General features: G+C 43.0%; 3 protein-coding genes and 1 long non-coding RNA gene across 8 annotated transcripts; 3 read left to right on the top strand and 1 right to left on the bottom strand.

Moving 5' to 3' along the window:
- The first annotated feature begins 916 nt into the window (after positions 1 to 916).
- Positions 917 to 4521, top strand: PIGP (phosphatidylinositol glycan anchor biosynthesis class P). The gene is made up of 4 exons (XM_068179525.1): positions 917 to 1069; positions 3043 to 3115; positions 3566 to 3684; positions 3916 to 4521. Exons 1-4 carry the CDS (start codon positions 988 to 990, stop codon positions 4044 to 4046), a joined length of 405 nt encoding a protein of 134 aa, XP_068035626.1. The 5' UTR covers positions 917 to 987; the 3' UTR covers positions 4047 to 4521.
- Positions 4522 to 21930: 17409 nt separating this feature from the next.
- HLCS (holocarboxylase synthetase) lies at positions 21931 to 151417 on the top strand. Of its 5 annotated transcripts, none has more exons than XR_010995773.1 (13): positions 21931 to 22200; positions 25883 to 26035; positions 31477 to 31639; positions 33346 to 34223; positions 37767 to 37949; positions 63108 to 63379; positions 127696 to 127763; positions 128829 to 128989; positions 132883 to 132997; positions 136307 to 136520; positions 148498 to 148609; positions 150775 to 150924; positions 151279 to 151417. XR_010995773.1 is itself a non-coding variant. In XM_068179520.1 (12 exons), the coding sequence occupies exons 1-12, from the start codon at positions 22009 to 22011 to the stop codon at positions 150835 to 150837; spliced, it is 2574 nt and encodes an 857-aa protein (XP_068035621.1). In that variant the 5' UTR covers positions 21931 to 22008; the 3' UTR covers positions 150838 to 151150. The 5 variants fall into 5 exon arrangements, 3 of the variants coding, with proteins under 3 accessions (XP_068035621.1, XP_068035624.1, XP_068035622.1); XR_010995774.1 differs by lacking the exon at positions 21931 to 22200 and adding an exon at positions 25468 to 25543 and having other exon boundaries at positions 151279 to 151416; XM_068179520.1 differs by lacking the exon at positions 151279 to 151417 and having other exon boundaries at positions 150775 to 151150.
- On the bottom strand, positions 145351 to 204207 carry SIM2 (SIM bHLH transcription factor 2). The gene is made up of 11 exons (XM_068179524.1): positions 203854 to 204207; positions 195703 to 195785; positions 192739 to 192828; positions 184298 to 184406; positions 168979 to 169064; positions 165574 to 165773; positions 162036 to 162142; positions 155649 to 155796; positions 154409 to 154577; positions 153229 to 153637; positions 145351 to 146666 (listed from the first exon to the last, which is right to left on the bottom strand). Exons 1-11 carry the CDS (start codon positions 204026 to 204028, stop codon positions 145960 to 145962), a joined length of 2283 nt encoding a protein of 760 aa, XP_068035625.1. The 5' UTR covers positions 204029 to 204207; the 3' UTR covers positions 145351 to 145959.
- On the top strand, positions 180351 to 182351 carry LOC137465610 (uncharacterized). The gene is made up of 2 exons (XR_010994726.1): positions 180351 to 180643; positions 181505 to 182351. It is a non-coding gene; the product is annotated as an uncharacterized lncRNA (long non-coding RNA).
- Positions 204208 to 210925: the final 6718 nt, after the last annotated feature.

Below are 210925 nucleotides of genomic sequence, written 5' to 3'. Positions count from 1 at the left end.
CGGGAATCGCGGCTGCAGCCCGGGAATCGCGGCTGCAGCCCGGGAATCGCGGCTGCAGCCCGGGAATCACGGCTGCAGCCCGGGAATCACGGTTGCACCCCGGGAATCACGGTTGCACCCCGGGAATCACGGCTGCAGCCCGGGAATCACGGCTGCACACCGGGAATCACGGCCGCAGCCCGGGATGCCGAACACCCCGCCCCGTCCCGGCAGCTCCCGGGCTCCCCCCCCCGCCGCCATTCGATCCCGGAAACCCCGGGCTCGCCGCTCACGTGTCGATCCCGCCGGCACAGCGCAGTCAGTGCCGGTGCTCCGAGAGCCCGGAGAGGCTCCCGGCAGCGCGCTCCGCCTCGGGCGGGCCGGGGGCGCGCGTCACGGTGCCGGGCACAAACCGGGCAGCAAGCGGGGCTTCCGTGCTGGGCGAGGCGCGGCGGAAGGCGGCCGAGCGGCCGCCGCTCCCTCCCTCCCTCCCTCCATCCATCCCTGTACCCCTCCATCCCTGTACCCCTCCATCCCTGTATCCATGCCCGCATCCCGCACGCACCGCTCCGGTTCCGCTCCGCTCCCGCTGTGGTGCCGCCGCCGCTCCCGCCGCCCCAGCGCGCCCCGCCCGCCGGACGCCCCGCCCATTGGCCGGCCGCCCTCTGACGTCACGGGCCGCGGCCAATCCGCGGGCCGTGCGCCTGCGCGCGTGGCCGGATGCAGGCGGCGCGGCGGCGGATGCGGGAGCGGGGGTAGGGAGCGCCTTCCTCCTCCCCTTCCTCCTCCTCCTCCTCCCCTTCCTCCTCCTCCTCCTCCTCCTCCTGCTCCTGCTGTGCCCGGCTCTGCAGAGCGCAGGGGCAGAGCCCGGCGGGGGGTGAGGGCGGGGTGCGGCCCCCGCAGCCGCGGGTACGGGGGGGTCCCCCCCCAGGAGCTCCCCAGGGAATCTCTGCTATCCTCGTGTCCCGTTCTCCGCCCTCCCCGCGAAGTCAAAGGGAAGAGCCCAGGATGGTTGAGAACTCTCCGGCCCCGCTGCCAGAAAGGGCAATTTATGGATTTGCGCTTTTTTTGGGCTCGTGGTTTGGCTTCAGTGAGTATCCCGCAGCCGAATCCATCACCCCGCAGTGCTGCTGCGCTGCGTTCCCGTTTAAATCCGTTTTTTTCCTCGAATCACGCGCATTTTCACATCCACTAAGCACTGGAGGTCGTTGTGGCGTTACCTTCCCCCCCAAAATAATGGAAAAAAAAAAAAATCAATCTGGTCAAGGGCAGCGGAAGGTATTTTGGGTTCTATCAGCTTTTCTCTGCTGGTGTGATGGGTTCTTCACGTCACTGGGGATCCAGGGTTTGAGAGGGTAGAAAACATTTTCCAACACAGGAAAAGGTGCTGCGGAGATCCTTTAGCGCAGGATCCTGCTGTGGGTCTTTGGCACCGTGGGGCAGTGAGAAATGAGGGGGAGTTGGGCTCAGCTCCTCTCCCAGGAAGATTCAGGAAGGATTTTCAGTACTTTTTCATGACAGTTCCATCCAAACACTACAATTCCACCCAGTTCTCTTCCCATTACATGACCTCTGTGAGGTCACTCTCTGCTTTAATATTATGATTCCTTTGGCATCTTTTTACTGAGGTGTTTGGGGGTGGTTTTATTGGTTTTTTTTCCTTTATTGTTCTGCAGTTTAATTTGGAATAACTGCAGAATAATAATAATAATTCTTGTCTCTCTTCATAGTGTAAAAAACACCAGTCACTTGGTTTTTAACATTTTAAAAGTTTAATAATAATCAAATGGTCATAAAAATAGCAATGCAATTAGAGTAATAAAAATCTAGAGTTAGGACAATTACCAGACAATAAAAAGCAAAGAATTACGGACGTCCGGATGTTTTTGGACAGGATCGTGGCAAGGTTGAGAAACAAGAGCAAACAAAACCCCAAAACTTCATTAATAACCCAGAACTACCACACAAACCAATGCTGTTCTAATTTAGACACAAATTCATTTTTATACAATGCCCCCACATGCCAGTACAGCTCAAATTCAGTATTTCAAAGTGAACTGCTGAAAAGCTTTTTTCCCTTCAATGAGGAGGTGTTTTAATCTGCCTTAGTTTGACAAGGAAGTGAGTTTTTCCAGGGAGTTGGGGTCAAACTAATTAATAGTTAAGTTTAGATACTGACACTTAGAGTGACTGCTAAAAGTATTGGGCACGCTTTTGAGAACACAAGGGGTTAAAAGTAGAGAACTCTTAGGGGATGTGAAAAACGCCAGTTGCTTGGTTTTTAACATTTTAAAAGTTTAATAAATAATCAAATGGTCATAAAAATAGCAATGCAACTAGAGCAATAAAAATGTAGAGTTAGGACAATTACAGGACAATAAAAAGCAAAGAATTACGTACGTCCGGATGTTTTTGGGCACTGGGCTGCCAAAAACCTGCCTTGAGAACAAAGGAATGACCCTTAAGAGCAACAGCCTGTTGCATATTCATACATCTCATCCATGATGCATAAATTCCATGCAAATTAAGAACTTTCCTGGTTTTTGTCAACTTCTTCCCCTTAATCCTGGTGGTTCCATAAAGACAGAGAGAAGGTGGAAGGATGTTTGTCTTTTCTGATAAGGAGGCTGTAACTCTTTGTCCTGTCACTGTTACCTCTGTGTGAAGAGTTTCTTGATTATCTTATCCCTTTCATGAGCTGGGAAATCTCTTACATTGCAGAGTTTCCATTTTATCACTATGTTATAACCTAAAACTATATTTAACACACCACTCAAGAGAATTAACACAGCATAACTTTCCAACATTACACATGCAATAGTCATTGTAATATTTGCGAAAAGCCAATCACAAAATAGGCATTTTTCACAATAGGAAATCAGAAATTAAATGTTAAAGCAAAAATAAAACTGATCCCGTGTAACCAGGGACTGGGTAGGATTTGTGTCTGAGAGGCAAATTCTGCAATCTTTTGGGAGAGGTATTTTGGTTTAAATAAAAGCAAAATTTAGGAAGTCTAGAACACCATCAGTCTTATTGTGACTTTCTCACTTTGTTGTGCAGTTTTGTACCTTATCTGGGCTTATATTCCTGAGACTTGGCTCTTCTCCCTGGGACTGACATACTGGCCTCAAAAGTAAGTTCAGCCAATTAAACTCCTTATTCTTAATTATTTTCAAATAAAAAAAACTTGATTTTTAAATAATGGCCTTGAATTAAATCCATTTTTCTCCTGATGATAAAGGGCTGTAATGTTTCTGAAGCGTTTTTTAATGTAGCTCTGGTGAAAATGTTTTGTTGTGCCACGAAATAAATAATATTGGGATGTTTTAGGATAAATTTGACATTTTGCTTTTAGGAAGTTTGCTAGTGGAAACACAGTAAAATTTAGGGTATAATTAAAAAATAAAGACCTTTCTAAAGGAATTTATCTGATGGTTTATCAGTGGAGTCAGGATCCAAAATCAGAGGTGCTGCTTCTTTTCCTCTTGGAGAAATTCCTCTTGGAGATACAATACCAACATTAAATCTGATTCATTAGTAAGCATGTGTTGCTAAATGTAAAATTTCAAATCCTTTTTTTCAGATACTGGGCAGTTGCTCTGCCAGTTTATCTCCTGGTGGCTGTGGGAATTGGTTATATTTTGCTTTTTGGGATTAACATGATGAGCACAGCTCCACTCAACTCCACTCACACCATCACAGGTAATTTTACTGCTTATTGAAAAGTTTGATCCTTCACTGAGAATTCTGGAAATCTGTAGAGAATAAACCCCAAAATTTAAGCCTTTAATATTTGATTTATTGGAAGCCCTGGTGGGGTTTTCAGCATCCTTTAAAGTAAGCTAAATTTGTAGCGCTGCATTATAAAATTATGTAATATTCTTGGAAGAAAAGGACCTGGAAACCATGAAATGTTCTCCTTATCTTTTGTAGATAACTTTGCAAAAAAGCAGCAGCAGAAGAAGTTCCAGGAGGAGGCAATTCCAGCCCTGAGGGATATTCCCATCAGTGAAGTCAACAGGATGTTCTTCCTCCCTGAAAAAGGGATCTGCAATAGCAGATAGTTGTTACTAAAATCTGTTTGGACAAAGGATTGATAAAAATTACAGAGGGATAATTAAAACCTCTCCAAACTATAAATAAAAACTCTTTCAGCTTTTTTCCCTGAATTTCTAATTAAATTCTTCTTCTTCTTCTTCTTCTTCATCTTATTATTATTATTATGCACCTTAATAGCCTGCATTGCTCTGAGAATTATGCCCCAATAATTTATCTGGTTATTCTTTAAAAATTAAAAAAGTGGGTTGAAAAGTGTTCTGGTACTTCCAGATTTCTGCTTGGAATTCCCCTCTGAGAGGGGAAAAAAAGCAGCTTCTAGACAGAGTTTAATTCTATTTCTCTTTGAATTCAGGGAGAGAAAATGTGTTTTGCCAGTCAAACACTTCAGGATCTTTTTTAATTATTAACTGGAAGTGTTTGTGTTGTAAATATATCATTTGCCTTTGTAAATATTAATAAAATGTGGCTGATTTTTCCATCTTCACCATTTTCCTGTGATTCTGGGAGGTTTCTCCTGGGCTGAGGTGATAAATGCTCCATTTTCCTTCACACAATTCTTTATTCAGCCAAATCTGTTGATCCCCCACCCCCCAAAATATCAGATTTACTGAGTTACCAAAAATAATAAAGGTGGGTTGTGAAGATTTGCTAAAACAAGTCTTGAAATTACTTTTTAAAACCTAATTTTAAGAACACTGACAGCAAAGTTCCAAGGAATAGCTGGGAACAGAGGAAGTGACAGGTCCGTGCTGTTAAAACCCAAGGTTAAGTGGTTCAGATGTTTTCTAAACAGTGAATTTTACTTTTTTTTGTTTATTTCCCTTCTCCCAAGTGTCACAAATTCTGTTATCTCCAGGACTCAATGTTATTTAGGTCTATTGTAAAGCCCAGAACCTCATTATTTATTAAGCTTGTAACCAACTTTAGCAGAGAATTGAGTTTAAAATGTTATTATTTCCTTAAAAGATAATAAAATTTAGAGAATTTGCCTGAAAAATCTTATGCCAATTCTTTAGAAATCTGTCAAAATGATCATCAGCTGCTCTCGAATGTTTTAAGGCTTGGTAACAATCACTTTGGTATAAAGGTAGATCTGCAGTTGGTTGGGTTTTCTGCCTGAATTTGGAGGAAAAATCTCCTTGTTCAGTGTTCCAGGGAGGATTTGTTGTGGTTTGGTTTTGGTGCAATGCTAGTGCCCTTGTGAAAATACACCCTCCCTAAATGAGTGCTGTGAGGTGTGATAGGAGCAGAGCAGGCTTGAGCTTAAAGTGGAAAAAAAAACAAAAAACTTTATTACTTTACAACGACAATAAAAGGAACACACACAGAATTTAGGAGGAAAACTTTCTAAAACATTCCTCATCTCCCCACTTAATTTCTACTCAAACACAGCGAGACACACCTTTGGATTTCTGATTAAGTCACTACTCACTCTTAGGACGATTAATTTTTGGTTTATTAAGGGAGAGAGGAGTCTCTCCTGTGCTATAGACCCCCAGGACACACAGTTGCAACTTTTTGTGTTTCCACCTCACACACGGCAACCGCCTGGAGAAAATTTGCTGTCGTGACACCCTCTTTTTTATGTTACAGTGCTTTTACTACTGTGACTAAAACTGCTCATAGGGTTCTCTTTTAAGGATTCTGAAAGAACAACAGTTTCTCATTTTTGGGACAACAGTCCCCCCCCCCATTTTCTCCTTCCCTGGGGCCGAGGGTCTTGAGAACAGAGATCATCTTCTTCTTGAGGACAGAGGGCACCACCACACCCTCCTCAACTTTTTTTTTTTTTCTGTTTACTCTACTCTTGCACTTTTTTTGGCTTAAGTTATTGTATCTTTCTAAAACTGCAGTCTCTGTGTTGCAGAGAGACTTAGATGGGTTGGATGGATGGGCAGGGTCCAACAGCATGAAGTTCAGAAAGTCCAAGTGCAGAGTTCTACATTTTGGCCACAAAAATCCCCTTCAAGTTTACAGGCTGCGGACGGTGTGGCTGGACGGCGTTCAGGCGGAAAGGGACCTGGGGGTGCTGGTCGACAGCAGGTTGAACATGAGCCAGCAATGTGCCCTGGTGGCCAAGAAGGCCAGTGGCATCCTGGCCTGCATCAGGAATGGTGTGGCCAGCAGGAGCAGGGAGGTCATTCTGCCCTGTACTCAGCACAGGTGAGGGCACACCTCGAGTGCCGTGTCCAGTCCTGGCCCCTCCATTTGGGAGGACGTTGAGATGCTTGAGCACGTCCAGAGAGGACAACGAGGCTGGAGAGGGGCTGGGAACACAAACCCTGTGAGGAACGTTTGAAGGAGCTGGGGTTGTTTAGGCTGGAGAAGAGGAGGCTCAGGGGTGACCTTATTGCTCTCCACAACTCCCTGAAGGGAGGCTGTGGACAGGTGGGGTCGGTCTCTTCCACCGGGCAGCACTGACAGAACAGGAGGACACAGCCTCAAGCTACATCAGGGAAGGTACAGGTTGGGTATCGGGAAAAAAATTTCACCAAAAGAATAACAAAGTACTGGAATTGTCTTCCCAGGGAGGTGGTGGAATCACCATCTCTGATGTGTTTAAAAAAAGACTGGACATGGCTCTTGGTGCTGTAGTCTAGTTGAGGTGTTGGGGCACGGCTTGGACTTGATGATCTTAGAGGTCTCTTCCAACCTCATCATTCTGTGATTCTGAGAATATTGGTTCAGTCTATGGCTATACAAGGGAAGTCCAGCTAAGGCCACTCCATCATCTCCTCCCACTTAGGATTCCTTCCCCATCTTTTTTTGACATCTCAGGTCCCAGGCCGTCTCTCTTCTCTTTCAGATCGAGGAGGAGTAGTGTTTTGCAGAGCTTTCTTTTCCCAGGGAAAGAAAGAGCAGGGGAAAGTCTGCACTCTTCACTGACCAGAACAAACAAAAAACCAGAACCAGAGCAAAAAAGAAAGTTACCCTGTGAAAAATGCATACTTTATGACTTTTTAGACTTCCTAAATTTTGCTTTTATTTAAACCAGAATACCTCTCCCAAAAGATTGCAGAATTTGCCTCTCAGACACAAATCCTGCCCAGTCCCTGGTTACACGGGACCAGTTTTATTGTTGCTTTAACATTTAATTTCTGACTTCCTACTGTGAAAAATGCCTATTTTGTGATTGGCTTTTCGCAAATATTACAATGAATATTGTATGTGTAATGTTGGAAAGTTATGCTGTGTTAATTCTCTTGAGTGGTGTGTTAAATATATTTTTTAGGTTATAACACAATGTTAAAATAGGAACTATGCGATGTAAGATACTTTTGAGAAAATCAAGAGATTCTTCGCGCAGAGATAACAGCGAAAGGGCCCATAAAGAGTTACAGCCTCCTTATCAGAAAAGACAAACATCCTTCCACCTTCTCTCTGTCTTTATGGTACCACCAGGATTAAGGGGAAGAAGTTGACAAAAACCAGGAAAGTTCTTAATTTGCATGGAATTTATGCATCATGGATGAGATGTATGAATATGCAACAGGCTGTTGCTTTTAAGGGTCATTCCTTTGTTCTCAAGGCAGGTTTTTGGCAGCCCAGTGCCCAAAAACATCCGGACGTCCGTAATTCTTTGCTTTTTATTGTCTTGTAATTGTCCTAACTCTACATTTTTATTGCTCTAGTTGCATTGCTATTTTTATGACCATTTGATTATTTATTAAACTTTTAAAATGTTAAAAACCAAGCAACTGGCGTTTTTCACATCCCCTAAGAGTTCTCTACTTTTAACCCCTTGTGTTCTCAAAAGCGTGCCCAATACTTTTAGCAGTCACTCTAAGTGTCAGTATCTAAACTTAACTATTAATTAGTTTGACCCCAACTCCCTGGAAAAACTCACTTCCTTGTCAAACTAAGGCAGATTAAAACACCTCCTCATTGAAGGGAAAAAAGCTTTTCAGCATTTCACTTTGAAATACTGAATTTGAGCTGTATTGGCATGTGGGGGCATTGTATAAAAATGAGTTTGTGTCTAAATTAGAACAGCATTGGTTTGTGTGGTAGTTCTGAGTTATTAATGAAGTTTTGGGGTTTTGTTTGCTCTTGTTTCTCAACCTTGCCACGATCCTGTCCTTTTATTAATTTTCATTTTCATTAATGATCAAATTTCCATTAAATCATGATTTGATGACCAGCAGACACAAAGATGTGTTTATTCTTTTGTCACTCCTCTACTCCCATTCCAGACATTGAAGTATTGACTGCAATTTTTTTCCCCCTCTGTATTTTCCACCCTTTTAGCTTCCTGAGAGAGCAATTTCATCTGGAATTCCGACCTGACAACGAGTGAAGGCCACATTTGGGTTCTTTGATGGAAGGATTAATTCAGTGCCTTGTCAAGGATGCCCAAATCCCTTCAGGATCAAGGAAAGCTACTGGGAAACGCCCTGAGAAAACACAAATGAAAGGATGTAAACCTTGGGCAAAGATTGGATCAGGCATGGATTTAATTTCTCTGCAGACCCCACAATTATGGGAGGACCAACAGGGAGGAGGCCAAGGGGGGCTCTTTGTCCAAGGAGAACTTGCAGGGGTGAAACTCAATCTTTGCTTTTCTGTCAGTGCTGCTTCAAAGACACCGTGGTGACCTTTTCTTCAACTTGGCCATGTTTGACACTCCAGAAATTGCCTCTGGGAGCAAAATCAAAGCAGGTAATAGTGGGGTTTTGGGGCTAAAATATGGATTTTGGGGAATTGGGGGATCTACAGGTCTTGCCTGTGACTGTGATTAAGAAGTTACATAGCTCTGTAAAGAGGAGAGGAGTTTTTTTTTCTGTAGATTTATAAAAATTTTGCCTTAGGTGTTGAGGAAAAAAAAACCCTCACATGATTGAACGGTGGTGCCTTTCTTTACAAAACACCCCTGGATATCAGGTGTCCATTCTTTTCAGAGACTGAGGGGAAACTAAGTAAATAAAAGGCAAAAAAACCCTAAATTTGCCCTTATTTTCACCTTTCTGCCTTACTGGTAGAGTTCAACCCACTGCATTGTCCCTGCTGGAATAAAGCCTGGGATAAAAATTCAGTTTTGCATTTAAATGCACATTTTCAGGTTCTCTTGCAGATTTTCTCCTATTGGGGATGGATGATGTTTTACACATCTTGTTGTGAAGAGGGAAGGGAAGGGAAGGGAAGGGAAGGGAAGGGAAGGGAAGGGAAGGGAAGGGAAGGGAAGGGAAGGGAAGGGAAGGGAAGGGAAGGGAAGGGAAGGGAAGGGAAGGGAAGGGAAGGGAAGGGAAGGGAAGGGAAGGGAAGGGAAGGGAAGGGAAGGGAAGGGAAGGGAAGGGAAGGGAAGGGAAGGGAAGGGAAGGGAAGGGAATCACCATGAAATAACGGAGGTGCCTGTGTTCCCATGGAATGGGGTTCTGCCAAAGGGGAGAATGGAGCTGGGGCTGCCAAATTTGTGTCTCTCTCTTCTTTCTGTCTTGGCAGGAAAGGGAAGGATGATAAAAACACAGAGTGTGAAGATGCTCCAAGGGCTGGAGCAGCTCTGCTGGCAGGAAAGGCTGGCACAGCTGGCATTGTTCACCTGCACAGGAGAAGCTTTGGGCTGAGCTCAGTGTGGCCTTGCAGGGCCTGGAGGAGCCCCAGGAAACCTGGAGAGAGACAATTTCCAGGGAATGCAGGGACAGGACCCAGGGAATGGCTCCCAGTGCCAGAGGGCAGGGCTGGGTGGGAGATTGGGAATTGGGAATTGTTCCCTGGCAGGGTGGGCAGGGGCTGGGATGGAATTCCCAGAGCAGCTGGGGCTGCCCCTGGATCCCTGGCAGTGCCCAAGGCCAGGTTGGACACTGGGGCTGGAGCAGCCTGGGACAGTGGAAGGTGTCCCTGCATGGATGAGCTTTAAGGTCCCTCCCAACGCAAACTATTCCATGATTTCCCTTGAGTTAAGCAGATAAACTTTTGCTGTTCCCTAAAGAATTGTCCAGACCATCCCAAAATTCTTTGGAGCATAAGGAATTCTGTCAGCTCCACTGGATCATCTCAAACATCCCCTGTGGCTGGGCAGGGGGCGAACAGGAGCAATGACAACCCAAGACCCCCTGACATAAAATAAAAAGCTGTAATTTTAATATTAAATGTTCGTCCTGGGACACATCTGTGCTAGGGGATCTATAAACACTAAAAATGCAACCAGTTTCTCTGAGCTTCAGTTTCATTTGTGGGTGGAAATCATAAAATGTTTTTGCCTTACAAACAAAACATTTGACTCATCTTGTGTAAATATATTTTGTTCACCTTTCTTGTGGGCCTGAGTTGGTGAAATGTTTAATTCAGAGTTCTGCTTGAATTGAATTTCCAGTCAGCTTTCACTCAGCTGGGATGAATGGGGGGTTTTGAATCTCTCCATTCAGGAACTTTCTCCTTTTCTGAGGAGAAAGTTTTGGAAGGATTCAGTTTTCTTCTGCCAGTTCCCTTCCAGAGGGCCTGCCAAGCCAGTTTTGTTGGGATGCTGTGCTATGGATGAAAAGCAGCTGAGAGATGAAGCCAGTGCAGAATAAATAACATTAAATAGGAAATGTTTCAGTGAATTGGCTGGATTTTGTCTCTGCAGCTCAGAAAGCTGCTGGTGGGGATATTGCCTTTGTTCAGTTCTGCTCTGTTTTCATTCTCCCTGTATAAATGTAATTCAGGGAAGAAAAAATCCTGTGGTATTTCTTTTTCTCTTAATCCAAATTAATCCTGCATCACATTTAGGAAAAAACACATTTCTGTGGCATGCAAGGATATGCTTCCCTAGGATATTTGTATCCTTCAGAGGAAGGATATTCAAGGAAGGATATTCAAGGAAGCAGAATTCAAGACTGCTGTATGAAAATCAACTTTAATTATCATTTTTCATACAAGAGGAATCTGAAATCGTAGAGGTTTTGTGGAGGCATCCCTGTGCCAGGGAATAAAAAGTTGCTTTTTGCTGCCAATTATTTTTTGGATTTTTCATATAAGAGGAATCTGACATCGTAGAGGTTTTGTGGAGGCATCCCTGAGCCAGGGAATAAAAAGTTGCTTTTTGCTGCCAATTATTTTTTGGATTTTTCATATAAGAGGAATCTGACATCGTAGAGGTTTTGTGGAGGCATCCCTGAGCCAGGGAATAAAAAGTTGCTTTTTGCTGCCATCGTTTTAGGGAATGGAAAATGAAAGCAGCATTGACTGGAAGTGTTGCAGCTGAATTCCCAGGGGAAGTTTTTTGTGGCACAGAGACCTGAGCCAAGAATTCCATCTGCTTCCAGCCTTGCCTTTGAAGTGCTCACCTCACCCTAAACTCTGTTTGGGGATGCTTTGTCACCTTTTCTCTGTAAATGATGGATGGTTCTGAGGTCACTCTGCCTTTGCAGGGTGGGATTGCAGATGAGGTAAAAAATCAGAAGTGGAAACTGAAAGTTCCCTGCAGCTGAAGGCCAGAGATGCTGCACCAGTCTACTTTGGGGCTTCTCCTAATTATTAACAAGCTGGGAAGGGACCTCAGTAATTTTTTGGGTCATCACAGAGCAGTGAAATCATCCTGGATGCTCTTCTGTTTGCTTTTGCTGCAGACTAAATAATGAGGAAGCTGGAGCCTTAGTAAATAAAAATAAATAGATTTAAAAATAAAAAATTAAATTTAAAAATTCAATAAAATTTAAAAGAAATAAAATTATTTTAGGATATCTTGTGAAATACCTTAAATTATCTGTGTTTGGAAGTGGAGATGTGGAAATTAATCTAAAAGCTGAATTTTCCTTTGTCACTCTGGGGTTTCAATTTCAACTCATTCTTGTCATTCCCTGTATGGCAGGATGTTGTCACCTGGTGTATATTTAATTAATGAGCCTCTTTTGAGTTTGCAAGTGGAGATCTTCAAAAAAATCCTTCATTCTAATAGGTTCATTCATTTGAAATCTGAATTTTTCCAGACTTGAAAAGTGTGGCACTCCTTTGTTTGCCAGTACCTGACTGAGAGGAGGAGCTGGCGCACACTTCCAGGGCTTCTGAAAACCATCTGACCTTAGCTCACAACCACCAGAGGTGCAGGAAAGGTCAAAAATCTGGAATTCTGCATTTGCTTTGTCTCTGGTGTGAAATACAAAGATGTGTTTCGTGTCAGGTAAGTAAAGGCAACCTGTGCTGTTGTAACTGTGAAATGTATGGAACATGGCCATGGGACAGCTATAAAGATGAGTTCTAATAAACTGCCAAGGAAAGCATGGAAGAAGGCTTTTGAACCAATCTTTTGTTTGCAAATAACAATTACAAGTCTTAAGCTGTTTTACAATAAGAACTTTTGAATTATAACTTTAGAGTGTTGCTTAGTATTAAGGTTTTGAACTGTAGCTTTAGAATGTATAAGTCTTAAGTTGTCTCGTAATAAGAATTTTGAATTATGACTTTAGAACGTTGCTTAGTACTAAGGATTTTAAACTGTAGCTTTAGGATGTATGAAGGATTTAAACAGAAAGGGAAGGGACCTTTTCCCAAGCTCCTGGAGAAGGAAGGTAAACATCAATTTTGCTGATTAATGATTTCGAAAGGGGAAGCTGGACATCACTACCATAGATTAATGATCCTAGAAAATAGAGGCTGGACCCCACCATCTGGACACACATCCTGGGATGTACACAGTAGAGTGAAAAAATTGAAAGGAACCAAACATCACCACCACAGACTTACGATGCTGAAGTGCAGAATTGTGACGTCAAAAGGCGGAAATGGAAACTGCCGACAGCTCGCGTCAGAATTGGGAAACAGAAACTGCAGAAAGCTCATGTAAGGAATGGGAAATGGAAACTACTGGGAAAAGCTTATGGATATGCATGGATATGATCAATAAATAGCAGCAAGACCAACAATCAGTGTGCAGCTGGAGGGGAAAACCCCCACCACTGTACCCAGCGCTGCCTTTGCTCATGCGCTCCCATATTGATTAATTAATTGAATTGCTGCTTGATAGATTGGCTGAGTCAAGTGTCTCATTTCTTACACTGGGGAAACCTTGGCAGTTTTGTTTGGAGTTAAGGAACATTAAAAATAAAAGATTTTAAACCTGGTGGGGGCAAATATTTAATATTGGAGGTATTTAGAGGTGCTGGCAGCAAGGGAAGTGCTGAGAAACTCTCTGAGCAAGAAAACCATTGTGGGGAAGGCAAACCAGGTGCCACATAGTGCAAGTTTTAATGTGGTATTAAATTAATTTGTGGGTTTTAATCAAGGCTGACTTTTTTTCTGGCTGGCAGAAGGTTACAGGAGGGAAAATCTGATAAGAAGAGAATGGCAGAACCCCAGGAAATATCACAAATGTTGGGTAGAAGCTGTGGGTTGTACTGAAAATGGGTGAGGCCAGCTGGGCATTCAGCATTTCTAGCAGAAAAAATATATCCCATGGAGCCAGTAAGCAACATTTGAAATAATTCCTTGCCTAATTTCAGTGTGCCCCAAAGCCTTTTGGATATTTTGGGGCTGCATATTACATTATTCAGCCTCATAATCGATGAAATTTTCATTTTCTCAGGACTGCAGTGTTTGAAATAAAGACTCAGTACAATGCTCCCAAATTTCTTTATCTTTGCTACTGAAATGTCCCTGATTTAAATCTTTCGTGAAAGTATCTAAAAACACAAAAGGATTTCCTCCCATTTTCCAGTGCTTTGACTCATTTTCCTTGGAAAGAGAATTATAAATAATTTCCTTTTGAGCTCTGCCAGACTTCTCTGTTTGGTCAGATGTTTGTCCATCCATTCCTGACAGTTCTCTTTGAAATTCTTCATTTTTTAATGTGGATTCTGGGTCTTTCAGGGCTCTTCCTCAGACTCAGCATCATCATTGTAGAAGTGAATTGTGGCTTGTACAGGAAAACTGGCCAGAACCTTCTCTCCAATGTTAGCAAGAAACTTCTGGGATTTGGATTTGGGCAAGTAAAGCCTGAGAAGAAGAAAAGACATTTTAAGAGAAAAAGTTAAACAGTGCAACACTTTTCCATCCAATCTAGCTTGAACATTAAAACTTATTTTTGATTTAATTAATTCCAGAATTAGGATCAGGATACCAGGATTAGATTGGGGTTGGTGGCCTGAGGTACAGAGGTTGATTTTAGTGGATTTTGTGTCTCCAGGTGGAGGAGGAGGAGGTGTAGACTGATTTATTTATTTCAAAATCCACATTGTTTTGTGTTAAAATCATAAATGCCCCCTCTTGGTTACACTTGGGCCAATTTCCAATGAAATCTGACAGCAGTTGAGGTCACCCAGAATTTCAGATGCCACAGCTTTTAGAACGAAGGCTTGCAAAGAAAAGGGATATTCCACTGATTTTCCTCCTCCAAAGGAAAATGCCAATTAGGAGTTTCCTAACGAAAGAATGCAAATATTGGTGAAAACCCTTATCAGTCCTCTGACCTTAGCAAGCTTTACCTGCAGTTCAGTTTTTATTCAAGAGCAAATTAAAGCAACCTCAAATCTGTACCAATCCCACTCCATTAGCAGCTGCTCCCATTCATTATTTGGGCTTAGTGAGTGATAAGTGTAAACATAAATTAGGCGAGGCAAAAAATGGAGTTTTTAAATTACTTTTTCCTTATTTTCATCTTTTCTCGGCTCTGTTCAGCCTGGGCATCTTTGCTGAGGGATAAAAATCTGTGCAGTTTGGTGAGTAGTAATTAAATTGTTACTAAAATGAGATTTTTCCAGGGACAAACTGATCCTTCTCCTGAGAAGGAAGGAGTTTCATCTTTGATTTTTTTTGGTTTTTTGTTTTTTGTTTTTTTGGTCACTTTTCCACTCTGAGGTGACAGGATTAACTCACCTCACTGGATGCTGGAATCCCAGGGCTCCTTTTGATCTCTGATTTATCCCTTCACCATCCATTTGTGACTGGAAAGAGATTAATTCTAATTTATTAATTAGAATGGACTCAAAATGAAGATTTCACTTATTTTCTTTAGGTAACTGGAGAATTCCACAGCAATGTTGCTTTGTTTGCTCTTTCCTCTTAGTGGAATTCTTGACATCATCACTGTGGGTCTGTCCTCTCATAAAAATAAAACCTCAGGACCTCTGTTGATTGTGCCTCAATCTCTATTTTTGTTCCTTCAGCCTTCCCACCCAAGCAAGTAAAACTAAAAATCACAGTGCATGTCAAAGCCAGCCAGAGTTACTTTAAAATCCAATTTTCTGTTGATTTCCTCAGTGGTTTGCTTATAGCAACATCCCTCCCAAAATACCCAATAAATAAAATTATGCACATAAAAGCATGTTTTTAAAAGTAATTCTCACTTAAACTCTCCCTATATGCAAAACATCACATCCAGATTATGCCTGGAGATTTCAAACTGAGGTTATTCTTTTATATATATATATATATGTGTGTGTGTGTATATATATATATATATATATGTGTGTATATGTGTATATATATTTCAGCAAATATGAAGTGCTGTTAACATGAGGGTTGTGTGGAGTAAGCAGTTGTTTTGCAGCTCTTGATATTATATTAGTAATATGAATTATTAGTACATTATTACTACATCATTATTAATTAATCATCCATTAAGAAGAACTGATAAAAATTCTATATCTAACACGAAATTAGAGATACTCTCACCCATCGCCATGCACAGAACATGAATTTAAACCATGTTTTCCAGCACTACAGAAATGCTTGAGAGAACAAATGAGGGACTGACCAAGCCTGGCTTCCCATGTCCAATTCCTGCTTTTCCCCACGGATTCTTTTCCCCAGAATTTGTGCTCTCACCATTTGTTGACTCTCCCCATCCCTTGCTGGGAGCATCCAGGGCCTCCACAGAGCAGAGCTGCTGGAAAATCAGGATACAATGGAATCATGGAATATCCTGAGTTGGGAGGGACCACCAGGACCACGGAATCCAACTCCTGGCCCTGCACAGACCCCCCAAAATTTCATCCTGTGCATTCCTGAGAGCATTTTCATGTAGTAAATCTGATTTTTATGGCAATATTTGGCTTCTCCCCACACCCCAGCCACTCCCTGGCTCATTTTTCGTCCAGAGTTCCTTTCCCTTTAGGATCTCCCAGCTCCAAGTGAACTCGAGATGGTTTAAATAACACTGAAATCTTTTTATTCGTGCAGAAAACCCCCAAATTACCTCTCCCTGCCTCTCTGACAGATTCCCTGTGCTCACTGAGTGCCTGGTTATTTTTTGAGGCAGCAACTCCAGCAGCTCCAGCATTAATCCAAGGAGAACCATTTGATCCCATTAGCCCAGATGGAGTGCTGGGTGCTGTGTCTGCCTTTTTTTGGTTGGGGTCACCACGATTCTGGATGTTTTTCCACCAGGATTTTCCATCTCTGGTGCTGTGCAACAGATCCAGCTGAAGAAATGGAAAAGTGCTTTCAAATAAGCATAAAAACAATAATAATAATAAGGTTATCACAACCTTAATTTTAGTTCTGAAATACTGGCTCAAAAGGATGAAGTCTCAGCAAAACAAATAAAATAATGATGAACGCTTTCAGAAATATATTTTGCCCTTAACTCCTGATATTGACAAATGTTTTAGGGATTCTAGTCAATGGAATAATTCCATACTCACAGTTGGAGACTCCTCAGCTGGAAAAGCCTCCCTGGTCCTGCCTTACCTGCCCGGGTGCTGCCCCTGCCGGGCCGGGAGCTGCGGGGAATCCCGGGAGCGGCTCCCGGCTGCTCCCTCCATGGGTTTGGATGCTCTAAAAGCTGGGAGAGGCTCTGAGCCCCTCCTGTGTGTGAGCTGCCAAAAACCCACCTAAAACAAACACGGTAAGAGCAGGGAAATGCCTGAAGGAGAGCATTTCCCAGGGAGTTCAAAGGTAGGACAGGCTCACACCTTGGAGGCTGTTCCAGGGACAGCAATCCCAAGGAAACAGGGGTTTTGTTTTTAGCAAATCCCATGGGATGGAACATCTTTATCCAATTTGTCTTTCTGGTGCTGTTTTACTGACTGTGAATTTACAGAATTCTCAGGATAATTGCAGAGTCGGGATTTGCTCTTTATTAAATACATTCTGTAAATGCACTTCTGCATGTCCTGGAGGAACTCATCCACATCCTGTCCTAAAAAAAAGTCCAAGTTCACATTTAACTTTCTTCCCAGAGAAGGAAAAAATACTTTTATTTACTGACCACAGGTTATTTAGTGTGAATTGGGCACCCTCAATCTAAATCTACTCCCTGCCATGTTTAAATACCTTGTGATATCTGTGAAGTTGTAAAGAAATCAATAGTGCTCTGTTACAAATAAAAAAATACATGCACTGTCTCAATCCCTTTGAACGTTTCTGTACCAAAACCAGCACAATTAATAGAACAAAGAACACGGTGAATAATATTAAAAATCCAAAATATTTGTTAAATAACAGCACTGATCCTGAGGGAAAGGATCAGTGGAAAATGGCAAACTTCTTAAGTGACCTGCAGTGTAATTAAACATCTTGCTAAATTACAGTCTGACCTCCACATATTTCATTGCAGCAGCTCAGTTTTGTTTAGTCCTGATTTAACTTGAGAGTTGAAAGGGAAGATTGTATTGAAGAATTGATATCTGTGCTCTTGCAATCAGATCTGGATGTGAGGATAATTGATTTATTCCTCTGCCACCATGGATACTAGTGCAGAACTAGAGCCTAAACTGCTGGAATTTAACACTCCAGAAGATGCAAAATTATCCTCAATTTAATCTCTTGATAAAGCCCTGCAAGACCAAATTTATTGCAAAATTATTGAAAATACAACTTTGGTGCTGAAGCTGCAATGTGATCAAATATAATTACTTGTAGAAAAAATGTGAATATTACATTATAGTACTAATCAAGCGAACCACACAACTTTAATTGGCATTTTTGTGGAAAACATTAACTAAAGTCAGGTTCCTTTTTGCAGTAATTTTAATGTCAGTTGCTTAATTTTGGTATTTAGTGAAGAACACAGAATCAGAAAAGTTTTCCAAGACACCGGGGGAATTATTCAGATCTCTGACGTTACCTGGGAATAACTTTGACTGATTGAACTCCTACAGAAAGATGAGCCCTGTGCTAATCATTTTGTGTTAATTAAAAGAGGGTTTTATCTTTGTGAGGAATGGGTTTTATGCAGTTTTCTCATGAAGGCAATTGTGCATTTGCAGGAATAAAGAGTGCTCAACATAAACTGGTATATTTGGGGAACCTGGACACCTCTACAGCATTTACAGTTTTGAATAATATCTGATATTAAACAAGAAACCACAGACATTGACAGCAGGCAAAGCTCCTCCCAGAGAAATCCTTGGAAAAGCTTTTAAGGGGCAGAAGGAGGAGGAACCAGTTGGTCACAAAGCACAGCAAAGCCTCAAAATATTCCTGTAAAGTCAAAAACAGAAGCTCAGCTACTCCAAGGTTACAAAATACAGCTGGGAGGTTTGAGGGCTGATACTACTCCCTGTTTTTTCCAAGGCTTCCCTCCACCCTGTAAAGAGGAGCTGACTGACATGGTAATTTTATTTTAGAAAACCTATTTTAGTAAATTCCCTGGTGCACACAAGGCCTTGGTTGGATAATAAAAATAATAACAACAACAGAACATTTTCCCAATTTAAAATTCTGAACTTTTTAGTCAAAGTTTGTCATAAAATTGTGAACTTTTTAGTCAAAGTTTGTCATAAAATTGTGAACTTTTTAGTCAAAGCTTGTCTAAAATGATGAACTTTTTAGTCAAAGCGTGTCGTAAAATTCTGAACTTTTTGGTCAAAGCTTGTCATGATTATGTCCAAGTTACAATATTACAGAAACTAGAAAAACTCCAGCAGCTTCACAGCTCTAATTAATTCTGTGTCAAGATAGGCAGGAGCTTGTCTTGAAACAGGGACTGGTTTTGCCTGTTCTGCTTTAGATTCCCTTGCATGGTGAGGCTTTGATTCGGTTTTCTCATTTACTCACAAACTTTTCCAGGGTAGGGGAACCTCAGACATCAACACATGCTCGTGGTGGAGCTGACTGCATTCGATGGCAGCAGGATCTGCCTGTGGAAAGGTTTCACAAACAGCTGAGCTCTGTGCAGGCTCAGGGCTCAGCAGTGCGCCTGAGCTAACCCAGAGAGAGTGAATTCCAGAGCTGAGAGCTCGCTTTGGAGATTGTCTTCTTTCTTTTGATGTGGCCAGGTGGGTATTTGGACTTCCTGCGCAAGATGAAGTCACACAAAGGAGCAGTGTGAGGTGCCAGGTGAGGAGCACTGGAGATTTGTTCCTCTCTGTGAAGGGCAGGATATGGCAGCAGCACAACACTGGTGTTTCCGAAGCTTGAGATAAAGAATTACTTAAAATATTTGGCATTACAACTGAAACTGTAATCTGTTTGTGCCATGAGTTGTGGAAATATTACGGCCCATCCCTGGAGGTGTTCAAGGCCAGAATCACAGAATCACAGAGCCCTCTAGGATCATCCAGTGGCACCAGCATCACCCCAAACCCTGTCCCCAAGGCCACATCCAGACTGCTCTGGGACAATTCCAGTGACTCCAAACCTCCCTGGGCAGCTCAGCCCAAGACCTGACCACTCTGCCAGAGAAAAAAACATTTCCTGAACATCCCCTGGCACAACTTAAAACCATTTCCTCTCCTCCTTTCACTTGAAAAGAGATAACAGAGACAATTTGTTCCTTGTTTATCTACAGAGCCAGCATGCTATTGCTAGAGATCCACTTAGGAGTAAATCTGTTATTTTTGAGTACCCATTGCACTGAATTTCCAAGTGAAGGACAAGACCTTGAGTTCAGAATAATAAAAAAAGGTTGTGGCTTCCTGCCCTGTTCAGGAAACAACTGTCATGTATCTGTCAAGGCAGGTGTGGGCTTCTTTCTTGTAGCCTTGCATTTTGCATTTTTTTTTTTATCTCGTCTTTTCACTCCCTGTGAAAAATGCACATTATCTGGCTCTGTGCAGATAGTTACTATATGTATTATGTTATATTGATTAGTTGTGCTGTATTAACATTTTAATAGTATAGTAAATGTAGTTTTGTAGTTAAATTGAAGCTATAATCGTTAAAATAGAAACTATGTATGTGGAGTTTTTTTTAAAGGAATGAGATGCTCGCGTGAAGCTAACAGTCACAGAACGCCTAAATCTTCCAGAGAAGAGGAATTTATGGTTTTCTCATCAGAAGAAGCTAATTTCTTCAGGCCTTGCTCAGACTCGAAGGTGCCGTGGGGATTAAAGGAAGCAGTTGAAAAATAACAGAGTTTCTTGTTTTAAATAGAATGTATGCATAACTATGAAGGGTATATGAATATGCAAGAGTGTATTGTTTTAAAGGTTATCCCTTTGTCCACAAGGCATGCTTGTCGTGGCTTAAGTGCCCGAGAGCATCCGGACGTCTGTAATTCTCTGTTTTTGTTGTCTTGTAATTGTCCCAACTCTAAATTTTTATTACTCTAATTGTATTACTATTTTTATAACTATTTTAATATTATTGAGCTTTTAACATTTTAGAAACCAAGTGATTGGCGTTTTTCACACTCCCACACCAGGTATCTGCTAGGATCAGACTGGTCCACACCTTCCTTTCCCAGAGCTGGGTTGTGATTCCTTTCCCTATAAAATGCAGGAAGTATTTGATAATTTCAGTGCATAGATACATTGGAGGAGTAAAGGATAACTTGTTGTCTGTTGTGTCTTCTGGAGGAGCAATTTGTGTTTGCAGCACACAGGGCACGTGCAAATCCTACAGTTTGATTCCTTGCCAGGCTGTTCCTCACTCTGATGTCAGTGTTCAGCCCTTTCTCATTTGGTGAATGCAGTGAACCAGCTGGAATTAAATGCATCCATTTGTGGCTTTGGTGGCTACAGGAATGGCAGCTGGAGACAGGAGTCTTCCCCTGGTTCTGTGTGGGATACGAAAGGGAATACTGTGCCTTTAGGGCACCATCAATCCAGGAACAGGGTCAGGTAGCAGTGTCAAGTCATTTCTGAGGAAGATGAGATCCTTTCCTGTTGTCCATCAGGATGGTTTTAGCTTTGGAGAAGCAGATTTATCCTGGGCTCCATCTCAGCTGGTGGGAGCAGCAGGCGAGGGGGAATTCTGCTCCTGTCCCCCAGAGGTGAGAGCCCACCTGCAGAGCTGCCCCAGCCCTGTCCCAGCCCAGGGAGGAGCTGGAGCTGCTGCAGAGAGCCCAGAGGAGGCTCCAGGATGAGCAGAGGGATGGAGCAGCTCTGCTGGCAGGAAAGGCTGGCACAGCTGGCATTGTTCACCTGCACAGGAGAAGCTTTGGGCTGAGCTCAGTGTGGCCTTGCAGGGCCTGGAGGAGCCCCAGGAAACCTGGAGAGAGACAATTTCCAGGGCTTGGAGGGACAGGACCCAGGGAATGGCTTCCAACTGAAAAATCCCAACTTTAGGTGGGATATTGGGGAAAAAATCCTTCCCTGTGAGGGTGGGCAGGCCCTGGCACAGGGTGCCCAGAGCAGCTGGGGCTGCCCCTGGATCCCTGGCAGTGCCCAAGGCCAAGGCTGGACATTTGGGCTTGGAACAACCCGGAATAGTGGAAGGCGTCCCTGCCCATGGCAGGGGGTGGAGCTGGACGAGCTTTAATTCCCTTTTAACCCAAACCCTTCTACCATTCCCGGAGCAGCCGAGTCGTGGCGCCGGCAGCGAGAAGACCTCGCCTGCTCCTCCTCGCCTTCCTCCTCCAGAGCCCGGCTACAAGTAACCCGCTGCAAAGACGCAACGGCCCGAGCCGCTTGTAACGATTTTGAGCGCTCTTTATTCCTTCTCACACCTCCCTGCGCCGCAGCACCGCGCACTGCCCCGAGCGCTCGGCCGTGAGGCGGCCCCTCAGCCTCAGGGGAGGAGGGGAGAGACGCGGCGCGCAAAAGGGGCGGGGCGCCGCGCGCGCCAGCCCCCCGCCGGCCAATCAGCGCCGGGGGCGGCGCCCGCCCTCGCTGACGCGCGGCGCTGCCATTGGCCGGGGCGGGCGGGGAGGGGCGGGGCCGCGCGCCCGCCATGCTGATCACGCTGTGCTACCTGTACCTGTGGGCGCGCTGGGGGCCGCGCTCGGCCGCGCTCGTCCGCAGCACCGTGCGGAGGCTGCACCGCTCCCGCTGCTCCTTCACCTTCTGCGCCCGCCAGCCGCACCCCGAGGAGCGCGTGTGCCTCCGCATCGGCGGGAAGGTGTTCTGCACCGGCGAGGCGCAGGTAGAGCGGCGGGGATGCGCGGGGATGCGGCGGTCGCCGCGGGAACGGGGATGCGCGGGGATGCGGCGGTCGCCGCGGGAACGGGGATGCGCGGGGATGCGGCGGTCGCCGCGGGAACGGGGATGGGCATCCCCGGGTGGGCTCGTGGTTTGGTTGTGGGGATTGCTGGCGGGCAGGGGTTTGGGATTGGGAAGGGTAACGCGCGGAGGGAATTCCCACGCGCTGTCGCGGGCAGGGGGAGGAGGGGGGGACAGCCAGGTGGTCGCTTTGGTGGGAAGTGTTAGTTCAGGTGTGGTTCCCCCTCCTCGCTGCTTGCCGGAGCTCGTTGGAATGGGAAACGGGCTGAGGGATGCTCTGCGTGCTGCAAATGCCTATTTGTATGTGTGTCTGTATGGGTATGTGTTCAGTGCAGCTTGGCGAGGACAGCAGCGGCTGTAGCGAAGCTTGGCTGGGAGAGCTTGAGAGGATTTAACAGAATCACGGAGTGGCTTGGGTTGGGAGGGACCTTAAAGATCATCCTGTTCCAATCCCCTGCCATGGGCTTCGTGCGTGTCCAACCTGACCTTGGACACTTCCAGCAGGCACAGCTTCTCTGGGCACGCTGTGCCAGCGCCTCCCCGGGAAGATTTCCTTCCTCCTATCCCATCTAAACCTGCTCACTTTCAGTTTAAGGACGTTCCCCCTTGTCCTTCCGCTCCATGTCCCTGGGAAATGCCCCTTTCCATTTTAGCAACATACTTTGAGCCCATATAAGGCTTTAGTCTAAAAATATATGCTGGGTTTGTGCCTTCAAGATTCGTGTCAGGGCTTTAAAACGTTGCTGGATCTGCTCTGGAATGTGAAGAGAGCCTTTGGGTCCTGAGAGCTGCTGCTTCTCCCCATTCAAAATGTTGTTTTAAGAGAGGAAAATGAGGTGGAAAACGAAAATCACAAATGAGCAGGGGTGGGGAAGGCTGTGGCAGCCCATGAGAGTGGAAAACCCCTGTGCCTGAACCAGTTCCACGTGGCACTGCTGGAAGCAAACCTGAAAGCGAGCTTGCTTGACGTTCAGGATTAGAAGTGGAACCGGCACTGCCCCCTGCTAGTCTGAATTATTGAAATGAATGGTGGATTTCTCTGAATTTGGCACTAAATGCCAGAATTGGTCTGGGTAAGGCTCTTCTTGCTGATGTTGATGCCTGTGTGCTTGGGAATTCTTTCAGTTGTTCCAGGCATTGCTGGGAAGGGATTTATGGAGCGTGTCAGTGGCTAAGTGCTCTTCAGGAAGCAGAGAAGCTTTTCATAAATTCAGTGGGTGAAGAGAACATTTGCAGTCAGGGAAAACACGATTAGAAATGCTGATGGAGTTGGCTCTATTTAAAACTAGGGTTTTTTTTGGTATTTAATGAAGATATTTCACGCTCAAGAGTGATGGTGGCAGTCTCAGACTCTTTCACAGCCAAGTGAAATACCTGATTCACCCTCCAATAAAGCCCTCAAAAACAAAACAAAGCTGTGTTTAGAGGAGTTCTGCCTCAGTTGCCTGGATTATTGTTCTGTGAAGAGGATTTCAGTTTATTTCTGCTCTTTGCTGCACTCCTGCTCATTTCTGAAACAGCTTCAGTCCTTGCACAGCCAGCGCATTTTTTTCTGTCTGCAGTGCTATTCATGCAGACTGATTTTATAATCTGCTCGGTTTATTGGTGTTTACTGGGAGCTGGGAATTCTATTCATGCAGACTGATTTTATAATCTGCTCGGTTTATTGGTGTTTACTGGGAGCTGGGAAGCCCTCTGGGGAATTGCAGCTTGGCATGAAGTTTGGCATGGACTCAGGGCTGTTATTCAATATGATTTTGCCTCTTTCAAATACGCGGTGACAGCGTTTGACTCTGAGAATCCCTGGGGCAGGTCCTGTTGTGCTGCACCTCAGTGTGAGGGCTCTGGCTCTGCATCACTGGGGAGCTCTTCACATCACCTCTGAAGAGATAAAACGTTAATTCAGATTTTTGCTTTTTGCTTCTGGGCAGCCAGCAAAGCTCCTTTGCTCTCTCAGTAGCTTGGACTGTGATCAGTAGCTTGCTTAAGAGACACTACCAAGTCATAAATCATAACCTGTAAAGGCTTTTTTTTTTTTGTTTGTTTGATCTTTAGCCAAATGGGATGTTTAAGGTACTTTAAGCTTCCTGAGCTCAGTTCACTTTCCTGTGGGAGAAATCAGTGTTTGCTTGTGCAGCTTCTGTGCTCACCGAGGGTGGTTGGGTCAGCGAGCTGCCCCTCGGCATTCCGTGGTTTCATCCGAGGTGTGCAGTGATGAGCACGTTCAGTGCTAGAACTCGGTGCCAGAGGGGAATTCTTTCCTGACTCCACCTGGAATTATTGAAGGTGTGTGCTCGTGGCATGGCAGAAGGAAAATGTGGGAAATAGTAAAGGTAAGAGGATTTTTAGGATGTTGTGAAAGCACCATACGTGTTAGAAGTTTACACAAACAAGACAGGATTACTAAGATATGTTCCTTGAGCTTTATTACAACATTAATCTCATTACATAATTAAGACAATTAAAAGATAACAACAACTCACGTCTTACTAACAACAACCAAAAATTTCTTCGTTGTAGAACATTTAAAAAACTTTTCAACCAATAACATACTACCAAAACTTACAGATAATTATTCTAGCTAATTACTAAATAAATACATGTACACCTACTTCAAGCAATACTTATTATATACTTCCTATTAACAATACACAATTATTGAACTTAAAGCCTCCTACTATCTTACTAAACATCTTTTTATACAGTGTTAAAATCTATCATAACCAAACCTAAAACTCAAACTATGGTTTCATGTCCTTATTTACTGTACTGTTGTAACTTTTCTACTTGCAGACTTTACAACTACAGCTAACTCTGAGTTCTATGCTCTTTCTGTTTCTATAGCCTGCTTTCACAACTTTCTAAAAGTCTTCTTGCCTTTGCTACTTCCCACAGCAAAACAGCTGTTCCTAATATTCACCATTTTAAAAATATGGCAGACAAATGAAGTTCAGTGCAAAATGGATGTAAAAATTAAAAATGGATGTAATATTTTCCTGGGAAGCTGTGAGGTGTATCAAACACGTTTGTTGGTCTGCTGATTCCAGGTTTTGAGCTTTATTTGTTCCTTGCTGAGGGCAAGAGAGGGAACCTTTTGTAATTCAATGAAGAAAACTTTGATGCAATGATCTGCTGAGTGGTGGGTAGAACAACTTCGGGGAAAATTGATTCTGAACGAATTATTTATGAGCTTCATAGTGAATGAGGAATTTTGATGCAGAGGCATGAGGATTCAAGGTTCAGTGTGGATGGGAGAGGAGGATCAGGTGAATGAGGGATGCTGCCAGTGGCAAATGTCCCACAAGGGTCACAGTGCCAGTGGCTCAGGGGTTTGTGTTCCACCCTCTCTTCCCTTAAAGCTGAAAGCTGCAGTTTGAGTTGCCTTAAAAACGTGGCTTACCACTTTCAGTTTTACTTTCAGCATTCCTTTGCAGTGGTTCAGAATTTTATCCCTTTCTTTGTCTCGCGGGGAATGTGAAATAATCATCACCCTTCCTGTAAGGCTGGAGGGTCAGATTTGAATTTAAGCTGGGCATAATCTAAAAAGGAATTCTTAAATCAGCTGCTTCCTATACAGGCTTATTCTCCTTTCCCCTTTCTTTCAGTTCCTTGATGACTTAAACAGGTGGAGTGTGCTTCTCATTTCTCCCTTTATCCACCCTGAGAAGCTGCTGCCAGCAGAGCACATTGCTTTTGTGACAGAAAGCATTTCTGCTCAGACAGAGAACTTGCAGAAAGGACCTGACTCTTCAAAGGAGGTGAGAAACTCTCTTTGTTTCTTGCATAGAAAGGTTTCTTGCACAGATATTCAATATTCTTGCATAGCAGGGGGTACAGGTGGGTTGTGATGTTATGGGGAATAAAAAGGGAATTGCTTCATTCAGAACACTCTTAATAGTGAAGCTCTATTTTGTGTTTCAAGCAGACCAAGAGACATTTTGCTGAGACTTTTCAGTAGCATTTTTCTCTGGCTGTGGGTGGGAATTGCCCCCCTGCTCTGGAGCCAGGCTGGGAGAAGTTGGGATTGTTCAGCCCGGAGAAAAAAAAGGCTCCAGGGAGACCTCAGAGCCTAAAGGGGCTCCATGAGAGCAACTCTGGACAAGGAATGGAGTGACAGGACACAGAGAATGGCTTCCCACTGGGAAAGGGGAGATTTGGGTGGGATATTGGGAAGGAATTCCTGGCTGGCAGGGTGGGCAGGGGCTGGGCTGGAATTCCCAGAGCAGCTGGGGCTGCCCCTGGATCCCTGGCAGTGCCCAAGGCCAGGCTGGACACTGGGGCTTGGAGCAGCCTGGGACAATGGAAAATCCTTCTCCTGCTTTTTGTTAAGCCCCCTTTAGGCACTGGAAGGCTGTGAGAGAGGAGGGATGGATGTCAGTGCCCCCAGGGAAGAGGAGAAAAGGGAAGATGTCCATGTCAGGATGTGTCTGTGCAGGCTGCCTGCTGGCATCCCAGAGCTCTCCATGAACCAGGCTCTGCCCCAGGCTGGGATGACCCCTGGGGCCATGGATAAGTGTGGGAGATGGATTTGTAGAGAATTTTTAAAGCAGCATTAAAAGGGCTTAATTTAATTTGAAACCTTAAATTTAATTTAATTTAAACCCTAAAGTCAACATTTCTTATCTCAAAGTTTACATACAGCTGTGTGCTATGTGAGCCTTCTGTCAAACTTCAAGAATTCTCTACAAATCCATCTCCCACAGATGAGGTGCTGTCCCGCGTGTCCCTCAAGGGCCACCTGTCACCCCTGTTTCCTGGAATAAGCTTTCAGGCTCCTCCTTGGACTTCCAGGCAGTCACATCCACAGGTGCTCATGGCCTGGCTGCTTCCCTGGATGAGGATCTGTGTGAGGACCTGTGTAAAAGATCTTTTTAGTCTTCAAGTTGTTTGTTTTTTATCTTATCAGAGGTTCTACACACCATCTACACTAGACTTAGCACACAAAGGGAAGACAGCAGAAAAGACACAAAATGTACATTTTCAAGGTCTTTTAAACCTGTTTTATCTAATTAACTCTTAAATTGTACTTTATTTCTACTTTTCTACCAGCAACTAATTATTTGTCTGCCACACGACATCTGTATTACAGCTCTCCTTAAATAATCACTCTATACCACGAACACAATAGAAAATAAAGTAGATAAAGAAGAAAAAGGTCAAACAACACCCAAAATCCTCTATTTTGTCTTCTACCTCCGTACCAAAACCCCAAGACTCTAAATTTTTCATCCTGTGCTAAACTATACTACTCTCTATTTTACACACTCATAAATTCTATTTCAAGATCAAACAACACCTAAAATCCTCTATGTTCTCTTCTACCTCCAAACTAAAAACCCAAAACTCTCAATTTTTTCATCCTGTGCTAAACTATACAACTCTCTATTTTACACACTCATAAATTCTAACTCATCCCGAAGTCTTAAAAACCCTCTCCATAAACAAAAGCTAAAACCAGCGTTTGCCTAAGAATCGAGACTTGTTAAAACTAACAAAGAAATATTCCTTGTGCCCTAAGCTCCAAGAAGGATCCAGTGTTCTCCAGGTCCCCCTTCCCAGGAGATGATCCGGCAGGGCCCTGCTGGGGTGAACGTGGGGAGCAGAGGGGCTGGCAAACAGATTTATCTGAGGGCAGGAGGACAGCTTGGGAATGGGCTCAGCTCCAGGCTTGGGGCTGCAATCAGACTTTGGGAGCCTTTCCCCCCCTGCCAGTTGCAGAACAGAGCATGGGTTTGGAGCCTGTGGGTCAGGAGTGATGTCCAGAGGTGCTGCCTCTGGGGAAATCCTGGGCTGCATGGAGATCTGAGGCACCCAGAGCTTGGTGGGACCTTTTCTGCTCAAATCTTCTGGTCCTGATTCCACTGGGCACATATTGGAGAAAACCTGCATCAGCTGGTTTGGAAATTTTTTTATTTATTATATCCATCCAGGTGGGCTCTGCTTCTGGAGATAAATGAGCTGTGCCTTCCCTCTTGTCTCAGAGTGTACCTAGGCCAGCTCAGATGGAAGATTTTCTATTTTTCTTCTACTTTTTGTAGCAGAAAGATCCACAAAAACATCTGCATTGAAGCTGTAATTATCTATTCTTTTGGGGGTTTATTGGGTTTTTTAAAATCTTCTTGGGTTTCTTTAATTTTCCTTAGGATGGAAAATTTTGCATTCTTATGTGGACATTACTAATTGATTTAGAAAGCTCAAAAGTGATAGTCCAGGCAAAAAATCAAAATTAAAGAGGAAAGGGACTGCTGGCTTATTTTGTTTATTGTTCTTCTGTGTGAGCACAGTAAAATGCTCTTAATTTTCGTACCTCTGGCTGTCACCGTAGCCAGGGGCTGTAGGAATCCATTGCCCCTGGGGGAATTTCTGGCCAGAAAAGCCAATTTTTGTAGCACTGTCAGTGATCTGTGGCTGGTGAAAATGAGGGGGACTCAGAACACAGGAGTATGAATAACGTCTCATCTCTTGCTGTGAGCTGGCCTTTCATCCTTTATTCTGACAGAATTTTGATTTGGAACTGTAGCAGGAAAGCTGGGAAATATTCCCTGAGGGTTTTTGCTCTGCTCTGGAGCCAGTGGATTGTTGCCTGATTTCAGGGTCATAGGTTGTGGCAAGAGCTTTACTTTGTGAGCTGCTTCTGTGGGTAGCTGCTCACTTTGTTTGCACTGTGCAGCCGTAATTACATTTCACATCTGAGATTTTACCTGGTGCCAGGGAAGAAAGATCAAGAGCATCAGCAGATCTTCCTCACAGCTTCCAGGTGTGGGTGTTCCTTGTGCCTGTTCTTTGGGTAAGAAAGGATATTTACATACTCTGTAAGTGCCTCACCCTCCACCACTGAAGCTGGGACACACATTGAAGTCACACTGAAGCTGGGGCATGCTCTGGTGTCACAGAGCTGGGGTTTAACCCCCAGGTTCCAAGTGGTAAAGCCCCACACACTGCTCCCCTTTTCCTCTTGGAAAGGGAAATTTTCTCTAAGGCTTAGCAGAAATCATGGATCAGAGGACACCCAGCCAGGTTTCTTGTTAGATATCCAAAGGCCAGAAGGATAAACATGGATTGAGAGCCCACCTGCAGAGCTGCCCCAGCCCTGGGCCCAGCACAGTTCTCCTCACCCCAGCCCACGTTGTTTGTGCTCCTGGGCTGAGATTTGGATCATTTGTCCTTGGTGCCCAGCTGGAGCAGGAATTGTTTTGTCTCCCTGCTCTGTGCAGAGAGCTCACCATCCCATAATGTGAAGCTCAGATCCACACACTAAAGCAGCACAGAATGTGAAACACAGAAAAGCTCAAACCTGGGTCATCAGTTCCTGCAAGACTCATCAGGCAGGGTTACATTTTCTGTAGCATTTGGGGAGCACTTCAGTAGGTTCTCACTATGAGGAGCAGTTGACAGCAGCACTTTGGGTGTGGCAAAGAGGAAGAGAAAATTCTCCTCCTCTGCCCTGCTCAGGTGAGAGCCCACCTGCAGAGCTGCCCCAGCCCTGTCCCAGCCCAGGGAGGAGCTGGAGCTGCTGCAGAGAGCCCAGAGGAGGCTCCAGGATGAGCAGAGGGATGGAGCAGCTCTGCTGGCAGGAAAGGCTGGCACAGCTGGCATTGTTCACCTGTGTCACCAGAGGACACAAGGAAAAACAACGCACCACAGCTTTGGTCACCATGAAGAGACTAATTTATTTTTTCTGACTCCAATAGTTTATAGTTCTCAAAAGGTGCCAGTGGACTGGAGGGTGAACGTGCCACCTCTCCAATGACACTGGACAAACTACCAGTCTATCAAATTTCTCCACCTCTATGAAAGAATGCAAAACAATAGGTTGTTTACAGAAAGTTGTGTGAGAAAGTTCTCTACAAGAATGTAAACTCAGAAGGCTTCAGAAAATCCTAAGAAATCAGGGCGACACACCTGCACAGGAGAAGCTTTGGGCTGAGCTCAGTGTGGCCTTGCAGGGCCTGGAGGAGCCCCAGGAAACCTGGAGAGAGACAATTTCCAGGGGATGCAGGGACAGGACCCAGGGAATGGCTCCCACTGCCAGAGGGCAGGGCTGGATGGGAGATTGGGAATTGGGAATTATTCCCTGGCAGGGCGGGCAGGGGCTGGGATGGAATTCCCAGAGCAGCTGGGGCTGCCCCTGGATCCCTGGCAGTGCCCAAGGCCAGGTTGGACACTGGGGCTGGAGCAGCCTGGGACAGTGGGAGGTGTCCCTGCCATGGCAGGGTTTGGGAATTGGATAATTTTTAAGGTTCCTCCAACCCAGACCATTCTAGGATTCTGTGACTGACGGGTCTCATTTGGGTTTGTTGATTGCTAATCAGGAGCTGTCTTTGAGAATGCCTTAGAAAGGAGACAGCACCATTGGGGTTGTTTGTTCTGTCCTCTTGTTCCCTTGGGAAATACCACAACATCAAAAGCTGCAGCTGGATCCTCTTGGATGGTGTGTAAACTGTTTAATTGCAGTAAATAAAAAGGTAAATTTAGCTGATGGTCTAATTATGAACAAGTAGAATAACTGACAGCTCACCCTCAGTTTGTGCATCCAAAATAAGTTTTCCCTTCCTTCAGTCAGTGTTTTACATCTGGTGTGTGGTGATGAAAGCTGAACCTCATGGAAGAGGTGTCAGAGTGCTGCAGCTGCTCTGAGGGAATTGCACTTTGTCTCCCCATGCTTTGGAGCATGGCAAAGGCTGATTTTTTTTTTTTTAGGTCACAAAGGCAGGTCTCTAAAAAATCTTTCATTGGAGAACAGCTGGTTTGTGCATGCAGTTGTGTCTCCTACTTGTGCAGTGTTTCTTTCCTGAAAAAGAGGAATTTTTGAGGTAGATAAACATCTTGAGCCCTCATGAGGCTTCTGCTCATTTTTGTTAAACCCTTGTAGTTTAATTTTGTTCTTTTTATCAGCATTCTTGCTTGGCGTTTGTGCCGAAGGAAACAAATCCAAACAGATTTTTTCCTACAGCTCTGCTGCCATTTTGTTGCTTGGATCTTTCAGAGCCTTGATCTTTGGGAATGATTCCTCTGTACTCCCACTTGGTGTGGATGTTGTTCTCTTCCATCAGGGCTCAATCTTTGCTGCCTAAGGCAACCCCCCCAGTAAATTCTTCAATTCTCCTGCAGTTCCTCTTGCAAACTCACAATATTGTTGATATTGGGCATTTTTCCAGAACCTTTCCCAACTGAAAGCCATCCATATGCTCTGTTCTAGATTGTGAAGTGGTCAGACTTTTGTTCACCCTTGGCCTATAAACCTGGTGAACCTTTTAAGTTAATTGCTGAAGCCAGTGTAGATAATTTCAGTAGCCTTGGAGTAGCCTTCCTGGAAGACAGGCTGCAGATGGAGAACGGGATGGTGCCACACAGGATTGTTTGTAAGTACCCTCCTGATCATTTTTAATAGCACAGCACTTTTGGTTTATGGTTATTTTAGGACTTTGTGCGTAGTTTTTTATACCTACCTGAAAAATTTGCTTTTTTTTTTTTTTTTTTTTTTTTTGGCAGTGTTTTCTTCCTGTTGGGATTCCAGGTTGATCCCTTTGTAGCTCTGCTTTAATTTTGTAGGATTTGGAATGGTTTGGGTTGGAAGGAACCTTAAAAATCATCCATTCCCACCCCCTGATGTGGGCTGGGACCCCTTCCACTCTCCCAGGGTGCTCCAAACCAGAAGTTAGAAAATACTTCATTCAAATCTTGTCTGTTAATTCACAAATCTATCTAAAAAAACTCAAAAAAATCCAAAGCTGGAAGTTTTAGACAGATGTTCTCTTTTTATTTTTTTTTCATATTTGAAATTAAAGTGTATTCAAAGCTGAACATGGATTGAGAACAAATTGGGCTGGCATTTTTTTGGCCTTTTTTTTATGGGGTTGGTTTTTGGTTTGCTGTTGTTTTTTTTTTTTTTTTAATGTAGATCACAGTGCACAGGCAGAAATGAAGGAATGGCAAAATCAACAACATTCAGATGAAGTGCAAGAGGACAGGAATATTCTCCCAAAAGAATCTGAGGAGAAATTCTGTCCCTCTGGGTGCTGTTCTGCATAAATACTCCCCCAAGGAAGGATGGAAGCTGAGAGTGTCTCAGTCAGTCCCTTTTAAAAATGTTTTCTGCCTCCTTTTGCTTCCAGTGCTGTGTGGAAGCTGCTCCAGAGCAGGCTGGGGGAGGCTCTGGATGGAATAACAGAGGTTGGAAGCTCTGAAATTCCCTTGGAATATCAAAAAAAAAAAAAAAATCTTGCTTCATGTTTCTGCTCCAAAGGGGCTGTAGTTTCCTAGGAAGGAAAGGGATTGAAGTTGGATTAACAAAATTGTGTTAATCAAGTTTCTCCCTGGGTTAAAAGCATAATAAATTGATTTGGTTGCATCTGAGTGGGGAAGGATTCAGTAAAGTTTTTCAGATTTTGCCTTGAAGTGTTTTCATGGCTCAGCAGCTGAAGAAACTCTCCCTTGTGATGAGTACTTTTTCTCTCCTCTTTGCTCTGCACATTTCAAGCTGGCAATAATCATCTTTGCTCTTCTCACTTGTATTTGCTCTGAATTATCTTCACATTTCTATCATTTTCGGGGGAAACGGGAATTTTTAACAGTTCTTATTTTCTTGTTTACCCTTGGATTCTTAGCTCCCAAATCTTGCTGTGGGTTGCTCTCTCTCCCTTTCTGCAGACTGAAATCTGTTCAAATGTCTTTTTACTCCCTTTTCTTGTGCCAAACCTTTATCTGCAGCCTTCAGCAGTGCAAGGGACGTGGTTCAATATCTATCTTACCCAATACCATCACTTTATTAGCTTATTTCAAAATAGTTTATTTCAAAACAGCAGCAATTTTAAACCCTGCCCTCCTTAGAAGGGCAGTATTTTTCCAGAGGTATTTTCTTTCCTTCGTTTTGTCTTTAGATTTATGGTTGGAGTGCAAATCTGTGTTGTTCTGGGGGGGAAATAGGATTTGTTGTGTCACATAGGTGAAATTCTTGCTGTTACAGGGCGTTTGTACTGAAATGAAATTCTGCTGTTAATGATATTTATCCTAACCCTTTTAATCTCATTATTCTAACCCCTTTTTTGGTATCCTGTACCTTTTGCAGCTGTGCATTTAGAGGAAGCTGCTCTGAAGGAGTTGGCACGGGAGGCACCATCGGTGGAAGAGAAGAGCACAGACATGGATGCAGTAACTCCTGCTGGGAAATCAGCATTAGGACAAGCTGAGGAGGACAAATCCAAGCTGGAAGAAGAAAGGGAGCAGGAGGAGACAGGAGCTGGGGAACACCACCACTTGCACGTTTCCAGCTGCCACGAGTGTCAGCAGCTTGAGGACATCACCATTGAATCGGTGAAATTCGCCTCTGCAGAAAACATTCCAGAGCTTCCCGAGGACTGCAGCAGCAGCAGGGAGGAGAAGGAGCACGAATGTCTGCAAAAAGGAATCAAAAGAATAAACCTGGCTGGGAAACCCCCCAACATCTTGATTTACCTGGGCTCTGAGGCTGCCAAAGGGAGGTTTGAGCAGGTGAAGTCCGTCCTCAGGGAGTGCATCGATGCTGAGAGCTACACCGTGTACCAGCTGCACCAGGAGCAAGTGCTCAGGGACCCCTGGGCTGACAACTCCCTGCTGCTGCTCATTGCCACCGAGGAGCCCATTCCTGAGGGCATCCACAGCCAGTTCATGGCATTTCTGTCCAAAGGGGGGAAGATCCTTGGGTTTTCCTCGTCCTTCACGTTCGGGGGCGTGCAGATAAAGCACAAAAACAAACTGAGGAGGGTTGTGCACGAGCTGGTGGTGTCTAAAAAGGACAGCACTGAGGTGAAGCTGAACCTGCTGGTCAGTGGCTGTGTTTTTGAGGAAGGCATGAAGGGAGATGGCAGCAGAGTGAAGGTGCTGAGTCGATTGAATAATGCTGCTAGAGACACGGTGATTGTGCACCTGACTCACGGGAGCAGTGGAGGAGAAGCCATCCTTTCCCAGGTACTGTGAGCAGGCAGGAGTTCATGCAGTCCTGATAAATTGTTCCCATTGCATGCTCTTGGGGGTTCCTGTCAAGGGGAGGTGTGGAATCATGGAATGCTTTGGGTTGGAAGGGACATTAAAGCCCATCCAGTGCCACCCCTGCCATGGCAGGGACACCTCCCACTGTCCCAGGCTGCTCCAGCCCCAGTGTCCAGCCTGGCCTTCGGCACTGCCAGGGATCCAGGGGCAGCCCCAGCTGCTCTGGGATTCCCATCCCAGCCCCTGCCCACCCTGCCAGCCAGGAATTCCTTCCCAATATCCCACCCAAATCTCCCCTTTCCCAGTGGGAAGCCATTCCCAGCTGTAAGTGGATGTCCTGGGTGTAGAAGGGATCCAAGTGCAGGGTGGGTTTCACTTGGTGTTAAAGAAGGGGAATGTCACTGCTGGGAAAACACTTTTTTTATTTTCACCACGGAGCCAGATGTGTGTGGGTTAGGCAAGGTAAAACAAAGAACAGTTTTGTGCAGGAAGCAGGAATTTTCCTCATTAATGCATGGAAATATCTCCAAGGGGTGCCAGAGGATGGTGCCAGACTTCCCAGTGGTGCCCAGTGACAGCACAGGGAGCAGTGGCCATAAACTAAACCCCAGAAAGTTCCACCTCCACTTGAGCAGAAATTTCCTTCTATGGATGTGGCAGAGCCCTGGAACAGCTGCCCAGGGAGGTGATGGAGTCTCCTTTTCTGGGGACATTCCAAACCCACCTGGGCACTTTCCTGTGTCACCTGCTCCAGGTGACCCTGCCTTGGCAGGGGTTCATCTCCCGAGGTCCCTTCCAACCCCAGTTATTCAGGGATTTTGTCATGTTTCAGAGCAGAGCTTTCCCTTTCTCCCTGCTGGAGGTGGTACAGGAATACAGCTTGAGCAGATTTTGGGAGGTGGGAAATAATTCCCACAAAATCCTTACCAAACTAGGAATTGTGGCAAAGCAAGAAGTGCAGAATAAACCTTGCTGGAAACTTTTGTGTTTCCTGAGTCCTTATTCAGGCTTTAAAGGTTTAAATGTTTGATATTCTCTGCACCTATCAAATAGCTCAGAGAATCTGGGGAGTGGAATTGGGGTAGTCTAGAATGAGCCAAAATCATTAATTCCACTTAAAAATAGTATGCCAGGAAGTAGGTGCCTCTCCAGTATCATGGTATTGGGATGTCTGGTTAAAAAACCACCAAAACAGCCAAAGAAAGCCCCCAAAAATGGAACAGATAAATTCAAGTGTTCATAATATATTTTTCTTCATTTCACCTTCTGGATAATAGGTGAGGAAGCTTTTCCACAGGAAGGTAAATGTTGGTCACTGATTATTGAAATGATTTAAATATTCCCAGCTAAAGTTTGGGGTGATGGAAAGGCTGATAAGATGTGCCATGAAGTTTAGAAAATAAATCTGCCAAACACATCGAGAAAAGCAGAGCAAGGTTTATTTTCCAATATTAAGTTAAGGATGAACCAACTTTATGAAAGGTTCCATTTTTACCAATATTTTAGGTAGGGAACTTTCTCAGGAGCCCAGAGCACCGAAATTTAACTGCTCAGGGATCAGGTATCAAGACTCTTGTAGCACTTAGAGAGCTCAGAAATATTCAGGGGGTTCTTAGAAGTGTTTTTGTCTTTTATCAGCTTAAATCTGCTGGATTTTTGGGAATTCTGTTAGACATTGGAGGATATTTATTTCTTTATTTGTAGGCAGCTCTGCCACCCATGTGCTGCTAGAAAATGGATTTGATTCTGTCCCTGCAAGTTCTGCTTTGCTGCACCTTTTAAATTGATCCTCCTTCTGTAGTAAAATTTAATACTCCAGAGGTTTTCCCCAGGAAAAAGAAAAGGGCATCAGAGCACAGCTTCAAAAGTCAGATTAAAAGGATTAGTGTGACATTTTATAATTCTAAATGACTTCCAGTCTGGATTTGAAAAGCCCTTATTGTTCCCAGGCAGTGACATCAGCCATGGAATATTCTGGCAGATTTGTTTCCTTTTTTTCTATACTCCTCTGGTGGGTGAGTGTGTCCTGCCTCCTTTTTAATGTATTTTTTTTTACAATTGGGTTGGAAAGGATCTTCAAATGATCTCGTTCCACCCCTGCCATGGCAGGGACACCTCCCACTGTCCCAGGCTGCTCCAGCCCCAGTGTCCAAGCTGGCCTTGGGCACTGCCAGGGATCCAGGGGCAGCCACACTCATTCATTTCCCTGAATTTCAATGAAAATACATAAAACACAAAGAACATCATTACATTTTGCAAAGTGGAAGAAATGAACAAAAAGAAGACCTTTTTTAATAGCAATAAATGAATCTGCAGAGAGTCCAAGTGTGGATTCTTTGGGTGGTTTTGTTTGGTTTTTTTGTTTGTTTGTTTGTTTGTTTTTTGTGTTAAGGCCAGGATTAAATGTGTGGACAGTATTTCTTGCTGGGACTCAGATGTTTATCAGTTCTTGTCTCTGTCACAGTCTCACAAACCCTGAGCTCTGCAGCACTTCACTCCAACAAACTAAAAATGGAGCCCATCTCTCTCTCTCCAAGGCCTTTTAAGGATCAGCTGTCCAATTAAGAAATGACACCTCAATTATTGTCACTTTTAACCCAATACCCAACCACCCGTGCCCGCAATGGGGACTTTTTTATCCAATTGCACAAAACCACCCAAACCCATGGAGAAGGAGGTGAAGGAGAAGGAGCAGCCTCCACCCTAAAACCTCCATCCTGCTTTATATCTATTGCTGCATCCTAAACCCTTAAACTCTGAGTTTCCCACCCTGTGATCTCACACACTTCTGTTCAAACGCCACCCCACAATCCCAGTTCTGTCATTCCATTTTGGAAGCTTCTCCAGGGCCTCAGGTCAGTGCAGTGTTCTCCTGGGGGTCAGGGCCTGGCAGCACAGAAAGTCTGGAATTCTCAGCAGCCAGGGCTCCAACATTCAAGGGCTTTGAAATATCTTGTAACACAAAAGGAAAAGCAGAAAAAAAAAAACCCAGCCAAAAAGGAGGTCTGTGAAGGATTTGTTTTCCTCTTGTATTTAATTTCAACTTCTAAGCATCTGCTTCAACCGTGAGGAGTGATTTTCTACCAGGTGAGAAAGTAACGTTTTTAGGCAGAAGGGTTTCTTTATGTGCACTGATTTCCACTAAATTTATGGGACTGGCTTGAGCTCTCCATACCTTCTAAAAACCTCTAAAAAGCTCTTTCAATTTTAATAGAATTTTAATGGAATTTCCATTTTAATGGCATTTCAGTTATAATGGAATTTCAATTTCAATGCCGTTTTAATTGTAATGGAATTCTGCTCATGTACAAGCCAGAATATGACCAACTTTGCTGTTGGTTCTGGTAGACCTGAAAAGCAGAAAGTTAAATTTAAGTTGATAAATACAGGTTTGACCAGCTCCTCCAGAAAAACTTTATTAAGAAGGGAAATTTTAGGTAGGTTTCAGAGGAAATTGTGGTGTATTGACAGCTGTGATTCCTGAATTGGAAACTGATTTTCTTTTTTTATATATCCTGCCAGGCCCATTTGGAGCTGGACATCAACTCCATGGATGTGCAAACTGAAGAGGATTTTAATTTGCTCAAAACGAGCAATTCCAAGAGATACGAAGTTCTCAGGGAGATCCTGACCTGCCTTGGGCTGAGCTGTGAATTGAGTGAAATTCCTGAATTAACACCCATTTATCTGCTCTCTCCAGATGAGGTAAGCTGGGATTTAACCTGCCAGGGAAATCAGTGTTCTCTTAAACCCTGGTATTTTTATTTGGGGAGTTTTCAGCAGATATTTCAGGTAAGCAAAAATTTTTAATTTTTTAATCCATTTCATTTTTAATCCATCATTGTTTTGTTCCCTGCTAGAAGGAGTTCAGAATTTCACCACAGGGGAATTGTGCAGGGTTAATTTTATTCTATTTTCTATGTTTCTGTTAAGAACTTTTTCATGCTGCTCCTTTTGAAGGCTGTAGTGAGCTACAGAAAGAGCTGCTTTAAAAGACAGGATTTATTTTTCTTTTAAATCAAGATAAAACATTCTGCAGGGGCTGGCAGCAAAAGAGGGAATGGGAACGGTGAAAAGCAGAGTGCAGTGAATAGGGAAGGCACAGGAAAAGCCCTGATTGCTGAGGATGTTGGAATATTTCCTGGGAATATTTGTCATCCGAATGTCAGCTCTCAGTGCTGCACGCCTCCATGTGAGACACTGCTCTGAAGAATTGTGAGGAATATATAAAACAGTGATTTTCACTTGTTTTTCTTTAAAACAATTTCAGAATCGGGTGTGAATTGATTCCCCATTTGTGTGGCAATGTGGAAACAAGACTAAAACCCATTTCACCTTTTTGGCTTGTATTAAATGTGCTCCAGACACAAGACTTGTTTATTGAACTCTTCCTATTTTTGTTCACCTCTTTCACTGTTTTTTTTTTTTCCATGATTGTTTTCTATCCAATGCCTTTGGACTTTTCAAACGTGCCATAAATTAAAATTCAGCTAATTTCTATCCAAACTTGCCATCTAGTGGCATATTCCAGGGTTGCAGACTATCAAGTAAAGATATTTTAACTGTATATTCTTCAGTTAAAGTTTATGCCACAATTAGTTTTTAAAATTTAAATCATAAATTCTATTTATAAATTGTTTTATTCCTAAACTTTATTCATTTTCATGTGATTTTAATTGTTTTATTCACATATTTCAATGGTGGCTTTGCTGTGTGTAGTCATTGTTTGAATGTCTTTCCCTTTAGCCATGATAACATTCCAGAATCTTGTGCAAAAGGAATTTGCAGCTTGTGTGTAACAATTACAGTTCCTAATGAAGAGAGAGCACTTCAGAATAAATAATGAATATGTTAGAGTTTAGCTTTCTCACCAATTATTTCTTTTTCTCCATCCATCCTGTTCTCCATAGGCCTCCTTGCTTTCCCAGAGAGCCAGGAGATACCAAAAATGTAAATTATTTGAGGAAATCCTTAACTGTATTGCCAGCAAGTGATTTTGGGATGATTTTCTTAGACTTCCCTGTGATAAAAATACCACAGTGAGTCAATGAATGATCAAGCAAGCTCAAGGTCTTGTTAGCAGATCCAAAAATAATGGGAAATTCTTTTACTGTTGCTAAGACTTGGCAGCTCAAGTGTTTAAAAACTGCTGGTTCCCCTCACCTGCTCAGACTTTTCTAATTGATTTCAGGAACCCCAAGCTCCTTTTGCTTATGAGGAAAAAATAATAATTGGGTTTGCTCTGTATTTTCTGGAAAAAATGAAACTGAGGGGGTTTATTTGGGTAGTTTTAAAATTCTCTCAGTTTTAAGTGCTGGTTTGGGGAGTTCTTCAATTTACAGCAGAGCTGTCCCCTGTTCTGTGGGATTCCCTTGGTGCCTATTCCATCTTTTATCAGAACTTTCACCAGACCTGTTTTCTGGTCCTTTTGGGCATCAAATAAAATTCTAAACTTTATCCTGCGAACAAGTGTCTTCTCCTGACTTTGCCTTTGCTGGAATTCCTGGACAGTCTGTGTTTTCCTGCATCATTGTTGAGATGCTGTCAATAATCCCATCAAACCTATGCTGCTGATTGATATAAATGTGATTATTAAGAATTTAAGATGTTCCTCTCCACTCTCTGTGAGTCTTGGTGCCTTTTGCAGTGGAATTTGAAGCTGTTCCTGAGGGGTGGGTTGGAATTTTTTTTCTTTTCCTCCTCAGAATGCACATTTTGAAGTTTTGATTTCCAATTCATGGACGTTAAAACCACAGTCTTGCTGCATGAATTTAAAAAAGCCAACAAATTTTTATCCAATTCCACAAAACCACCCAAACCCATGGAGAAGAAGGTGAAGAAGAAGGACCAGCCATGAGCAGAACTGGAATTATTAGATTTTAAATTCAACTGAAAGCTCTGCTGTCTGAATAATAGATGGACCTGTCCATCTTTAAACATTTTAGATCTTAGCAAGGAGAATTCTGCTACAACAACACCAAAGGCAGCGTTGGAATGAAGAACAATTAAAATGCTTCTTAAAAGCTTAATTAAATCTACACAACTTGATCCTGAATGTAATTTTAGAGGCCAGTATTGATACCAAAACCCAGCATCTTTATTTTTTCTTCTTTCCTTGCTGGGCTGCAGAGCAGTTGAGCAAATTGAGAGGGAAATTCTGTGTCCCTGTGGGGAGGGGGGACTCGAGTGTCTGGCACCCACATGTTCAGTGGCAGCTCCAAGCATAGAGATCTGATTTTTTCTGCAGCTTTGCCCTTAAACTCTCAAATATTTGCTCTTTCAGCCATCTCCAAGGATAATTTTTCAGACATAAATGCCTGGATTGTGTTTTATTGCCGGGAGTTTCAGAGTAGGTTTCAAACCAAGGATTTACTCCTTGAAGAATGAGATTTGTCCCAGTGCTGATTATTCCCATCAGGAGTTGTTGCACCCAAGCATTTGCTCATCTTAAAACTTGAGTAGAAACTCTTCAGGCTCAAAATTTTTTTTTGTGTATTTGAGTAATTCAGTAGCTGAGGCAGAATCAGCTCCAGAGCAGATTTCCATGTCTTGATTCTGGGGTGGCATCGTCTGCTTTTAAATTCCAGGTCCATTATGTCAGCCAAGAAAATGTGGAGTTACTTTATCCTGAATAAATCTTCCTTTGAGGATGGGAAATTTGAACTCTCAGCTAACACTATAATGAACCCTGATTTCAGGGTACATTTTGAGGCAATTGTTTCTGAAATATTTCCATGCATATTCATGGGTGTTGTAGGACTTGATATTAAACTTGAGGTTTTTTGGTTTTTTTTGGTTTTTTTTTTTTTTTAATTTCCAGTGCTAAAATCAGGGGTAGGTACAGTGAAACTCCAGAGTTTTTATTACTATACAAGTTTTTGGTTTACAAGTGAACCAAAAATGTATAAACTACAAAATGGGAGATTTGCTTGTTTTCTCTTACCCTCAAAGCATGAGCATCATCCCTGCCTTAGAGACAGTAGAAATGAGAGCTCCTTGGAATTATTTATTCCAGAAAGGAAATTTGCTCTTTTCTCTGGCTCAGAAGTTACATAAGAGCTGAAAAAAATATTAAATGACCAACAGACTGTGAGAAATTTGAATAAATCACTGATAAATCTTTTGTGTCTATCATTTTTTACTTTTTAAAAATGTATTATGTGTATTATTTGAAATTAGCAAAGACCTTTATACTTGAAAGCTTTTCCCAGTTTATTTCTTGGGTAGAAATGAAAACATCTTTCAAGGCAAAGTAGCTTCAAGGAAAAAAAAATCGATGAAGAAATGTAAATGCATCTGTACCAATAAAAATGGGTATTTGCTGAAGCACCTTACTGGTTTTGGGGAATGGATTTAATGTATCTGTAGAACTTCACCTAAGGACTAATAGCTGAGCTATCAATTAAAAATACTTGGAATTTAACTCCATGGATTTAGGGCTTTCTTCCATAATAAATTCAAAGGAGTTTGTTGGGTTGCAAGGCTTTGAGTTGCCTGTGTGTGCAGGGAGGGTGGGTTTGCATTTGCTGGTTTTGTGCTCTTCCCTCTCCCCTCCTCAAATTCACTTTGGTTTCTTTACAACAAAAACTTGCAAACCCAGAAGGGCCACACAAACCATAAAGCAAACTTTTTTCAGTGTTGGCATTCATGGGAAATGTCAATGTCTGGATTCTAATCCTAATTCCTGTTGTTTGCTCTTGTTGGAGTGTAGTTCTGAAGGGAATTGTTCTCCAAGAATTTGGTTTTTGACAGTCTGTGCCTCACTGTTTCCCTCTTTTTGCTCCATTAGCACTCAGAATAATGAAAGTATCTAGGGATTCTGTCCAAATTGAACAGTTCAGAGCTGCTCTGGTCTGGTTTTTGGATCTCAGTGATATCTCCTTGTCGTGGTTTGACATGGAAGTGATTTTTTCAGGAAGTTGGGTCAAACCAATCAGTGATCAAGTTTGTACCCAAGTGAACACTTGTAACACTTGTCACACAGTCCCATGGTGGAAAAAATTCTGTGTATTTTAGCATTTTTATTCTTTCCCCCCAGTCTCCCATTACTCTGCACACTTGTAGGAATGTAGTGTCCTCATAGAGCTGCTGGTTCTTGAGTTAAATTTGTGAACTTTTGGGTTCCAGGTATCTGGTAGAGGGAAAAGCTTAAAAAGAAGCTGAGTTTGTGGGGCAGATTTTGCAACAGTCCTGATAATCCAGGTTTGAGATTTTCTGTGTTTCACATTCTGTGCTGCTTTAGTGTGTGGGTCTGAGCTTCACATTATGGGATGGTGAGCTCTCTGCACAGAGCAGGGAGACAAAACAATTCCTTCTCCAGCTGGGCACCAAGGACAAATGATCCAAATCTCAGCCCAGGAGCACAAACAACGTGGGCTGGAGAGAGGAAAACAAGCAGGATGGGACTGCATGGGCTAAAGCTGGAATGGGACAATGAACTCCAATGTGCCAATGGAGCAGAGCTGATCCCAGTGAGAGCCCCCGGGAGCGCTCGTGCATTTTGGGACCATTTGGGTTCATCTTGGGTGCAGCCCTGGCTGGGCTCTGGTGCTGCCCAAGGTGGATCCATGGAGGAGATCCTTTTCATAAATCCCTGCTTTGCTCTTTAACTCCGTCCAGCCTGTGCTCTAGCTCAGCCTTCCCAAGGCATCAGTCCAGGGCTGGATGCTTTTCACAGGTACTTCTGTGCCAAGGCAGCCCTGGCAGTGCAGAATGAGACTCAGAATCCCAGAATCATCAAGGCTGGAAGAGCCCCTCAGGATCATCCAGTGCCATCACCCCAAAGCCTGTCCCCAAGGGCCACATCCAGGCTCCTCCTGAGCACTCCCACAGACGGTGACTCCAAACCTCCCTGGGCAGCTCATCCCAAGGCCTGACCACTCTGCCAGGGAAATTTTCTTTCCCAGACCCCCCTGGCTGTCCCCTCCTGCCAGGAGCTGTGCAGAGCCACAAGGTCCCCCCTGAGTCTCCTTTTCTCCACACTGAGCCCCCCCACCTCCATCAGGAGTTTTCCAGACCCTTCCCAGCTCTGTTCCCTTGCCTGGACATGCTCCAACCCCTCCAGGTCCTGTGTGAGGTTTTCCTTTTCATGGCTCTCCTCCGATGCAAAGAGCTTGCTTGAATCACTGAAGGACATTAAATTAACACCTTGCCTTGAAAAATTGTTGTGTTCTCAAACAAAAAAACCCTTTTGCCTGTGTCCAGGGGAGGAGAGTGGAGCTGAGAAGAGGCTGGAAAACCTGTCCTGTGAGAAGAGGCTGAGGGAGCTGGGAAGGGGCTGAGCCTGGAGCAAAGGAGGCTCAGGGGGGACCTTGTGGCTCTGCACAGCTCCTGCCAGGAGGGGACAGCCGGGGAGGGATTGGGCTCTGCTGCCGTGTCCCAAGGGAAAGGAGGAGAGGAAATGGCCTCAAATGGCACCAGGGGAGGCTCAGGTTGGAGACTGGGAAAGAAAATTTCCCTGGCAGAGTGGTCAGGCCTTGGGATGAGCTGCCCAGGGAGGTTTGGAGACACTGGAGTTGTCCCAGAGGAGTCTGGATGTGGCCCTTGGGGACAGGGTTTGGGGTGATGCTGGTGGCACTGGGCTGGCACTGGATGATCCTGAGGGGCTTTTCCCACCTTGATAATTCCATGATATCAGGAATAGTAACAGTGACTGCAGGTAGAAAGCACAGAGGAGATGATGAGGACTGATGGCACAGTCACAGGAAAATTTTTCAAGAAATTTTTTTTCCCCTCTTTGTTCAGAGGCAACATTTTGAGCCAACCCTATAGTGCAACATGGCTGTGGAACTATAAAAGGCTTTTTACTGATTTGTGAGACAAAAATTCCACTGAACAATTGAGAGATCGTTTATCCTGTTGGGAAACAGGCTGTGAGTGACAAATGAGCTTCCTTTGTGCTGCCTCCTGTAAATATGGCTTTGAGGTGTAGGAGGGCAGGGCTGGATGGGAGATTGGGAATTGGGAATTGTTCCCTGGCAGGGCGGGCAGGGGCTGGGATGGAATTCCCAGAGCAGCTGGGGCTGCCCCTGGATCCCTGGCAGTGCCCAAGGCCAGGCTGGACACTGGGGCTGGAGCAGCCTGGGACAGTGGGAGGTGTCCCTGCCATGGCAGGGCTGGCACTGGGATCATCTTTAAGGTCCCTTCCATCCCAGTCCATTCTGGAATTCTCTGATTATTAGAAGGCTGGGTTATCTCCTAAACTGTTCACTCTGGAAACGTTCTTCAGCCTTTTTCCTGGAGCTGTTTGAAGGGACCCCTGGGGTGCTGCAGGTATCCCCAGTGCATTCACCAGCACTGAGCAGTGTCCCTGCCCAGCTGAGCCACTTCTGTGTTGTCATTCTGTTCAAATCCCCAGGAATTTCTGCTGCTCCCAAAGCTGGACGCAGCTGAGGCTTTCCCTGCATCTCCTGCAGTGAGGGGAAGGAGTTTGCCAGCAGGGGACACTTCTGAGCTGGATTTCAAGGGGAAGAACAGGGGAGGGATGGAAAGCATTTTATGCATAGTGTGTTGTCTATAGATTTGCATGAAAATATCTTTGCATGTTGCATCTCAGCAACTGCCCTGTATAATATTTCCTCAGTTTTAAACCAGCCTTTGAAATGCCACGGGACTCGATGGCATGTAGTGTCAGAATACAGTAAAACATTTCCAATTTAGAAATCTTGATGGGAGGTGAAGGGAATTCCAAATGTGGAGCCAAGTAATTCCAGGTGCTGGTTAAAGATGCCTTTTTTTCTTTTTTGCTGCTTATCTTCTGAATATTTCCCATGTATTTAGGGGAGAGGGAGAGGGAAATCTGGCAAACATTGCCTTTATTTTACACTTCTCCACTTCAGATTTTGTTTTCCTTCCTGCAGGATGGCAGCAAACATGCTGTTCCTGTTAAACAAGCATGAAGCACATTTGTAGGCACATAATAATGAACAGCATTCTTACTTTGCATTATGGTTTGTAAACAACTTTTGGGCCATGTGTTGATTCAATAAATGTTTTGAGGATCATTTGGAAAATGCAGGAAGCTTTGAGGAGTGAAAGAAAGTATGCTGTTTATAGCAATCTCCATAAAAAGGGTCTTTATGCTGCTGTGAGAACTAAAAGTTAATGCCTTTTGTACCGAGGAGCATTTAATCTTTCTGTGGAGCTAACTCTGATGTGAAATTATGATGTGCTGGCATCTGACCAAAGTGCCACTCATGGAATTGGATTCTCTCATGTTTCAAGGCTGGCTTCGAGTCAGTGTGCATGATACTTCACAACCACTTTCTTCACCAGGCATGTTCCTTCTGTACTGGAGAGAATGGAAAATTTCATTATCCCCCCAGAATGGCTTATGTAATATATATTTAAAACATTTGTGTTCCCGGTCCGCTGCTGACTTCTCACTCTTGAGATGACAGAGAGCAGCACCAGGCCTGAGCATTTCTTGAGTACAGGTTACTCAGCAGAGTGCTGAGGCTGACTTTTCTGAGTTTCAGTTTTATCTTGGAGTTTGGGATGGGGATCTACATTTAAGAAGTCAAACCCTCGGTGGCAGATGGATCCAAATTCAGGTGCCACATTCTGCCTTGGTGTGAGGGCTGTAGTTCAAGTGGCTGGGTGTGGATTTTGTTTCAGCACTCCTGATAAAGCCTTTGGAGTCAGGGCTGCCCTGGAGCAGATGGGGGATTTTGGAGGGCAGGAATCCCTGACTTGTGACAAACACGGCGCATTTGGCAGCGCTCTGACCTCACTGGTAAAGATCTGACAAAAGTGGAGGATTTCCAAACATAAAAAAAAAACCCTCAAGATTCCCTGATGTCCATGGGGCCTGCAGCTAATTTATGGAAGTGAGACTGGGAAAATGAGAGCAGGCTTGGCATCAGCTGGAGCCTGGCGAGGTCCTCTCGAGTTACCATTGCTCAGAAATGACGCCTCCTTCCCACAATGGGAAATTGTTGTAGTGGCTGGCTGACAGTTTCATTAGGGCTCCTTTTGTAGCTTCTCTTCTAAGCAGATTATGGCCAGAATGGATATTTAATTAACATATATTTTAATTAAAGGGATGAGTTGGATAAATATAGAGATAAATAAATGTATATAACCAAGAGGGAATAGAAGTGTCCTGTTATATCGCTCTTCAAAAGAGAAAAAACTGCAAACTTCAGCTGCTTTTGAAACACTGTATTTGCAACATTCAGGTCTTTTGAATTTCTATTTTATTCCTTTGAAACACTCAATTTGCAACCTTCAGTCTTTTGAATTTCTATTTTATTCCTTTGGAACACTGCATTTGTAACATTCAGGTCTTTTGAATTTCTATTTTATTCCTTTGGAACACTCAATTTGCAACATTCAGGTCTTTTGAATTTCTATTTTATTCCTTTGAAACACTCAATTTGCAACATTCAGTCTTTTGAATTTCTATTTTATTCCTTTGGAACACTGCATTTGCAACATTCAGGTCTTCTGCATTTGTATTTTATTCCTTTGGAACACTGCATTTGCAACATTCAGGTCTTCTGCATTTGTATTTTATTCCTTTGGAACACTGCATTTGCAACATTCAGGTCTTCTGCATTTGTATTTTATTCCTTTGGAACACTCAATTTGCAACATTCAGGTCTTCTGAATATATGTTTTATCCCTTTGACAATCCAGTTGTCCAGTAATGTGCAGAAAAAAAAAACAACTTGTCTAACACACAAAGATTATTATTGAAATTTATCGAGCTGGATTTATTCTGGAGAATGAAGCTTGGAGTTTAATTGGAGTTACTGATTTAAAAGACACCGTGGTGTCCTCAGAGTTTGTCACTGGGCAAAGACTCCAAAAAAACCATTATCAGCTGTGGCAGCAGTTGATGGGGAAGGGACTGCCTTAAAGATTGCTGTGTTCATCCTTTGTCAGTCCATTTCCAGCCACGGTTTCTGACATGCTGAGGAAATCAGGAAATTCCAGGTGCAGGGGCAGTGGAATTTGGCATGTGCCTGTCTGGCTGACATGATGCAGTTCTTAGAGTGGAAAGCTGATTAAAGAGCAGCTGTTAGCTGAAATCAGAAAGTTTGCTGTGGTTCCTACTGCAAGTGTGCTGTGAAAGCTCTTTTTTTGGGGGGGGGGATGCAGTGGGTGTTCCCAACAAGCAGAACATGTTTTACTTCAATAAACCACTGTACTCACTTGGACTGGTGACGTGAATGACAAAGGATTTACAGGAATATCGAGGCAAGGTTTTCTCAGAAGGAAAAAAAAAAAAAATCAGAATACATCTTGTGCTGTCTGTTTTCATGGTACTTCTATTTTTCTTCTCCCAGGAAAAGTATCCTGTGTAAAGGTCTATCAGGGCAACCTGTATTTTGCAGTTAGATCATCCAGAGCTGTTCTTCACAGGATGAGGTGATTTAATTTCAGGAATTTCAGCTGGTCACAGTTTTATCTCTGCCAGCATTTCCTAGAGGATCCACAGCAGGGATGAAGTTTGGTCCTGCACCTGTGTATTTCCATAATTCTATATACAGTTTCGTATATGTGTGTTAGTATGTTTAAAAAAGATGCAATTATTTAAATCTGTGTATAATTTTATGGTATTAGCCATATTGGCCACCTCACGTTTCAGATATAATCTCCTTTCTTTACCCATTTCTTACTAAATGCACAAGATAATAAAAGTGAGTCAAGTGCCAGAGGCCCAGAGGAGACCAGAGAACTCCAGCCCTGAGAAAAGTTGGGATGAGAGTTCTCCATGGAGTGTGTAAATCAGAGCATGCTCCTTGACTGATGAGGATAAGAACTTTTTTTTTTTTTTTTTGGGGAGAGAAAAAATGCAGGAGGAAGAGCTGGTGGGTCTGGTTTGATAGCAGATGAAAAAGCAGAGGCTGTGTGGGAGGAGGAGAGAGGGCAATGGGGCAACAGCTGAAGAGCAGAGGTAAGGAGTAAGAATTGAACATGGAGAAAGTAACTTTATGACTGCATTTTCTAGCATTCCCTACAGCTGCTGGTCGTTATGTACGTATCTCATAATTTTAGCTATAAAAATTGTGCTGCTTTGGACTGATGGTTTCACTAAAATGTGGGACAACGTTGGGTTTTTACAGCTTGTTTTATTGAGAATCACTTTCCTGCTCTAGTGTGTGTTGTTTCTCAAGTCTGTACTAAATTGTGCTGCTGAATTTATCTAAGAAATGTTTCAAGAGCTACTTCCAGAAATACTTCTTCATTTGTAAAAAAACTGAGTAAGTGTATAATTAAAGTAATATTACCATGCATTAGCAGGATCAGTGTCGAGGAGATTTTAACATGGAAAAGAATATTTTCTTCGGTTTGAGAGTATTAATTGTAATAAATTTAGGATTTTTGCATGTGGTGAGAACTTAAATTTGAAGTTTAGATCATTTAGATCATAGAAACCAAAGTCTTTTGAAGTGGGGTCACAGATTGCTGAGTCTCAAAGCGTTTGCTGGGCAAACAACCCACATGTAAATTTTTAGTCAGCTTTTTTCCTTTGAATACAGATTTACTTACAGAATTCCATGCCTTAACAACTTCAGGCAGAGAAATGAAATAAAAACGAAGCTGTTTTCATTTGCTGAGAGAAAGAAAGAGAGGTTATGGATAAATATGGATATTCATTTGGATTACTGAACCAGTCACTTATGGCTCCTTTTTTGTGATTGTTTTTTGATGTTAACACTTGCAACAAAGAAATTAATCACAATTTCTTTTGTAATTTACCATTCAACTGATGAACAGGTCATAATAAAAGTACAAAAAGTTACCTTGGTCTCATTATTAAAATCATTTCAAGGAAGAGCAGCATTCAGCTGGAGAGGGTGTTAAGACTGTGCCTGGATGTTCCCTGCTTATGGAATAAAGTCAAATTCTAGGAACTGAAAAACATCTCTAAGATCCTCAAGAGTTTTAAAAACTGTTTTGTGAGAGCAAGTCTCAGCATTTCCGTGGAGTCAGAATCGGTACAAATTAATTCCAGGAGGAATTTCTGAAATTCTTTTGCAAGATAAGGAACAGCAATTGTACTTGGATGCACGATTGTCGAGATCTAAACAAAAAATTGCATCTGGCATGTTTTGACTTCAGAACTTATTACATGAAGTGAGCAATTACCCCTGCATTTTTCTGGGCTGGAAGACATTTCTTCTTTCCAAGATGGAATTGTTGGTTTTAGGACTAGTGAGTGTACCACAGCTCCCTGTCAGGAGCAGCAGCTGCAGGGAGAACTTTTTTCTGGTTATTTTCCATTTTTTAACTGTGCTTTAGGTGTTGGGATCTCAATCCAATTATTTGCTGATGGAAAAGAAAATAAAGTAGCTGAAAACAAATGGTAATTCTTATTTTTTTGCTTCCTTGGAGAGAGGGGCACTTTCCCAAAGTTACCATAAGCTGTATGAGCTGCAAATTAAAATCAATATTTGAATTTCCAAGGTTTTTGTCAGAAATATCTGGAAACAATTAAAACTGCCCTTCTGCCTTTAGAATATTTGTGTCATTATTTTAAATGAACATAGTTGGGAGCTTTTTGCAGTTATTGGAGTTTTTTCCTTATTTTCCTTTTTCTTCCTGTTTTAGCTTCTTTTTTCTTCCTGTTTTAGCCTCTTTTCCTTTTTCTTCCTGTTTTAGCCATACTGATATTAGTAACACATACTGATAGTAGCAGATGTTGATAATAACACATTTTGATATTAAAACACATGTGGGAGGGTAAGTGTTGGATTTGGTGTTTCAGTCCAGTGGTATTTCTGAATATCCAGAAAAGATAAGGGTTTGCTTTGGGTGTCTCTGCAGCACTTCTGGAGGTGGAAGTGGACTTTTCTCCAAATATTTCCAAGCTTCTTTTCTATGCTGCACAATCCACTCTGTTTAATTAGCAGCCCAGGATTAGCAGATTGGACATTTTTGAACTGCATTTAACTTTATTATAATTATTGCTGCCCTTATTGCTCCATAGGAAAAAAAAAATTCCATCTGTTCCAGGACATTTTTTCCTCCTAGAAGCATTTGATGATTTGCTGGTATTTGATAATTTTGCTGGTAGAATTTAACTTTCACAACCACTGTCACAATCCTCTTTTTTTTTTTATTTATTTTCACTGTTTTGGCTGGTTTAGTTGGTTTTACTGAAAGTTTAGTTGGTTTTACTGAAAGTACATATCAAACTTTAAACTCAAAATTAAATAAACACTGTTTTGCTCACAGTCTCCTTTTTCCCTAGTAATTATGTTCAAAAAGCAAAAAACTGTCCTTATTTAACCAAGGATAAATTAATTAATCAGTAAATATCACCTATTGATGTAGATTTTGTCTGGTTTGTGTGCAACTATGCTGGAAGTGCATTTTAAACTCCTTTTTTTTTTTTTTTTTTGCATTTTAGTACTGATTAAAGTAATCCCTGAAACTTTTTACTTGAGGGCAATCCATTTTTAGAAGTTTGGGAGCATTTATAATGTAATATTATATTATAAATATAATATTTATTTATTATGGGAGCATTTATTATGGGAGCATTATTATAATATAATGATTTTCAACAAAGTTGGTTTGCATTTAATCAGTTAAAAGTTTGTCTTCGGAGTGGATTTGTGGTAGAATTAAAAATTTGGGATCCTCTTGTGACACTGAAAACAGCCAAGCTCAGGACAGTCTTACAAAAGCAAGGACTGAAACAAAAACCCTTCTGAAGTGGAGAACCTGGACAGAATGAAGTGAAGCGAATCCTTGCCTGGGTTAATACAAAATTTTGGTGTGAAAAATCACCTTTTCCAGGTGTGCAATTCGGATGAGTCCTAAACAACACAAGCGAGAGGTGTCTGCAGGCACTGTGGTTTGGTTTCAGTCGCTTGGGCTGTGTTGCACTCTGGATTAACTCCTGCTCACGGTGTGGAGCACAGATATCTGCAGGGGCAGAGACAGGTGGTTATCCTCAGAAAAAAACCCAGGAGAATCCAAAATCCTGCAGAATAAAGAATGTGCCGTTGTCAGAAACGCTCCTCCCTGCCCGAGTTCGGGTCTGCGGGACAGTTCTCATGCGCTGCCTCAGCTTGGCTCTGTCCTTGTCTGATTCTTTGAGTGCCTTTTCCCCAAAATCCTGAACTTCAGTGCTGGGCTTTCATTTGGGACCTGGAAATCCAAACGTTACCTTGTGGGGGAGGAGCTCGTGGGGTGTTGGACTTGAGGCAAACCTTGGGTTTGTTCCATGGAATTGGACCTCATTTTGTAAGATTTAAATGAGTTTTATGTCCAATGTTAAAGGAGAAATTAAATTTGAGGTGTTTCTTTCCCCGTTTCTCTCTGAAATACTTCCAGCTCCCTACGGAGGCTCTGGAGCTTGTTCTTGGATCCTTAAATCCAAGGTGCAGCCTAGGATTGGATCTCCATCTTCCTGGGTTTCCTCTGGGGGAAAAATTGTACTCCTGATGCTCTGAGAAAGGTTCAGTCCCAGCAGGAGAAAGTGTTGCATCTGAAAAAGGAGAAAATAATTACAATGGGTTAAAATCCACACAGCTGAGAGAACTGTAAATGGAATTTGTATCATCCTTTCTCACAACTGAGCAGCGTGTGAATACTGTGTTTAAATACTGTATTTTCAACCATGTCTTGTAAGAAAAAATTACTAATTTCTGATAAACTGGGCATTAGTGAGGCTTCTTTCAAGGTTCTCTATTTGCTAAACAAGTTTTACATTGCTGTGTATGTATATGATGGATTTTTGAAGCATGAAGCCTCTTTTATACTTGGCTAAATAAAAAGCAGATTTACTTTTTAATTTTTTTTTTTACTTAAAAAAAACCCCATGCTGTCATGTTATATTTTTTTTTTTAATCTTTGATTAGCAAAGAGGTCATAAATGAAAATTATTGGTAGCTTAATACCGGGTTTTGGAGCAGTGAAACAGACCAAGTGTATTCTTGCTATTTTAACGTAAAATTCCCAAGAAATTCTTCCTTCCCAAGAAGTTTCTTTTGGAATTTGGAGACCACTCTGCCAGCCTGAATCTGTTCTAGAAAGAAATGAAAAAATCCACTGTCCATGTTGAACATCAGCCGTGCAGTTTTGGGGCCGTGCTGGAATCCCCAAGTTGCGGTACTTTTGAAATTATTTTTACTTTCTTTTTTTTTTTTTTTTTTTACTTTTAAAAAAAGCAATCCCAGGCTGTCATGTTGATTTTTGTAAAATATCTTTGATTAGCAAAGAGATCTTAAATAAAAATTAGTGATAGCATAATAGTGAGTTTTGTCTTTGGAGCAGGAAAACACACCAAGCGTATTCTTGCCATTAAAGCATAGAATTCCCAGGAAATTCTTCCTTTCCAAGATGGTTTTGGGAAGCCAGTCTCCCAACCTGGAATATAAAATCCATGGTCCGTGTTGAACATCAGCAGTGCAGTTTTGGGGAGGGGGCCATGCTGAAATCCCAGAGTCATGGTACTCTTAAAATTTTTTTTTACTTTTTTTTTTTTTACTTAAAAAAATATACAATCCCATGCTGTCATGTTGATTTTTGTAAAATATCCTTGATTAGCAAAGAGATCTTTAATGAAAATTAGTGATAGCTTAATAGTGGGTTTTGTCTTTGGAGCAGGAAATCACACCAAGCGTATTCTTGCCACTGTATTGTATAATTGCCAAGAAGTTCTTCCTTTCCAAGATGGTTTTGGGAAGCCAAAAGTCAACCTGAATATGTTTTATATATAAGGAATATAAAATCCATGGTCCATGTTGAACAGCAGCAGTGCAGTTTTATGGAGGGGGCCGTGCTGGAATCCCTGAGTTGTGGTACTTTTTAAATTTATTTTAATTTTTTTTTTTTACATTCTTTTTTTACTTAAAAAAAAATATTCCCATGCTGTCATGTTCATTTTTGAAAATATATTTGATTCACAAAGAGACCTTAAATGAAGATTTGTGGTAGCTTAATACACTGGGTTTTGTCTTTGGAGCAGGAAAACACACCAAGCGTATTCTTGCCATTAAAGCATAGAATTCCCAGGAAATTCTTCCTTTCCAAGATGGTTTTGGGAAGCCAAAAGTCTACCTGAAATTGTTTTAGAAAGGGATATAAAATCCACTATCAATGCTGAACATCAGCAGTGCAGTTTTGGGGAAGGGGCTGTGCTGGAATTCCCGAGTTGTGGTACTTTTAAATTTTTTTTTTACTTTTTTTTGGTTTTTTTTTTTTTTTTTTACTTTAAAAAAAAATTAATCCCATGCTGTCATGTTCATTTTTGAAGATATATTTGATTCACAAAGAGATCTTAAATGAAGATTGGTGGTAGCTTAATATACTGGGTTTTGTCTTTGGAGCTTGATAACAAGCCAAGCGTATTCTTGCCATCGTAGGTTATCATTCCCTAGAAATTCTTCCTTTCCAAGAAGTTCCTTTTGCATTTTGGAGACCACTCTGCCAGCCTGTGTTTTAGAAAGGAATATAAAATCCATGGTCCATGCTGAACATCAGCCCTGCAGTTCCGGGGCCGGGCTGGAATCCCCGAGCCGTGGTCCATGTGAAAATGCGTCGTGGTTTCACCTTAACGTTTCCCAGACATTTCTTCAGCTCCCAAACCTCTCCAGTGTGACACACTGGGCAGGTTTTTTCCCTCAAAAAAGGCAAAAATGAGGTCCAGCTGAAAGCCTGTTGGAGTTTAAAGCGTGTTTAGAGTGCTAAGAGGAGAATCTTTGGCTCCTGTGCTGCTATTTGGTATTCATGAACACTAAATTCATTCACATTTGATGTGTGTAACCCTGCTGAAAGGCAAAAAAAAAAAAAAAAAACCTGCTGGAAAACCCTCAGCTAAGAATTGGGTATTATCAGTGAGAAGAAAAAATATTTTCTTAGGCTTTATTTACTTTAATCATTCTACTGCTAATTCCAAGATTTTCAACAAACAATTTTGTTGTTAGTTAAAAAAAAAAAAAAGCAGGTTTGGTACCAAATAAAAATAGTATTATGTGATAGCTATTGAAGGGAGCCAGTTTTAGCTGCTGAATATATTGCATCTAATTTATTGCCCTATTAGCTGAGAACAAAATTCTTCTGTATTTTTTTCCTAGTCCATACAGAATACTTTTGAGAGTAATGTAATATATATGTACAGCATTTGGGGTTAGATTTATATCTTAATTTATTCTTCCAAACATGACTTTGGTTATATCATTTAAAAAAGAAAAATCAACCCACTTTATTATGCATCATGCTCAGAATTTTGTGTAAAAGTGGAATGTCTTTTCCTTTCTGCCTGGGCTTATTTTTAGCCCAGTTTCACACAGGTTTAATTTACAGTAGACTTTTCCTTCAGAAAAATAACAATTTTATTACAAAGTAGGTGTCACGAAGAATTAAACGCCCGACCCGTAATTTCTCACACCTTTTTTCTGGTAGGATAAATCACCACCTGGCAGAAGGCTGATTTATCAGCCTTTTGGTGAAGTGTTACGTGGTGATGTTGTGTCAAAGGTGGACCTTGTTCCTCTGGGTCCTTTCCCCTCAAAAGCAGATTTATGGGCTGGGCAGCAAACCTGTCCCAATTACTGGTGTGGGGGCAGTTCCCCTCTCAGAGGGGAGCTCTGAGATTCAGAACTGTTGGTAAAGGAGATTTTTAGTGATTTTTAGCATCCTGTGCTTTAAGCTAAAATTTGATCATTTACTGATCGTGAGCCTGAACTTGGATTTTTGGGTAGCGCGTCGACGGTGCATTTGTGATAAATTAGGGAAGTCCTTCTTTTGTTGTTGTGTGTGCATGTGGAGCTGACTTAGCACTAATAAGACATTTTAGAATATTTTAACACAACTCCACGTTGCTCTTTTTCACCACGAGACACAGGCTGAGCTGGAAATTCTGCTTTTAGCAGAAATCTTGTGCAGGCCTCAGAATCAGCCACGAGAAACGAGCTCAGTGTCCTGAAACCCATCAAATTAAGAAATTTTTGTTTCAGTAGACTGTTGTCCTTTCAGATGGAATATGGTTCCCTTCCAAATGTCGTGGGCTTTTTTATTTTCCACATGCATGGACGGCCCCAGGATTTTTTTAGGCTTTTTTGGTTTTTTTTACAGCTATGCTTTCAGTCCTGCATGAAGTTTAGCCTTTGACCCAGGCACTTTCTTACAATAAACAGTTTGTTGATGAGAGCAGCTGCTGGGAAGATTGTTTCCAGACTGTTCTGCTGCAGCTGAGGAAGGAAAGGAAGCAAAATCTGGGATGCACCTTACAGCCTCCTCCTTGTTCCTGCCCTCAAAGCTGGTTTGTGCTGAGCAAACCTCCAGCACCTATCCCCATCCTCGTTCTGGCATCCCAGTTCCCAAGTGGAACACTCTGCTCGAGCCAGGAGAGATGCAGATAAAACAGACTTGCTGTGAAGACCATAATTCATTTCCTTATCTATTATTTTTAACCTATTTACCTATCCCCATCCTCGTTCTGGCATCCCAGTTCCCAGGTGGAACACTCTGCTCGAGCCAGGAGAGATGCAGATAAAACAAACCTGCTGTGAAGCCCATGATTCATTTCCTTATGTATTATTTTAAACCTATTTACTCTGATTTTTCATTATTTTTCTCCACAAAAAGGAACATCCTGAGTTATTTTTCATCGGTCACTTAATCCTGACCTGGGCCCTGCTGCCTGTTTCCCAGGATGGGCTGCTGCCTGTTGGATAAATGAATTTTCTGCCTACACACGGTGCTTTCTAAAGCTAAATTTAATTTTGGATTCAGATTTAGGCAGGGATTTATGAGCAGTTGCTGGATGTGTAGTCCAGGAATGGGTTGAAACCTAAGATGCTTCGTGTTCAAAGAGATGGGGCTGCAATAAAGAGGATAAGGATACCTTGCAGCACTTTGTTAAAAATCTTTCCCTTTTTTGGATGAAGTATTCCACATATCAGTTGGGAAAATGGATCCACTGTGTTTATGTAATGCAATACTTGTTTTTAAAAACACTCTGAAGAGTGGAGACAAAAATAAGGCACTTGACTAAGTGTCTGGAATGATCTTTCAGAAATGATGAGCTTTTTCAGCCTCTCTTCAGCTAAATAACCACCCACACCCAAAATAACCTCTGGAGACTCCTAAAAATCAGGTTGGTTGGGAATTCAGAAAGTGACCAACCCTGCCATCTTTCTAAATGTTCCTCTGTCCTTTGTGCAGCCCAAATCTCCTGCTTTGCTCCGTGTCTCAGTTTAGGAAATATAAAAATATTATTAATAAACTGAAACAGATTTCCAGGCTGTGCAGAATCCTGGGAATGCACAGCAAGTACCAGCCAAGTCACTGCAGTTCACGAGAACATGAAATGAAAATGTGCCTCAGTTGTAGGACAATAAAATCTTTATGAAGTTCTTCAGGCCATGGGGAAAGGAGGCAGTGGAGAAATGGGGATTTAAAAGGTTTTTGCCCTGTGAATAAAAACACCACTGGTGAAAATAATGGCCTGAAATTAATTGTAAACAGTTAATATTAAAGGAGTTTTCTAAAAACTTCCTAAAAACTGGATTAATTTGAGTACTTTGTGTATTTCCAGATTCTGAATGTGTTGTAAAGAGGTTTTTGTGTTTAAAAGTTCTGTTTGTTGCCTTGGTTTCAGTTGTTAGAAAATCCACCTCCAAGCTTGCACTTCCTTAAGTCTGGAAGGGCAACCCTGGGGACTCTGGGTGTGGATGTGCAGTTTGGGAATGTTATTAACTATTTATGACATCAGCATTGAAATTATTATTTTAAAAAATATTTTATTTTTATTGGCATATTTTAAAAATTTTTATTATTATTATTATCATCTAATGAGATCTAATACCCATTCTTCATCCTCTCCACTTTCTCTGTGATCACCAAGAGATGATCTTTCCTCATTTCTCCTATCAAATTTTTGCATCTGGGTTGTTTGTTTTTTTTTTTTCCCCTTTCATTTCTTCAGACTTTCCCTACGGGAAAAGTCGTTGTACTTTGCTTTAAGGGAAAACAATGCATTTTAATGAAAGATTGAGGTAGCAAACTTAATAGTTACCTTAATATACAGTTTCACATATAAATATATATATATATATATATATATAAAGACTTTATATATAGTACCTTAATATATAGTTACCCAACCTCATTAAAAGAAAGGGTTTGAAAAGAATAAGAACAGCAGATAACATCATTTTTCCTGAATATTATGTGTATTAACAGTAAGTAAATATATTTCTATGTTGTGATATTTACATATATATTTTTTTATTTATATTTAAAATATGCTGATATATATTGATATATTTATATAGGTTTGGTCATGTTAAATACTCTTTCTATTGGATCCAAGAGATGCTGTGGAAGCTCTCCATTGGTTAATTTAAGTTTAACACCTTGAAACCTGCAAGGCTGTTGAGCAAAGCTGTGTAAGACAAGGAGCACGTGGAGATATTTTTTTGTCTCTGTGTGAATTTTAATATTTCAAGTTGAACTCAAAGAACATTAAAATATTTCATATACTTCATAATACTTCATTAAAATATTTCCATTCCTATCAGTGCTAACAGAGAATCCATAGGGATGAAATACATACATTTGAGATCCTATTTGAATTGTATAATTCTCCTTTGGGAGCAGGCAATTCTGGGAAAAAAAAAAAAAAAAAAAAAAGCAGATTTTAGTCCTATTGGAGGTGTGATGTCTCGTTTTGCTCCAGACAGGCTCCTCTGAAAATCTGAAAATTGGGTGCTTTATGCCTGTGTAATCCTCACTTGCTTGCAGTTCAGAAAAATAAGCATAAATAAATAAATAAATGTATAGATATGTGTGTATGTATATATATGTTTTTGTGTGTCTGTGTATATATATATATATATATATATATATATGTCATGTAATCACTCCATCAGCTGATAAAACATGAATCAGTGCATCAACTGGAAAGTTCTCAAAAATAGAGATAGTCCATTTAATTGGAAATCATTAGATTTGATACAAAGGAAGGAAAAAAAAGTTTTATTAAAATCATGTTCTGTGTGTCCAGAAAGTGAGTATTTGGCCTCGCTTCACAAGGACAATGTTTTAATGCCAATATTGAATGTTCAGGTAGAGCATCATGGTTCAAATCATCTCCTTTTCCCTCACACAGAGGAGGGAGCTGATGGAAAATGTTTGCTTTTTTGGCATTGAATTTTTAGCTTTCGTTTCTTTTTGCCTCCATGTTTTTAATAGGAACCAAATTAAAATGGAATTTAATAGGAACCAAATGAATTTAGGCTGTGAGTGAATTTTTGTCTTAACAAAGAATTCCATTGATGGGGAGTTTCAGGCCCATCGTTGGAGTTTGGTAGGAAAGAGCAGCTCCCAAATCTGCCCAGTTAAATTACATTTATCTATGCACATGAACATGCAGGTAAAAACAGAATACCACATCCAAATCCTATCTACATAAACAGATTGTAAGGATAAAGTCTTGGATTTGGGTTTATTTTTAACCTTTATAACTGGGTGTGCTTGGTGCAGAACTCTCATTGTTTGACAGAGCCCAGGTGCAAATAAAATCTTCTCCATCAGGAGCTGTAATTTTGTGTTATTTTATACTACAACAGAGAAGGCTCCAGATGCAGCTGGTTTTTGTCTCCCTGTTCCCTCCTTGTTGTTCAGTCTCAAGCTCTAAGTGAGCATTGAGGAAAAGTGAAACTTAACGGTTATGAAATTAAAAAGAATTTTAAACAGCGAAGGCAAACTTCTGTTACTGAGCAGTTTCTGCACACACCTGACCAAACTCTTAAAACTGCAGAAAGCAGATGTGAAATCATAAATAAAATACAGCTTTTGCTCTTCCTTCTTTATGTTACAGTTACCACAATTTGTGCTGATGAGTGGAGGAGTCAGGGTCTGGATGTGCAGGAGCTGTATTTGTATTTCTGGGAAATTTGGGGATCACTGTCCTCTGCATCTCCCTTCTTGCTCAGAGCTCTTTCATTCAGTGCCACTCTCAGTGTGACAAATCAGAATGCTCCTGGTGTGTCCCTGGGTACAGGATCAGTGCTTGGAAATTCCCAGTCTCTCCTTGGTTCCCTTTCAAAGATTGAAATTGAGCTTTGGAGTGTGGAGAATTTCTTAGTGAGAGGTGTTGGGTAGTTTCTGTTGGTGCAGTGCTTTTCTGCTTTTGGTGACTTTTTTTTTAGAATGCACTGAAATTACATTTTTTTACCATTTAAAATACAGGTAGAAACATTTTCTTCTTATAAATATTAAACTTGGAGATGAACACTGAGCAGTTCTCTTGTCACCAAGCTCTTTGGTTGGGATGAGGAATTTAATTCTTACTTTGAGAAAGAAGGGAATATCTTTGCCTTAGGGGATGTAGACTTGAAAAGTGTGATTGGAAGAAACCCCCCACAGTTTTATAGGAAATAATGGCCTTAGGATGAAGGAAAACAGGATTGAATTAGATATTAGGATGAAATCGTTCCCTGGGGGGGTGGGGAGACCCTGGCACAGGATGCCCAAGGACGTTGGGGATTCCCCTGGATCCCTGGCAGTGCCCAAGGCCAGGTTGGACACTGGGGCTTGGAGCAGCCTGGGACAGTGGGAGGTGTCCCTGCCATGGCAGGCGTGGGATGGGTGATCCTTAAAATCCCTTCCGAACCCTTCTGGGATTCTATACTTCATGAAAAATTTGACTTGGCTTCAGTTCTCCTGCCCAAACCTGATGAAGCACACTTTCAGAATTTATTTGTGCCACCCTACAGCCAGTTTGGTTATTAAATTCACAAAGCCTGTCACTGGCAGGTTGTGAAATCCAGATTTTCCACCGTGGTGTGCGTGAGTCGCTGCAGATCCTGTCAGAGCCTGAACGTGGAACAGCTGCAGCTTCTGGGATTCCAGAATCCTTGGAATCTTGGAGCAGCATCTTCCAGGGTTCCCAGGAAAGCCGTGTCCAGCAGCTGGGGTGTTCCCTGCCCTGCGCTGGATGCCTGGGCTGCTCCCAGAGGTGTCCAGCAGGTCCCTGAGCCAGCAGCTCTCGTGTCGGTGGCCACCAGAGGCTGCTGCAGAACGGCAGATGCTGCTGGAACAGGAGAGGTTGGGAATTCCAGCTGGATCCTCGGCTGAAATCCCCCAATTCTGGCAGGATTATATTCCTGTTCAGTGGACTTGGAGCAGAAATTAACCCTGACTTCACATATAAGTTTATTTCATTATACAATAATATTTTTTCTGTGCCAGTATGATTGTGGGATGTTCAGCAACCCTGGAACTTTGTGTGAAGGAAGTTTTTACATTAAACATTAATTTTTCTATTGTGACCAGTACTTGAAACTTTGTTTAAAATATAAATCCGTATTTTCTTGGGAATTTGTAAAAATCACCATCCTTGATTATGTGTTTGTATCTTTGATCAGCTCAATAACAACATGGACATTATGGGGGAAATTAGCTTGAGAATTACACACATATAACAATTCTTAAATGGTTCAGGATGTGTTAGAAGCAGTGCAATCAAGAAGTTTGCCTAAAATCTATGGGGAAAAATAACTTGAAATAATGCACACAGGAGAGTAAGTGGTTGGAATTGTGTGACATACTTGTAATAATGGAACAGCACACAAAAATAGGTGCTATTTTGTTCTTTCCAGAAAATATTCTGTGGCAAAAACACATCATAATTTCTGATACAGCCTCAAGCACCTTCATTATTTATTTACAGTGTCATCACACTTTAGTCACCTTTATTTTGTAACTTAATTTCTGTCAGACTGTAAACCCATCCTTAGGTGAGTTAATTCTGGGAGAGTTAAACGCAGTTTTAACTTTGGGTGAGTTAAAATTCTCTTTCGGTGTGTAGGACTTGCACACCCAGTGCTGCTGAGTGAATTTCTGTGTTTGGAAAGCAATAGGAAAACACTCACTGATTAAGCACAGTTTTTCCATGTTCTCCCTGACAGAAATGAAAGCTGTAATTTTTCTGAATATCAGTTACAGCCAATCACTTACTGCGGGTATGTAAAACAAGTGGGATAATGTGTAAGGAAATTATTTATTCTGTCAAAGCTCTGAGTGAAGGTGCAAGTCAAAGAAATGCTCACAAAACCCTTAATCATCATCACATCATCATTTATGATGCAGAGCAAAAAATTAAAAAGGAGGGGAAAGGAAATATTTCAAGATATTTTATCCAGGAGTTTAGACAGAAAATATTCGGAGGGAGCTTTAGGAAAGCAAGATAGGAGGAGTAATTTCTCTGTAACTAAAATTCAGCTGCTGGGTCTGTCTTAGGTTGTCCTGGGGCTTGGAACCAAGTGCTTGACAGAATTTGGGAAAGATTGTTTTCTTTGTGTCCTTCTCTGCCACTGGTGCTGCAGGGCAGACAGCACAGGCAGCAAAGGCTGTGAAATTTGAGAACAGGTCATTTCTGGGGGTGGAAATCCAGAGGAAGGTGTTGGGAACAGGAGCACTTCTCCCATTCCTTCTCCAGGTAGGACGGTGGGATGTGGAAAGGAGGATTCCTTGGATAGATATCTGTTTATGGGAAGTTTGCTCTCAGTTTGAGGGTTTTGAGGAGCTGGGCTGGAGCTCAGAGACATCTTGTTCCAGGGCAGGAGAGCTTAGTCCTGCCTTCAGCACCCACACAGGAAATGTATTCCAGTTCCCAGATACAGCAGGGGTGGGAATGAGGGGTGTGGGTTTGGTTAGGACCTTTTTGCTTAAAAATCAGATCTCTTCCTCTTGGACAAGAATCAGTAGTGCCTTATTTCCAGTCAAATTGAAGCCACAATTTTTTGTGGTTTCATTTATCACATAAAAGACAACTTCAGCTCTCTGAAATTTAAGCTGCACACTGAGCAAAAAGTCCCAGAATCTGTGTTTGTGGCTGTTACTAAAGGGGTGGCAAACATTTCATATCAAACCTTTTAAAGCAGAATTTGTTACCTCCAGAAAGAGTGAATGTGGAGCCGTTGGTTCAGGGTGTCACCACAGGGGCACTAATAGTAGTAAATCATCCCTTAGCTGAAGGTTTGACCTGTTTTAACAGATATTCCACTGAGAAATCAGTAAATGTTTTTTTTTAACTGCTGGTTTCGCCTTCAAATTGAGTCTTCATTGTGGGAAATGGATTTGTAGGTAATTCTCCAAGCCTGACAGAAGGATCACACACTGTGCACCTGTGTGCAAACCTTGAGACAAGAAATGCTGACTTAGAAATGCCATGGAGTAGGACAGACATTGCTGAGAGAGGAATCCAAGTTTCCAAGGATGGCCTTGCAAACAAGACTGGATCCTTTGGAGAAACAGAACTATGAAAGATGCACTGCAGTGGGACCCACGAGGGGTAATTTTAGATGATTGGCTTTAAGGCATTTACAGCATGGTGTGGATAAAGCTGATAGGCCAAGAAACACTTTCGGTGTATTGTAATTAATAAATAATTGGCTTCTGACTGTGATGGGATGAATTATAACACCTGTATTGTCTCACCTTCTCATGAGACTGAAAATGGAATAAAAGTTTTTAAACCACCTCTCAGCTGCCCCATCTCTGGGTCAGAAAAGAGCTTAATCCAACACTTAGTGCTGGACTAAAGCGCTTCCTCCAGCAGAGGATCTCAGCACGTTGAGAAACCTACAGGGTGCAGATGAATGCGTGCACTCCACACTTCAGCATGTAGGAAGACCACTGCAAACCCTGCTACAGAGAAAAATTAAGCTTAATTAATCTTCAAAAGGAGAGGGGTCTCAACTCCAGGGACAGTGTCAAGTAGTCAGGCCAGGCTGGACTAGAACGAGCAGCAGAACTTAGTTTTTGAAGAGGAAAAAATTCTTTGTTTTGAAGTAGAAGATTGCTTGAATAAAAATGCTTTTGGAACAATGTCGGTGTGTCCTCACGTGGGGTGATCTGCCTTTCTCATCTTGTTGCCCTTGCCCACAGGAAATCCATCTTGCTTTCCTGAAATGGCTGGAGGGGAACGTGGATGCCGAGGGATTGAGGGCATCCAGCAAGGTGTCCCTGAAGTTTGTTTCGTCCTGTGAGTCCAAGGTGGAGGTGACTCCGTCCCTGCTGCCGGTGATCACGGAGATGGGGAGTTTCTCCTCAGAACATTTCAACCTCAAGACCTATCAGCAGCATCTCCAGACCAAGAAGCTTGGAAAGATCCTTCTTTTCACTGAGGTGACCACGACAACCATGAATCTTCTGGATGGGTAAGATGGGGATCCTGAATGAACTTTCTGGTTGGGAATTCATGGTTGTGGTAGCACACAATGGGCAGAGAGGAGCTGGACACGAAGTGGAGAACTTTATGTTCACGGGATATTAATTGATAAAATTTTAAAATTGATAAAATACTGAGCCATAAAGGGTGGGGAAAGCTGAGTGGGACTCAACTTTTTGCTTGGTAGTGGAAGTTTAATCTTTTTTCCTCTGAACATCACTGTGAGAAAATTTGATTTAACAAATATTCATATTTAGGAGATTAAATACATTCTCTAGTGCAAATTATTATCTCAGCCTTTTACTTGAAAGACTGATACCAAGCAGGTTGTGCCTCTAATTTTAACATTCCTGTTTTCTCTCATTTCTTTTGCTGATTTTTCCCCTAAAATGCTCTTTAGTGCTTGGTTTGGGTTTTTAAAGCATGGATCAGGGCTCTGCTAGAGGTTCTTTCATCATCACACAGATGACCCTTGTGAATGAGCTGTGGGATACCTTAGAGGAGGTTCTTCATTAGAGTTTAAATGGGATTAAGTGATAGGAAAATCACAGGTACTAAATCTCAGCCTGGAGTCTGTGTACAAAGGCTGTACTGTTGTGTTTAGTGGAAATTTGGTGGAAAAATCTGTCTTGGGGAAGTTGTTGCTCTTCAGGACACAAACTCCAAGCCTGCAGCTGTAAATTCTTGTGGCAGCTAGTTTTGAATATCGGGGTTAACTTATCTGCAGAAATTGCAGATGAATTTTACAGGTGAAAAACGACCTCAGGAATTTTGTTTGGGATTTTTTTCTTTAATTGAGATTAAATTAAATTAAAATTAAATTAAGTGTTGTTGTCACTGATGAGTTAACCAACAATAATTGCTTCAGTTCTCAGCCTGAGAGCCTAAATTATAATTTATGGACAAATACAAATTTCAATTCCAAACCATCCCCTGTGTGTTTAAACATCCACACATTAAAAAAAAAAGTTGCTGTCTAATTTTGCCAATCCTCTCCCCCACATTTAATCCTGCAGCTGATTTTGCAGTGGCTTTTGAAGAGATAGAGACTTGCCAGTTTGATAAGAGGCTGTGGAGAGTTATTTCAAAGAAATACAGTTATTTGTAGCAATTGCTTCTTCATTTTTAGTGCTCACAGCACGTTCAGCCCACGGGGTTTAAAGAAGGACTGTGAAGAAATTAGTGATAATTTAATAAATCAAATGTTTCTCCCCTTAGTTTATTTTGGTTCTCAGTAACTTTGTTCCAACATCTCAGTAAAACGAAGTGTTTAATTCAGAGTTTTGGGATTTGATTTGCATCAAGCTAAATAGAATCTGACCAATTTATGAATGATTAATTATCAAGGCAAGGGAGGAAAGGGGAATGGTCTTGATTTTTCAGATATGTTTAAAGGTTGGTTTTTTATATTAAGTAATCCAAATACAATGAAGTGCTCACAGATACAGGTCTTCAAGATTTCCCCCACCATGATGAGGCTTAAATAGTTTATTTTCAGGTAAGTTGTGAACTACAAGTCCTGACTCTGCATATCTTATGCTATGAAGATGGTCCTAGGCAGATGGTCCTAGGCAGATAATAATTTGAATTATTAATTTATTAATCTGTCTGAACTTTATCTTACAAAAAGACTTTCATTAAGTTAAAATAATTGTCTTAGGTATTACGGTTGATGCTGTAAATACTCTGTTGTCATGGGTAATGAAGTAATGTGATCCTTGTGATTTGCAGTTCAGTGAAGAACATTGAGATTTAAATGATAACATTTCATAAATCCCTACAAATTGATGCAAAAATCAGGTAATTTTTGTTGAGGGACAAAGTTGTCATATTTTTAAGGTCCTTCCAAAGGAGCCAATATGAATTTGTTAGGATATGTGTGTGGTGCTTGTGTCTAATTGCCAGTTCTGAATGAAAGCAAAACACATCTCAGGAAAAATATTTTTCTTTGCTTGAAGAAAAAATTGTTACTTATTGATCCTTCAGGATTCCCAGAAAAACGTTACAACACTTTCTTTACGTAATCAGGCATTGCGTGAGGGACTCTGTTAGAGTCTCCCAAATTTGTCTCAGATTTTACCAAGTTTTGATGGTTAAAAATGTACAGACACCTCAAGAGCTTAATCAATGGGATTTGTTGTAAATTGTTTAATTAGTAGATTATCCAGAAAATTCAGCATTTAACTTCTGCCGCTTCGGATGTTCTCGTACCTCTCCCACCAACTGGATGCCAAACTTTTGTCTCCCTTTTCCACCTCCCCAAACTTCCATTACCCCCCCCCCCCCCCCCAAAAATAAAGAGATGGAAGGGGGAAAATGGGGCTGGAATTAATTTAATGGCTGAGCAACCTCACAGTGGAGAAACAGCCGGAGCCTAATAGGGGCCTTTGTCTGCATTTCCACCCTGGCTGGGAACGTGCCAGTCAAAAGTCAGGCAGGAGGAACAGGTGGGAACTATTAGACCTGTCATAAAGTTTGAAAAATTGATTCTGGAGGCTGAGGGAATAGATTGGACTTGACAGTGTTGTCCTAAAGATTCTAAGGGAAAGTTGTGTTGTTTAATTTGGGATCCCTTGATTGTTCATTAGCTCTCCAGATGGTGGTTGGGGCGTTTGGTGCTCACTGTACTGTCCCTGGCCTGCATTTGTGTGTCCTGAGGACACAGCAAAGTGGGAATTCACCTGTAGGTACCCAAAATTTAATGGCATTGGCCTAGTTGTCAAATAAAAATTCCTAAAAATGTCATCTGTTGTTTTAAATGATCAATATTCCTTCTGTGATTTCATGTTCACAGTCCTTTCAGGCTATTTTTAAAGCACTGCAACTTTTATTTCTCAACCTGAAATTTCAAATCCTCCCCAAACATTGTTTTTTTCTTCTAGATGGAAATTCTTTCTGTGAGTGTCAGAAACCTTTTCTTCCCAGATGTTTATCCTAATGCCACCTGAGCAGGTTAACCCTGCCAGAAACAGTTCCACTTTCTGTGGCTCCTCAGAGCATCCCTGGGAGTGCAGGTTTTAAAATGAAACCATTGTTTTTGAGGCTGCATCTGGTATAGTGATACAAGTGTTACATTAAAGGCTTAAAATGTGCGTATATATAGTGTATATATACATTATGCACTTACTACATTCATAAGGGTTGAGATTAACACAGAAATATTTCCATTTCTAATATTTCTGCACACCCTAATTGGCTGGAATGGTTTCATGAGCATTTCACTAAAATTAAATGAATGAGGTAGAAATTTCAGTTTTATTCTTTATCTTAGATCCTGTTTCAGTATTTTAGTTGGCAGAAAATTTGATTTACACATGACTAATCCAGCATGGGATATATTCTGTATGAAATGCCATCATGGATCCCTTTCCCCCAATATTTAAGAAGCACAAAGTGCCATTGTTGGGGAAAGTTTGACACAAAAGTGGTGAATTTCAGTGGAAGTGAAATGTGGGCTGAGGTTCCTTTCATAACTGCTGAATAGTATATTTAAATAAAATGTCAGTTGAGAATAAACAATTTCCAAACAGCTAAAAGCTTTGCAGGAGAAAGTCTTTTCTATTGTTGGTGTTCTTTTACTTTTCTAGATTCAGACTGCTGAATTTTGAAAGGCTGAACTACAGCTCTAATTTTGGGAAGTGGGCATGAAGACTCATTTTATTTGAAACCTCTTGATTTAGTTGAACTGAAATATGGACGATGCTGATGCAGGTCTGAGCTAAGGAAAACCAGTGTGTAATTGAAGGAGATGGGAATGGCACTTCAGGGGCAAACAAGCTGAGATTGACAAACTGTGGCAGGGACTGGGGGATTTTTAATTTGGTCTTCAAGTCCTTGTGATGTTTACCTCTGTGGTTAGTTATTCCTTGCACCTCCCCCTTATTCTGCATTGAAACGGTATTTTTTTAAAAACTGAATGATTGGGATGAGCTTTAAGACCCCTTCCCACTCAAAACTATTCCACGGTTCCATGGTAATCTTTGTATTTTAGCATGGTGAGACTCTCCCAGTACATTTTTAGGCTGCTAAAAATGAGTGTTTTGTCACAAACATTAACTGTTCGTATAAATTAAGGCCCTCTACCCTCGTCCCTCAGGAATTTTGGCTGGGGAGCTGGAGAATCCCATGGTGTGCAGGAAGGATTCTTCCTTGCAGGAAAGGTGCCTTTCTCTCAGGAAATTGGAAATTTAAATAGGAAGTTATAAAACCATGCGCTGTTCCGTAGGTTAGATGCATTTTAACACTTTACATCTTCTATACGCAATCTTTTCTGCAGCTACATAACCCAAAAATATTTTGTCAGTTTGGATATTGAGGTCATAATAGTTCATGTTGCCTTTAAAAACTCAGATCCCTTGATTTTGTGAACCTGTAGGATGGGATAGGAATGCTGTGCTTGATTAATGTCTTGCTTATAATCTGAAGTTTGATACTAAGAGCAATAGACCTGCTCTTCTGCTTTTTATATTCCTAGATATAGGAATATATATATATATACAATATGTATATGTATATCATATTGCTTAATTATTTACATCACTTTTATTACTAACTTTTAAGCTGCCGTTTCTTAATTTATTTGCATGGTTGAAGGACTTTTTATCCTCCAAACAAAAAAAGTTGCTGCATTAAATAGCTGCTTCTGTGCTTTTCTTCCTTAAGGGTGTTTTTTTGTAGTCAGTGTTTTATGCCTTCCTTTGGTGCTAAAGACCAGCTCAAATAGCAGAATAAAGTTTATTTCCCTTAAATCAAATCAAATTAAGTTCAACAGTAGGTTTTTTTTTTTTTTTGCTTCTTTAGTTTTAAATGTATAATATTTCATACTTTATTCTGCCATTCATTTATGGGCAGTGCTTTGCACCAGCCAGTGCTGGAGGAAGCTCAGCCTGATAACAAAAGATCACACAGGAATTTTGGAATTTTTGTGACGCAGCCAAGAGTCTGTTCCCTCCCTGGCCTGTAGAAAGGGAGGAATTCGGAAGTTTTTGGCACTGATTTGGTCCTGTGCCATTCCCAGACTCTTCCCTGCCATGCCATTTTCCACGACACGCTTGCTGAAAGATCTCTCTATTGGCATTTGGCGTCTCCTTTGCGTCAGTTTTCCCTGATTTTCTTTCCACCTGTTGTGCACCATTCCTGAGGGCACCGAACAATCAGGTCCCTATTTTCCTGTCACGCACCTTGTGGGCCTGATTTTCCATGGAACTGAAGGCAAAATGTGCCCTTCTTTCTTTTTTTTTTTTTTTTTTTTCTTTTTTTTAAAATTTTTTTGTTGTTGTGTAAAATCAGTGGATTTTCTTCCTGTTAACGGAGTGGGCCCCCCGCTTGCAGTGCAGAGGGAGGTTTGGCATTCCCAACGGGAACTGAGTCATAAAATAAAGATACCCGTTTGGCAGAGCAATTAACCCGTGCTGAACTCCGATGGGAGATTGGGTTTCCCTGCTGCTGGAAGTTCTGAACAATATCCATTATCACAGGGACACCAACGGAGCCCCGCAGCCTTGAATCTGGGGGGACTTGTTCTTTAAATCTGGGGGGAATTCATTTTAAATCTGAGGGGCATCATTCTTTAAATATGGGGGGAATTGCTCTTTAAATCAGGGGGAAATTCTCTTTAAATCTGAGGGGCATCATTCTTTAAATCTGGGGGGAATTGCTCTTTAAATCTGAGGAGCCTCATTCTTTAAATCTAGGGGAAATTCTCTTTAAATCTGAGGGGCATCATTCTTTAAATATGGGGGAAATTGCTCTTTAAATCAGGGGAAAATTCTCTTTAAATCTGAGGGGCATCATTCTTTAAATATGAGGGGAATTGCTCTTTAAATCAGGGGAAAATTCTCTTTAAATCTGAGGGGCATCATTCTTTAAATATGGGGGGAATTGCTCTTTAAATCAGGGGAAAATTCTCTTTAAATCTGAGGGGCATCATTCTTCAAACATGGGGGGAATTGCTCTTTAAATCGGGGGAAATTCTGTTTAAATCTCAGGGGCATCATTCTTTAAATCTGGGGCGAATTCTCTTTAAATCTGAGGGGCATCATTCTTTAAATATGGGGGGAATTGCTCTTTAAATCGGGGGGAAATTCTCTTTAAATCTGAGGAGCATCATTCTTTAAATCTGGGGGAAATTCTCTTTAAATCTGAGTGGCATCATTCTTTAAATATGGGGGGAATTGCTCTTTAAATCAGGGGGAAATTCTGTTTAAATCTCAGGGGCATCATTCTTTAAATCTGGGGGGACTTGTTCTTTAAATCTGGGGGTAATTGTTTTTTAAATCTAAAGGGAAGAATTCCTTACATCTGGGGGGAATTATTCTTTAAAGGGAATCATTCCTTAAATCTGAGGGGAATATTTTTTTAAATCTTAGGGTAATTGTTCCTTAAATCTGAGAGGAATCGTTCTCAAATCTGAGTGGAATCATTCCTTAAATTTAAGGGGAATTGTTCCTTGAATCTCGGGGGAATCATTCCTTGAATCTGAGGGGAATTGTTCTTTAAATCTGAGGGGAATCATTCCTTGTTGAATCTGAGGGGGATTGTTCTTTAAATCAGAGGGGAATAATTCCTTAAATCTGAGGGAAATTGTTCCTTAAATCTGAGGGGAATCATTCCTTGAATCTGAGTGGAATCATTTCTTAAATCTGAGGGAAACCCTGGCAGGCTGCACAGTTAAAGCAAGAGTGAAGGAATGGTCGTGGCAGGGTTTCAGTCCCATTTTGCTGGTTTGTTTTACACAGTGCTGTTTTCATGCCCGCATTTTAAAACAGGGATTTGGTAATAAAGTTGAAAAAAATTGAACGCTGAAGTTTCAAATCATTGCAGCTTTTTGAAGAGGAGGATTAGCTTGAAGCATATGATCCATGCAGCAGAATACAGTATGCTATAATAAATATGATATCTTGTTATAAGTAATATTAAATGCAACATATTATGTGTACATTATTGCTGTTGGTTTGCTAATTCCATGGTTGTCAGTTTGGCTCTTGAAATGTAACTTTTATTTTGGGAAAGGAAATGCTGCCTAAGCTTAAACTGCCCAGAACTACTCAGGGATTAATATTTCTACTTCATTGAGAAAGATATCCTTCTGTTTATCAAATAGCCAACTTTGCTTCTTTGCATGAGCTCAGATCAGAATATAGTCTTAAATAAAGTCATGTGCTTCTAAAAATAACTTTAAAACCTCAAACCCAGTCATAAATCAGTCTAGGACAGTGCATAGACTTAAAAAAAGGGGAGGGTATGGCATAGAAAAACTAGGTATGTTATTAATCATAGAATCATGGAATGGTTTGGGTTGGAAAGAGACCTTAAAGCCCATCCAGTGCCCCCCCTGCCAAGGCAGGGACACCTCCCACTGTCCCAGGCTGCTCCAAGCCCAATGTCCCACCTGGCCTTGGGCACTGCCAGGGATCCAGGGGCAGCCCCAGCTGCTCTGGGAATTCCATCCCAACCCCTCTCAGGGAACAATTCCTAATTCCCAATATCCCATCTAACCCTGCCCTCCTTCGGTTGAAGGCCATTCCCTGTGTCCTGTCAGTCCACCCCTTGTGAAGCGTCCCTGTCCATAATGTGGGCAGCAATCTGTTAATCACACACATTTATCAAATCACTTGGATGCCCAACTATTAGAATGCAACATTGGCAATTCATTCCTTTATTAGTCTGATGATTAGAAAATTCTAATGAAGAGGTCTGGGGGGGAAATGCAAATCCAAGATTTCTCCAAGTTTCAAGCTACTGCCTGAGGTTACTTAGGGAGTGGGGAAGTTGATTTTTCTGGTTGTATTATTAGTGGGGAGGCCCTGGCACAGAGCAGCTGGGGCTGTCCCTGGATCCCTGGCAGTGCCCAAGGCCAGGTTGGACACTGGGGCTGGAGCAGCCTGGGACAGTGGAAGGTGTCCCTGCCATGGCAGGGGTGGCACTGGATGGGCTTTAAAGTCCTTCCAACCCAAACCATTCTGGGCTTCTATCAAAGATCCAAAGGCTGAACTACAACCAAATGCGGTTGCATAAAGTCAGAATGATTCCCTGGAGATTTCAGTGAAAAGAGCATGACTAGATTTATTCAAAACTCAAAAGTTAGATCACAGTTTTCCATTTTGCACATCTCCATCTCTTTCCTTTTGTAAGAAAAAAAAAAAAAGAAAAAGGAAGAAAAAGAAGTTGGATTTCCTATGGAAGCAAAGTAGGAGCTGGGAAACAAAGCATGGCTGCTTGGGGAAGTTCACACAGCACCTGTTCTGCTGTGATTAAGAATAAATACACTGATTTTTGTTTATTCTTATGCTGCCAGTCAGATGAGAGTGATTTTATTTCAGAATTAATTTCAAGTGCTTTTTTCCAGAGCCAAAAGCTTTGAAAGCTTGTGTAATTTCTAACGTAAGCAGTAAACTTAGAAAATCTCACAGAATCTGAATTCTTGCCCTAAATCCCACTGGCCTAATTTATTTTCACTTATAGTCCTAGTTAAAATATTTTAAGAATCTGTTTGTATTCAAACGAGGGCTTGCATTTATCGCACCTCATATCATTTAGCCTGAAATGTCACGGCCTGGAGATTGGTGTGTAAAAAAAGTGAGGTTCCCCCACTGCAGCTTTGTGATCCCCAGGATTGCTGTAAAATCCTGTACCTCATGTTGCTCTCCAGAAATTTACTGGCATTGTTCTCTTTGCTGAACTGTTAAACGTGGATGAACGTCCAGAGTTTTTTTGTAAACTTGAACTGACACTATTTTTACACTTTTTTTTTTTAACTGATGATATTATCTTGCATCAAAAAAAGAAAAAAACCCAGAAATGTTTTACAGGATTATTTGCAAACACAAAGCTCTCGTGGCTCATTGCATTAAGGAGTTGTGGGATGCAGCTATAAAGTGTCCCATGACGTTTTTAGTTGGATTTATATCCAAATGGATCATCAGGCTGCCCATCACTGAGGAAGATGAAGAGGGAAACTGGACAAGGAAGAAAAGGATGGAGATGGAGCTGAGGCACAGGAAGAAGGAAATAAAAATTCAAGGGAAACAAATTTTTGCTGATTATTCTTAAGCAAATACTCCAAGCTTAATGCAAAATAAATGGGCTGTAGGGAGATTGCAGCATTAATGGGGGAACAATCGTTGTTAAAGCACTTATCAAACAATTAATGATCACAAGCCCAAGACTCCCCTGTTCCACTGGCAGATTGTCAACTGAAATATAATTATCTCAGTGTTAAAGCTGGATTTTTCTGAAGTTAAAGACTGGTAAGAATTCCAGTTAAGCACATGGTGGTTCCAGTCCTAATTGTTTTGTTTTAATTGGGAATTGGGGAATGTGAGAGAAGGGGAGCACCTTTATTTTGTTGACACTAAATAATAACTTTTTTCGTGGTCATAACTGAATCTGCTAATGCTGATGTCCTGCTGTGCTGGTTTATTTTTAATCATCCTTTTAGTCTTTCCTACAATTACAATAGTATGTAAATACCTAATCTGAATCCCATAGATTACTCATATTTCCTGCTTTTAAAAATGCAGTTTACAACATATTAACTTGTACTTTCTGGATATTAAATATTCACTATATTGCATCTGTTAAGTGACAATAGAAAAACTTAAGAGTTCAGATCTTGAAGGCCCCTTCCAACCCAAACCATTCCATGATTCTATGATTTTATGATTTATTAGCAGCAGATAATGTATAAACTCTGTATGGAGAGTGGTGCCAGATGTGAGAGATAAAAGGAATTGCTGGTGGCCACCTGCTTTAATGCTCATTTCAGCTCTGCTGTGGTGGTTGATGTCATGAAGAATCCATGGGATACAGAATCATTCAAAGTTAGCAGAGCATGGCAGGTTAGCCAAGAGTGATGCTTGTGGAATGCTGGAGTATCCATCTGTTGGAAAAACCTTTTGCCAAGGTTCTGAAGAGCAGCTGTGAGTGGATATTTGGGGTTTTCTTCTGGTAGGGAAGCACCAGAGAGCTTTGAGTGTGAAGGTGTCGGAAATTCAGGACACTGCTGGGACTGCTGCTGGTTTGCCTGTCTTGTTTTTATCTTAATATTTCTGTCTTTTTATCAGCATTGTGCTACCACTCACTTTAGACTTAGAATCATAAAATTACAGAATTGTTAAATTACAGAATGGTTTGGGTTAGGTGGAACCTTAAAACCCATCCAGTGCCACCCCTGCCATGGGCAGGGACACCTTCCACTGTCCCATGCTGCTCCAGTCTGGCCTTGGACACCTCCAGGGATGGGACAAATTTGTTTTTTCATTTCTCTTCTGGACAAAGTTTGCAAATTAATGTTTAGCTTTTTGAGGCAATAAAAAATAAGTTTTCTATCCATACTATATTTATTTCTATTCCCAGTGTTTTCCTCTCAGATTTCCAATTTTTCCTGCTGTCAGTAATTTTTATTTCCTTTCTTTTTGTTGTTGTTTTTAGTTATTTGGGTATTTTTTTCTGTTTGATTTCATGTTTGAGATGGATAAAGTATAACTTCTTGTTGCTACAGCTTGCTTAATTAGTTTGAATCATTAAAACTAGAAATTGAACAACTTAAGACTTTCCATTAAAAAAAAAATCTTGTTGAAATAATCCTCATAGTGGCTTCCTGATAGGCAAAACCAATAAATTAGAAGAAATCAATCTTATTTTCAATTAGAAACTCAAATATTGGCTTTCTTTACACTAGAAAAAACCCTTTTTTCAGCTATGGCTTGCAGAAATAGCAATTTATGGGTTTTTTTTCTTTGTGCTTTATACAGAAATAGGAGTAGCCAAGAAGAGGTACAGAAATGCCTTTTTGGGGTGTCTGCAAGAAGAGTTGTAAAACATTGTACACTCAGTGCTGATTGACTCACCATAAACCAGAGAGTAAAGGGAACAGAGAAGCCGTTCACTCTGAAGAGTTTTAGTCCAATTCTGGGGAGAAGGATGCAAGGAAAAGGGAAGAATATGGGAGAAAAATGGGCATTTTCTTATTTTACACAGTCCAGGTCCGTCACTAATGTTGGAATCCAAAGTGCAAGGAACTCTCAGAACTTTGGGCCTGGAAGCCAAAGCTGAGAATTAAACCCAGGATTTGCTCTGAGACCTTGGAAAAGACTCCCAAACTGAGGTGCTGGAAGGGAGAACGTGGATTTGTAGTTTAAAGCAGAGACACGTTAAGCTAAGTAGAGGAAAGTTGAGAGTTTTAGAGTTTAAGATATAGAAAAAATAAAAGTCATTCCAGAGGTTGATGCCTTGTAAAGGCTGAGCTAGAGCAGAGGCTGGGCAGAGCTAAAGAACAAAGCAGGGATTTATGAAAAGGATCTCCTCCATGGATCCACCTTGGGCAGCACCAGAGCCCAGCCAGGGCTGCACCCAAGATGAACCCAAATGGTCCCAAAATGCACGAGCGCTCCCGGGGGCTCTCACTGCGATCAGCTCTGCTCCATTGGCACATTGGAGTTCATTGTCCCATTCCAGCTTTAGCCCATGCAGTCCCATCCTGCTTGTTTTCCTCTCTCCAGCCCACGTTGTTTGTGCTCTTGGGCTGAGATTTGGATCATTTGTCCTTGGTGCCCAGCTGGAGCAGGAATTGTTTTGTCTCCCTGCTCTGTGAGGAGAGCTCACCATCCCATAATATGAAGCCCAGACCCACACACTAAAGCAGCACAGAATCTGAAACATAGAAAAGCTCAAACCTGAGGCATCAAGGTGAACAAGGAGTTCAGAATGCAGCACTGTGGGTTTGTGTGCCAGAACATGATTGGCCAAGAGAGCTCACACTGTGACATGGGTCCATAAGATGAAATATTTAAGGATTGGGTGAAAAACGTAAATATCCTTGTTGGCAGTGTTTTATTGGTCAATAACTCCTTAAAAGGTCTTTTAACTGAGGGTCCTGGGACCTTCTGAACCATACTGGAACAATGTGAGCTGAATTCAGCCTTCCTGCCTATGTAGAAGAAAAATAAACCACATTGTCAAAACCAAATCAGAAGTCCCATCTCCAATTCCTTCCAGAATTCTCCACAAGTGAATTATCACACACTAAGCAGATTCTGGTCCACTCAGGATGTCTGCAGGTTCTTCTTCAGACTGCTATAGTTTTTGTTCCAACATGGCTTGGACAGGGAATGTTTGGTAGGAGTGTTTGGGAGTGCAGATAATTGGAATATTAGGATCCTGCCAGATATCCTGTTATTTATCTAATGTACTGTTTGGAGAGTTCAGCACTCAGTGGTCATCAGAACAGATAAAATCATTCATTGATGAATTATCTTGCATTAGGAATTGGGGAATAACTGGATAGAAACTGGAGCCCTTTCCCTAGGAGGAAAAAGGGAATATTCTCCAGTTGGCTGGGGCTGTAGCAGGGGGTGTTGATGACAAGAGAATTATATTGGTTTGGAGGGAAAATGGGAATTTGCTGTGAGGCCTGAGCTTAATAAACTAGTGTGTGCCAACAGCAGAGGTTAAGAGGGGTGAAAAAGTTCTATTTTGATGCTTTGCCAAGCTAAGCAGTGAAATATTGTGAGCATGAACCAAGTGAGATGGAATGTGTGGGATTTGGAACCCAAAATCCCAGCAAGTGAGTGACAATTCCTAAGGGCTGGAGTGTAGGTGAGTCCTTCCTTCCTTCCTTCCTTCCTTCCTTCCTTCCTTCCTTCCTTCCTTCCTTCCTTCCTTCCTTCCTTCCTTCCTTCCTTCCTTCCTTCCTTCCTTCCTTCCTTCCTTCCTTCCTTCCTTCCTTCCTTCCTTCCTTCCTTCCTTCCTTCCTTCCTTCCTTCCTTCCTTCCTTCCTCATGTAAATCTTCATTTTATTTAATTTATTTCTTCTATTTTATTTCCTTTGTATGTTCTCTAACTCATGTCAGGAAGGCTTTCTACAAAGAGTGCTTTTAGCTTTTTTTTAAAAGTACAATCCTCATTCTTACAATGTTTTAAGCACACACTTCATCTAGTTTTTTACAAAAATACCTGCAAATGGTGTTAAAAAATGAAATCTGAACATGGGGTTTGCATTCAGAACCAAGTTCTCTGCGTTACAATGAGTACATCTGCATTTGTCTAATATCAAGCAAAACCTTCTTGCAAATAGAGGTTAATTTTTTCACAGTGATGCTTACTATACAAGGAAAGCCTAAGCTAAATTTAGATTACAAAGGATGAGATCAGAGATGAGTAAAATATAAAAAAAAATAACCACCAAGAGTCCAACTGTGCTTTAATCCCTTTTGCATTTTTCTTGTGCTGTGAGATGATTCAGATGAGTTTTTTATTCCTGTCTTTATCTGATGGATGCTGGCACGGGAGACTTCCCGGATGAATTTGGTTGGAGATAAAATTGGGGTGTTTTTGTGTCCCACCATGCTCCGGGCTCCCTGCTGGGGGCTGCACAGAGGAGATGCCAGGCAGTTTTGTGGAGCAGCCTGCTGGGAATGCTCATCCATCCTGGCTGGCTGTCACCTCCAGCACAGGGCTGGGGGACACAGCTGAGCTGCTCTCCAGCAAATCAGGGTGTTTTCTTCCTCTAGCTAACAAAATTAAACTCCATATTTGAAAAAAAATCAAGTTTTGGCTATCTGTACAAGCTGCGACCACATTGTTATTTTAAAAAGCTTTATTAAGGTTTTATATTATGAAATATCCTTTTTTTTAAAATCACAGACAAATTGCTTTGTGTTCAATCTGTCACATACTCCAGTTTTTCTGAAGGTCTTTTTTTGCTGTGTGATTTTGAGGTCACTCAGGGAAGGTGCTACAAGGCAGAAGGTTTTGCCTACTCCATGTTTGTAGTTTTGTGTGTTCTGGTACAGCTGAGGTGTGTGTTCTGGTACAGCTCTTTCTGCTTTTCAGCTTTCAAAACACATTCACCATCTCTCCATCTCCATCCAGTGCCTCATGCCCACCTCATTCCAAGAGGAATCTGATCCCTAGATGTGGTTTTCCCTCAGTAGGTGATTGCTGGGGTGAGTGCATGTCTTGGTTTGAAAAGCCAGGTGTCTGCTAAGGAAGGCAGGAGCCTCCCTTGAAATGGAAAATGTAAATCCCCTCCTTCCAAATTGTTATAATTTTGAAATTAAGGGGCTCTCAGGCAAAGATATGGGAGTAGGAATAACAGTTCTTTACTAGGAAAATTAAAAATACAAATGCAATAGTACAAAAAAGAAAACAAACCCCTGCCAGAGTCAGATCAGGCCCTGACCCGCTGTGGGTCAGGGTGGTGGCAGCAGTCCCATCCCATGGTGGCTCAGCCCTCCTGCAGTGCCAGCTGTGCTTCTGCTGGAGCAGGGATCCTGGACAAGGCTGGAGTTTTCCTCTGAAGCTCCAGGGCTGCTGGAGATGGGCCTGGGCTTCCTCTGGGAATGCAGTGGGGAAGAAAGCTGCTCCTCTGGGAATGCAGTGGGCAAAGGCTGCTGTGGTGTTCCCAAAGTCAGATTGTATCCAGGTAGGAATGCTTGGCTCCTCCCCTGGGCGGAGCATCTCCCCATGGGGTGATGGAATTTTCTCAGCCATGCAGGGACACTCAGTGGCCATGGACAGAAGATAATGAATAATTAATGGCCATGAGCAGAAGAGATCTCCTGGAGGGAGGATTGGCTGTGGGACAGATAAATTGAAAACTGCCCAGGGAACAGCAGAGAACTGCCCCAGCTCTGACAGATGGGGACAGAACACACAGCCCCAGCCACAATTTGTAACCCAAAACACCTCGCTGTGCTTTGGGGCTGCATGGCTGTAACTCTGTTCAAGTGCTGCTTCCTGAGGGAGCTTCCTTGGCTGGTTTTGGTAGGTGTGAGAAACCAGCTTCACTCTTTAAAACTTCTAAAGATTAGCCAAAAAGAGATAAAAGGGAGAATGGACAGCGCTGGGTGCGTAGCATTAATTAGAGGCACACAGTTAATTATAATAATTTTTTTTAGGTTTTTTTTATTGCATTGGTCAAATACATATTTATAAAGATGATACATATTCAAGCATTGTTTCTGAATTTGTTTACATGTTCCAGGAATCCTTTAGCTTGGTTTGATTCTTGACTCATATAGAAATTGTGATTTTTTTTTTTTGAGGTTCGTGTGTGATTTCTTTACAACAGTTTTCTGATTGTTTGGTTTTACTAGTTGAGAGTTATTGATGACATCTTTTTTTTAATGTTATTTAATCATACAGATTGCAGTAGTTATTTTATAAATATGTTAGGGTTTTTTTTATTATCAGTTAGTTACAAAAACAAAAGCATTAGTTATTATTGGACATTTGCAGCTACTTCTGCAAAAGTTAAATGTACAAAACATATTTTAATATTAGCCAAAACTATAATATATTCATCACATTGTCTGCAAACTAAAATATCATCTATACATGATGTTCTGAGAATACAGTGGCCAGAGCACTGGCCACAAAAGTGGACAAATTATACTGTATGAAAAGCTGTTAAAAGAGATTACAAGCTGAAGTATATCAAAATTGCTGTGATTAACAATTTGTAAAAATTAACTTAAAATTATGAATCAATTACTTAGTTATTTATAACGGTAGGGATGCAACATTTCCTTCCCAGGCTCTGCTGCTCCTGGCAGACAATGTAAAGGTTGATGTGTGACAGCTCTTGTTTGTTTAATATGACTTAACAGTGTCCTTTTTTAGGAATCAATGTCACAGATCAGGGCCACCATTTTGAAGCGCTTCCCAGTAAAAAAGTTTCCAAGGGAGCCACCAGTGTGATTTTCTGGGAAAGGCAATTAACTGAACAGAAAATCTTTTTAATGTCAGGTACAGCCAGCGTGCCTTTTTGTGGGTAAACACGTACAACTGGTGGTGCTGAGTTCTGTCTGAGCAAATTCTGAGAATTTCAGCTGCCCTGCCCTAGGAGAAGGTCAGACATATCAAATTAAAACTGTTGTCATCCTCTTGAATGAAATGTATTGCTCAGGAAAAGCTGATTTCTCTTTGGAGGATGCTGCAGGTTCTTCCCCAGTGGAGATTCCTGGGCTGTATTTCCACCTCAGTTGTTTGAACAGTCACAGGTTGGACATGATGACCCTGGAGAGGTTTTTTCCACCCCTAATGACCCCGTGATTCTGTCTTTGCACAAGCTTCTGAATCTGGGTACCTGCCTGGGAGGCACCTGATGGTACAGAGAATTTCACTGCTTTGATTTTAGCCAGCCTCAGCAAGAGTGAAACGTTCAGCTGAGGTGAACTCAGTTTTCTTGTTCTCAGATGAGTTTGTCCAGGGAAATTTGAACTTAATTTGAACACAAATTAAGCTGAGAGTGGAGGACTCTGAGCCCTGTAGGGACAGGAGAATGAGGGGGAAAGAGCCTGATTTTTTTTTTCCTTTTCTTCCATCATCCCCAGACGTCTGTGATTTTTCAAGCACTACAGTTTTAGGTATCATTTGTCTCTCCCATGTCTGTGAGATGGTGCAAAGGTTTGTATGCTGGAGAAGAGGAGGTGTGGACACCTCAGAGCAGTATCCAGGGTCTGAAGGAGCTGCAGAGGAGCTGGAGAGGGACAATTCATTGGAACTGGAGGGACAGGACAAGGGGGAATGGCTTCAAACTGCCAGAGGGCAGGGCTGGATGGGACACGAGGAATTAGGAATTGTTCCCTGGCAGGGTGGGGAGGCCCTGGAATAGAATTCCCAGAGCAGCTGGGGCTGCCCCTGGATCCCAAGGTCAGGTTGGACACTGGGGCTGGGAGCAGCCTGGCACAGTGGGAGGTGTCCCTGCCATGGCAGGAGGTGGCACTGGGTGATCTTTAGGTCCTTTCTAAGCCAAACCATCCCATGCTTCTAAATCCCAGTAGGAATTTGCCTTACTTGCATTAGTTCCAGATAACTACTTGTTGTGAAGTTTTATTCAAGAAGCTGCCACTCTTACAACCATGTAATTACAGAGGAGCAGAGCTGTCGAGATGATTTCTTTGACTTGGATTGGAGCCATGCTGTGTTCAAATGGTAAAAATAATAAAAGTCAGTAGCATTTTCACTCCACGTCTCAGTAAGCTGCATGAAACCTGGTGGCTGTGTGGGTGACAGCAGTGGACAACTTCATTTAAAAATTCAGGCATTTATTTCAAGAATTTGAAGCAGAGCAAATCTGTGTTACGGCTTTATGATGAACCCTCTGATTTAAAATCTGCTGATTTAGTTCCTCTTAGATGTGTGCTAAGACAAATGGTGCCTTGCTGAGAGGAGAGAAGGGGGGAAAAGCATCCACGTGTAGAAGAGCAAGAGAAGAGCAAAAGAAAGATTCCTCATCAAAAATTCCAACATGAGGAAATACTTTATCTGCCTGGTCAGTTATGCCAAGGATATACTTCTGTCTCATCTTTAAGCATAGTTTTCCTCAAGTGGAACCTAACAGTGCAGTAATTATATCACTAAATGTCCAATCACCCTTCCTCATAACTGGGGGGTGAATGTGTGTGGGTCTGCAAAAACCTGGAGATGGAGAGGGGGAGATAATCCCCCAGATTTCACTGGGTTAGGTCCTGGTTTAGCCTTGTAAATCCCACTTAGGAATGCAGTTTCAAACTGCAGAAGATAAGAGTGGAGCAGCAGAGTCCAAAAGATGGAAGCTTTGAACTGTACAAAGTGGTGGTGTGTCCGCAGTGGTGTTTATACAACACTTGTGAAAACAAGAGGTTACCCAAATATTTGAGTTTTCAAAGATCTGCTGCAGTCTCTCTTGGAACTTAATGTTTTATGATCCAAACTGATGTGTGGTATCTTGTTTCAGGAGTGGTACAGAGTATGGAAATGGCAGAAATGTGGATTTGTCACATAAGCAGTCATGGCTCTCTCTTGTTTCTTCCTTGGTAAACCCAGCCTTGCCAGATTAGTTTTGGGCTGTGGAAATGGTTCCAAAACAAACCCTCTCTGTAGTTACATTATCCTTCAGTGTAAGGAACATGTTTGGCTTGCTTATTGCTGGTATCTGCCAAGTATTTCTTCACCAAGAGCTTAGTGTAATTTGCAGTGAGCTGGTGAATGCTTAATGGTCTTTGTAGAACTTCATCTTTTATGTCCTCCTAGGCTGAAGCAAATCCTTCCATCATCAGAGTTACCTTTGTGCTGTTTTGGTTTTTTTTTCCCCGGGGAGATCCTTGCATTTCCCACACCCAGTTTCTCTGGGATTTCTGGGATTTGGTTTGGAAGTAAATGTTTGGTTGTTTTTTGGTTTGGTTTTTTTTTTGGTTGGTTTTTTTTTTTTAATTAACTGGTACTGAGTAATAGCCAAGGAGTTTAAGTGGTGTAAGGAACTGACACATTTTTCATTTAACTCCTAATAAAATGTAAGGACTTTTCCTCCTTTGGCATCCTGATTTAAGCTGCATAAGTGAAGTTGAATCAGGATTTAAATGGGGAATTTTAAGAGCTGGTGGAAGTGGTAACGATAGTTTTACTTCTCTCCTAAGTCCTTATGTGTAGGTGCTCCTAGCTCTGTTTTCATGATTAAACATTACTCCTTTCCCTCTCTTCTCACTTCCTCAGGCAAGAAAAATACCCAAATCAGTGCAATAAAAGCGGGTTAGACCAATAAAATCAGTTTTGTGCCATAAAGGGTTTGAATTCTGAGGGGAAGGTTGGAGATGGGGTAATTTATGTCACCAGTCTTTTTTCTTTCTGGTACTGAATGGACTTGGAGTCTCTGGAATTGCCACAATGGAGCTGTAGGGTTTTAAAAACAAAGAATAATGTTAATTCTACTACCTGTTCAATCTCAGTTAATGATACTCTGCTCAGCTAAGTTTAACTTGAAGAGAAAACCCACATAAATCAAGAAGTTTCATTTACAGATTATCCATGATGATCTCCAGACTCCTCAGCCCTACAAAATGAAGCCACCAACTTCCTTCACTAGAAATAAATGAAACCACAGTCCAGTCAGACTCTTCCAGTTGCTGGCTGAAGGAGAAATGGCTTGGAAAAAATGTCATAAAGACATTGAAAATATCCTTTCTAGTGAGGGAGAAGATGGAGAGGGTGATAAGTTTTTAAAGCGGGCAATATTGGGCCAAGCTGGGTAAGGACAAGTCTTTATTGATGGGATGTTTTCTGCAAGCTCTGATGTTTGCTTTCAGATTTAGCTGCTGTTTGGACAAGGAGGACTCATATTCCTTATTCAGCTCTATATGAACACAGCTTCAAGGTCGCAGATAGAAACAACTTCTTACAAGTTTTACACTTTCATCTCTGTTATACTGAATTTATTTTTAATAATTTCATCTGGGAACCATTATTGATAGTAGAAGGTGCTGTTTAGTGTTTATTTCCTAAAATATGTTTTCTTTAAAATGTGCAGCAAATTGCGTAAAGTAGAATCTTTTCCACATTTGGTGCAAGCCACAATATTCTGAAGCTTTTAATTGCTGTAGAATCATTAATTTTCTTGTAGTGAATTCTAACAGGTAGTGAAAGATTCTTAAATTAGTGATTCTTAAAATGCTCATAAATATTTTTTTCCACAATCATCAATTTTGATTTTTAGTAGATTACCATTTGCCATCACACTTATGAACTTCATTGTAGAGATGAAGGCTGGGATTTTAATCCTGCGATTTTCTCCCCATCAGAGCATTTTTCCTTCTGCTTTTCATAACTATGTTCTGTATGTTAAAATCTTTCAGGTTTGTGTATTGCAAAGAGTTTTTTTCCATGTATAAGTGATACAGTTCCAGGTGGGACACAGGTTCTTGGGAATGTAAAGAAGTGGTTCAGGAATCTGTTGAGCTGCAGGTTGCTCACGGTTGGGCCCTTGCACAGAGGGTCAGATCTGGTTTAATGCAGAGTCGTAAAATCAGGGAATGGTTTGGGCTGGAAGGGACCTCAGAGGACTCATCAGCATCATTAAATAAATCCCAGACTGGTTTGGGTTGGAAGGACCTTAAAGATCATCCCAATCCAACCCCAGCACCTCCCACTGTCCCAGGTTGCTCCAAGCCCCGTCCAACCCGGCCTTGGACACTTCCAGGGGTGGAGAATCCAACCTGGTTTATTCACGCTGTAACTCAAGACGGCAACTTCACTGCATCACTTCCAGAAGAAGCAGTGTTGAAACCTCTAGCTCAGGTTGGTATTCCTGATTTTTGGAATGCTAATTAAAATCTGCAGCAGAAGCTTGGCAGGTCCTGAGCGCTGGTGCTGGATCCAGCATCAGGGGATTTTCTCTGGAGCAGTTCATCAGAAAATTGTTCCTGGATGGTTCCAGTTTGAGAAAGGCTGATGGAGAGTGATTTAAACTGAAGGAGGGCAGGGCTGGATGGGAGATTGGGAATTGGGAATTGTTCCCTGGCAGGGTGGGCAGGGGCTGGGATGGAATTCCCAGAGCAGCTGGGGCTGCCCCTGGATCCCTGGCAGTGCCCAAGGCCAGGCTGGACACTGGGGCTGGAGCAGCCTGGGACAGTGGGAGGTGTCCCTGCCATGGCAGGGGTGGCACTGGGTGATCATTAAAACCCCTCCCAACCCAAACCATTCTGGGATTCTCTGGCTGCTTTTCTGTTTGAACCTGTGGTTTCTTCTTCCCTCGAAGCACTTTTCTCCTCCTTTGCCTAATCCTCACACCAGGCAAACCTCGTGTCCTCGGTGTTGTGGTTTTGGCACGTCCCATTCCGAGGCACATTCATGGCATGGTGCATTGTCCTGTGAACTTGGAAAAATCCCTTGGAGACCTGGATTTTGCCTCAGTCCCTCTCCCCTTTTGCAGTGCCAGGACACAGGGAATGGCTTCCCGCTGCCAGAGGGCAGGGCTGGATGGGATATTGGGAAAAAATCCTTCCCTGGGAGGGTGGGGAGAGGCTGGGATGGAATTCCCAGAGCAGCTGGGGCTGCCCCTGGATCCCTGGCAGTGTCCAGGGCCAGGTTGAACACGGGGGCTGGGAGCAGCCTGGGACAGTGGAAGGTGTCCCTGGGCTTTGAGGTCCCTTCCAAGCCCAAACCATTCCATGATTTCCAGTGTTTTAGCCCTCCTGAACATCTGTGTTTTGCTCTGACACTTGAAAGAATAATTTTCATCTCATAACCATGCGTTGTAATCAAAACTCATTTTTCTTTGCTTCAACAACTGAAGATTTCCCATCAAGATCCATAATTGGTGTTTAAAAGTAAAATCAATCATTTCTCTGTAATTGCCCAATTTCTAACCCTTCCTTTACCTCACAGAACCGTGGCAGTGTGCTGTAGGTAGGGAGGAAAAAGAGGAAGGAAAATGGGTTATTTGGTGAAGCACAAGGCATGCGATTGTTGTTTGTTGTTGTATGAAATCACAATCAAAATTGACACAAGTTGCTATTAAACTCTATTTCCTGTGTTAAAAAAAGTCAGTATTAGCTAAAAAGAAACCTGCAGCAGTAGATTTGCACATAGACCTTAATGAGCCCAATTGACCTTCTGTGCTGTATTTACAATTGCCTTCAAATTGTAAGCAGATGTTTGAAAAACTTTTGTTAATAGGTCCCTAACATCTGTTTCACCAGGGATATTGCCCACCAAAGCAGCTGTAATTAGTAGAGCACCTCGTGCAGGCATCTTTTTTTCTTACTGGTGCAGATGATCATGTTTCTCCCTGGGGTATTAAAGTAAAATCTTATTGGCACTTTTGTTTTCATAAATTCTACAGCATCTCTTTTGTGAGGGGGAAAGTTTTTCCACCGAAGGTAAGAGGTTTTTTCCCTGTGAAGTCTTAAAAAAAAAAAAAAAGCTTTGCAGAACTGATACATCACCAAATAATATGAAATACTGAGTGCAGCTGAAGCTTTTGATGGGGTTTGTCCATTTGTGCTGCTCAGGTTCATGATAAAATGTGTGTTCTGAGTGGAAAAAAAGGCAAAACGAAAGGAAGAAAATCTCAAACCCTGCTGCTGCTGCAGGGAAAAAAAAAATCCAGTGTCATTTGCCCATTAAAGTTCTTTTATAGGACATAGTTTCCATTTGTTGAGAACACAAAAACCTGTCTGCTTGCTGAGTTTACACAGCCCTGCTTGCAGCGGGATTGTTCTGACAGGGGCTCAGGAGGGCTGCCAGCCTCCAGAGCTTTTCCTCTTAAACAAACTGCAGCTTGGGAGCTCTTCTTTGCCTCCTGCTTTCTAAAATGGAATATGGAAAGTGCAACTGGAGGAGGGAGGGTTGGGCTGCTGAAGTCTCCAAGCGGATTTCTTTGGAGATAAGCGAGTGACAGAGGAGCAGCCCCTTTTCCAGAGGGTGGAATCCTGTTGGGAATGTTCTGCTGAGTCCCAGAGCAGCCTCTCCAAAGCACACAGGAGCTTTCCACAATCATCCCTTTTGTGTCCTTTCAAAGCTGGGAGGTGACCACTGCGTTGTGCATCGGTCAGAGTTTGTGTAAATAAATGGATTTTAACTCCGTCCTTTGGACAATGCCGTAGGAATTGCTTCCAGAGGGTGAGGGAGGGAGGGATTTTAGGAAAAAGGGTCCTGAAGAGGCTGCAGATAAACTGTGAAACAGAACTGTGTTATTGCAGCCATTTGCTACCTGAAATGTTAAATTAATGCTTGGATCGAAGTTATCAAACTCTCCAGGGCACGAGTCTGACTCACATTTCAGGGAATCATGGAATGGTTGGGGTTGGAAGGGATCTTAAAAATCATCTCATTCCACCCCTTCCACGGTCCCGGGCTGCTCCAAGCCTCTGCCAGCCTGTCCTGGGCCACTTCCAGGGATCCAGGGGCAGCCCCAGCTGCTCTGGGAATTCCTACCAGATCGGAAAAGAGTCTGGGATTGCCTTTTCCATCCAAGGGCCACCAATTATCAGAGTCCTCCACTTCTCCACTTGGGTTTCTGGCTAGTAAAAAAGGAATTAAAGAGCTTTTTGCATCTTCTCTTCCCTGAAGTCTTTGTCCTTGTAACAAACTAGGATGAGAATTGAAAAATTTGTTATTTATTCTCAGGAATGTTCTGCTGTGTGTTGTTTTTCACAGAAGCTCATTTTTCACAGAAACCATTTGCTACGTACGGTTGCTGTAGTGACTGTGCAGATGAGCCATTGCTTCTTTAAAAAACTTGAATCATCTCTCAAGTCCCCTTTTCCTTCCAAGCCCAAAGTACAAACCAGCTTATTTCCTATTCTTTATGTGCCCCTGAAACCACGTGGGTAGTAATGAAACAGGTTTTCTCTAAAGATGCCAAAAAGAAATAGATTTATTGCAAGAGAGGCATTTTTTCATTACTTCTATAGACAAATGTAAAAACACAGAAGATCATTATGGAAAGCAGCTGATACAGAGGCTCATTTTTTACTTCTTTAAGTAATTTCCAGCATCTCCCCTTCCTAATTAAAGTACCTTTTCAAATCAAGCAGTCAGGTTAGTAATCTCTAGGAAATATGTGCAGTTCAGCTTTTAAACCAATTTTTTTTTCATTGTTTCATTGGAAAAAGCCACATTTTTTTACTTGCTGGGTTTTTCAGCCTTCTGGTTTGTACTGGGCAAATCTAAATTTAATCCAAATTGTCAAGTAAATTATGCTTATACCTCAAATAAGACTGGAAATATTTCTGTTGTGAAAACTCCAAGGATTTTTTTTTTTTTTTTAATCTGAGTTCAGTGTGGTTTTGCAAAGTGCTGCTTCACTTTTAGTTGCAGCTTTTTCTGGGGGACAAATCCTCAGCAAACTCAGCCTCACTCACAGGAATGATTGGGTTGCAGTTGATATTTTGCATTTAAGTGTATTTGGCACCTGTGAATTCAGAATGAAACTCCTTTTTAAATGTCAGTTTTCTGTGAAGATCATCAGGTCCTAGAGCAGGGGAATATCCTTTGGAATTCCACAAAGATTTCTCAAGTGTTTCCTTGCTGGGTTTGCACAAAGCCATCGATAAATGGAAACTTGGGCTGTGCTAATGCCAAAGGGAAACATTCACAGAGTAAATTCCTCTTTTCTTTGAGGTTTTTTTTTCCTTTTTTTCCTCCTTTTTAAGGGAATGTATTTCTGAATATTAAAACCTCCTTTGATAAACACCATCAACACGTGATCACACTCTGTGGATGAGCCAAATTCTAATTCAACAACTGCACTTTTTTTCTTAAATAGAAAACACTGTAAATGTCCTTTAGATTAAATACCCATCCATTCACCTCCTCCATTCATCCTGAAGGAGAATCAGATTTTTTTATATTTAAGCTTTTATTTTTTTAGGTTACTCATAAATAATTTAGAATTATCGATACTGATGAGATATAGTGAGAGCATCACTGTGAGCATCATGTAGGTCACTAAAGATCTTGCCAGGGTCATAATATTTTTAATTTATATGTATATATATTTATATATTTATATTTAATTTTTAAGTTTTAGTTTTATTTAAATATATTTTTATAATTTATATAAATATACAATATATTTTACATATTGTGTATAACTATATAATAGATGTTATATTTTATATCTTATATATTTATCTATATTGTTTTATATAAAAGAAAATCTATTTTAATATTTTAATTGAAATATATAGATATGTATCTTAAGTATATATTTAAATATATCTTTTTTCTTCCCCTTTGGCTTATCTGAGCACTGAAGAGGAATTTAACCTGCTTCATAATTTAGGGAAAAAAATTACCGAATGCAGGTTTGAGAGTTGTAAAATTATTTAGGGTGTCAGAACTATTTTAATGTTCAGAAATAAGGTTGTTGCCAGAAAAATTCCCAAAACAGGAACCTGCTAAATTTGAAATAATGTGACAAGGGCAGATTTTGTTTTTTAACATGAGATTGTTTTCAGATTTCCTTTACAGTAAGAGTGTTACTGATAATTCATATTTCCAATACCAAGTAGTAATGCTCAGCTCCCTGTGGCACAAAAAATTCCCAAAAATCTTGAATTATACACATAAAACTCTTTACTTATACACATAAAATACTTTTACTTGGGGATTTTGGCAACAAGGAACAGCCAAATAAGGTGAAGCCACATTTAAAGCTATTCCTGTTCTTATTTGTCTGATACATAAAATGTTGCTTATGAAAAATGTTGATAATTACTTGATTCTGAGATACTGAATTCCCATTGAAACCAAGGTGCCTTTATAGATTGACAAATACATCACATCAGCTGACATCAGCTAATAACATGAACTTTCTTTTCCTCCAGAGCCAAACATGAGCTGAAATATTATTTTTAAATGCTAGGAGATGGTGAAGTACATCAAAAAGAGATATATTTATATTATGGCTTCAGACAGCTTTTGCTTTTTTAGGAGGTAATTACCTTTTTTTTAATTTATATGCTGCTTTTCTAGGGGGGAAAAAAGAAGAGAAAATGCTGTAGGAGGGAATAAGCAGCAATTTTGAGAGTAGAGAGCAGAAAGTCTCCCTGACTGTCTAGAATTTCCTGGTTTCAGGGATGGAAAACAGTAGCATTCATTATATACCTTGACAAAATGTCCCTGATTGCAGCTGACTTGCAAATTTCCCTAAAATTACACTTGTGTGAGAAAACAGCTCTTGCAATGTGTAAAAATCCCCATCACTTCTGCAGTTCTGACCTCTGCTGATCTCACTAATTCTTGGGAATTCTCACATGGCTTGGTCTGGCTGGGAGGAAACGTGGCACGTAAAAAGATTTTCTGTTCTGTCACAGATTTGGGGAGATTTTGTTGCAGAGCAAGAGTCAAGGTAAGATTCAATTCCAGTTTTTAGCAGAAATCTCTGGGGAAGTTTTAAAACTTCCAGCTCCTTGAACTGCAGTGAAAACTGAACGTCCCATAAAGATTTTCTGCACATCTTGAAAAATTTACGCCAAAATTTGAATAAATATTTGAAAAATTGCTTGGAAAAATGATCCGAAATTTGGTTAAGTATTTAAAAAGTTGCTTGGATGAATGATCCAGAATTTGGTTAAGTATTAAAAATGTTGCTTGGAAAAATGATCCAAAATTTGGTTAAGTATTAAAAAAGTTGCTTGGAAGAATGATCTGAAATTTGAATAAATATTTTTAAAGTTGCTTGGAAGAATGATCCAAAATTTGGTTAAGTATTTTAAAAGTTGCTTGGAAGAATAATCCATTTCCAAAACCAGATGGGATTGACTCTGTGACTTCCCTGAGTGCAGGTGGCTGCTGGAATATCCTGAATTTTTGAAAAACTTCAGCTGTAAATGGAGCTAGAGCTGAATATTGTATTTATTTATGTCAGTTCCTGTTAAGCTTTGCTGTTCAAATGGGTTTCTTTTCATGAGAATGACAAAGGATCATTTTTCCATATATTCCTGATTTTGAGGATCTCAAATGTCATGACAGGGATTTTTTTTCACTTGATTTTCCAAGTGTGGGATCTGTTGTGGCTCAAGACCTGTCAGTTCCATTATTTGGGGGTTTGTAGAAATGATTGCATAGAAAAATCCAGTGGGGTTTTCTCCCAGAACAAAATAATTTAAATATTTCTGCATTTCTGTGTGAAGTACACTGAGTTATGTCAATTTCCCTTACATTAGTGCCATTCTTTTAACTGCCTTCATTAAGACCATCATCCCATTATTTTTGAAGTGAAACCATATCAGCTTTCATCAGAAAACTTAAAATTGCAGGTAAAAATGAAAATTTGCATCCTTTTAACTCAGCACAATTTTGTTACCTACAGCTAGGAAAAAAAAAAGTTAAATTTATTCTTCATTAAATCTCCTTTTTAAAAAAATTAAATACAATATTTCACTCCCTGTTATTTCTGTGCTTCAATTATTGTTAATTAGCAGCACTCACTGACAGTTTCAAGTCTCACATTCAACACCAAGGTTTGAGCTGAAGTTTTGCCCTATTTAAAGCTGTCAGTCAGGAGTAGGATTTATTTTTCTTAACCAATGGAGTTGTCTTGATACAATTCCTAGAATAAATAGACTTAAATAGGTATGAGGATACATTTCCAGCAATTTTTCTTATTTCCCTTTCCTGTCTAGCAGTACAACTTGGATGGACAAGCTCTTAGGGGGAAAAAAAAACCCCAAAATTCAAAATCTTAAGAGGTTGTTGCCCTTTTCTGTGCTTTTTGTTTCCTCTCAGTATTAGGCCCATTTCTGTGGCATCCAGAGACTTTTTTTTTTGGTTTTTTTATTGTGAAACTTCTGAAGTTTTGGTCTCCCTGTGACAACACAATTGGGAATGAGAGAATTTTCCATTGAAAGGACAGCTCTGAAATTTGTTTTTTGCTAAAAGCAGGATTTTCACCTCCTTCTATTTGTAGATTATGGAATACTTTAGTAAACTGGATTTATTCAATTAATCAAATTTACAGATTAGCTTATTGATCACAACTATTTTGTGCTGGAGATCAATGCTAATGGACTTCAAATCTGTAATTGTTAATCCATTTCTCCATTAACATTGATGCTTGTTGCTATAATCCCTGCTCATTTGATTGGTTTTTTTTTTTTGTGGAGTGCTGAAAAATACTTTCTTATCCATTAAGGCATTTAAGGAAAGAAAAGAACAGACCCAAACAATTCATTTTCTGTGTATAATTGAGGATGCTCTTAGCTAAGGAATGTTTGACATAACAGATTTTAAATTTAGATTGAGGTGTCTTGCATTACATTTTATACAGAGAGATATAAGAGAGATGGGAAAAGCAGTAAAATATTTCCTATTTAGGGCTGAATTTATTCTTATTTTAATCAAGGAGATCAGTCTTGTCCTGATCACTGTAAGCCATTGCTGCCATTCTAGAATGGGAATTATTCTCTCTGTCTGCATTTATTACATGTACAAAATTAATCATTTTCACAAAACTAATGGCAGAAACACAGGGAAGATGAGTTAGAAACACTTTTGAGCTGCCTTGTCCATATAAACTGGAAATGGTTGAACTATTAGAACATGGTGAACTAATAGAATCATTGAACTAACTAGAAGATGCTTCTAGCATGTTCCTACTTCATCTGCCAATTCAAGACACAATCTCATAATCCCAGTAATTTTTCTGAGGATAGGAAAATGAAATTTGAGGGGATCAAAACTTAGCCCAACAACATCACAAACCCCCAGTGCTGTAAGACCTATTTTAATCTCTATTTTTTTTTTTAATAAACTCTCTGAGCAATCATTTGCATACAAACTTTTCAGAATGAAACTCTGAAAGGGGATTATTCAGATGGCAGAGTCAAGCACTTGGGTTAATAGATCCCACATATGCCATTTATTGCATAGCTGTGTTTATTGCTTAAGGCACTAATTCCCTTAAGTGAAACGCAGGATTTTTTAGAATTAAATAAAATAAATTATTTCTTTACCCACTTTTAATGTGTTAAGCAGAAAATCTCTCGAGCAGATGAACATTCAAGGTGCAGCAAACGTAGCCATTGGTATTGTTATTGCTAAAAGCTAACCCATAATTTAACTAACAGAGAGCACATAGACGAATAAAAGCAATTTCTGCTGCATTTTCACAGGATTTCGGCATGGAAATGGAATTTCTGTGGGGTCAGGGAAACAAACAGCATCTCATGTGGAGCTGGGGGGTTAAACCTGGAGAAGAGAGGGGTTTAGGGAGAGCTCAGAGCCCTTCCAGGGCCTAAAGGGGCTCCAGGAGAGCTGGAGAGGGAATTTCCCATGAGCATGGAGTGACAGTGATGGCTTGAGAGGGGACCTGGAACAGAGGCCAGGCAGCGCTAAAGGAATAAAGCAGGGATTTATTAAAAGGCCTTTAAAGGATGCACCTTGGGCAGTACAAGAGCCTGTACAGGATGGACCCTGGGTCACGAGTTTTCACACTTTTCCAGGTTTTGGTCCATTTCCATATTGGGGTTCATTGTCCAATTCCACCTGCAGGCTATGAAGTCCCATCCTCCCAGGTCGCTCTCCTCAGTTCGCTGTTGTTTGTGCTTTTTGGGCCTGGAAAAGGATTGTTTTGTGTGGCTGAAGTGTGAGGAGAGCTTGGTAACACGTCACATGAAGTTTAGGGTCACACACTAATGCAGTACAGAACCTGGGAAATAGGAAAGCTGAAACTTAAGGCATCAACAGGATGAGGGGGAATGGCCTTAAGCTGAAGGAGGGCAGGGATGGGAATTGGGAATTGTTCCCTGGCAGGGCGGGCAGGGGCTGGGATGGAATTCCCAGAGCAGCTGGGGCTGCCCCTGGATCCCTGGCAGTGCCCAAGGCCAGGCTGGACACTGGGGCTGGAGCAGCCTGGCACAGTGGGAGGTGTCCCTGCCATGGCAGGGGTGGCACTGGGTGGATTTGAGGTCCCTTCAGCCCAAACCATTCCAGGATTCCATCAGTGTAACACACTGGGGGTGTGTTGGAATGCACAGAGTCTATCCCTGCACCCCAGTGTATGAATTTCACAAGATCCCAAGCACTGGAGCCACTCACACTGCTAAAATAATCCTCATGCTTGGGTGTTTCAGGGCACAGGAACAGCTTCAACATGGTTTATTATTATATAACCAAGTGAATATCATAATTCTATCAGTCTGGTGTTCTTCAGCTCAAATCTAATATCAAAGTGTTACATCTAAATTCTCCTTTTAAGGGCCACAGCAAACACAGCGTGGGTGGACCTGCTTAGACTTTTATTCCAAGTAATTCCAAGACAGATGTTCAACAAGATCCAGAAAACGCTGCTTGATGGATTGAAAAGCATTTCTCTAAGTGGATTAAAAGACTACAAGAGTCAAGATGTTTCTATTTGTGCTTCACACAATTATTCTCTTTAAAGAGACTGTGTTAAAACTGTTACCATGGTGTCTGCATTCTAAGGTTACATGTTGACAAGTATGTCATTGGAAACCAGCAGACACCAGTGAGAATCTGCTCCTGATCACCCCAGTTAAGCTGGTTTGGAGGGATTGTTCTGCCCATGTGTTTAGCACATTCAGTTCCTTATCTGCTTTAAACAACACTCATAAAAGGCTTTTTCCATGCAGCAGCATGAGCCATATCAAAATGGTATCAGGTTTTTACTGCTCGGCCATGTTGCTGTTTAATAAAACAAAAAATAAAACAAGCAGCTTTATCTGGCAACATTTATCCAATTCATCAAGAGGCTGACACTTCACTGAATTAAATCCATCCTACAACTCCAGCTCTTACAGCGGAGCAAAACCCTGTTTGGTTCAGCAGCCAATCCTTCAAAACAGCAAAATCTTCCAGTGGGATGATAAGGAATTTGTAGGATGGGGGTTGTACCTGCCTGGGCAGGTTTGGGGCAGGAGAGGAGATGATCCCTCTGTGTGGCAGCTGTGGGATGGGGGATGTTCTGCACAGATCCTGTGTTTCTGTTCAGTGTCAAAATCCCACAGCCACGTGGGGATCCTTGGGAAGGTGCATTCCGTTGGCAGGGATTGCTGTTACTTCTCTTTGGCGTGTTGGGGTTTCTGTGGGAACAGGTTCTTGTGTGCAGCTGGGAAAGGCAGCAGAGATTTGAGAAGTGGCCCAGGAGAACCTCGTGGAGTTGCACAATTCCCAGTGCCAAGGGCTGCTCCTGGCTCGAGGCAATCCCAGCCAGGAGCACGGATTGGGGGGAGAATTCACTGGGAGCAGAAATGAGGGGAAGGACTCGGGGATCTCGTGGGTGAAAAGCTGGACAGGAGCCACCAGAGAGTGCTGGGAGCCCCGAAATCCATCCAAATCCTGGGCTGCATCCAGGGAGGAGAGAGCAGCAGGAGAGGGATTGGGATTGGGATTGGAATTGGGATTGGGATTGGGATTGGGATTGTGTCCCTGTGCCCCCAGAGGTGAGAGCCCACCTGCAGAGAGTCCAGAGGAGGCTCCAGGATGAGCAGAGGGATGGAGCAGCTCTGCTGGCAGGAAAGGCTGGCACAGCTGGCATTGTTCACCTGCACAGGAGAAGCTTTGGGCTGAGCTCAGTGTGGCCTTGCAGGGCCTGGAGGAGCCCCAGGAAACCTGGAGAGAGACAATTTCCAGGGCATGGAGGGACAGGAGCCAGGGAATGGCTCCCACTGCCAGAGGGCAGGGCTGGATGGGAGATTGGGAATTGGGAATTGTTCCCTGGCAGGGTGGGCAGGGGCTGGGATGGAATTCCCAGAGCAGCTGGGGCTGCCCCTGGATCCCTGGCAGTGCCCAAGGCCAGGTTGGACACTGGGGCTGGAGCAGCCTGGGACAGTGGGAGGTGTCCCTGCCATGGCAGGGGTGGCATTGGATGGGCTTTAAAGCCTTTTCCAACCCCAACCATTCTGGGATCCTGGCAAATCAGGGACATATTTGCCAGGCATGGCATAAGTCAAATGACATCTCCTGTAATTGGGACCTTGCTTTTACCAAACGCAGCTCAATAACCCTCCAATAACCCTCCCTGGCATGGGCTGACCCCCTCCTCCACGGTAACAGTGGCACTTTACTTCCTGTAAGTGGCTTATCTTCATAACCTGATAATAATTGATATTCCAGGATGGGAAAGTAAGTGCAAAATGACAGGCAATGCCAAAAGATGAGGCTTGAAAATTAGGAGACCATTATAATCTAGAGACTTTTTAAAATACAGGCTTGAATATCCCTGGAATAGTAGAAGAGGGAAAAAATGAAATTATGTTGGCTTTCTATATCTATGTGTATATATATATATATATATATATATATATATTTGTTTGTTTGCGTATAACACTGCCTGAAAATCCTTTTCTGGAAAAGATCAGGGTCTTTTGTATATCTGTGGTTTTTGTAGGGTGGGTTTTTGAGGGCAGTACCTCCCAGACCTGCTTTATCTTCTCAGCCAATGTAGTTTTTACTTCCTCAGTAGCAGCATAACCTTTTCATTCCTAATTCCATCCAGCCCTGTCAAAACACACTGTCAGTTTAGCACTGCCACGTTCCCTGCAGCAGGAAAATTCCCTTCCAAATCTGATTCTTCAGTCCAGTTGTACAAAATCGCGATTTTTTTTCCGCAGCACAACTTATTCTATAAAACCAGGAAAAAGTTTTGTGTGTGGATTTTGGGCTATGACAGAAAGAGACATTTTCCATGAGCTCCCTCTTATCTCTAGTGCACGATGTCATTTCCATCTTATTAATACAAATTATTCAAACTACTGTTCCCCCTTCTAGTTCTTTGCCTTGCCCTTAAAAAATCAAGTTCGCAATAAACAGTGTTTTATTACAAAACATAATTTCTATTACTTTTTCTTTACTTCAAACTTCAGACTAAAAGGCTCCTAATTTTCAGTTATTATTTCTCACCTAAGCTTTATTTCATTTTAGGAGTCCTGTTGTGCAGCTTCAGCACTGCCTGAAGAAAACTTTTTCCATATTTTCTTCTTGCAGATTTCTTCAGATTTTCTCACCGTTCTCTTTCCCAATCACATCTCATAAAAGTTGTAGTTTCCAGCTTGGTATCTTTTATGGAAAAAAAAAATCCATAAATCTTTTCCAAAAATTTTGCAGAGCCAAATTCTTACCAACTTCAGTTTTTTAGGGGTATTTTAAGGAAAGCTGGTGTACAAATTAATTACACTTTTTGTTCTGTCTACTTTCGGTCAATAAAAACTTTTCAGAATTCTTCTGACAAAATATTAGGGATGGGATCTGTAAATTCTGGAAGACTGAGACATTAAGTTTCTGCATAAATATTAATAAATTATATGAGCATAGGCACTGCCACAAAAACACCTACAGCACAAGGAGTGACGAGCTGGAGCTACATGATTTTGTTTTATTGCCTTCACTGAGAATTCTTAAAGGTTCTGTAATAAAATTGTTTAAAACTACCAGAATTTTTACTCTTATAACTTTTTAAAGTCACAAAATACCTCAATAATCAATATATGAATAATCTGAGAAGGCCATTTCCTCATTTTCTGGCTGGGAGTGTTAAGAGCTATTTCCACTGTAGGATTTTCAGAAAGCCAATCCTTAGTCTTTAATTGCAACACTGAATCCTGAAACAACTATTTTTTTTTTTAATTTTCACTTTTTAGTTAGGTTTTTTTTTCTTTTTTTTTTTTTATGGTAGCTGTTTCTCATGATTCAGTTATTTCAGTGAGCAGAGACTTTATCCCATTAAACTCAGGCCAGCTTGGGCCAGTCCATTGCATTGTGGAAACGGTGCTTGGTTCATTTCCTGGGATTTCAGAGCAGGAGACATTTTAATGTCAACATTGCCATCTTCCTCTAGCTCCCTTTTTGAAAGGACTAAATGGCCATCACTTTTGTTAAGGGGAAAAAAAATGCATTAAACCACTTTTTTTCTTTAATCTCTAAGTAGGTCAGTTTGTGGCGGAAAGTAGAAAATAGCGGAAAGTATTAGTTTGGATTTTCCATCTTCTCCTAAAGTATCTCCAGGATGGTGCTTGTGTGCTGATTGCAGGATTATATCACAAAAGCAGACCTGAGTGCAAGTGAGTTGTGTGAGGGCTCAGCAAAATGTGGTGCCACAAATCCCTCCCTGCCTCGAGAGGGAATCGCCCGCCCGGAATCGCTCACGGAATTTGTTTGCGCGGAGATGCCAAGGAGGCATTTTAATGAGCAGTGTTCCCAAAAAACCAGCGAGCTGAGGGATGATCTCAGTCATAAAATCTGTTTTGCCAGAGTTTTTTGGCCTAAGGAGCTGAATTCCGTTCCCTTCCCGAGTTTAGGGTGGTGGAGCTCCAGCGCAATCCCGGCGGGTCGGAATCGCCACATGCGAGGCACCGGGCGCAGGCGGTGAGGAGTTTGTGGGTATGACACTCAGCTCACCTGGTTTTCCTCAGTTTATCTCGTGTCAGATCTTGGCAGGGTACAAATGAAACAGGACCTTTCATCCTGTAAGATTCACCCCAGGATCTGATAATCCAGGAATATTCCATGGACACAGTTTGCTTTTAGCGAATCCGCATCATTTTATGATGTGGATTCTTTAATGAGGAGTGAGGGGCATGAATTTCACTTTCCAAACTTTGAGGAGTAGAAAAAATAACAGAAAATAAGTTTTTAATACGGGGCCCTGAAGTGTTTTGTGCTTTTTTGTCACAATTCCTGCTGAATCCTTGTGTTTTGGTGACACCACTCCGCACTTTTTAACCTGCTTCTTTCACATTTTACAAGCTAAAAACAGCAAAAAAAAATCTCAACCTACAGAAAATTCTCAACTGCACACTTTTTAACCTGCTTCTATCAGATTTTACAAGCTGAAAACAGCAAAAAATTCTCAATCTACAGAAGGTGAAGGGTTTACTTTTGGTTCTCCCAATCAAATTTCAACTTCAATGGCAGTAAACCAGTTTGTCTTTCATATTGGTATCCTTTTCATCTTGAAATGGATTATTTTGTTTCATAGAACTTCACGCCATCTATTTTTCAGATATTGTGGTGCCGCTGCCTTCTCATAATTACTGAGAGAATTTGTGTGGAGTGGACAATTTCTCAATTTCTGTCTTCTCTTGGTCCCCATTTTCTTTTATTCTCTAGTCTTCACTGATGAGTCAAGACACTGGTTTTGACCTTTGAGACTTTTGATGTTGCTGCCTGTGGAACAGAAGATACCCAGATGATATTTTGCCTCTTCAGAGGTTTCTTTGCTTAATCTATGCAAGATTTATATAGAGCATTCAATTAGAAATTCTGAAAACTGAATGTCTGGATCATGGCACACAGATTGAACGTGCATTTGACGTCACTGGCATTTGTAAAACTTAGCATGGGTGTATGAGAAGTGCCACATTCCCAGGTGGTAACTTGATCATTAATTTCTTTTTGGGAGTACAAACAAACATTAATTGAATGTTGTGTCACTGTAACAGGTCTTGAGTAAGTTTTGTGCGTAAATATTTGCTCAAAGGAGAGTCTGCTGCCCTTCTGCAACGTCATGGAAACGGCTGATTTCTATTTACATTAATACAAGTTTAATTTTATTTTGGGGGAATTTTAAGAGCTTCTAAGAGGTGAAACTGTGTGCAGGTGCCTCCAAAAAGATGTGCTGAGTCTCTTCTCTGAGCCCTTGCACTTTTAATGAACCATCTCATTGTCAGCCCTCAGCATCTCCCCGTGCGCCTTTTGGTGACGTGGCTGAGAATTTTAATGCATCCGAGTTCTCATTCGGCACGGCCTCTGTGCTCCTCACGGGAGGGCCTTTAGAAATGGGATTAACTTCCAGAGGAATGCATTAGCCATGCCCCAGAAGTGGGCAAAGCTCTAACCAGCCTGATAGATTGCTCCACGCTCCAAATCCTCCTAAGCACCCCCTCCCTCCCGTATTGACAGCTCCCCATTGAGCGCCCGGCGGCATTAGCGTGTTTAGGAGCTGGGCTGTTTTGTAGGAGCCCGGGGCTGATCTCATATTCGCTTTCTGAAATTAATTCGACACTGCTTTACATGTTAATCCGCAGAGGATTGATTTGGGGAAGGTCAGAGCGGTGCAGCCTCAGAAAAATGGGAGAAAAGCTCCACTTAAAACAGCTCATTTCAGTTCCCAGCCATGAGCAGAGCTGCCTTTTCTTTGTGGCGCTCGGCCAGCTGGAGGGGACTCGGTGCTCTGACAGAATACATCAAATGGTGGCGTTTGATGGGATCTGCAAGGAAGTTGAGCTAATTAAATTTACCTTCATTAACCAATCGCAGCTTGCAAATGGCACAACTCTGCTTTGGGAACCTGCAGGGTGGCAAAAAAAAAAAAAAAAAATCCCTGCCTCTCTTTAAAGCACCGACAGAACTGAGCAGTGAGAGCAGTCAGGAGCACGGTGTAATTTGATTTATTTTTTTCTTCTCTTACTTGTAGAGTTTTCAGCGTTGCTAAAACAAAATAAATACCCATGGAAAAAACCTGCCGTCCTGGGATGTGCTGGTGTTGGACCATTATGGATAAATCATATGTTTTATTTGGATCTCCACAAAAGGGCAGGAGACTTCAGCGGGGAAATGTTATAGCGAGAGCAGGATAAGGACATCTAATAAAAAAAAAAAAAAGTATTGCAGATATTGAGAAAGTGTCACTGAGTTGCAGCTGCACCTTGCTGAAATGATTCTTTTAATTTGAAAACAAACCTCTGATGGTTTGGTAATAGCTTTTGGCATTTAACAGCACGGTGTATTTGTAGGATTTCAAAATGTCAAGCACAAAAATGGAATTTTTTTAGTGTGTGGATTAACTTAAAATATATACTGTGTACTTTATATTAAAATGCAAAAGAAATTTTAATTATAATTCACTTTTTACTTTTAGATTCATTAAACCATCACAATTAAAAATATCAGGAAATTAAACATTTTACAGCTATTCGCCTTTTCTACTTTAACTTTCATGAGTACAATATGCATATAACGATTTTACAACAATAAAAAATTTGGATTCACATTTGGATTGCGAGAGTTCAAACTCTTGCAGGTAGAATTTGTCCCCCAAAGCCTATAAATGTCTAGATTTGACTGCACTGCTCCCTGAAAGAGTAGTGAAGTCTTTTATGGAGTTCAGATGTGCTCTAATTTTGGAGGTTTTCCTTTCAGGAAGCTTGCCTTATGTAGATAGAACCTTATGAATCCAACTGTATATATCTATAATTTGAATATTTAATTTAAATCTAGGTGTTGGAACTGTCAGGAATGAATGCAATGTCCATATTCACCTGCTAATATTCGGTCTGAATCTAATAATAGCTTAATAAAAAGAGGAAAAAAAGAAATTCACATCTAAAATTACTTCAGTTCATGATCTTTTGTGGCTCTGCTCCCAGGGAACAGGGACAGGAGGAGAGGGAACGGCCTCAGGCTGGGCCAGGGCAGGCTCAGCTTGGCCAGCAGCAGGAATTTCCCCATGGAAAGGCTGCTCAGGCCTGGGCAGGGGCTGCCCAGGGAGCTTTGGAGAGCCCATCCCTGCAGGTGTCCCCTGGAGGTGGCACTCAGAGCTCTGGGCTGGGGACAAGGTGGGACTGCATGGGCTGGGAGGGCTTTGCCAACCTTGATGATTTTGTGGCTGAGCCTTAAGAAAACCAAAATGTCTTGAAGAGAAATTAAGAATAGTTTGGAGAAGTAATTTATAATATTGTGGCAGTTGAGAGCTGTCATGGTCTGGGTGTTTAAGTCAGTTACAGCAGACAAACAAAGGCAGAATCTCCCATTAGACCATCTATTCTTGAACTTCTCAGCCCCTTGAACTGCTTCTTGATCCTGTTTCCCTTCCTGCTTCTGGGTCATGGCTCCTGGCACTATGCAATTTTAGGGTTCTAAATGTTCTTTTGTGTTGGCTGTTGAGCAGCTTTTTCTCACCTCTCGATTCGTTGTCTTCACCCTTTTTGTTTTGCATCTTAAAAACTCTTTAGGTGTGTACATAATTGAATAAAACAATTATACTTTTCATAATAATGGCGAGTTACCATCGGAAAAAGTGCTTTTATTTGGAGCAGCCTGGGATAGTGGAAAGTGTCCCTGCCCATGGAACTGGATGAGCTTTAATGTCCCTTCCAACCCAACCCATTTTGGAATTTTGGGACTGTCAGTGTGAGAGGAACCAGCTTCAAAGGAGACGTGAGGGATTTCTAATGAGCATTGTGTGCATATAAAGTTTACCTTTTCCGATGACAGAGTATATAAAGATATAAAAGTTGCTCCTTAAATGCAATAAAATCGCTGCACAGATGAGTTCATGGGAAAGAAATCCATCGAGGGTTGTTGGATGGAAAGACACTGCCTTTGATGTAGGGAGGAATTCAAATTTCTGCCTCAGAAGAAATGAACCTTTCACCAGTCAGACCAGAACCCGATCCCTTAACCACGGCGTTGCCACTGGGCAACAAGATTTAGTAGGGAAGTTTTCCCTCAGAGTTTTATTTTATTGGTTTATTTTTTTTTTCTTTTTTCACAATGGATTATTGAAGAAAAACAATCTCCCTGATTTTTAGAGAGAGGATTTTGACAGCCAGGGATCTACACTGAGTTTGCTCACTGGCTATGAAGAGCCGCTGGTTTTGTGTTGGTTTTGTCACCATCCATTCTGGTAGAAATTACTTGATGAACTGAGGCTGTAATTACAATTTAAGTGGCATTCTGACTGTGAAGAATGGTGTATGAGCCAAGTGCAGCAGGATGCTCCAACACAGGCCGTGATATGGAGCGCCACAGTTTCATCTGGAATGCTTTTTTGGAATAAAAAGGCTCTTTTCAATCCTCTCTGTGAGCTCTGGGCTGTATTTTTGATGTCTGCCACTCTAGCCAGGGTCTGAATTTTTCCTTTCTCAACTCCCTGCCTCTTATGTTTGTGCAGAAATCTTGTTTTAAGTCTGTTCTTTCTTTTAACACTTCCAGGTTGTGGAATATCCCTTTTTTCAGCCTGGACCCAGCTGTTTCCCATCGTAGAGGGAATGCCTGGTTCTGTGGGGAGACTGGAATCTCCTCCTTCCCAAAACTAACAGATGGCTTAAAGATACCTTTAACTGAGCCTTTGAGCACTTAGCAGTTGGTGATTTTGGAAAGAAGGTTGTGTTTGAGGAAATTTGAAGCCTACCGTGCCACATAATTATGCTCCAAACTGAAGTCTTGGGATTCAGGGTGCAGCTTTTCCTTCCCCCTTTTCTCCCATCCAGAAAAGGTGGAGGAGTCATAACAAATACAATTTCCTAAAACTGGTGGAAAGTGGAAAGGGTTTGAATGGAAGTTCCTTGTTAAAAGATGATTTATGTGCAGTCTTAAACTGCAGTTACTCAGGGTTCATAATTACTCAGGGTTCAATAATTACTGTATTCTATAAGCTGAGGAGGTTTATGGAGAAACCAAGGTAAAAATATTCCATGCTGTGGAGTTTAGTTTGGGATAGGAATGGGAGAGAGAGCAGCTTCTTAATCCAGAGGAAAACCTTGTACTGAAAGGTGAATATTGTGATGAATTTGGGTGCCCTCTAAATGTGCCGACCCCTGAGGGAGGCATCCTTAATCTTAGTTTAGGTCGAATGTTGGGATACTTTCCTGAAGTAAAAATCATCTTGGAATGAAAAAATTAAATTATAATGGAACGAGGATGCAAATTATGAACTTCTCAGTCCCATAAGACATCTGCAGTTACAATTTCTTGTCCACGTGCCCAAGTATTTGTTTCTGGTGTGGTATTTACCATGTGGTGAAACACGTGTAAAGATGTCCTTCCTCGGGCACTTCATGAAAAATTTCTTTTATGTTCTGATTTTCACTTCTTTTGAAAGCAAGCAAATACCTTTTGCCCCCTCTCAGATTTTTCTAACAGAGCTACCTTGAAGTTAAGGCTTCACACAAGATGTAACCAAAGGCAGAAGGTGGGAGGGGGGAGAAATACAAGGACTGAATTGTTTTAAAAATGCATTTTTTAACTGAGGGAAATGATTGTTTCCATTCATCACAGCCTTTTCACATTTTTTTGTCATACCTGATTGATAGTGTCTAGAACAGAAGGGTGCACTCGAGCACTTTGCATAGGTAATTATTTCTGTATGTGGGTATTTCTAGTTGCTGCTTAATTAGAAGTGGAGGAGTGGGGAAGTGATTATCAGGAGCAGGGCAGGGATTGTCCCTCTGGGCTGGCTCTGAGAGGCCCCTCGAGGGCTGTGTCCAGTTCTGGTCCTGCAGGAGAGACCTGGAGGGGCTGGAGCGTGTCCAGGGCAGGGAACGGAGCTGGGGAAGGATTTGGCGACTCAAGAATTCCTACGAGGAGGAATTTCCCCATGGAAAGGCAGGGGCTGCCCAGGGAGCTTTGGAGTGCCCATCCCTGCAGGTGTCTCCTGGAGGTGGCACTCAGAGCTCTGGGCTGGGGACAGGGTGGGCATGGGGCACAGCTGGGACTCCATGGTCTTGAAACTCTTCCAACCTCAGGGATCCTGGGATAAGAGCCAACACGGATATGAATATTTGAAAATATTATTAATTATCCTGTGATCTCCATGTGCATCAGCTTTTAACAACCAAGTTAAGGCAGGTGCTGCCATTGCTCCTCCGTTGTGCTCCGTGCCAGGTCCTCAGGGAGCCCCTCTGCAGGTGGACAGTCATGGTCACCTGCAGGGGTGGCAGCAGAGGTGACAGCAGTTTGTCACCAGTGCTGGACACTGCAGTGCTGACACTGAGGGGTAGTGGGTTGTATTTTATTTGTGTTTTATAGGGTAAGCGGTGCTGTTTCGACATGTGGAATGTTCCTTTTGAATATTACAAACCTGCACTGCTGAACACATCCCAAAGATTTAGAAACAAAATATCAAATCAGTTCTAATAACCTACTTTTTTTTTTTTTTTTTTTTCCACAAAACCTCCACCAACTTTAGCTTCTGTTGTGAAATTTTCTTTCGGGAGCCTGATAGCTGAATAATATTTATTGATTTTTGAAAGCCCTGAGAACAGAATTATAGTTTAGCCCGCCTAATAAGATAATTCTTACCAAATTACTCACTAATAATTTTGATTCTCAGTCCTCCCCCACGAGTCTCAGCTCTGCTCACACAGTCCCCAGCTGCGTTATCTACCCCCAGTGCAGAAAATTAAGTCAATGTAAGAGTATACTCTGTTTTTTAAGGAGAGGTCACGAATAACCTCCCTCCCCTCGGTAGCCACCAGCGTTCTCATTACGCTTCATTTGTGCGCCGGGAGGACTGGGGGGACCCAGCTGGGCCCCCCGGCTGCTCTCATCAAGAGTTAATTTCTGCAGGAGGTGCTGCTGGCATGAACAAGTGCAGGAGGTTCTCTGGTGGTCCTGCCAAACAACGAGAGCTCTTAATTAGCAGCGATGTTCAATCAGGCTCCTTAACGCGCCGCGGCGCCGAGCGGGTCATGTTCCTTCAAAGGCGCCCCAGCACCCGGCCCAAATATTGGGTTTTTTTTCCAGCACAGCCTTGCTTTTCCAGAGGCAGGCAAAGCGAGGTGTGAGCTGTGCTTGAGAGCTGGGGTGGAAATCAGATTTTTTAGGAAGGATGTGGGGGTTTCTGCTCGGTGGGTTTAGAAGGGAAGATGTTTTTTTGTCGCGGTGCTGAATATGGAAATTTGTCGACTTTGTAGGGGCTGGGAGGGGTTGTCCTGGACTCCAGTTATTTTGTGGAAGAATTTTTTGGCTGCAAAACCAAAAGCAGAGGCTTTGCGGTGCATCCTTTGCTCTCCTTGCTGTGCTATTTGGGTGTTCACTGTTCATGATGTACCAGGCACAATTCTGTGTCTTCTTGAGTTGTAACATAGAGCTCAGGATGTCAAGTGCAAGCTGAGGAATCCCTTTAAAAGTTACTAATTATTATATGTAAATTACATACAAATTACTGTGTATAATTACAGGTGCTAGAAGCATTTTGCAGGTTGAGGATGAACTGCACGTGCAGGAAAACCCCAAAAGAAACAGTTTAGTGTTGCATGACCAACACTCAGAGGGCCATTAAATAGGCCCAAGTTTTGAAAACAAGGCCCAGCAAATATCAAAATATCATAAATTACAGTTTCAAGCAAAATTGACCATTTGATCCAGTGAAACTGTTTATTTTCCCTTTTCAGTTGCAATCAGGGGTTGAAATAAGAATAAATAAAACAAGCAAAGTTAGGCCTGAGCCAAATCCCAACATTCCCAGTTTTTATGTTTATTATTTACATTTAATTTATAGTGATTATTCCAGCTGATGGTCCTTCCTCTGTAAGGATTTTAATTCATTACTGGGGGTGGTGTTTTCTTTTTTTTTTTTATTCATTCATTTATTTTCCATCTTAGTGTTTAAAAGCTGAAAACTGGCATGTGATTGATGAAAGCTCATTACCAATAAAAAAGGAAAAAGAAAGCTGAGGCCACATCTCCAGGTGCCGGTTTTACATTGAAAAGTATCTTATTTCTACCATCTAAAAGTTTCATTTTTATTTGAAATGTATTTGGAATTATGAATATGGGAAGAAGTTTTGGTTGTTTTTTTATCTTTCTGGGAAGTCTCTTAGGGATGAAGGTATAAATGGTTGCTGCTTACTGTAGAGGTGTTCTTTAGGTTTTGTTTTATTTTTTATCTTAAAGCCTTGGGGGTTTAGGACACCTGTCTAAATTAGTGACCATCCAACTATTTTGTAAGTAGTTTAAATTAAGATAATTAAATTTTCATGTATCTCCAGCGTATGTAGTTGCATATGCACAATCTAAACCCTCACTGGATCAGAAATAACTATTTTAAAAATGGGTTCCATCAAAATGAAGTGAGATTTTAATATGAACAGAAGAGTTGTAGGAAGAAAAGAGTTTATTGCCACAAGTCCCTTTTATAAGATCTTTTCCTTGGTGGGAAAAACCTGGCCCAAAGTGGTTTCTTCTACTGGAGGTGAGTGGATGAAGAAAAGTTTATTTTATACACCATTTTTACTGGTTTGTTTTTTTTTTTCCATCTAATTACATCTGTTTAAAACAGGACCTTTAATTAATCACTAAAAACAAGAATGAGTTCTATAAATAAATTATTACTTCAACATAAAAAAATATGACTTTTGATTTTTTTGTAGGTAGGATTCAATCTACAGCACTTTTTATTTATTTCATTGAAAGATATAAGAAAATCACAGGATTTTTCTTTTCACTCTTTTATGATTTGTGTGAATAAGTAGATTTAAAGCAGACCAAGACACGTTACTCAGGATTTCTTCTTCAGCAAAATTCGTAGATCCTTGTGCCCTTAAAATTGTGATTTTAATAGTACATCCTGATAAATTCAGATCGTGAAAGACAAGGATTGGGATGATTAGAACAGGACAATTATTCTTTGTAAAATACAGGATTTCAGATGCCAAGCCTAAAAACTGAAATCTAGATTTAGTGGGAGGTGGTGGGAAGAAGATGGTAAATTTTGTGTCTGTCAACTTCTTACCAAAAAAAAAAAAGGGAAGGAGAAGAAAAAGAATCATCAGTAATGTGCTTCTTATGATATAAGATACAAAATACGTTGAATTTGCATGTAATATTTTCTGACTGGACCTGTGTTGAGGTTTTGACCACTTTTGGTCTCAAGGTCTTGGAAAGTTTTTGAAGTCTTTCAGAAAAAGTTGCTCCTTGTTGTATTAATATGTACCTTTAAAAAAAATCAGGTGCACATTTCTTCATTTATTCTCTGGAATAATTGAGATTCTACATTTTTTAAATGAATGAGAATATTCCTTCATTGTAAATGTATCCAGGCAAAAGTTCAGGATGGAACATGCCCATTGCCATCAGTAAATGCAACCACACTGCAATTTTAGAGAGGCAGAAAGGAGCTGCACAGCTGGCATTTAGCCAGGATCGTGGCATCACTGCCCTGTAACACCAGCCACCAATTATTTCATCGAATAAAAATAGAATCATCTGTGTATTGCAATGCTCTTCACAGGCGTCAGAGCCTATTTGCACTGGATCATGCCCACGAGTCAAAAATAATTAAAACTTCAAGGCTTAAATGGATCTTAGAGCTCTGCACGGAGATAAATTCTCTGTTAAATTCTCGCTGTAATTTCCCAGACTGGAGGGAGATTTGAGCATTTTTTTTGCAGTGGCTTCACATGTTTTTTTCATCAACACTTTGAGGCTGGGTTGTGTGTCTTGGAATGCACTTGAAATGTCTTGGGTGGCTGCAGATGGCCTCGGTCTCGTTTGCGTCACTACGAGCAGAAGAAGTCAAAATAATTCTTTGAAACTTGATTTGACGAGCGTTGCACTTTTGTTAAAAATGAGCAAGTGCCATGCAAGTTCCCTGCTTGAATTTTTCAGCTTGAAAATTCTTGAGTATTTAATTACCAGCTCCCATTCAAGGGTGGGAGGGCACGACAAAGCAAATAATTTATTTTGGGGCTGTAAATAGTTAAAAGTATATTTTAGCTTAAGCTGTTCTGCTGGAATCAATTTTGGATCTGAGGTCTGGATGTTGTGTGGGCATCACCTCCAGGAGACCAAGAACCTTCAGAAATTTCCTGTGTCCCTTCCCTTGGATTGTGGGGAGAACAAATGCTGCCATTTTATGCCAGTGTTGCATGAGCAGTGAAATATTCGATGGCCATGGGTGAAGAATGAAATCCGTGGTGACAGAGGCCTAGAACAGAGCGTAGACGTTGTAATTTCTGATTTTATTCCAGCAGCACTTTCCATGTGGAGCAGGAGATGAGTTTGTGGATAGGCACTTGATGCCTGTGGTTGTGGGAGAATGAGAGGTTTGCCATAAAACCTCTTCCTATAATAATTTTGCAGTCATTTGCACGTCCACTGCTCCATTTGTTCCTCTGGCACCCCAGGGTTTTCTCTCCCAGCCCCTGGGTGTGGGATAAAGGTGGTTGGTACAGCTCAATCTCAGATCATCCTGCTGTTTTCCCAGATTTTTTAGAAATATTTGTTGCTGATCTTGATGCCTCAGGTTTGAGCTTTTCTATTTTTCACATTCTGTGCTGCTTTAGTGTGTGGGTCTGGGCTTCATATCAGGGGATGGTGAGCTCTCTGCACAGAGCAGGGAGACAAAACAATTCCTGCTCCAGCTGGGCACCAAGGACAAATGATCCAAATCTCAGCCCAGGAGCACAAACAACGTGGGCTGGGGAGAGGAAAACAAGCAGGATGGGACTGCATGGGCTAAAGCTGGAATGGGACAATGAACTCCAATGTGCCAATGGAGCAGAGCTGATCCCAGCGAGAGCCCCCGGGAGCGCTCGTGCATTTTGGGACCATTTGGGTTCATCTTGGGTGCAGCCCTGGCTGGGCTCTGGTGCTGCCCAAGGTGCATCCATGGAGGAGATCCTTTTCATAAATCCCTGCTTTGTTCTTTAGCTCTGTCCAGCCTCTGCTCTAGGGCAGCCTTCATCAGTCCATGTCATTTTTGGGATTAGAAATAATAGTAATAATAATAATTCCAGGAGCTGGAGAGAGACAGTTTCCAAGGGCTGGAGGGACAGAACACAGGGAATGGATTTGAACAGGTGGAGGGCAGGGTTGGATGGGATACTGGGCAGGAATTGTTCCTGGCAGTGCCCAAGGCCAGGTTGGACACTGGGGCTGGAGCAGCCTGGGACAGTGGGAGGTGTCCCTGCCATGGCAGGGGTGGCACTGGATGGGCTTTGAGGTCCCGTCCAACCCAAACCATTCCATAAATCCATGATTTTTCCTGCTTTTATGCCATTGTCCCTGTGTGGACTTTGAAGTGCTTTGCCAGTAGTTATTGAGTTTTCCAAGATCCCTTAGCAACACTGTAGATAAATAGTAATGAAAAGCTTCCTCACACTAACAGGGGTGAAGAAAACCTCCAAAATGATGATTTTTGATTTGGATCCTCCAAAGGCACCTGAGAAAAACTGTGTATGGAAAGATCTCATTCAGTCAAAGGGTTAAACAGCAAAAAGTGACTTTTTAAATCAAATAAATTTGATCTCAGAGCAGTAGATTGAAACCAGAGGTCGGACCATTCCTTGTATTCAGGCTTGAATCATGGAATCCCAAAATCCCAGAAGTTTTGGGTGGGAAGGGACCCTAAAGCTCACCCAGTGCCACCCCTGCCATGGCAGGGACACCTCCCACTGTCCCAGGCTGCTCCAAGCCCCAGTGTCCAACCTGGCCTTGGGCACTGCCAGGGATCCAGGGGCAGATCCAAAACTCTTAAAAAAGGGGGATTTGGATCCAAATTTTTTGTGTTGTTCCTCTCTACTTTGAGTGACATTTTTCTAATCACTTGCAAACTCATCATGATACCCTGTTCTGCTTCCTGGGGTGTTTTTTTTTTGTAATTAAAATAATAACTATATGTATATTAATAACAGTATATAAATTATAAACAGTAATAACAGTAATATATTATAACAATACTTGTATGTAAATATAATAATGTATATATTCTAAAAACAATATAGAATAACAATAAATAACAACAATACATATATATTTATTATTTCCTCTGCTTGCATAAGGGGTGTCTAACTCTGCCATGCCCGTGCCATCCCGATGGGACAATGCCATCCCCAGCCCCAGCCCTGGGATTCAGGAATGCCCTGCCAGGACTGCAGAGCTTGTGCAGCACCAGAAACTTAATCCCAGTTTTTCTGGGAAAGGGGCAGCCCTGGAACAGCTGTGTTCCGTGAGGCCTCGTGGCAAAGTGCCTCCAGAGAATGTTTGCACTGAGCTGCAAGACACCAAATCCATTCCAATAAAGTCCAGGGATGATGGTCAGCCATGCAGGAACTTCATAATTTTCTAATATTATAATAATGTAACTTCTTTCAAGTCCTGCAGTTTGCAGTTTTAAACTGAATATTCAGGGTTTTTTTCATTTGAAAAAGCTTGTGGGATTTTATTAATGTGGGAGCGGCTTAATTTTGACTGCGAATATTTCTTTGTAGCCAGAGTAAATTAATTTTTGTGTGTTCAATATTACAAGCACCACTTGGACTTGGATACTCTTCTCCATGTCTGTTCTACCTGGAAAGAAAATAGATTTGCTTAATGAAGAGGGAAGTAAAGCATTTTTCTGCTGTCACATCTTATATTTTATGATCTCATTTCTCAAATTCAGTCATGTTTTCTTTCTGGAAGTATCCTAAAAGCTAACGAATACAAGGAAATTCAATTAGGGGAGCTCTTCAATAACAAAAATAAATGTTCACGTCCAAGGGAGCGATAGAGTGTGATAAATAATCCAAGATGTATTTTATTTTAACTTCCAGGAAATTTGTTTGACAGTAGGGTTTAAAAATAGCATTTGAAATTGAGAACTTGACAATGCATTTCATGATTTTGGAAGCCACCTTGCCTTATGTGATACTGGAATCTAATAACATAAATTGGAGTATTATATGCAAGTTGGAACAATGATAAATTGGAATAATAATATTATATAGAAGTTGGAATTTTATACTGGAATATAAGTTTTACCCTCTGGAATATGTAGCTTAAAGGAAGAATTTTTTTTTTTTTTTTTAACTACTAAAAAGATTCTATAGCAGCTTTTAAAAATGGACAGTCAAATACATAATTTATTTAAAAATAGAAATACACTAATAGGCAAGAATTTAAGTTGGCAATATCCAACCATTCAGTTGCTGCATTAAATGTGAAGGTTTTGGAGGTTTTGGTTGATTTAAAAAAAATTTAAATTAAAAATGTGAAGGTTTTGGTAGATTAAAAAGTTTAATTTGCTTGATTTAAAAAAAATGAGAGTTTTGTCTTTTGGTGTTGCTAAAGCACTGAGGATCTCCAGGTGAGACTTACATGAGCAGCCTGTAAATGTGTGGATTTCCAGGGTGAGAGTTCCACTCCTTTTGTTGCACTTGGCTTGTGCCACTCGGTGTCTCAGCTTTCAGCATCTGCAGAAGGAAAAGCCCCACTGGAGCACGGGGGTCTCAGATTGGCAGGGTGTCACCCTGGTCTTTTGAGAGTTTTAAAGTTCTTCTAAAAGTTTCTTCTGCTTTTTGATGTTTGCATCTTTCTACTGAATCTTCTCACACTGTTCATGTAAATAATGATTGGTTTGCATTTTTCTCTGTGAGAGGAGAGAATTGATGGACTGTTGGTTTGACCAGCGTGGTTGGAGAGGTGGCAATTCCACCCTCCAATCCACTGCCACTTTTGCTATTTTTTGTATAGTGGAGTTAGAAAATAAAGTTTGTTCTTTAGGTTCTTTCCCTTTTACATCTAGTGTCTGTGAGTTGTTTTGTGTTGTAGTGTGACAGCAGGGGTTTCACTGCTCCTGGCTGGGTTTGGTTTGGGGCTGGATGTGCCAATTCCTGCTGCCAGGGAGGAGCTGATGTGGGAAGGACTCGGAGCCGAGTCTCCCTTGTGTGATCTGAACTTGTTTGTGACAGGAGCCCATGGGTTGGGTGATGGTAAATTCATTTTTTGGTCTTAAAAGTCAGTTCTTGGTGTCTGTTCTGTGTGCAGAGAGGGGAACGGAGCTGGGAAGGGGCTGGAAAACAAATCCTGGGAGGAGCAGCTGAGGGAGCTGGGAAGGGGCTCCGCCTGGAGAAGAGGAGGCTCAGAGGTGACCTTGTTGCTCTCCACAACTCCCTGAAGGGAGGCTGTGGACAGGTGGGGTTGGTCTCTTCCACCGGGCAGCACTGACAGAACAGGAGGACACAGCCTCCAGCTACATCAGGGAAGGTACAGGTTGGGTATCAGGAAAAAAATTTCACCAAAAGAATAACAAAGTACTGGAATTGTCTTCCCAGGGAGGTGGTGGAATCACCATCTCTGGATGTGTTTAAAAAAAGACTGGACATGGCTCTTGGTGCTGTAGTCTAGTTGAGGTGTTGGGGCACGGCTTGGACTTGATGATCTTAGAGGTCTCTTCCAACCTCATCATTCTGTCATTCTGGAGAAAAGGAGGCTCAGGGGGGACCTTGTGGCTCTGCGCAGCTCCTGCCAGGAGAGGACAGCCGGGGGGGTCGGGCTCTGCTCCGAGGAACAGGGACAGGATGGGGACAGGAGCACGCTGGATGTTGGGGACACACGGACATGGACACATGCACAGGTGGGGACACATGAGGAGGAGCAGCCCAGGGACTGATGGATGGGGACAGAGCCCCACAGGTGGTGACAGGGGACACAGGGACGGGACAGATGGATGCCAACATGCCAGCCAGGTGGGGCATAGGTGGCAGAGGTTGCTGTGAGCCTGGGGGTGGCCTGGACAGCGAGGCCAGGCTTTGGGGACACAGAGGCCATGGTGCCACCCTAGTGCAGGAGCAGGAGCCCACACCACAGGGCCTTTGTCACCAACTGGTGTCACCTGCTCATGGCAGAGCCCCAGAAGCCCAGAGGGGCCCTGGAGGGGTCACACTGGGAGGTTCTGTGGGGCTGTGGGACACACAGATTGCACCAGGGGAGGCTCAGGGTGGAGACTGGGACAGAAAATTTCCCTGGCAGAGCGGTCAGGCCTTGGGATGAGCTGCCCAGGGAGGTTTGGAGTCACTGGAGTTGTCCCAGAGGAGCCTGGATTTGGCCTTGGGGACAGGGTTTGGGTGATGCTGGTGGGGCTGGGGTGGCACTGGGTGATCCTGGAGGGCTCTTCCCACCCTGCTGATCCTGGGATTTTGCCAGCATTGCTGGGAATTTTGTGTGCAGGAGAGAGCAGTTTTCCCCTGATGGATGGACTGCACAGATGAAGGATCTGCTGTGGGATTGTTGGATTTCACCTGTTCCTGGCCTTTGAATTCCTTTTGTTGAATCGTTCGAAACGCCCCAGTGATGCCACCAGGAGTGACACAGACACAAAACGAAGGTCCCTGACCCAGAGTTTACAAATTGGGAATGAGAAAAAGACCTCCAGGGGCAGGATGACTCTGGATGTTGGATAGAATGATAAAAAGGGAACACGAGGAGTTTTTATTTGCTTCAGTGGTGAGGTTATCCCATAAAACAAGGGTGACAGGAAAATCTGTTTTACAGGTTTATTCTGGATAAATAGGAGTACAGTGTTCTGTTAGGTTAGCTTGATGTTCCTGGTTGAAAAGTTGAAATTATTTATGGAGTACTTGAAGAAAAATACATTTAAAAAAATATATGTGAAGGGAAAAGTATTTCCTCCCCTTTTTCCTTCTCAGTTATATTCAATGTTAAATATATTGTGCAAGGTGGAGGAGACAGACAGCTGCAAACAGTTGACATTTACAACTGCAACTTTATTAATTCTGTGAAGAGTTACTTGTTAAAATTCTCTTAGTGGAGCAAAGGAAAGATGATCATTTTTTTTCTTCAGTCATCTTTCCCCTTTTAGATGCTTAACTCCTCTGTGTCACAGCTGAAGGGTTTAAATGCCACTCTTAAATCTAAAACATTAAATCCAAGATCTCTTCCTAGGCCAGACTGCTGAGGCTTCAGGTCTGCCACAGCTTCAGTCATTTCCATGAATAATTTGGATGACAGAATTGAAGGTTTCCTTCCCAAAATCTCCTTTTTGTTGGGAGAATCCATAAGGTTGTAAAAAGGTGGCTTTAAAACTCAAAGCTTGATAAGTCAAAGTGTGGCCTCAAATAATCAGATGCAAATCATGAAATGGAGAGAGAGTGGTTGAAGATCAATTTTCATGAGAGGTTCTGGAAGTTTGAGTGAGCAATTCATTGTGAGTTAAAAATAAATTCCTGTTGTAACAAAGGAGGTGGCACTGAAACTCATACAAAAGTGCTTAAAAGTGTGCTAAAAACGTCAAGGTAATCCTTGCAGTTCTACTCAGCACTGGGAGGGTTTAACTGGAGTTATTGGCCCGGTTTTCAGCACGAGGCTTCAAAAAGTGTGGATTTGCTGGGCACGGTACAAAGCAGGGAAAAGGGAATAGTTCAGGGTGTAGGAAACATGATTCCTTAGGTGGGGAGAGCGGGATAGCAAAGAATTGTGTTTCTTTCCTTAAAAGAACACAAGAACAGTGTAAAGAAACTTTCACTCCAGTGCCTGGTACAGGAAGAAAATGAATGAGCATTTCCCCATTTCAGTGGCTATGGGACGACATTTCAGGCCAGTAACACAGATGCGGGAATTTTGCCTTTCAAACTGCTAAAAAAAGGAATTTTGCTGAAGTGAGCTGTTGTTTCTCCATGGTTGTGAGATTTTATAAGTAGAGCAGAGGATCCTTCCAGCACTCTGGGCTGTGCTGTGAAACTGGGTCGGACTTAGGCCGTCCCTGTCAGAACCTGTTTGATTTTGGAGTGGGATTTCCAGCTGGGGCTCTTTTTGCCATGGATGGAAATCCATGGGAGATGCTGCAGCTGAGGATTTTTAACTTCACACAAATGTGAATAATTACTGATTTTTGCTTTTATTAATTTGTTTCCCAGCAGTTTTGCATATCTGTGTCTGTAACTTCCCATTTAAGTCATTCCTCCACATTTTTCTCCCTCTCCAGCCAAAGGAATTCTTTGCTGCATAATGCCCTAACCCTTGATAAAACCTCACTTTTTCATTTTAAATAGAACACCACCTCACAACACCTGCTTTTTTAAGAAATGGCTTGACAAAACTGAATGAGAAAGTCTCTTCTCTTCTCTTCTCTTCTCTTCTCTTCTCTTCTCTTCTCTTCTCTTCTCTTCTCTTCTCTTCTCTTCTCTTCTCTTCTCTTCTCTTCTCTTCTCTTCTCTTCTCTTCTCTCTTCCCTGTATTTTCCTTTTGCTTTTCAGCTGAGTAATGCACAAAAAAACTAGGTGAAGGAGGACCCAGAGATCTGCCAGGTGGTTCAGAAATTAATTTCTGATTTCAACCATTACTCCATGAGTATTGATTGCCCTTTTTCCTGTCCCTCCATCCCTTGGGAATTGTCTCTCTCCATGTTTCTTGTTGGATGCTTCAGGCCCTGCAAGGCCACACTGAGATCACCCCAAAGCTTCTCCTCTCCAGCTGAACAATCCCAATTTTTTCAGCCTTTCCTAAAGCTAAAAATGGTTTATAGTGATACAGAATTAGAGTTTGGCATGCTTTTAGTCTGTATTTGGGAGCAATTCCTGGGTTTGGTGAGGTAATGCAAGAATCAAATACCTTTTTTTTTCTTTCTGCTCTTTGGGATATCCAGATTTTATCCTCTACTATGTGCAGATGTCAAGTGTCAAGATGCCAAAATCCAAGATAAATTTACCTTCCAAGTCAAACCTTCTGTGATTCTGTGGTGACCCATCCACCACCTCTCAGGACAGGAATTATTTGTACATATTTTATTTGTACAATATTTTATTCTTTCTTTATCTGTACAATATTTTAACCTCTCAGAACTTCCAGCTTTCCTTGCTTGTGAAGAATTTAAATCAACAACATTACCTGAATTTGAATTTGAATTAAATTTACCCGAGGACGTTTGAGCTTTTTTTTTTTTTTTTTTTTTTGCCCACCCTGACAAAGGAAATCCCTTGTTTGGGTCTCTGAGTAGCAGCTATATTTTGTGTGAGTCTGTGGTTAAAATCCACATTATTTTGGTGGCTGTTGAGGATGCTGTGGCCAGCAGAAAGCAACTTCCTCATTTTGAAATCCATTCTTAACCACCCATGAAATGAACTATTGGGAGTCTGCCTTGGAGCTGCCACAGCCCAATAACGAGGGGTTCGCAAAATATTTAGCAACGTATTTGGGAACAGAACTTTGCTGTTCCTGATTCAGCTGCTTTGGAGCGTCAGAAGAGCGCCGCGGGCTTTAAATCCGAATTTAGAAATCTTGTGGTTTCTCTTGGCGCTGGCAGGGATGAAACTCTGCTGCTTGGTGAGAGCGTTTTTTGTGGTTTAATTATCAGAGCTGTGGGGGCAGAGCCAGCTGAGCTCGGGATCGTGCTCGATTCACCGCGAGAAAAGCAATGGATTTCTCTGGATCGTTGTCTCTTCGCATGATCTGCCACTTGAAATCGGGGCGAAAAGAAATCTGTTCTTCCTTCACGAGGAAGTTCTGTGTAGGGATGTTGGATATGATGTTCATTTATGTGTTTGCAAGGAAAAATGGCATTGTTACAGAGAAATGAATTCCTCCTCTTAGAGAACAGCAGCTTTTCTGGATCTCTCTTTCCTCTGAAAAATTATTTATATGGTAAACATCCCATCAGGTCTAATAACATTAAAAAACAAGCATTAATTTAATAATAACAATTATAATAATTATTTTAAGATATTAAAATATCTAAATTATTTAGTTATATAAAATATTTTATTTATTAATTTATAAATAAACTAATTAAATTTAAAATAAATAATAAAAATTATAAATACTTTTATTAATTTAAAATATTTATTTTAAATTATTTATTTATTTACAGTCTTTGAAAAATAATATTCTAAACTTTACTTGGCGAACAAACTATATCAAATTTTAGCTACAACTTTAGAGCTCAACTGCCATTTCTTAAGAATTTTAATTTAAAACCAGCTCTCACTTAGAAACAAAAAAAAATACCTTTTTCCCCCCAAAGTTTTGCATTAAGCTTTTCCTTAATCTCTTACATTATAGTTTATATTTACATTATTTTGTATATGATGTTTAATTATGTGTTTCTATATGTTTATTTATGTATTATTATTTATGTATTATATTTATATATATTTATATATTAAATTTCTCAGTGTTCCACCTCTACTTTTTATGAGAGAAGGATTAAAAACCTGATATTTTGTCTGTGGGAGCTTTTTGATTAAATTCTGGATTTATTGACAAGGAAGGAACAGGGTGCTTTGATTGCTTTTGCACAGCAAAATGTTAATAATCCTTTTTTTTTTTTTCAAAGATTTCGTGCATCACCATTCTTAATGGAAAAAAAGCCATGCATGTGAAATAATTGCTCTTCACCTGCCAATTTATGAAGCCACAATTGGGAAAAATTTAGGAAGATTTGATTGAATGCCAAGTAATGTGTCCAATAAACCCCTTAGAGATGATGTTTGTACCATACACGGCCCAAAAATCAGAATGTGCACCAGCATTTAGAACTTTTAAGACCTTGTGTGTGTATTTTTCAATTAAATGGTGAGAGATGAGAATTTGGAAATTGGGGCTCATGTGCTTTTGACCAAGGAGAACTGAGGTAATGGAGAAATTTGCCTGAAATTTTAGTTGATTGTCTTCAAATATATTTTTTTTCAGAAAGAGGGTTAAACTAATCGACAGGACCACAAGAAATGGCAGTGTGAAATCGTGCTGCCTTTTGTTTTAGTGTAGGGAAAGTGTTGTGTGTGCCTTCAGAAACAGGAGAATAATTTATTTTTCAGTTGCCGTTGGATTAAGAAAACTGGGAATTTGCTGCATCCAGAACCTAAATTTTGAGCACAATGCGTGTTGCAGGCAGAAAATAAAAGAAATTAAAGCAAAATAGTGGGAAAAAATCAAAGGTTTTAGAGGGTTCCCCTAAGTATAAATTACTTCTGTGATTTCAAGTATTGATGAAACTGTTAATAATAATAATTTAAAGGAAAAATATTAATTTAAATGAGGAAAATAACTGTTATTGCTGATTTTTTAGGTCTTTACAGTTCCTTCTGTGATTTTAAGTATTGGTGAAACTTTTAATAAGATAAAGGAAAAAATTGTAATTTAAATAAGGAAAGTAGTTGTTAATCCTAATTTTTTAGGTCTTTCACAGTTGCTTCTGTGATTTTAAGTATTGATAAAACCTTTAATAATAATAAGAGAAAGGAAAAAATATTAATTTAAATAAGGGAAATATTGTTATTACAAATTTTTTGGGTTGTTCACAGTTCCTTCTGTGATTTTAAGTATTGATGAAACCTTTAGTAATAATAAGATAAAGGAAAAAATACTAATTTAAATAAGGGAAATATTGTTATTACAAATTTTTTGGGTTGTTAACAGTTCCTTCTGTGATTTTAAGTATTGATGAAACTTTTAATATTAATAATTTTAATATTAATAAGGGAAAGGTAATTAAATAATTTTAATATTAATAAGGTAAAGGAAAAAAATTAATTTAAGTTAGGGAAATAATTGTTATTGCTGATTTTTTAGGTCTTTCACAGTTCCTTCTGTGATTTTAAGTATTGATGAAACTTTTAATAAGATAAAGGAAAAAAATTCAATTTAAATAAGGAAAGTAGTAGTTATTACTGATTTTTTAGGTCTTTCGCAGTTCCTTAATAAGGAATGGAATTTTTTTGTTGTTGAAATAATTTCATTTTTCCCACTTTGCAAGGCTCGGGGAAGGATTTTGAGAGGGCACCTCGCACAATTCTTATTTGTCTCGTTTTTGTTTTCATGATAAATCCAGCGTCTTTGGTTCTGCATTCCCCCTGCTGGAGTGGCTGTTTGGGAATAACTTCACCACTTCTCTCTCAAACACGGCAACTGTTTCACACCCTCTGTGATTTAAGCCAGGAAATGAAGTGATGTCTTCATAAATTGCAGAGAAATTTTCATAAGGAAATGTAATCACCCGGACTAGAAACTGGCCAGCAAATCCCATTAAAATCACTGTGTGAGCAGAAAGTTCTCACTTGGCTTTTTTACCTGAGAGGGAGCTAAGGAGTAAGGAATAATAAGGAATAATAAGGAATATTGTATAAATTCACCTCACAGTGGGTTTCTTTGGAGATCCTCATGTTTGTGATGCCTCGCGCTGTGAATTAGTGAATCCCAAGCTGATTTAAAGTAGATTTGTCATTTGCTGAAATGTTTCGTGCTCTGCTGCATTGCCCTTGCTTTGAGGTTTTCCTCTGAAAGTGACCAAATTTGAGCATTCTTAAAGCATCTTACAATCCTGGCATGGGCTGGGCAGGGAGGGACCTTCAAAAGTCATCCAGGGCCACCCCTGCCATCGATGGCTCAGCTTTGAGCTTTTCTGTGTTTCACATTCTGTGCTGCTTTAGTGTGTGGGTCTGGGCTTTGTATTATGGGATGGTGAGCTCTCTGCACAGAGCAGGGAGACAAAACAATTCCTGCTCCAGCTGGGCACCAAGGACAAATGATCCAAATCTCAGCCCAAGAGCACAAACAACGTGGGCCGGAGAGAGGAAAACAAGCAGGATGGGACTGCATGGGCTAAAGCTGGAATGGGACAATGAACTCCAATGTGCCAATGGAGCAGAGCTGATCCCAGTGAGAGCCCCCGGGAGCGCTCGTGCATTTTGGGACCATTTGGGTTCATCTTGGGTGCAACCCTGGCTGGGCTCTGGTGCTGCCCAAGGTGGATCCATGGAGGAGATCCTTTTCATAAATCCCTGCTTTGTTCTTTAGCTCTGTCCAGCCTCTGCTCTCTGCATCACCATGGGCAGGGACACCTCCCACTGTCCCAGGCTGCTCCAAAGCCCAGTGTCCAACCTGGCCTTGGGCACTGCCAGGGATCCTGGGGCAGCCCCAGCTGCTCTGGGAATTCTATTCCAGGGCCTCCCCACACTCACAGGCAGGAAAATTTTCCTAATATCTGATCTAAACTTGGGATTTTTCAGTGTGAAGCCATTCCCTGTGTGCTGTCCCTCCATGCCCTGGAAATTGTCTCTCTCCAGGTTTCCTGGGGCTCCTCCAGGCCCTGCAAGGCCACACTGAGCTCAGCCCAAAGCTTCTCCTGTGCAGGTGAACAATGCCAGCTGTGCCAGCCTTTCCTGCCAGCAGAGCTGCTCCATCCCTCTGCTCATCCTGGAGCCTCCTCTGGGCTCTCTGCAGCAGCTCCAGCTCCTCCCTGGGCTGGGACGGGGCTGGGGCAGCTCTGCAGGTGGGCTCTCACCTCTGGGGACACAGGGCACAATCCCCCCTCACTGTGGGGTTCTGGGCTGGGGCAGGTCCAGCTCTCACCCCCAGATCCTTCTCCCAGGGCTGCTCCATCTGCTCATCCCAGCCTGGGTTGGTCTCAGGGGTTGCCCCAAGCCAGGGTCAGCACCTCACACTTGGTTTTGTTGAACCTTTGGAGGTTCCCAGGCTCCAGTCCCGAGGCTGTGTCACTGAACTGGGATGAAATCTCTGCTGGAAGTGGCACCAGCACAGCCTGCCCTGGGCTGGGTGTTCCCAATTCTCCCTGCATGTCTTGGGTTGGAAATGCAAGATGTGGCTGGGCTGTGTATTCCATTGCCATCTGTTAGAGGTGGGGTTCTCTTTGCTGGGTTTGACCTCACACAAGAAGGGCTGGATCTGGCTTTGATCAATGTGTTTATAAATTTTATTTTAGCCTGAAGATTCTACTCTTACCATGTTATGATAAATATACTTCACTGCATTCTGGTAAATCTTCTGTTTCTTTAATCTTGGCACTGGAGTTCTATTCCTAATGAAATCTGTTTCATTCCCATTTGTCCCATGCTCACTTTTGGCTGCAGGCAGCTTTTTCAAGAAAGGTTATGAATTGAAAAGATTACTTACTAGATGGGAAAAAATGAAATAAATTGTTCAAAACAGGACAAGTTTTTGCTTTTCAAATTAAAAATTGAAAGGAACTCCTAAACTCTCCTCACATCTCCCCTGGAAACGCCCTCCTTTACTGTAACTTTGTGGTCATGATGATATTCACAGAGAAGCTGATTTACTGAATAAAGAAGTTCTTTAAGTTTGCAGTTTTGGAACATGACCAGTATGTCTGAACCCAGGTTTCAATTTTTACTGGCATTTTGTTGGCAAACTAATTTTTTTGAGTCCTTTCTTATTTGGGTATGTTTCCTGACACCTCTGCCTGTATGGTACTGTGTTTTTAAATTCTCTTTTTCTTTCTCTTTTTCAAGAGGGAAAGCCTATGAACATAGACAAAGGACTAATTATAAAATAGCAGGTATAAAAATAGAGAGACAAGACAATTACCAGCTGAAAAAATGCAAGGGAAAAAAAAGAGGATTTCATGGTAGAGTTCTGTGCAGCAGGCCCTGATTCTCAAAGCAATTCCACCTGCAAATCATGAACCATTCCCAATTCATAATGCCATAATTTAAATCAAGCATGAGCGCATGGGTGGTAAAAAAGAAGTGATTTAGTTTTCCCTTCTCTCCCCTGGCATCTTTTGCTGTTGCTTCCCCTTTGCCAACAGCAGCTTTCGTTTATGGAGAGCTGAAAAACATCTCAGGTGGCTTTGCCCTGCTCCCAGCCCTCCTCCATCCTGCATTTTCCCTGGAACTGAATTGTTATTATTGCCCTGCTCAAGGATTTACCCAGCCAGCCAAAGGATCTGGGAGCTCCTCACCCACGTCATTCATTCAGGAGAATATTCCTTGCTGGAAATGCCCTGTCTAGTTCAGGACAATCTTCTTTTTGTAGCATTTCTTGAGGTAACAAGGAACCAGCTGTGCAAGGTTGCAGTGCTTTTTTAGCTTTCCCCGTGGCTGGGATATTGTAATCCCTTTAATGCTTTTTCTCACTGGTGCAGGACTTTGGTGTATCCAAGGAGTTCAAGGAGAATTTGACACTAAATGGCCCTTTCTGTGCTGACTTTGCTGGGGGAACCCACTAGAAAGTGAAAGGAGCGATGAATTTTTGCATTAGAACAGAAGAGTGCATTCATGCCACGAGGTATTCTGGTAAATGTTTTTTCTTGCTGGATTTAGGCACAGTTTTAAGTGAGATTTCTGTCATTTAAATCAGCCTGAGTTGGATTAACAGCTGAGGTGTTCTCCTTGTCTCACCTGGGGGAGTCAGTCTCTTGGGAGCACCTGGTGGTGTGTAAAATGCCTCATGGAAAGTGGAGGATGGAGAAATGTAAATATTTAGGCTTGTAAGAGAGTGTGCAAATGGCTTTAGGATCCTGCATGGGAGATGGGATCCCAGTGACCAGCGCTGGGGCTAAATCACTGATTTAATAGCTACAATGGCTAATTTCTGACTGATTTCAACCAAACCTAAATGTCTGCTGGAAACACCAGAGATGCCAAGTTCCTGTACATTTCTGGAGTCAGGAATCACTCAGAATCCCTGAAGGTTTCTAGTCCAACCTCCTTCTTTTAAGCAGGGTCAACAGTGAATTCTGACCAGCTTGATAAAGGCTTTTTTCCAGTCAGAGCTGGAAAAACTCCACATCCTATTCCAGAGTTTAGTTATCCCCACAGCTCAGCGTTACTCACAAACTGGCTGCATGTGTGTGCCATTTCCTCCTGAATCCTCTCCTTTCCTTCACCTCTTATTAAACTTATTAAGATATTAAATAGGACAAGGCCTGGAGAACCCCCTGAGGATCTGCAGTTGTATCCAGCCCACAGCTGGAGTACAAACCAGGATTTTCAGTCCCACAATCCAGACCCTTTCTGCTCAGGGCTTGACTTGGATACAGGGATGTTTGAAAGAACAGCTTGGAGATGTTTTCCCTCTTCACTTGGGGCTACCCTGATGTCCTTGACCTTGAGGATGGGAGAGCTGGATGTGCCCTCAGCACTCTGAGATCCATCCCATCTGCTCTCACTGACTTGAATGAGCCAATATTTCCCAAGAGATTTATGAGATCAATTCTTTTCTACTGCTGGTGTTTCCTCTTCTCCCTGAACTCTGTGTAAAGTCCTGGAAGACTTTGTTGGTGAAGACCTGGGCAAAGAATTCCTAGAGTAGCTCAGCCTTAGGTGTATCCACTGTGTTTTAGCCTCAGTCACCTGAGACCCCACATTTTCCTTTTTTTTTTTTTTTTAATCACATTCCAGTAGAAGTTCTTGTTGCCATTTTTCCCCCCAGTCTCTAATATAATTGAGCTTTCCATTCTCTGGACCATATTTCTGCATTTCTCCTTGGTAGTATTCCTCTTTGCTTCCATCTTTTTTGGATATTCTTTTACACTCTTGGATTCCCTTTTTTAGCCAAAGCAGCGTCTGTTCACGTCCCTGTTTTCCTCAGAATTGTGATAGGGTCATTTTGTGGGGGGGACTTTGTCAAGACCAGATCTTCTGAGCTCCTTTGTCCTTCAGAGATGTCACCCATGAGATCCCATCTACCAGGTGCCCGAATAAACTGAATGCAGGGTTTGTTCATCCTCAAAACCTTCCCACATTTCCTGATTTGGTGGCTTTTAGCAGATTCCCAGCATGGTGTCATTCACAGAAACTGCTGCTTTGGGCTCAGTAATAACATGTGTTTTTTATTTGATAGATTCATAGAATGGTTTGGGTTGGAAGAGACATCAAAGATTGCCCAATTTCACCCCCTGCCATGGGCAGGGACACCTTCCACTGCCCCAGGCTGCTCCAGCCTGGCCTTGGGCACTTCCAGGGGTCCAGGGCCAGCCACAGCTGCTCTGGGAATTCTTTCCAGGCCCTCCCCACCCTCACAGTGAACGGGTTTTTCCCAGTATCTAATCCGAACTTACTCTCATTCATGGTGTCTTCTCCTCTAACTGTGGCCCACCAGCCTAAATAATTCTGGAATTCATTGATTTGACTACAATTGAAAGGGTTTGGGGTTTTGGGTTCTTTTTTTTTTGTGTTGCTTTTACAATACTCTCTAAACAACCTCTTTGAGAGTGAGATTTTCAGGCAAGGAACTTGAAGGAAAGGGACAAATCTGCCCATAACTCTTGTGCCCAGGTATTTTAACATCTGGAATGCACTGCTGGCTGTGGTAATGCCTCTGCAATACTGTAACACAGCAGGATGCTTTAATGAGAGTTTCAACCTTAAACCCACAACATCAATGAAATTTATAGCTGTTAACATTAGTCAAACATAGTTTTGGGGGTTTCAGTTCCCATTTTATGTTCATGTAGGATGAAAAGTCGTTGTGTTGGCGGGCCAGAGTTCTCCTTACACTTGGAATTTCTGTAAAATAATTAAATATTGTTTATTACTCTTAGTATGCACTACAGGCTGGGGAGGAGGATATTTGTATAAAAAGCTGTGCTAGAACCTCTCTCTCACTATTTCAGCTGCTTTAATATTCTTCAATGCCAAAAGTGCCTTGTTCACATTTTGGAAAATACCATGAAAAAAAAAAAAAGAAAAATTTACATAAAATTCCAAATTCCAGTATCATCTTCTATGATCATATAGATGCCATCTGATATTCTTCCTGAAGGGTAAATTTATTTTCATGTTGCCATAATCTTACATATCATTCTGGTTTTTGGAATTAATACCCAGAGCATGGTGGTTAAAGAGCACCAAAAAAAAAAAAAAAAAAAAAAAAAATTCTTGAAGGAAAAGAATTTGGAGGGGGGAGAATGTCATGAGCACTGTGATTAAGCCACTCAGCAGAAAAACAAAATTGTCAAGTCTGCAACTGATTAAGTTGAAAGAGAAGAAGGGAAGTCAATATGTAAAAAAGTGCACGTACAGTTAATCTTTCTGGTAAGGAAAATCCAAGTTGTTTCTCCCAGAAAAGAAAAAACCCCACCAAATGAACAAGCACACACCATGTACAGAGCTCTGAAGCTGGGGGAAGGCAGGCAGGAGGCTGTGTGGAGATTTTTATTATCATTGGCTTCATGTTAATTCCAGCACAATCTCAGGAAGCAGTAAAAAATCAATCTGTGTGTCTCTTGCTGTATCAGTCTGGGAATTAACAACTTCCCCATGTTGTGTCCTTTAAAGAATTTCTTTGTGACCCTTGAAGGTCCAGCCTCATTCTCTCCATGTAATGAGTTGTTACCTGCTGCCAAGTCTCCAAGAGCTGCATCATCTGGTCTCCTAATTGTATCTCTTTGGTGCAGAAGCCTGTGTTTTGCATTCCTAATTAGCTTTTTTCCTGCTCTGTTTATTTTCTTCCCCTCACGGCAGCACATGATTTTTATTTTTTTTTCATTATTTAAAAACAGATACGTGAATGGAGAAACAACAGAAATCCCTGTGTTTCAACAAAGCCTGTCGTTTCTTCCCAGCTGTGTTTCCAAGTTTAAATTGGATTTTTATGTTGCAAAAGCATGGATTGGTGTTGTAATCAAGCTGCTCCCATAAGACAGGGATGAAACCTCCTGAGTTTTGAGGGATCTTCCCCCTGAGGGGCTGGAGTATGTCCAGGGAAGAGAAGGATCTGGAAAACACATCCTGGGAGGAGCAGCTGAGGGAACTGGCAGTGCTCAGCCTGGAGAAGAGGAGGCTCAGGGGGAGCTCATTGCAGGAGGGGCAGTGAGAGGGGTTGGTGAAAGGGAAAGGCGGAGAGGAAATGGCCTCAAATGGCACCAGAGGAGGCTCAGGTTGGAGACTGGGAAAGAAAATTTCCCCGGCAGAGTGGTCAGGCCTTGGGCTGAGCTGCCCAGGGAGGTTTGGAGTCACTGTCTGTGGGAGTGCTCAGGAGGAGCCTGGATGTGGCCCCTGGGGACAGGGTTTGGGGTGATGCTGGTGGGACTGGATGATCCTGGAGGGCTCTTTCAGCCTAGATGATTCTGGGATTTAGTGTCAAGAGGTAAAATTTCCTGCTAAAGGTGGTAGATAGGTGTGCCTGGTCTCAGCATGGGATCCACAGTGTCCAAAGGAGACAGTTATCAAGGTGTGTTTCATGGAAGGTGACTGGCAAAGAGATTTTCTGGCTGTTGGCCTTTGATGGCATCTCCATGACTCAGGAATAACGTGGGAAAGCATCATGGGGCCTGGACCAGCCCCTGCTGGTTTGTTTGCCCCCTGCCCATGGCAGGGGGTGCAACTGGATGATCTTTAAAGTCCCTTCCAACCCAAACCATTCCAGGATCCTGTGATTTGTAATTAGCAAAGGCATTTTTGATCCAGACTTCGCTTGGGCCTTCCAATAACCTCATCACCATGAAAGTAGAACCACAGAATTCACAGAATCCCAGAATCACTGGGTTGGAAGAGACCTCCAAGACCATCGAGTCCAACCCAGCCCCAACACCTCAACTACACCTTGGCACCCAGTGCCACATCCAGGCTTGTTTTAAACACACCCAGGGATGGTGACTGCACCACCTCCCCGGGCAGCCACTCCAGAACTTTATCACTCTTTCTGGGAAAAACATTTTCCTAACATCCAGCCTAAATTGAGTTAGGCATTTGAAAGATACTCTGAAATCTCTGGGTTTCTTGCATTTTGGTGCTGCCATGTCGGGGTCAGGTTGGCAAGACCCCAACAGTGTGAAAGTCCTTTTTCCCTAGCCCGGCAGCTGAAGAAAAGGTCTGGAAGGCATGAAGCTGAGCTTTCAAGGTTGTTTATTTCTTCTTATCTAAAATATTTTCTCTCTGACCTGCCGAGGTCCACCTAGTACAGAAGCCATGGCAGTCTGCCCTGAGCCCCGGGCGTCTCCCACGTTATATTCCCAAAATTACGTGTACCATGTTCACAGTTCCCATACCAATGCCTAAAATCTATGTTGGACAGTGTGTCCCTATCCTAGACCAATAGAAAAGTGTCACCATCACACCAAGACATGGAGGACAAGAAGAAGGAAGAAAAGGCTAGGGCACACCCAGATTCCTCCATATTCTATCCCTGAATTACATTCTAAAAACCCCAAAATTCTACTTTGCCACCCTGTGTCAATTCCCTTATTTCACTACTCGAGCCCTTTTGGCTTGTCATTCCTCATATAAAGTTGGCATGGGCTAAAATCGAAGCCACAGGTGTTTTTGACTTGCTGCCAAGGTCCCTGAGCCCCCTGCCAGGGTCTCGGGGCATCGGAGCAGCCAAAGGGATGTTCTGGACTCCAACACTGCCACAGCCCCAGGAGCTGCTGATGTCCCATTTGTCAGCGCGTGGAGCAGGAGCAAGGGATGGTTCCTCATCTCAGCACAAAGACGTGGTGTCTGTGGGACACTCACAGCTTGTCCTTGCTGCTCCTGCACTTCCTCCAGAAGTTGCAGAGCTTGGAAGAGCTCCCAAACCCATCTGAAATTCAGGGGAAATTGTTGGTTTTCTCAGCTTTTACAGAGATGGGGCAACTTAGAGGTGTTTAAAAATATTTTATTCTATTACGAGTCTCGAATAGTGGCATACAAGAGATGTAAAGCCCAACGCCATTCCATCAGAAGCCAACCTGTTTCTTAATTGCAATACTTTATAAATGTTTTCAACTTACTAACTTTTACCACACAATACTACTATTACTTCTAACACCAATTATCTATATTTTTCCCTTACTAATTCTCTAAAATATCTACAAATGTGCTTTACAAAAGCACATTTTAAACCTTATTTATACCTTATCTCAGTATTTACATGCAAATATACAACACTATATAAACTTCCTGTCGAATTTTAGAAATTCTTACGAATCCATTTCTCACAGGAAATCATTGTGAATGGTACTTTTTTCTCTGATTCGGGCTGCCCTTACCCCGAAGACAAGATTGCTTTTATAGGAATGAACAACATCATGTTTGTGCCTCTGGGAGAAGCAGATTTGTGGGCTAGACATCACTTTTTGGGCTTACCTCACAGGCAACATCTTGAATATGTTTTATCTCTGAAATAACTCTTCCTGAAAACGTGAAATGGAGGAGGATGGTGGTACAGTTGAGATCTGTTTAAAAGTGGCTTGAACAAAGTTCTCACACTAAGGTTTTTTCTTCTTTCTTTTTGAATTTTTTTTTATTTTAAGTGTAGCATTGACTCATTTGGTGGTGTTAAAGTGCACTTTCTACTTATCCCCAGAGGAAAGTTAGTATTCTTTTAAGTGAAACTATTTTAAAAGCAGAACACAAGCCTAAAATAAGCCAGTGTTCTCTAGAGCTCTCAGAAGGTGTAGATTTATTTACTGTAGTTAAATCATAATTAGTTCTCAGGGGATAGTGTATCTTTTAAACTGCTTTATTGCCACCATATTGGTTTTCTGAATAATCAGAAACTGCTGCTCTTATATTTTGTAGTATGAGCAAAAATTTGCTGTAAGTAGAAACAAATGTTTGGAATTGCTGGTTGTCACTTGCTGGAGATAGGGACACCAAAAAAAATGAGCACTTGAGGAAGAAGTGAAGAAATGCAAAACCTGTGTTATCAGAACTTAAATGAACTATAGCTCTGATTATTTCAGCCTAGCAGATAAAATAATAATTTACATTCTCGTTTCTCAGCCACTCGTTTTTTAATATTCTAATGGGTTTGGATCAGGACTAAATGTTAACTGAAAAAATGGTGGTGCAACGTTAACATAAAATATTACCTGATATTTAAGCCTTGATTTTCATGAATGTAGCTTAGTGTTGCAGCTGATAAGCATGTGGGGTTTTTGGTTTTTTCCCTAATTGGCAGGTTAATGTTCGAGTTGCCTGAGGAGATGGGTTTAATAGCAGTGGCTGCTCGACAAACACAAGGGAAAGGTGAGTAAATTTCCTTATTTTACTCATAAATGTGTATTAAATGCACAAAACAGGACATTTGAAGCTGTATCATGAGAATTTTTGATAATATAATCCATAGAATAAGCCTGTCCTCTTCTCCTCCTGCTCAAACTGTGGATTCAAACTGAAAACCCAAAAGTTAATAAGAGACCAAAGTAAACATTTTCCAGGATGTTTGGTGGCTTTTGCAGAAATGATTTAGTGGTCTCCTGGTTCCTGCCAAAAAAGTTTCACCAGTCAAGAAAGCTGCCATCACTACACTCAGTGTAACACAAGTCAGAGCTCCAGATGAAAACTGAAACTGGGTTAACTGGAACAGGACTGGGGCTTGACTTGCTCTGAGATTGAGTCTGAAGGACCTGCCTGAGCAGATAAATGTAAGCAAGTCGTGTTTCCTGCCCGGAAAAATGCTGGCACTTCTTTAAAAGCCACATTTATTCTGCTGGAAGAGCAGAGTGTGTGGCCCAAGAAGCTTTTCTGAGCACAAATCCATGAAGAGATGATTCCCTGGTTTCAGTGCAGGCTGGTTCAGAGTTTGGGTGCACACAGAGCATTTTCAGAAATGCTTCTCCACTTGAACAAAGCAAGATCTTCTGAAATGTGTCTGTTAGCAGAGACCAGGAAAATCCTGGAAGCAGGGGGTTTAGGACATGCTGGGAAATTGAGCAGCAGCTTGTACTTCAGAACCTCAGAAGAGAATTAGAGAACAGCCTGAGCTGGAAGGAACCCTAAAGATCATTTTGTTCCACCCACTGCCACACCTTCCACAAAACCAGGTTCTCAGAGCCCCATCCAACCTGGCCTTGAACACTTACAGGGTTGGGAACATTTAAAAATTCCAGGTTTTTGAATAAAAAGCTTTGCAGTTTAACCCTTTTTCTTTCAAAATTAGTTTGGGAACTCCATTAAAGGAACTTTTGGTACATTCTTGGATGGATACCGTTGAATCTTTCTCTTTAGTTGTTACCTACATTCACAAAGTGATCTTTTTTATAAATGTTCTTTTCTTGAGTTGAAGTTCCTCTTTTTCCTCTCCCTGCCCAGGTCGTGGTGGAAACGTTTGGCTCAGTCCCATGGGCTGTGCCCTGTCCACTCTGCACCTCTCCATCCCTCTACATTCCAACCTGGGCCAGAGAATTCCTTTTATCCAGCACCTGGTGTCCTTGGCGGTGGTAGAGGCAGTCAGATCCATACCAGGATATGAGGTATGTCCTTCTAATTCATCTCAAAATTCCTGGTTCCATTTCCATTAAATTCAGATTTTAGCTGTGTCTTTTCTGCGTAGAATGGCTGAATGCATAATTCAGTTCTTCAGCACTAAGAAGGATCTAAACTTAACCTTCCTAATGTTTGATTATTGATATGTTTGAAGAAATCCAATATCCAGAGGATGAATATTCTTTTACAGAGCTGATCAAATTCACTACACTTACTTCACTCTTAATCTTATGAAACTTAAGCCTCAATCCTCAGCAGTAAAGAAAAAGTCAATTTTGTTTGCCCAGCAATGGAGCTGATTTGTTTTGATTTTGAAGGAGAATAAGGAGGAGGGAAAAATGAATAAAACTGACAAATCCTTTTCTGCTTTTTTGTTAGTGCTGTTTCAGTGGTCATTTTATCCCTTTTAAAGGATTTTTCCAACCCTTGTTTAAGGTTGAAAACTGATTTCTAAAGCAAGAACTGAGGAGAATTGCTCTCAAGAGGGAATCAAGTGTCCTGTCATCAGTATTAAAATGAAGAACCAGTCTTCTTTATCACCTCATATATCTCCTTTTTAATGTTACCATTTCCTAATATTTGCTAACTATAAAACTTTGGTATTTTACAGAAGTAGTTAACTAAAGCATATGTTTCCTATATTACAGAAAATCAATGACTTATACACATTTACACATGAACTTTATTATAGTGGCACCCAGTAGCTTTGCTGGAGTTTAGGGTCTGTCAGCCTTTCTATTAAAACCTTCTAAATTCAGTGCTTCATAACCTGACTGGAAAAACAAAATGCTTCAGGCTAAAATTTGCAGTATAAAATATTTGGCTGGAGTGGATAATTTGACCACTTAAAAACGAAGGGACAAGAGTTAGTTTTATAAAATATGGGGATGACTGGGGAAGGAGATGATTTATGACTGGAGGTGGTTTTGCTCCTGTGTGCCTGCCCTGATGTACTGTGGCATTTTTAAATTTTATTCCATTCAAGAGGAAAAAGGTGACTGAAGTTGCAAATATTGATGTAAAAAATGTAGATCATTAATGTGTGTACTGTACTGAGCATTTGGACAGTAAAGAGCTTTCGGTGACCAGGACAGATCTGCTGAACCTGAGGGGACATCAGCCCTTGGCAGGGGAGCACAACAGAGTTCGAGGTTTAGAATCAAATATGTTACAGCAAGAAAATTAAAATGTTTATCAAAAACTCAGTGCTTGAATTTCCCCTTTAGACTCAAGTCCTGCGAGGCTTTTCTTTATATCCCCGTCGTGCCAACTGCAGCAGCCACAAACAATGGGATGATCTACAGAGTCACGGAATCGTGGAATGGGCTGGGTTAGAAGGGATCTGAAAGATCATCCCACCCCTGCCATGGCAGGGACACCTCCCACTGTCCCAGGCTGCTCCCAGCCCCAGTGTCCAACCTGGCCTTCGGCACTGCCAGGATCCAGGGGCAGCCCCGGCTGCTCTGGGAATTCTATTCCAGGGCCTCCCCACCCTCACAGGGAGGAAATTTTTCCTAATATCTGATCTGAGCTCAGCCCAAAGCTTCTCCTGTGCAGGTGAACAATGCCAGCTGTGCCAGCCTTTCCTGCCAGCAGAGCTGCTCCGTCCCTCTGCTCATCCTGGAGCCTCCTCTGGGCTGGTGCCCAAAGGTCCATGTCTCAGTTTGTCAGCCACTCATGGCTTTTAGGATGGCCACAGTTACTGACTCTGCTGAACCAGCAGCAGCCAGGTCTTTGTTGTGGGTCCTCCTGGAGCAGATCTGAGGGCTCAGCTGGAAGTTCCCTTGTCAGATGTTAATGCTGAGGATGCAAATGGGCTTTAAATCAAGAGGATGCTTTGCTCTCCCAAACTCTTTGTTCTGAGAACAGCAGTCTCTCACTAGTGAGGGAAGACAAGAACATGCTCCATTTCCAGCGTGTTTGGTGATGTTTTGTGTGGTGCCTGGTGAGCCTAGTCCGTGGCAAAGCCATGAGAACACCCAGCTGCCTCAGCTCTTCTTGCTGCTTGTTGTCACTTCAGGCACAGAGCTACTGTCTGGTGTCTTACAGGTGTGTGTTTCCATCTTTGGCAGCCCTTTTATCACTGACAGCACCATTTCACTGTGTCATACCTCCCATGTCTCCAGAGTCCCCTAAAAGCCTTCCCCCAGCGCCAGGAGCCGAGTTCTTTCCCATAACGAATAGGAGCTGGTGATACTTTCTCCCAGAATGCTTTGATAGCAAAATCAGGTAGTATTTCCTGTCAGTGGACGTGTCATGGACTCCTCCCTGGCCTTTAAATCTGTCAGGAAAGTAGACACGGACCCAGGTGCAGCTTTCACACATCCTGTAAAGGGATTTCATCCCCTACAATAGGAGGGAATGCGACTCTTGTAGGCCTGGAGCACCTCCCATAATTTGCCCCCGGGGATGCCGCAGTCATGGGCAGTGTTTCAAACTGCAGGAAGCACATTTGCTTTCTTTTTGTGTTTAAGTAGCCAGTGCAAAGTTCAGCTCAGCCCTGTGCTTTCAACAAAAGCTGCTCTGTGGGGCTGGGACGTTGTCACACAGCTCAGTTTGTGTTTCCAGCCCCGCGGCGTTGCCGAGAGCGGGAATAGCTTTGGGATGATTCTGAAGGATTTATGTGGTTGGGAACTGGGATTTCTGCTGTCTGCTGAGTTTCCTTTCTGAAATTCAGGATGTCACTGTCTCTTTGGCTGCTACTGATGCCTTGTGAAGGCTGATCTAGAGCAGAGCTGGGCAGAGCTAAAGAATAAAGCACGGATTTATGAAAAGGATCTCCTCCATGGATCCACCTTGGGCAGCACCAGAGCCCAGCCAGGCCTGCACCCAAGATGAACCCAAATGGTCCCAAAATGCACGAGCGCTCCCGGGGGCTCTCACTGGGATCAGCTCTGCTCCATTGGCACATTGGAGTTCATTGTCCCATTCCAGCTTTAGCCCATGCAGTCCCATCCTGCTTGTTTTCCTCTCTCCAGCCCACGTTGTTTGTGCTCTTGGGCTGAGATTTGGATCATTTGTCCTTGGTGCCCAGCTGGAGCAGGAATTGTTTTGTCTCCCTGCTCTGTGCAGAGAGCTCACCATCCCATAATGTGAAGCTCAGGCTCACACACAAAAGCAGCACAGAGTCTGAAACACAGAAAAGCTCAAACCTGAGGCATCAGTTCCTCAGGCAGGGTTACATTTTCTGTAGCATTTGGGGAGCACTTCAGTAGGTTCTCACTATGAGGAGCAGTTGACAGCAGCACTTTGGGTGTGGCAAAGAGGAAGAGAAAATTCTCCTCCTCTGCCCTGCTCAGGTGAGAGCCCACCTGCAGAGCTGCCCCAGCCCCGTCCCAGCCCAGGGAGGAGCTGGAGCTGCTGCAGAGAGCCCAGAGGAGGCTCCAGGATGAGCAGAGGGATGGAGCAGCTCTGCTGGCAGGAAAGGCTGGCACAGCTGGCATTGTTCACCTGCACAGGAGAAGCTTTGGGCTGAGCTCAGTGTGGCCTTGCAGGGCCTGGAGGAGCCCCAGGAAACCTGGAGAGAGACAATTTCCAGGGGATGCAGGGACAGGAGCCAGGGAATGGCTCCCACTGCCAGAGGGCAGGGCTGGATGGGAGATTGGGAATTGGGAATTGTTCCCTGGCAGGGTGGGTAGGGGCTGGGATGGAATTCCCAGAGCAGCTGGGGCTGCCCCTGGATCCCTGGCAGTGCCCAAGGCCAGGTTGGACACTGGGGCTGGAGCAGCCTGGGACAGTGGAAGGTGTCCCTGCCATGGCAGGGGTGGCCCTGGATGATCTTTAAGGTCCTTCCAACCCAAACCATTCCATGATTCTCTACAGACTATGGAGTGATGAATGAGCCATAAATGTCTCTAAATGTCTGGTTTTGTTTCTTCAGGACATTGAGCTGCGAGTTAAGTGGCCAAATGATATTTACTACAGTGATCTGATGAAGATTGGTGGAGTTCTGGTAAACTCAACACTCATTGAAACAACATTTCACATTCTCATTGGTAAATGTCTATTTTGAAGCTTTTCTGTGCTGCTTTTTTTTTTCTTTTTTTTTGGAGGATTTTGTTATCAGTGTCTGTATCAGTAAAAATGGCAACGACGAGAACAAATGATGACAGCAGGCATAAAGAAATAAAGCACAACATTAAATTCAGAGGAAGCACAAAAAGTAAATGTTTTCATTCTTCTTAATAATTCCATATGCTTGACAAGTCAAACATAAATGCAAGCATCTGGATTGGTACAGCAGAGTTCAAAGGAAGAACATTACATGGGAGAGGGAAATTGTCCTCCTTGATTTATTGCAAAACCAGTGGAATATACTGAAAACTCCATCCTTTTTTTCCAATTTATGGACTTTTTGGAACATGACGAATATTTAAATGAAGATCATGCCTTTTAAATCTGAAGAAGAGCTATGTACACAGAGTAATGTTTTCATTTTTTAATTATTGAGATGTTTTTATCATCTCTAGTCTGATAATCATCCCGCTGTTTGATAAGGAAGTTTTCCCCTAAGCTTCCCAGATCTGCTTAGAAACCTGCCAGATTCTGGTTCTAAAAGCAATTGTCTCTTCTTTGTCTGAAAAATTGAAAGAAAATTCCTTAGCAAGTCTAAAAGGGTAAAGAAAAAGATGATATTTGCTATTTGAATGTGGGCACATTCAAATGTGTGCACAAGTAAAGTATCCTGCAAAGATGGAGTGATCATGATGTTGTTTCTGTCAAAGTTCTGTGATTTTAGAGGTGCAAGCAAGAAAAGAGTTGAAGAAGTCACCTGCTTCTGTGAAACATGCCCAGACATGACATTTTCTGTTCAATTTTATACCTTCATTTTGTAAATAATCGACTCAAACAGAATGGAAATTGCACAGAAACTTAAGAAATCTCTCTGTGCCCCATCAGCCATTTACAGCTTCCGTGTTTTCCTACAGCCTGGTTCACACAAGGAAAGCAGAAATACATCCAAAAATAGTTCATTATATCAAGTATCTCTTAAGCACTTCACATATTTGGTTTGGACCTTTTGATTCTTACCCTAAACATCAAAATATTGCAATTCAAGCAGAGACTTTCTGTGTCCATTCTCTCTGATACCCACCTGGTAGGTCTGGGTATAGATAAATGCCCATTTTCATCAGTCTGTTTTCACCTGGGAGCTTTTAAAATTGAAACTTCCGTGCTCCATATGAGTCCAAGGATCTTTTCCATCATTCCAGTGCTGTGTTTCCCTGGGAGTTCTTGAGGGGCCTCATGACATTTAAGTTTTTGTGTTAATAGGAGTGATGGGATTCAGCTTCCCCAACAGGAAAGGTGTGTCAGATCCATCACCCTTTCCCAAAGGATCCTCTCCTAGACAGAATCCCAGGATCCCTGAGGTTGGAAAAGCCCTCCCAGCCCATGGAGTCCCAGCTGTGCCCACCTTGTCCCCAGCCCAGAGCTCTGAGTGCCACCTCCAGGCACTGAACTCGCTCTTTCCATGGCGTTCCTAAGAATCTCCCATCAACGAGGATAATGGTGGAAATCAAAGATCATCTCTGTGGCTTCAGTGCTTCAAGGAGGAGCTCAGGAGAACAAGATCAAAGACCTGCCTGCATTTTCACTGCTCAAGCCTTGCAGGTGACACACTTCACTTTGAGACTTCTAAACACAGTTTGAAAAAAAAAAAAACCAAAAACCAAAAAACCTTTTTTTTCCAATCTGAAATTTAAAATTGAAGAGCTTTACGGCGTTGGGACTTCTGGAGGAGGAGTTCTGAGAAGAACATTCACCATTAATGTGAGGGCCAGACTCGGAGCAGGCGGAGGAGCCAAGCACCAGTGGAATGCAGGGGACAGCCAGCGAGCGTGACCGGCGAGCGCTCCTCTGCCTCTGCTCAAGCACGTCCAGATCCTCATGGATCCACCACTGGAACATCCATCAGCCACCTCAGCACTGCAGGGGCACTGCTGAATGCTCACTTCTCTCGTGGACACTGCAAAGGTGCCCCCAGAGCCCTCGTGGTTTTTACATTTCCTGGCTGCCTTTTCCCCTTTGCCGTGTCCATTCCCAGATGTTGGGGCTTCAGCTGAGCTCCTCGTCGCAGGGTGGCTGTTGTGTCCCACTTTTTGGATTTCTGAGCAGTGATGCTGAGGCTGCTGATGGACCCCAAGACCCTGTGACCCCCTCAGTGGCCACGGTGTCTCTGTTCCCTCACACTGTATGGGAGTGCAGACGGCTGAGTTGGGATTTGCTAGCACAGCTCGTTGCATTTTCCAGTTCATTTTCCTTTATCTCTTTCCAGTAACCCATTTCAGCTCATTTCCACAGGACTGGTGTGTTGGGATCTCCGTGCCTTGTTTGTGTGCATTCCCTGACCTGTTAAAAATCAAAAACTCCTTTTAGCTGAAGAGATCCTTCTCAAAGTTAACACAAATTATGAATTATTAACAGCAAATTTACAAATCAAGACATCTGCACCTCCTTGCAGATGGAGCTGCATCATGTCCAAATCTGATTGACAGACAGGAGGTTTTATCCTAAATGTCTGAGGAGGGGAAAAAAAACCCAAAATTATTAGGAGAAAAAAATAAACAGGTAATACAATATACTTCTTTACATCCCTCAAAGCCTGTTTCAGCAGGCTGCAGAAAAGGCCCCAAGAGCCATATTTAAACAAGGGAGGCATTCTGCCAACTCAGAATTTGGGAATTCCAGCTGGAGAAATCTCAGTGAGAGGCTTGAGGCTTCTAAAGGATATGCTGTGGTGAGATAGATTAGGCAAACTGGAGTCTTACAAAGTTAAAATCAAATCTTCTGGGCTTTCCTGAGCAAGCCAAACAAGGCTTATCAGCTGAGTGAAAAGTCTGGGGTTTTGGAAAGGGCACTCAGCTCAGTGCAGTAAACAGAAAGGTCTCTGAGCTAGATTTTAGACTGGGAGATAAAACTCCATCTTAGGGTAGGATCAGTTGTTCTCTGAGTGGGCTGAGGACCTGCCAGGGAGCACAAGAGTGTCTCACATGGGTGGTTTTGGAACCAAGGTGCAGTTTATCCTCTCCCAGCCCTCACTGGTGGGATGGGGTGTGGTTGAAAGGCTGTGCTGGATTTGCCTCTGTAATTCTGAGGAGGCTTTTTGAGGACAAAGAGCAAAATCTGTGCTGAAAATTGTTATTACAAGAGTAAGAAGATTCAAAGGTGTAAGAGACTGAATGAAGCCAGCTCTGGGAGCCATCCTGAGAGATAATTGTAGGGAGCAGATGAATTAAGTGCTGGCTGTGGTGGTGACAAAGGGTTTGTCTCTTTGATTGTGTCCATCTCTTTGTCTTCTCCAGGCTTTGGATTTAATGTGAATAACAGCAACCCCACCATCTGCATCAATGACCTCATTGCAAAGTTTAACAGGGAAGAGGGGACAGAGCTGAAGCCTCTGAGTGCAGACTGTCTCATTGCAAGGACGGTGACTGTGCTGGAGAGGCTCATAGACATTTTTCAGGAGAAGGGGCCCAATGGAGTTCTTCCCCAGTACTACAAGTATTGGGTACACAGGTAAGAATTCTCAAACTTTTCTTTTAATAAAATTGGTGGGAGAACTCGTGGATATTTTGTCTTTTTCCACAAAATTCCCTTTAATATGAGTGAATAATTTAAAACATGCACCTAAGCAGGATGCACAATTTTAAGGGAGAATTAGAGTAGCACAGAATAAACCAGTGACTAGCATGAGTTAAAGAATGCTTCCAGGTATTTTACATGTATCATCTCTAAACAAAGGGAATTTGGAATGATTTGGTTGGAGATGGATGAAGCTGCTCTACTTTTAGGAGGAAAAAACAAATAGACTTTGGCTTAACTCCAACTCCGTTTATTGCACAAAAGGAAATTAAACGGGTAGAGCAGGTAGAAAATGCTGCTGATAGTCAATCTGGGTAAAGAACCAGTGAGGTGGGAAATTAAATATTCTGTTAGAGGGTGAAACCTTTCCTTTGAGGGTGGTGAGGCCCTGGCACCGAGAAACCCTGGCTGCCCCATCCCTGGAGTGCCCAAGGCCAGGTTGGACATTGGGGCTTCGAGCAACCTGGGATAATGGAAGCTGTCAGGGTTGGAGTAGGATGATCTTTAAAGTCCTTTCCAACCCAAACCATTCCATGTTTCTTTTAATGACTCTGATGAGTCCTCTGAGGTGATTTTGATGCCTTGGAGTGGCTCCCTAGGACAGAGGCTAGACAAGATTAAGAGAATAAGAGCAGGTATTTATGAAAGGCCTCCACAGATACACCTGGGGCAGTCAGAAGCCTCCCAGAGGCCTCACCCAGGCTGGACAATGGTCACGAGTGTTTCACACAATTATAAATTTGGTCCATTTACGTATCAGGGGTAAATCCTCCTATTACAGCTTCAGGTAATGAAGTCATTAACCCCAAGTTTGCTCTCTCCCAATTCACTTTTGTTTATCCTTTTCAGGGCCTGAGGCTGTAGGGTGTCCTTGAATCTCAGGCCTAGAGGGATTAAAGTTTTGTCTGACCAAAACGTGAAGACAGTAACTAACACTTTCTAAGGAGTTTAGAGTTATGCACTGATGCAGCACAGGACTGGAAAAACAGGAAAGCTGAAATCTTAAGGCATCAGTTTTAACTACTCAGTGTCCATGAGTTGCTGTCTTGGTTTGAAAAGCCAGGTGTCTGCTGAGGAAGGCAGGAGCCTCCCTTGAAATGGAAAATGTAAACCCTCCTCCCTCCACATCATTATAATTTTGAAATTAAGGGGCTCTCAGGCAAAGATATGGGAATAGGAATAACAGTTCTTTATTAGGGAAAAAATAAAAGTAAAATAAAAATTCAGTAATACAAAACAACCCTGACAGAGTCAGAACAGGCCCTGGCAGCCTGTGGGTCAGGGTGGTGGCAGCAGTCGCATTCCATGGTGGCTCAGCCCTCCTGCAGTGCCAGCTGTGGCTCTGCTGGAGCAGGGATCCTGGACAAGGCTGGAGTTTTCCTCTGAAGCTCCAGGGCTGCTGGAGATGGGCCTGGGCTTCCTCTGGGAATGCAGTGGGGAAGAAAGCTGCTCCTCTGGGAATGCAGTGGGCAAAGGCTGCTGTGGTGTTCCCAAGGTCAGATTGTATCCAGGTAGGAATGCTTGGCTCCTCCCCTGGGCAGAGCATCTCCCCATGGGATGATGGAATTTTCTCAGCCATGCAGGGACGCTCACTGGCCATGGACAGAAGATAATTAATAATTAATGGCCCATGAACAGAAGAGATCTCCTGGAGGGAGGATTGGCTGTGGGAAAGATAAAGAAAGATCTGCCCAGTGAACAGCAGAGAACTGCCCCAGCTCTGACAGATGGAGATAGAACACAGCCCCAGCCACATCCTGTGTTTCCCACCAGGACAGTTGCTGACAGAATTCTCTGTTTCAGCGGGAAGCGGGTGCGGCTCCGCAGCGAGGAGGGCCCGCTGGCCTGGATTGTTGGGATTGATGACTATGGATACCTCCAGGTGCACGAGGAGGGCAAGGGCGTGGAGTCTGTGCACCCTGATGGCAACTCCTTTGACATGCTGAGGAACCTCATCGTCCCCAAGCACTGACAGGAACTCTTTAGTACTGGGCACTGTCACCTCAGCCTGTTCAAGGTGGGAAGGGAAACTGAAAGTTTGATTTTTCCTTCTGATTTTCTGCTTTGTGTTTGCTCCGGGTAACGTCAGCAGCTGAAAAGAGGTGGTGATCTCACAGCTGAAGGCCTTTATTCTTTTCATTAACTTTAAAACACACCTCTGTTGCCATTCTTTGTATGGATCTGTTCTTTTACAAGGATTGCAAAGGAATATTTGCGGTGAACAGAACTTTCTCTTCATTTACACCCTGTACTGGAGAGACTGAAGTGGCTCAGTATTTCCTTTTTTTTTAAATTTTGTTTCTGTGTGATTTAGCACAGTGCAGGACAATATTTACTTTTTTTTTTTTACTTTGTTTTTTTTAACAAAATTCTGTTTTTCTCTGTTGTCTGCACTAAAACCAGCTGGAACATCACATATTCCTGAATTACTGGGATCACCACTGTGCTTAATTCCAGGTCTGAGTGAAGATCCTTGCTGATATGGTTCTTCTCTGTGTAGACCTCTACAATAATTTACCAACCTGTGCTTGATCTCAGGTCTGCAACTCTTAATGGCTGCCTTGAGTTTTTGGGAGAGTATTCCATCAGCACTTGGGGACTGTGCTTGGTTATCCAGGTGATTGCACTCTGCTCTCCTCAGCTGGATCTGAGTAAATCATCTCATCTGTCCTTCAAATCATGGTTTTTCCAAGAGATTTCAGGAAGAAAAACCCACTGGAACAGTGCCACACCCAGGATATTGTCGAATCCCACCTCAGGGGATGGAACTTGTAATTCATTTAGAATTTAATGGTAATTATATCGTTATCTCAATGAAGTTGAGTGAATAAATAAAGGGAATAAATCAAAGTCCCTGCTGCAAACAACTACTGCAGTGAGAAAGAGAAGTCACACCCTTCCCCCAGGTCCAAATTCTCTTCCACACCCTTTTGTCACGCCCTTTCCCAAGCCAGTGTCTGGGTTTGCTGCTAAGCACTAAAAGCAAGACCTTTAACACCTGCTGACCTGAAAGCAGCTCACTTTTGGGGCTGCCTGCACATTTCCAGGTGGGGGGAACAGCCTGGGAATTCTCCTGGAGCAGCCACGTGGGAGCTTGGTGGGGTTTTCTCCCAAGGAGACTTGGCCACCACAGCGCCGCAAAAAATTCCGTGCCAACCAGGCTTGTCCCAGGTGTGATGTGGCCACCTTAATTTCTTTTTTTTTCATGGTGGATAAGCCAGATTGGTTTCCAGAAAGGAAACTAGCCAGAAATTGAGTTTTTAGGTTAAAGTTCACCTCATAAACAATCCAAACATTTTAGATTGTTTCAGCTCTAAAGCCAAGGAGTCTTAAAACAAGGAAACTTGTCTGTAATGGTAATTTTGACCAATCCTCACATATTAGGGTTTAGGTGGTTTGGCAGCAAGAGTAGAAATTAAATTGTCCCTGTTAAATTTAGGATTTTATGCTCCATCTCAAGGAAGATTTGTCCTAATTGTCCAACCCTGCTGGGTTTTTCTTTTCCCCCATGATCCAAATCACGTGAGGCTGCACGCCAGCATCTCCTAGAACTGCACACACACAGCTGTTAATTGCCATAATTAAAATGATACACCAAGTTTAGCTTTTCCCCACCAGATGCTTTCAAAACTGCTTTGGGCTGAGAAGGTTTGGCAGCTGCCTTTGATACCAGAATTCAATATTAATGCATGTTGTAATCAACTGAGACTCGAGTCTGGCTTAATAAAACTCCAGCAAAAAGAAGAAACGATATATTTATATATAGATCTATAAAAAATGGGTGTGCACATGCACACTCACATCTTCCTGCTGCATCCTCATTTATTTTCTACCTTTTCCTTCACGAGCAAACTGTGCTGCTGCAGGAAAGCAGAGCTCTGGTGCTGCTTTTCCAGCCACAGAGTTTTACAAAACTTCACCTTGACCCAGAATTTGTAGCTAAAACTGTCTCAGCTTTAGGATTTGCCTGTAGGGTGCACCTTTGGAGTGTTGTTCATGTTCCCCACAGACTGGGAAGTGCCTGGAGGGATTGAACAACCAGGTTGTGCCTCAGGCTGGGGCTTGAATGTCTTCCTTAAGACTTCCTTAAAACTTCCTTCTCCCTTCACCAGGGACAAAAAATTAGGGAGAAAATGATAAAACATGGGAATTTTGGAAGGGCAGAACGAGTTTGTAAAGCTTTAGTGGCTGAGCAGCAGCAGAGAGATTTTTTAACAGCAGAATGCTGCAACATTTCCTGGCTGCTGTTGGTCCTTTTGTAGCTGCCTTGGTGATGAGCTGGTTCTGTTCTCACTGGGAGTTGTCAGGTTATTCCCAACATTTTTGCACTGGGAAGAAACTTGGAGTGGAATTTCCTTGCCACAAGGGAGAGCTGCCCAAACCTGGATGTGCCAGAGCACGGGGGGTGCCGTGGGAGCCACTCTGCCTTTTCAGTGGCCTCTTCTGGTGTCTCCTGGATTTGGATGAAGGATTTGCTGCTTTCCCTTGGGAAGAACCAAAGACAAGGAGAATTCCCATGGGACAGAGAGCAGCTGGATGAAGTCCTTGTGGGTGAGTCCCTGGAGAAGTCCCTGACTCTCTGTCAGGTAGAGTCTGACTCTTCCTCTGCCCAACGTGGCACGCCCAGAAAACCACAACATTTTTGCAGGAAAATCCTTGTTTTCCTTGTTCTCCGTGTGTGACAGACAAATGTGGTGTGGGGTGTCCCTGGATGTGGGGCTGGAGAGATCCAGCCAGCTCCAGGCCCCAGAATAATGCACTGAAAATGTTTCATTTTGTTCAGCTGTCTGGATTAGTAAAACACCTCTTCCATTGTGAGGCTGAGGTCATATCTTAAACTATTTTCTTGATGAAGTGCTTTCAAAAAACCCATTTATTACCATGTCCGTATTTCTGGGACTTCTTTCTTTTTTTTTTTTTTTTTTTTTCTTTTCCCTGCTGGGCTCTGGTAGAACATTTCTCATGGTGAAAACATTTGTGGGGGTTGTTTATTGATAGGAAAACTTCTGGGTGTGTTGGCACGTGTGCGAGTCCAGGGTGGGTCGTGCCCAGTCAGCAACAAAGCTGCTTCCAAAGGTTTGAAAAAGTAATAATGTACTTCACATTTCAGAGTCCAGGCAGCACATCCTGCCTCTAGTAAAGCTTTTATAAGGCTTCAGAGCTTTTTTTTTTTTTTTAATATATCCAACAAATCAAGGGCTATTACCTGGAAATAATATTAAAGCATTTAATTCTTTATGCTGCTGCTTCACTGTGCAAAAATTCGTTTCTTTGCTTTCTCTGATTCAGCTGCATCAGCAGCCTGAAAAAAAAAATTACTTTTTGCAACTCTTTGGAGATCTCTACAATCAAACTGTCTGTCATGGGAAAGATTTGTGCTGGTTCCTGGGGGTAGCTGGTTTGATAAGAACATTTGCATGTCTAAGTGGTGGTGGGGATGCACTGCCTTGATCAGACACCAAAGAAATTAAACCTGGGCCCAGGAAAGGGCAGAGGTCAAAAAATGATGGAGAAAAAAGAACTGCAGGGAAGAATTGTCAAGTGTTGAGTATCTCATTACTGATTCTGTGTTCTTTGCATTTTCCAAGTGTCTTCATTTAAAATGCAACGTGGCAAAAATACAATAAATTTTTAAAAATCTCTGTGTGTTTTATAATACATTAATTGTCAATATAGAACATGTCACACTTGAAATAAATTTTCAAATATGCACCACTGTCCTTTGTGAAATACTTTGTTTTGTATTAAAAAAAAAAAAAAAAAAAAAGAAATTCAACTCAGTTTTCCTTTGGCTACAGGATTTTATTAACATTTTAACGGTTTTGTTTTACATAATAAATAAGCAAAAATGCTTTACATTTTTAGGGAATACATATATAATTTTGAGCTTGAATAGGTTGGTTGGGTTGCGTGCTTCTTCACCTACACTTGCCAAATAGCTTTTATCTGCATCATATTAAAAAAAAAAAAAGCAAACTCTAACCTTCAGGAAAAAACTGGAATAACAACATTTCCTCTGTGGCATTTTTGAAGTGTGACTGAAATGCTGGGAAAAAAAAAGAATTAATGTTCTGTCTTGAGATTTCTGGAGAAATTCTGGCAGATTTCCCATTCATTGGCACTTTCAGTGATTAATCCCCATTTTTGCACCTGTTGTGCTGGATTTCCTTAAATTGCCTTTTTCAAATCACAGGGCACAGAGAGCTGGGGATGGATCTGTGCCTTTTTCACCTTGTTTCATTTCCACCGCACTGCTTCCAAAACTTGGAGACCTCACCATGGGATTCACTTTTCCAGCTTTACCTGGGTCTGGTGGAAGATTCCCTGACTGGCAGGGGGTTGGAATGAGATCTTCAAAGTCCCTCCCAACCCAAATTTTCTATGATTTTGGTAAAATATTCCCTCTTTCACTCTCATTCTCCCATTTTCCATTGTTTTCTTGCCAAGTCTGAACTCCTCTGAGATTTAAAACCTTGAGCAGTCGCACGACCAAGGAGTGGCTCAAATACTAAAGAGAAATGAGGTTATTTTTCCTAATATATTTCAATTCACATTCCCCTTCCGTGCCATCATTTTTTTTCATTATTGAAAACATTTTTCATTATTAAAGCACAGCCACTGTGATGGCAGTGCCCTGTTCTGCACTATGATTTTGCTGAGAACATCTGTAATTTAACTGACCAAAAAATCCTATTTTCCTCCCAATGTAATTTACTCCCCGATGGGAACATGGAATTGCTGTTTATATCTTGGAGAGTGTCAGGAAAAAAAATTTTTCCTACATTTGCTTTTGCCATCTTTTCTGCACCTTCCCCTGCATTATCAGCTGTGAGTTCTTAATTGGTTCATTATTGCCTCGCAGGGAAATTTCCTGTGCCTGGGCATCACCTCCCCTAAAACACCTGGGGGAGAATGATGGAACACCTCCTCTGCTCAGGCTGCTGGAATAAAGCCTGGAAGTGGGAATAACAAGGTGGAAAAATATCGAGCTGCGAAATATCAATGGCGTTTTTCTCAAGCAAAGCCTCATTTTTGTGTTTTTATAGCAAGCAGGACTTCCAGGAACACCCAAATGCAGCAGTGCCACTAATGAGGGAGAAAGTGCAGCAGGAGAGGTTGGGCATCAGGTTTCTTTTTAATGATGCCAACCATGCCAGTGGCTCCTTTGTGGGGCATGGGTTTAATTTAATTGAACAAAATTAACCCAGGAGTCTCAGCATAATTATCTTTTCAGGAGTTGGGGTCGTTTATGAGGAGCAGGGGCTGGGAGGGCTCTGAACCACAGCCACTGGGAAAGCAACTGGTGTCTCCTGGCTTTGATTTATGGGGTCAGCATGATTATAATCCACATTTACAGCTTTTCTGGAGACTTGCCAGCTTCTCCAGCACTGAACAAACTGAGGTTACACAGGGAGTGACTGTGCTGGTTTGGTTCTGTTTTGGCTTTTTTTGCAATCACTGATTTGGCTTTTTTTGTTCTGTTTAGAACAAAAATGTATTTTTCATGAAATTGAAAACAACAACTGAGAGTGTTCAGTTCAAGTTCATTTTTCAAGTGAATATTAATTTGATAATAAAGGTTTCTCTGTTAACCTTTGTTGGAAGCAATGAAAAAAATACTGAAAATTGATTTCAAGCCTTTGCTTTTGAAGTATTTTTGTGCACTTATAGCAATAAATATTCACACACAGAAGGAAATAACTTTATCACAGTATTCTAATTCCCTGCCCATTTCAGGGGCTTGGAAATGCTGGATGAGCTTTAAGGTCCCTCCTAACCCAGACCATTCTAAGATGAATTATTACTGCATAGAAAAGATGGAGAACGTGGAATTTTTAGGGCTGAGTATTGCATTATGATTTTTCTGACAAGGTGCAATCCATGAGCAAGTGTTTTCTCCACATTACACAAGCCATATAAGAATTTTCTTCAAATAATTATGGAATGGTTTGGGTTGGAAGGAATCGTAAAGCTCATCCAGGGAAGCTTCCACTATCCCAGGATGCTCAAGGTTTTTCAGTGAAGTTCTCTTTTGAGTCTGATGAGAGAAAGTTTGAAAAATTCGGAATTAAGCTTGGATTGGGGTAAGAAATGGAGCTCAGTGAGATCTAGAGCCACATTTATTGTTCAGGGAGCCTTTTGTTGTTTTATCCACTCACAATGTCTGGGGAAATGGCTGAAAACCACCGTGGGCTGAGTGTTGTCAGTTAAACGCACACAGATCCATCCTCTGCAAAGAATTAAAAATAAAGGGGTGAAAATCTATTCCTAGCTGGCTGGGCCAAATGTGAGTGTTTCAAATGTGCTGTTTGGGATTTGTGAAGTGCTCCAAACAGGGAATTCCAGCCCTACCTTTGTGCTGACAACAGGATTTATGCTGGAGGAAGTTCAGCGTGTTAAGAGCTGGAATTTTCAAAGCTCACAATTCTATTGGCAAGTTCAAAATAAGGCAGAAATGTTCATTATTCTCTTGACTATAAAGAAAACATTTCTGGTGCTGCTATTAAGATGTATTTGTGACTGGCTGGGTTGAAAATCTGCACAGGCTTCCCCCAGAATACTCAGGGAAACACAGGATTTAGGAGTTTCCTTTTCTTATTTGTGGGGAATTAGTTCCTGCTCCATAATTTGTCCCAATTTGCCATGACAAGACCTGTAACCCTGTAATACCTATCTTTGTACCTATTAATTTGTCATATTGTCCCTTGTCAAGATAAATTGTGGTGGCAACAATCTCAGAACACGGAAATCTGTGTTAAATAAATCAAATTTAGGGTTGGTTTATTTAGTTTTAAAACTTTTGGGTAATTAATAAATAAGATTTTTTTCTGTTTGGGTAGGACAGCTGTGTTGTGGTTGTTCAAAATCACCACTCTCTCAACAAAGTCCATTTGTCGGGGGGTTGGGTGGAGAGCTGATGTGAGGTTTCACACAATTTGTCAAAAAAACCCTAAACTAGAATGCATATTTTATGATAATGATTAAAAAAGAAAAAAATCTTGAGTTTATTTTAAGGAGGGGTCAAGGAAAAAAAAAAAATTGTTCTTCATATAAACCTCTGCATATAACACCTCTCGTTTCCTTCTGCTGCACACTATAAAATAACAAAAATAAGATCTGGAACTTGGCTTCTCCCTGGCACCAGAGCTGTATCGGGGACGCCGAAGCACGGCAGGGGATGGAGGGGATTTTCCTGGCCACTGGGACTCGTGGAACTCACCAGTTTGTCCCTCACTGCCCTCCAGCTTTGCTCAGTAAATGTCACTGTGTTTCCTCATGCTTTTTTTTTTTTCTTTTTTTTTTTTTTTTCTTGTTTTAGCAAATCATTACAGTTTGGCTTCTTAATTAAACACAAAACCCTCCTGTGCTACCGTCACCTGCCGTTGGCAATAATTACAGAAGTCCCAATGTAGTGGGGTAGTGCAGATTCCTTGTGGGTATCTGGAGAAGAAGCCGAGGAGGGGCTTTGGTTTTTGTAAATAAACGCGTTGACTTCCTCAGAGTTGTAGGAATAATTTTCTCCCACGTGTCCCGTGGCCGTGCAGGGGGAAGTTTGGAAAGCTCCGTGCTTGGCCAGCACGTGGTGGTAGTTGAGGAGCACGAAGGGGACTTGGCCCGAGGGCCTCACCTCCATCAGCCGCTCGCCGTCGGCCTCGTGGTCAAGCTTCGTGCTCATCCTCTCGTCCAGCTCCTCCAGGCTGCCTGGGTGGTGGCCCATGTGCCCAAATTTGGGGTCTTTGACACAAATCCTCCTGCTCTGCTCGTAGACCGAGGGCACGGGCAGCAGGTGGCTCAGCTGTCCCACGGCTTTGGCCTGGCAGCACTCGGATTTGGGCAGCAAGGAGTTGGAGAAAGAGCCCTCGCTGATGGCCATTTTTTCTGGCAGGTCTCTGGTAAAAGGCAGCTTGTTTTCCTCTTTGATGAGGTGGGCGGGGGGCTGGATCCTGGGCTCTGCTTTGTTGTGTTTCAGGATGCCAGAGTCGTAGAGCTCCTCTTTGTAGCGGCCCGGCGCGGGCGCCGTGCAGCTGGGGAAGGCCTCGGGCAGAGCGTCCTGGTTGTACCTCCTGTTGGACAGTGGCACTGGCAGGGGAAAGAAAACGTGTTAATTGCTGACAACGAGCCTTTGCAGTGATTATAACTCACTGGCACGAACTTATGAACTCATCTGAACTTATCAGAGTTCAGTCAGGGGAATTAAACCAAAGAAATGTTAGGAACTACAACCTGAAACCAAAAATCTTCCCCTTAAGTAAGCTCTTCTCAGAGGTTTAGCTAAAAGCTGGATAACGTTGGTGCCTGTCAATGATTCCATGATTAACATAGTGGAATTGTTTTAATCATGGAATAATAACCAGAAATAAACTGAGTTTATTCTTCGTGTCATTGTGGGAGTGTGTTGGACACTTGTCCTTGCAAGGAGAGCATCGAGCTCAGAGGCTGGATTCAATGGTCTCAAAGGTGTTTTCATTCTGCAGAATTCTGTTGATTCTGTTAATTCATGATATTTATTTAGGATATATTTAATATCTACATAAGCTATTAGAAGGTGACCTGTCATTATCTAATTAATGAAATCTCTTTGTGATACCCAGAGTGGGTCACGTTAAATGCTTTGCTTTTTCTCTTTGAAAAGTTGACATCAGATATTAAAAACATCACTTGAAAAGCAACACAAACACCTCTTCAGCAATGCTGGGTCTCTGCTTTTAAGATATTTCCATGTAATAAAGGTAGATTATGATTAAAATGCAGGTTACAACATTGAACGGGGGAGAAAAAATTGGGTATTTTTAGAGAATTAGAAGCCAGATATTTCGTTTTTCACCAGTGTGAGCCTAGGATGTCTATTCAGGCTTTTCCTCTAAAATTTATTGGGCAGTCTCTTTTCTCCTCAGTTTCTGCATGGCAACTGAACTCTTGAAGCAATTGGAGTTCTTTTTGCCATTTTCTGCTTGCCTTATGAAGCTTTTCCTTTCTGTACAGCCCTGTCTACAAGTGGTGAGAGCAAAAGGCCCCTGGTTTTCTCCTGTACCATATGAGTAATAATTTTTTTTGCACTCTCCTATGAACAGTTTGTGAGTTAAACAGCTCCTCCAAGGCACATTTGAAAGTTTTATGTTAAACGAAAAATGACACACTGAGCAAATTTCTCAAGTTAGACCCCAACTCTTGTTTTGTGTGAGGTTCACTGGAAGCCCTGGACACTTAAGTGCCTTTTTTAAAATGGATTTTCTGTTTTTCTAACGGTTTTACTCAACATCTTAAAAGTTTTGGAGTTTCCCTCTATTGGTTGCTGATGTAACCGTGCCCATTAATAATTAAATATTCCCTGTGCTGTAATAGACTGGCAAAGCCTTCATGGATAACAGAGGAAGCAGAAACAGCTCAATTGTACCTTTTTTTTTTTCCTTTTATATGCAGAGCTCCATTAATTTCAGAGGGAGTTGCACTACATAATTAACACCAGAATTTAAACAGGAATCTGGTTCCAATTTCTTCTTTACCCTCCTAGAAACAGTAACCTTTCAAGTTATTCTTTCCCTTTTCTATGTATACATTTTGTCACAAGAAGGAGAAGCTGAGGGAAGCTGGGTTCTCACCAGCTGGTGAAAAATGGCTCTTTCAGATCACAAATCCAACCAGGGTTCAGCCACGTGCTTGAGAATAGCTTGTGAATTTCACTGGTGTGGTTCAGTGCTCTGATTTTAACTCCACATTTGGTGTTTTTATTGGGAAATCAATATAGATGCTGAGAGCTACTGACATATAAATAATAAGGTTTAATTATCAGGTGTTCTGGGTTTCAGGTGTCCACTACAGGTATGGATCTGTCCTCCTGCAGTTTGGAATATTTTCACTTTATGGCCCTTCTTTAATCTCTGAGCAAAATATTGTCCTTCTCCGTTTCTAGAGCCCAAGAGAACTCGGGAGAAGCTGAGGCATCACAGCCACCAGCTGGCCTCTGCCTTGTCACCTTTAATTTTGTAATCTCCAAATCTGCTGGGTTGAGGATGAACCACCAGGTTATAAATCACAGAATCACAGAAGTTTTGGGAGGGAAGGGACCTCAAAGCCCACCCAGTGCCACCCCTGCTATGGCAGGGACACCTCCCACTGTCCCAGGCTGCTCCAAGCCCCAGTGTCCAACCTGGCCTTGGACACTGCCAGGGATCCAGGGGCAGCCCCAGCTGCTCTGGGCACCCTGTGCCAGGCCTGCCCACCCTCTGAGCAAAATATTTCTTCCCAGTCTCTGATCTGACCCCTGTGGCAGTTTAAAACCATTTTCCCTTGTCACTTTCTGCCCCTATAAAAAGTCCCTCTCCCTCCCTTTTATCAAACAAGGCAGAGATAGAACAGGTCTTGATACAACCCCTGCCCATGAAAAGATATTTTTTTAGATTATCTCAGTCTGTGCTTGTCCTGGTCTGAGCCCTTATTTCAAATCACCCAAGGCATGGGCTGGTTGTTCTCCATTACTCTCCCTCCACAAACAAAGGTGAGACAAAATGTCTCTTTGTCTCATGGCGAATTCCCTTTGCAAAATGTCATTTCTTTCTTCCAGTAGGCACTGGCTAAACCTGGGGAGTTTTTTCACAGATTTTTCTCAGTCTTTTTCCTCATTTCCTGAATTTTGGCATGACTGGTGGCACAGAGCTTCACACAGGTAGCTCAGAAGGGCCAACAGCACCACTGAGTGACCAGCAGGTCCTGTGGTGCCCACAACAGCGGTTTCAAGGCTAAAAAGGAAATTTCTGACTAAAAACACTAAAATCACTGAAATGATTTTTTTTTTTGATGACTGGGCCAGCTGGGAAAAAGTGGAAGAAGCTTCAAAACCAGATCCTGAAGCAGAAACATCTGATTTGCAGGCAGTCGTATCTGCTACGTGCTTCTTCAGAGCTTTGATGGCTTGGCACCATCATCCTCCAATCTCTGATCTCTCCAAGAGGAGCTATTTTCCATGGAGAAAAATGTCTTTGGCCCACGGCGTTTTTGGCAGATGCTGCCGTGGATGTGATGTGGAATAGCCCTCGCATCCAAGCCGGCTGCCAGATGTCAGATTTGGCTTTGCCTTCTGGATGGAAGATGATGATGCTAAGCAGATCCTCCCTGCTTTGAAGCTCCCTGGCTGTCAGTTCTCCAGTGAGCCACTGGAAAAAAGCAGCACTTGACAACCTAAGGGAGATCAGATGCAAAAAAAAAAAAAAAAAAAAAAAAAAAAAAAAAAAAAAAAAAAAAAGAATTCGCTTCCAAAGGTTCAGAATTCAGCAAAACTGCAACAGCTCTGCTTGAGGAGGAAACAAGGCTGGAAAAATTGGGTGGAAATCCTGTCTGTAGGGGAAGCCATGTTCTCCTTTCCCCTTTTGCTCAGGCCTGAGTTTGACCACATTTTTTTCCTCAACTCAAAGGAAATATGTATGTACTTCCTTTAAAAAAAAAAAAAGTATGTTTTTTTATACAGCTCAAAGTGCTTTTGCAGAGAATTAATTGTAGCAAGCCAACTTTCGCCCAATCCCCAATAAATATCCAAAATAAATATCTATCAAAATGCATCAAAATGCTCAGAAGAGAAGCCACATCTCCCAACTCAAGCAGCAAAACCTTCAGTGGAAGCAGAACCAGAAATAAGAAACGCTGGAACTGCAGCTCCATTTTCCTCCTGATGAGGAAATGGTGATGTGGGATGAGATTGAAAAATAGCAGCAGTTTCTTGCAAGTTTTTTATTGGGATTTGATTTTTTTTTTACCCTTTTCTTGCAGATTTACTGGGGATAGGCAGTATCCCCAAAATATTTATCCTTATCCTCAAAATATGTAGGGGTTTTTTTGTGGGGGGGAGGGGGTTGTGGGGTATTGGGGGTTTTGGGGTTTTTTTGTTTGCTTGTTTGGGGATTTTTTTGTCCTTTTTTTGCTTGGTTGGTTGGTTGGTTGGTTTTTGTGGGTTTTTTGTTTCACTTTTGTGTGATTTTGGCGGGGTTTTGGTTTTGGTTTTTTTTTTTTTTTTTTTTTTTGGTTGGTTGGTTTTTTGGGGGGTGGGGTTTTTGTTGGTAGTGGTGGTGGTGGGTTTTTTTTTTTTATTTTGGTTCGTTTTTGTTTCTTTTTTTCTTTTTTCCCCACAGCATCTTTAGAAAGGAAAAAACCATTTCCTTTTTTTTTTTTGTCTAAAACTCCACCTTTTCCACCACAGTCCACAGGAGCAACCAAAGGAAGCAGCAAATTAGAGGAGCATAAACTAAGGAGAAGGATTTAACCTGCTCTAGGCTGTGAGAAGAGCTTCCCTCTTGCTCATTTTCATCAAAACCACAGAAAAGTGAAATAAAATGCTGCTAGCAGTGAGGTGAGGTCCATCACTGGGGAGGTCAAACCATCCTGTGAAGGACAAAACCCCAGGCAGAAATTATTTGTTCCTCCGTGGGAAGCACATTTGATGTCTGATTCCATTTCTGTCTGAAGCAGCAAGCTCAGCTTTGAATATCTTTGTATTTTAATATATTTATATTTTAATATTCCCTTTGGATCTTGGATAGCTGCACCCATAAGTGAATAAATTCTTGATTCTGGTACCCAAGAGCCTACTTAAAATGGTACCTTGGAGACTACTGAAAATTTTTAATTTAAAATTTATTTTAATATTTTATTTTAAATATTATTTTTCATTTTAAATTTCCACTATTGCTTCCTCCATTCCAAGAAAGGAGGGTTTCCATCTGACTGCACAGCAGTACCTCAGTCCTCATCAGTGATTTTTAATTAATGAAAATGATGAATGCAGAGAGATGTGGATGGGATCCAAGGATTTGGTCTGGATTGGAAAGTGATAAACTGGAGTCCTGCTTAAAGGAGTTTAAAGAAGGGTTTCCTGGGAGGTCTGCAGCAGCTGATCTGAATTCTGCACTTGCTGATGTTCTCTGACACTTTCAGATAACTTTAAATCACAAAAAACTCCTATATTTAATAAGACTGAATAAACTCGGATGTGGTGGGTTTTGGGTTTGGTTTTTTTTTTGCATATTTTTGTGACAGCTTTTTGTATAATTCTCACAGTTACTGAAAATAAAGCAGGAAAGATGGGGGAAATCCAGGCCAACCAAGGCTGCTCTTGCTAAAATCAGCAGTAACCTGAAATCTCAGCTGAACTTCCAAGGCTCATTCATGAAAGCAATTAAATTCAGAGTTGTGTTTGACTTGAAGGGGAAGCTGGGTCAGGGGAGTAATTATGCTATTAATTGAGTTAAAGATACTTGACACCATCCCAAAAAAGCCTGAATTGCCAGAGTCTGGTTTGTCCAAATATTTTTGTTGCTTCAGCTGATTAACATTGTTCCTTGCCCATCACAACTTGATTCAGTTTCATTTTTGAGTTGGGGCAGCTGTGAGATGAGGAGTGTTTAAAATGAGAGATAAATCTCTGCCCAAACCACTGCAATAAACCCTGTTTTGGTTGAATACAGGAGAAATAAACAAGTTGGACAAGAAGATCCCCAGAAGTCCCTTCCAACCCTAATTATTCCCTGATTCTGTGATTATAGAGTATTTTGAGCATCTTTACATTTGGTTGTATAATAATTTTTCAAGGTTATTTCTTATAGGTTTCCACCTCAGAGAAGTCAATGCCTTTCCTCCAAGAATTTCTATCCCTGACCATCTGCACAGTGAAATAATGCAGGTGATGGGAGACATTTTCAAATTCAGAATTATTATCCAGTAAAGCAGAATTATCACTCTGTAAGGTAAGGACATTTGGAGTGGCTTCGTGCTGAGAAAGGACAAGCTTCAGTTTTTATGGGAATACATGGTGTTTATTTTAATTTCTGTGTTAAAAATATCAAAAATTACCGTGGAGGTGAAGTTTCAGTCTGACTTCAATCTGACTTACCTGAGAAATTCCACTTAAATAACTCTGAGAGTGCAAAACATGAGGGTAAACTGTGCCAGTACTGAAGGAGGAGGTAGCACTGTGCTGCCCTAAAAGTGATTCTGGTGAGTGCATTTTGGCAACTGAAGTTTTGGTAATATTCCCAATCCAGTGCAGATGGAAATGGGAAGAAGGAACATGGGAATACCATAAATATAATGATTGCTACACTTCACTGCCTCTGATTTTCTGTGCTTCCTAAACTGATGCCTTAAGATTTCAGCTTTCCTGTTTTTCCAGTCCTGTGCTGCATCAGTGCATAACTCTAAACTCCTTAGAAAGTGTTAGTTACTGTCTTCACGTTTTGGTCAGACAAAACTTTAATCCCTCTAGGCCTGAGATTCAAGGACACCCTACAGCCTCAGGCCCTGAAAAGGATAAACAAAAGTGAATTGGGAGAGAGCAAACTTGGGGTTAATGACTTCATTACCTGAAGCTGTAATTGGAGGATTTACCCCTGATACGTAAATGGACCAAATTTATAATTGTGTGAAACACTCGTGACCATTGTCCAGCCTGGGTGAGGCCTCTGGGAGGCTTCTGACTGCCCCAGGTGTATCTGTGGAGGCCTTTCATAAATACCTGCTCTTATTCTCTTAATCTTGTCTAGCCTCTGTCCTAGGGAGCCACTCCAAGGCATCAAATCAATTTTTCAAACCGCGAACGCAAATCCTCCCCATCCACCGCACGGCCGAGCTTTTTCTGCTGGCTCAGGGCGACACCCACCTTCATAACTCTGTGCAAGGTTGTGCCTGATGATGTTCACTGGCTGCTCAGGAAGGCTTTTGGAGGGTGACTGGCTGCTGGGAACCAGGGAGTTGGCGTAGTGCCACTGGCACTCGCCGTTGGTCTGCAGCGCGCCCAGGAAGAACCGCGCCACCTCGCAGGGCGCCCCTTGGGCCTGCCCGAATTTTGCAGGCAGCATTTGCTTCTTGCCACTGAAGACGTGGGAATCCACAGGGAAGTGTCCATAGTGGTAGGAGAAGGGCAGGCTGTAGGGAGGGGCGTACAGGAGTTCGCTGCTCTCTGAATGGAAGTTCTGTTCCTGAAGGGCGGCGGCGCTGGCGGCGGGGCTGGAGCGCCAGCTCCCCACCTGGCTGCATTCCAGTTTGTCTGCTTGGAACGAGCTGTATTGCTGGGGGAAAGAGGGGGGAAAGAGAGTTAAAGGAGGAACTTTTATAGGAAAGTGCAGGACATGTCAGACAGGCACCCAGAGCTGGGCCTCGCTGGCTCAAGGGACGGACGGAGCGGTGCGTTTGAAGTTCCTCTCTTTGTGACCTTGCCTTCACATGGGAACAAAAAACCTGTTTTGATTTGATAATTCTGGCAGTTCAGTTTTCCAGAATCACAGGACTAGTGTTGGAAAAGCCCTCCCAGCTCATCCAGTCCCAGCTGTGCCCAATGCCCTCCTTGTCACCTGCCCAGAGCACTGACTGAGTTCCACATCCAGCCCTACCTTGGACACCTCCAGGGATGGACACTCCAAACCTCCCCAGGCAGCTCTTTCCAAGACCTGACCACCCTTTCCATGGGGAAATTCCTCCTGACATCAAGAACTCCACACACCAACAATAAATGACACACATTCTACACTAGCACAGATTTTCACAGCACAATTCCAAGTACAGGATTTTCTTCTTTTTGCCAAGAAAGGACATTGTGGTTGAAGTGTTTCGTACACTCCATATCCCAAAGGTTTTACATCACTTGCCAGAGCTGGTTTGTGCTACCTGTACTTTCCACCCCAAGGAAAAAAGGGTCTAATTTTATCCTGCTTTATGAGGGATTTCCTGGGATGGACAATGCTATAGTCTGTTTTATAGTAAATTCAGTCCTGGATTATCTCTATGCTGTCCCAAGCAGTCTGTGAGAACAACTTGTAATTAAATATTGCTGGAAAATTTACCTGTGGCGGGTAAGGTGTTGTTCTGAGTTTTGCCTTCATTTTATTACTTTTGGGTTTTACTATTTTCCTTGTTTCCTGCGAGGTAGATACTGAGTTTCTGCATGAAAACTGTGACTTGGAAATGGTAACCTGGTCCAGTGACAACTGAAGTTCCTTGTACTCAATATCTCTGCAAAAAAAAAAAAACAGCCCAGTAAATTAAAAACACAGGATAATCCAAACTAACTCCTGTAAAAATACATGTTAGCATTCACAAGGCCTGAATTTTCACTCTTCCAAGATTTTCACTGAGTCTGGGGATGTCAAGGGGCAGAGAATCTTATGGGGTGACCTCATTCCCATGCCAGTGTATCAAAAAATTCCTCTGGGAATCACATAAACACCTTTGGATGAAGTGTCCCCTCTCTCTGAGCCTGAGATGTATCATCTTCTCTCAGCCATCCCTGGCTCCCTGTGATTTGGCATCATGGAAAGACAGAGATCAATTAATCTGCCTCCTGCTCAGCCAGGAATTGGTCTCTGCCCTGAGGAAAAGAAAAGGAGCAACGTTCCTCCCCTGTCAGCAGTGTGTGCTTGCAAGTAAACCACACAAGCTGCAAGGTTGGTTTTGATCAAAAAAAAATCACAGAATACTCAGCTTTGGAAGAGATCTTCAAGCTCATCCAGTCCCACCATCACCCAGCACCACCAGCATCACCCCAAGGGCCCCATCCAGACTCCTCCTGAATAATTCCAGAGAGAGTGACTCCACCTCCTCCCTGGGCAGCTCATCCCAAGGCCTCACCACTCTTTCAAAGGAAAAAAACCCTTCTCATCTCCAATCTGAACCTGTCCTGACAAAATTAAGGCCATTTCCTCTACTCCTTTCCCGCAGGACAGGCCAGCACAGCCCGACCATCCCTCACTGCCCCTCCTGTCAGGGAGTTGTGCAGAGCAATGAGGTCCCCCCTGAGCCTCCTCCAGGCTGAGCTCCCCCAGCTCCCTCATGAGATGTTTTCCAGACCCTTCACCATCTCCATTGACCTTCCCTGGACAAGATGAAAATCTATATAATAATGATAATAATTAATACAACAATGTTTTCTCTCAGCTAAAGAGATGGGGTCGTACAAACAGAGAAAGCTGCAACACGCGAGCACAGAACGACACCGGAAGACACAAGCCAAGGAAACTTGGTGGATTTAATCATTAATGACTCAGTTAGTGATAACAGGTAATGGTACGAAGTATTTGGACTTACGTAAGGACATAATTGACACTCACTATGCAGTGAGGCCGTGACGAACGGCTGTTGTGCACGATGGTGGCGTAGCTCTGCACCCACACCCAGCCTCCCTGCTTGGACAGCAGCCGGTAGTACTTGGTGGTCACCTGGCCTTTCACCAGCACTGTGAACACAAGGAAAAAAATATTTTAAAAAAATTTCACATTTTTTGGACTCAAGACCACTTCCTGGAGAGGTTTATTTGCAAGCCAAGCGCTTTTCTCCCTCACGGAGTCACAGAATTAATGATGTTGGAAAAAAACTTTGAGGTTATTGAGTCCAACCTATGTCCGTACACCCTCCTTCCTCTTCCTCCCAATGAACTTTAAATAACTCCCTGCAAATTTATCTATCCTGCCCCTTTCTATAGATTCATAACACTGCATTTTTATTTACAGAAAATTTGAAGAGTCCTAAGTTTTGTCTTCCTTCTTCTCTGGGTCACCTATGGTTCCATTCTTCACAAACCCTGCTTTAAAATTTCTAACCGCAAAAGAAAAGTTCAAGGCAGCAAAAATATTTTGAACTGGACACAATTCTTTTGAAAGGAGGAGAGGAAATGGCCTCAAATGGCACCAGGGGAGGCTCAGGTTGGAGACTGGGAAAGAAAATTTCCCTGGCAGAGTGGTCAGGCCTTGGATGAGCTGCCCAGGGAGGTTTGGAGTCACTGGAATTGTCCCGGAGGAGTCTGGATGTGGCCCTTGGGGACAGGGTTTGGGGTGAGGACTGCATGATCCTGAAGGTCTCTCCCAACCCTGAGCATTCTGTGATTTTGAGATTTTTTCCCAGATTATTTGGAAGCACTTCTCTCATAGCTTGACAGATTATCATGTATTTTTCAATGTATTTTATTCCGTGACGGTTTTTTCCCTCTGTAATCCTTAAGGTTGATTTAAAAGGGTAAAACTTAAAAATTCTTTGGTTGTGAAGCACCCAAACAAAGACAAGGACAGAGAGTGGAATCGGATATCTGATAAATTCACCAGCCAGGTAATCCTCCCTGAGCTATTTTGGATCCTCTGTGAACAGGGATGTGTTGGCAGGAGGCTGTGCTGTAACAGGAGTTGTGCAGCATCTCTAAACATTTAATCCAACCACAAATATTTCTGGTTCAGTGCAAGACCTTTATCTCAGGATTCACTAGAAGATAATGCCCAGCCTTTGAAGCTGGTTCTTCTCTTGTGTGGCCTTGGATCATTCCTCTGGAAACTCCATCTCCTTACTCTCCTATAGAGTTATTTATTGTAAATTAGGGAATCACGGACTGAGCTCGCTGCACAAATTGTGTTTAAAAAAAGTGGGCAATGGCAGAAATTCCTTTATATAAATATGATTAAGAAATGGAATCTAAACCTGTTGTTTTAAAACCATTCCCCTTGTCCTGTCACTTTTTGCCCATATAAAAAGTCCCTCTCCCTCCTTTTCATCCATTTCCTTGTGGTACTGGAAGACTCAGTGAGGTCTCCCCAAAATCTGGAGCGCATGGGCTGCTTCCTCTCCTATCCATTGCACATCCCCACATATTTAAACTTTCTTTCAATTCCAGTTTTTCTCTCAAAGAAAATCAGACTCTTACAAAATTGACAGGTCTTTCTGGAAGTGTCAATTCTTCCATTTTAGGATGAGGCGCCCATGTGTTCAGAAGGCAACAAAATGAACACCTAAAACTGTCTGCAGCTCCAATCTCTGCTCCTGGGACAGGGACAGCACCCAGGGATCAGCTGGAGCTGGCCCAGGAGGGATTTAGGTTGGATTTTAAGGAAAGGTTCTTCCCCAGAGGGGGCTGGCATTGCCCAGGCTCCCCAGGGAATGGGCACGGCCCCGAGGCTGCCAGAGCTCCAGGAGCCTTTGGACAGCGCTGCCAGGGATGCCCAGGGTGGGGTTGTGGGGGGTCTGGGCAGGGCAGGGCTGGCACTGGATGATCCCTGTGGGTTTATTCCCACTCAGGACATCCCATCATTCCATGATCCTGCAGGACATTCAAAAACCCACCCTCCATGGTGGCCACCAAGCCACCAGTATTTGGGGTTTCAAATCTCTCTCAGGTATCAGCTTTTTGCCTCATTCTTGTTGGTGTTCCTTCCACTCCTACATTTCTACACGAAATTCTTTATGGGAGGAGGGTGCACGTGATTTTAAAAAATCATGAGGAGTGTGTGTGCAAGTATGTAAACACACTGAGAAAAATAAAAATACATTTGTGTTTTTTAAGAGCAATTTGTCCCTGAAAGTCGTGGAGTGGCTACTCAAAGATTCTGTTCTAAAAATATTAATAATTGTCTCTATGCCACAGTTTTACTTTTGCTTAGTGTTCTGTAATTGTGGGTGGTGGTCTGTAGTTGTGCTGCCCTATCCCAAGGCCAGGTTGGACAGGGCTTGGAGCAACCTGGGACAGTGGAAGATGTCCCTGCCATGGCAGGGGGTTGGAGTGAGATGATCTTCAAGATCCCTTCCAAGCCAAACCATTCTGTGCTTTTATGATTTGGTGATTCATTCTAAAATCCAAATGGTCCCGTTGCAGGAAATGATCTTTACATTTCAGCACAGGCCATGTAACAGGTAATTTTTGGAATGGGGTCTGGGCTTTTCAGAACTGGGTCTTTGTGCTGGTTTAATGAGCACGTTTTCCTTGAGTTCCAAATGCTTTGCTACACTCAGTCTTCCGAAAGAGAAATTAATGCTGTCATGGATCACTAACTATAACAAAGTTCTTCCGTGTGCTTTGGGACTAGTTTTGGCTTTCCTCCTCTCTCACTGATTTTTTTTTTAAATCCCTATTTTAGCTCTGCAGTTAAGACAGTGTTTGAAAAGATGTGAAAACCACTGAGGGCTACAGTGTTCAGCTTTCCTTCCTAATTACATGGATTAACCAGTATTTCTCTGGGGATAGGGGAGGATTCCGTGTCTCCTGATTTTTTAGCAATCTGGGGAAAGTCTGACCTTGGCTGAGGGACAATAACTGAGACAGTGAGAGAGCTCAGCTTCCATCTGGCTCTGTGCTCAGCTGCCCTGTTTGATGCTGAAAAGGAAACCTCAGGAATGGGAGTGAGGCAAATCCACCACCCAGACAATCTGTGCAGGCTCAGACTTCTTGGTGGCCTCTGCTGCAGCCCAAGGGGGAGGATCCCGTGGCTTTCTCCGTTGGATGTGCCCTCTGTGACTGGGTGTTCCAGGGCTCTGGCTCGCTCCTGGTTTCGCAGGGAAGCTGGAAAAGGCTTCGGGCTGTCAGACAGGACTATTTTAAAAGGCTCCACCAGGCTCCCAGGCGTGTGGCTGGGAGTTCCCAGCCTGTACGGAAGGATACCAGTGCAATGGAATTTCTTGGTTCCACACTGGCAGCAGATCCTGGTTTAGCTGCCTTGGCATGTCATGGGCATGGCCTCTGGGCAAGGCACAGTGCCCAGCAGACTCTTCTTCTTCTTCTTCTTCTTCTATTTTTTTTTTTTTTTTTTGACTTCTTAAAATCTGGTGCTGCTCTGCCACAAGGTTTGAGTGCTGACCCAACACCAGAGATGGTGGAACTGTATTTTTCTATGAAATAACCCTACAAATACATAGGGTGACTTCCAGGGAGCAGGAGAAGGGTTTGGTGGGGACACCAGCTGGGCTGGGCCAAGGCGCAGAGACCTGAACCCTGTTCAAGTTACTGTGGGAAGAGCAGGGATGTTGCAACATGTGGGATGCCCAAAACCCCCTCACAATGGCACAAACAAAGGGATTTCTCTGAGGGCACAAAGATATTTTGTCTGTACTGGAACTCTGTCCGGTATTTTAGAGTGCAGGATCTGGGGGCAGGGCCTCCTTATTTGTGTGGCCACATTTCAGGGCAAACACTGTGTGTATGAAAGGGGCTCTGGAAATAAATAACACAGCTTCAAACACCACAAGTGTTTTCCTGGAGCTGGAAGCCAATCAAATGTTTCAAGCAGGAAATTCTCTTTGCTGCCAGCACACCTTAGGCAAATATTCACATCTACATTTCCCTCCTAGCTTGATGTTCTTGTTCTGTCCCTCCTAACTTTTTCCCCTCACTATTTCCTTTGTTTTATTCCTTGTGCTGCCTCACTCTGAGTTCAGCTGCTTCAGGTCTTCAATTTGGGATTTTTTTTTCCTCTTAAAAAAAGCAAGTGGTTATCCTAGTTTAGGGTTGCCTATATATTTTTTTTCCCTTAATACCCTTATTAGGTGTAAGATGTTTCTCTTTGGATTTCTGCATCAGGTGACACTTCATCATCAGATTGCTTTACAGAATGGTACAACAAACCTGCCAACCTTCCACTGTTCATGTTCCTGAGACATTTGCTGATGGATGCTGGGGGAGCTCTCACAGTGCTCCCCAGAGGGACTTTGTGCACTTTACATCTGGTTTAATAATTCCCATTACTTGGTATTCCAACCATGACCCTGCACTGTTCCCACTGCTGCCCAAGCATTATTCATTATTTTGTGCTTCTTGGGATTTATCTGCTTTCATAAATTCCTATGCATGGCTCGCATTTTTCTTCTGTTTTTAAAGTTTACAGTAATTTATCTTTAATCTACAGAACTGCTCTTAGTATCCTATTTGGCTGAGGGTTTTTTTTTTTTCCTTGTGGAAGGATGTGGTGGGTAATTCAGTGAACATGATTTGTCTCTTCATTTAAAACTCCAGTCGTACATGGATCAAACTGGCAGCCACAGAATTATCCATCCTGCTGCTCTAAAGTGGAAAACTGTTTTCCAGAGGTGACTGTGGCTGTGGTGGCATCATCTCCGTGCTGGTCGATGAAGGTATTTCAAACAGTCTGGTGGAAATACTGAGTTTACTCTGAGCAGGTCAACAGTCACATCCACATGCAGATGTCACCACTACAGAGAGGGTGTCCCTGACAGGATATTCCATGTGCCCTGGCCATTCTTTTTTCCAGTTCTCAGCGGCCCAGAGTGTTCAATCATGTTTTGGTAAATCCGAGCTCACTGTAAAGATCAGCTTTTGCTTTCCCAGGTGTAGCACACCCTGCCACCGGCGGAATTCAGCACTTGCAATTTCAGCTTGGACTTGCCAAACACAGCTACAACCTCCTTGATATTCCAGATCCCCATCAGTAGCACACACTAAGAGAAGAAGGAAGCCTGAAGGAAGGATTTGACTCTGGCTGCTTCCAGCCTACAGGAGCAGTCTGGAAAAAAAATTCCCTGACATTGGTTTTTGGATGTCATCTTTGCCTCGTATGGGTTGCAGCAAACGGAGCCAAATCCAGAGTTCAGCCATTCCCTCAATTTGCTTTTCAAATTAATGTGCTACTGAATGAACTCCTTCCCAGATCCAGATGTTTGAAGATATGATTAGTGACTCTGTTGGAAGATGGGAAATTATTAAATGTGTCATTTTTTTCCTGACAATCCATTCTCCGAACCTCATCCACATGCTACTAATGAATGTCCCTCCAAGGAGTTTTTGGGATTGCATTCCCTTCAAACACAGGATGATTATTACTAACATATTTCAGAGGAATGCAGAGCTGCTGCATAGTTTTTGTTTTAACAGCAGAGGCTAGTGAAGTTCAGATTTTCCCCTCTCATTTACTTGCTCTTTTGGTTTACTTTTCCTTCAAGAGATCACCATCCAGAATCAATTCCAAACATTCAGAATAGCCTGGATCCCCTAAGTACAAAAACTGGCCAGATAAGTTGGTTTGGGTGTTGTTTTTTTTCTTTTCAGAAGCCCAGCATATTGAGCTGTATTTACTCAATTAATGGTTTCCTTAAGTGATAGCCAAGAACTCTTGAAAATCTGTCTCCAGTCAAAATTTGGAAAGGATTTTTTTCTGCTTTCCAGCATGCTGCTTGTTTGCAAAACTCCTCACTGTACTCAGTGTATTCCATAGAATCCCAGACTGGGTTGGGTTGGAAGGAACTTCAAAGCCCACCCAGTGCCACCCCTGCCATGGCAGGGACACCTCCCACTGTCCCAGGCTGCTCCAAGCCCCAGTGTCCAACCTGGCCTTGGGCACTGCCAGGGATCCAGGGGCAGCCCCAGCTGCTCTGGGAATTCCATCCCAGCCCCTGCCCACCCTGCCAGGGAACAATTCCCAATTCCCAATCTCCCATCCAGCCCTGCCTGTGGCAGTGGGAGCCATTCCCTGGGTCCTGTCCCTGCATTCCCTGGAAATTGTCTCTCTCCAGGTTTCCTGGGGCTCCTCCAGGCCCTGCAAGGCCACACTGAGCTCAGCCCAAAGCTTCTCCTGTGCAGGTGAACAATGCCAGCTGTGCCAGCCTTTCCTGCCAGCAGAGCTGCTCCATCCCTCTGCTCATCCTGGAGCCTCCTCTGGGCTCTCTGCAGCAGCTCCAGGTCCCTCCTGTGCCTCCAGCCCAGGTACTTACACAGGTGGTGAGCATATCGCAGGTGGAAAACGTCACAGCCGTGGACGTGGTGGTAGAGGGTTTTTTCTATCAGATCCTGGGGTTCATATCCAGTTAATTCCGTGACCCTGGAAAAGGAAAAATCTGCAATAAACAAAATCTCTAGGAGTATTCAGTTTCATTGACCCAACATTTGATTGTGCCAACCAATCAGTGCCTGAAAGCTGCGGGATGAAATGTTAGTTTTGGAAACAGAAACCTCACCTTTACAAGAAAAGAAACCCTTTCAGCCCAGCCAAAGCAAGGTGCAGCTTTTCCCTGGTACACCCAGGCAGGAAAAAGAGCTCTTTTACTGATTTCCACCTTGGGCTTTTGCCACTGCCATGCAGGATCCTTTGCACAAAGTTCCACTCGAGGAGCTGCTCATGAAACAATAAAACCTCTCTTGTGGGCTGCTGACACATTTTCATTTGCTTTTGCAAAGCTACGAGTGTAGAAGGTGTGTTGGGCCACATGTGATCATGGCCTGTGCATAAATCCAGGCTGGTGCCTAACAGGAGAAAAAAGCAGGAGCTTATTCCAGCTGAGAATGTGGAAAGACAAGGAGGTGTGAAGACCACAGGGTGAGGAAAGCAAAGCTGAGGCAAGACTTCCAAAAAAAAAAAAAAAAAAAAAATCCCAGAAGTAGAAGAATGGAACGAATTCAAAACAGCAGCATCTCTGCAGATGTTAACGAATCAAATCCAGAGGTCAGATTTACATTGGGTCAGACCTGAAGAGTCAAACTTCATGTTTCAAATGGACTTTTTTTTTAATTTAGATGAGGAAAAAAATAGTCCCTAAAGTACAATGTGCCACTCAGCCAAATTGTGGCTTGATTATCCAGGGTTGGGGAGCGGGGGGGGATTTGTGATGTCCTGAGTTTTCTTTGCCTAAAAAAGGCAGAACAGTAAAGGATGTCCATATTGACAAGTGACACAGTCCCTTAGCTGGTGACAGTAACTTGTCCCTGCTGAGGATCTGCTCCTGCAGCAGCAGAGGCATCTGCACATTTTGATTGCAGGAGTTTTACCTGGGACTAGCTCTAGCCTAGGCCTGTGGACTGAAATATTTATTAAAGCTGGAGCGTCCTTGGGTGCTCTTGGAGGTTGTCCTCCAGTTTAGATCAAAGGAATCCAGTTTAAATGCCCCGAGCTTCTTCATGCCATGTACTGAGGGGGATGGTCAGGACATGGACTTCCAAAGGATGCTCCTTTACCGCTGGTGAGGATGCACAGCACAGAGATAACACAGGAGTGTCCACAGAAATGGGCAGGGGGTCCCAAGCAATTCCTGTCATTGTAGGATTGATGACAATGCACATTTTGATTAATTTTTAAAAACTTTTATTACTATTGTGCGTCTCCTGTACTCATACCCTGACTCTAACCAGCCCAGTGGACCCCACAGAGACTGAGGATGTTCTGCTTGACAGGGTTGAGGGCTTGGATTCATCTGAAGGACAACATCATCAAAATGCCTTTGAATAGATGCTTGTGTTCCTCCTCTGCAGTGTGTGCTCATCCCAAATCCTCACTGAAGCCAGTCAGGAGCACAAAATAATGGTGGAAGATCCTGCTCAGGTTTCAATTCTCCCTCTGACTTGAGTGCACTTAAAAGCAGGGTGGCAGCTCCATCCTGCCCCTCTGGTGAGTACAGACACAGCTCACCCAAACCCAGGCAAAGCACCACAAACACGAGCCAGGGTTTCAGGGGTTCATTTTCCCAAAGGTGCAGTCTCACTTTGAAGCTGGTGACACAAAAAACCATCCTTGATAGTTCCTAGGACACCCAAATTTTGAAAAAGCTTGGATCTGGAAATAAACTCAGATGTTTTACTTCCTAAACATCAAATCATTCCCTCAAGCAGCCTGGACTCTCCAGGTTGTGCTGTGCAGGTGACAGGACACACAGAGCTCGCCCCAGTGGTCAGTTCTGGTCTCCTGAGTTCTTCAAAGTCTTTTTAAACCCCCTGGCAATGAATGCACCACAAAAATCAGAGTGAGCAGCTCACTTTGGAGGCGAGTGACTGTCTTCTCCTTCCAGTGCCCTCAGTGGATGAACTCCTGTGTGGTTTATGTTGTGTCAGGTGTCCAGAAAGGGATTTTGAGCTGCTCCTTCCCATGGCTTTCATGCTGTCTGCTGTGACTGTTATGCCTCAAGATCCATCCCCTTGTATGGAAACCAGAACCGAGCCTGAAACCAGATTTTTGATAACTCCTACTATGTCCCTGTTTTCAGCAAATACAGTTTGGTTTGCTCAGCTGGGAGAGCAAAAGGCTTTGGGGAAGCTGAATTCCCCTGCTTGTCCCGTGTGTGGATGACACCCATCTGCTCCTTGGTAAACAGAGCTCTGCAGCAGCTCTGGGTCTATCCCTGCTCCTGTCAACACCTCTGCTTGTTCTGTGGCCTTTGAAGACACTTCTGTCTCCCGGCAGTTCCTCCCAGGCACATCATTTCCTTTTCCCCACATGCAAGGACGTGTTGCTGAACCCCTCGTGCTCCTTTGTAGCCGCGGCACGAAGCAACGCGTGCCAAAAAATGAGGAAGGGTTCCAGAAACAACGAGTTCTTTGTGTCCCAGCAGCTGATGGAGCCACTGTCTCCTGGGCTGAGCACGCAGAAAAGCCTCTCCTTGCATGGCTGACCTCCACTCTCTTGGGTACAGAGGTTTTCTCACACATTCACTGCACAAATGTATTCCCTGCAAATGCAGCCCGCCAGGGAAATGGGGAATGTGGGACACACAGGAAAGGATTTTTGAGGAATGATCATGTTGTCAATACTTTGTGTATTTGGGATTTTCCTTTCAAGGGCTCCTGGACTGCACTGGACAAAGTATTGTGTCCTACAAGGTACCTGCTCCAAAACCAGAGAAATTAATTTCAGTTTTGGTTCTGTGCTCATCTGAGCTCCATCAGCTGAAGTGGAGGCAGTGCTCTCCTTCTTCAGCTGTTTTTCCCAGAATTTTGTTTAGGAAGGTCCTGTTTTCATGTATGGTAGCCAATGGAATTATTTTCCATTCTAGCAACCCCATTATTAGTGTTGGTTTCATAGTTAAATCATTACACAAAAAGACAGAACTCTCTTTCCTTACTGCTCTCCCAAAAGCTTTCTGGATGACCCCAGCCAGTTGTTTGATCTCAGTATTCCACTTTTGGGGTTTTTTTGGGGGAATTTTTTGGTACAGCCTCATTCCTTTTGCTGGCTTTGTATGATAAAATTTTTGTCCTTTCAGGTAAAAAAAATTATCACTGCTCCTGTGACCAATCCTCCCAGCAAGAAGCTTTTTAGCTGACCCCAAAAGTGCAGGTAACTCCAGCTTAAATTGGACAGGCTCTTATTTCTTGGCATTCCAGACAAAGTTTGGTCTATCCAGCTGCCTGAAAGACTTTGAAGGCTCCGAGTTGCAGATCTAGTTTGGACTGCTGGATTTTTTTTCACGGATGTTTTGAGCCATTTGGAAACTGCGGCATGTAAACACATGAACACTCGATGCTGGAGATGAAAGAGCTGCTTACCTGGAATCGAGGAAAATCAGTTTTAAATCCAAGCTGGCTCTGAACATAAACATGTTACTGTGGAGCTTGATCTCAGTGATTGCACTGGGAGGCAAAGATTGCCCCACGGCCACCAGCCCCACGATTTGGTAACAGGAGTCGTACAGGGACATATCCAGCATGTACTGGCGGATCTTCAAGTAGCCACTGCAGTGGATCACCTGGAAAAAGGAGAAAACACCCTCAAGATCTGATGGAAAAGCCCCAGATCTGCTGCCCACCCAGTCTCAACGAGCTTATAAAAACATATATCACGTTTTTATCTTCTTTTCTGCCTGGGTGAGGGTTGGGATTGAAAGCGCTCGAAATGGTATTTCATGTTCAGACCCAGATATTTAATTAGTTCTTATCACTATCACAGTCTTACAAGTCATGAGTTCTACAGCATTTCACTAAAAAGCTACAAAATGGCCATGTATCTATCTCTCCAAGGCCTTTTAAGGATGAACTGTCCAATTAAGAAATGACACCTCAATTATTTTCACTTTAAACCCAATACCCAACCACCCGTGCCCACAATGGGGACTTTTTTATCCAATTCCACAAAACCACCCAAACCCATGGAGAAGGAGGTGAAGAGAAGGAGAAGGAGAAGGAGAAGGAGAAGGAGAAGGAGAAGGAGAAGGAGAAGGAGAAGGAGCAGCCTCCACCCTAAAACCTCCATCTTGCTTTATATCTATTGCTGCATCCCAAAACATTAAACTCTGAGTTTCCCACCCTGTGATATCACACACTTCTGTTCAAACTCCACCCCACAATCCCAGTTCTGTCATTCCATTTTGGAAGCTTCTCCACAGCCTCAGGTCAATGCAGTATTTTCTTGTGGGTCTGTGCCTTTCAGCACAGAAAGCCCAAAATTCTCAGTATCCAGGGTTCCAACAGACACACTCCCCCATAACATAAAATTCTAGGTCGTCTGTTGATTGCAGTTAATTTGTAAATAGAGATTAAGACTCAGTAAGTGCAGTTTTGTGTTTGCTGACAGCATGATTAATCCAGTATTGAAGCACCTCCTCTCTGGGGACTGCCTAATTGCTTTCTAATTAATACTTTAAGCTCCTTGATACAGATTTCTTGTAAATACAGCCAGCATTCCTGTTCATTGATTAAAAAAAATCTGGAAGTGTCTTATTTTAAATGTCCATCTCTCTCCCACACACACTCAAAGATGAATAAAAACATTTACATTTTAATGAGTTATTATTCTGTTGTAAATAAAGGCACCTTAAAAAAGGCACTTTAAGAACCCAGTGGGTATTGATGCATCACAACAGCAATAAAAATTAACAAATTAACTGATGTTTATGCAAATGCACAAGAAAGGAGTTTTAAAGTTCTCTGCTCAAGTTCAGAGGGTTTTGGTTTTGGTTTGGTTTTGGGTTGTTTTGTTATTGTTTTTGGTTTTTTTTTTGTTGACACATGACCAAGCCCAAAGTCCTGAGCTCAGATTTCGGGATCCCTGTGTACAATTGCTGTTCACAGAGGTGATAATGACAGTGTTAGACTGTAAAAATTCAGTGTCAGCCAAAGGGGAGGGGGAAATGTAACCTGGGGACTATTCCAGGCCAGATTTATTTAGTGTGGTCCTGGTGTTCAGAAATCATCAGTGCCCCTGCCAACTTTCTGGTCCAAGCAGCAGGAATATCACATCCCTTTGCTGAATTTCTCTGTTTGTTTGTCTTTTAACTGTGTTCTGTGGTAAGGAATTAATTTGCAGCGTATTTAGTGCTCTAAACAACCTACCAAACATCACCTGGAAATTGGCTCCTCCTGCTTAACCTTCCTTCTCTCCAATGATTTCAATGTTTAGCAAAAGCACAGTCAGAAGATCTCTCAGCAGATCTCAACTCCCCCATCACTTGGTCCGTGAGTTTTTTCTGTGCTTCACCTAATGAGGTGATTTCTTAAAAATTAAGTCCTGACTTTAAGTTCAGTCACATGGAATAAATTTAGGCCAACATCTCTCCAGATGAGAGAAATCCTTTGATTTTCACTGTGCAAACTTTTAATAGTGAGCCAAAGAAAGTGATGCCTCTGATTAACAGTGATAATTGGGAATTAAAAACCCCAAAAGACACATGGAGATGCCACGACTGAAGCTCTACTCTTTTACCTGATTTCAGATTCAGCTTTGGGACAGAACCATTTTTGTGGGGAGCAGCTGAGCAAACAGGGCTCAGTGTAATGAAGAATTATCAGTGCCTGCAGGTAGGGAAGAGTGCAAACAGACAGATCCACGTCTGCACCTTGAGCACATTCCTGCAGAGAGCTCTGCTCCTCTTCCAGGCTTTGCTTTTTGGGTTTTGAACGACCCAAAATGAATCCCCAGCAGAATGAATGGGAACGACCCTCCCTGATGGAGCAGAGTGAACCTAGAGCAGCAAATGCACAGCTGAAAATAAAAACTGCCTGTAAAGATGAAAATAAAAACTACTGCACAGCTGAAAATAAAAACTACTGCACATCTGAAAATAAAAAATACTGCAAATCTGAAAATAAAAACTACTGTACAGCTGAAAAGAAAAACTACTGCACATCTGAAAATAAAAACTGCCTGTAAAGATGAAAAAAGGAATTACTGCACATCTGAAAATCAAATCTGCATGCACAGCTGAAAATAAAAACTACTGCACATCTGAAAATAAAAACTACCTGTAAAGATGAAAATAAAAACTACTGCAAATCTGAAAATAAAAACTACTGCACAGCTGAAAATAAAAACTGCCTGCACCGCTGAAAATAAAAGCTGCCTGCACAGCTGAAAATAAAAACTACTGCACAGCTGAAAATAAAAACTACTGCAAATCTGAAAAGAAAAACTACTGCACAGCTGAAAATAAAAACTACTCAAAGGACAGCTGTTATTCTACCACTACAGTGTTTGCTGTGGCTTCTGATTTCATGTCATAAATAAAAAAAAATCATACAAACGGTAAGATGTATAAACAGACTTGGTGGTTTAGTACAATTCCACCCTGAGGTGATGGCAATGGTTGAGCTTTTTTAGTGTTGAGGCCAAGGAGGTGCCTTGTGCAACTGGGTGGGATGTGGGAAATGTCCAAATTCCCATGTCTGGGTTCCTGCCTCACCTGCCTCCTGTTCCACGGGGGAATAAAACCAAACTGTGTGCTCTCCTGGCAGCTCCAGGGCTGGCCTCCAGATTAATTCCCAGGGACCAAGGTGAGGAACTGTGCCACCAAGTTTAAATTTGAATTTCTGAGGGTATTTTGGGGATTTTTTTCTAATTCTTCTCATCACACATAAGCTACATATAAGTAAAAATAAAGCCCAAACCAAACACCTAAATAAATAAACTTGCCAGTTGTTGAATACTTCAGGGGTGGAGAAGTAAGTAATAAACATTACCTTGTAGCCACTGCAGGTCAGGCCTGCATTCCTCTTGGCTAGGACACACTTCATCCTCAGGAAAAAGGATCTCTCGATTTCATACTCTGAAAGCACAAAGCACATTTTGCTGCTGATTTATTCCAGAAGATCCCAAACCTGCCCAGAACATTGCCTTTCCCAGAGGTGTTGATGTTTCAGCTTTAGGTAGAAGCAGAAATCAGCTGATGCCTGAGGTTTGAGCTTTTCTGTGTTTCAGATTCTGTTTTTTTAGTGTGTGGATCTGAGTTTCATATCAGGGGATGGTGGAAGAGAGCTCACAGGGCAGGGAGACAAAACAATTCCTTCTCCAGCTGGGCACCAAGGACAAATGATCCAAATCTCAGCCCAAGAGCACAAACAACGTGGGCTGGAGAGAGGAAAACAAGCAGGATGGGACTGCATGGGCTAAAGCTGGAATGGGACAATGAACTCCAATGTGCCAATGGAGCAGAGCTGATCCCAGTGAGAGCCCCCGGGAGCGCTCGTGCATTTTGGGACCATTTGGGTTCATCTTGGGTGCAGCCCTGGCTGGGCTCTGGTGCTGCCCAAGGTGGATCCATGGAGGAGATCCTTTCCATAAATCCCTGCTTTGTTCTTTAGCTCTGCCCAGCCTCTCCTCCAGCTCAGCCTTCCCAAGGCATCAAGCCATTCTCCTTTCCCACTCCATCCCTGCCCTCAGGATTTATTTCACTTTCCTCTTAGGATTCCCTGTGAAATTTGGCCAAGTCAGCACAATTAGATCTCCAAATTTCTGGTTTTGCCATCACTGATGTTGAGTTGTTGAGTGGTGTTTTTTTTTTGGTTTTTTGTGGTTTATTTTGTTGGGGTTGGAATTAAATGTGTGAGATGGTATTTTTTGTTTGGATTTAGATGTTTATTAGATTTTATTTATATTATAGTTTTATAAATAGTGGGGTTTATAGTACTTTATTAATAAACTAAAAAATGGAGCTTAGTTTTTTTATAAGGTCTTTTAAGGATAAACTGTTAAAGAAATTATATTTAAATTATTTTTATTTTAATGTAATAATTGATTATTTGTGGTTTGTAATGTGAACTTTTGAATTTAATTACATAATACTATTTAAACTCATGAAGAAGGGGGTGAAGAAGAATGACTTAGTTTTAAAACTTTTATTTTGTTTTATATATATTATTATATTTTAAAACTTTTAACTCTAAGTTTTCTACTTTGTGATATTACACACTTCATTTTAAACTATACACATATAATTTTAGTTTTATTATTTAATTCTGGAAGCTTTCTCTATGGCTTTAGGTTTAATCTAGTGGTTTTGGGGGTCAGTGCCTGCTAGCACAGAAAGTCTAAAATTCTCAGTAACCAGGGTTCCAACACTTCACAAGGAAATCCTTTGTTTCCAGACAAACACCAGTCCTTTGGAGCGTGGGGAAATTGAGGGAATCTCCAGAACAACAGCAGAACTGGAAACAAGGAAATTCAGTGGGTTTGTGATAATTGGAGTGCGCGTGGCTGGTCATGCCCAGACCTTCTGGGCTCCATGTGCAGTGTCTGACTCCCAGAACTACCCTGGGAGGTTGTTTTTGAACAAATATCCTCGTGGATAACCTCTCAAAAGGTTTAAAGCTCATGGTGGTCATTGGTCAGGCACACACAGACTTTCTGCTAAGGATGTGAGGCAGGAATACTCTGATAGAATATGAGCAATGCAGAATATATTTATTCTATTTATTCTATTTATTTATTATATGAATAATGTAGAATAGTATTATCTGTAATGGTAACTACTCTCAATAATGGTTCAGACACCGTGAACAATTCTGATTTTTTACTGAAGGTTGCAGCTTGGCAGAACTATTTTAGGAGAAGAAAGAAAACCTGTTTGGTACAAGTGTGAATAGGAAAATCAGGGAAGCAGAAGGGTCCTCAGCTTTGTTTTAAGCAAAACATGCTGTCATCACTTGGGATCTTTCTTTAATTTGATTTAACTGCTGAGTTTTACTCCTGATTTTTGTGCCTCCATCACCCAATTCCCCCCTCCTGGCCACACACCTGCAGTGGTTTGAGCCTCACAACCAACATGTCCTCTATTCTATTTTAATTCTATTTTAATTTTGGGGATTAAAGGTCTGAAGATACAACCACAGAAAAAGGATTTAGCAAGGAGGGGAAAGAAATGTTTCCTGAGCATCTGAATTTCCCATTTATCTCTCTAATTAAAATTAGATCACGATGGGGAAAAGCTGGCACTTGAAGGAGCTGGGACACCCACTGTAGAGTTTCAAAAACAAATTTACACATTGGGTGGGGGGAAGCCACACAGCAGAGATTTGCTGTGGCTGAAGCCTCATCCCATGAGTCAGGAGTGGCTCTGGAATGTGCAAGACTGTGAACTAACATAAAAAACTAATTAATTGGGTTTTTTTGTTAACTTCGCCAGTGTGACCCTCCCCCAGCACCCCCAAAATAAGGAGAAATGGGCAGCAAAGTGAAAAATAACTGAATTAAAATTGCAATTGTAAAGCTGATTGGAAGGAAAATTAAGTCCTGGGATCCTGCTGGATGCTGCCACACCCATCAGAATAAAGCAAAACTCAGAATAACACAGCTGGGTGATTCTTGTGGGTCACTTCCAGCTCAGCTATTCTATTCTATTCTATTCTATTCTATTCTATTCTATTCTATTCTATTCATTTGTTTTATCTATTTATTATTCCAAATTCTTGTGGCTTTCCCATCCCTGGAAGTGTCCAAGGCCAGGTTGGACACTGGGGCTTGGAGCACCCAATGGACTGACACTGGATGAGCTTTAAGATAAAGATTCTCCCCCCTGATGAGGATGATGTAGAAAATGGGGTAATTAGAGGTTCAGGAAACAAAGAGGGAGACAGTGAATATTCAAATAGGAGAAATCACAGTTAAGTTTGGAAAAAAAAATTGAAAAAATAGCAACATGCAGCATCTAGACTTAGTAGTGAAATTATTGATACCACAGGGGTTCTTTCAAGCAAATGTGTGAGCCCAGAGGGAATTTGGGCTGTCAAGAAGAGGTAAAAGAAAGAAACCCAATGAAGTTCTTAAGGGTCAAGAGATCTCTGGGCTAAGCACATAGATATGAAAGTCAAGAGAGAAAATAATGAATGATAAAATGTTATGACTGAACCACAGTGTGAAACACACTAAAGGAATATAAGCTTCTTAATTATTAGAGAATATTCATCTAATAACTGAAGCTTGACCATTGTATTTAATTATTCAGGAATGTTAATTATATAAATGCATCATTGGAGGTTATTGGAGATTATGTTTCCTCGGAGAGTTAAAAAATGTTCAAAATTCTATGTATAAACTATTCTATTAAATCTAGAGAAAAGGTGAAACCAACATATTGCAGACATCAGCTGATGAAGGATGAGAACCAAAATAATCCTGGAGAGAGCAGAAAATCTTACAGAGATATTCCAGCTAGAACTGGGAGATTCTTGTGGGTCACTTCCAGCTCAGCTATTCTATTCTATTCTATTCTATTCTATTCTATTCTATTCTATTCTATTCTATTCTATTCTATCCATTTATTTTATCTATTTATTAATCCAAATTCTTGTGGATTTCCCATCCCTGGAGGTGTCCAAGGTTGGACACTGGGGCTTGGAGCACCCAATGGGTGCTGCATGAGTTTTAAGGTCCCTGCCAACCCAAACCATTCCATGATTTTATGATTCCATGAGATCAGGGCCCATATCCATGTCCAGGATGTCCATTTCAAATGCACCACTGCTTATTTTTTACCCAAATTCATGTTTCCCTTATCAGACTCATCAAAGTTTTTCTGTTCTAACAATTATTTCTGTTTTAATCGTTATTTCCCCATTGCTTGCTCAGCTTACAGATCTCTCTACCTGAACAGATGGAGCTGAGTAGATTCAGTAAAAGCTATAAATGAGGCAGAAATTAAATGGTTTTATTCAAATCCCAGCCCAGATTTGTCCAAACACCCTCCCAGAGCTGAAACACCTGGGGACCTGGGGATAAAGACACAGAAAATCCATGCTGGCGTGGACATAGAGAAGTTGTGTTTCTTTCCCAGAGCACCATTTCTACAAAGGGTCTCCTTTCCTTGAATCCCTTTTCTTTTATTAGCCTATCCTGCAACAGAGTTTGACTTTAAGGCAAGAATAAACCAGCATTTTCTATTTCACAGATTTGGATTTTCATACTCTCGTAAACACAATAAATGCCATGGTAAAGAAAAGGAGTCTTGATATTTTGGATAAGGAATTTGTGCATTTGTTCACTCCCATTGCATGACTGCCAACCAGGATTCTCTGAGCATTTTTGGGAAATTATGGTTTTGTTTATGGAAGCCAGGGTTGTCCATCCCTAGAGAAGCAACCCTGAAATCCATCTTTGCTTTCCAATCCGTCTTTAATCTCTTTTGACAGAAAACAGTCACTAAATCCTGTTGTTGCTCAGTGGAATGAGGAAAGAAAGATCACCATGAACTTTTTTCCCCACAGCTTCACCTCTCATGTCTTTGTTTTTTCTGAGTTAAAAGCTGCTCTTTTATCTCCCATGTCCAGATTTTGACATTAGCAAAACATGACACTGCTCTGTTTCAGAACCACTTTGTAAAGGAATATTCCTAAAACCGCCCAAGTGTTGCTTTAGGAATGGGGCATCTCTTCTGTCACTGCACAAAAAAAATGTGGAAAGAAGCATTAAAATTGGGAGCTCTTGCCACAGCCAGTGATGTGTGTCTGCTCCACAGAGCAGCTGGGGTGCAAACCCAAATTCCAGCTCTGGTGGAAGAGATGGAAAATGCAAAACACAAGAATTTTTAGGGCATCTAAAAATGGCCACCTAATTCCACCTCCCTTCCTGTCCACCTTGTGCCTGCCTGGAGCTCCTGCATCCCTCTGGAGATAAGGCCACATGTGATAACTTGTCCCCATGTCCCTGCTGGGGACAGGTTGCACCCTGGAAACACAGATAACAGAAATCCACTTCACTGCCCATCCCCCAGACACTCTGCACGCTTTTGTCCCTTTTACTTGGTTATTTTTTTGGGTCTGCTCTGTTCTGTGAAGCCACACGTGCTCTGCTGGGATTGTGCTGGGATCTGCAGAGCATCTGGAGCCCACGCAGCCCAGGGCCCGCTGAGACAGCTCGGGAGGATCTCAGCTTGGCTCTGGTTATGGAGACAAAGTTATGGATTTGTGAGAGACAGAAAGAATCCCAGAATGGTTTGGGTTGGAAGGACCTTAAAAATTATCCAGTGCCACCCCTGCCATGGCAGGGACACCTCCCACTGTCCCAGGCTGCTCCCAGCCCCAGTGTCCAACCTGGCCTTGGGCACTGCCAGGGATCCAGGGGCAGCCCCAGCTGCTCTGGGCACCCTGTGCCAGGGCCTGCCCACCCTCCCAGGGAAGGATTTTTTCCCAACATCCCACCTAAACTTGGAATTTTTCAGTGTGAAGCCATTCCCTGTGTCCTGTCCCTCCATGCCCTGGAAATTGTCTCTCTCCAGGTTTCCTGGGGCTCCTCCAGGCCCTGCAAGGCCACACTGAGCTCAGCCCCAAGCTTCTCCTGTGCAGGTGAACAATGCCAGCTGTGCCAGCCTTTCCTCCCAGGGGAATATCCTAGAACTCATCCAGTGCCACCCCTGCCATGGCAGGGACACCTCCCACTGTCCCAGGCTGCTCCAGCCCCAGTGTCCAGCCTGGCCTTGGGCACTGCCAGGGATCCAGGGGCAGCCCCAGCTGCTCTGGGAATTCCATCCCAGCCCCTGCCCACCCTGCCAGGGAACAATTCCCAATTCCCAGTCTCCCACCCAACCCTGTCCTTTGTCAGTTTAAAACCATTCCCCCTTGCCCTCACGAGAAATTCTTCTCCAGCTCTTTGGAGCCCCTCAGGCACTGGAAAGGGCTCTGAGGTCTCCTGGAAGCTCTTCCTCTCCAGGCTGAACGGGATACAGGACACCATGACTTCCATCCCTTCATTCTGAGCGAGGGTGACACCAAATTCCAAACAAAAAAGGAGGTGCAGGGCTCATACAGAAGAGATGCCTGCAAAACCCACAATTTCAGGATAATCCTAGAAGGTGGAAATCCAGGATTGGCAGAAGGGGCTTGCAAACGCCTCGATTTTCCCTGGTAATGATTTGTTGTTGTAGAAAAGCAAAACCAGTTCTGTTGTCAGCCTGTCCTGGAGTTCCAAACTTGCACAAACTGCCCAAATTTCCTTCCCATTTAGGCAGTTTGATCTGTTTCATGCCTGTGTTCAGAATCCTGGCAGTGCTGCAGAGGGGAAATTCTCCATTATCATTCCTATCATATCCAAACTCAGCCATTTACTGACATTCCCCTCAATTCCCCTTTGCTCCTCCAAGTGAAGCTCCCAAAGTTTTCTTGGGGAAGGAACTCAGCAAAAAAGAAAATAACAATTTTTTACACTCTGCTTTGGTAAATTTTACTGTTAATTGCCAATGAAGAGATGTTTTAACGAGCTGTCAGCAATTTGGCCTCTTTTTCCACTTTTGTAAATCAAAATTTATAATCATAATTTGTAAATTAGAATTTCTAAAATCACTATTTCTATTTCTCAGATTTAAGGTAACCTTAACAAACAGTGGCCATATTAAGCCATCACCTCTCAGTAAGGGTTCTCCTGTAAAATATTTTTAAATTAATGAAAATTAAAATGCATTTCCATGTTGGTATTTTGCCCAGGTGCTACTAGAAAAATTCTTCATAAGTTCATGCAAAAAACATCTTGCCAGATGCAAAGTTTTTCTTCTCCCTTCTTCAAATATGAAGTTTCTGCATGTAGGGAAGTTGGAGGAAAATTCTGCACAAGGATTTGCTGCTTGGCTGAGGGAAACAGAGCCCTTAAAGCATCAAGTGGAGTGGGGAAAGGCTGACATAATGTATTCCACATTCTTCTGCAGCTTCCATCAGGTTGTAACTCATCATTTCCGAATTATCCAGCTGTTAGCAGAAAACTGGGATAACTGCAGGAACTTCCACATTTCTCTCCCTGCTCTGGGGAATGTTAATAAACTGCTTTTAGCACGCCACGCCTCGCTGTGTGAATCAGCAAAATTTGGGAAGATATGGATGTGTTTTAAAGCTTTCAAATCCCAGAAAAAGCATCTGAAAGCAATAAGAGACGCACAATGTCTGCCTGCAAACACACATGGAAGGGCAGCATTGATTAATTCCTTCTCCTGGTTAACCTGCAGTACAAATATTTTTTATTTTCTTGTTGTCTCACTTGCAGCAGCTGCCAGGACAAGAGATGGATGAGTTGGGAAGTGTTGCTGCCCTGCTGCAAGCCTTAAACTCTGTGTTGTGAACTGGGAAACAAAGATTTCTGCATCAACAGGGAGACAGAGCAGCAAGCCAGATGTTTTGGTTGTAACCTTTGAGGTCTTAAGGTCCTGGTTGCTCATGGTCATCCCAGTTTGTGTTGGCATTCCATAGTTTTCCCTTCAAAGATGCTCCTGGTGGGAGCTGGATGTGATCAATAATCCTGGAGCAACCCTCAGCACCCAGTCCCTGAAATCCAGCCCCAGTTTCAGCCTCCTCCAAAGCGCTCATCCCCCCTGGAGAGGGCACTTGGTGGCATTGCACTGATGCCTCAGGTTTGAGCTTTTCTATGTTTCACATTCTGTGCTGCTTTTGTGTGTGGGCCTGGGTTTTGTATTATGGGATGGTGAGCTCTCTTCACAGGGCAGGGAGACAAAACAATTCCTGCTCCAGCTGGGCACCAAGGACAAATGATCCAAACCTCAGGCCCAGGAGCACAAACAACGTGGGCTGAAGAGAGGAAAACAAGCAGGATGGGACTGCATGGGCTAAAGCTGGAATGGGACAATGAACTGCAATGTGCCAATGGAGCAGAGCTGATCCCAGTGAGAGCCCCCGGGAGCGCTCGTGCATTTTGGGACCATTTGGGTTCATCTTGGGTGCAGCCCTGGCTGGGCTCTGGTGCTGCCCAGGGTGGATCCATGGAGGAGATCCTTTTTATAAATCCCTGCTTTATTCTTTAGCTCTGCCCAGCCTCTGCTCTAGCTCAGCCTTCCCAAGGCATCAGTGTCACAAACCCCTGCCAGCCTTGTCCCCTCACCGAGCCAAAACTCTTTGCTGCTGAGCTCTGGCAGCTTGGGCTGGCCTGGATGTTTGAATTTAAGTTCTGTGTGAGGAGAGGAAAGGTTCACACTCCTCAAGGCCAGCAGGAAGTTCTGGAACTGCTGTCGATCGACCTCACCCCGAGTGCTGGGGGTGTTCTGCGTGCCAGCATAGAAGGAAGATCTAAAAGCTCTCAGAGAGTGCCCAAAGGAGGAACATGAGGATGGTGAAGGGCCTGGAGGGGCCACACAAGGAGAGGACACTTGGAATGTCCAGCTGGAGCAGAGAAAGCTGAGGGGAAACTCCTCTAAGGGCTGCAGCTCCTCCCGAGGGCCACCTCTGATCTGTGACCTGACTGGACCCAGGGAGATGCTGGGGCAGGGCCCAGGGCAGGTTTAGGTTGGATTTTAGGACAAGGTTCTTCCCCCAGAGGGAAGAAGGTGGGTGCTGGGTGCTGGGCACTGCCCAGGTGTAGACAGGCTTAGCAGCTGGTCTGCAGAGCAAACAACTAAGTTAGCAGGAAAAGAAATTGATAAAATAGGAGTTTATCCACAGGAAAAAAAAAAAAAAAAAAAAAAAAAAAAAAAAAAAAAAAACCAAAACAAAACAAAAAAAAAATCACAAAACAAGCCTGTTAACATAGGAAGTGATAAAATAAATACACAAGGGATATTTGCAGTACCTTAGCGAACAACATCCACACCTTAATAATTTGCTGTAAACTCTTTCCAATTAATTATTAACATTAATTACTTTATACCAGTAAAATACAGTAAGCTCTTACTTTGTCCAATAAAAATAATGAGTTGTTTTAATATAACTAATAACTTAAGATCATGCTTTGTTAAGGGTATAAAACTTGAAAACACCTTGTAATAAAGTAATGTTGAGTTTTGGGGTTTTTTCCTAGGGTCAGGGTTGGCATTAAATGTGTGAGATGGCATTTTTTGTTTGGATTTAGATGTTTATTAGTTTTTGTCTATATTACAGTTTTATAAGTTGTGAGTTTTACAGTACTCCACACTAACAACCTACAAAATGTAGACTTTTTTTTTTCTATAAGGCTTTTTAAGGATAAATTGTTTAATTAAGGAATGATACTTAAATTATTTTTAACTTAATCAACAACTTGTGGTCAGCAATGCAGACTTTTTTATCCAATCACACAAAACCACCCAAACCCATGGAGAAGAAAGTGAAGGAGGAGAAGGAGAAGGAGAAGGAGAAGGAGAAGGAGAAGGAGAAGGAGAAGGAGAAGGAGAAGGAGAAGGAGAAGGAGAAGGAGAAGGAGAAGGAGAAGGAGAAGGAGAAGGAGAAGGAGAAGGAGAAGGAGAAGGAGAAGGAGAAGGAGAAGGAGAAGGAGAAGGAGAAGGAGAAGGAGGATAAGGAGGTGAAGGGAAGGACCAACCTCCACCCTAAAACCTCCATCTTGCTTTATATCTATTGCTGCATCCTAAATCCTTAAACTCTGAGTTTCCCACCCTGTGATATCACACACTTCTGTTCAAACTCCACCCCACAATCCCAGTTCTGTCATTCCATTTTGGAAGCTTCTCCAGGGCCTCAGGTCAGTGCAGTGTTCTCCTGGGGGTCAGGGCCTGGCAGCACAGAAAGTCTGGAATTCTCAGCAGCCAGAACTCCAGCAGTAGCCATCGTTATCTCTCCACAGGTATGTTGTGTAAATATGTCATGTTTCCATCTCAACACCACCACCACAGGGTGCTGGGCACTGCCCAGGCTCCCCAGGGAATGCCAGAGCTCCAGGAGCCTTTGGGCAGCGCTGCCAGGGATGCCCAGCTGGGATTTTTGGGGGTTCTGGGCAGGGACGGAATTCCATGATCCTTGTGGGTCCCTCCCCACTCCGGATATTCCAGGATGAGCCAGAGTTTGGCAGGGCAGCACAAGCAGCACCTGGCAGGTCCTGCACTAAGGAGGAGGCCCCGAGGCTCTGGTCAGCCACAAATTTAACTTTGCAGGGTCAGAAACTGCTTTTATCTGATCCTGTATTCGGACAGAGGCCCAGGAATTCTGATGTCTGCCTGTGCAGGTGGAACTTGGAGTGTGAAACTCAGGGTTGGGGCTGCACAGCCACCAAACCAACCCAAAACACACCGAGCTGCTGCACACCAGAAATACCAGAACAATATTTGGCATCATCTGAGATCTGAGCGCAGCCAGCACTCACAGCTTGGAGCAGATATCAGAATATTCTCCTCTTTTATTTACCTCTTCCTTATTTTTCCTGCTAACCCACACCCACTAACACTCTGAATAGAACGGATTTGTTTTGTCACAGATGAAGCCAAGTTTGCCTGAACACTCACATGAGGTGATTTGTTAAGCCATTCCCAATTTTAATGTGTATGAGAGGGAGATTATTCCTTCTCCACACCCAAAACACCCTCAGCTGTTGGCTTCTCTCATAGCAAGGGACCTGCACCTATTGCTTTGCATTTTCTATGCTGGGCATTAAGTAAAAAGCAGCTTAAAAGCTTTGTCAGTTCGAGCTGAAATTCTCCAAACCTTCCACAGCTCATGGGGTTTTTGCTTTTCATTGTGTCAGGGTCTGGAGACTTAAAATCTGAAGGAGAATTAAATCAGAGAAGTGACCTGGGCGGTTCAGGTCATTAAACATAAATATAAATATAAACATAAATATAAATACAAATACAAACATAAATATAAATTAATATATATATATATTCATTATTATTTCATATAACTAGAACTATAACTATATATAAATATAAATATCTTCTCCAAGTCCAGGTATCCAAAGGTGATGCTGTTGCTTTGAGGTTTTTAGCAGGTAATTCACTCTGCCATACAAAATTCCATACAAAACACACATAAATAGATCAAAAATTACAATAATTTTTCTTATTCCTATCCTAAATTTCCTTATCAAAAGCTTTAACTCCTGGGCTGAGCTCAATAACTTCTCTTTGCCTAAATTCTGTCTTCTGCAAAGACACCCAGCCTTCCTCTGGAGATGTCAAAACTGGAAGAAATCCCTGCTTCCCTCAGAATATTTTTTCTGTGACTGATCAAACTCCCAGTTAAAAATGTGTGCATTATTCTGATTTGAACTTTTGTGGTTTCAATGCACACATGTTGGTCCTTGAAATTTTAGGGTTTTTTAAAATTATTATTCTAAATCCATACTTTAGTTCCTAGTATTTTGTTTCTTTGGAAATTTGTGCACAGAGTAATTAAGTCACTTCTTAATTCCAGAACCTGGAATGGTTTGGAACCCTGGTTCCTGAGAATTTCAGACTTTCTCTGCTGACAGGCACCGACCCCCAAGAGAACACTGCATTTAACCTAAAGCCATAGAGAAAGCTTCCAAAATTAAATAATAGAAGTAAGATTATAAGTGTGGAGTTTGAATAGAAGTGTGTAATACCACACAGTAGAAAACTTAGAGTTTAAAGTTTTAAAATTTAGTAATATATATAAAACAAAATTGAGGTTTTAGAGTCCTTCTTCTTCACCTTCTTCTTCATAAGTTTAAGTAGTATTCAGTAATTAAAAAGTCCACATTACAGACCACAAGTAATTAGTTATTGGGTTAAAAGTAAAAATCATTTAAGTGTCATTTCTTAATTAGACAGTTTATCCTTAAAAGACCTTGTAGAGAAAATAATACAGCTCCATTTTTAGAGTATTAAAGAGTATTTAGAGCATTAAAGTAGTGTATTATAGCAGTGTTTTTACTATAATAGAAATAGAAACTGTAGACTATAATATAAATAAAAACTAATAAACATCTAAGCCCAAACAAGAAATACCATCCATACATTTAATCCCAAACCTAACAAAACAAAACAAAACCAAAAAAAAAAAAAAAAAAAAACCAAAAAAAAAAAAAAAAAAAACAAACACAAAAACAAAACAAAACAAAACAAAAACCACCAAAAAAAGAAAGGACCTTAAAAATTATCCAGTGCCAGCCCTGCCATGGCAGCGACACCTCCCACTGTCCCAGGCTGCTCCAGCCCCAGTGTCCAACCTGGCCTTGGGCACTGCCAGGGATCCAGGGGCAGCCCCAGCTGCTCTGGGCACTTCCCTCATCATATTCCCAAGTTTTATTCCATTTATTACTGCTATGAAATCCAAACTTCTGGAATCATGTGGTTATTCAAGTATCTCCCTGTCCTTTAGGAAAACAAATTAGCTGCACTCTGTGTTTGAAGCTGTGCCTTGTTCTACATGACACATGAGGACACCCAGGGCAAACTTTAAAACATTAAAATATAATAATTTAAGAATTTTTATGCTTTATAAATAATATGGGGTTTGTTTTTTTTTTTAATACTGGGGTGATTTAGCTGAAGAAAAACAATGTGGAAGTGAGGATTGTGTAAAGAAACACACTGTGTGTTTTTATGCAAAGCAATAATTTACATTTCCCTGAGAAATAAACAAAGAGGTGGCACCCAAATTTACAGAAATTCTAAAACCAGAGGTCAAAAATAATCTGTGCTCTGGGTTATTTAATCCCAGTTACAGAATGTCACAAGGCACAGGTATTGCTGTTATTTGTGGTTTTATTCCTCTCAAAACAGGTCTCATCCAGCGACAGCTGCTGGACTAAAAATGGAGATAAATATCTGAGCTTTAGCTGAAGGAAATATCTTGAGCAAGGCAAGAAGTGTGAGCCAAGCTGGAAATTTGGGATATAAAAGTCTGTGTCTACAGGGAAATACTGATTTTATGCCTAAGCAACACCCCAGATTGCAGAAATCTACAAGATTATAAAGTTCTAAAAGGAAATTTTTTATTCCACCCATTGACTTGATGATTCAGACGTGTTTTAAAACATTAAAACAGAGAAAATCAAACTGAAATGACAAAAAACGCCATTAAAATAGTCTGTTTTCCTCTTGTTTTTTTTTTTTTAATCAAACTTCTTTCACTTCACTGCCCTTTAAGTTATTTGTAGAACTCCTTTTTTTACTTAAATATTGATAATATCTACTCAGATACAGGCAGAAGTGGCTTCATTCCTGTCATTTATTCACTGGATTAAATAAAAAACTTGCCTTGGTTATTGCAGGCCAGGTAGTTTCAGGTTATAGCTCAAGATTTTAATGGATAAAACACTCAGGAAAGGGAATTACTGGCACAGGGAAGGCAACAGTAAACAAACATTTGTGCATTCTGTGCATTTTAGAAAGATTTAGCTGTAGATTCTGGATAATTTTATACACACACTCTAGAACTGAGATAAAATAAAATAATCCCTAAACACAACAGAATTCCTTTCTTTATCTCCTCCAAGTCTAGGAATCCAAAGGAGATGCTGGTGCCTTGAGGTTTTTAGCAATTAATTTCCTCTGCCACACAAAATTTGATGCAAAACACACATAAACTGACCAAATCTGAAAATCATTTTCCTTATTCTTGTCCTAAATTTCCTTATCAATGTAGGATGAGGCAAAGGAAGCTGCAGAGAATGATGAATTGATCTGGGAAGAGCAGGAAAATTATGGGATTATTTGGTTTTGACACAGAAATTAATCCCAGTCCGTTGATCCTGGCTTTAAATCTGTAAAAATCTGCAATAATGAATTGAGAAATATTTAAATTTTAAGGAAAACAGGAGGATGCTGCCATTGCCAAGTCAGCAGGTATAAAAATATCTCATTACTAATTCTGGATATCAGCAAACCTGCATGAAAACTCGTGGATTTCACAGAATTATTGAGGCTGGGAGAGACTTTAAAGATTATCCAGTCCCACCATGAAAATCACCCTTAAATCATTTACATCAGAGGTGTCTCCTCTGTTTTTCAGTAAGTTGGAGAAAGGGAGAAAAATGCTGATTTTTAAAAATATATTTTTTTTTTCTTTTAATTCTGCCAGAGGAATGAACAAAGCATGAAATAATCATGTAGAGGAGTTTGAGAAGATTAAGTTTGCTTTCCAAGACACCAAGGGAGGGTTTTTTTCCTGACAATCTGTTTGGGGAGGAAGGAAAGAGAAGGGGGCTGAGATAATTCTTGCATTCCCAGCATTTGGAGCAGTCCAGGTGCTCCCAGGCACATCAAGTTTCCCTGAATTCAGAATTCAGAATTCATAGTTCTGCCCTGATGGAATCACAGAGGCCAGAACCAAACACAGGCACCAAAACTGAAAAAAAAAAAAAAAAATCCTGAACAAAATTGTCGCAAGAACCCAAAATTCCTGATGTATTTTAAGAGCTGTGCTTGGAAAAGACTGACACAAACTGGCAGCTTAAATGAAAAAATCCACATAAATCAATTCCGAAATACAAGTGGGAGCTCCATTGTGGTGGAGCCAGACTGGTTCTGATCTTTGGAAGTTCAAAGAATTGCCCCCGAGGAAGCACAAACTAAAGAAATGAGAATATTTTTGTTTCGGACACAGAAATGGCAGCACCAAGGTGACAACTTCACACACAAAGGGTGGGGTCAGTATTTCTGTGGTGACAGCAGGAGAGGACATGATTCCCCACGAAAAGGCACTTTTAAATGAGATTTTCCGAACCCAAGTCCTTCACCAAACCCATCTCTGCTCTGCCTACAGTGGGGAATATTAAGTCTGGGTTGTTTTTTTTTTGTCCAATCTTTGAATTTAACAGTTGTTTTAAAATATTCAAAATATCCTTCCATTTCCCAGTTAGCTGATGTTTTGTTAATTCTTCTCCCGCTCAGACTGCGCAGCTGAGCTGTGCACACCACAAGATTTCTGCAGCCTCAGCAATGATGACAAAATAAAGGAGATGAAACGACCACTGGGCTAAGATAAAAACCTGTTTAAAGCTCCATGGCATAAAAGGCATTGTTCAATTGAGGGTTCCTTATTCCCTGTAAGGACATAAAATCCTGGATCACAGTTTTGAGTTCCTGCTGCTCCCCTGTTTGAGCTTCAAACAGGATAAAAATAAATATAAAATTATATAGTACAAAATGATAAAATGATAAAATTATACCTGAAATATAAATATAGTAAAAATATAAATATAAATATAAATATAAATATAAATATAAATATAAATATAAATATAAATATAAATATAAATATAAATATAAATATAAATATAAATATAAATATAAATGGGTTCATGGAATGCTTTGGGTTGCAATTTGTCACATTTTAGCCTGGAATTGTTTTTTTTTTAATTATTTTTCTACTGTGTTTTAATGGCAGATCTCAGAAATACCTTGCAGGAGGTGAGGATGAAGAGGCTGGTGGGCAGTGAGGACAGCAGTCATCTCATCATGATCCGAGGGGTGGATGTACTCATAAATGCTGTTTCCAGTGAGCTCCACCTGGAAAAAAAAAAAAAACATGGAATAAAAGCAGCTGGATCATTTTCTGCCCTCAAACACTCCAGTTTTAAAACATGAGCTGGGTGTATCAAAAGCATCTTCCGAATCACAGCCATTAATCCCAATTAATTCTTTCCTCAGCAGTGATTGATGTCAGAGAGGTTTTTGTGGGAATTTCTGGTGTTGCATCAGAGACAGAAGAGCTCCTGTTAGAGCTGGGAATGAAGTGATAAGTTAGAGCAGCTGTAGAAATGTTAAATTGCCACAAACGGGAGGAAAACTCGGAGCTGTAGAAATGCCTCTCAGGAAGGCAAATATTAAAATAAAAATTATGTTCCTCCGGGTTCCCAGAAGCTCTCACCTGCTCTCACACAATCCCTTTGTGTTTTCCCACCACCAGCAGAGCCAAAATGACTTTTTCTAAAGTTATTCAAGAAACAGGGGTTTGGAAGTGGTCTTTATGGGTTTATATCCTTGTTTTCTCTACCTCTTGAGCTCTATTTTCTCTTATAGCCACTAATTCTAATATCACTGTTATAAACACAGGTCAAGTCCTAACTTCTTTCTTCCAGGGTCAGGATTAAATGTGTGAGAGGGTATTTCTTGTTGGGACTCAGATGTTTATCAGTTCTTGTCTCTGTCACAGTCTCACAAACCCTGAGCTCTGCAGCACTTCACTCCAACAAACTAAAAATGGAGCCCCATCTCTCTCTCTCCAAGGCCTTTTAAGGATCAACTGTCCAATTAAGAAATGACACCTCAATTATTTTCACTTTTAACCCAATACCCAACCACCCGTGCCCGCAATGGGGACTTTTTTATCCAATTCCACAAAACCACCCAAACCCATGGAGAAGGAGGTGAAGAAGGAGCAGCCTCCACCCTAAAACCTCCATCTTGCTTTATATCTATTGCTGGATCCTAAACCCTTAAACTCTGAGTTTCCCACCCTGTGATATCACACACTTCTGTTCAAACTCCACCCCACAATCCCAGTTCTGTCATTCCATTTTGGAAGCTTCTCCAGGGCCTCAGGTCAGTGCAGTGTTCTCCTGGGGGTCAGGGCCTGGCAGCACAGAAAGTCTGGAATTCTCAGCAGCCAGGACTCCAACAAACACACATCCAAAGAACTCCACATTGTGTTCAATTAAAAATACTGATCACTACGAAAATGAATGTACGCAAATGGCCTCTGGGAGAACCCAAAATCAGATTTCCATGGATTTTCACTGCTCTGAACAAACACTCACAGTGAAGATCTGCCTTAAATATTTGTATATTCCCTGTCCTGCCCTGAACTTTGCCTTTCCCACTGGTAACAGTGGCACAGAAAACCAAAAGAGCCTCGTGCCCCCCATGTCCCCTCTGCCAGCTCTGCTCGCCACACCCCAAAGCCCCAAGAAAAGTCCCCAGAAAGTAGCAGGAATGGATTTAAGGGAGAAACAGAGCTGAATTCCTTTCTTTATCTCCTCCAAGTCTGGGAATCCAAAGGAGATGCTGGTGCCTTGAGGTTTTTAGCAATTAATTTCCTCTGCCACACAAAATTTGATACAAAACACACATAAATGGACCAAAACTAAAAATAATTTTCCTTATTCCAACCCTAAATTTCCTTGTCTTTGTATGATGAGGCAAAGGAAGCTGCAGAGAATGAGGAATTGATCTGGAAACAGAGCTGAATTCCTTTATTTATCTCCTCCATGTCTGGGAATCCAAAGGAGATGCTGGTGCCTTGAGGTTTTTAGCAATTAATCTCCTCTGCCACACAAAATTTGATGCAAAACACACATAAACTGAACAAAACTGAAAATCATTTTCCTTATTCCTATCCTGAATTTCCTTATCAATATAGGATGAGGCAAAGGAAGCTGCAGAGAATGAGGAATTGATCTGGGAAAAACAGGAAGAATTGTGGGATTAGCTTTTAACATAGAAATTAATCCCAGTCAGTTGCTCCTGGCTTTAAATTTGTAAAAATCTCCAAAAAAAACGAATTAAAAAAATATTTAAATGGTAAGGAAAACAGAAGGCTGCTGCCTCGGCCGGGTTTGAAATGAGTGTCAATTGTTCTGAGCTGCCTGACGTGCCTCGGGCCCCCCAGATCAGAGAGGTGCAGTAATTGAAGCCATTCTTCTGAGCCAATCCTGCTCCTCTGCTAAGATCCTGTGAGTTGCCTTTTCTTCGGAATAAATGAAGTTGTCTGCCCCCACAAAGCAATCTTTTTTCCTTAAAATGTTCCTCATCCTTCCATTTTCTGCATTATTCATGGAATGTCCCTTCCCAGGGCTGTGCAAACTCACTTTTTTTTTTTCTCCCCTAAGCATCTATTCCTCCACTGCTCCTTTCCAACAGCCCCTCCCTGCAAACACAAAAACATCAACAGTGAGCTGATATTCTAACCAGACTGAAAATTCACTGAGTTGGGGAAAGAAGTGGAAGAAAAAGTGGAAAAAAATAAGGGGAGATGGAGAAGAGAAAGAAAGAGAGAGAGAGAATAAGAGAGAGGGGGGAAGGAAGGAAGGAAGGAAGGAAGGAAGGAAGGAAGGAAGGAAGGAAGGAAGGAAGGAAGGAAGGAAGGAAGGAAGGAAGGAAGGAAGGAAGGAAGGAAGGAAGGAAGGAAGGAAGGAAGGAAGGAAGGAAGGAAGGAAGGAAGGAAGGAAGGAAGGAAGGAAGGAAGGAAGGAAGGAAGGAAGGAAGGAAGGAAGGAAGGAAGGAAGGAAGGAAGGAAGGAAGGAAGGAAGGAAGGAAGGAAGGAAGGAAGGAAGGAAGGAAGGAAGGAAAGAAAGAAGGAAAGAAAGAAAGAAAGAAAGAAAGAAAGAAAGAAAGAAAGAAAGAAAGAAGAAAGAAAGAAAGAAAGAAAGAAAGAAAGGAAGAAAGAAAGGAAGAAAGAAAGGAAGAAAGAAAGGAAAGAAAGGAAAGAAAGGAAAGAAAGGAAGAAAATAGAAAGAAAGAAAGATAAGGAAAAAGAAAGAAAAAGAAAAAGAAAAAGAAAAAGAAAAAGAAAAAGAAAAAGAAAAAGAAAAAGAAAAAGAAAAAGAAAAAGAAGAAAAAGAAAAAGAAAAAGAAAAAGAAAAATGGAATGGGGAAGGAGATTATTTACATTGCTTCATGTATATAATTTTCTCTAAAAGTTGCCCCCAAAAGGCACTGGCTGCTCCTTTTCAGGCCAGAAATGGGTGGGGGTTTGCTGCAGCAACACCCCACACCCAATTTTTTGTCAGGGAGGAAGGAAAACCCAAAATCTCCCTGAGTCATGCCTGGAAATTCTTCTGTTTATTTATAATTCCAAGGGGACAAACATCCTGCAAATGTCCATTTGTGTCTTCATAAATATCCTGATCACCTACATTAAAAAAAATCTAAAAATTCTTCTGGTGATGGACATTTCATTTTCAGAACATGACAAAGTTGCCAAGGAGCATCACTCACAACCCTCTTCTCATTATTTTATCTTTGGTAAAGAGTGATTTTTATTTTTTCCCTGAATGCTTGGCCCTTGGAATGAAAGCATTTTTAGCAGAGAATTTCTCTAAAAAAAAAAAAAAAAAAAGAGAGAGAATTTGTGGGCTGTGTATAAATTCCCCATAAATAAATAAATAAATGTTCTTTTTTTATATATCCCTATAAATATCCCTTCAATTTAGGGACCCTCTGACATAAAAAACCCCAATCAATCTGACCAACCCAAGCAACTGTAGGTGATGTTTTCTTTTAAAAAGTGTAACTCATGGGTGGCTCTTGCTTTTCCCAAACTCATCACCTGGTTTAAAATTCTTCCTCATGGAAATGCACATTTTTCCACAGGATTCAAAGGGTCCAAGGTCACGGTTTTATCCAACATCTCATTTTTGCCCCAGAGTTTATGTCTAAAATTCAAGCCTGAAATTCTTTGTGCAATAATGACTGGTTTCCCTTGTTACAAACACAGAAAGGATTTTTATTTATTCTGATGGGTTTCTTTGCAACCCCAGGAAAATCAGCAGGAGGTAAAGGCACAGCACTGACTATGGGGAGTTCGGGTGAATTTTGAATGAGTTAGAGATGGGACCTCTGAGATTTTTAGGTGATGTGATTTATTTTTCTTATCTTCTGCACAGGCAGGAAGGGTGAGTTCGGCTCACATCTTCACTGCATGGTTCTGAAGGTCACAAGACCCTCAATTAAAAGATTTTTAAGGAGTTATTGACCAATAAAACACTGCCAACAAGGATATTTATGTTTTTGACCCAATCCTTAAATATTTCATCTTATGGACCCATGTCACAGTGTGAGCTCTCTTGGTCAATCATGTTCTGGCACACAAACCCACAGTGCTGCATTCTGAACTCCTTGTTCACCTCTGTAAGCCTTTATTTTCATGTTTACCTCTGTTTACCTTTATTTTTTCTATATGTTAAACTCTAAAACTCTCAACATTCCTCTACTTAGCTTAAGGTGTCTCTGCTTTAGACTACAAATCCACATTCTCCCTTCTAGCACCTCACTTTGGGAGCCTTTTCCAAGGTCTCAGCTCAAATCCTGGGTTTAATTCTAAGCTTTGGCTTCCAGGCCCAAAGTTCTGAGGGCTCCCTGCATTTCAGATTCCAACAACTGACCCCAAAATTGACTTTTAAAACTGACTTTAAAACATAAAACCACCAGCAAAGAGATGGGGGCTAAGGCAGAGTCAAATAACCAAAATATGGATCCGCCATTTGGAGTCTCACCCCCTGCTAGGCACATTCAGGTTCTTTTAAAGCCTACACTGAAACCCTGAAAACTTTAAAAATATAGAAATTCTACAGCTCAGTTCATAAAGCTAAACCTCCCTGCCCCAGGTTATTAAAGCAGCTTCCTTGATGCAGTTTTTAATAGCTGTAAATACCAAATCTCAGCATTTCCTACTAACAGGGGGTTTATGAGGAACTCAGGTTTTCTTTTTTCTAGCCAAGGAAAGATTCATAATAAACACACAGGACTAAGTGGATGGATTCTAGAGCAAATAATTGCATATTTTTCCTCTCATAGACTCATTGACAAAGGCAAAAATAAACTCCTGGAAAAGTTCTGATATTTGTGGTTAAATATTTCAAGATTTATCAAAAGTCAGAGATAAGCCTGGCTCCTTCATGCATCCAGAAAATTGCTGGAATAAGCTGCAGACCTTCAAATTAAATTAAAATTTGTCTTTCCCCATTGTTCCCCAAGAGGATTTTCCTTTCTTTTTTGTGCCTTTTGACTCTGAGGGGAAAAAAAAAATATTTGGGGAATTTGAAGCTGTTTGTTATCCATGAAAAAAAAAGGCAAGAAATTGGCTGTCCCAAGCGGTCCAAGGCAGTTCATCCCTGGGCTGGGGCCAGCTGGGATGAGGTGGAGGAGGGGTCCCACAGCAAAATTTACAATTTTTTCTGCTCCAGCTGGGAGCAAATCAAGCTCCAAAGCCACAAATGAAGTGGCAGGGCCACAAATGAAGATGTAGATTTTTCAGAAACTCTGTTTCTGAGGCAAAGCCGTGCTTAAAAGCAACCCTTAATGCTGGGTTTAAATTTATAACTGGTTTAGCCAGCCTGGCTTCTGCTCTAATTTCTTCCTGCTGAAGTTAAATTCAACCGGAGGATAAAGGCCACTGTAGCCAGCCTCCAAAAATAGTCTGCAAAAATCTCTTTAAATGGCTTTTTTAATTTAGGTTAAATATATATTTTTTTAAACAAATGGCACTCAAACTGGAAATTGATGTGCGGGCTAGTTAATTGTCAAATTATTTCATAAAAAGGCCTTTTTGTGCCCACTCTAAAGGATTTTTTCCAGTCACCACCACTCTGCTCTCAGCTTGCTTTGGCTCTGTGAGGGCACTTGTTGGAAATAGAAGGTGGAATTATGGCTGGCTGAATTTACTTCTCCTGCCCCAGCCCGTTCTTGTTGATGTCAGGGGCAGAAATCCCAGGATTTCCAGAGGAGTGGGAACAGAACTCCTTTGGAGGCCCTGGGAGCCGACAGGAATATCCCAGGGTAAATGGATTTGTATTTTGAGGAGTGGGAGCAGCCCAAAATAGTGCTGGTGCTGTTTAAAGCAAAATTATCCCTTCAAAAAAAGAGAATATTGAGGCAGAGCAAGAACAGATTGGTGAATAAATCAGGATGAAATGTTATAAATAAATTTTAAAATAAATTAAAAATAAATTTAAAGATTTTATTTATAAATAAACCCCTGTTCACTGTGAATTTTTGTGTTTTGAGAGTCCCCTAAATTTCAAATCCCACAGCTTTCAAGCTCAGTTGTTTCAAACCTCTGCTGAAGTGAAAGGTTTGGGATTTTGCTGATTAAACTGCCCTCAAAAAGCAACTTGGCCAAACCTCCTGATTTTCCTCAGCACCTCTTGCACTAAGAATTTATAGATATTTCCATGCACATGGAATTCAGCCAGTGCAGATGACCAGGAGGGATAAATAGGATTAAAACTTGTGTGACACTGCCAGTCCCCTCTTCCTACATGTGCCAAAGTCTGCTTAGTGTCCCACTGATCCCATAATTCTTTAATTTCTCCAAGTTACTGAGTTCATAACAACAGTAGTAGTAGTAGCAATGATAATAATAATAATAATAATAATAATAATACCTATGGGATCTAGTGGCTGGATATTGCTCCAAAAGAACAATTTCTGGGCAAAAAATGGAAAATTTTGGGGGTAAAAAACACAGAACGGGGAGTTTCTGCTCCTGGATGGATGGATGGATGGATGGATGGATGGATGGATGGATGGATGGATGGGAATGCTCAGTGCTTTGGGATAATGGCACTGATGAAATGGAGGGATTTTAGCAGGTAACATCCTGAATCCTTCAGGATACAAAATTCAAGGTGAGAGAAACCCAGGCTGAAAAATGAGTAGAAAATAGGGCCCTTGTGTAGGGAAGTTTATTTTCAAGCTAAGCAAGATTTAAAGGAATCTGAACATGAATTAAATGGTATGAAGCAACTAAAACTGTACCATAACAGAGTGAACAAACAGAACTAAAAATGTTTCCAGCTCATATTTTTTAAATTAGCAGGTAAAAAAAAGTATTTATGGTGGCTGTTTATTCCAAAAATTACTTTTTCTAAGAGAAACAAGGGTTTAAAAGTGGTTTTTATGGGTTTATATCCTTGTTTTCTCTAACTCTTGAGTACTATTTGTCTATAGCCACTAATTTCATTATCACTGTTATAAACACACATCCAAAGAACTCCACATTTCTTTCAGTTAAAAATATGGATTACCACAAAAAATTAAGGTACACAATTAATCCCCACCATTAAACCCCCCTCTCTGTTTATGGAAACAGACACAGGATAAATTAACCAGATATTTTCAGGATATTCTTCCCTCTCTCACCTTCATCTCCTCTGCTGCTTAGTCTTTATTTCAATTCATTTATTTATTTATAAATGTTTGATACACAACTGAACACTTCAGTTCCTTGCCAGTCTCATCCAGGGCCTGCTAAAATTAACGAGGAATTTTTTTATGGGACTTTGGCAAACCTTAGGTCAGGTGCTACCAGTGAATTTCAGTTACAAACAAAGGCATGGAAAGTCAAATTCAACAATAAATTCAGGCTCTTTTGCCCAGTGCCTATCCCAAGAAGGCAAAAAAAAAAAAAAAAAAAAATAGAAATGTCCATCTAAGAGGAAAAAAAAAAACCATAAAACCCCTCATAGTTCTGGTGCAGAACAGTAGTAAACTGAGTTTTATGAGTTCTATCACAACCATATAAAACGCTTTACTGAAAACACCACTGAGCTGGAAAAACTCAGGAAAAACTGCCCTGAATTCCATGTGAACACTCATAAATCTGCCCCCCTTCTCTTTTTTTTTTTTTTTTTTTGTTTTATTTTTATTTTTTTTCTCCTCCCCCAGCACATTTACCATAAAACCCCTGTTCCACATCAGATTTCTCTCCCTTTCATAGGCAGCCTCAATATCTGACACAATCTAAGGCTCCCAGACTCGAATTCTGAGTTTTATTTCAGCCCCACTGCGTTACCACGCTTGGGTTTCGGGCCCTGCCTCCATCTGCAATTTGCAATATCATATTATTTATGGCCCTTCTGAAAGGTAATGAGGAGTAAAATACAATGAACAAGAACAGATATAAAGACAGGGCGATGTGGTGGCAAGGAAAGGAATTTGAGTATTTTACCAAAGCCCTTTTCAAGGAGAAAAAAGCTTCAAACAGCCCTGAAAAAAAAAAAAAAAAAAAAAAAAAAAAAAAAAGACTTTATATAAAGGCAAGGCACCGGTGTGAGGGGCCAAATTTGTATTTAGCAGTTTTATTTTATTTATGCTTTAGGTGTAAGAGCACACCCCATACCTGGGACAGGCCAAGGTGCACAGAGGCTGTTTCAGAAATGTACATTATTTTGCCATCGGACGCCACGACGAAAACAAAGCCATCCAAAGTCTGAAATAAAGAGAAATGCACAGGGTAAGAAGCAAGAAATCTATTTAAAGCACTGACAGTGGGAAAAAAATAATATATTTTGGAGGATGATTTCTGACTTCAACAGCAGCCATCAGCAAAGTTTAAGGAATAGAAACTTTTATCTGATTTTGTTCCCTTAAACTCAGGGTGGTTGTGAAATCCACCTCGTTCCCCTGCAGATGCAGCTTTGCTGCTGCACTTTCAGGGAATATTTTGCTGTTGATTCAGGGTTTTTTTTAGTGCTTTGCCCAAATCCTGGGCTCTGGGGTGCTCAGGGGGAAGTCAGGCCCTACCTGAGCCATTTTTTATGGCGTAATTGGCAGACCCAGCTCACTGCTATTTGCAATTTATTTAATGGCACCACGAGCAATGTTGAAATTTGGCTGCATTTTCAAGAATGTATTTCTGAACAGAGAGCCCCTGCTCTGTAGCAACGTGAGCTTCCAAGAAGAAAGCAGAAAAAGTCAGCATCCAAAACTTAATAAGCACAAATATCTCTCTTTGAGTCTCAAAGAGAATTTACCTTCCAAAAAGATAAAAGAATTCATGGGTGGCTGTGTATAAATGATTTCTCCCTTCAATTTAGAGACTTTCTGACATAAAAAACCCTAGTCAAGCTGACCTACCTCACCCACTGTCAGCATCCAAAGTTAATAAGCACAAATATCTCTCCTTGAGTGTGATAAAGTTCTATCCTTGCAGCCTGCAAACCTCAGCCAGCTCAAACTTGAGACCCAATCCTACAAATTCTCCTTGACAGGATATTGGCTGGGAGGCAAACGTTGCCTGTGTGAGTAAAAACTGAAGTTTGATTTAGTCAGATATTATTTATATGAGAAAAAATAAATAATGTGGCAAAGCTCAGCCAAAATTTGCCATGATTTGGATACAAAACCTCTCAGTTTGGGGGGGCCTTGATTTTTCAGTGCCAAATTTCAGGAATTTTTTCAAAAGTAGCTGATAGCAAAAAATCTGCGTTATCTCTACCCAGTAGAGAAAGCTTTGATCAACACGTGGCATGTGAATATCAGTGAATATTCCCACATTTTAATATCACTGGAAAATATATTTGGAAGAGAAAAATAATGTTTACAGTGCATAAGTAAAACAACCACGTGTTTTAATCCATTTAAAGTCATTGAACTGGAAGAGAAGCAATAAAATCCTGTCTACTTCATGCACCTCTAGTGCCACCCCAATAAGAAAATATTCCAAATTATTCTCTGGCCTACTAATGACTCTACAGCATATAATTGAAACCAGATTACCCTTTGCCTTTTTTTTTTTTAAGCATAAATTAAATTTTGTAGAAATGTTAAAATGGGAAATAATGTATTGCAGTTTTAGGCACAATTTTGCCTTAAACACTCTTACCTTGCAATTGCTTTACCCTGTATCATTAATAAACTTTTATTAATGATAAATCAATGCCAATGCTGCTGTTACTGCAGCACATCCCAAAATTTCATGTACAGGGAAGCAGACTGAAGCTGAAAATTCACATGGAAAATGTCAGTCTAAGTACTCTTAAACAAAAGAAAAAAATAAAAGGGTTTGCAGTAAATGTGGGTTTATTAAAACCTTCAGCATTCGTCATTCAGAAATGACTGAACTGTAAAATGAGAGTTGCAGGTGGTCAGCACTTAATTTGCTGTAAATTCAATTAATGCCAGACAAAATAGGGAACAGCCAGGAGGAGGAGTAAGAACCAAGATTTCTACAGCTGGGTCTGTATTTTAATATATAAATTTAATTATTATACACAACTAGATCAGCATTTCCAGGTGGACTCGTGACTCCGAAACAGCTGAGAGGGCAGCAGCTACTTGAAATAAAATTCCCAGGCTGGAAATGCCTCCCCAGGAGATCATTCTGAGCTCTGCCACAGCCTGGATATTGTCAGTGCCTCCCAAAAAAATCTCATTTTTCCCGGCAGGAGAGCGGCTGATGCTCCGTGGTCGCAAGTAAAGAACTGCGCTCGCCATCCCAAAGGTCGGAGCCGGCGGAGCGGCCGCGGAGCCTGGGCAGAGATTTTCTGTTGGGTTTTTATCCCCGGCCGAGAGAAAGAGTGAAAACAGCCCCAGCTGTGTGAGCAGGAATTCACCTCCCACAATAAACCCGCCCGCAAAATGATTCCGGTTTGGTGGCTCTTTAAAATCGGGGGAGAAAACCCGCGCTGTGTTTTGTTCATGTATTAAAAAAAAAAAAGTAATAAATAAATAAATATTTTAATGGGTATATTTTTATACATTATATATATTATATTTTAATATATAATTAAAATTTTATAGATATAATTAAATTATATATTTTTTTTTAATTTTATAGATATATATCTCATTAAAAATATAGTTAAACGCAATTTTTAATTTTTTTTTTTTAATCCCTCCTGCTGGCACCCTCGCCCCGGCTACGACTTCCTAAATTTAAAATTCAGAGGAATTCACCGGGATTGTGAACAGCGGGATTTCCAGGTGCTAAAGTCCCGGCAGACCCAGTCCAGGTGTTGTCCCCTTCCAGGTGTCACCGCTGGGGAACACCGCTCCCCTGCCCCGGGGGCTCCCTGGGGACACCCCCGGCACTTTTGGGGTGGCTGATGGAAGCTTTCAGGGCTGGCAGAGCTGGGCGTGCACAGAGGGGGTGAGCGCCTCTGGCTTCGGCCGATACCAAAGGCGGAGAAAAAAATGGAATAATTGGAATAAAAGTGCTTGGTGCCTCTGGTTTTCTGCCCGATGAGATGAAGGCTTCAGCCAGGCTCCAGTCGTGGTGCGGGGGTGAGGAGCGACTGGAGGAGGAGGAGGAGGAGGAGGAGGAGAGGCAACCCCTCTACCCCGGGTTTTCCATGTGCACTACCTGAAGCAAGTGGGATCCGAGCTCCATGGCCACGTTATCCAAAGGGCCGATCCTGCTCGGCTGTCCCCAGGCGTCGCCCAGACCTACAAAAAAACCCCAAGGATTTGGTCAGAGCAGGCAGCGGAGCCCGAGCTGTCTCCCCTGCCCGTGCTCCTCCTCCTCCCGCGGGTGTGGGCCCGGCGGTGGCAAAGGCTCAGTCCCTTCTCCACGCAGGTTTTGAGGGGGAATTGTTCTTTTTCTGGACCAGAGCATCCCCGCGGACGCGCTTTTCCCGAATTCCCCGGAGAGCCCCTCCAGGGACGCGGCCGCAGCCGCTCCCATCGCCCGCCGGGCCCGGCCCGTCCTTGCGCCGTCCCCTTGTCCCTGTCCCGGTCCCTGTGAGCGGCCACCCCGAGGTGGCCAAGGAGGAGGATGAGGAGGTTAAAGAGGGCCGGAGCTCGACTGGAGATAAACTGCCCCAATTTCACCTGCGCACCGACGGGCCCGGCAGAGCTTCGCCCCCCGGCCCCATCTGACCCCGCAGCCCGAGCCCACAGCCTGACCCCACAGCCTGACCCCACAACCTGACCCCGCAGCCCGAGCCCATAACCTGACCCCACAGCCCGAGCCCACAGCCCGAGCCCACAGCCTGACCCCACAGCCCGACCCCACAGCCCGAGCCCATAACCTGACCCCACAGCCCGACCCCACAGCCTGACCCCACAACCTGACCCCGCAGCCCGAGCCCATAACCTGACCCTACAGCCCGAGACCACAGCCCGACCCCACAGCCCGAGCCCACGACCCGACCCCACAGCCCGAGCCCACAGCCCGAGCCCATAACCTGACCCCACAACCTGACCCCGCAGCCCGAGCCCATAACCTGACCCTACAGCCCGAGCCCATAGCCCGACCCCACAGCCCGAGCCCACATCCCGACCCCATAACCTGACCCCACAGCCCGAGCCCATAACCTGACCCCACAGCCCGGCCCCACAGCCCGAGCCCATAACCTGACCCCATAACCTGACCCCACAGCCCGGCCCCACAGCCCGAGCCCATAACCTGACCCCACAGCCCGGCCCCACAGCCCGAGCCCATAACCTGACCCCACAGCCCGGCCCCACAGCCCGAGCCCGCGCCGGTGGCAGCGGAAGGTTCCTGCTGGAGCTGCCTTGGGGCAAGGAGGGGCGGCGGGGCTGGGGTTTGCGCGCTGATTGGGTCGCTGGCTCGGTTGGTTTTCGCTTCCAGGGTAAAAAGGAGCCTTTCAGCAGCTCCCCGGAGGAGCCGAGGCCGCCACCGTGCCATGCCGAGAGCTGGGCACTCCCGTGGCACCTGGGGGCAGAGGGGTCACTGCCCCCGGGGGATGGAGGGGAAGGGAAGGGAAGGACGCGACCGCATCCGTTTGGTGCCTCGTTTTTGGCGAGAAACAAAACCCCTCGGCTTCGGCGAGGCCTCAAAACCCAGAAAGGGTTTTTTTTGGCCGGTGGCCCTGGATGAAAGGCGGGGATTCGGTGCTGCCAGCCTGGAATTCCACAATCGGCCCGGCTCGAGGATGCCCCGCTCTGAAACGGAGCCCCGCGTTTTCCCCCGGTGCCCTCTGGCCGCCCAGGGGCTTCCAAAGAAATCTCCTTTCTCCCGGCTGTGCCTCCGGAACCGGAGAGAAAACTGGCAGAAATTCCTGCCCTGAGCTCCAGCTCCGTGATTCTGGATCCGTTTGTGCTCTGGCCGCTTAAACCCGGGCTGGGAATGATGGGGGGATTTCTCTCCACTTTTGGGGAATCCCTTGGGATGGGCAGGATCTCCCGCTGGAGGGACGGGAGGCGGTGGGGAGGACGCGGTGCTTCCCCCGAGTTTTGGTTCCCTTCCCGGAGCTTGGCACCCCCGGGAAAGCGCTAAGGAACTTCCCATGCCAGGCAGGGGACACCGGGGACCTCGGCCGGCCCTGACCCCTCCTTTTCGCCATCCCGAGGCAGCAGCAGCACCCAAAAAGAGGGGTCTGCGTCCCCACCCCGTGTCCGTCTCTCCAAATTCCGGTAATTCCCCGCGTTTCCCCGTGGGAAGGGGAAGCACACCTTCCCTGCTCTGAAAGAAGAGCTGGGAAATTTGTTCGGGAGAGCCAAACGAAAATTCGCCCTTTTCTCCGCCTTTTCCCAATTTTCCGTTTGGACAAGGCTCCTAAACTTCCAGAGACACGGCAAAAATGTCCTTTTTGCTGAAAGACTTTTTTGTTTCTCGGGAGAAAAAGTTTGGGAATCGCGGAGTCATCCTGCAGTTTCTTTCCCGAGACGGCAACAAATGCAAACTCCAGAGTCTGTCCCTGTGCGGCGGGGGTTGCCCTTATTTCGATTTACTAATTACAAATTTCGAAATATGAGACTGCAAACCTACAAAGAGAGTCGCACACAGCTGTGTGAAAACTGCCCTGAGCTTTTCCATTCCCAAAGACGAAGCAGATTTATTCCTTGAGCTCTCAGGAAACTCTTCAAGAACGAGCCGCGTCTCTGCTCCGCCCGTGCGAGACAATTCGCTCCGTCCTGTCCTTTCTCAGCATCCCAAAATCTGCGCTAGTTTTGAGGTTCTTTCCTAGCCCGGAATAAAAAAATGCCACTTGCTCAGATTTGCTCCCTTTGGAATTCAAAATTGGAGTCGCAATCGCGAACGCGCGTCAAACGTAAACACGTTCGGTGGATCAGCCTGGCATTCGTCTGAGCTTATTTTAAAGCCGGCGATTTTATCATTTAATCCGCCAGCAGATCGCTTTAAAGGTGAAAACGAAACGAATAAAACCTTACATTCGAATAAAGGACTAACACCCATTAACTTCTCCTCCGAGAGATTTGCAAACGCGCCTTCCTGTAAATGTATGGATGCCATAGGCTCGGCCTGGCTTCTCCTGCCCGGCCGCTGAATAACGCACAGATTCGCTCAGTGGCCTGGAGCGAGGCCAAAATCGCTGCCGATGCACAGCGAGCCTTTCCCGCACCGCTCCTGCGGGACGGGAGGTCGCTGGGATGGGAGGCGATCCCTGTCTGGGGTTGCTGCCGGGTGTCCCACACGGCTTTGTCACCACACGGGCGGTTTGGAAGGGGACATTTCCAGATGTCCTCTCGCAGCGGGAATTACCCGGCCCAAGAGAGAGAATTCCCTGCCAGCGGGCGGCTGGAGCATCCTCCCCGCAAACGCTGGGAACGCCCGTGGGGGTGGCCCGGCTCCGAGCGCGGCTGCTTTGCCGTGCCAGAGGCTCAGGGATCCCCCAGATCCAGCGACCTGGGGGGATTCCGGCAGCGGGAAGCCCGGAGAGCCGGGGCTGGGCTCAGCGGCAGAGCCCGCACGGCCCGGGGCCCCTGCGGGACTGTGGCTCGCCAGTCCCAGCTCAACCTCCGCTTTTCGGGCACTCCACCGGCAGACATGGGCGAGATGAGCCTCTCTCCTGCTTTTCCCGGTGTTTGGAGCGGTGTCTGTCCCCCCCGGACCCGGGGCCGGGAGGGCAGGGCAGGACCGGGCTGCCTGGCAGGGCGAACCACCGGCCCCAAGGGCGGCTGTGCCCGCCGGACCCCTCCGGGCACCGGGAGGCAGCTCCGGCTCCGACAGCTCCGGCCCCGAGTCAGAGAGGGTTTTGTACAAACACCCCAAAATTTCTGCTGCTTTTGCCGTTGAAAAACTGTGGGTTTTTCGTACAAACGCGTCCCGCTCCCTGTGGCAAACACGGATAAAATCCCCCTCCGCCCCTTTTGACATCTCTAGCTGTTTTTCAAAGTACCTCAGAACTCACTTTGGGCCATTTGTACATTTCCCGGTTTCCAGGGAGGCAGCGGGGTGAGTGGAACTGTAATAAAATCTAGAAATATTTGGGAACAACTCCCACCTTTGCTCTCGGCATACAGAAGTTCGTCCACACGCACATTTGGAAGCCCGGTAGCTTTTCAGCTTGGGATTCTGCTAAAAGAATTACTTAGCCGTGTATTACGTTCAGTATCGGGTTGCCCTGTAACTTGGAGTATTTCCTTTGTGTCTGCTGGGCTGTTCCCCGGAGCGCAAGGTCCCCCAGCCTTCACAAGGAACAACGACAAAGCCTGGGGGCTCGCCGCCAATTCTGCTTTTTGGGTTTTCCCCAGCGCCCTTGGGCCTCCCTCGGCCGGGAGAGCCCCGGGGATATTCCCGAGGGGCAGCCCCGGAGCTCCATCGAGGTTTGTGCCCCTCGTTGAGGCGAGGTCCGAGGCTCTGCTGGCACCCCGTGAGGAGGGGGCGAGGGCAGCGCTGACACCCAGCCCCGTCTGCAGCGGGGGCCGGGGGATCTCAGCCCCGACGGCACCGCCGGATCCCGGGGCCGCGATGGGTCCGGAGCCAGCGGGGAACACCGGGGCCCGGCCAGGGGAACGTCTGAGAGCGGGGAAGCTCCCAGGTCACGCTCTGCGAAGGAGCAGCTCCGGGCAGGGATGTGCAGGGCTGCCCGCTCCTCTCTGTGGGCTCAGCGTGGGGAGGGCGGCCGAGGGCTGGGCGGTGGGAAGGACGGGCGTAAAGATCAAGACTTTTATTTTATAAAAAGAAAATAAAATTTTAAAATTTTTAAAGGGTGAACTCCCAGAAAAAAAAATTAAAAAGTAAAAAAGTGAGGAAAAAAATACTCTAACAAATCTTCCCCCCAGGACACCCGCACAAATCCGGCTCTCCCCGCCGAGCCCAACCCACCAGATCGCGTTAAGAGGCCCCAAAGCGGGCGTCCTACAGACAGGGAGGTCACGGGCAGACCCACGGCAGTGACCCCCGCCCTTCCTTTCCCTCCTTCCCTCTCTCTTTCCTTTTCGGCCGGGAGAGACCGGAGCGACCCCGCCGCTCGTCCCCGCCCCGACCCCGCCGCCCGTCCCCGCACCGCGGGGCCACCGGCTCCCGCCGCCTGGGAACGGCCCCAGGAAAAGCCTAAAAAAAGCACTTTTGTTTTAGTAAGACCTTTAATGTCACTATTAGTGGTTAGTACAATAGGGGCTGGCTGCTTTCTAAAAAGGGATTACTCACGCCTCGCGCTTTATTTATTTGTTTAATTCATTAACGAACCTTTTCCGAGCGCGTGCGACAATCAGATGAAATAGCTGCGATTCGCCTTGATTTTCTTAAAATATACATTCGTGGCCAGGTTGAAATGGGGACCGAAGACTACGAATATTCCTAGTAATTTCTATTGTCTGCCTCTCGGAATAAGGAAGGTCTGAGATCTACCGCTCCGTCACTTTATTCAGATTATTTTGTATTGCGCACATTGTATTTAGGGTCACATATTAATTAGCTCGCTCCCATCCGGTTAAAACAACCATAAATGTCCAATTTCATAATCGGTTTTGGACACTGCGCCGGGGATAGGGGGAGGGAGAGGGTGACGATTTCACCAGTCTGCCGTAACTGGGGGGCAGAGAATCGCAGTTTTCAAACGCGATTCATTCTCGCCTCTCTTTCTTTCATTAGCTCCTTTTCAAAAGAAAAATTAAAAAAATAAAAAATAACTGACGGAGGAGACGGAAGACGACTCGTGGTGGTGTATATCTGTTCTACAGCAACAAAGCCGTGGCAAAAACAACAACAACAGGGAAAAAAAACCCAAAACACGAGAGGAGACGGTGTTAGAGAGCGGGAGGCTGGAAGCTGCTGTGTCCTGACTCTAACTCGTGAATCTCAAGGTCGCAGCGGTACCGCAGGGCACAATCTGGGATATCGGAGCCCGAACTTGTTCCTTGCAGGGCTTGCTCTGCGAGGGCGAAAGGAGCCGGGGTAAAAATCCCCTTTCGCTCTCGCTTCTTGGAGTCTGAGCGGGTTCGGACCATCTTCAGAAAAGGCCTGGCCGGGCTGAGCAGGAGACCTGTCCCAAGCCCTGTCGGGATCAGCCACCTCGCTGAGGGTCTCAAACTTTTCCTAAACTACGTGTGGAAATCAGGGGGTGAGCCCTGAGCCCTCCACCGAGGGGTTTGAAAACACAACCCTCTCTCTCTCTCTCTCTCTCTTTTTCCCTCCAGTCTAGACGGAGCTGGAAGCCAGGTCTGCAGCTGAACAGCATTTCTGGCCGTGCTGGCCGCAGTTAGTCCGGGCCTAGCACGCATCTGGTGGCGTCTGAGACCTGTCCCCCCGACCCTGCCACCCCTTTAAGCCTCACAGGGTGACGGCTGGGGCAGCCCGGGGTGCTGCTACGTGCCCACCTTCATTTCATGGCCCCACACCCATCGGGTCCAGCTCTCGCCATGGGGCTCTTCCCGCCGGGGCTCGCTGGCCCAGGATTTAAGCTGGGACGCCTTTCCAGGCTGTTTCCCCTCCCAGTAAAGCCAAGTGGAAACCAGTAGCCGAGTATGAGGAGGGGGGAGGGAGGACGGACAGAAGGACGGACGGATGGGGACCCCCCTCCCCTCCTTCCACGGGGGAGAGGGAAGTTTGGGTGATGCGGGACTGTGTGGAAGAACCCCCCCTAAAAAAATCCTTCTGCATCCGTTTCTGCCCGGCTCCCCCCTTTCCCCTGCACCCTCCCAGGCACTAAACGCAGGGCTCGGCGACCAGAGGAGGTAATTCCCCCGGCCTGTCATCCCTGGATGCAGAGCTTTGGTTTTAAATGTATTTCCAGACGTACTTAAGACGATGAAAGATCAGGAATTCGCTGTATGCATTTAAACGTTGCCCTTAATAAGCAGAGTGTGCGGAAGCGCACGCCCGGCCTGTTTAGGGAAGACAGACACATAAAACACGCCCGAGCTGTGGGTATAAACCTGCTCTCGGGGTCGTCTCGTCGCTCTTGAGGATCAGCAGGGCTGGAAAAGCCGGGACGCATCCAGCAGCAATCTCGAAACGTGCCGCTTTTCGTCCCTCCTAAATCAAAGGCGTTCGGGGGCATGATGGCCAGGCACGGCCGGCGAGTGACCCCCCACACCGCCCCCCTCGAAATTACGACGCTCTATTTCTCATCGGGAAATTTCCCGGTGGGGAATAATGGCTGGAAAATGCGGCGGAGCAGCGCCTCGCTCCCCTTGCTCCGCTGGCTCGGGAGCGCACACTAACGGAGCCCTGGCTTCCCATAATAGCACGGCTGCTCCGTGCTCCCGAAATTTCTGAATTAAATGGCCACGACGGTAAGCTTTGCTCGGGTTGGGAGGGGTTTTTTTTCCCCGCCCTCCCCCTATTTTATTTCTGGTTGTGTTTTTCTTTTTAGCCTTTTAATAAAGCTCCTTAGAAACCGCGCCGGAGAGCAGACCTTCCCCTGCGGAATTTGCTAATTCCTTCACCCCGCTCCTAGTCCGGAGAGGCACAAACAAATGACAAAGCGGGGCTGCTGGGCTTTATTTAGCCACCCGCAGGCACTGCCCAGCGCTTCATTCCGCATCAGCTCCGCGGCCGCACCGACAGCACGGGCGGCCGGCGGCTCCCCACGGCTACCGGCCCGCAGCCTCCCCTCGCCCTCGGGGGAAAGGCAGGAGCCTCCCGAGGGGCTGATTTTCCCCAAACCCTGCGGGAAGGAGAGACTGGTGCCGGGCCTCGCTGCTGAGTGTCCCCGAGAAGAGCCACGGGAGCCACAGCCCCGGCCGGGGAGCAGCGGGGTCCCGGCCGGGCTGGGCTGGGACCCTCCTTCCCCTCTTCCCCTCTCTCCCCGGCCCCGGGAGAAGCCTCGGGGCCTCGCTGCGGAGCGGCCGCGCCTTCATTCCCAGCCTGCTGCCCTGGCTCCAGAGAACTCCAGCCCAAATAAAATAATAATAACAACCACACGTTTTTTTTTTTTTTTCTTTCCCCGAGGCCGTGCCCGGACGGGAAGAGCCGTGCCCAGGGGCCATCCCCGGGAGCCGGGCGGGCTCCTCCGGAGCAGAACACACGAACCGAGCCCGCTCTCACCGGGGCGGTCCCCCCGAGCCAACGGAGCTGAAGCGGCAGCCGAGGAGGAGGGCGACAAAGGGGGGATGAACCGGCCGGCTCTGCCTCCCACCGCCGCCGGGCTTGGGGCAGACGGGCTCATTCCCAGCCCGCTTTTCCCTCAATCCCCCCTCGCTCGCTCACCCCGTTCTGAGAGCCCTGCAGGCATCCCTTCCCTCCTGCCAGGGCGCTGATGGGGTCGTGCCCACCCCAGCACCCTCTCCCCGCTCTCTCCCGGCCCGCGGTGCCTCCCCGTCCCTCCCGGGCGGGCTCCCGGAGCCCCGGGGCTGCTTTTACCTTCGGGGAAGACGGCTCGCATTTTCAGGTAGCTGGTGGTGAGGCGGATGATGGACGCCTTGTCCAGCTGCGAGGTGATGGCCGAGGGCAGGGGCAGCAGTTTGGCCAGTTCGTAGAATTCTCCATTTTCTTTTTCCCGTCTAGTCTTTGCCGCGTTCTTGGATTTTTCCTTCATCGCGACTGCTGCAAGGCGGGGATGTCACTGGCATATTAGACCCGGTTCTTCCGAATGGCAGGGGGCATGGATTTCGACTGCAGAGTTAGGATTTTCGTTTAAGGAAGGCAATTTACCCAAAACAAATAATTAATAGTAATAATAATAAACGAAAAAGGGGGAGGGAAAGACAAAAAAAAAAAAAAAAAGGAGGGAAAAATAAGGCTAAACCAACCAAACAAAAACAACACGATCAGAAATGGTGCGAGGAGGAGGGAGGCGATCTCTGAGCTACAAGCCGCTCGGAGAAAGCAGTTCTGCTCTGACCCCGCAGCAGCGAGGGCTTCGAAAGCCAGACTGAAAGACCCACGGCAACCCCCGTCCTCTGCGTGCAGCTGGGATTCGGATCTTGATCTTCTCCTTAGTGGGGAGCAAAGCGCTGGATTCCCTTCACCGAACGATTTCTTCTACTCAATCGTGCCCCATCCAAAAATAATAATTAAAAAAAATAAAAAAAAAAAGAAAGAAAATAGAGCGTCCATGCAAGAAATCATTGGGCTAAACAGGCTGAACCATTTTTGGACATTTTGTCTCTCAAAGAAGAAAAAAAAAAAGGAAAGCGAACGACCGCGCTGCTCGTTGAGCGAAGTGCAGAATGAGCTGGTCCCGGAGCCCGAGATGCCGAGGACGCGACGAGCTCCCCGCTGAACCAAAGTCAAAGCCGGTGGGTGACTGATGGCTGGAGTGCTCCGAAATCAGCAGCTCTCCTTCCCCTCCGCCTCTCCCCTCCGGGCGGGCTCCTGCGGCCGAAGGGCGCTGCTGCTCCGCCCGTGCCCGAGGGGCTCCTGCAGCGCCGGGGCTGCGGGGCCGCCGAGCCCCGCGGGGGCTGCGGGGGCTGCGGGGCTGCTCCTGCCGCTGCGGCCGCTGCGCCCGGCTCCAAATGTGCTTCTCATGCGGAGTCAAATTAAAGGATCCGTTTTCCTCGGGACCAGTGCCACTTCAGCGTTGTCTCTTTCCAAACAAGTCCGAGCGCTGGCAAAGGCGCGGCATTGATTTTGTTGCTTTTATTTATTGGTTTGGTTGTTTTTTTGTTGGTATTTTTTTTTCCCTTTTAAAGAAAAAGAATTTGAAAGATAGGAATCTTTCCCCTCTCTATTTTTCTTTTGGTTTCTTTTTTATTAGTCACGTATTTCAAGAGCGAAGCGGTAGCTCTTTGGCAGAGACATGCCTTTCAAAGGCAAGGGGAGGGTTTGCTACATTCACCTCCCGCAATTCGGCAAAGATCGAAGGCAAAATTCCCCTCCTCTCGGAAATCACAGCAGCCACGCTCCTCGTCTGAAAGCACCGATATCTCCGCTTTTTTTTTTTTTTTCCCTTTTCTTTCCTCGCCTTATTTATTTATTTATTTATTTTCCCAGGGGCAGAAGGAGCTCTGAAGTGGACCTCTCGCTTAATTCTTTAGCAAAGGCTGCAGAAAGCCAGGAGAGCCTCAAGAGGGGAGGGGATAATGTATCCGTGACGTGTCCTCCTGCGCAGCGCCCTCCGAGGGACCCAAATCCAGAGGAGCCAGCTCAGGGCCGCAATTAGCACTTGCGAGGGGACGGGAGGCCGGCCCGGGGGGAGCCGGGGGCGGGGGCCGCCGCCTGCGGCAACCCCGACCCGCTCCCACGGAGCCCCTTGCCCCTCGCTGCCCTTCTCGGTGACCCCGAGGGGGCCTGGTCGCCCCACCCGGGGCGCAGCTGCCCGCAGGAGGGGCCACGGGGGGGTGTGGGGCCGTGACACGCGTGGGGCCCTTCCCCAGCCCCGCGGCACCGCCGGGAAACCACCCGAGACCTTCCCGCGGTGTTCTGGATCTGGGTAAAGCGTACCTGGACGCACGCACAGGTACGCGTGGCTCGGACAGACGCAGCACTCAGTTATAGCGTCTGTGAAATACTCATTTTACACATTTATACACAAATATGTACACATTTATGTGCAAATATACACACCTTTATATACATGTATATATATACATTTATGTGCAAATATACACACCTTTATATACAAATATATACACATCTATATACAGATATATCCACATTTATATACAAATATATCCACGTTTATATACAGATATATCCACATTTATATACAAATATATCCACGTTTATATACTGATATATCCACATTTATATACAAATATATCCACGTTTATATGCTGATATATACACATTTATATACAAATACATGCACATTTATGTACAGATATATTCACACATTCCCCTCGTACACGCCGAGGAGGGGGCCGAGCTCCGGGGGAGCCGTCCCGCCGGCAGCCGCTGCTCATCAGCCCCCGCCGGGCTCCGCTGACCGGGGCTTAACCCCGGAGCTGCCGGAGCAGCGCCCGGGGGAAGATGAAGCCAATGAAGAAGATCCCGGGACCCCCGGGCCCCCTCTCCCTCGGAGAGCTCGGGGCCACCTCCGCAGAGCTTGTCACACAAGCCATGCCTGGCTCCCTCGTCATGTCCCGAGTGAAGGAATTAAGCCCAGCCCGGGCAGGACGGAGCCGTGCCCGGCCAGGTTTAACCCGACGGGAGCCCTTGAGCAGCCTTTGGGGACACGAAGCCGCGCGGGTGTCCCTGTCCCACCCGCACGGGGACACAGCCGCGGTCCCGCGGAGCCACCACCCGCCCCGGACACGCGTGGGGGTTAAAGCAGCGGGGAAAGGGGCGGGAGGAGGGACCAGCAGAGCCCGGCGAGACGCGGCTCCGCATGCCGGGCGCCGAGGGGGATGGGAGACACAATGCCCCGGTCCTTAATATTAATCCCAGCGAGAGGCCTGGCCGGCGGGCGAGCGTGTTTGCCTAAGCTCGCCCGGCCCTCCGCAATTATCCCATTAGAGCAGCAAGAGCCCGGCCCGGCCACGCCGAGGGAAAGGCCACGCTCTTTAACCCGCCCGGGCCACCGCAGCCCGCGGGATGGCGAGCGGGGACGCTGCGGCACCTCCAGCCGGAGATGTGGGGCGAGCAGCGGGCGAGTGGAGCCTGAAGGGTTCCAGGACATGCCCGCTCGGCCTCTGATCCCAAATCCATCCCCTCCTGGCTCCGGTACCCGGCACTGCGCCCGGCCCTTGGCTGACGCGCCCGGGGACAGCGGCTTCTGCAGGGAAGGCAAGCAGGGAATGGGTGGGATTTAGGCTGGGTTTAGGCTCGCAGGTCAAGGAAAGCTGAGCGAAAGCCTAAATGTGCGATGTGCCCCGTTTGTCCCTCCCGCGCTGCCCTTTCTACCTGCAAAACAGGGGGAAACAGCAGCCCCGTGCCCCTCTCTATGGGGACACCTCTCCTGGGCACATTGGAGATGCCAGATTTAACCCACCGCTGTGGTTTTATTTTCATTTTAACTGAAGAGTGCTCCGGCTGGGACTTTTTGCCGAGCAAAACAAACGAAAATCAATTTAGGGAAAAAAAAAAAAAAAAAAAAAAAAAGAACCTCAAAACCAAAAACCAACAACAACAAAAAAAACCAAAACAAAACCGAAAAACCAAAACCAGGCGTCGAAAAGAAACTTCAGCTTTTCGGGGAAATTCTCAAAATTCAATGCAACCTCCGCCCGCCGCTGAAACTGGATGTATGTGCAGAGGTAAAAAAAAAATAATAATGTATATATCGGGGGAAAATATTTTCTTTATATACAGATATATTTGTTTTTTGCGGAAAATTAGCTGTATATCAAGGCAGGTCCTAAGGGGTCCGATTCAACGAGCTCCGCGATCTCTAACCCCGAAAAGGAATTTATGTGGGACATTTCTGTGTCCTGTGAACAAAATATAGAGACAAACGACGGGGTGGCAAAGGAAAGCGTGGGGGGAGCGTGTTGTGTTTCCAACAAGTTGCGGTGGTTTGGAGACAGGGCAGATTTGCGAATGTTTTCAACAGAATCCCGACAGAAAGAGAAAAAATCACGGTGCTGCAAGGGTGGCCCAAATCTGTCGAGGTGGATTCGCGATGTGGAGCTCGGTGAGTCCGAGGTGGCTGCAGGGATTTCCCTGCCACCCTCTCCATAAGAAACTCCTCGTCGGGACGAAAAAAAAAAAATCATGAGAATAAATAAAACAATTTATTTCTTAAATATTCAGATCATGTTTTCACGGATACCTTGTCCTGGAATCCTACACCGGGCGCGCACAAACCCCACTATTATTTAACAGCATTTTCCTTTTGCTTGGAGGGAAAACCCTTCAAAAGGGAGAGAGAGGGAGTTTCTTCCCCAGGTGAGCTGTGTAAGAGGAACATTTCCAACCTTTTCCTTTTTTTTTTTTTTTTTTTGAAAACCCAGGGTTTTCAAGTGGAGACGGAAAACAGAGAGGGGAAAATGAGAGGTGAGAACAACCCCATCCACCCCAAAACAAACTCTTTTGGCAGCTCCCTTGCGCGGGTGGGTGCCCCGTGTCTGGCTGGCCACGGGGACAAGCCCGAGCCTCCAAGGGAGGGGGTCCAACACCTTTTTTTTGGGGCAATTTCGCATCTTTCAGGCGTGGGGGTGGCACACCCGGGACCCCCGGCACCGCTCCCTTCCTATCCCCTGCCCCTCCCGGGATCCAAAGGAATTCCCAGGGCCGCTCCAGCCGAGGCTCCCAGGGACAGGCAGCAGGACGGGGGTTGCCATCCCCTCAAAGTGTCCCTGAAAGTGCCGCCCTTGCCACAAAATAACTTGGCAGCGCCGCGATTTTGGTGTTGGTGGAGTTTTCCTGCTTCTTTCTTTTTTTTTTTTTTTTTTTTTTTTTCCCCTCGGTGGAGGCTGGGGAGGAAACTGGGGCTGCGGAGCCGAGCGCAGAGCGGGGCTTAACTTTAGTCTGATGTGCTTAGCTGAAGTATTAACTGTGAGAAATCCCACCAAGTTCCACAGGAAAGAAAATACCGTCAGATATTTGAACATTTCCAGTCTGCACCATCAGCACCGCTCCCAGCTCGAGGAGCAGCAGCGCTGATCGTCCCCGGAGGAATCCCCCGGATTTTTTTTCCCCCGTAACTACAGCTCCCAAGTGTGGCTGTACACACACAGCCGCTCACACACGCAAATCCTATAAATGCTAATAAAACAGATTCCTCGGATTTGTTTAACTTGCCCCGGCACCGCCGTCCTATATTGATATTCAATGGGGTTACTGGTGTGCCCGAGGATTACTGGTGAAGTGGAAGATTTTGGGATCAGCCTTCTAGGGTGCCACTCGGACATGTCCCTTCAGACAAGGTGGGAGCCGTAAACACTGGCAATAGGGTGAATTCGAACTGAATACTTGAAAGGGGAAAAAAGGAAGTGGAATCTTGGTGCTGGAATTATGAAACTATGCAGAATCGAGGCCTCCGGTTGCAGGGGATCGTTTTCAGCTCCTTTCTGGAAGCTGTATTGCTGCTATTGTCCAACCTTTGCTGGCCACATGGGACACGTTTGGCAATAGGACAGAAAATTATTTCTACTGGGCATGAACTGGAAATATCCAGCTGGGGCATGGATCCCGTTTCTAATCAGGGTGGAGGGAAGGAAATCTCAAGGCTCTTTCTTGTTACTCAGACAGCATTTGGAGGGTTTGTCAAAAGCTCCTCTCCAGAAAAAATACGGCTGTTTAAAAATGAAATAAGGGTTGTGGGGTCTTTCTTTTTTTTTTTTTTTTACCTTTCAAACTTGTAAATGTGGGGTTTTCTTTTGCTGTCCTTGCTGTAGAAGGGGGTGCATGCTGTGTGTGGTGTGCAGCGACAACACAGGCGTGCAACTCTGCAGGAGCTGTCAGAGTTGATGGACTGATCCAAATGGATGATATTCGCAAAAAATATGCCCAAGTTCAAAACTCTCAGTGCTCATGTTCGGGTCAGGTTTTCAATTTCAGTTTTCTAAGGAGAATAAAGTTGTTTTGTTAAGGTCAACTTAATGTTTCTCCCTCCCCCCCCCACCATAACCGGAGCTGGAATTCGATGAATTTTCTGAAAGTATTTTCATAGGGCTCTGATAATTGGTATTAATTATGACACCCGAAGTTTCGTGACCAAACATTTGCTGCTGCTAATACAAGCTGCAAACCATATTTCTTTTATGCATGGGAGATAGTTTAAAAGGCAAAAGCTGGGAATAGGAGAGGGAGTGTATCAATCAGGGAGAGGAAGCTTCTTGGCTGGAGAAACTGGAAAAAACCTAGTGGGAAAAGCACACACTGGATCATTTTTACTCTATCTGTCTGAAATCCTTTGAACATTCTAAAAAGTTAATGTGAGTATTTTTATTTACTTTTTCAAAGTTCTGCTCAGAGATTTGTTTTCTCAGTGGTCCTTGGCTTATATGAGCAGTGTGACTAATCTAGTGGAGATGAATAATGGATCTGTGAGGAATAGAGGAATTCTGATTCAAAAACATTTCTTTTTTTTTTTTTTTGGTGGTATTTTATGCTGCTTGGCATTCAATACATTATATAATGTCTGTCAGGGGGACTTTGGTAAAACTTGATTGTAAAGTTTATAAATACTTTAGTCATGATTTAGAAATGATGGATGGAAAATGTTATTTATGCATAATGCTATTTATGCCTAATTATGTGATGTTTTACTCTGTTCTGAGCACAGTCATAAGCTAATGAATGTGCTGTCATTAACAACTGCACCTTTGATTTCTAAATAGGTTTTTTACCATGGACAGCCAGAGAAATTTAAGTAAAGAATGAGCTTTTCACAAGGGACTGGAGCACGAGGGGCACGGAGGGGATGAAGAGGGAAAGCAGAAGTTCTGGCCAAGGTAATTTTTGGGAACTCAAGACCTCAGGCCTGCAAAGGGACCTGGATCAGCCAAATCTCCAAGGCAGGAGCTGAAACCAGCGTGGAATTCCCAGAGTGCAGCCTCAACAAAGCAGGAGAAACACTGGAAATAGAGGAAGGGGAAGGGGAAGGGGA

The sequence above is a fragment of the Anomalospiza imberbis genome, chromosome 2 (assembly GCF_031753505.1).
Source record: "Anomalospiza imberbis isolate Cuckoo-Finch-1a 21T00152 chromosome 2, ASM3175350v1, whole genome shotgun sequence".
Taxonomy (NCBI): Eukaryota; Metazoa; Chordata; class Aves; order Passeriformes; family Viduidae; genus Anomalospiza; species Anomalospiza imberbis.
Note: the sequence above shows the minus strand (reverse complement) of the source record. Positions and strands in the feature narration are given on the sequence as shown.

Coding starts and splice junctions, on each gene's coding strand:
- PIGP (XM_068179525.1), top strand. CDS start 988: ATGGTTGAGAACTCTCCGGCCCCGCTGCCAGAAAGGGCAATTTATGGA. Junction 1,070..3,042: donor GGGCTCGTGGTTTGGCTTCA/GTGAGTATCCCG, acceptor TTTGTTGTGCAG/TTTTGTACCTTATCTGGGCT. Junction 3,685..3,915: donor CTCCACTCACACCATCACAG/GTAATTTTACTG, acceptor TATCTTTTGTAG/ATAACTTTGCAAAAAAGCAG.
- HLCS (XM_068179520.1), top strand. CDS start 22,009: ATGCTGATCACGCTGTGCTACCTGTACCTGTGGGCGCGCTGGGGGCCG. Junction 31,640..33,345: donor GGTGCCACACAGGATTGTTT/GTAAGTACCCTC, acceptor TACCTTTTGCAG/CTGTGCATTTAGAGGAAGCT. Junction 127,764..128,828: donor TCGACAAACACAAGGGAAAG/GTGAGTAAATTT, acceptor CTCCCTGCCCAG/GTCGTGGTGGAAACGTTTGG.
- SIM2 (XM_068179524.1), bottom strand. CDS start 204,028: ATGAAGGAAAAATCCAAGAACGCGGCAAAGACTAGACGGGAAAAAGAA. Junction 184,407..192,738: donor TGCACCTTGGCCTGTCCCAG/GTATGGGGTGTG, acceptor TTTTTTTTCCAG/GTGGAGCTCACTGGAAACAG. Junction 153,638..154,408: donor CAACACCTTACCCGCCACAG/GTAAATTTTCCA, acceptor TCTTTCCCCCAG/CAATACAGCTCGTTCCAAGC.